This window comes from Equus caballus, chromosome 13, assembly GCF_041296265.1.
Source record: "Equus caballus isolate H_3958 breed thoroughbred chromosome 13, TB-T2T, whole genome shotgun sequence".
Classification (NCBI taxonomy): domain Eukaryota; kingdom Metazoa; phylum Chordata; class Mammalia; order Perissodactyla; family Equidae; genus Equus; species Equus caballus.
In genome coordinates this window covers 12,962,125-13,174,540 of record NC_091696.1, presented here as the reverse complement: position 1 = coordinate 13,174,540, position 212,416 = coordinate 12,962,125, and the positions used below count along the sequence as shown (strand labels likewise).

General features: G+C 54.3%; 4 protein-coding genes, 2 long non-coding RNA genes, 1 other non-coding gene and 1 pseudogene across 27 annotated transcripts; 3 read left to right on the top strand and 5 right to left on the bottom strand.

The window, feature by feature from the left end:
• Positions 1-21,226: 21,226 nt before the first annotated feature.
• On the bottom strand, positions 21,227-22,238 carry LOC100062233 (RWD domain-containing protein 1 pseudogene; annotated as a pseudogene).
• A 6,130-nt stretch (positions 22,239-28,368) lies between these two features.
• CLIP2 (CAP-Gly domain containing linker protein 2) lies at positions 28,369-106,334 on the bottom strand. Of its 3 annotated transcripts, none has more exons than XM_023655484.2 (18): positions 106,199-106,334; positions 105,886-105,931; positions 86,299-86,489; positions 71,794-72,341; positions 57,612-57,736; positions 55,876-56,089; positions 55,068-55,265; positions 54,017-54,120; positions 52,303-52,363; positions 46,142-46,246; positions 43,546-44,481; positions 41,226-41,283; positions 38,778-38,861; positions 37,763-37,919; positions 35,096-35,255; positions 33,269-33,454; positions 32,898-32,960; positions 28,369-30,199 (listed from the first exon to the last, which is right to left on the bottom strand). In XM_023655484.2, exons 3-18 carry the CDS (start codon positions 86,420-86,422, stop codon positions 30,188-30,190), a joined length of 3,135 nt encoding a protein of 1,044 aa, XP_023511252.1. In that variant the 5' UTR covers positions 86,423-86,489; positions 105,886-105,931; positions 106,199-106,334; the 3' UTR covers positions 28,369-30,187. The 3 variants fall into 3 exon arrangements, with proteins under 3 accessions (XP_023511252.1, XP_070086945.1, XP_023511254.1); XM_070230844.1 differs by having other exon boundaries at positions 106,193-106,272; XM_023655486.2 differs by lacking the exons at positions 46,142-46,246; positions 106,199-106,334 and having other exon boundaries at positions 105,886-106,050.
• A 6,451-nt stretch (positions 106,335-112,785) lies between these two features.
• LOC102147575 (uncharacterized) lies at positions 112,786-117,273 on the top strand. Its single transcript, XR_001378154.3, has 3 exons — positions 112,786-113,132; positions 113,224-113,317; positions 116,152-117,273. It is a non-coding gene; the product is annotated as an uncharacterized lncRNA (long non-coding RNA).
• Positions 117,274-121,727: 4,454 nt separating this feature from the next.
• On the top strand, positions 121,728-125,794 carry LOC111776208 (uncharacterized). Its single transcript, XR_002812201.2, has 3 exons — positions 121,728-122,067; positions 123,462-123,678; positions 124,268-125,794. It is a non-coding gene; the product is annotated as an uncharacterized lncRNA (long non-coding RNA).
• Positions 125,795-135,037: 9,243 nt separating this feature from the next.
• On the top strand, positions 135,038-158,405 carry RFC2 (replication factor C subunit 2). Of its 4 annotated transcripts, XM_070231733.1 has the most exons (12): positions 135,078-135,227; positions 142,003-142,420; positions 144,178-144,247; positions 145,957-145,998; positions 146,301-146,407; positions 148,686-148,787; positions 149,762-149,862; positions 153,411-153,568; positions 153,774-153,839; positions 155,239-155,319; positions 156,557-156,670; positions 158,036-158,405. In XM_070231733.1, exons 6-12 carry the CDS (start codon positions 148,717-148,719, stop codon positions 158,144-158,146), a joined length of 702 nt encoding a protein of 233 aa, XP_070087834.1. In that variant the 5' UTR covers positions 135,078-135,227; positions 142,003-142,420; positions 144,178-144,247; positions 145,957-145,998; positions 146,301-146,407; positions 148,686-148,716; the 3' UTR covers positions 158,147-158,405. The 4 variants fall into 4 exon arrangements, 3 of the variants coding, with proteins under 3 accessions (XP_014585417.2, XP_070087834.1, XP_070087835.1); XM_014729931.3 differs by lacking the exon at positions 142,003-142,420 and having other exon boundaries at positions 135,038-135,227; XR_011424623.1 differs by lacking the exon at positions 142,003-142,420 and having other exon boundaries at positions 135,069-135,227; positions 156,557-157,419.
• A 1,620-nt stretch (positions 158,406-160,025) lies between these two features.
• LAT2 (linker for activation of T cells family member 2) lies at positions 160,026-174,173 on the bottom strand. Of its 15 annotated transcripts, none has more exons than XM_070231736.1 (14): positions 172,899-174,173; positions 169,121-169,248; positions 168,664-168,703; positions 165,833-165,876; positions 165,608-165,668; positions 165,352-165,389; positions 165,006-165,041; positions 164,896-164,926; positions 164,770-164,814; positions 164,345-164,400; positions 163,385-163,444; positions 162,986-163,057; positions 162,476-162,597; positions 160,026-160,756 (listed from the first exon to the last, which is right to left on the bottom strand). In XM_070231736.1, exons 2-13 carry the CDS (start codon positions 169,218-169,220, stop codon positions 162,494-162,496), a joined length of 687 nt encoding a protein of 228 aa, XP_070087837.1. In that variant the 5' UTR covers positions 169,221-169,248; positions 172,899-174,173; the 3' UTR covers positions 160,026-160,756; positions 162,476-162,493. The 15 variants fall into 15 exon arrangements, 13 of the variants coding, with proteins under 13 accessions (XP_070087837.1, XP_070087838.1, XP_070087839.1 ...); XM_070231737.1 differs by having other exon boundaries at positions 160,026-160,736; XM_070231738.1 differs by having other exon boundaries at positions 162,480-162,597.
• Positions 174,174-179,663: 5,490 nt separating this feature from the next.
• Positions 179,664-207,648, bottom strand: EIF4H (eukaryotic translation initiation factor 4H). Of its 2 annotated transcripts, XM_023655472.2 has the most exons (7): positions 203,595-207,648; positions 188,707-188,894; positions 186,639-186,703; positions 186,456-186,552; positions 186,094-186,153; positions 181,845-181,982; positions 179,664-181,561 (listed from the first exon to the last, which is right to left on the bottom strand). In XM_023655472.2, exons 1-7 carry the CDS (start codon positions 203,903-203,905, stop codon positions 181,425-181,427), a joined length of 996 nt encoding a protein of 331 aa, XP_023511240.2. In that variant the 5' UTR covers positions 203,906-207,648; the 3' UTR covers positions 179,664-181,424. The 2 variants fall into 2 exon arrangements, with proteins under 2 accessions (XP_023511240.2, XP_023511242.2); XM_023655474.2 differs by lacking the exon at positions 186,094-186,153.
• On the bottom strand, positions 185,154-185,234 carry MIR590 (microRNA mir-590). The gene has a single exon (NR_032931.1). It is a non-coding gene; the product is annotated as a microRNA mir-590 (primary transcript).
• Positions 207,649-212,416: the final 4,768 nt, after the last annotated feature.

The window sequence follows — 212,416 nt, the reverse complement described above, 5'->3', positions numbered from 1 at the left end:
CGTCCCTTGTGCCACGGAGCACTCAATGCCAGCTCCTCTGTCACAGGCTGCCAAGGCCCAGAGCGGCAGCCAGGCCTGCCATCTGGGTGGGCCAGACTGACCCTGAGACGGGAGGCCCCGGTTCCACCCAAAGCACCCTCTCTGTAGGGGCATCATGTAGATCCAGGCCCTCCCCTGGGAACTCTGGGCCAGCGGCTGTGGTATGTGTGGCAGTGAGGGGGCCGGGGGCACCGGAGCCAGAGGTGGCATCCAACTCAGCCTGAGGAGGGACTGGGGGTTGCCGAGGCCGTGCCCCTCCAGCCCCACGGGGGATGGGGAACCACCGGACAGGCCCCTCTCGCCTCCATGGCAGAGCCCGCTGGTCCAGGGCCTCAGCACGTGCTGGGCTAGTTCTCTCGCACCCCAGGTTTTCTGGGAGCCCTGCTGCAGGCCTCGCACCCCCAGGAGAAGACTTATCACTCAGAATCTCCCTTCCTCCTCCACCAGCCTTCTGCACCCCCCACACCCCCAGGGGGCTAGCCCAGGCCTTGGGACCAAGTCTTTGCTTTTGCATCAGCCAGTGACAGCATCTTTGGACGCAGTGTTTTTCTAAACCCAGTGCCCCGCCTGTCCCTACCAGCTCAGCCCCACATCTCAGCCTGCCTGACAGCACACATCGGGCCGCCCCCGACCCAGGCCCCCACAGCCTCTCGGGAGCTCCGAGCACTCGGCCAGGTCAAAATCTTATGTGGAGTGAGTGATTATTGGATCCCTGTCTGACTCGCCCACTAACTCAACTCATGTGAGGCCTGGGGAGGGACGCAGGGTGGGGGGGTAAGGTCCCCATGCAATTCGGTGTCCTCAGTGCCCAGCCTGGCACACAGTAGGGCTCTACAAATGTTTGCTGAATGAATGAATGAAAACGGGCCTCCTCTGTCTGCCGTCGAGTGGCTTGCCGGTCTCTATTTTCTCTTGCTCTTTCTCTCCATCTGTTTGTTGCTGTTTTTTTTAGGGAGCTCTCTCCAGCAAAATGTGTGCGTGGGTCTGTTTCTGCCCAGTGTCTGCTATGGCCTGTGGCCTTGTCTCTCCTCCTGTTTTCTCTCTGTGTCTGATCCCAGCCATCTCTCTCGGATTCTGTCTCTGTCTCTCTGTCTAAATCAGTTCTGTCTTTCATGTGATGCTCTGTCATCTCTCTCTCTGTCTCTGAGGGTCTTCAGAGCCCTTGCTCTCTCTGTGTCTCTCTCCTTGCACCCCATCTCTGTCGTCTCTGCTCTCTGCCTCCTCCTCAGTTCTCCTCTGCTGGAATCTTCCAAGACCAGAGAGAGGCATGTAATTGAGCTGGGGCCGTCTCCATGGTTGCAGCTGTGGAGTAACTGAAAGATCAATTTGGAGCCACCGTCTCTGTAATAATTGCACCTTAATAGTTTCTGTGAGGCAGAGTGGGGCTCGATGTGAGGGGGCCAGGAGGGCCCCAGGACTCTGGCAGGAAAAGGCCACCTGGAACCACCAGTATCCAAGAGCCAGGCTGGAGGGGACACTTGCCTTGGCCAGAAACAGGAGGGGGTGGGAGCGTGTGGGTGGGGAGGGAGGCCAGTCTCACCCCGCCGTTCGCCCTCCTAGGGGCGTCCCTGCCTCCCTGCTCCTGCCCGCCGTGCCCTGCTCCTGTTTATAATTTATGCTTATGATCGGAATTATCAGCAATAATGATAACATGATTATAATTGCCGAGCTGCCTGGCTCAATTGCGGCGCTGTTGGTAAATATTATGATAGAGGGGCCGGCTCGGTGGTGCAGCAGTTAAGTGCTCTCGTTCTGCTTCTCGGCGGCCCGGGGTTCGCCAGTTCCAATCCAGGGTGCAGACATGGCACCACTTGGTAAACGCCATGCTGTGGTAGGTGTCCCACATAGAAAGTAGGGGAAGATGGGCACGGATGTTAGCTCAGGGCCAGTCTTCCTCAGCAAAAAGAGGAGGATTGGCAGTAGTTAGCTCAGGGCTAATCTTCCTCAAAAAAAAAAATATATTATGATAGAGAGTAGTGTGAGGTCACTGCCCCCCAGAGCTTGAGGGAGGGGAAGGAGGAGGGGAGTGCCACTGGAGGTTTCCTGGTCCCTCCCCGGCTCCTGGCCAGACCCACCCACCCTTCCCTGGGGAACTCGCTGCTAGGCCATTTGATCATCCATTTTAACACCTAGCAGTCCTACCCACATCTAACTTAAATTACTCCTGCTTCAGGCTCGCAGTAACCATCCAGAAGCCTGCAGGGTGTCGCCCTATGGACAGAGGGCTCTCCAGAGCTGTGGGGGCCTTCCACCTGGGAGGTGAGGTGGGCCAGAGAGGATGGTCCTTCCACGCCCAAGTTGAGTTTGACTAGCGACTCAGTCCCACAGGAACTCAGAGGTGGTCTCAGGGGTCTTGGCAGAGGACTGAGGGGCAAGACAGGGCCACTGCCCTAGGCACAGGCCCTGGGGTACAGGGGACATTTCTAGCATCCACAGGCCCCCCCTTTCTGCCCAGGAAAAGTGAGGCTGGAGGCCCAGGGTAGGAAGAAGGACCGCAGCCTGCCTCAGACATAAACATAGCCCCTTTAAGCGAGCCCACCCCAATAATCCAAGGACAGGGACGAGATGGGCCCGCCGCAGCCCCGCGGCTCACTTGGAGTGGAGCCCGCTGGATCTCAGTGGCACCAGGTCCTCGCTCAGCCTGCGCCCCGGCAGCCTGGGGTTACAGCAGTCTCTGATGCCGGTCAGTGCGTGTTTAGAAAGGGCTGGAGTGCTCTGAGCGAGGCCGTGAGCAAGAGCCGTGATGGCCGAGGAGAGGGCCGAGGCGGCAGCGAGGGCTGGACGTGCACCCATGGGCTGCTCCCTGGGTGGCGAGGAGAGGCCAGCACCCCAGTTTATAGCTGGGGTCTCTGAGGCTCAGAGACACTCCCCAGAAGCCCAGAGCAGCCGTGCAGGGTGGGCTATGCCAGGGCCTGGAGGGGTCCACTTGGAGGATCAGGGCAGGACGGAGCCCAGGGCGCCCAGCCCCTGAGGTGCTGCATTATTCATAAGCCTGGCATCCCCCCGGGGGCAAACACTCAGAAGGAGCGTTTCAAATCCACTTCTGCTCTGAAAATAAATAAATGAGCGGAGAATGCCTGCACGCTGGGAGGCGGTGGGCCCATCTCCTCAGCCCTGGGAAAGCTCACAGCTGGCCTATTTCTGTCCCCTCACCCGGGGCCCCTGAGCTCAGCCTGGGGCCCACGAGCTCAGCAAGCTGGGCCAAGCCCGGAGCAGGGCCTGAGGCCGATGCCCCTCTCTGCCACTTTTCCTGCCCTGGCCCAGGGACAGCCCAGCCCCCAGCATCCCAGGGGACCCTGGCCCTTGCGACTCGTTGGGTCCTGGGCACTTGGCACAATCTGGCATCCTCCAGGGACTGGGAAGCTGATCCGGCCCAGAGGAACCGCCTTAGCTCCTGGCCAAGGTCAGGCTGGACACACACTTACCTTGTGCTTTGTGGCCTAAAGCAGGAAAGAGGCACAACACTCACCCCATCACCTGGGAGACGCCCCTGCGGCCTCCCCTCCTCCCCAGCTGCCTCCGGGCTCCTCCACCGTCTGCTGGAGGAGGAGCGTGTTGCACAGAAGGCCCTTGGCCCAGGACTCCAGGGGCACGGGACTCACAAGAAAAGGTAAAGGACAGCTTTTCTGTGGAGGGGTCTCAGCACCCCCCGTGGTCATGAGCCCCCTTGAGCCCTTCCCAGAGGGTACGTCAAAGATGGAGATGTTAATTTAGTTGAACCCACGTCAATGTTTATTAAAAAAAGGAGGTCAGGGGGCTGGCCTGGTGGCGCAGCAGTTAAGTTCGCACGTTCTGCTTCGGCAGCCCGGGTTCACTGGTTCAGATCCCGGGTATGGACATAACACTGCTTGGCAAGCCATGCTGTGGCAGGCGTCCCACATAAAGTAGAGGAAGGTGGACACGGATGTTAGCTCAGGGCCAGTCTTCCTCAGCAAAAAGAGGAGGATTGGCAGCAGATGTTAGCTCAGGGCTAATCTTCCTCAAAAAAAAAAAACGGAGGTCAGTACTCTGGACCAAGGTCACAGAAAATGGCCTTGATTTCAGTGCAAGACAGCAAGTTGAGGTCGAGGGGGGCATCGAGTGGTCAGGGACACGCAGAGCTGCAGGCTGGGCTGCTTAGATATGGAGGAGTGGGGAGAGCGTCCAGGGAGGACATTGGAAGAAGACACTCTAACTCGGCAGCCAAGGCCCCAGGAAGGCGGGACGGGCAAGGCCTGGGGCGTGTTCTCGTTGCCCAGGCGACAGGCTGTGCACAGCAGGGAGCCTCGAATTGCCTCCTGCATCCCCGTAACCTCACCAGTGAGCTGTGCGCAGCGGATTTCAGCCCCCGCCTGTACCCTCGGCACAAACCACCCAGTCACCCAGGCCTCACCTGCCAGGCCCCCCGAGGCTGAGGGCCAGGACCTTTGAGATCTCAGAGGGAAGTGTCCCTTGGGTGATAGGACAGGACTGTTCACTCCACTCCAGAGCAGGGGATCATGAGTGGCTGTGCGACTGCAGGCAAGTCCCTTTTCCTCTCTGAGCCTCAGTTTTTTCATTTGTAAAAGGAGAGGACTTATCTAATGTTCTAATGGATTTCCCTGGGCTTCATCCTGAATGATCTAAAAGGGGCCGCCTAAGCCAGAACCGAAGGGAGCTGAGAGAGAAAGAGAAAGATGTTTTTGCCTGGTGGTTAGAGAGCAAATCCCAGCTCTGCCCCTTTCTGGCTGTGTGTCTTTGGGCAAATAATCTCACCTCTCTGTGCATCAGTGACCTGATCAAATGGAGATGAGGAGGTGCTGTGGAAATTAAATGAGTTACTGGTGCCAAATGGTCAGAACTGTGTCTGGCACGTTTGAGGCTCCAAGGCATGAGCTGAGTGCCCCCACTACCCGGCCCCCTGTGGCCCAAGGGGTCCTGTTGGGGAGGCAGGCCAGGACCTGAGAGGACAGACACACAGGATGTCTAGGCCTGCCCTGCCAGGCCTTGTGGTCAGACAGGCCGTGGGCAGGCAAGCTGCGGCTGCACTGCAGGCCACACAGCCCACCAGGGCCCAGCGGCATCTCCACAGCCGGCTCCTCACACTTGGCAGCCAGGCACAGCATGTGCCCAGAGCAGGGCCACTTTCTGATTCGTTCAGAGGCCGCCAGCTGTAGGCCACGGCCCCCTGCCCGCTGGGTGCCCCTCGACACTTCAGGACGTCTAGGCTCCTGCTCGAGCCCCTGAGAGCTACGTCCAGCTCTGAGACACAGTTGTCCAGGCCCACCCCATCCGGAGCCCCTGGACCAGGAGCTTCCTGTCCCCACGGATGGCTGAGACCGCCTCTCCCCAGGCTCTTGGTCCTTCCCAGCTGGCCGTCACCACGCGGCCGGGGCCCTGGCCGGGCCTGGTCCCTGCTCTGGTCCTGCACCCGGAACACGGCCTGCAGAAGCTCAGGAGATGTGTGTCCGTTGAGCGAGGGCCAGGTGGGCCTCCCAGGGCCTGGACCTGGAACACCGGCCCGTCCCTGAGGCACCATCTTCCACCCTCATCTCATGATGTCTCGTCTGGGGCCTCCAGAGCGCTGCTCAGGCGCCGGGGCCAGCTGCGCACGTGGAGAACCCCGAGGCTCCTGGACAGGTGGCCGCAGGGTGTCCTCAAAGCCCCCACATCCACCTGCCAACATTCTGGTCACCTCTCCAGGCCCAGCTCTCATGTCGCCGCCTCCAGGAAGGAGTCCCTGATGTCAGGTTGGTGGGCTGCCGCCCCCTGCCTCTGCTCAGAGAGCTGGATAAAGAAGAAAAGAGAGAGAGGAACCACGCCAGACACGCTGCTCTTCCTGCCTGGCTCCTGAGTGGTTCCGCCCCGGGCCGGGCCAGCTGTGTAACTGCGGGACGAAAATGGGGGTTCGTTGTTCAAAAAGCAGGAAAAACGTGTCCTTAAAGGGACGAAAGTATAGAGCTTTCCCCTTTCTTCCACTGTCTTTCTTGTCACTTATCATGGTGGTTTTTTATTTGCTATTTGCTGTTAAATGTCAACCTAAGTAAAGGAAAATGAAAATTTAATTTTGCCTTTTTATTCTTTACGTGCATTTAACTCACATATGGAATCGCGGAGTTTACCGTTTAGGTCGCGCCTCGTGCGTGCACGTGCATTTCACTCTCCAGAGGGGAAACACGCACAAAACGGACTCAACGGCCCTCACGTCCCTTTTGTGTTCACACAGCCAGCTCCCTCCGCCTCCGGCTCACTCCAGGGAGCGAGGAGTCAGAAATGGATGGACGGTGAGAAAGGATGTGGTCCTCAGAACAGGTTCCGGTTTGAACAGCGGGTGGGGCCTCCCCGGCTGTCAGGGCCCCTCGACGGGATAAGCTCACACAAGCCCACCTGGACTCGCCTGGCTTCCCATGGAGCCCCCTCACGGTGGGTCCCCAGCATCCCGACTCCAGGGCCGCCAGCGCAGGATGCAAGCACGAGCCCTGAGCGCGGCCTCTGTTCCCGAGCAGCTCGTGCTCCAGCGGGGGGCCTGTGGGTGGGGTGGAGCTCTGTGGCCCGGGAAGCGAGGCTGCCCGAGAGAGTGCAGCTTGTCCATCTGCCTGTTTGCACATCATTGGTGCCGCCTGCAGGGCTGGCTCTTTTGGGTGACCAAAGGGAATCTGCTGGAACCCAAGGGGCCCAGCACAGGTCTGTCTGGGGCCCCCACCCCAAGGCATCAAAGCCGTGGCTCCCAGCGTGGTCCCCCTGGGTCGTGGGCCCATTTGCTGCTGCCCCCTCCCCCATCTCCATGGCTCCTCCTTCTGCCCCCAAACCAGAGACCTGTCTCCCCACAGCTGCTGTGTGACCTTGGGCGGGCACCTCCCCTCTCTGAGTCTCAGAGGGCCGCAATGCTGTGGGCTGCCCAACTTGCTTGCCATCAGCCAGGCCAGGAAACAGTTGTCCTTCTCTCTCACCCACCTCTTTGCCACCCTTGGAGACACTTCAGGGACTTGTCGGTGTCCATGTCATGCAGATTTCACTGGCCCTGGGCCTGGGGCAGCCTGACCCTCTTCCCGGGGTGGGGGTGTCGATCCCCCAGCACGTTGTCTCCTCCGCAGTGGGAGTTTCCGCTGACACAGCCGTGCTTCCTCGCCGGCATTGTGTTCGTATTTAGGTCAGGCCTATTTTAATTCCGCTGGGACTGGTGCCGGGCTGGGACTGCTGCCGGGGCTGACACGGAGGAGGACGGGGCTGCTTCAGCCCAGCTGGGCTGCCGAGGGTTCTGGGAGGCGGCAGAGGGAGAAGGGTGGGAGGCGAGGAGGAAGGCAGGCCCCCAAACCCTGGCCCAGCAGGGCCCCGGAATGCTCTCCTTTCCTGGTGGGGACCCTGGCACACACACTTAGCTGGTGAGAAGGAGAAAATCCTGGGCTGAGCATCAGATGACACCGTTTACATTCTACCAAGGTGGGTATGACTTTGGCAGGCGACATCATCTCCTGCCTCAGTTTCCCTGCCTGTATGATGATGGACTGCTTCAGTGATGCCAGCCAGCACATCTAGGTCGTTGTGTCCCTGTGGTTAAGAGCCCAGGCTGGTGTCCTGGCGCTGCCACTTGCTAGCTGTGTGACCCTGTCAAGTTATAGAGTCTCTCTGTGCCCGAATGTCCTCGGTTGCTAAATGGGGATAAAAATAGGACCAATCTCCTGAGGCTGTTGGGAGGGAGACGACATAAGGCATGTAAAGCAGCCACGTGGCCCCTGCCTGGCACTCCGTGACCCCGCGTCGGGGGTAACTGGCGGGAGTGGGGTATCATTTTCATTACCGGAGGTCTCCCCAAGGTGCCCCTTGCCTGCCCAGCCCCTGCTCAGCCCCGCCCTGAGCCTCGGAGGCCAGGCGCTCGTTGACATTCTGACCGCCAGGATCCCTGCCCGGCCTGAGTAAGCCTAACCGCGTCTATCGCCAGATCTGGTCATTAATACCCTTGACGGTTTGTTTGAGAATGAAGCAGGACCCGTACACGACTGGCTTTTTAATTAGTAGCCAGCCTGCCTCCTCACTCCCCTGCCCGCCCTCTGCTGTCCTTGAGGACAGGCCGGGCTGGGGGCCCAGAGTCCCCGGGCCTGTCCAGCCAGCTCCAGAGAGCAGGGTGCACGGCGGCCCGGAGGCAGCCCCGTGGTCATCCCCACACACACCTCACCCTCCGTGCATGACGGAAGCCCTGGCTCCAGGTGGGGCCAGGCCCAGGGGATGCCCTGGACCCACAACCTTGGGGAGCCTGTAGCCCAGGGCGGCTGGACCCAAGGACACATCCGTTCCTAGAGCAGGTGTTCCAGGAGAAGCCTCTGGAAGAGCAGAGCCAGAAGCAACTGGCTTGGCCTGGAGGCGCCCGAAGGTGCCTCGGAGCTGAGGGTTGAAAGATGACATGGGTCCCCTGGTGGAAGAGAGGAGGTGCCGCTGCACCAGGAGGCAGGAGGGGCCTGTGCAAAGGCTCAGGATCAGGGCGAGGCCAGGGTCCTTGGGACGGACATTCCCTCAGCTGCAGCCCTGGGGAGGCTGGGGACGTGGTGGAGGTGAGGCTGAGGGACCGGGTGGCTGGCCTTGAGTGCGGGGCTGAGGCTGGCTCTGCCCTGAGGGACCAGGCAGCCTCAGCAGGTTGTCTACAGAGGAGCGACATGGTTAGACCTGAGTCTCAGAGTCATCGCTCGGGTGTCCAGTGTGTGAACGGGACCAGCGGGAGCAGGAGCGCAGTGGGGGTCCCAGGCTGACAGAGCCGGGGGCCACGCTCAGGCTCTGAGGCCCGGTCACCCCGGGGGCCCAGGAGCCCGGGCCTTCTCAGGGCACAGGGCCTGGCAGCCTCCCTCCAGTCCCAAACCGACCTCCCTCCCCTGCCATTTTCCCTGGAGCCGCCTCGTTGCGATGCAAATGGCCATCTCCAATCTGGGCTCCTCGTCATTTCCCTCCCTTAACACTCCCAAGGTGCCAAAGAAGACAGCACCCTCCGGGGGGACCCCTTCACTGTGGGGGGTCCCGCTCGGCAGGAGACGCGCATGCAGTCCCAGACAGGGGCCTGACTGGATGTGCCTGGGGGACCCTTGGCCTCCCGGGTCTCAGTTTCCCTGTTTGTGAAAGGAGGGGCTGCGTAGCGTGGTCTCTAAGGAGCTCTCCCACTCCCAGCTCAGAAACCACACCGTCCACTTTCCTCCCAGCAGAGTGTGAGGCGATGGAGATGACATACCTACTGACCAGACGGGAAACTGAGACCCAGAGAGGCGGAGGAGCCTGAGGTCACTCGGGGCTTCAGCGTGAAGTTAGATCTGGGCCTTCCATCTCACCCCGTGGGGTCTCCTGAATGCTGTGGGCTCTCAGGGTGGCTGGGGAGACCAGCCCTTCATGGGAAAATGATGACAGGAAGGGAGGCAAGCCAGGGGACCCTTCCTTTTCGTTCTCTACATCTCAGCCCCAACTTGCCTCCTCCAAGAAGTCTTCCCAGATCTCTCACTTCCCTGAGCTGCTTCGCCCCTCACTGTCCACGTTGCCGCCGCCTCCTCATCCTCTCAGGTGGTCCCATCCTCCCGGGATGCTCCGGTCCCCTCGCTGGCCCGTGGTGGCTTCCCCGAGGGCAGGGGTGGAGGCCTCTTCATTGCCTACCTTCCTGCCTCCTGTCCCACACGTGGCTTAGCACAGACCTGAGCACGCGGGACCGGTTGTCCCCAAATGCCTGCATTTCCAGCACGCGGCAGGAGACCCCATGTGCACTGGACACTCGAATGAGGGCCAGTCACTGGGTGCTGACACAGGTCACTCTTTCCCCGCCTGGACTGGATGCTCCCGGAGGGCAGGGACAGAGGTGTCTCCCCCTTTTATCCGACAGCTCCCACCCCAGGGGTCCCTTGTGCCAGGCTGATTACCGTTGGTGCTCAATGCGGCCCTGGGGATGGAAGTCGCTTTGCTTCTCAGATGGGGTCTGCTCATCTGCAGAACGAGGCTCCACGAGCGTTCGATGGGCGTGTGCTGCGGGCAGGGCACGGGTGGCCCCGGAGAGGGCGCAGGCCTGGCCGTCCCCTCCACTCAGAGCCCAAGTCTAGTCGGGGAGACGGACACATCTGGGAATAAATACCAGGTAATTAGAGAGAGGAGGACAGAGCGAGAGACAGTAGTGTCTAAATGACTGCAGAGGAGCGAGGCAGGCCAGGAGCAGGAGGGCGGCTGAGCCCAGCCCAGGAGACGGGGGACCGCACAGCAAGGGTCAGGAACGACGAGCTGTCCAGCTTCCCGCAAATGGCGGGGAGAAGGCAGGAAAGGGAAGCAGCGGATCTATTGGGAAGACCCCCGGTCGTAACGTCAGCTTTATCACGTGGCCGAGGCTGTTGGTGTCCTTCCCGGATGCCCTTGGCCTGCCTGGAGTCCCCTGCCCACGGCTTCCTGTGACTCTGCCTGAACGCCCTGGGGACCCTCAGCCTTTGAGGGGCCGGAGCTGGTGATGGAGCACCCCAGTTGCCGCCCAAGCTGGGATGACCCTGAGGTGGCCCGGTGTCCCCAGCTCTCAGAGGGTCCCTTGCAAGACCGAGCCCCAGAGGTCACCTGCTCACTAATGCACCTTCACTCTTCATGCAGCTTGCCCTCCCTTGCAGGCATCCTGGGGTCACCTCCCAGTCACTTGCACCCAGATTCTTGGGGAATCCGAGTGAAGAGAGCCAGGATTTCCTCTTTCTCTGAGATCGACTCCGTGGGGTAGGGGACGAGGCGGGAGAAACAGCCCAGGAGCGCAGGGCTGCAGAAGCCACGGGGAGGAGGGCGCGTCTGCAGCTATGAAGGTGGAGATGCCCCAGACAGCAGCTGCAGCCATCCGGACTGCATCTCGTTTCAGAGAGGGTTTAAAGCCACTTTTAGCCACACATGTATAGCACTCATGTCAGTTGGGGTCACCCTGTGCCTTAAGATGTGACACTGCCCTATTGCAGGCGCTTGGCCCTTGAGGTCACAATCTTCAGCCTCCCGTTGTGTGCTCTGGGGCTCAGGGTTACTATCGTTGGTTTGTCTGGAACCCCCTGCCCAGACCAAAGCCACTCTCTCTGTGGGTGCATGAGACTAAGTTTCACATACTGGATTTTTATCTTTTTCTTATTGATTTGTAGGAATTCTTTACATATGATAGATCCCAAACCTTTGTCAGTTATATGCACTGCAAACCTTTTCCCAAACTAAGACTTATCTTTCATTTTATTTCTAATATATATCTATTAAAATAATTTAAATATTTTATTTATTAGAAGTTTATATTTTAATTTAGTCACCTTTGTCACTATTGTCCTTTAACATTTACAATTTTTGTGTCTTGTTTCAGGAAAACTTTCTGTGGTCAGTTCTGTTGGTGGCCTCCAATATCCATTCTACTCTTCTTCCTTAAGCACCAAAATCCCAGTTTTTAGCTGGAAATAGTGCCACCCAGCTAAAAGACTGCATTTCTCAGTCTCCTTTCCAGTTGGTTGTGGCCTTTAGACTGACGTCTGGCCAATGAAATGTGAATGAAAGTGTTTTTTGGGACTTCTGAGACATTTTGCTTCCTTGCTTTCTTCATTCTGCCATTTAGAATGTGGATGTGATAGCTGGAGCTCCAGCAATCATATTGGACTCTGAGGCAACCTCAGTATATAAGCAATGTGCTGAGTATTACAGGGCAAGAAGTTAGAAGCCTAATTCATCATGACCCAGTCATAACCGTGTTTCTGGTTTGTTTGGTTTTTTGGCTTTTTGCCCATCTCTAGAGCGATTATACTGGAGACAGAAATGCCCTTACCGAGGAGAGCTCACTGAAGCCACTATTCCTTTGGGTTTTTCCCTATCCTACATCTTCTTTTAAAAGTTTCATAACTTTACTTTGCACACATAGCTCTTCAATTCATCTGGAGTTGATTTTTGCTTATGTGGGAGGTGGGAGTCTAACTTTATTCTTTTTCCAGATGGACAGCTGATTGTCCCAGCATCGTTTATTAAGTAGTCCAAAACAAAATATAAGGTATTTTGGAATAAAGTTAGTAAAAATTGTTCAAGACCTTTATAGATAATGTTGCAAAATTAACTTAGGGACATAAATTTTAAAAACACTTAGACAAATGGAGAGACAGACCATTCTCATGGATGGGAAGGTGATTCGCCCCTAAATTAATGGATAAATCCAGTGCCCCCCCAATCAGATGCTGGCGGGGGGGGGGGTGGTCAAGTTATATATGCAAAGATGAAATAAAACAAAAACAAGTTAGGAAATTAGGGAAAATAAGAGAAAGCTAGAGGTGAGGGGTCACGGAGTTGTCGGAGGTGGGCCACACGTCTCTGAGCTTTTCGACGACTGACACACAAACGCGATGGGTTTTCACCTAAACAATAGAGCTCGTCATTCCCAGGTGAGCATGGCTGCTCCAGGGTGGGCAGCGGGGTTGGGGGTGACAGCTAAGGGGCATGGGGGTTCTTTGAGGGGTGATAAAAATGCTCTGAAATTGATTGTGGTGATGGTTGCACAACTCTGTGAATACATGAAAACCCATTGAATTGCACACTTTATGTTTTACTTATTTATTTTTTAAAGATTTTATTTTTCCTTTTTCTCCCAAAGCCCCCTGGTACATAGTTGTATCTTTGTGAGTCCTTCTAGTTGTGGCGTGTGCGATGCCACCTCAGCATGGCTTGATGAGCGGTGCCATGTCCGCGTCCAGGATGCGAACCGGCGAAACCCTGGGCCACCGAAGTGGAGCGCGCGAACTTAACCACTCGGCCACGGGGCCAGCCCCGAATTGCACACTTTAAATGGGTGAATTGTATGGTGTGTGGATTACGTCTCGAGAAAGTTGTTAAAAAGAAAAAAGGAACAGAAACAAACAGACAGCAAGACACAGAAGATGTGCGGGTGTGAGCTGCAGGGCTCCCTGCGAGAAGCTGGCTCTAGACCAGGCCTCGGGAACTCAGCCGAGTGACCTGCTGAAGTGGGTCGTCCCCTAAAAGTCTAGAAAAACCCGGAGCCTTCCCCAGAGTCCCGGCCTGGGGTGGTGGGTCCGAGCCTCCCGGGGCCACAATCAGCGGGTAGGCCAGCCCTCGTCCAGGCCCTGGGAGAGCCGCATGCTCCACCTGCGGGAGGATGCATCCTTTCTTGTTTTAAATGCCTTTTATTGAGAAAGCACACACATGGTAAGTGTACAACGCCCTGGAGCTCCCGAACGGGGCGCCTCCCCATGACCAGCGCCTCGGGCAGAGACAGAATCGCCGGGGCCCCTCGTACCTCCTGCTGCTCGTTCCCCCAGAGCAGTGACTGCTGCCTGTTTATTCGTACACAGTATGTACCGTGCTGTCTGGCGTCTCGTTTTAACAGATCTATTGCTTTTTAATATTTTTTAACTGTCTATGACTTTTCTGTTCGTTGTCGCTGGGGTTGGGGGTGGTAAGAGGTGAGACACCTGGAGGATGACCAGTCTGGGGATCCTGGGGACCGCCATTGGCCCTGGGGGGACAGTGCTGGGGGTTGGCATCTAACCGGCTGGCTGAGTCATGAGCCCACATGTGAACCAATCGTAGGTGACCCCAAAGATGACCCTTGCCTGGGATGAACTCTCCGTCAGCCCATTCGGGGGATCCCCACGCCGTGTCTCTGCAGGGGCTACACGAATGGCGCCCCCTGGAGTTGTGTGACATGGCAGCCCGGTTGTCACACGGCCTTTTGGAGGACAGCACCGGGCCACGCAGGAATTCCGTGTGTCAGGGCAGCCGGGCGCAGAGCTGGGCCAGGGGCCGGCGCCGCCCCTCCCCTGCCCTCCCTCATGCCAGCTGTCAGCACTCAGCATCAGGTCCCACCCGAGGGCGGGGGTACCAGTGCGTCCTTCCGCCCAGCATCCCCTCCTGGCCTCATCTGTCTGACTCCAGTGGCCGTGGATGTCAGTGCCCACAGATTCTGAGACACACAGGTCCTTAGAGAAGGCCCGGGTGACATCAGATTCTAGGCCACCACCCGCTTTGGTAAATCCCCAGTGACCTTTGCACAGAGCGGCTAGCGAGCTCTCGAGTTGGTTGGAGTGAGGTTTTGGGAAAAGCAGTGGCGAAAGGCAAGGGGGCCACCTGGGGGGACCTGCAGGGGCAGCCAGGGGAACGAGGCGCCGGCCTTCCCGGAGGGCCCAGGGGCTCCCTGCCTCCTGTCACTCACCAGCCGTGTGTCCTCCTTGGGTCTCATCTGCTCATCTTTGAAACAGGGTTCATGACAATCATACAACACTGGTTGCCTGTGTGAGGGTTAAATGCCCAAAAGATTTAGAAGAAGTAATCACTGAGAAAAATAAGGATTTTAAACTGAGGAGATCAAAGCCAGCATAGACCTAAAATCAGTAATTTTTTTTAAATAATGAAAAAAATGTAAAGTGACAGAAATAAAAGACCAGGACCAATGAGACGGCAAGTTTAAAACGTAAATGTGTGTATATTGAACACAAAGTCAAAATCAGCAAATACAAAATTAAAATTAAAAACCGGGGAGTCGGACTGAAAAGTTACCCTCAACAAAAGATAAAAGTTAGGAGGTTTAAAATAAAGTGACAGAACGAATGTGATCTAAGATGGAAGATCAAAGCCTGAAGGCTGAGATTAAAAGATTAAACACGGGAAAGCTAAAGACGTAAATGTTTAAGGAGCTGCAGACGACCACCCAGGAGAAGAGAGATTGGCGTGGGCGAAGGACCGGCATTAGGAATGAAGACAGTGCTGTTTATCTTCTCAACAAGAAGTAAACTTTAAAGGAGGGGGGGCTAAGAGAACCCCATTTTGAAGGAAACAACAGCAAAAGGTTTGAAGATTACAGACATAGATGGTCAAGTAAACTCAGATTACAAAAAAAAAAAAAAAAAAAAATGAAGACAATTAAACCACTCGTAAAGGGCCACAGGAGGAGGAACACTTTCTAGAAAGGAGGGCCGAACTGGAATGTTTGGAGCTCAGGGAAGATGGTGAAGAGGAGGGCAAGACTGAAGATTAGGTTTGTGGGGGATGGATCCATCTCATCACTGGTTTTTTTTTTTTTTTTTTTGAGGAAGATTAGCTAACTGCTGTCAATCCTCCTCTTTTTGCTGAGGAAGACTAGCCCTGAGCTAACATTCGTCTCCATCTTCCTCTACTTTATACGTGGGACGCCTACCACAGCATGGCTTTTGCCAAGCGGTGCCATGTCCGCACCCGGGATCCGAACCGGCGAACCCCAAGCTGCCAAGAAGCAGAACATGTGCACTTAACTGCTGCGCCACTAGGCCAGCCCCCCTGACCACTGTTTATTGAGCATCTGGCAGGACTGGGCTAAAAGTTAGGGATATGAGTGAGCTAAACGTGGTGTCTGTCCCTGGAGAAAGACAGATGTTAAAAAAAATTCCCCTATGAGGGGCTGGCCCAGTGGCATAATGGTGCTCCACCTGGGGTCCACAGGTTCAGATCCTGGATGCAGACCTACACACTGCTTGTCAGCCATGCTGCAGCGGCATCACACATGCAAAATGCAGGAAGACTGGCACAGATGTTAGCTCAGGGCAAATCTTTCTCAAGGAAAAAGAGGAAGATTGGCAACTGGTGTTAGCTGAGGGTCAGTCTTCCTCACCAAAAAAGAAGAAGAAGAAGAAGAAGAAAAGAAAAGGAAAACAAATTCCCTATGAGAATGTCTCTTCAGACTGTGCTGCATGCCACCAGGGGTGGAGAGAGTGAACGGGGTGTGTGTGTGTGTGTGTGATCACTTGGAATGGCTTCTCCAAGGGTGTGGGGTTGAGCCAGGATCTGAGGGCTGAGCCAAGAGAAAAGGAGGTTGGGGTACCCAAGGGAGGTCCAGGCAGGAGAGGGGAGAAGGACAGAAAGTGAGGAACATACTGAAGTCCGGGATACACACATAGTGAGCGGGTAAATGAAGATGGCTCCTGGTAAATTCCAGGCTTGGGGCCTCTGGGAAACTGGAGACAGAGTTGTCGCATGGGTCAGAGGGGAGGGTGGCCCTGCGGCTGGGAGAGGGAGGCTGTGAGGGGCGTCTATACAGGGGTTGGAGCAGCCCTGAGACAGCAGGTCCTTCCCTCTGCAGAAAGCTTTGACCACGGTTCCAGAGAAGATTCTAGAACTAAGGCTCTGGGTTGCGTTCCCTATCCCTTGTTACCTCCTGAATTCACACAGGACCCCAAACATCCGTCTTCAGACCTTTTCTGCCTCTCTTGGGGACTAGGAGAGGTGCCAGGCGAGCGTCCGGAGTTGGGGTTGGCGAGAGGCACATGATAGAGCCAGGACAGCGATTCCAGGCCCAGGAGGCAGCCCACGGAGCGGGGAGAGCCTGAAGTCAGGAGGTAGCAAGGGCCCACGGGGTGGGGAGGCCACTGTGTCGGGAGGAGGGCACTGGGCCAAGTCCTGGTCCGTGGTCCTGGTGATGTTACGAACACTCACCCCAGCCGGCCTCTGTCCCGGATGCATGCTCATGCAGAGCCGGAACCAAGTCTGGGAGGCTATGGGGGCAGAGAGCTCTAGTGCCATGAACTGGGACGTCTGGGTCCCCAGCTGGCTCTGGCTTGGGAACGTGGCCATGTGCTTCTGAGTGCTGGGGCTCAGTCTCCCCGGCTGGTCATCCTTGGTGATGCGACATGCAGTGGAGAAAGGGCCGAGGGTGACACCTGGTGGTGAGTGGAAGCATGGAGGCGGGGGTGACGGTCCCCATGGAGCCTGGCATGTGTGTTTCACCCGGCCTCCAGTTTCACCCCAGTTCCCTCAGGAGAAGACCAAGGCCTCCCAGTCAACCTAGACGGCCCAACTGGTGTCTCCCGGGGCGGGCAGAGCAGAGAGGGGAAGTGGCACAAGAGAAGTCCCAGTTCCCGAGACCCCCCCACCCAGCGCCCACCCTGTGACAGGCTGTGTGTTACGGTGAGTAGGCGTCGCATGGTTGTCACGACAGCCCCATGTAAGTGTTTCACTGCCCTGATCACTCTGGAGATGGGAAAACAGTGGCTCAAGGAGGTTTAGGGGTCTGGCGAAAGTCACAAACCAGGTAAATGGCTGAGCCGGAATTCAAACCCAGACCTTCCCATTCTTAAACCCGTTCAGCTTCCTTTCATGTCCCAAGGAGCCGTTCCTCAAGGGCCAGTGCTGTGCACATCGGGGTGGAGTGTCATGAGGACACCCCGCTCCTCCCTGCAGTCCACAGTGGCTCAAGCCTGCATCCCGAGTTCTATTTAATCTTCCCAAAGCGGGACCCAGGGACCTGCCCAGTTCCATCCAGGAGGGAAGACCCAGAGAAGGATGCTCCCCCATGGCTGCCCAGCTCACAATTCCCAACATTTCCCTCTGTGACCCCCACGCCTGGGGATTAGGCTCTCCACTTTACAGATGAGGAAACAGGCCGGGGAGGGAAGGGCCTTGCCCAGGGCCACTGGCGGGTTAGTGCCAGAGTCAGAGGTGGAACCCAGGTCTCAGCCACTGTGTGGTGCGGCCTCTGGATGACACAGTGAGCCCTGTGAGCCGTGAGGCACTGTTAGGAGATGACCCCTTCAGGAAGATGACAGGGCCCAGTTTGGGTGATTAGAAAGAATCAGAGGGGGTGGTGCTCTAAAGCGAGCAGCATTTGTCAACCTTGGCACCACTGATGTTCTGGGGCTGGGTGATGCTTTGTTCTGGGGGCCGTCATGTGCATTGTAGGGTGTTTAGCAGCATCCCTGGCCTCTGCCCACCTGATGCCAGTAGCATCCCCCCAGCTGTGACCACCAAAAATGTCTCGAGACATTGCCCTATGTCCCCTGGGGGAAGACCCACCGTGGGCTGAGAACTTCTGGCTTGGAGAAAGCTGTGTGGTGGGCCCCACTTTCAGGCGAGGGTGGGCTCGCCATCTCCTAACTGAAGCCTCGTAAGCACGGCTATAAGAAGACCCCTTGGAGAGCCTGCTATGCCATCCTCAGAGCTGGGGGACACAGTGGAGGGGGGCCCAGCATTTTAAGTCCTGCTTTGAGGGTGTGTTTGCAATCAAGGTGACCTCAGCGCTGTCTTTCCTTTGAGAGGCGGGTGGGGTGGGGTGGAGGGGCGGCTGAGCTTTTGGGCAGGGACAGGGCAGGAGCCCCCGCCATGAACAGGTTTAATGACAAATCGGGAGGCGAAAATAAGGTGGCTGTTAGGATCATATCCTGGGAGTCCTGCTTGGCTCTCTGTCTTCAGCATTCCACAAACGTCACATAACGTGCCTCGGTGTGGATTTTTTATCCACAATGCTCGCAATTCTTTGCAGTTTACGAAGTTTATATCTTTTGTCAGTTCTGGAAACATCTCAGCTGTTTCTCTTGAAATGACGCCTCTCTTCAGTTCTATTTTCTTTTGGAACCCAATTAGACATATATGAACCTTTCTTTTTATTCTCTGTCTCTTCATCATTCGGCAGATATTTGCTGAGCGCTCTGCCAGGCGCGATTCAAGGCATGTGGCCCCTCGAAGCCCCTGGGGCTCCCCCAGCCTCTCCCACTTTCCGTCTCCGGCGGATCTCTTCAGATCTGTCTTCTAGTTCTCCAGCTCCCTGTCAGCCTTTTTTAATCTTTTGTTTTAAATATCTATCGAATTTTAATTTCAGTGATGAGATTTCTTCATTTCTAGAGGTTTTAATTAGGTCTTCACAAACCAGTCTGGTGTTTTTTTTGATGCTATCGTGTTCCTTGCTCCTGTTTTTAATTCAATCTTATTTCTTTAAACCTTAAAGAGACGCCTTTCATATTTTGTGTCCAACAATTCCAGTATCTGAAGTCCTTTTTCTCCTGCCGTTTGTTCTGTGTGTTGTGAAATTTTGGTTGCTGAGCCCATGGGATCCCGCAAGGCCTCGAATGACAGCACGTCCCTCCAGCAAGGAACTGCTCTCCCTTCTGCCGGGCACTCTGCACCAGGATCACTGCGACGTCATTCATTGGCTTAGTATTTCCTGAACCCCCAAGGGCATAAATTCAAACTCTGATCTCTCTCGAGCCTTTGGTTTTTAGAAAGTCTCCTGTGACTTTTTTCCCACCCAGAGTCTAGGCCAAGACACTCAAGTTTCCTCGTCACCTCCCTCTGCTGGGGCAAAGAGTTTCTAGTCCTGACTTCTAGGAAGGTTGTAGCCCTGTGGTTTTGGTTCCGATTTTCCACCCTACAAACCCTTGTCCTCTGGGCGCCTTAGGGCTGTGACATCCTGAGCCTTTGGGTTTCTGACGTTGGCAAACGCCCTGGGGCAGCCGCGGCTTCCGCACCAGCTGACCACTCTGGTCTCCAGCTCTGCTTTGGTTTCCGACCTTGGGGATTTCCTGTACTTTCCTGCAAGCTCAGCGATATGTTGAAAATCTTGTGTGTTATTTATCTGGCAAATTATATCGGAAGAAATTATATGAAGAGGAATTTGTGAAATGAAATTTAGCAGGCTATATTGCCAGAAACAAAACTCTCACCGTGCCTTCCGGCAAACGTTGGGAATTCTTCTGGATGCCGTGCTAGATTGTTTTCAGAGGTTCGTTCTGCTCAGCATCCCCCAAATGCCTTCCCTTTCCTCTCCTGCAGTGTTTTCATGGGTCCTACACTGCGGAGTCTTTCTCCCCCCTCTTTCCCGGCTCTCTGATCTGGGAAGCGCTCAGTCAGTGCAGACAGCAGAAGGAGGGCCTCTCCTGGCCCCGGCCCTTGGTTGTCTTCCACATTCCCAGGCGGAGGGTGAGTGGGAGCCCAGCTCTCAGTCAGCTGCTCAGTGCCTGCCTCTGCTCAGCCTCCCTTCTCGGCACCACCTGTGGGGCTGCCACGGAGCTGGCCCGTTCCCCAGCACACGTGCGGTTCCCTGAGGTCCAGTCCGGGGACACAGAGGCTCGCTTAATGTCGTCACACCTCCTGGATCCTGGAGTCAGGTAGTCTGTGCATCTCATTGCACAATGATGTTACAAACCTTCATCTTTTCCTGTCTCTCTCAATGGAGATGTGCATTGAGAGGAGAACAGATAAACACCAGCGCCTGTATAATCTCACTTATATGCGGAATCCACAAAAAAAGGAAAAAGCCATAGATACAGAGAGCGGATTGGTGGTTGCCAGGGGCAGAGGGTGGAGGGTGGCATGTGGATGAAGGGGGTCAAAGGTGCAGCCCTCCACTTATAAATAGGTCCAGGGGACGTAACATACAGCACGGTGACTGTAGTTTACAATAGTGTATCATGTATTTGAAAGTTGCTAAGAGAGTGGATTTTAAAAGTTCTCATCACAAGAAAAAAATTGTAACTATATGTGGTGGATGGAGGTTAACCAGACAGTGTGGTGATCATTTTGCAATATACATACATATATATCGAACCATTATGTTGTACATCTAAAACTCATACCATGTTCTATGTCAATTACATCTCAATTAAAAAATAATAAATAGGGGCCGGACCGTTGGCACAGTGGTTAAGTGCGCACGTTCCACTTCTTGGCAGCCCGGGGTTCGCTGGTTCCGATCCCGGGTGCGGACACGGCAACACTTGGCACGCCACGCTGTGGTAGGCATCCCACATAGAAAGTAGAGGAAGATGGGCATGGATGTTAGCTCAGGGCCAGTCTTCCTCAGCAAAAAGAGGAGGATTGGCAGTAGTTAGCTCAGGGCTAATCTTCCTTTAAAAATAAATAAATAATCAATAATACCAAAAAAGAGAGGAGAATGGATGAATAAATTGTGGTGCACTCATACAACGGAATACTACATAGCAAGAGGAAAAGAATGGATTATTGCTACACACAAGAAAGGGATGGATCTCAGAGGTAATGTGAGCTGAAGGAAACCAGATCCCAAATTGTACACGAGCAGAACTCATCTATGACGATACAAGTTGAAATGTTGGTTATGTCTTAGCGGGCGGAGTGAGCACAGGCTTGGAGCAGAAAGGGGAGCCTGTTGAGGGTTGGAAGTGTCCTCTGTTTTGAGCTGAGTGGTGATCACACTGGGGTATACTTACATAAAAATCCATCCGTCTGGACACCTAAGAATTTTGTGCTTTAATGCATGTAAATTCATTCTCAATAAAAAAGAAAAAAACTTACTACAAAATATCCTAAACATCCAAAAGATTACAAAGGATCATCCCTTTACAGAACACTTTAAAAATAACACCAATTCAAGGACACCCATTGAAGTCCTAGGTGTAGACAGCTCTTCTCCCACGCCACCCCCTCCCAGGGCACCCCACCCTGAAATTGCCATTTGTAACTGGCATATTGGAAAGTTGGCACAGGCTGCACTATGGGGTCTCCACCAAACCCGGAAGTCCTTATTACTTCTTTCTTCTCTTTGGAATGTGAGGGTCAGTTTATTAACGATGAAAGTTATCAGAAGAATATTCTCCTGAAAATTATTTTTTCTTAGAAAAAATGAACGGAAAATCAAAACCCTTTCAGCACGGCCTCCGATGCTGTGGCAGGCAAGCCCCCTGCAGATGGGGACAGGCCAGTGCTCACTCCCGGGTCAGCAGGATTGCAGCCTGGACCATGGGCATGCTCCAGCTCCAAGTCTGCCGGTTCCCGGCGCAGAGCCTCGTCCACCTCCACGTGCTGGCAGCACCCGTGCAACCAGCTGTCAGACACATCAGAGTCAAAGACGAATCGAGACGAGCATTCGAATCGCTGTTTCCCACCGAATCAGCTTTCTCCCGCTTGTTGTTCTGCTTCCACACGTTTCTTTTTAATTTCCAAGAGTCTTGCATTAAACCTGGCCTTGCAACTTAAGAAATTCTCAATCGTAACAGGAGCACCATGAAATAATTGCTTTTTGGCTCCTACTTTCTTCCCGTTTTGTATCTTGTCTTCCTGCCTTTCTTCTGGTTTTGATTTGATCTACTATTTCATATAATTTTTCGTGTGCAGCCAACACTAAAGTAAAAATCATCACCATGCCAAGGGTTTCTTCTGCCTGTAGTGCTAATAATTTTAAAGTGCCGGAGACATCCTTGTCTTCTAGATATTTTCCTGGGAGAATATTGCATTAAGGGGGCTTCATCCGGGTGTTTTTCACTGTACGTGAACTTGAATGTGGTCTGGACAGGTTTGCTGTTTTCTCCAGCCTCAGATGTCAGAGTGATGGTGAAGCTGGGGGGTTTCCTGGTAATTCCAGATAATGAGACTGTTAAAGTCATCTTCACTCGTTCCCTTCACATCCTTGCAGCACGGCAGTACCGCTGCCCAGAGAACCAGGCAGGCCTGGAGCTGGACGGAGAGGGGTGGGTGGACCCCATGGTCTGCAGCTCACTGCGCCGCTTCTCACCAGATTCTGGCAAGGTGGTCCTTGCTGCAGCCCATGGATGACCTAGACGCCACACAGGGGCCGTGGTCTTGGGCACGAAGCCAGGCCAAGTCTGCTGAGCACCAGCCCCACACAAGCTCCTGCCTGCTCCCTAGTTCTGCATTTGACTTCCTTATAACTTTTTTAAAAATTTTATTAAAAATTTTTTTTCCCAGAAGGAACATTGTGTCTTTAGTTTTTTCCAGCTTTATTGAGATATAATTGACACAAAATATTGTGTAAGTTTAAGGTGCACAATGTGATGATTTGATGTCTGTATCTATTGCAAAATGATTACCATCTCATAACTTTTAAACCAAGTGACGTCAAAACAGATTGATTTGGAGGGATGTAACGTACAGCATGGTGACTGTAGCTAATAATACTGTACTGTGTGCTTGAAACTTGCTAAGAGAGTAGATCTTAAGTATTCTCACCACACCAAAAAATGCTAACTATGATGTGTTACTTAGCTTGATTGTGGTCATTTCACAATGCATACGTATATCAAAACCTTAAATATACATCATTTTTATGTTGTAAATTAGACCTTGATAAAGCTGGGGAAAGAAAAGAAAATGATAGGTAGTGGCAAATGAAAAACGAGAAAATGTGTCACATACATGCAACGGAATATTATTCAGCCTTCAAAAAGGACACTGTGACACATGCTACAACATGGATGAAACTTAAGGACACTATTCTGAGTGAAATACCCCAGTTAAAAAGGACAAACACTGTATGACTCCACTTCATGAGGTCCCTAGAGAAGTCAAATTCATAGAGATGGAGAGTAGATGGCGGCGCCAGGGGCTGGGGGAGGGGAAATGGGGAGCTCTTGCTCAGTGGGGACAGAGTTTCAGTTTTGCAAGATGAAAAAGTCCTGGAGATTTGCTGCAAAACGACACGAATATAGTTAACACTGCTGAACTGTACACTTAAAAACGGTTACAGCGTCAAATTTTATGTTACATGATTTTTACCACTATTGAGAATTTTAAAAAACATATTAATTTAGGGTCGGCCCAGTGGCGTGGCGGTTAAGTTCGAATGTTCCACTTCTTGGCGGCCCGGGGTTCACCGGTTCGGATCCCGGGTGCGGACATGGCACCACTTGGCACTCCATGCTGTGGTAGGCGTCCCACATATAAAGTAGAGGAAGATGGGCACGGATGTTAGCTCAGGGCCAGTCTTCCAAAAAAAAAAAAAAATATATATATATATATTAATTCACCCCCAGCCCTGCTATCCCGTCACCCCAAATCTAGGGCAGTTGCTGAAATAATTCCGGGTATTTTTTCTTCCTTTTTTCTGTTAACATGATAGATTGCACCAGTTGATTTTTCCCCCAAAATTATCTGAACAAATAAAAATATTCACACATCCTTATTTAACGAAGATTCCTAACACAGTTTGGTGCTAATATCCAAATCACACTCCTCCTACCATCGTACGGGTAATGTAAAATTTCTTTTCTTTTTTGAAAATAACTTACTGAGGAGAAAATTACATAACACAAAACTAACCATTTTAGAGAGGCACCCAGTGGCATTCAGCACATTCCTAGTGTTGTGCAACCATCACCTCTATCTGGTTCCAGAACATTCCCATCATTGCAAGGTAAAGCCCTGTGTCCATTACACTGTTTCTCCCCACTTCCCCTTCCCTCAGGCCTTGGCAACCAGCAATCTGCTTTCTGTCGCCATGGACTTGCCTATTCTGGATATTTCATATAAATGGAATCACATGTTCTACGGCCTTTGGCATCTGACTTCTTTCACTGAGCGTGACACTTTGGAGGGTCATCAGGCTGCAGCACGGATCAGTACTTCATTCCTTTCTATGGTCAAACAACATTTCATTGTATGGATAAACCACATGTTACTGACCCATTCATCAGATGATGGATGCTTACGTTATTTCCACTCTTTGGCTATTGTGAATAACACTGCGATGAACATTTTGTACAAGTTTTCATGTGGACTTGTTTTACTTTATCTAAAGTATATACCTAGGAGTAAAATTGTTGGGTCATATGGTAACTCTATGTTTAAACATTTTAGGGAACTACTCAACTATTTTCCAAAGTGGCCGACCATTTCACATTCCCACCAGCAATGTATGAAAATTCCAATTTCTCCACATCCTCACCAACACTTGTTAGCGTCTGTCTTTTTATTTTAGCCATGCCAGTGGGTCTGCAGGGGCATCTCCTTGAGGTTTTGATCTGTGTTTCCCTAATGACTAATGACACTGAGCATCTTCTCATAGGCTTATTGGCCATTTGAATATCTTGGGAGAAATGTTTATTCAGATCTTTTGCCTATTTTTTTTTTTTTTAAAGATTTTATTTTTTTCCTTTTTCTCCCCAAAGCCCCCCGGTACATAGTTGTGTATTCTTCGTTGTGGGTTCTTCTAGTTGTGGCATGTGGGACGCTGCCTCAGCGTGGTCTGATGAGCAGTGCCATGTCCGCGCCCAGGATTCGAACTAACGAAACACTGGGCCGCCTGCAGCGGAGTGCGCGAACTTAACCACTCGGCCACGGGGCCAGCCCCACTTTTGCCTATTTTTTAATTAGGTTATTTGTCTTTTTATTGAGTTGAAAGAATTCCTTATACATTCTGGATACGAGATCCTTATCAGATATCTGATTTGCAAACATTTTCTCACATTTGGTGGGTCTCCTTTGATGCAAAAAAGTGTTCAATTGTGATGAAGTCCAATTCATCTATTTTCTTCCCTAGGGTTGCCCCTGCTTTAGGTTCATATTTCCGTGGCTGCAGGAGGAAAAATACACGATGAGTTTGGAACATACTGTAGAAAGCAAGTTAGTGCTTAAAGAACAAAAGGATGGGGCGTGTCAGAGATGAGGGAGCCAAAGGAAAGCGCTCTCAATGGCCAAGGCAGAAGAACTTGAACAAAGCAAACAGCGATGGTATTGGATAATAAGCCAAAGTATAGGATAAATATCCATGAGTCCATAGTGATAGAAATAAACCACCGATAAACAAATAAATTGGGGAGAAGAGACAACTCGTCCTCACAGAACATTTCCAGTTAATAAATGGAGACGGGAAGAGAGCAGGGGAACATCACCCCGGCAATACAATCACAGTGATAATTACAGCAGGCAGGCTGCACCGACAGATACAAACATCAGTGGTGAAAGTTTAAGGAGAAACTGGACATCAGCACAATCTCAAAGTACCTCCATCAAAATAGTTACGAGTCACAAAGGGAAAGGGAGCAACTTGATGGTGGAGAATCCTGGCTCATATCGCCTTAGTCAAGTGAGCAAGGTTACATCGCTGGTAATAGACACGTGGAAATCGGGGGCCGCCGACAGGTGCGCTGAGAGGCACATCCCCTCTGTGCTCCCCCTCATCACGAGGAGACACCAGACAGACCCAGACTGAGGACCTGGACAAAAGAACCATTCAGTGCTCCTCAAATGTGTCACGGTTATGGCAGAGCAGGCAGGCTGAGAAACCGTCACAGACGGGAGGAGATTAAAGAGATTCCACGAAGCAATGTCATGTGGGATCCTCATGGGATCCTGGAACAGAAAAGGGACGTCAGAGGGAAGACTGGTGAAATCTGAGAAAAGTCTGTACTTCGATCAACAGCCTCCCACCAGTGTCCGTTTTCTAGTTTGGTTCATTGTACTGCGGTTGTGCAAGAAGGTAACACCAGGGGAGGCTGGTGAAGGATTTACGGGAACTCTATTTTTGCCATTCTTCTGTAAGTCTGAAATTATCTCAAAATTAAACGGTTAAAAGAGAAAAGTCAGTGCAGGGATGGTGTGGGGACACGCTCTGTCCGGAGCGGCTAGCTCCCAGCCCCTCCCACTGTGCCCCAGACCCAGCCCTGGGGGCGACTTGCTTGCTGCTGGCTCGTGGAGCATCCATGTGGGGGTGCCTGAGGCAGGGCCCGGGGGCTGAGCTGAGCTCGCGGGGCTCCTCCGGCCTGTGCAGGCGATCTGCTGACCCCTAAGCTGGACTGTCGAGGGGCTGAGCAAGCCGCGGTGGGGCCCCAGGGACCTGCTGGTGCTCTCCTGCAGACGGAGGAGGGCAACGTCCTGCTAGGCTGGGACAGCGGCAGAAACAACTGGGTGGGTGTCTGCAGGGTCTCATTTAGACCCCACGGGGCATGAGGTCGGCTTTATTTTCTCCGTTTCAGAGGAGGAAACTGAGGCTCAGGGAAGTGGAGCCATGGGTCTGGCCCACACAGCCAGAGGGTGACGGGCTGGGCTGGACCCAGGATGTCCAGCGCCTGAGCTCTCTCCAGGGTGGTGCTGTCAGAGACCCCCCCACCCAGGGCTGCTGCTCCACAGGGTCAAGGCTGCCCCAGGCCTTTGGCTTGCACAGACCTCCGTGAAGCCCGCACCGCATCCCTGGGCTTCCTGTGAGCCCTGAGGGCAGGGTCCCTGCGGGACTCTGTCACCGCCACCTCGCCACCTCGAGCCCCCTGCGGAGCCCCATCCTCTTTCCGGCGCCATCCTCCCATCCTGCGCCTCTGGAAGCCAAGCCCTGGGCAGACAGGGCTCAGGCTGCTCCTGTGAGATTCAAGCCTGCCGCCGCCGTCTGGCCTCGAGTCGCCCGCACCCTCAGCCCTGGTGACAGTAAGCAAGCCCTGCGCCCCAGCCTTGGCCCAGGCCCCCAGTCTCCATGACTGCCCCTGCCTGCTCCTCGCGTCCTTCCTACCCAACCAGTGCCTCACCTTCACAGCAGCTGACACAGGGTCAGGCCAACCGCCGGCCTGGGAGCCACGAGCAGATTGGGGCTGGCTCTCCTCTGCCCACGTGCCCCGGCGTGGAGTCCCCACTGAAGGGCGGCTGGCCAGGAAACACTTTCCCCCAGGGAGGGGGATGCACTGAGCACCCTCGGTCACCGCCCCATCAGAGAGTGACGGGGCCACGCCCGTGCCTCGGGTCAGATGGAAAGAAACCATGGGTCGCAGTGGTGTGGGCTAAGTCTCGAGAGGAGACAGTCCTGTGGGCAGAAGCACTCTGGATGCAAAATGCTGGGCAGGCGGGATGAGATCTGGAAAGACAGACCCTGTCCATACTGGAGGCGGCTGAAGCCTAAGGAAACCGACCCAGATGGGTCTCGGGAACGATGCTGGGTTGACTGCTCTCCATCATCCCCACCCCCAGACCCACTCTGCACCCACATCCTGGCTGTGCCCGGAGCAGGCCTCCGAGCCCTCCCACAGCTCCCTGGCCTCGGTGCCAGGTGGAGTTCAGCCAAGGAGAGGGTCGGCAGGAGGTGGCGGAGGAGGAGAGGGGGCTGCAGAATGCGCTTCTCCAGCTCCCTCCCTCCTGGGCTTGCTGCTGCTGGGTCCTCTGCACAGATGCAGCTTATGCTGGCTTCCTTTGCTTCGTCCCTTTGGGGTGCAGTGGCTCCCCAGAGTCCCTTGTGGGTGCCCTTAGCCCTGTCTACACCTGCGCACGTGGCCCCTCCCTCCACTCTGTTCACCCCAGGACGGGCCCCTGCTTCCCCCAGGGCTCGGCTGATACAGAGGCTGAGAAAGGGCGGGAAGCTTCCAGACACACTTGGCTGTTCACCTCAGGAGCCTGGTTCAGTCTCTGTGGGGGACCCTCAACTGCAAGGCCGGTAAAATGACCACAAAGCTTGCACAACAGTGACGGCTCATTTGCTCCACAGAAAGCTTGCTGCAGGGGACAGCATCGGTTCACCAAAGCTGTAATGTTCTCACCGAACTCATCATATTCGTGTCAGCTGATCCATCACTATTTTGCAACTCGGGAAGAGTTTTTGTTTTTTCCTCGCAGGCCCAGTTATACCTCTAACAGATTCAAGCGCACCCCCTGTGCCTCTCGGGGGGCAGCCTTGCCCGGCCTGCCCGCCTCCCTCCCTCTGGTTCTCTGCCTCTTCCTGCTCAGCTCCCTCTCCTCAGAGAAGGCAGCTCAGCCTTGGACTTCTTCAACGTCAGGTCCTCTTAAGCTCCCATCAGCCATTCACACCTGAGTAAGAATTAGCTGGCAGCCCACAAGGAACAGGATCGAGACAAACTCCTGGCACCAGGCATCATGAGCTGGGAGAGGCCGGGGGAGCCCAGGTCGCTCAAAGAGGGAAGCAGACGACTGCAGGGGTCCTGGACCTCAGTCACAAGCTTTATTGTCTCGAGCACGGACTCGCCACACTTCAACAATTCCACTTTGGGGAGGGGAAGGGTGCGGGGAGGACCTGGGGCAGGGTATGGCTGAGCCCAGACTGCACAGGCGGAGATGCTCACAGGGAACTCACTTCTCTGCCACCTGCCACCTGCCAGTGGCGCCAGACTCAGCCTCTCCCTGTGGGCCTGTGGCTGTTAGTAGACTAGTCAGCGCCTCCTGTGGGCGGGGCGAGCTGCCTGATTTTGCTGGAAAGAGTAGTATCTGACTCTGGGTTAGGCCACTAAAGCATCGCTTCTAGACTGTTGTTAATAAAACCGCATGCGAGAGCTGCCGAAAGCCAATGGGGGGCGGGAGGAGGGGGCTGGTGGGACTAACTGGCTGCCCCCAGGATGGGCTGTACTTGGGCAAGGACGTGACCCCTGCCCGCCTGTACCTGGCACGTCAGAGGCTCCCTGGGCTGCTCCCAGGGCACGAGCCATATGCCCGCCCAGGCACACTTCGGTCCTGGCACACTGCGGCACACCATGGGGGGCATCGGACGCCCCTCTGGCCCCGGGGGGAGGGTGAAGACCCTCCCTGAGCTGGAGAGGAGGGGCAGGCCCCCTGGGGCGATACTACAGCACAAGGCAGGGCCTGCGGGCCCCGGCTCTAGAGGTGGGACATGATGAGATTAGAAAGGGGCTGTGGGTACTCGTGTGTTCTGGCGCGTGTGCGTGGCACACACATCCCTGAACGCTCACCCCCATGTACCTGGGTGTGTATGTTCACAGCTGGTTGCAAGAACATCTGCGGGGTGTGTGGGCATGGCCCCGCCAGGCCTGAGGCTCTGTCCTGGAACCCAAGTGTGTGTGGCCCGAGCATGGCTGAGTGAAGATGCCCCGCCCACACAGCCACATGTGCACACGTACCCCGAGTGTGCGTGCGCCAAGGTCAGCGGGTGAACACATCAGAGCCCCTGGCACACCTGCAGGTGGGAGGCTGAGCCACGGAACATCTGGTCAACACAGGGGACACCACATTCCTGACCAGTCAAAGCCGTCCCAGGCCTGGCTGTGGCTCCAGCAGGTCGGCGGGGGCCAGGGCTTCCGGGTTCCCTAACACCGCGGCACCGGCCTCAGTGACCGCCCACCAGCAGCTCGGGCTGAGTCAGTGTGTGCTGGCGGGGAGGACCATGACCCCCGCACCCTGAAGCTGGGCCTCACCGAGGGGAACTTGTACCACGTCTGAAGGAGGTCCGGTGTGTGGGGACGAGACGCCCTGGGGACTGCCTTGGCCTGGAGGTGGCTGCAGGAAAAGGGGTCCCCCAGCTCCTCAGGACTGGACTCCCCTCCTCAGTGCCTGCAAAGAGAAGCTGGGCCTCCTCTGACCCTGTTGCAGGACAACAGCTCCCCAGGGTCTGAGGGGGACCTGGGATGAGGAGAGGAAGGAGGGAGAGCAAGGATGTGCCCAGGGCCAAGATGGTCCTCAGGGAGCTCCTTCTGGGGAGGGGGCCTGGCTAGATCGCCTCAGCTCCCCCAAACAAAGTCCAGAAACTGCCAGGGCGTCCAGGCTGGAGGTCCCGGGGCCAGGTTGGCCTGTACCGCTCTCTGTGGAAGGTCGCGCTTAAGGAAGCCTCCTGGTCCGGCAGGGGGGGTTGAGGGGCAGGGATTGTCCGCGGCGGTGGGGGACGTTATCGTTACAAACACTGTTCTTGTCTCCAAAGTGACAGTCCTGGCCCCTGCCTGGATGGGGCGCCGCCGGGGCAGGCCAGAGGGGCTCTGGTGTGGACTGGGCTGCTCCACGGTGTCCCTCAGGGTCAGTGCTTGTCCTGGAGAAAGCAAAGCCTTGATCAGCAAATGTCCCCAGGAGCCTTGAGTGAAGGCGGCCGGGGGGAGGGGGCAGGTAGGAAGGAGGGTGGGGGTGCGCTGGGGGAAGAGAGCCCACTTGTGCTGGGAGAGGGAACCACATGTGCAAAGGCCCTGGGGCAGAGGTCTCTGATGTGTGTCTGGGGCATGGTGACACAGGAGGTAGGGTGGGAGCTGTTTAGAGGAAGCTGAGGGGAAGACATGAGAGCAAATGGGTTTACAGAGAGCACTGGGTGCCTGTGTGGAGGCTGGATCTGAAGAAATGGAAACTGGAACTGAGACTCCGAGCCTCAGTTTTCACATCTGTACACTGGGACTGCATGCTCTGCAGGTTGCTGGGAGGACAAAGCTGCACCAGATATGGACATCAGCTCCCAGGGGGCCTGGCACAGCGGCTGCTCTGCAGACACAGCCCTACCACGTCCCCTCCAGCTCCAGGCCTCCACCCTGCTCGAAGGCCTGGTGCAGGGTCCCCTCCACTCCCCAGCCCCATCTCTCTGCCCCTCACCCACAGGCCTGGCCCTTGGCAGAGTCTGCAGCCAAGGTTCTCCTATGTCTGGGTGAGCAGGGGCTCCACCATCCTTCCTTCCCTTGCTCTGGCCTCAGTTGCCCAAGGTCACACAGCGAGCCAGGGACAGAGCTGGCCCTGGGTTCCTGCACCTAACCGGGCCGGCACCCGGGACCCAAGTGGGTGCCTCTAAGACTGTGGGTGAATACGAGGGGTTACTGTGGGGCGGGGCCACCAGACACCCCCTTAAAACATCACACGGTCAAGCAAAGACAGGTCAAGCTTGGGAGTCACGGGCGCCCCTCAGGCCCATGAAGTTCTGGAAAGCCAATTTTATACCCACAATTCTACAAAACATACAACTCACAGAGACTGCTTCAGAGACAAAATGCGTATGTTTAAAGCGTTTGGTGAAGAAAACCGGAGGTGAAATCAAACACAGAGTAAGCAACTTGCTCTAGAAAATGACAGCCAAGCCATTGCAGCCGCTCAGGGAGGACCAGCCTGGGCGGGCCAGCGACAGATGCCCAGCCGGGGTGGGGGTTCAGGAAGAGCAGGTGCTCAAGGTGCTCAGAGGGCGGCCAGTCCCTCCACAGGCTGCTCGCTGGGAAAGCCCAGGCACTCTACAGAGGAGACACCTGACCAGATGGGCGGAATCCCGTCAGGACCGAAGGGCAGACGGACGTCAGGCCCCAGCTGGGATGCCCGGAGGAGGACGCGACTAACCCTGCTCTGATCACCAGCGGCCATCAGACAATCCCAAACGAGGACTTTTCAGTTAAAAAAAAGGAGCGGAGCTATCTTTCAAAACTGTGAATTTCCTAAGAATCAAAGAAATCGCGGAGATGTTCCAGATTAGAGGGGACCGAAGACACCTGCCAACTAGAGGCAGTGAGTGCCGCAACCCTCGGCTGCCTCCTGGCCAGGGAGAAAGAGCCGGAGAAGCGAGGCGGAGGAGCAGGGGGGCGGGGTGACATGCGAACCCGCGTCAGCGCGACACTTGTGGGGACTGGGCACTGTCCTGTGGGCAAAGTGACGCCCCTTTCTCAGAAAATGCGGACTCAAGTATTTAGGGCCAGGATTCATGCAATTATATTCAAACGGTTCGGAAAATACTATACATCTTACACATGTCCACATTTAGAAAACAAAACACAGACAAATGGGGGAAAAGGTTAACAATACTTATGGGGGAAAGGGTACATGATGTTCTAGGCACTATTTTTATTCTTGCAACTTTTTTCTAAGTTTGAAATTATTTCCAAATAAAAACCTAGTGCCTATCCACACACACACACACACACACACACACACACACAACGGTTCCCACTATTCGCAGTGGGTACATTCTATGAGGTCCCCGCCAACGCTGGCTTAGGGAATGCTGAGCCACTGCTTCTGGTGCAAACATGGGCGAGGCTCCTGTGAGCCTCAATCACGACACTTGCATTAACAACACACAGTCCTGTCTTCTGTGCACTCCCTTTAAAGACACCCTATTTAATGGATGACATTAACCGTGAGCTCAAAGCCAACAGCAGCCTCACGGTGCCAGCAGGAAGCTTCTGGACGGACTTTCTCTGCAGGGTACCGCGCAGCCCTCTTGCCCCCAGGAAGGCTGACGGCCTCAGCACTCGGCTGGGGGGTCATTTCAAACAGCGGGAATCACCAAGAAAAAGCACAAAAATGGGACAAACGTGGCACTAAGCAGACCATGCAAAGGACCTTGTTCTCAGCGTGAGCCGAAACAAGAAGGCTGAGCACCGCCTGGTTGTCCTCAGCAGGGGCGGGGGGCGGGCGACTCGCATGCCCCTCGCTCCCGTGTGTCTGCGAGGGACCACGGAGGCGCCCTGAGTATGGATTTTGGGGTTGTAATGACATTTTATGGAGCAGGCAAGTTTGCAAATAGGGCATTTGTGAATAACGAGGACTGACTGTCCGTGCACATGTGCACACACGCACACATGCACATGCACACAGGCAAACAACCCATGTGCGTGCCTAGGACAGTTCAGGAAGGATATCACTTAAAACAGGTAACCTTGCATCTCTGGTAAGAGAACTCCTAGCGAGCACGTTCCCCTTTACACAGTTTCGGACTTGTCTCCCAAAGCCCCCCAGGATCACCTCGCGCCCCGGGCCAGGCCCCTTACCTCCTGCCTGTGGGCCTTGTCTGGCTGGTGCACGCCGTTCGCAGAGCCGGCACTGCCCGGGGCCTGCAAGAGTCGGGACTCTGAGCGGGGCTCCCAGGGCGGCAGCTCCCAGTTCGGCCCCTAGGTGGCGCGGTCACCCGGCAGGTCCTGCGCGACCAGAGCTCCTGAGGGGCTCCCGGCCGGCCGGAGACCAAGGCTCAGGGCAAGGCCGCATCGCTCCCCTAGGTCTGAGCTCCTCAGGATAAAGCCACGCACCCCCGGGGCTGGGACGCCCAGAGGAGAGGGCAGGGCGGTGTGTCCCCCCGCAGCCCAGGGTCCCAGGGCGGACAGGGCCGCCTCCCCCTCAGACCCGGGCACCCGCCCGCGCTCACCTGGCACCTGTCGGGGCTGCCCCTCATGGCCTCCACGAGCCTGTCCACCTGCTGCGCCTGCTCCAGAGCGGCCCGCAGCGCGTCCTCCGTGCTCGCCAGCTGCTGCTGCAGCCGCAGGAGCTCGGGCGCCGAGGCCGGGTCCAGGAGGGAGTAGCGCCTCTGCTCCGCCTGGGCCTTCTCCTTGTCCTGGAAGAGCGGGGCAGCGCGCAGGTGTGTGCGGGTGCGTGTGGAGGAGGGCGGGCTCTGGAAGAGCGGGGGGGGGGCGCGCAGGTGTGTGCGGGCGCGTGTGCAGGAGGGCGGGCTCTGGAAGAGCGGGGGCGCGCGCAGGTGTGTGCGGGTGCGTGTGGGAGGAGGGCGGGCTCTCTCTAGGCAGGACACTCTTCTGCCCCTGCCCCTGGGCCAGGCCTGAGCATGCCAGCACGCCCCCGGGCCTCCCTACCTCCCTGAGGGTCCCCACGAAGCCTCTTCCTTGTCCCCTGCCCTGAATTCCCGGCTCGGCCAGATGCTCCACATCTCCAGGTCCCCAGGCCCAGGACCCCTCCCTCTTTCCTTCTTGTTCCCCCCACTCCCCTACAGTCTTAGGTGGGTCCCTCCTCTGCCCCCTCAGACTCACAGCTTCCTCACCTCCGACCCTTGAGCCCACCTGAACCTCCAGCCCCGCCCGGCAGGACATTCGGTACCATCGGCTTCCAAGTGTCCCCAGCTGCCCTGGCACCGTCACACGGAAGGGACACCTGCCTCGTGGGCCCCGGGTGCCTCCTTGCTCCCACAGCGGCCGCCCCGCACTGACCTGTGGGCCGGGGCTTCCAGTGCCTCTGCTCCGCTCCCCCGGCCATCTCTCCACCCAGGCCTGCCTCACCCGAGGGGCCTTCTGACCACAGCCCGTCCCTGGTTCCCCGGGGCTCGGGGGACAGCGCAGGGACATTCCCACGGAAACCCGACCAGCCTGTGCCCCACGGAGCCGGAGACAAGGCTCTGGGAAAGCCTCGGGGAGTCAAGACCCCCGGTCCCCGCCAGCCCCAGGGCCTTGTCTGCAGAGTTACATCCAGACTCACAGAGCGCGAGGACCCCAGAGGGCCTGCTGGCCAGGCCTGCCCCACAGCTGCAGGCGGGTCTTGTCCCTGCCTCCTGTCCGGGAGGCCCCGTCCCCACCCCCTCCAGGGTAGCCGAGCCCGTGTGGTGGATAGAGGGGTGAGCCGCTGGCTTCCCATGACAGCAGGCCTGTCCTCCCAGACCCCACCCTGTCCATACCCCGGAGGTGACCAGGCTGGTACCCGGCCCCAGGCTTGTCCTGAATGCTGACCACGGGGGATGGGGTGGGGATGGTTCTGGCCCAGGCTCCCAGCAGCCCCTGCCCAGCCCAGCTCCTGCCTCCGGAGCTCTGCTCTGTCAGGCTCCTGCTCCTGACGGAGGAGTCGCAGCCCCAGAAGTTCAGGGTTAGAGGAGCCTTTCCAGTTCCTGTCGCCTTCCTGAGACTGATGCGGGAATCCCCACTGCAGGACCCTGAGGGAGAGCTCGCTTCCGGCTGATTATTCCCCTGGACGGGGAGCTCACTACCCCGCAGTAGCCCGTCCTACCTCTGGGCAGGCCACCCTTGGGAAGTCTTCCTCTGCACTGCATCACCCAGACGGCCACCCTGCCAGCCATGATGTCAGCAAGGGGGTCACCCGTGGCCCTTCCCCCAGCTACCCTGACTGTGCTTCTAGGGGATTTCGAACCCTCACTGTGACTTGGCTGTCCCTGGGTGGCTCCAGGAGGTCACCAGTCTCCATGGCCTGACAGCAGGGCAGCCCTAGCCCCACCACGGCCTCCCCCTCCCCAACGTACCAGCCCGGTCAGCTTTTCACGCAGGCCCCGGATGTCGTCCTTGAGTTTCTGCTCCTTGATCCGCCACTCAGCCTTGTGGACCTCGCGGCTCAGGTCCCTCTCCGGCCCCGGGGAGCGGCGACTGGCCTCCAGCAGCAACACTCGCAGCTCGTTCAGGCTCCTGGCGAGGGGTGGGGCAGAGGCACAGGACAGCAACAGTCAGCCCAGCCAGTCAGCCCCTCTGCTCCCACACTCCAGCGACTCACAAGTGCCTAGAGACTGGCCACCCTGAGGGGGACACTGTCTACTAAGACAGCATCTGTGGGGCCAGCCCGGTAGCACAATGGTTAAGTCTAGAATGCTCCACTTTGGTGGCCCAGGTTTTCAGGTTCAGATCCTGGGCATCAACCTACACCACACTGTGGTGGCGACCGACATACAAAAACCAGAGGAAGATCAGCACAGATGTTAGCTCAGGGCCAATCTTCCTCACCAAAAAAAAAAAAAAAAAAAAAAGACAGCATCTGTACCAGGAGGGGCCAGAGTGGAAACATGAAACCATTTGACCACAGCCCAAGAGGGGCCAGGATTTGAGAATGGGACGATCAAGAGGACTTGGCCTTTCCCAGAATGTTTTTAAAGTTTTTTTTTTTTTTTAAAAGGTTTTATTTTTCCTTTTGCTCCCAAAGCTCCCCAGTACATAGCTGTGCATTTTTAGTTGTGGGTCCTTCTACTTGTGGCATGAGGGATGTAGCCTCAGTGTGGCCTGATGAGCGGTGCCACGTCCGTGCCCAGGATTCGAACCAGTGAAACCCTGGGCCACCACAGCAGAGCACGTGAACTTAACCAGTCAGCCACAGGGCCGGCCCCTAAAGTTTTTAAGAATGACAATATTACTTTTGTTTAATTAAAACAAAACAGTCATCCAATAGAGCTCACGTGGCAATGAACTCATTTTTAAATGCCTGATGTCAAATGGGTTTTCCTTCCCATGTCAGCTCTTAATCAGCTGGCAGTAGCTGCCTAAGAACTGTGATGAGAATGATTCTGAGGCCACATGTGGGCTCTGCAGAAAAGAGCGTGGTGATCAATTCGCAATGTCTGCCATGGGCGCGGATTGAAGGACACATCCCTTCTAAGCCTTTTCCCTTGCCTGCCTCTGCTATAGAGGAGGGGGAAACTCCCTCACCAGGTGGCCATGGGTAGTTGAGAACAAAGTGGAAGTCAACTGGCACTGTCCCTTTCCCTTTCCTCCTCTTTCCTGCTATGAATGTGATAGCTGGAGCTTTAGCAGCCACCTTGCAACCAAGAGGGAGTGTCCAAGAAAACTACAAAGGTGTGGCACTGATATCTTGAGCCACTGAACCAAGGGCCAGCCACAGCTACCTCCAGATTTCTTGTGACATGAGGACAATGAACCTCTACTCATTCAATCTGCCAACGGATTCCTGGCTGATCTCCCACTCCCATGCTAAGTACCACAGGAGAATGGAGGAGCTCGTGGTGGCCTACATCAATCAAGGAAGGCTTCAAGGAAGAGGCGGACTTTAACTCAGGGGTTGAACCTCAAATGCTTACAGGAGCTGGCGAGTCATGTCCAGGCAGGGGTTGTCAGGAAAATAATAGAAGCGGGCGGCAACTGAGGAGACCCAGAGGGCCACGCCCACTGAGAGGGGGCAGGTGCTCCCCAGCAATGCTGCTTGAGGCCCTGCTGGAGGTGAGCCTAATGCTGTCAGACCTTCTAATTTAAGGGAATCTGGACTGGAGAAATTTAGATTTTATGTGAAATCTTCTGATTTTTAAATGCTGGTCTAGGTTTTCTTTTTAAACCTCATGTGGGTCACACAAACCATGTCTATGGACCGTAACCCAGTGGTTCTCAGACTGTGGTCTGGGGAACCCTCAAGGGTCCCAAGACCTTTTCAGGGGGGCCCATGGGTCACAACTATTTTCATGATAACACAACTATTTTACACTGTCATTTCTCATGAGTGTACAATGGATTTTCTCCTGGGGCCACGCGGCATATTAAAAATTACCTCAAAAGGGTATTAAAATGTTCCTCTTTTCCAACCACATATCTACGTAAGGCCAGATTTTCATAATATTCTTCAACCAAAACAGCAAACAGCAAAGACTGACTGCAGAAGATGCGAGAATGCAGCTGTCTTCTGTTAAGCCCAACGTTCAAGAAATTGGCAAAAATGCAAAACAATGCTACTCTTTTCACTAAATACTTTTTGTTTTGGAAAATAGTTACTTTTTACCAAAAGCATGTTATTTATGTTACATGCAATTGGTTTATTATTATCTTTAAGTGGATTAATGCATATTAAAATTTTTTTTCCATTTTATATAGAATGAATAAACCAAAGCTCTTTGGGAATCCTCAATAATTTTTAAGAGTTTAAAGGGGTCCCTGAGACCAAGAAGTCTGGGACCACTAATCTTCCCTATAAGCTCTGCTTGGAGAACTGTGTTGAGAAGGATTCTGAGGCTGCCCTGAGCTTGGTAGAAGAGAGCACAGTGGTCCTTGGTGACGCCAGCCACCTGCCCCACCCGTCTATCCCAGCATGGCCTCTGGAGAAGATGGCCAACGTCAGGTGGAGTGAGAGTCAGGCTGGAGGGAGGACACGGCTGGGTGACAGAGCCAGACAGGTCTGTGCACACGGCCGATGGTGGACTCACCGCTCCTTCCTGAGCAGCTCCTGGCTGATGAGGACCAGCTGGCCCGAGGCATCGTGGGTCTTCCGGGACACGGCCTCCAGCTCGGCCTCCAGGCGCCGCTTCTCCTTCTGGAGGGTGTCTGCCTTCTTCTCTCCCGACTTGCACCTGCTCTCCAATGCTGAGGGTCAGTGGCAGGGAAAGGAGGGAGAGAGTCAGGGCCCCGAGGGAGTCTGGCCCACCTGGGGATCACAGTGACACAGTCCACGGAGTGGGTGTCTCTCGTCCTGCGGAGCCAGGCAGCAGGGGGCCAAGACAACAGCTACAAAAAGCCGACGGAGCCCTTGGAACACAGCAGCCCGGGCTGTGGGGTGTCCACCTTCCCGAGACAGGACCAGGCGGTGACACTGGGGCCTGGACCAGGGCGAGCCACATCGTCACCTGAGCCTTGGAGGAGTCTGAGGTCAACCGACCTTTGTGGGGACCAAGTGTGCCATGTGAATGTCACCGGGACTAGAGAGAAGTGTGGGTGGGAACGCTTCCAGGACGGGGCCGTCTCAGGGCCACCACCACTGGCACTCTGGCGGACAAGAGGCAGGGCCAGTTCGTCACCAAGACACACCAGAGGCCCCAGATGCCCCTGTCCTCACTCCCCTGTGCCCTCCTCTCCCCTGCAGCCGGCACCGTCCCCCCAGTTCTGAACCGCTGGTGCTTCTTCTAGGGACTGGGGGCAGAGACGCTGTATCAAAGTGACCTACAAGGAACCCACGTTTTCAAGACCAGACAGAACTGTAACAGAACTCCAGCGCACAGGACAGAGAGCTGGCACCGGGGAGGGAAGCCGGACGGGGCCCCTGATCACATTACAGACGGTGTATGGGCCACAGGTCTCCCACCCACTGCTGCCAGGTGGGAGTCTGGTGCAGGTGGCCTGGCCCAGGTTGCCTCCCATGTAAGGCAGAGTCGGGGGGCCACTGACCCAGGCACCAATCCGCTCAGTGCTCGGAAGCCTGCACGGCCCTGCGGGAGGGAGACTTACCACTTACTTGGGCCCTGAGCATCTCGGTCTGGGACGTCAAGGCTGTCACCTCTTTGTCCCTCTTGTTCAGCTTGTCCTGCAGGCCTGGGAGAGACGGGAGAGACGACAGGCTGTCAACATTCCCGGGCCAACGTGTGGTCCAGGGGGCGAGGGGCGGCCCTCCCACAGAAGCCCTAAAGCGGGGCCCCACTTGGCCCCCAGGGTCCAATTTCTTCCTCACGCCAGCCCTCTGTCTGGTAACCCACCATGAGCAAGAGGCCCCAGCACTGTGTGGTCTTGGGCGAGTTAACCCCAGAGTCTCAGTTTCCTTGAGTGAAAAATGGGGATAATGATGGGGCCCATGTCCCCTGGTCACGCGAATTCAGTATCGGATGGTCTAAGGACAGTCATAAGAAAGATAATGCACGGAAAGTGCTACAAACACATTAACCTTCCGTAAGTTAATTTATAAATTTAACATAATACCAAGAAAAATACCAGCAAGACTTTCATTTTTGTGGAACTAGATAAGCTGATTCTAAAATCACTTGGAAAGATTAGCAAGAAGAGCCAAAAGGGTTTGGAAAAACTTCTTCAACCAGTTAAACATAGCCCTACCAGAGGACCCAGCAATTCCACTCCCAGGCACACACCCAAGAGAACTGAAAACAGGTCTCGACAAGGTCCCGCAGACCCCGTCTACAGCGGCACCACTCACAACAGCCAGCAGCTGGAAACAGCCCAGATGCCCACACTCAGGTGGACGGACAAACACAACGTGGCATGTGCACACGATGGAATGTCACTCAGCCGTAAACAGGAACGATGCACAGACACACGCCACAACACGGATGAAGCTTGACTACGTTACGCTAAGTGCAAGAAGCCAGACACAAAAGGCCACATCCTGTATGATGCCATTTGTATGAAATCCCCAGAAGAGGCAAATTGTAGAAACAGAGGGCAGATTGGGGGGGGGGGGAGGTCAGCGGCCAGGGGGAGGGGAGAATGGACAGTGCCTGGTAACAAGTATTGGGGTTTCCTTTTGTGGGAATGAAAATGTTTGTAACTAGACAGAGGTGGTGGGTGCACAACACTGTGAATGTAGTCAATGCTTCACTTTACAAACAAAATTTTCACTTTAAAACGGTTAATTTATGTTAATTTTGCCTTAATTAAAAGAAAATGGCCAAGAGAATGCTGAAAAAGCAGAGCAGGAAAGCTAGCCCTCCAGTAATTAAAATACAAACAAAGCCTGAACAATTAGAAGATCATGGGACCAGCCCTTGAACAGACAGAGAGGTTACAGGAATGGAATAGAAAGTCCAGAAATAGAGGCAATTAGATAAGAGAATTTAAAGATGGTGAGGTTGGAAATTCACATCAGTGGAGGGAACATGAGTTTCTCAAAAATGATGTTGGGACAAGTGGGTACTCTTTGGGAAGGAAATAAACATGGGTTCCTTACCTCACACCAGATAGAAGGATGAATTCTAGACGGATCCAAGATTTAAACACAGAAAATGAAACTTAAAAAGTACCAGAAGACACCATGGGATGCGTTTTAAAAATAACAAACCCAGACACCAAAAAAGAAAAGACTGATTTTTTGAAATCTGAATGGCAAACATCACCATAAGAAAAGTCAAAAGACAAACCACAAAAGGGGAAAAATGTTTGCAATGTCATATATAGAGAGTTTCTAGAAATCAACAAATTCTAATTTTTCCAAATTGAAAAAATGGACAATGGATGTGAATAGAAATGGGAATGGGGCTTCATTCACAGTAAGAGAAAGGCAAATGAAGTTACACCAGGTCACAGCTTTTACTGTTCAGACTGGCAAAGATCACAAGTTTGGTAAAGCATATTGTTGGTGAGGTTTATGGCTAAACACACTTTCAACCGCCTGGTGGGAGTGAAAACTGGTTGAGCCCAATGGAGGGCAAGTGATTTTCTGCGGCAGGGTGTATAACAGACAAGACTGGGGACAACCTGCTACCCATCAGCAGGGAGCTGGTGAAACACGTGATGGTCGCCCCACACAGTGGAATATTCTGCACCATGTAAAGGAACGCAGCGATGAGGCACAGTCTCCAAGACGCACGATTAAGGGAAGAGTAAGAGACGGAACAGCGGGCAGGTGTGGGCCCCTCTCTGGTGGCGCCTACGGCTCGGATGCGCAGGAACCGTCTCTAGGAAGGAGCCCAAGTCGGCTAACTTGTGCCTTTGGGGAGGAAAGCAGCGAGTGGGGGACCCTCTGCTGCACGTCCTTAGAACCAATTACAAGTTAACATTTACTTTAAAAATAAAGTTAAAGCCAAACAAACAAGAAGGTAGTTGGTGCAGTGGCCGGCCCTCCCCATGCACAGCTAGGCACTCCCACCAGCCGCAGCGGGACCGGCTCAAAGGCAGACCCCGCCTGCCCTCCCCGAGGGCCCGCGTCCCGGCCCGCCAGCGGCCACTCACCCTCCACAGTCTCCTTCATCCTCATCTTCTCCCCTGAGATGTCGTTCGACTCAATCATCTGAAAGAAGGAGCCCTGTCAGGGGCCGCTCGCCTCCCACCTGTGCCCAGCCCAGCAGCCGCCCGGCAGGGCACCCCAGCTCCGCCCAAGGTGACCTGCAGGGGGCACGGACATCCCCGGTCTGACCTCCCTGACAACAGAGGCCCCCCTCTGCTCCCTGGAGCCCCAAAGGCTGCTTGCACAGCTTCCTCGTGCATGCCCCCACCCCTTGCTCTGTTGAAAACATCTATAATATTAGACAGATGTCTCCTTCTCTGGGACGCCGAAGGCTTGTCCCTGGCATCCATTTCCATCATCATCCAGAGGCAAGACTCCCAGCCTTGGTTTCCCATCCATAGAACAAGTAAGGACCGCCATGGGGTGGCGTGCAGAGCACGCCCAGGGCCGGCTCCCGGAGGGCCGTCAACAAATGCCACTTACTTCCTCTGCAATGCTTCTTTCTAATTATAAACTCTTAAGCCAAAGAAGAAAAGGTCAATTAAGAAAAAAATCTGCATGACAAACATCGATGAGCTCCTCATTGCTTCTTGGCAGAAGTTTCCAGCCTCCGGACAGCTGGCTGTCCTCTGAGCCTGCCATTTGCTGGAGTCTAACACTGCAGATCAGGGCCACACAGAGCTGAGCAAGCAGTCACCTCCATAAATCTGCCCCTCATACTTCTGCTCATACATCCCAAGCCCCGTTTTAGTCTGTCAGTTGTAATTAATTAAGCCCCCTTGGTCTTTATTTATACATATTGCAGGGAAAATGAGGCAGACACTAGAAAAAAATTTTCTTTTAAATCTCCATACTTAATGCATGAGACCAAACATCTAGTTGTCCCTGGACTTAACCCTCTAAATCTGGGAGGCATGTGGGTCCAGATCGAGAGGCTCCATGTGTGTAGACATCAAGAGATGGGTCTTCCTGGGGTCACCTCCCACTCCTCAGCCTGAGGTCTGTGACTGAGGACAGGGCTGTCCTCAGGCCTCTGTCCCCCATGCTCTATGGAACCACGGCAGCCTCAAACCTCCCCCGCTAAGGGGTCCAGGTCTGGGGTCCCAGGCCCGACGAAGCCACTGCCCTGAGCAGCCAATCAGCCGTGTGCACACAGCTAACCTGGGGCTCCGCCTCATCCCCTGCCCGGGATCGCGGGGGGAGCACTCGCTCAAAAAGGCCGCGGCAGCGGGACCTCAAGGCGCCATGAGGGCAGATCTCCTTTTACAAAAAGGCGCCTGTACTGGCACTCCGAAAACCCACTGCTGGAGCGCGGAATCCCAGTTTAAACGTATGAGGGGAACCGGGGGCTCGAGAAACCCGGGGGCTTGTAAAAGGCAACGCGCATGCTGCCGGCTGTCCCTTTATCCGGGACTTGACTCTCGTCCTCGGCACCCTGCCAGCCCTCGGGCAGCAGGCCTGCACATGCCCTCTGCCACTGCTAGGTGAGAAACTCGGGGAAAGCTACTCGTCTTGGAGTCTTGGTTTGCTCATCTGTGAAATGGGGCCAATATGGACCTCTCGGGAGTTCAGGTGGGATAGGCCTGGCACAAAATCTCATGCCCAGAGCCACTCAAAAAGCTCTTCCTGGCCCCCTGGAGTGGACACGGCCCATGCCCCCCGGGGTCTCGCCTGCTCAGCGCACTCAGCTGGGACTTCCACATTTGGAGCAACACTGATACTGGTGGCAGCAGCCTCTCCAGGGCCACGCCCCTCCAGCCTTCCAACCCCACTCTGGGGACCCCCACACTCCGGGGAGGTGGCCGCTGGACTGCTGGTCAGTCCCATTAGGACTGGGGACCCAGAAAGTCTCATTAGAAATGTGGCCGCCTTTGGTTCCCCTAGGTCAGTGCTAGAGTTGGAGATGGGAGTCCCGGGAACAGGCAGGGTGCCGGGCGTCTTGAGAGGCCCAGGAGCCTGCACCGTAGGACATGTCTGGGCGAATCGGAGACTTAGGGACCAGAAGGAAGGCTGTTCTCTGTGCTGAGGTACACATCTCTCCAGGCCTGGTTTGGGGGGGACCCAGGCAGGTCAGCTCAGACTGCCTTGGGTCCCCGTGGTCACCAGGGCCAGCTGCCCTTCTGACGGAGGGATGAGGGTCTCCTCCTCTGAGCCAGGTGCCCTCTGACCTTGCAGGTGCATGCTTCTGGGGGCAAGGAGAAGGCCTCCCTGGGCTGGAAGAAAGTGGTCCATAAAGACTTGGGCCCTCCCCACCCGGGCCCTCACACCCAGGCAGCTGCTGCCTGTGGGCCCCACCACAGCCCGGTAGGAGGGGCGGCCGCCTACGTTGGTGTGCTGGGACGAGCACAGGGACTCCACAGCCTGGAGTCTGTTTTCGGCAACCAGAAGCTTCTCGCGCAGCCTCTCGGCCTCCTGCTTGCTCTGGGCCTCCGACCGCTGCAGCACCTCGTAGTCCAGCATCTTCTTCTCGGCCAGGGAGATCTGCTCCTTGAGGAACTCGATGGCCTGTGCCTGGCCCCGGTACTCCAGGTCTAGCTTCTCCAGCTCGTGCACCCGCAGCTCGGCGTCGCGGCGCTGATCCTGGGCCTCCTGCAGCTCCAGCCGGTGCTGGCTGGCCTGCACCTCCAGCTGGGCCTGCCAGTGCTGCCGCAGCCCGGCCAGCTCCTCCTGGGCCTCCTGCAGCTTCTGACGCAGGCCCTCCTTCTCCTTCACATGCATGGCGGTCTCGATGTCGTGCTTGGCCCGCAGGTTGCCTAGCTCCAGCTGGTGCTCCATCTTGATGCCCTCCATCACGGCCTTCAGCTCCCCGATCTCCTTCTGCTGGGCGCCTGGGCCGGAGTTCAGGGTGGCCTTGAGGTCCTCCAGGGACTTCTGGTGGTCCGAGGCCAGCGAGTCCAGCTTGGACTTCCAGTTGTCCATGAGCCCCATGTTCTCGCTGGTGGCCTGCTGGACCTTGGCCTTGAGGTCCACTACCTCCTGCGCATACTTCTCGTTGGCCGCCCGGAGCTTCTCCACCTCGGCCTGGTAGGCCCTCAGGGCCTTCTCGTACTTGTCCCGCAGCATGCCGCTCTCCCTCTGGTGCTCCTTGCTGGCCGACAGCAGCCGCTCGCGCAGCCGAAGCGTCTCGGCGGCCTCGGGGTGGTCAGGGGGTGGCGGGCCAGAGTGCAGGAGACAGTGCTGCAGCTCCTCGATCTCACCCCGCCGCAGGCTCAGTTCCTCCTCCAGCTGCAGCACTCGTGACTTCTCGGCCACTGTGGTCAGCTACGGGGGGAGAGGGAGACAGCGGTCAGTGGGCAGCTGGGGGGCAGGGGACACGGCAGGGGTGAGGGGGTCTCACCACTCAAGGGCCCAGCCTCAAGCGAGAAAGGTCATGGGAAGGGTGCTGGCTGCCTACCACGGCTCCCAGAGATGCCCCCAACCAGTGACCCAGGGACTCAGGGCGCCAACTGTCCACACTGCCCTGGGTGGCCTGGGACAATCGATGGCTAAAAGAAACCACCCATCTGAGCTTGTGGATTTCTGCAAGCTCATGTTATTTTTAAAGGGCAGAGCTGATGGAGGGAATTTCACGCTCTCCTGCTCTAGGAAAGTGTCCAGCTAACCCACAGAGGGGCTGTCCAGAGGGCATGGCCAAAGAGGGGTCCGGCTTAATGCCTAAAGCGGAAAAGAATTAATGCTCCCAGACCGCCCTTCTGATGGAAAACCCTGAGATCAGAGGCTCCATCCTCCCTCCGCTGATCATGTCAATGGTCACAGATTTGCAAACAACATACTCAAAAGTTGTAATCTTTTACAAGCTTAAAAATGTTGTTTCTGAAAGTGACCTTTAGTTCAATAGACCTGTTTTTGTTTTTTAATCAGGTTGGACCCCAGATCAAGAGGCCTCAGTGGGAAAGCCCCAGCCTGTCAACTGCGACTGGCTTGGTTTTTGTAAGCAGCCGCTGTGCACACGCGTGTGGACTGCAATGAGCACACATGGTCACTGGGCAACAGCCGGTGTGTGCAAAAGGACCCGTGTGTCTCCAGACGCCCACAGGCATGCACATGCTGGTTCATGTGCTGAGGCCGACCTGCAGAAACTGACAGGCGCGCCCCACGCCCACACGCCGTTCTCCCAGTCAGCACTCGCTGGCTGCTCAGCTCCGCTGCCAGGAGAAGCGCAGCGGGGCTGTCTGCTGGGTGGGGCTGGGCTGGCCAGCTGTTTGGATGTGTGCCGGCCCCAGGGCATGCATGGTGGGCGTGGAGGGGCCAGCTGGGCCTGGAGCCTGGACTCAGAGCCATACCCTGGGACTTGGGGAGACCTCACCCCCAAAGAGAGCTTTCCCTGGCCTAGGAACCGCTCCCCGACCCATCCTATCACAACACCAGACCCTGGAGCTGACAGTCCGCTGCCGTGGGGACACCCTCACACCCCGACTCACCCCTCCCCCAGCCCCAGGTCCCTCAGGCTGGCCCCTCCTACCACCATATTGAAGACCCCCTAGGCTACAGAGACCTGGCCCTGCAGTCCCCTGGCCTCCCGCCTTCCCCAGCCTGGGAGAGGGAGGTGTGGACAGGCTCCACGCCTGCCCACATAAGGGGCAGACATTCCCAAGAGGCCCCCGATTTCTGAGCATGACAAGGCCTTGTCACGGCAATGCATGGGGAGGGAGGACGGGAGGGTCTCCCAGGACGTCCCCAGCCAATGGGATCATGAGCTGGGGAGCAAGGTCCCAGAGGGCCAAGACCCCCGGCCTCCCAACGAGCATCACGTGGCTATGGAGCATAAGCATGTTCCTAAACCTCTACTTCCCTCCTAGAAGGGGCGCCAAAGGAAAAAATCAATGAGGACAGCAGCCGAAGACAGAAAATAATAAAACAGAGGAGCCGAGAGGGGGCGTCCGCGGGCAGGGGGCTGGCGGGCCGGAGGCGGGCGCGTTACCCTGTTGTCGGCTAATTCCCGGAGCAGCCGCTCGGCCTGCGCCTTCTCCAGTAGCAGGCTCTGCTCCAGCTCCCCAATGCGCGCGTGCTCCAGCTGCGTCTGGGTCTGGTCCACCCCGGGAGGGGGCGGGGGCAGGGGCGGGGGACAGGGGCACAGGAAGAGGAAGCGGAGAAAGAGAGAGAAAGAGAGAAAGGCGGCGTCATCTTCTGTGCACAAGACAGGAGAGCAGATCAAGGAGAGCAGGTCCTGGGGGAGAGAGGGGGTCTGCGGAGAGCTGCCCGCCCCTCCCTGTGTCCTGGCTGGGTCTGCTGAGGGCAGAGGAGGGCAGCAGCACCCTGCACAAGCCAGCTCTGAGGGGGTGCCAACAGACACCTGTTCACTTGTCACCCCCAGATGGCCCTTCCCCTTGCAGCTCCTGGGGCGTGGCCCCAGCCTACTGGTGGTCCCCATCAGGTGGCCCACAGGCTGTTCCTCATTTTAGGCACAGGATCCTGCACACGGGAGCCCCCCAGGGTGGATGAACGAGTAAATGACCCCAGGATTCCCGGCCCCCAGGCCCGTGCTGAAGGTGGATGAACCAACCTCATGGAAGGTTTGCAGCAATATACCCACACCCTCCTGTTCTCCCGGCCTGGCCTCCTCAGTGGAGGCCGGGCTGTGCCTCCCAGAGCCTGCCTGAGCCCAGCCCCATCATGCCCAGATCCTGGGCCCCGAGGAGGATGCCTGGTCTCCTGAAAGCACAAGAGCACTTTTGTTCCGGCTTCGCAACACCCGCTTCACAGGCTAACAAAGCCCCACATTCTCCGACTGGCATCCAGACTGGCATGTGGACCCAGAACAGATCTGCGAGGGCAGCAAGGGGCTGAAGGCTCGGGCTCCAGTGCACCTGGAGCAGCCTGGACACCAGGTTCATGGGGCGGAGAAGCCAGAGGGTCCCCCTCACCCTCCCGCTTGTCCTGCCATCATCTAGGAGAGCAGGTCAAAGCAACTGGTGTGGCCGTTCTGAAGCAGCCTGGCCGAGCAGCACAGCGCACACGTGTAGAAACAAGAACGCACACCCAGCACCAGCACGGGTACCACTTGCCCAGAAACACTCCTGCAATTCATCAAGAGCTGGAGATGTTTATGTCCTCTGGCCTGTGATCTTACTTCTGTGAATTTTCCTAAAGGAACAACTAAAAGCTTTTCTCTCTCAAGAGGGCAGCAGGCCGCAGGCTAACAAGCACCTTACTCAGTCTCTTCCAGAAAATCCTAGGCTGATGATGGTGCCTCAATCCTGGCCTCACAGGGGCCACGGCCCCACCCTCCTCTCCCTGACAGTGGGCACAGCAGCCCTGCCCGGGACCCACATTAGATGGAACATCACAGATACCGTATGGGTGGCCCCACGGGCAAGGAAAAGCCTCCAACTTCACAATTCCAAGGGCAACTTCATTTGGTGCCCCCAAAAGGACCCCTCCCCATCACCTTCAGAACTTCTAGCCTCCTGGTCCGTGGGCTGGGGTCTCCAGGGGCACAGGGGGCCCGGGAGAGTTGCTTCCAGCACCTGCTTCATTATGATACCGTCAACCACAGGAGCCGGGGCGGGGCAGGCTTAAAGGCTGGATGTTAGGTGGGGTGGACAATCCGGCCTTCCACGCTGCTCCAGGCACCCTGCCCCAGGCGTGAGGAGTGGGGGCCACCAGCGCCCTGCGTGTCAGTCTCAATGTTAATGTTCACAAAACTCCAGTCAAGGATCTCGGGGCCGCGTGAGGGTGGATGTCACTTTGTCCCATGCACTAACTTGGGACCCCATCCCCCACGTAAGGGGAGTAGTCTCAGCTGTCTGCCCATCTCGCAGGAGAGAGAGATGCCACTCCAGGGAGACACAGCCTCAGGTTCAGAGGCACGCGGCAACGTGGGGCAGCACGAGGCCTGGAGCTCAGACCCCTCGACTCCAGAACTGGGGCTTTTCCCCCGCAACCCAACTCCACGGAGTGGGGGCACAGATTCCCTGCAGTGACACGGAGCAGGGAAGGAGGCTCCTGAAGGGGGCTCCCTGTTCCCCGCCCCCACTCAAGTCCTGCAGCTCGGTCCAGCCTGGTCTGAGCCCCTGAGCTGCAGCCTCCTCCCCCACCTGGCGTCTACCTGGCTCCAACGCACAGAGCCACCGCCACGGGACACGCCCGGGTAACTGAGGGCTGGTTTTAATTAATTAATTGGGGAAGGGGTTTCCCCTCTGCACTAGGGGCTCCTGAAGCAGGCCAGTTCTCATCAAACAGTGGATGCCAAGTTCATAAAACTGGCTGGGTCCACTGCAGCAGGTAATTGCATTCCTATGCAAAGAGGAAGTTAACACTGAGGTGCTAATTAGTTCACAAAATAATAACACAAAACCCATGGCTCATTAAACAACAACAAACCCTCAAGTCTAAGGCAGCTACCGATGTCCCCACCCAGGTGGCAGCAGGCAACGCACACCTTGTCCTGAGGCAACGTGGCAACACCCATTCCAGAACCACAAATGTGACCCAGGACTCCCGCCCTGGAGGAGCACCTCACCAGGCTCCTGGCCGGCTCTGGCATCAGGGACATAAGGGTGGGCAAGATGGACAGGGTCCCCACCGCCAAGGGGCTCACACTCTGGGACATAAACGATAAATGAGTAGTGACGGTCATTTCAGACCGTGACTTGGGCAAGGACAGAGCACTGGGCAGAGGCAAGTGGCACGGAGGCAAAACCAAGGAGGCAGCAGGGGCCTCAGAGAAGCACCCCTGAAGGGGAGGTGTGAAGGAGCCAGAAGCCTGCCCGAGGCGGTGGGGGCCGGAGAGGTGGGGCCCCAGGCAGAGGGGGAGCAGAGAGGAGCCCCGTGCACCAGGGGCAGTGCTGTGCGGCCGGCGGGCCCCTGGGGCGCCTCCACGAAGCCAGCTCTATCTAGGGGGTGGCACGAGAGGTGTGAGCAGGGGAGGACAGCATCTGATTTATGTTTTTCAGAGACTCGGTCACATGATGTCTGTGGCTGACTTCAAAACAGCACTTGAGGGGGCCGCGGGTGGGGTGTCGCTGAAACGGGAGCGGCCGAGAGTTGACAATGCTTGAAGCTGGAGGATGGGCAAACGGGGGTTCATCACACCATCCTCTCCACTTGTGTGTAGGTTCAAACGTTTCCAACGTTAAAAATTAACAGGATCTTTTTAGCGGCAGTGTGGGGGGACCAGATAGGAAACAGACGGGCCAAGCAGAGGCTGTGCAGTTGTCCAAGGCGAGACGCCGTGGCCTGGCCCAGAGAGGTGGCCGTGCGGTGAAGAGAATCAGCGAGGCAAGGTCATGAGCATTTCTGATGGAGGGAGGAGCGAAACAGAAGATTCACGATGCATTTTAGCTGTGGGGCCTGAGCCACTCTGTGGGCTGTGGGGCCAATTCCTGAGATGCAAAAGATATGGGGGGCGGGGGGCGTGAGGCGGAGGCAGGAACAAACGGGGAGATCTGTTTTGGACATGTTCCACGTGGGAAGCTCGACTGGGTTGAACAGTGTCCCCCAAATTTGATATCCACCTGGAACCTCAGAATGAGACCTTGCTTGGAATAGGATCGTCGCACATGTCGTTGATTAACAGGAAGTTGTGCTGGATTAAGGCGGGCCCAAAATCCAATGAGGGGTGTGCATATAAGAAGGCCATGTGGAGGGGACAGAGGGACACACAGGGAAGAAGGCCACGCGCCCACGCGGGCAGGAATGCCAAGGGCTGCCAGAATCTTACCAGAGCTGGGAGAGAGGCATGGAACACTCTCCCTGGAGCCTCCCAGGGGAACTGGCCCTGCCCACATCTTGATTCCAGACTTCTGCCTCCAGAACTGGGAGAGAATGAATCTGTGTTGTTTTAAGCCACCGAGTGGTGATAACTTGTTCCTGCAGCCCCAGGAAACTGGTCCAGGTGCCTGGCACTTCCCCACCCTGGTGGAGATGCCCAGGAGCCATGCCAGTTCGGAGGCTGAGGGGAGACTCAGGCAATCGTGGGCTTATAAGCTCTCAGGGGGAGTGCCGACGGAGAGGCCCTCAGACAGGCCAGCATTCAGAGGTCAGGAGGAGGCTGCGAGGCTGGAACGGGGTACCTCGTGTGGTGGGGGGTGAGGCAGCAGGAGGGCAAGCTGGGGTGATACAGCTGGAGGGGGACCAGGAGCTCAAGGAGGCGTTCTGGGTTAAGTTTTTGACTTTTAAGATGGGTGGGGATTAACAAGACTTTGGGTCAATTTTCCTTCTGGTTGTCATGAACATGGTCACAATAAAAACAAGAACAGGACTCTATTGTCCTTTGACTGAATCAGCTGTCTGTCACTGTCTGTCCCACCCCGCCGCCTCTCCAAGCCAGGGCTGACTGGATCTGGGGTAGAGACCTGATCCAAACCCAGCCAGCCCATTGGCTAGCCTGGGACCAATCGAATTCTCTCAAGAGGAGGCTGGTAGATGGTGGGTGCTGGAGCCTGGGTGTGGCCGAAGGGTGAGAGGGAGTACATGTGCCCAGAGACCTGGAGACACAGTTAGAGGGAGAGGCAGGCAGAGAGACAGAGGTGGAGCCTGACCAGGGGTCAGGAGAAGAGGGAGGCCCCTGAGCCGGGGAGAGAACAGGCTTGGCTCCTGATGCTGTTCCTCGCTCTGGTTCCCCAAACTGCCTGTGAGATTCCCCCGCAGCCTTTCAGTCAACCCCTGTTGACTGGAGTTAGCAGGAGGGGTCTCTGTTCCTTGCAACCACAGGCGCTTTTCCCAGAAGCCCACCCCAACCCCTGCAAGAGGGCAGCCACCCAGCAGAAAGGCTAGCCAGACGTACCAGACGACCTGCCCCCTCGGCCCAGAGGGAGACACGTTAGAACACCTGACACTGGGCCGGGGCTCCCACACTGCGCTGCGCCCCGCCCGACATCCATCCTTTCAGCTCAGGCAGCGAAACCTGCTCAAGGAGGGCAGCTGGCAGTGACCCTGCGCAGACGCACACATCCCTCCCACAGCCGGGGTCGTCCAGGGACAAGACAACCACACGCAGGCTTGTGCTGGGTGCTAGAGTCACAGGGCTCTTAGCGTGGCTCTTCCACAAAATCAGAAACGGAAATTTCCCGTTTGAGCTCAGAAATCATCTAGGGCGGTGAGCCCGGAAGTGTGGTGTCTGGACCGGCATCACCGGGAACTGTTAGAAATGCAAATTCTCGGTCCCACTAAGACCGACCCAGCGGCCACTCTGAGGCCGGGCCCAGCATCTCGCGTCTGAACGAGGCCTCCAGCGGAAGAATCCTCAGGTTTGGGATCACCGATCTAGCTCAGCCTCTTCATCCGACAGCTGAGCCAACAGTCCGGGAAGGGAAGAGGCTGCCCACGGCCTGCTAAGGCCAGGACCCGAGCACGGAGAGCGTCCGAACTCACTCCCCTGCCCCCCTGACGGCTCCCAGGGAGCAGGGGGCGTCCTGCCCACCCGACGGTGGCCTAGTGAGCCCTGCGGTCTCTGGTGTGGTGGGCAAAGCTGGGGGGGACTAGATCTTTACTAACCGATATGCACATTCCCCACCCCTCAGCTCAGAAAGGGGGGTTGGACAGGAGAGTGAGCCCAGACCGCCTGTCCAGGTGTCATCTCTGAGGAGGGGCTATAACCAGCCGTCCTTGTGGGCTGAGCTCAGGAGTCGCGAGTTCAGGGTCCTGGTCCCGTGGCTGCTGCCTTGTCCCATGACTGGTTGAGTCTCTCTGTCTTTCTGAACTTGTTTTCCTATCTTTAAGTTCTGTGACTCAACAAGCTACTTCCAGCCAAAATTTTACCGGGAATCCAAGAATCCAAGGGACCCTTTAGGGCTACTGCCCAACAAAGAAGGGACAAGGGAGTCCAGCCACTGTGTCCTCAGGCCCAGCCCTGTGGATACCCTGGGTCCACCCCATCTCTCGCTGGGTCCATCCCAGGCAGCTGCTGACAAAGGAAGCACGGCCCCTCTGGGGCTCCTGGAGCTGAGCCTTTCCCACCTTGGTCACCCAAGTCATCATGACCTGCCCCACCCCCAGCATTCTCCCAGGGGATGACCTCTGACCCTTCCGCATTTCACCCTCACAATCCCCCCAGCCCTCCCAGGGGGCCCAGAGTTGCTGCCTGGACCTCACGGCCATTTGCCACATCAAGGGCTGAGCCCAGGTGCAGGGGCAGGTTACCTCCAGGTCGCCCTTGGTGATGGACTCCTCCTCCACACGGAACTGCAGGTCCTCCACCTTCCTGCAGGGGGAGACGGGGCTGAGCGGCTGCACCCAGAGCCGCGGGCTTCACCAAGTCAGACGGCAGAGAGGGGAGGCCACAGGCGGCCGGAGGCCACGCTCAGACCAGCAGGGGCCAGGCCCAGAGGCCCATGGCTGATGGGGGCAGACCCTGCTGGAAACCTGCAGGCCTCCCAACTTCCCGGCCTGTGCACTCCGCAGAGACCACTGCCTTCTCTAAACGGGGGGAGTTTAATGCAACGTCCTTCCTCCCTAGGTGGGTTGTGGGGATAAGGGACAGGATGGACTGCAAACGGAAGCACAGCGATGCTGGTAACAGCTGTTTTCGTCGCTGCAGGGAACAGACCCTGCCACATGGAACAGTCTGTGGGGGAGGGTGTGAGCTTCTTTCCCCGCTGACCCTGCTCTCATCCACCGGCCTCAAAATCGGGGGTCAGAGTCCCAGTGCCTACTGCTTGGGCTGCTCCCTGACAGGGAGGGCCCCCAATGCCTGCGCAGGGAGGTGAGGAGACTAAGGCCCAGAAATGGCAAGTGACCTACCCAAGGTCTCTCAGCAAGTCCAGGGCAACACTGGGACTTGCACCCGGCCCTCCCTGAACACAACTCCCACGATGTCTTAAAAATCTGTTTTTGTTTGTCGGCATCAGGCACGTTGCCATGGGAACCAGATGAGCATCTCCAGCAGATATAAATAAGCCTCCTCTCCCGAGTCAGACGTAACAACAGCCTCTGGAGCACGTGCCTCGGCCAAAAGCCCAGGACAGGCCCATGGGTGGGGGGCCGAGGACGGGGCTGCCTACTGCGCAGGGGCGGGAGGGAGCGCAGGAATCTGTGTATCGGCTGGAAGACAGAGGCTCCTGGGCCAAGGGAAACCCTGTCCCCGGTCAGCTCTGGGTCCCACCAGGTGACCCAGGACCAAGTCACACCAGGGTCCCCACTCGCCACTGTGGCAGGGCAGAAAGAACCAGCAGCACCATTAACAGGCTGGTGGCCTCTGGCAAGTCCCTTCCCATTCTGACCCTCAGTGTTCTCCTCCGTGACATGAGGACAGTCCCTGCCTCCCGGGCCGAGTATGATGCAGAGACGACACAGCGCGGGGCTGACACCCAGACACGGGTGCTTCCAGTGGCCTCTGCTGCTGCTTCTTTGAGCCTCGGTTTCCTGACATGTGAAATGGGAATGCAGCTTCAGGCCAGGAGCCATGAGCTCCAGGCATGGACCTGGCACAGGGGCGCTCTGGGCACGTGAGTGGCCCCCGGGTGGCAGACAGTCTGCCTGTCTCCCCAGGGTGCCTGCGTGAGAGGGCTCCCGCCCCAGCAGGCATCCTCCTCACAATCTGCTTTAGGAGCTCGGTGGCCAGAGCAGAGCCCCCAGGCAGGAAGGCAGGCAGCGAGCGCACACGGGGTCTCCCGCGTGCTCAGCACTTAGTGGGGGCTTTATCCCCCCAGCAGCCTGCGAGGTGGGGACCATCACCCCCATTACAGAAGAGAAGACTGAGGCCCGTGGAGCACACAGCCCTAGTCTGGGGGACGTGGCCAGCACGTGGTACGGGCAGGGTTTGCAGCGGGCCTGCTGGTCCTGAGACTGTGCCATTCCCAGTCCCCTGAAGGAGGCTCGGGGAGCACGTCCTCCAGGCAGGCGGGCCAGCACATACCTCCTCTCCTCCTCCAGCTGGTTGGACAGGTCCACCTTCTCCTTCCGCACGCTCTCCACCAGCAGCCGGGCCCGCTGCAGCTTCTCCTCTGCTTCTGCAACATACTGGGCCCCGCGCAAGGGCCAGGACGGGTCAGCCTCTTCCCAGGGACCAGGCCTGGGGGGCAGGGGGGAGAAGCATGGGTGGTACCAGGGGCCGGGCCTAGAACTCCAGCCACCCCTATTCCCCTGCCAGACCTAGTTGGGCAAGGACCGAGGGCCTCGAGATGAGGGGAAGGCCCAGCTGAGCACCTGGTAGCGGCCGGCTCACCCAGCGCGATTCTCAGGTCCACCCGCCTCCAATACCTAGTACCCCAATATCTGTCACCTCCCTCAAGCCCTAAGGGCTTAAGGCCCATTGTCTTGTGAAGGCCCCTGTCACAGCACACACGTGAGCTTGGATTAATTCCAGCACCCAAGGGAGGCGTGAGCCTGACCTCAAATGGGGACAATGGCTCCAGAGGGTGCTCTCCCGTGGGAGACAAACATCAAGGAGAAGAACAGACACAGGACCGCAGCCGCCTCAAGAGCAGGCGTGAGGGTCACTTCCCTGACCCCCAGCCCGTGGATCTGCTGGGAGCACCCTCTGCAATGTGGACAGCTGTCTACAAAAACGTGGACACGAGCGTTACTTAGAAAAAGTGAGAAACTGGAAGCAACCGAGACACCAGCACAGGACTGGCCATACCAGGAAGGACACAGCCGTGACAGACAGCGACACAGCCATTGAGCCGGGGAAGAATTTCCCGTGACTGAGACAATGCTTGCCCAACGGGAAGAACAAGTGAGACACAAGCTCAGAGCCAGGTCCTGAGGGCACGGGCACCCGTCCGTCAGGAGGAAATTCACCAGGCAGAGGGCTCTCTCTGGCAAGGACGGGGAGGGGCCTGGTAATGCCCATCTTCCTATTCCTCTGACACCCCAAGGTCTCCACTCTGAGTGTGAGCGACATAAGGCTGGCCCAGGAGGCCGCCAGGGCCTCCTGGTGCCCCCACTGCCCGCCTGCCACCCACCTGCTCGTGCTGTGCCTTGAGCAGGGCGATCTCCTTCTCCACCTCGCAGATGTGGCTCGTGGCCTTGGCCACCTCGGCCCGCTCCAGGTCCCGCTCGGCCAGCAGCTGCTCGATGTGCTGCTGCTTCTCCTTCAGCGCCTCTTGCAGGGCCGTCGTGCCTGAGATCTTGCGGGCGTAGCGCGAGGAGGTCTCCGTGAGCTGCAGAAGGCGCAGGTGCAGGCAGGCCTCAGGGAGCTGGAGTGCCATCCAGATGACCCGCAGCCACCCAGCAAGGGGCCCGAGTGCCTGACTCCCAGTCCCGCCCCACCCCTGCCAGTGCCCCACACTCGGCCTACTCACACGGGGGGCCTGTGATGCTTGAGATTCAGGGACCCCCGTACCAGGAGGGTCACAGTGCCTGGGGCCCTGCCTCATGGTGGGCGCCCTCACCTAGGCCACCTTCTCCAGGAGGAGCCCCCCATTCCAGGTTGAGCTGCATGGAAGGGCACCCAGAAGGGCAGGCTCCTCTCCTTCCCTCACCCAGGCAGCTCTGGCACCCCCTCTGAACCCCCTGCCCAGCACCTGGATGACCCTCCTTAATTCCCAGGGAAGGGCTTAGGCTACTAACAAATCAGTAATATAAAAATAACAATTAATGTAAATGGATCAATTTTCCCTATTAAAAGTATGTGCTTTATCTTTGCTCAAAAACTCCCAAACTGAGGGATGCGTGGAGCCACAGCAAGTCAGGGGCAGACGGGGACACCTGGATCCCTCTGTCCTGACCCACCACCTCACACCAGGGTACCCTCTCCAGCCCCACCCTCACCAGTCCGCTGCGGCTGGGCCGGCCCCCGACGGAGGAGGCCACGGAGCTGACGGAGCTGATGGAGGAGCTGCTGGGGCTGTGGGTCAGCGCTGAGACGCCCATGGCCATGCGCTTGGTCTTCTTGGCCTTGGCTGGGCTGGTGGATGGGAAGCCGATGCGGATCACCTTATGGATGGGCGCGAAGAGACCAAACTTGGGTGGGCACTGGAAGTATCTGGGGAGACAGGAGTGACCCACACTGCTGTCACGGCCCCACAGCCCGGAGCCTCGCCACCTCCACCACTGCTTCAGGGCCCAGCCGAGAGAGGCTCCTCCGTGGGGGCCCACACCCTCACCCCAAGACCAACAGATGGTACCCCCAGAAAGGGAACAGAGGTGAGCAAGGCCTGAGAGTCTCTGCAGCTGTGAGCAGCCATGGGGCATATTTTGGGGGAGGATTAACAATTACTGAGCACCCCGTCTGTGCCAGTCCCTTTACACAAGGGCTTGTTTCAATCCCCCAACCACCCTGCTGTTATCTACATTTCAGATGAGGGAATTTAGGCTTAGAGAGGTTAAGTAACTTGCTCACAGTCACACAGCTAGTTAAATGGAAAAGATGGGACTGGACACCTCTGTCTGCTGGGCTCCAAAGCCCACAATGCTTGGCTCCCACACACCATTCAGAGATCCCCAGCCATATCTGCAGCCCCACCTTCATGGCTGCCCCCGGACAACCCTCAGACCCAGGGAATCCCACTGGCTCTCTGCCTATGGAGCTCCTGGCATGGAGAAGCAAGCCTGCAGGAGACACCTTGGGGTGGGGCCGGGACCGCTGCCCAACCCGCCCCATGAATTCAGAAAGGAAGAGCGAGTTAAGAAACATCCATCTTGAAAACAGGAAGGCAAAGTGCTGTCATGGCAACACCAGATTCTCTGCTCTCAAAACCTCTGGTCCGGCTCCCACCCGGGACCAGGGGAGCCAGTCCTGTCCAGTTTTCGACTCACGCTGAAACTGCCGCCCTGTGCCGCCTCTTCCCACATTCAGGTCTTTGCTTGGTCTGTCCCCCTGCCTAGCACACCTTCCTCAAGCCGCTTCCAGAAGCAAACCCCACCTTCCCTCAAGGCATGGCTCAAGCCTGGCTCTCCCTTGGGCGGTCAGGCCTGCACCGAAGTGACCACTCCTTCTCAGAGCTGTCACAGCCTCATCCGGGCCGCATGGGCCACCTCGCCTCAGCCCCACACCCGACACTGCTCGCCCATCGCGTCACCCCGTTCCCAACAAGCCCAGACACAGCCTTAGACCCGTCAACAGCATTCGTGGCAGCCAAGTCCCTTTAATCAGAGACGGCGTGAAACCTGGAACCCAGTCGCGCCCCCGCCCTTGGCTGCAGAGAACCGGACACTGTCTGATCATTTCCTGTATCACCCAGGGGAACCCCCGGAAGCCAGGGACCACGGCCTCTCCTTTTCTAGTGCTCCCACCCCCTTAGCCATGCGTGGCACAAGGAAGGGAACCCGTGACTCTCTGTGTGACCTTGAGTGGTGACCTCTCTGGCCTCCGTACTCCCGTCTGTAAAATGGGGATGATATTTTCACCGCCTGCCATGACAGAGGGAGCAGGCAGCATCTATATCGTGGCGTCTGGCACAGCCACCCAGATGCACCACGCTGGTTTCCTCAATGCCCTGTCCCCGTCCCCTGCCCAGCCCAGATGAGCAGGAGCCCCCCACACTCCCGGGGGAAGCCCACCATACCTGGTGCCCGCCACCGCCCCATCGTTCTTCCCAAGGGGCTCGTCCAGCTCCACGCCACACCACTCGCCCTTGGCAAAGTCTGTCTCCCCCACGTACCGCACCACACCAGTCTTCGTCCCGCCAACCTGTGGGCACACGGAGAGACTCAGGTCCAGAGGTTAAGTGGGAACAGGCAGAGATGGCACAGGCACCCTGGCTCACGCCATCCCTCCCTTCTAGTGTGCAGGGGTGGGTGGGGGACCCAGTGGTGAGAAGGGGGAGAAGCCCAAGGACAGCTGGGAGGGACACAGGTGTAACCAGCACATCCCAGGGCTGTCCCATGCAAGAGCTTTGGAGACAGAGAGACAGACCCCCATTCAAACCCTGCCACTTACAAGCTGTGTGAGCTTGGGCAAGTGACCTAACCTCTCTCAGCTTCAGCATCTTCAACTGTAAAAAGAGTATTTGTGGGGAGTAAGTACTTTATGTACAGTGTCTGGCACATACTTGAGTCTCAATAAATGTTATCCTTAAAAACGACTGGAATGGTGGTTGCCAGGGGCTGGCGGGGGAGGGGGAAGTGGGGAGCTGTTGTTTAATGGGAATAGTTTCAGTTTTGCAAGATAAAAAAAGATCTTCAGGGGCCAGGCCAGTGGCATAGTGGTTAAGTTTGCATGCTCTGCTTTGTCGGCCCAGAGTTTGTGGGTTCAGATCCCAGGCATGGACCTATGCACCACTCGACGTCGTGCTGTGGTGGCATCCCACATACAAAATAGAAGAAGATCAGCACAGATGTTAGCTCAGTGACTATCTTCCTCAAGGAAAAAGAGGAGGATTGGCAACAGATGTTACCTCAGGGCCAATCTTCCTCACCAAAAGAAAAACAAAAAAGATCTGTAGATCTGTTGCACAACAATGTGAATGTACTTACACTACTGAATTGTACGCTCAGAAATAGATAAGGTAAAGTTTATGTTACGTGTATACAGTAAACTCACAATAAAAAAAACTCACAGGACAGGCCAATAAGTGTGACTGTAACTGTAAAAATAGTGTAGAATTTTTAAATCAGTTATATGCACACATAGATGAGAGAGTCAAATACTTCAAAAACCTTAGAAAGGCCTAGAAGTTTCTCCACCTCTCCCCAGAAGCAAACTTTGAAATATTTTAAGCTGAATTTTTTGGTACTTACCCCCATATTTCTAAATGACATGCTTACATTGCTAATTCTTGATTTTTCAATTTTGGGAGACACCCGCCAACCTCCCATCAAGGAAGCGGAGCAGTGAGCTCCCCGGGTCACGACCGTCTGACGCACCCCTCCCGCTTCCCGCCCTTTCCACACAGCGACGTGCGCGCTTTGCGCAGACTCCGGGTTTCCACACTGTGACAGAGTAACACCACTCACAGACGAGCAGGGGGCATGGCAGTTAGTTTGTTTCTGGCACAAACTTTTCGCTGCAGATAATAACTGGCTCTTAGGATTGTCGGTTTGCCTGGTTTTTATCATCGCTAATTCAACTCCAAACTCTTATTTCAATGGTCTAGACCTCCTGCCAGGACGCTCCAGGTTCTCTCTGGAGAAGACTCTCTGGGAGCCACGGGCCCTCTGCTGCCAGCCCTGGCGCTGGGCTCCGCCACCACCGCCTGGGGGTCCCCTCGCCTCTCTCCCCGCTGGGTCCTGCTTCCAGCATCCTCCATCTTCCTTTTCTCTTGGTTTACTCATTTATTTCAGTAGAGCATGTCCTCTCAGGCCTTTCTAAGAAAAAGCGCATGAAGCAGTAACATATTTGAACCTTTGCATGTCTGAAAACATTTTTATTCTATCCTCACTTTTTTTAAATGAAGTAAAATTCACGTAACATAAAATTCACCATTTTAAAGTGTACAATTCAGCGGCTTTTGGTACATTCACAACCATCACCACCAATTCCAGAACATTTTCATCACCCCAAAAAGAAACCCCCACCCAACAGCAGTATTGCCCGTTCCCATCCCCCCAGCTGCTGGCAACCACTGATCCACTTTCTGTCTCCACAGATTGGCTTATTCTGGACGTTTCCTATAAAGGGAATCACACAACATGTGGCCTTTTGTGTCTGCTTTCTTTCATTTAGCACGTTTGCAAGGTCCACCCATGTTTATGGTGTCAGTACATTGTTCCTTTTTACGGCCAAGTAATACTCCATCACAGGATCATACCACGTTATTTATCCCTCCATCCGCTGATGGACACCGGGGTCGCTTCCACTCTGCGGTTACCGGGAGTCGGGTTGCTGTGAACACTGACGTACAAGCTGAGAAGGTGTGCTTTCCAGGCTCTGGCTCCTTCGCTCCAGAACAACAGTTGGGCTGGGTCTCCCAAGGTTCCCTCTTGTGTCCTAAGCGTCCAGCGCTGCTGAGAGGTTTGAAGCCGTTCCGAGTCCCATCCTTCCTGGAAGCCCGTAGGGCCTTCTCCTCACCCCGGGGGGCTTCACAGTGGGAGGCGCTGGTGTGGCCTCTCCCCATCCTTCTCCTCGGTTCCATGGACCCTTTCAACTCAGCAGCCCTTGTTGATCCTGGGGAACTTTCCTGAATTTACCTATCTTGATCACCTATTACTCCTTTCCCTGTTCTTCCTGCAACCAGTATCATTTGAAGTGGGATGTACAGGACAGGTTCTCTGACAGTTTCATTTTTCTCTCCTGTTTGCCATCTGTCTTCTGGCTCCAGTTTCTGGGCGAGTGCCTTAAATTTACCTCCTAATACTTCAGCGGAGTTTCTTACATCTGTAACCAGATCTGTCACTTCTTTTTGGTTCACTGAATATTCACATTCACAGAGTCCGCAGCATTCTCTTCCTGTTGCAGGCCTGCGTTGCCTTCTCTTATTTCTCCGGGGACTGTCCATGTCCCCAGAGAAGCTTCCAGTGCCCCCCCCACCACCTCAGAGCTCACAGGCCTGGCGGTCGGAGGCCCAGGAGCTGAGCGCGGGAGAAGCTGTGGGGAAAGGGGCTCGGCCCAGGGGAGAGAAACGTTCATGTATCCTCCTTTTCCAGTCCAGCCTGCCTGGGAGGCCCTCTTCCAGACTCTGAGCCTCTCAGGAGACTCAGCGTCTACCCCCAGCCCCTGCTGGAGAGGCAGCCACTGAGCAGAGGGCAGCAGGGTGGGATGGGGAGTCTGAAGACTCTTCAACCGGTTCTCCTGCTTCTGGTGCCGACATCGGCCCCATTTCCAGAGGCCACCACGTGGCAGATTCCCGAGCCGCTGGGGCTCCTGGAGACACCAATGGCTTCTCTGCTCCCCGCCACCTGTGGCCTCGGCTGCCCCGGACTCCCAGTGTTAGTGCGGCTGTCTCCTCTCCTGCTCTCCATCCTTGAGGGTTCAATACCTTTTTTAAAAAAATCCCTTCACTGTCGTTCTAGTGCAGGTGCAGGAGAGGATGAAAGTGAATCTATTTGTGTGTCCCGTTATCTGAACCTAAACAGGACTTCCTAAGCACTGCCTTCTCTGACGCCCCTAGGGACGCCTCAGGTGCGCCCGAAAGGGACCAGCTCCCAAATTAAACTCGCCCCACTCCCACCATGTCTCAAGACCGACTACGTGCCAGGCACATTGAAGACAGGAATTCTAAACCTCACAATGCTGATGTGGGCAGCGTTACCCTGTTCCCGGATAAAGAGACTGAGGTTCAGAGTGGTCAGCAAGTGGAAGTGCCCAGTGGGCCTCACTCTGCTGCCTCCTCAATCCCAGCGGGGCTCACGCACAGGCCCTTCACCAGCCCCAGGGAGGTGCTGCCTCACCCTCAGTCCTCACCTGCTTCCGGAACCAAATCGCCCCGACCCTCCTTCCTCCCTCAGCCGACAGAGGCAGGCGTGTAGCCTCCCAGAGACGGGAGCGAAGCAGAAACAGCGGGAAGGTTTCCAGAGCGGAGGGGTCCAGCGCCTGACGCCCGCCCAGGTCAGCACAGCCTGGGGACACCCAGCTCCCCGAGGCCCCACAGTCCACCGCAGCTCCCACACCGGGACCCCGCCCCACAGTGAGGAGGACGGCCCCTCTCTATTTTTATTATATTTTAATCATTTTTTACTTTAAAAAAATTAATACTTTATTTTTTAGAGCAGTTTTAGGTTTACAGAAAATCTGAGTGAAACAGAGTTCCCACATACTCCCTCACCTCCGCCCCTCTCATTAACACCGCTCGTGGGCGTGGAGCATTCGTTCCAATGAGGGCCCAACACCGATACGTTATTACTAATAAAGCCCACTGTTGACAGTGCGGTCCCCTCCCTCATACATTTGGCAAATGGATAATAACATGTGTCCACCATCACAGGACATCGTACGGGACAGTTTCACTGCCCCAAACCCCCTGTGCCCTGCCTTTTCGTGCCCCCCCCCCACAACCCGTCAACCACTGGTCTTGTCACCGCCCCTGTGGTTTCGCCTGTTCCAAAATGTCAACAGCTGGGATTGCACGGCATGCAGCCTTTCCGGATTGCCCTGGCTCTTAGTTGGCGCCCTGAAGCCGCCTCTGTCTCCATGCTTGAGAGCTCACTTCTCAGCGCTAAGGAACCTTCCACCGTCTGGATGGATCAGTTCGTCCACGTGCCGACCTACCGAAGGACGTCTGGCTTGCTCCAAGCTTTAGCAGTCAGGACAGAGCTGCTACAAATATTCGTCTGCAGGTTTTTGTGTGGATACGTGTTTAACTCATGTGGGAAAATACCAAGCAGCACGGTTGCTGACTTGTATGGAGTATGTGTGGTCTTGCAAGAAACGGCCGAACTCTCGCAAACCGGCCGCGCCACCTGCAGCCCCAGCACCCAGGGCTCCTGCTGCTCCACCGCGGGAGCGGCTCCCTCACGCCCCCCACCGTGCGCCAGGCCCCCATCTCCCTCGGAGCCCCCACCTCTTCCAGCACGTGGGGGTGACCGTGGGCAGCAGTCCCTCCTGGCCCAGGCCAAACACCAACTAGACCCCGGGTGGCACAGAGCAATGGGGGTGGGGGGCCGAACTCATCCAGCCGAGTCTCAGGGACTTTCCTCTGAGGAAGTCGACGCTGGTGACTCACTTAAAATAAACGCACGTGTTTATTAGCTCAGGGTCTCGCCCCCACAGCGAGAGAACAGGGCCTCAGAGCTGTCCAGGGGCCAGTCCTCCCTCCAGGGCTGCTGGGAGGGGACAGCAGGGGGCTCCTGTCCGAGGAGCGGCACCTGCGGGGGCTGTGGCGGGGCCGGCAGGAAGGAGCCTGGCTGGGAGACGGGCGGGTGGGCAGCGGCGTGGGGCCCCTCTCAGGAGGATGAGGGGGTGGAGGCAGGCAGCTGCCCTCGGTGACCCTCCCTGACAATGTCCACAGTCGCAGACCTGAACGACAGCTGGCGAGGGGGATGCAGGGCTCGGCCAGCCTGGGGAGCCGACACAGTGCATGTGGCAACTCACTCGCTCTCTGGACACCCCGGCAGGGCCGCGAGGCACTCGTTCAGCAGGCGGGTTTGAGGGGCCTCCTCCACCAGGCTCTGAGGCAGGCACTGGGGGCACAGCCGTGCGAACAAAACCAACACAACCCCTCCTCGGCGCTCCAGCGAAGTAGTGAAGGGAGCAAATGGTGTTACTCCAGCTGGACCACAAGGGCTGTGCGGAGCAGTATCGGAGGCCTCCCCCCGAGGAGTGACAGCGGTGCAGAGGCCTGGCGGAAGTGAGACAGCGAGCTGTGGGAAGCCCCGGGGGACAGCATCCCATGCAGAGGAATCTCGGGACCCGGCAAAGGAACTGGCCCGGGACGTTGGAGGAGAGGAAAGAAGGCCATGCGGCCAGAGAGCAGCCAGGATGGAGGGAGGGAAGTTGGGCCATCTGGGGTGGGCCAGCAGATCCCAAGGGTCCAGGGGCCATGGGGAGGTGGGTGGGTTTTATCCCCAGTGAGATGGGAGCCTCTGGAGTGCTGGGACCCAAGCGGGGTGGGGAGACTATGGCGGCGGCTCCGTTGCCTAAGAGGAGGGGGCGGATGGGGCCGGATTGGGGGTATTTTGGAGGTAGCACCAGACACTTGCTGTCAAATCACACTGTGTGGGGGAAAATGGAGGGAGCAAGGCCGACTCCCAGGTTCCTGGGCTGGTCAGCTGCAGACACAGGTGGGCCATTTACCACCATGGGGAGGACAGGGACGAGCAGGTCGGGCATGGCGTGGGTGATCATCAATCGATTTCTGTTTTGGACATGTGTTACGGATTGAATCGTGTTCCCCCCCAAAAATACGCTAAAGTCCTGGCCCCCAGTACCTGTAAATGTGACCTTATTTAAAAAAAATAGGGTTTGGGCCAGCCCTGGCGGCCTAGTGGCTAAGTTCAGAGCACTCCACTTCAACAGCCTGAGTTCAGTTCCCAGGCGCAGACCCACACCACTCATCTGTCAGTGGCTGTGCTGTGGCGGCGGCTCACATACAAAAGAGAGGAAGATTGGCAACAGATGTTAGCCCAGGGTGAATCTTCCTCAGCAAAAGAATAAACAAAAAGTAAATAAAAACACGGTCTTTCAGATGTGACCAAGTTAAGATGAGGCTATTAGGGTGGGCCCTAGTCCAGCATGGCTGGTACCACACACAGAGGGAAGGTGGCCCTGTGAAGACGGCAGCAGGGGTTGGAGTCATGCAGATGCAGGCCAGGGACTCCTGGTAAACACCAGGACCCAGAGAAAGGCACGGAACAGACCCTCCCCCGATCCTGTCTAGAGAGCACGACCCTGCTGACACTGCTGATTTCAGACTTCAACCTCCAGAGCTGTGAGGGAATAAAGTTCTGTTGTTTTAAGCCGCTAGTCTGTGGTTCCTGTTACAGCAGCCACAGGACACGGACACATGCTCGTGGAGTTGTCGGATAAGAGCCTGACAGAGGAGACAGGAGCTCAGGAGAGAGGCAGGGACTGGAGATGCAACAGCAGGCAGTGTGATGCCCACAGGTGCCGGAATGTTCTACGTCATGGGCCTGGATGAGTCCGTCAACGGAGCGAGCACAGGGAGAGACAGCCGAGGCCGGAGTTCCGACCTGACACTGAGAAGAGGAAGAGCAGGGAGGGGTGACCAGGGAGAGAGGAGGAAACCAGGGAATCGAAATGGAGAGGAGAAAGTTCTAGAAGGAGGCAGGGAGAGACTGATGGTGGCCAACTCTGCTGAGAGGTGAAATGAGGTGTATTTGCAACATGAAGGCCCTGATGGCTCTCAGGGGAGCGTCTTCCTGGAGTGGAGGGGAAGGGAGACCATGACCACAGATGGGCCTTTCAAGGGGTCCAGCTGAAGGGAGGACAGAAATGGGCCACAGCTGGAGGAAGACACGGGTGGGGAGGGTTTTAAGGTGGGAGAAGCTGGAGGGAGCAAGCGAGAAGGCTGGAAAGGGGAAATGCACCCCGGGAGAATGGGAGGCTGTCTGCAGGGGGCAGGTGGGAGGGCCGGCCTCGGACGAGAGCCGCAGGCTGGGGCCCTGGATGGAAGCAGCTGGAGGGAAGGCCGATGTGCAGGTGCTGGTGGGTCCGAGGGTGGACAATGGCCCTGTTCCTCCCAGGAAGCACAGAACCATCACCAGCTGGAATGTGGGGAAGGGGCAGGGGCTGGGAATCTTTGGAGAGAGAAGGTGCTACGACTGTTACAGAAGAGGAAACTGAGGCTCAGAGAAGCTAAGCAGCAGGTTGGGAGCGGCCGAGCCAACTCCCCGAGCTGGGTCTGTGGGCCTCGGGTCAGTCCTCTCCCCAGCCCAGCACAGACGCAGTTGGTCATTTGTCCCCCGGAGCACGTGAACACTTTAAAGGTGGGAGGGGACAGACAGAGGCCCCCGCACAAAGTCATCTAGGAGCCCCACTGCGGGTGAAGAGAGACATCTGGAGCCTTCCTAGCCTGGGGTCGCCCTGACCTCACAGGCTTGGCCCCTTTACGGAGGCAGGAAGTGGGAGGACCAAAGGCCGGCGCCCTGGCCCCATGCCCAGGGCCCCCCGCCGTCCAGTCAAAATCCTGTGACAGCGGAAGAAGCCCGAGGCAGCTCCCATCCTCCCGGGCCCGCCTCCCCCGGCTCTGCCCCGTTGGCAGGGCCCGAAGATGAAGGCTGGTGGCCACGTGCGCTGGGCCGGGCCAGTCTCCTCCTCAGCCCCACCCCTCCCCTCCCAACGGAGCCAGTTCCCTCTGCCCGGGCCCCCAGCACCCCAGCCCCCCGGACGGTCCCCGGGCCGGTCCTCACAAACCCCTCCCGGCTAGAGCCAGGCCCCACCCCGGGCATCGCAGTGTGCGGGGCTCAGCAGGGAGGACTCTGGGGGAAGGAACAAGGCCAGGACAAAGGAAGGAACCAGAGTGGCCAAGGACACACGACACGCCAGCAGTCTTCCTTGTGACATTTTTACAAATCCTGCCAAGTGGGAATACCAGGCCGTTTTAGGGGTGACGAACTGGGGCTCCATGCCTGCCCGGGGTCACAGTGCTGTGAGGGGCGCAGCCGAGCCACCGTCCCATCACCTTGCTGCCTGCAGCCCAGACGGCCCTGCGGGGTGTTGGTCCTTGGCAGGGCGGCAGGAAGCTGACCCCGGGACGGTGGAGACGGGGGGAGCCTGGCCGAGGGAGAGCCTCATCCTCGGCTCTCAGAAGCCATCTCTCTCAGGCTAGGAGCTGCTCCCAGAGCTGACCCGGCCAGCGGCCAAGGGACCTGCCAGCCCAGCGGGGAAGGGCTAGCGTGCCCGCCTCTGGGCCAATGCGCCCCAGCTCCTCTGCAAGGCTGCCTGTGCTGCGAGCTTTGATAGGCACTGGGAGCAGGGCTGGCAGCCCTGGCAACTCTCTAGAAGGGTCTCTGGGTCCACCCCTTGGAACGCTGCTGCGGCCAGGCCGTGGAGCCATGAAAGGACACCTCCACCCACAAGGAGTGCTCCACGCAGGGCCTGCTTCCGGAAGGCCTGCTGGGCCGCCAGGGGAGCCCCTCGGGTCTGCTCTGCCCCAGAGACCCCCTGGCCGGAGACAACGCGCCTCCTGGTGACAGTGACAGGCGGGGGCAGAAAGGTCCCAATGGCTCAGCACAGGACCCGGTGATGGGCAACCTGGCTCCAGAGGCCCCGCGGGCGGGCCCAGGCTTGAGTCTGACTCCCCCTCTGCCTGGTCACAGTCCCTAACACACCTCAGCGACTGCTCCCGGAGAAGCGGCCACAGCAACCTGCTCGCCACCCACCGTCTCTGGGGGTCAGAGAGCTCTCCCATCCCCAACACCGACATCTGTCTCCCTGGGGCTTTGGCCTGGGGCGCCTCTTGGAGCCACAAGCAACCAGCTCAGCCTCTTCCTTCCTGCGACAGCCCTCTCTGTTCTCGATAATCATACCCATCCTGTCAACTCTAGCTGACCAAACGTTTCCAGCCCCCCACCCGGACTGCTGGGCATGCTGGGGGACAGGGATACGGGGATATTCTAGGGCTGGTAGGTAGAGCCAGAGCCCCCACCCCAGTCCTGCCCGTGACCTGCTGTGTGCCCCTGGGCAAGCACTCACCCTCTCTGAGCCTCACTGGTCTTACCTGCACAATGAGTGGTTAGGGTCGGGTGAGTGGTCTCTGCCACAGCAGGCCTGTCTGGGAGTCTGGATGGGCTCCCACTGGTCGATGGCCCTCATGTGGGATTGCCTTCCCCTTCCCTGCCCTGTCACCAGGTCTCCATCTGCCCTCCACTCGGCCAGTTGCGGCTCCTGCTGCTCTGTAGTTCCAGCCTGGCATGTCTCTCCTCTTTCACGACCTAAATCCTAAACTGGTGGCTGCCTGCTGGCTCTGGAGTCTGCCACACCAGGTCAGCTGCCTCTGAGCCACCCTCCCTGACCCATGCAGACAGACCAACCTCCTGCAGGGACTCTCAGGACCATGCCCGAGGCTCCTGCAGGCCCCAGGGGACACACAGCAGCTCTCCAGTCTCAGGCCAGCAGGCAGCCAGGTGCCCCCGAGGCTCCCCAGGCCTGGGAGGTGCCCAGGACCAACGTGGGTGGCGGGCTTCCCCAGGCAAAAGAGAACAGAGGGTGGCCTGGAGTGCCAGGGTCCCACCACCTGGGCCTCCAGGCCTGGGTCCGACTAGCTCTGCCAGGTGCGTTCTAAAAAGGCTGTGTGACCTTGGAACTCCACCTATCTGCCGCCACCCCTGCCACGCAGCCCACCCCAGCCAGCCAGGACCCTTGAACGCTCATCTCCCAAACCCACTTGGCTCTGAGAGTACTAGGGCGGGGGCAGATTTTAGCAGAGGAAATCGGGGCAGAAAAGAGTGGCCCATTGCTGGAGGAACTTCAGGCATTAGCCAGAAACGTCCTGAGTGCGTCCTGGGCGGGGAAGGACAGGGCAGGACAACTGTGGGCCCAGCTGCCTGCTTCCCCTCCATTGCCGGGGAGAATCCTGTCCCCGAGTCTCTGGTCTCCGGCTGTGAGATGGAACGATAAACCTGGCTTCCCGGGCGACTGCGACACTAAGAGGTGGACCCGCGGTCCTGAGGGTCCCGCCCAGCTGCTCCAGCAGGCGCATGAGGAACTCCTGTTATTTAAATATCGGATTCCAGAAGGTGAGGCCAGTGTCTGCGGTCGGTCGCTGGGGTCCCTCTCACCCTCCCAGAGCCTCCGGGGAAACAGGGCTCCTGGGGCAGAGTCGGGGACGGTTCTTGGCACAGAGCTCTGCTCACGGCCCACGGGAGCCAAGGACATTCAGGCCCTCAAGAGCCACTGTGAGACCTCAGGGAGGCGCCCTGAGCCCCTTCCTGCGCCTGGGACCCCCAGGGTCGAGGGGAACGCCCTCCTTCACAAACTTTAATGCTGACACTTCCCAGAGCTTTCCCAGAGCCACGCACCTTCCAAACCTTCTACACACGAGGCAGGTGACCTGTTATCCCCATTTTACAGGGGAAGAAGCTGAGGCACAGGAGAAGATCAATAACCTGCCCATGGTTGTTGAGCTAGTGCGTGTACCTCACGGGGCAGTGTCGAGGCCCAAATGAAACCGGGACCCAGGGGTATCTTTGAGAAGCAGCATAACTTAATGAGCATGATCGCTGTTGTTTCTGTTCATAAGTAACATAAATCCTGTTCGCGCCTTTGACCCCGGTCAGAGCAGCCTTGGAGTTGGTGAAGCGACTGGAGCTCCAGCATCAGGGTCCCCAGCTGCACCAGGCTCTCCCGGGGCCCTGACAATGCATTCACGGGGTCATATAACATAAAATTGGCAAAGGCGGTATGTTTTCATATGGTTTTTCCTGGAGTTCCCTATCCTCAAAGTGTCTAAGTTCAGGCCTCGACATTCACCCGCGTCCAGGACACAGTATTTTAAAGGGAGGGCTGGGGAGAGGGGCTGACGTGGCAGGGGTTTACGCTCGGCGGAGCCGGCGGACCCTGGCAGGAGCAGCGGGCCAGCCTGGAGGAGAAGGAACCCAGGCGAGCTGCAGACAGGGGCGGGGGCTATGGAGCTCGATCCTCATGGCAGAAACAACCCCTCCTTCAAACTCCTCTCCCCCACCCAGCAGCCGAGGGTGTCCTGGTTCCAGGGCAGTCACAGTCAATGAGTGAAAAAAGCAGGGACGGCCCGCCACCCCCTGGCCTGAGACCCTGGGCAGGCTGTTTTCCAGGGCTGAGCCCCATCTCCTCATCTGTAAAATGGGGGCATAACCCCCCCTGTAAGTGGGGAGGACACAGGAGACAAGGTGCAGAAAGTGCTGGTGCAGCATCCAGCTCGGGGTCCGCCCCCAAGAGAGCAGCGTTTCAGTGTGAAGGACATGACGCTCGAGGGCGGACAAGTCTGCAGGGCCAGCTGCTGCAAGGCTGGCCTGGCAGGGGCTTCCGGAGCAGGGCTGCCCGTGCCAGCTGGGGTGCCCCTGCCCTGCACATCCATCTCCCACTCCCCGAAGAAGGGGCAGGTGCAAGGGGAGCTCCAGGTAGGAGTAACTGGGGCTAAACGCCCCCCCCCACAGCGCTCCCCCAGCCTGGGGACCAATCAGGGCTCATCAATAACCCCCAGAGCCTCCACTTCCCGCCCTGAAGTCGTCACAGCCCCGCCCAGGACAGCCCCAGCCCCTCCACGTCCCGCTCTCTCAGCGCTCCCAACAGAGCCCCACCAGGGGGCTATCTCCGCCCATTCTGTGGGACAGACAGACAGATAATGAATGAGTGAATGAATGAGTGACGATGAGGCCTGCGGAAGCGACTTGCCCAGCATCACGGAGCTGGGAAGTAGCAGAAAGGGCCCAAACCTGGGCCTGACTTTCCTGCAGTGCCCTTGGACCCCGGGCATCCCCAGGGACAGCTCAGCGACATGGTAAGCCAGCTTGCCTGGGTTCTGTTGGCCGGGGATGGCTTCCCAGGGAGCCACAGGAGGAAGAGCAGAGCAGTGGCTCCCTGCACAGGAAGACGCAGAGGCCCCGCCAGCGCAGCCTCCCTCCCCGGCGCAGTCCCAGCAGCCCCCAGCCCCTGCTCCACTCCTGCCCCCTGCCTTCCTGTCCCTACCGAGCAGCCAGCAGACAGCCACTGCTCCCTGTGCAGTGGGAGCAGAGCCCCTGCCACCCGGGCCCAGCCGGTGGGGTCGGCCCACACCAGCCTCTGGGGCTCGGCCCGGCCCTGGCTCCCTGCTACCTGCTCTTCTGGTCTCTAATCTCTCCGGCCACCGGCCTGCGTCAGTGCGATGCTCTTGCCCCATGTCACCCAGTCAGGCCACCCCCCAATCTCAGCCCTAACACTGTTCCCCAGGGAAGCCCTCCCAGTAGGTCACGCCTCTGTGACAGGCCCTCAAAGGGCTGTGTGTTGTTTCTTCCTGGCACTTACCAGTCTACAAGGAAACACTGGCATCTGCAAGCACATGGATCATGGTCTCTCCCCTGACAGATGTGAGCTGCTGGGGGGCAGGGAGCAAGCGTGGCCACACACACCACCAGCCCACCTGGGGAAGCTGCGTCCATGAGGAACCAGGCTGGCGACCTGGCCCTGGGGTGGGCAGGGCCCCCGAGAGATCACCGGGGTCGAGAGGCACGTGGCTGTGAGCCAAGAAGGCAGGCTTCGGGGGCTGGCTGGAATCTCGGCCCTGTTCTGTTGCCTCAGACAGGTGCCTGACTCCTCTGAGCCTCGGTTTCTCCATCCGTACAGAGGGGATGATAAAATCACCTCAGGTATGGGCTCAGGGATGCAGCGGGGCAACGGGTGTAAACCTCTCTCTCCCCACCCGGATGCTCTTCCCAGAAGCCTGGGCCCTGCGTGAGGTCCCCAGAGTGGGGCGGGAGGACCCCAGGCAAGAGCATCCTCCTGGGTGCCCACTCCAGGACCCCAGAGCCCTCAAACCCTTCCCCACTCGGCCTTGGAGCTCCAGACATGTGCTCCCCACCTCAAGGTGGGACCCCCCTACCCCTGAGGAAGCCCCCGACTGGACACAGGGCCCTCGCCACCCAGTGACCACCTCCCACTGGCTCCTCATGCCAGGCCCCAGATGCCCCTCAGGCACAGCCCCGTGTGTCGTGTCTGCCTTTCCCAACACCGTGGTTCCTGGAGGGCAGGGTCAGCCAGGGCCACCTGGCCACCCCCAGCCCAGGTCTGGCCCACAGCAGGTGCCAGGAAAGCGCTACCACGTTCAGACCATAGAAGGAGGAATCCATACGCTGATGGACCTGGGGGCTTCCAGCCTGGCCCAAGAGCTGGGACCACCGGAGAAGAGGGGCCCCTGGCAGAAGGGTCGGCTGAGGTCCCTGTGGCTCCAGGGCCCAATTCTCTCCTCCACAGCAACAGCGATCACTGCGCTCCAGCTGAGAAGGTGTCTGAACCGGCCAACCCGGGGCCGGGGGTCTTGAGCACCCTGGTCCCTGGCTCATCTGCTATAGGCCTGGTGCCTTCACATTGGTAGGCTGGATCAATGGATAATATCAACAACAGCGAACATTTATGGGACACTTACTATCGGGCACTATCCCAAGGCATGACACACATTCACGCATTTCAATCTACGAGGGACGTCCTGTTAAAATTCCCATTTTATAGATGGGAATGCTGAGGCCCAGAAAGGTGAAGACACTTGCCCAGAGTCACACAGCGCCAGTCTCCACAGCCCACTTTACCTGACTCCCTGGTCAGTCTGTGTGGTTCTGATGAGGAGTGGGTGCCCCAGCCTGGACCCCACTCCCCCCACCAGAGGAGCCCCTTGAGTCCCCTCCCTGCCCAGCCCCTGGGCCCTGCTTGCCCATGCAGAGTGGAGTGGTGGGGGAAGGACTCACCAGCACGCGGTCTCCCAGGCGCAGGTCCTTGTCGCCACGCTTCACAGAGCCACTGTCGGAGAGGTTGGAGCCCGACTCGTTGCCGGTCTTGACGGAGCTGTTGAGGACGCTCTCCCGCAGGGGGATCACGCGGCTGCTGAGTGGTGGTGTGGCCGTGCCCGAGTGCAGCGACAGGTTCTGGGCGGTCAGCGACTCCACCGAGTGGGCATCGCTACCTGAGCCCTCGGCCGCGGGCTGCCGGGTCAGCTTGGAGGGCCGCGTGAAGATGCCCTGCAGGGCTGGGCACTCGAAGTAGCGCACGCCGCCCACGGCGCCATCATTTTTGCCCACCGGCTCGTCCAGCACCACACCGGCCCACTGGCCCGGCGCGAACTGTGTCTCGCCGAGGTACTGCACCACGCCCGGCTTCACGCCGTTCACCCACACGCGCTCGCCCACCACGAAGTCCCCCAGGAAGTCATCGCCCACCTCGGCTGCCTTCACGCCGGGCTTCTCGGGGGCAGTGGTGGCGGCAGGGGGGCCCGAGGCCTGCTTGTGCAGGGGGGAGCCTGTGGGCAAGGAGAGAGGGGCAGTTAGGGCTCCGGCGGGAGCCAGACCCTTGGTGGCCCTAGGGGCCAGAGTCACAGTTGGAAGGGGCCAGTGCTGGCTGATGGGGAAACTGAGGCAGACGTAGCTGGCAGTGCACCTGGGCAGGTCTCACGCCCCTTGGGCATCCCTGGGTCTCTCCGTACTTTTCCAACCCCTCTGGAAAGTTCTAAGGATTTAAAGCTCAGTGAAGTGCTTCCCGAGATGCAACAGCTTCCCACAGCTCAGGGTCACTCAAAATGGAGGGCCAGGAACAAACCCATTCTCGAAGGTTACAGCTGCCACCTCCCCACCCCGGTGGGTTCAGCCCTCAGCTGTGAATCTGAGACCACCCAGGGCCCCTCTGTGGGACTGATACCTTGTCAGAGTGGTCTCTGTGCCCCCACCCTCTTCCCCAGACAGCTCTGGGCCCCATTGAAGGCTCCCAACCTATTTCTTGACAGCTGGTCACAGCCAGACATCTTGGGGCGGACGGAGCCAGAAAAACCCTCTTACTGCACTCCTGAGGCCCCCTCCCTCCCCCACCCCTCCCCAAGCCTCTGGGCTACACAGACCTGGAAAAGTGGGAGGGAGGAGGGCGGGAGGCAGAAGAAAGCTTGGAACCTCATTCCCAGGACTGAACTCCGGTCTCTCTGGCCTGAACTGGGTCCCCTGATTTAGCCCCTCCTTATAGGAAGAATGACTGTAAGGCTCAGAGAGGCAAGAGACTTGCTCAAGGCCACATAGCAGAAAGGGACTCAAACCTTGGGAGGGGGCCTGCCTCCCTGGCCTGGGCTCCAACGTGCTCCAGTCACAAAGAAAGAAGGAAAAGGAAACAACCTGCTGAAGGTTACTCATGACAGGACAAAGCAGGGCTCGAACCCACCATGCTCTGTGTGTGTGGCTCTGGGGCCCCACACAGGGCCTCCTGTTCAGGTGGGCAAGCAGGAAGCCCACCTGTCTGTGCCTCAAGGTCTGGAGGCCACCCCCCACTTCCTGCCAGACCAAGCACGGGAGAGAAAGTTCGTCCCTCTCCTGTCCTCCTGACGCAGGCTGACAGCTCGTGAAACACAGATGGGGACAGGAGGTGAGCAGATGCTGCCATGGCCCCATCAGAGCTGCCTGTGTTTCTGGTCCCTTCCATGGGCAGCCAGCAGAGGGGCCACAGGGCAGCAGCCCACCAGCATCCTCCTCTCCCCTGAGGCCAAAAAAACCCTGGGCCCCAGGCCTGGCTGGACACTTCCAGCTCAGGGCTGGAAGCCACCCTAAGGACAGAGCTTCCGGGGACAGGAAAGCCACACAACTCCAAGCCCATCAAACAGGACCAAGCAAGTGGCAGCTGTGGTGGGATAGCACGTGGCCACCCAGGGCCTGGGCAGCCAGGACAGGGTCCTGCCTCGGGGGAAGGGGCGACCTTTCCCCTGTGAGCTGGGCTCCTGGGAGGTCAACGAGCCTGGCTGCTGAACTGGGTTGACAACACTGTGATCACACCCACTCGCTGACACCCTGGGCTCCAGGCGGACACGCAGGAGCGCACCCGGCCCTCGGTCAGTCCTGTGACGTGGGCTTGTTATCCCCATTTTACAGATGAGGAAACTGAGGCTCGGAGCCATCGGGCCCTTCAGCTAGGCTCCCAGCCGTTCTTGGTGCAGGGCACATTCACTGATCCAACAAATGCACATTAAGCACCTGCCGGGCCAAACCCCAAAGTATGATCACCCCAAATCTTGGGCTCCCCTGAATGGACCCATTTCCCAGCATCGGCCAAACCTATGGTTCCTTGCCAGCAGGGAACAATCTCGTCTCTCACTCCTTCCATTTCTGGTTTAGAGAAGAACCCTGCACAGGACCCCGGATGGGTGGCCCGCGAGGCTGTCTTCCACCACTGAGGTCTCACGAGGCAGAGGCCACAGCGGCTGAGGGAGGCGGCCCTGGAGCCCATGGACCAGCTGTCCCAGCCCCATCCAGTCTCCTCACGGGCTCTTCTGTCCTGGGGCCGCTGTGTGATGACAGGACAGGACCTGCCCACACGTGTGCGATGAGTGGGGACTCCTGCTATCTGGACAAGAATGATCTATACTCACACTAAGCGATTAGAAAAAATTAAAACACAAAAGGCCCAGCGGCCCGAAGAGGGGCTTCCAGGCAGGAGCTGGTGACCTTGGGCAAGTCGCTTTACCCCTGTGAATGGAGGGGAGTGGCTGAGCCCTCCGCAGCTAACAAAAATCACACAGGCCCCGTCCTGCCGGCTCCTGCAACCCTCAGTCCCAACCCAGGACAATCCTGCATTACGAGGGGCTTCTGCTGGGATCTGGAGTCCACCCACGCCCCCACGGTGGCTCTCCCGCTCACCAGGCCAGGGGGCCCCTTCCCACGGAAAAGCTGCTCCGAAAAGCAGCTATGGGGGAGGAAAGAACAAACTAGATGGTGCCCCAGCCCCCGGCCCCCTTGTAACACGTAACCCTGCTCAAGGAGCCCGTGGGTCCGGTCAACAAGATGTTGACATTATCGTTATGACAACAGCAGCTACATTTATGAAGCACCGACTGCATGCCCCCGAGTGCACTGGGTCCTTTCTGTAGTTACATTGTCATTTTGAGATTAGGAAACAGAGGTGATGGAACTTGCCCAGAGTCACCCAGGCAGGAGTGGGGTCCCCCACAATGGCTCCCCTATAAGGCACTCGTGGCAGGCGTCAGTTCCCTTCCCAAACCCGTTTCTAGCACGCATTCCTGTGCCTACCTGTCCTCTTTGTTCAGAGCACAGAGCAGGGGCCCAGGTTGCGGGGCCCCGGTGTGACTATTCTTGGCAAGAAGCTGCCCACCCAGCTGTCCCGTCCCCAGCTGTCCGGGCCAGGGCAGACCCTCAGGTAATCGCCCTTCTCCACCCCCGCCCCTGCCAGGGGTCACAGCCCAGGGACCAGTTGTTTCAACAGCTGCTAAAATCCAGGTCATAAGCCTGTGGCAATCACGCTTGGGTGTTTTGCTTCCTTTTCCCCTTTGTCCTCCTGCTGCCCCAGCCCCGCAGGCACAAACCCCCAGGCACTGGGCAGCTTTCCCGTCTGAGCCTGGGATAGCATGGAAAACCCTGACAGAGCCCCCTTCCCTCCAGGGCCATTAGCAACACACTGCTGAGGCCTGGCCAAGCCCCTCCCCACCTCGGGGCCTCAGTTTCCCCATGAGACAACAAAGGGTGAGGTCAGAAGCAGCCAGGGTCCCAGCCGCACTGATATTCTCCATGTCCAGCCTCCTCTCCCAGCATCAGAGTTCTCAGACCCCCAGATGGGATGGCTCCCTCGGCCACACCCCCAACGGCTCCGGAAGCTCCCTGAGGGCAGGGCCTGGCCTGGGCACCCTCCCAGTTCCTGCCCGGCAGCAGCAGGTCAGTAAACCCCAAGAAAGCAAAGGGTAGCAACAGAGCGCGCCTCATGCGAGCAGCTGGTCCCCTCCCAGACACTAGGCCGAGGAATTTGCTGCCAGTTTCAAGTTCAAAGCAGAACTTTGATGAAAGGGCTGGAGGATGTGGTCCAAGAGTGGAGGCCGACGGGGGCGCCCAGATGAGAACGCCCCTCCCCTCCTCCCGCAAGGACCTCGGTCTCGCCCACCATCCTGGGGAAGCCGGGACAGGCCTCTGTCATACCTGCCAAGTCTCAGCTGCCAGGACCCCATTTGCTGAGCACGTGGTGTCAGATGCTGGGGACAATGGGCATGGCCAAGTGAAGGCCCAGCAAGGTAGGGACAAGAGAACTGTGGCTACAACTCCGCTGGCCACCTGCCTGCCTGAGGAAGGGCCAAGATCCATGGGGGCCTGGGGTTGGGGACAGAGGGCCCCTGGCAAACAAGGGTGGGAGCACCTCCCAGAACCTCCACTCCAGGGAGTCATCAGCTCGCTCCCTCACCTCCTCAGAGAAGCCCTCCCTGACTGCTTCATCTAAAAGCCAGCCCACCACATGGCCCCTTACCCACTTTATTCCTCCAGAGACTCATCTCCTATCTTCCCCATGTTTGTCTGCCTCCCGGACCTAAAAGGAAGCTCGAGAGGGCTCTGCTCCTCTCTAACATCCAGCCCGGTGCCAGGCAGCAGGCCCTCAATGCAAGCTGAGCTGCAGGCTTGCTCAGAGCCAAGTCCCACTGCCAGATGTCGAGCCACGATGGCTCTGTGCTGGCACAGGGGGTCTTCCCATCCCAAGCTGCACCGACTGGTTCCCATTTCTCCAGTCAAGGAGACTGACTCCCCAGCAGCTTCTGGTTCCACCTTCGCCCCTTCCTGAGCCCTCCAGTTATCCCCATATTTCTAGAGGAAAGCTAAGAACCCTCTTCTCCTTTTAGAACAAACCTCCATCCCCGTTGGTCTCCCCGGAACCTGCCTCCCCACCGTCTCTCTCCTCCCCTTGCTCGCTGGCCAACAGAGCCCATGCGTGGCAGGAACAGCCACAGCCCACGAAACAGCAGCTTCCCCAGGGCACCCCTCCTGCTGTCACCCCGCCCCTTTTGCAGTCACCCTGCCCTTCTCAGTAAATAAGCTTTTCTCCCTCTATTCAAGTGCTTATCTCATAGATCATTTACCACCACTGCCGAAAAATTAGAAAACATAGTTACTGATTTTTTAAAAATTAAAGCACCCATCACTGCATAGGACAAACACAATCACAGTTAGCATCCAGTGTCTGTTTCTGCAGGCTTTCTCCTGCACACGTACGTGCATATATACCAAGTACTTAAAAGTCAAAAACACAAGCAGGGCCGTATTTAGACACGACTCGGTCCTCTGACCTTCTCGTGGTGGGCCTTTTTCCGTCCAGCAGCGTCCAGAAGGAAGCGGCTCCATCCGCTGACTTCCCAGGCACTCTCCAACGCTTTCCGACCCTCGGCTCCCAACCCCACCCAAGCTGGAAACAGCTCTTCCCTCCTGGGCTCTGCGTGGGCCCTTCCCAGCCTCGTGGTGCCCGGGCCTGCTGTGTCCTCCTCTCGGGACCCCCTGCTCCAGGGACAGGACGCGGCCTCTTGCCTCCTCCACCCCTGCCCGCCCTGCTGGTCCTCCCCCGCGGGCGGTCTCCAGCCGCTCCTGCCTCCACCTTGTGTGCTGGCCGGTGGTGTGCTGCTAAAGGTTCTCTAGGAGAAAAAGAAATAACGCTGACTTGTGGCGTTTGCCAATTTCCATGGTGTAAATTCTCCCACTGCAGTCGACCTCAAGCTACTAGCAGGATGTCACTGAACAGGGAGTTGGGATGATTATATAGTATTTCCACCAATAACTTTAAAAATTCAGATACTGTAAAATCTTACTAGCAGTAAATAGTAGTATTTACCAGTAGCAAAATCGTACAAGTATCAGTGGTATAAACACTCCTGAAGTACTCTAGGTGTGATGAGATTTGAATACTTACTACCTATGTTTTTAATATAATTTATTTAACTGTAAATTCATTCAATCTGATTCTTTAAATAACGGCTGTGTTTAACATCTGGTTTGCAATCTCACACTTGTTCTTGTGAGCCGGTGTGGCCGGCGCCAGCACACCGCTGGTCCTCTCCGAGCCCACGCCCCGGACCAGTGGCCCACGGAGACCCCTCTAAATTACCGACCCCACCAATGACACAGAAGACGACGCAGAAGCAGCAGGTCCCGACCTGTCTCCACCGCAGGGAGCGGGCGGGGAGGGGGCGGGAGGGGGGAAGACATGCCTGTCCTCTGGTCAGCGCCTGGGCCCTGCCCTTCCCTGTGCTCCCCTGTACCTGATGCTCTCCCAAAGCTCTAGCTGCTGCTTCTATGCTGCCACACTGCTGCCTTTTTAAAGACACTAGTGAATTCTCCTCGTAAAAGATCCAAATGACACAGGAAGACAGGAGGGAACTGGGCTCCAACTGCTCTCTCCAGTCCAGATCCCTTCCCTGGCCGCCACACCTGACCATCCAGCAACTGCCTCCTCCTGGATGTCCCCCAGGATCTCACACTCGGCATTCCGAACCAAAGTGACCCGCCCAAGAGCTCCTCCTCTGTCCTCCCCATCTCGGGAGTATCTCCCCCACCCATTTACTCAGGCACAAACCCTCATGGCTCCTTTCCCCTCAGCCCACCCCACCCCAATCCAGTTATTCATCAAGATCTACGAATTATACAGCAGAAGTAACTCCCAACTCCACACCCGCCACTCAGGACTCAGAGGCCCCTCCCGAGATAGGGCCCTCGAGATGTCACACCCCGCTGGGGACAGCAGCCTCCAGAAGGGTCTCCCCGCCTCCGTCACCAGCCTCAGGCTCTCCTCAGTCAGAGCAGCGAGCCCTCTGGGAGGCCACCCCATCATGCCACCTCCCCTGACTCATCTGAGCTCTTTAGGTAGAGACCACTTTGTATGTTAACCTTTGACCTGTATAACGAGCCCACTTTACTTATAGTAAAATATAACAGAAAAGTAATACAATATATTGTTAAAAGAAAAAATAAAGTAGTGAATGTAATCTTTGGCCCATTTCCCACAGAAATAATTTAGAAAGAAAAAACTGACTCACTGTCTTGTCATTCACAAAATAAACAAACTAACAAAAAAACCTAAGTGTCCAAAAATAGAAGCAGTTCTATAAAAATTATGGCCAAGTCTTCCAGATTACCAAGCAATCTTTAAACATAATTCTTTCAGAACTCAGACACCGAAGGACGCACACCGTATGACTCCTCTTAGAGGACATGTCGAGAAGATGCAGGTTCACAGAGCAGAGAGCAGGGGGCAGCCACCCTGGGAGGGCTGCTGCTGTCACGGTGTTTGGGGTAATGAAAAAGCTGCGACTACATGGGTGATGGTCGCACAACACCGGACATGCAATTAACGCCACTGAATGGACACTTAAAAATGGTCAGGATGGGGGCCGGCCCGGTGGTGCAGCGGTTAAATTGGCACGTTCTGCTTCGGCAGCCCGGGGTTCGCCGGTTTGGATCCTGGGTGGGGATGTGGCACCCTTTGGCAAGCCACGCTGTGGTAGGCGTCCCACATAGAAAGTAGAGGAAGATGGGCACGGATGTTAGCTCAGGGCCAGTCTTCCTCAGGGAAAAGAGGAGGATTGGCAGCACTTAGTTCAGGGCTAATCTTCCTCAAAAAGAAAAAAAAGGTTAGGATGGCAAATTTTATGTTATATATATTTTGGCACAATAAAAAAAATAATAATAATTCTTCCAGGTTGCATGGGGAAGCGTTTCAGATGTGATGTTTGGTGGGAAGCAGGGTTCAAGAGTGTTCCGACACACAGCATAGGGGCGCAGACGCCCAGGAGTGGGGGAAAGAACAGGAACAGGGCAAAAAGGAATCAACTTAAAGAAAACATAGAGGGGCCCTTCAGGAACCCACAGAGATGACGCCCAGGGACTGAGGAGCGTGATCAAGGCTGCCCTCAGCCCCTGAAGGCCAGAGGGAAAAAGGGTACCTGTGCCAGGACACGGTCCCTCGAGGAGGCGGTCAGTGCCCATACATCCCAGAGAACATAGTTCCACAAGGTGTTAACAGGTACTATGAAAAAAAATTAATCTCCAAATTCAAACAAGCTTGAGAATCAGCGCCCTAACCGGAGTTAAGGTTACTCTGCTGCAGGACTTCTCAGAGCCTTTAATGTGCTAATGAGCTCTGTGACTGTTCAGGAGGGGCTATAAATAAGGTGACCACACGATTCACCGTCCAAAACCAGACATCTTGGAGAGAAATGAGGTGTTATTAACACGGCGTCATGCCGAGACCACAGGCATAACCTAGGCTGCCCCTGGCAGAACCCTGGCCTTCAAAAACAGCCCTTTCCTCTGTGTCACCTAAGGAAACCCTGCCTGCCCAGGAGACCAGCTCCAATACCTCCCGGCGGCACAGCCACCCCACGGGGCTCCGTCCTTCCTCGGTTGGCACAGCCTGCCTCCCAGGCTGCCAGGGGACACGTCGGCGCCCCACCCAGAACACAAGCCCTGGGAGGTGGCGCCCACACTGCCTCCCCTCTCCACCCTCGGAGCCCCGGGGCCAGGCTGAAATGCAGACTGGCCACGACCCTGACCTCCCCTCCCTAGTGGCCCCAAAGCAACACACATAAATGCCCCACAAACCCTGAGGCAGCTTTCTGCTCTAAGCACCCCCCAGCAGGTGCTCAAGGCAGAGGGGATGAAGGAAGGCATGGGGTCTCCATAAGATTCCTCATGGGAGCAGGCTGTCCACCGTGAGCCCCAGGCCCAGTCCAACTTTCGGTCAGTCCCTCCCACAGCGCCCTCCCAGCCGACTCTGCCCGCCACAGGCCGCATCCCCCTACTGCGATGTCTCCAGCCACCCACCCCCAGAGCAGGGACCCTCTTTCAGCCACTCTGGCACAGGCCTCATCCCCAGGATTGCTCAGTGTCCCTCCTCAGCCAAACGGAACTCAGAAGTCTCTTTTGGTTCCTCCTATTCCCAAACCAGGAGGACAGAGCCCACACCCGGCAGACCCAGCGGGCTCCCGGGGGTGGAGGATGTGGGAGCCTTACCCTGGGAAGAGCAGAGCCGGCTCCCCATGGAGAAGCCCGCTGTGGCCACGCGCACGCATGGCAGGCAGGCGCTGGCCGCCAGGCCGCCTGGGCGACACTGGGCAACGTCAGGAGCATTAGGAGGCCGCCCTGCCCCTGCCCGCCCGCAGCCCAGCACAGAAGAGCTCGGCCTGGCTTTCCCCATCCTGACGCCATTAAAAGTTGAGGATGTGGTTAGGGGAGGAGAGCCAGAGAAGCTGACCCTGAAGGGAGCGAAGGCTGCCTGGGGCCGCGCTGGCTCTGCGGGAGCAGGGGCTGGAAGCCAGTCCTGGTTGTGCCCAGGTCTGCACAGCATCTGGGACAAGCCACTTAAAATGGGGATGATGCCACCTGCCCTGCCCTCCCAGGGGAAATGGGTACCTAGGTGAAAGATAATTCTCCAGAAGTGGAGAGGGGTGGGTCGGAGTTTTAGACTATAGACCCCCTGGGGCTGTCACGCCGGCTCCCGTGTCTGGAGCACCCATGGGGGGCGGGCCATCCGGGCCCCAGCTCACTAAGCCAGAACTGAAAAGCTCTGGGACTAGCCCCACATGGGCCCTTTGTGGGGATCCAGACAGAGCAAGTGGACGCAACCCAGGTGGCTCACTCTCTGTCTAAGGGGAGACTCCCACACATGCTTGTCCTTGACCTCCTGTGTCCTGGGTCCCCAGCACGAGGAAAGACCACAGGCACATGGGGGGACGTTCATGACCAACCTGATGAGGACAGATCGCTCCCCCCAGCCTGTCCACCTTCCAACCTGCCTGGCGTGTGGAGCTGGGACTGGACCTGGGACCCCAGCCACCCCGTCCCCGGCGCGGGGCAGCAGGTGCCAGCGGCCTGAGCCAGCTTTAGCCCCAGCCCAGCAGGAGTCTCGGCTGCAGCCCCACTCCGGCCCTGGAACTCGGCACTCAGCACAAGGCGCCAAGCTCAAGCTTCTCATCTGTACGATGAGGGGAAAGCAGTTACCCAGCCAGGTCGTTTATGACAAAGAAACTGGAGGAGAGCCTGCTGCAGAGCCAGCTCATAACAGAGCCAACGCCGAGCACCGGCCTCGCGGGTGGGCCATCTCTGGGGCTGGACCACAGAGCCGGGATGGGAGAGGCCCTTCCAGGACCTGCCTGGCCCAGCAGAGGGGCCAGACGGTGGCTTGTGGTCTGTCCCCTTGCTCTGCAGCCCCAAGTCCTCCTCAGGTCACTGCAGCCAGCCCTTCTTCTTCCTGGGTTCAAGAGGGACCCCCACGGCCGGCCTGGCCTGCCCCTACTTCAGCCCCAGAAGCAGACCCCAGGGAAGTGCTCTGGGCTCCTGTTCACAGCCTGCCCTTACCGACTCTCCCACGCCTGCAGGGCAGTGTCAGACCCTGCTGAGCCCTGCAGGCTACCCTGGACCCGCAAGGGCCCACACCCCAGCAGCAGTCCTGGGCCACCAGCCCACAGGCCTGAACCCGCTTCTCCTCCCTCAGGGCCAGGATACATTCCAAACCCCCGGGTGGCCCCCGGCTCAGCTCCCCGGCTCCCACCCCAGCCCCTCCAAGACACTTCCCCTTGTCACTCCAGCTGCCCTCCGGTCCTCACATCCCTTGAGATCGGGGCTTCACAGCCTCTATTCCCTCTGCCCGGACACTCTTCCCTAACCTCAGCTGCACTGGCTCCTGCTTGTCGCCCAGACCTCTGCACTGGCGTCACCTCCTGAGCGACACCCTCCCTGGCTGCCTGACTGGAAGCTGCATGCAGGGGTGCTCCCTCCTGTCCTGAGCTGCCCCAGCCAGGGCTCCTGCCCGCCAGTGGGACCCAGACAGCCCTCCCGCGCACCTGCTCCGAATGCCTCGGGGCCACAGACCCGGTATAAGACCCTCTCCAATGGCCCCCTTGGCCCGGCCACTCCCTGCGTGTCACAGCTCTGAGGACCAGCACAGGCCCGCCCTCTCCACAGGGCGGGGACAGGGCATCAGTCCAGGTCCGGTCCAGGCCGGGCCCAGGGCCAGACCCTCTGTCCGGAGGCTGAGCTCACGCTTTGGGATGTGGCCACTGCCCCGATTCCCAGAGCAGACTCCAGCTTCTTACTGCTCCCCCAAACCACCCCAGGCTCCCCCCGCCTCTGCCAGACCCCCCGCTTGGTGCCCCGGGACCCCTAGCATGGGGTCCCAGCCTCAGATGGGGAAGGCACTTCCAGCACCTCGGAGAGCAGACGGCCAGTTCCACAGGGCGGGGGAGGGGGGCCACGTCTTCCCGCTTCCAGGCCCCCCATCTCCAGAGGCCCTTGCTATGAGACCCGAGGAGGGACAAAAGCAGCTCCGGGTGCAGAAATCTCCCGTCTCCCCTGCCCCCTCGCAGGGTCTACTGCTCCTGGCTCTTCCCCCTTCCCTCATGGGCGTCCAGCTGCAGCCTTGCACTGCCATCAAGCCCAACACAGGGCTTGGGGGCGGGGCTCTCTAATCAATGGGGCATTCACGGAGTGACAGCTCCTTCCTCTCCCTGGGCCAGGCAGAGTCAGACCACCCAGCCTCCGCCCTCAGGGGCTCCTGGACCACCGTGCAGCGTGACTGGGAAGCCAGCAGCAGGCCACACTGCGGCCCACTCCCACTCCCTCCGGGGACTAACATGCACCTGTTCAAAACGGCAGCAAAGACAACACGGCGGTCACCCAGGGACACACCCCCCAGAGACCCCAGTAAAATGTGAAAAAGGAAGATGCAAATTTAGGAACTACCCACGATTTAGCTGCTTAAAACTCATGTGCAAAAGGAAAAAAGGCTGGAAGGAAATCCATCGCATGGTGGCTGTGACTAGGTTAAGGGGGCGTAATGGGTGTTTCCTCCTTTATCACTTCCAAGTTCTTCTGTAATGAGATTAGGGACAAGTGAAAAGAAAAGAAATTACTCTTTAATGAGTTCTGTACCTGCAGGCACTTCACGTTCATTAACTCACTTGATCCCAGCAGACATGTTATTATCCCATTTGTGGCTCAGAGAGGTTAAGCAACTCTTCCAGGGTCACACAGCAGGGGCAGAGCTAGGAGGGGCATTAGAGCTGGATCAGAGCCAGCATTCAGGCCCCTCTTGATCAGGGAAGAAGGAACCCAGGCAGTGCTATGGGGCTCTCTCCAGGAGAGGAGAGGGTTGGGGTCGGGCCTAGCTGGTGCCCTTCTCCAGCTAGTGGGCTACACAACCCCCCCTGCACCCCACCACACTCAGCCCACTTGGTGCCTCTGTCCACGCTCTTCCTCCACTGCCCGCACATCGTCCTCCTCTGCACTCTTATGTTCTCCCATCCTCAAGGCTGAGCCATTCACGCTTCCTCCAGGAAGTCTTCTGGGACAGCCCACTCGAGGTGCTCAGCCCCCCTGACTTCCCACAGCCGGGCAGTGAGTGCAGACGACCTCGCCTGGGGGACCACAGCCTCCTCACTGGGCTCCCCACCCCTGCTCTTAACCCCCAAGACCCATGCTCCACACAGCGGCCTGAGGGATGTGAACACCCAGCCGTTCCTCTGCTAACATCCTCCATCAGCTCCCGTCGCACTGAAACCCAGCCCGCATCCTCCACGACTGCCTCTGCTGCCCTCCCCAGCCTCACTCACACTCCTCTCTATGCAGACTCGTCTTCCTTCTCTTTCTTAACAAACCAAATTCACCCCTGCCTCGGGGCCTTTGCATCACTGTCCCCTCCACCTGGAGCATCCTTTCCCCATTTTCTCTCACCTGGCTCCTCCTCGCTCAGGAACGCCTCCCATGAATAAAGGAGGGTTTGCCACCTTGAAGGGGGACTCTGGCCTTCAAACGAGGCTGGACCAGGCAGGGGAGGGGGGGTCTGCCCACGGGCCGTGTCATGCAGCTGCCTCACCCTTTCTTGCGGGGTGTTTGGCTATGCCAGGGACCTAGTTCTGCCAACTGCCCCTGCCTTTGGCTCAAACTTCCCCTGACCCCACCCAGGGCCCAGATGGCTGAGTCTGGTCTCGGGCTGTTTTCTATCTCTCCAGGTTCTGTGCCCGTCAGGCGAGATGGACAGTGTCCCCCTGCTGGCTGGAGTGTCATCAAAGCGAGGATCTGTGCCCAAACATGCTCATCACAGCATCATTTATCGAAGTGAAAAATAAGAAACAATCGCAGCCTCCAACCACAGAGAATGGGATCAGAAAACTTTCCCAATTCCTTCCATCGTATTCCTTTTGACTGCAAACCCTGCAGCAGCTTCCCACTGTTCTCGAGATGGAAGCGGAACTCCCTGCTCAGCCCCAAGCTGCCCCTGCCCAGTCCACCCTGTCTCACCAGCACACTCCTCACTGGCCACGTTCCAGCCTCACACTCTTCTGCTTCATACCCCCCACACTCCCTTCTGCCACTGGGCCTTTGCACGTGCTGTTCCCTCTGCCTGAAGTACCTCCCTCTTCATTTAGTGAACCAGGACCTTCCATACCTCAGCTCACCATCCTCTCCTCAGGGAAGGCTTTGTGGCCCTCCAGGACCTGGTCAGGCCCTGGTCATAGGATCTCACGACACCCAGACTGGCAGTCTGCTGTGGGCCAGGACCACATTCTGGTTCTGCTCAGAATGAGAGCTCTGGTGGTTAGGACGATGTCGACAAGCAGGCCTTTGACTTATGTTTGTTGAATAAAGAGTATTTTACAGCCATTAAAATGACGCACTCCTATTATACTTAAACATCACTATCACGTGACATTTCCAGTGGCATGAAAAACTCACTGATCATCTTCAAAGGAAAAAGGAGACTGTCAAGCTGTATATGCAGCATGATTGCAAACAGGGAAGGAAAAAAGTGGAAAGACAAATCAGAATAACAGCAGTTGCCTCGAGGAGGGGGATTACAGGCAACTTTACTCGTATGGAACTTTCCCAAGGTTCCACAGGAGCTGCCTTCCTTCCATCATCAGAAAAGCCAATAACCAACAGCTGCTCTCCACCCACTTGCTGTCCGGGCTGGCGTCCCACAGGCACCCTCTGCCCACCAGCAGAAAGGCCAGAAGTCACGTGAGGAACGGTTACAGGCATGGCTCTGGGTGGCAGACCAGAAGGCCGGTGGGGAGACGAGGCTGGCTCCACCAGAACAAGCCCAGGTCCCAGAGGGGAAGGAACGGGCCCCGGGAGGCGGGTGGAGGCTGGAGTTTGAATCCCGGCTGTCTTACTGGCTGAGTGACCTTGGGCAAGGCACCAGGCCTCCCGGGACCACCACCTCCTCACCCCGGGTGGAGCCGACAGTGGTGCTGCCTCCCGGAGCCAGGGGAGCGGGAGGAGGAATGACACACACTGAGCATGCGTCAGGGCCTGTCGCCAGTTAATTTTTAGAGGGATCACGGTCAGACGTATAGATCCGGGTACTGCTGGCTTCCCGGCTGGTCACAGAGCAGCCCGTGTTCCCAGGGCTTTTCCAGAAGAACCACTCTGCCACCGGCGCCTCCCCCAACCACCCTTGGCCCCACACACCTTCCTTGGAGCCCGTGGCCGCCGCTGCAGCAGAGGCCGAGGGAGACCCGGTGGATGTCCGGCCCATGGGACTCGAGTGCTTCCCCCCGCGGCCGGGGGGCTTCAGGCCGCTGGGCTTCTGCATGGCGGTGCCACTCTGTGGGTGGATGACGGTCTGTGCAGGTCACGTCCTCTCCGCCATCGTCACTCACCTGCGGGCAGAGAGCAGAAGCGATCATATCACCACGTCACCAGATGTCAGAGCAGCCCGGTGGGACACAGCGGGATTCCAGCACCCCTGAAACTGGGCATAGGGAAACTGAGGCACAGAGCCGTGGCAGCAAGTGTGGACCCAGTGTGGCGGTGGTGTTGCCAGGACACGGGTCCTGGTCTGCTGGGCTCTGAGGTCGGGCACGCTCTCGCTGCCCACCTCCTGGGCCAGGAGGCAAGGGTGAGGAGCAGAGTGGCTTGGGGTCGGCAGCGATGGCAGTATTAACCCCAGCAACCTTGTAAGAGGACCACACACGTCAGCACAGCCACCAACAGCTGAGTGCAGCTCTCACCGCAGAGCACGGGCCCATGCGGATTCTGATACACAGCAGCAACCCGGTGGGTCGCTTTCCAATGGTGCCCAGACCCTTTGGGACCAGCCAACAGCTCACATCCCTCCCAACGAGGGCCAGACAAAGCATCGCCCAGTTTCATCAACCAGCTCACTGTTCCGCTTGCCTCGGGGGCCACACTCCAGCTGCTGGGCTCACCGTGCCAGCACCCGTCCCCTCCCTCAAGGTGTGGGGACACACACCTGTCTCAATCCCATGCCAGGATGGACCCATTGTGCCCTCTGCCCACCCTCCCACCATCAAAGCTCCCTGCCTGTGACCAAGCAGAGAAGGATGCGATGTATACAGCGCAGGGGGACAGTGGCATTTGCCAAAGGGGACCCCGAGAGGGGAAGCCCCAGGCTCCATGGTGATCAGTTCAGGGCACAGGTGACAGCAAGACAGGACTGGCTGCAGGGGAACTGGAGGAGAGGCGGAAAGGACAGGCCCACTGCCCCTGGCCTCCTCCCCCGCCCTGTGTGCACGCCCTCTCTTGCACCAAATGTCAGTGGAGGATGCACCTAGGCCCAGGCCGCCGCCTGTCCCACAGCTGCAGGCAGGACGTGGCCTCTGCCTTGGGCAGCACACCGTCCAGTGGGGAGAGGGCACGCAGAGCACCGCGGGATGGACAGAGGATTCTGGACAAAAGCATCACCCCTTTGTCACCCTGGGAACAGGGGAAATCGACATGCTCTGGGCGCTCAACTCTGATGCAGAAGGGAATGCCACACCCTCAGTCATGGGATGTTATTCCCTTTCACAAAACCCTTTTCTCCATTCTTGATCCCTCTGACTTCTCTGGGCTGACCCCTAACCCCAGCCTGGAGTGGACATGAGACCCAAGCCTGGCCAGAACCCCCAGGGTTAGCTGAGGGGTGATCTCGTGACCTGAGGAGCGTCAGGGTCTGGCCTCTGGCTGGAATTTAAGGAAGGGTGCTCTCCTTGCTCTGGGTGTAGACATTTGGTACAAGAGAGGGCGTGCGCACAGGGCGGGGGAGGAGGCCAGGGGGCAGTGGGCCTGTCCTTTCCGCCTCTCCTCCAGTTCCTTGCCTGGGTGTGGGATGGAAGCAAGGAGCAGCAGGGCCATCCTAGTTACCACAGGGAGAGCCTGCCAGGGAGCGATGCCAAGACGGAGAAAGCAGAGCTGAGTCCCTGGATTTGGAGGGCCTGGATCCAGCTGAACCTGAAGCTAGTCATTTGAGCTCTTCACTTACATCAGCCAACAAATCCTGGCACACACGTGCATCGTTTTCTCTTTTTGCCTAAACGTATTTGAGTGACGCTGTTGCTTGTAAACAGGAAAGTTCTAATAGAGAAGCCAGCCTACAATGCTCAGGGCAGGAATACGCAAAGCATCCTCAGAGCAGCTCTCAGGCTGGCAAGATGAGCCAGCAACACGGCTGCCTGTCCTAGCACAGCCACGAGGAGGAACAGCTCACACAGGGCTGCCAGGCATAAGAGAGAACAACAAGCTCTCCAAGGCACACAGCGGTGGCACCACACCCCTGTGAGCCACCAGGAGTCCTGGCACGCCTGCCAGCCCTGGCCCGGCCCCAGAGCCCACCAAACGGACAGTGCAATCCCTTGATGGACTCCTCTGTGCCCCGGGGACTCTGGGGCCAGGAGTCACTCGGCCAGGCTGCAGTATGAGGCGGCCCCCTCGCTCCCCAACCTGGCCCTTCACTGAGAGACCACCCTGTGGGTGTGCACGTCATTCTGCGAGCCTGGGCTGGCTGTGTTGGCATCCCCAAGCTGAAGAGGGACTCGCCGAGCCACCAAGGGCAAGGGAGCGTGGTCTCTGAAGACAGTCCCCCTGTGGGTGGCCAAACGAGCCCCCTGCTCCAGCAGCTCGGCCAGGGGTGCTTTGCCCGAGGAGCCGGGACGCAGAGCCCCGCGTGTGCGAGGCCGAGTGTGCGGCCGGAACTGCAGCGAGACACAAGGAGCCCACCCCAGGCCCGGGCCCCGGAGCACAACACCCTCTTGGAGGAAAAAGCTACAGGTCATACATCTAGTGAAGGATTTGTATTCAGGACACATGAAGTCTCACGACTCACCAACAAGAAGACGAACAACCTAATAACAAATGAACCAAAGATTTGAAGACAGTCCTGTGTTTTTTAACGACAGGATGCGTTCTGAGAAATGTGTCATCAGGCGATTTCGTCGTTGTGTGAACATCACTGAGTGTCCATCACTGAGTGTCCACAAACCCGGATGGGAGAGCCCACCACACACGCAGGCTATGTGGTACCAATCTTATGGGACCCCGGTCATAAGTGTGGTCCGTCATTGACCAAGCATCACTATGCAGCACACGACTGTACTCATTTCACCAACGAAGATACACAAACAGCAATAAACACATGAAAAGATGACCAACATCATGAGGCGTTAAGCGATGCAGACCAAAACCACAGAGATCCACTGTACACCAAGTGCAATGGACGAAAACAGAAAACTGACAGTATCAAGTGCTGACGAGGATGGAGCGCAATCAGGACACACGTATTGTTGGTGGAAGTGAAAAATGGCACAACCACTTTGGAAAACAGTTTGGCAGTTTCTTAAAAAGTTAAATATATCCCTACCATATGACCCAACCACCCAAGAGAAATAAAAACATACATCCATATAAAGATTTGTAAAAAGATGTTCATAGCAGTGTTACTCATAATACGCAAAACATGAAAACGTCCCAAACATCCACCAACTGGTGAGTGTACAAACCAACAGCTTATCTACACGCCAGTGTACAACTGAGCAACGAGGACAAACCTCAAAACACATCACACCAAGTGAAAGAAGCCAGACACAAAAGGCTACATATCGTATGATTCCATTTATCTGAGACTGCAAAACTACAGGCACAGAAAGCACATCAGTGGCTGCCTGGGGGTGGCAGCGGGGGCTGACTGCACACAGGCACAAGAGAACTTTCTGGCTGGTAGGAATGTTCTAAAACTGGATTTTGGCGATGCCTGCACAACTGTGTATTTATACTAAAAACCATCAAACCATACACTTAGAATGGGTGGATTTTATGTTATGTAAATTAAACCTTAACTTTTTTTTTTTCTTTGAGGAAGATTAGCCCTGAGCTAACTGCTGCCAATCCTCTTCTTTTTGCTGAGGAAGACTGGCCCTGAGCTAACATCTGTGCCCATCTTCCTCTACTTCATACATGGGATGCCTACCACAGCATGGCTTGCCAAGAGGTGCCATGTCCGCACCTGGGATCCGAACCAGCCAACCCTGGGCCACCGAAGCAGAACGTTCGAACTTAACTGCTGTGCCACCAGGCCGGCCCCAAGCCTCAACTTTAAAAAAGTTATATAAAAAATAAAATGCTTGAAGCCTCCCCACAGGAGTTAGTGTGACAGCCTTCAAGGTCCTCCTCACCCTCGCCTCCACGAGGGCCCTCCCTTGCCCACTCCACTCCAGTCACACTGGTTCGCACTAAGCGTGCTCCAGCCTCAAGGCCTTTGCACATGCTGTTCCCTCTGCCTGCTTTTCCCTCAGATATCCAAGTTCATTGCTCGTCTTTTTCAATATCTGCTCTAATTTCCCCTTCTATGATTATGACCCTACCCAGTCCCCCCACCTGCTTTGTTTTTCTCTTCTGCAAGAGGACAGGGAGTAGGGTCTACTCTGTTCACTGTGGCATCCTTAGTCCTCATGAGGGAGGCTGGCGCCCACAGGAGCTCAACAGATCACTCCTGAAGGAATAAACGAAGGACGCCCCCCCCGCCGGTGCCCAGCACTCAGGATGGGTGGCCTGTGGTGGTCACCCCAGCTGGCCATCTGACGCCACAGCTTTTCACACAGCCAGTCTGCCCTCCCACCAGCCAGCACACCCTCTGAGGCAGGGACCAGGCATCATGACTGAGTGCCTGCACTGAGGCCCCAGCCAGCCTTGCCGCTGACGACCCTTGCTTCCTCACCAGTCACCCGGCACCTGCCCACCTCCCAGACTCTGCCTGTGCCTTTCTCCCACCTATTTCACGTCACCTATTCCAACTACGCACAGAACACCTGGCCTGCCACCTCCTCCTCCAGGAAGGCTGCCAGGCCCTTGGGCCCACAAAGATCTCCAAATCACATGCTGAGCTGAGGAGAGAGAGGATCTTTGCATGTTCATCTTCATCGTGCCTCCTGGGAGCCCACGGGCAACCCCAGGGGGGGCCACAGTCTCTCCTGTCTGAGCCCCCAGCCCCAGCACGGTGCCTGGCACGGAACCCAGGACCCAGAAGCCCTGGAGGAGAGCGGGCCTGTTGCTCAGAGGACGAAGGCCTTTGGAGACACTCCTCCCAGGGGAGGCCTCTGGAGGCTCCCACAGCTGCCCTCCCAGACCCCAGTGATCCCAGCAGCCTCCGGTATGAAGAAACTGCTGTGCTCTAGGCCTCGAGGAACACGGCCTCCTCAGTCCTCACAAGCCTGCTGAGATGCTGGCCAGCGTCAGGGGGAGCACCTGAAGCTCAGGAAAGGCTGAGGGTTCGCCCAAAGTCACAGCCAGCTCCGCGCCCAGAACCAGACCCCAGTCCTGCCTCGGCTGCCTCCTGGTCCAGGCCTGCAATGGCATCTGTTGAGACCCCTGGCCTCCAGGGACAACGCCATGTGCCCCAACAACAAAAGAGCCAGAGGAGCTGGCAGGAGAGGTGAACCAGGTGGCAGCCACTCAGTCCTGGCCACCAGGGCTGGGGGCGCAGGAAGGGCCGGGGAGGCGAGGCGAGCAGCCCACCCGACTCCCCAGGGCCTCCAAAGCTGGGGCACCCGGGGAAGGGGGCACAGGAGGGGAGAAGGGTGAGCGAGGAGTGGAGGCGGCCTGGGGCCAACAGCCCCTATGACTCAGGCCTGCTCGTGGGACAGAGGAAGAGAAGGGGCTTTGGAAAAAGCTGGGACGTGATGACAAACTGGCCTCTGGCCACACCGCAGCTGACGGGGGAGGCCTGGGAGGGAACATATTCATGCTCGGTGGGTCTGAAGCCGGACCCACCAGAAGCGCCGTGGGGCCTTGGCCGGGGCGTGGGGCCTTGGCCGGGGCGGGCGTCAGTCTCGTCACCCGTAGGATGGGGTGAAAGCACTGCCACCCACAGGGGGCGGACGAGCCTCCCTCGGTGCCGCACACAGCAGCTGTGGGGAGAGGGCGGCCGTCGCTGCCATCCGGTCTCTGCGATGATCTCCAGGGACCCAGGGGCCGCGCCGCCTCTCCAGGGACTCGGCCGGATGAGCCGGTGTGGGAGCAGTGGGAGAGGGCGGGTGGCATCCAGCCCAACAGGCCCCCTTTGTGCCGCCCTCGACTGCCATTCACCGAAAACAAACCCGGGCTGCGTTTCAGGGTTTCCATTTCAGCTGCCCGCGGGGGGGAGGGGGGACTGGAGTTTCAGTGCAGACGAGGCCCAAGAACCCTCCACCAATCGGCAGCCCTGGGTGCGCCCCAATGGAAGCGGGCAGGTGCCAAGCAGGCAGTGGGAAGCCCAGCTCCAGGGTGCCAGCACTGCCCAGAGGGGAGGCAGGCTGGTGCCAGGAAGCGGGCTCAGGACAGACTCAGGCCCAGGACCTCGGCGATCGCTCAGCCTGGGCCCTCCTGCTGCGGGCACTGGACACTGCTGACTGAGGCCACGTGGCCCAGCCTTCCCGGAGGCTTACATACACACGTGGACACACACACACACACACGCATGCACACGCACGCACACACACCCTGACAGCAGCGGCTCTCCTGGGGGCCGCTCTTCGTCTCCCCACTCAGGGGTCCTGGGAGCTGGGTGCCCACACTGCCCCCTGCTCCCCTGAGCCTGTGACTTGAGTGTTGGCCATATGGCAGCAGAGGTGAACTCAGTGCAGCCCCTGCCGCTCGCCCACGCCCCAGGGCTCAGGACCACAACAGTACCATGATGGGGGGCACCTGTAACAGAGCACGGTGTGGGGCTGGGGGTCAGGGGAGGGGAAACTGCACAGACCACACTCTGCCAGGTCAACCAGAAAGCTGAGGATCCAGAGCACCTAAAATGTGGGGTATCCAGAGACTGGGAGGGACAGCGCAGGGTGAGGACGGGGTCTCCCCTCATGCCAGGCCTCGGGCAAGGGGATGAGGAGCCGGGAGGAGTCGAGCAGGGACCTGACAGATCAGACGTGCATGTCACCAAAACTGCTCTGGAGCTGATGAGGATGGGGGGGGCTGCCGTGACAGACAGGGACACAACGATGAGGCCCAAACTGCGGCAGGGCCTGGAGTGGGCAGAGAGGGGACATGCTGAGCAGGGTTCAGTGGTAACAGTGGGGGTAGGGCAGGGACGGCAGCAGGAGGAGAATCTCCCAACACTGGGGGACCTGGGAGGAGTCGGCCCAGGAGGGGGAGCTCAGTGTGGGGCACACTGGGCATGGGGCGACTGAGGCCTGGGCACCCACCCAGGGTGTAATGTGAGGAGCTGAGGGAAAGAAGAAAGGGACCACAGGGCACCGACTTGAGGGCATCCCAACGACAGACAACAGACGACAGACAGCAGCTGGGCAGCTTTCGAGGGGAGGATGCCTGGAGCGCTCCTGGCCTCCTGCGCCATCAGGGAAACGCAAATCGGAGCCGCAAGCAGATCCCGTTTCCCACCCAATCAGATGGGCGAAAAATCAAAAAGCCAGGGCACACCAAGTGCTGGAGAGGCCACAGAAGAAGGGCTGGTGGGCCGGTGGGCACCTCGCCCTCATCCCGGGAGGCCCCTCCAGGGTGCTCCCCTCAGCACTCCATGCAGCCCAGAGACATGGTTTTGGGGGCGGGAAGGAGGCTGTGAGTAACTGGGTTCTGCGTTTCTAACTATAAGATGTGTTTCTTAAGTCCTGCAGGATTACACGGGTGTACATTGTATAGCCTGTCTACTCCTTTTTTTGAGTGTCTAAAATATTTTGAGTGCCTAAAAAATCCTTTTTTTTCTTTTTTGAGGAAGATTAGCCATGAGCTAACATCTGCAGTCAATCCTCCTCTTTTTGCTGAGAAAGACTGGCCCTGAGCTAACATCCGTGCCCATCTTCCTCTACTTTATATGTGGGACGCCTGCCACAGCATGGCTTGATAAGCGGTGCCATGTCCGCACCCAGGATCCAAACCAGCAAACCCCGGGCTGCTGAAGCGGAATGTGAGCACTTAACCGCTGTGCCACTGGGCTGGCCCCTAAAAAATCATTTTTTAAATAGAAAAAAATTAAAGATAGACACAAGGGGAAGGGGAGAAGAAATGCTCTCCCTTCCCCGTGCACACCCACCAAGAGGAATAGAGGGCAGGCCCCAAGCAGAACGGACCCCCATAGGTGCTGACCGCCAGGCCAAGGCTCCCCAAAGATGAGCCCTTATGTTGGCATGGTGTGGGCTCCCTCAGCCCTGCCCCACCGGGCACCCCCACACTGACGCCTGCACTTGACACCCAGGGCCACTCCACCCCCGAACCCAGCGGGGGCCCATCCTCACAAGTCCACTCCTACTGCATGCCCTCTGCTTGGAAGGGGGCTTTGTTGCATCTGCATGTGGCGGATGCGGGACCTTTGCCGCGGGGAGGGAGCTGGAATCCCGCGTGCAGGCAGGGCAGGGCTGCACTGGCCAGTCCCTGCGAGCCCAGCCAGCTCAAGGGGAAGCCAGCGCGCTCAGCCCTCACGCCAGCTGCCCCTCAGGCCAGGCCTGGGAGAGCGGGCGTCCCTGCGAGCCCAGCCAGCTCAAGGGGAAGCCAGCGCGCTCAGCCCTCACGCCAGCTGCCCCTCAGGCCAGGCCTGGGAGAGCGGGCCACCGACGCCTGTCTGCCTAGCCCCAGCCCCATGCCTGCCCTCTCATCCCGTCAGCACAGCCCCACGGAAGCTGGAGCCGCCCAGGCGGTGCAAGCCCACCATTCAGCCAGCTGTCGGCACAGCTGCGGCCAGCAGGGGGACAGACAGGGGGCGCCAAGAAGAAGGGGGTGGTGATGAGTGGGCCCTGCTTGGGGCCCCGAGTCACCCTGGGAGTACAAGGGGCCTGGCAAGCCATCCAGAAGCAGCGAGGGGAAGGGACCCACTCAGGCCTCCCACTGGAGCTGGGGCTGGAAACCAGGCTTCAGGGAGAAGGAGGGAAGATGAAGCCGGGGAGACGGGAGGGCAGGGCAGGCCACGCCAGGAGTGTGGATGTCGAGGGCAGGGCACCCACGGGCTGAGCAGGGAGGGACAGGCCACCTAGAGCCCCAGTCAACCCCCAACTTCTCTGGCACCTGCCGCTGGGAGACAAGCAGTAGCTGAGACCAGAAGTCTGCGTTCTGGTCCCACACGTTCACCAGCCCCACAGCCCCCGAGCACAGGGCTGCAGTTCCCAACTTGAAAAGTCTGTATCTTCCTGGTCCCACCAACAGCCTGGGGGGCCTGCACAGCCCTGGGAATGGCCTGCCGGTCAGTCTTCCCTGAGCTGGGCTTGGCCATCTTCCCTCAGGCTTTCATGTGGCTCGGGTCCTGTTTCCCAGCAAAGAGCAAAGGGGATCAGGGCTGTGTCAGGTCCAGGGAGGGGAAGGAAGGTCAATATACTTCCCTGCCTTACACACATGCATACACACACACGTGCACACACACACACACACACACAGAGTTGGCATGCTCAGGACCAGAGAACAGCCGTGGCCCCAGGGCCTGCTCCTGGCTGTGTGGCCACCCACGGGCCCAGCAACTAGACAGCTGGGCCCTCCTGCTGCTGGCCTAGGAAACTGGGCAAGAATCAGCCTGGCTCTGCTGTGGGGCCCCACCAGGCGCAGGGAGAAGGGCTTGGGAACAACACTGCTCAAGTTCCCCTCTGACCCACCTTTATTCCCATTTCACAGAATGGGAAACTGAGGCCCAGGGCAGGGAAGTGATTCACCCAAAGCCACAGAGCAAGTGAAGAGGACAGTGAGATTCAAGTGCCCAAATGAAGAAAACCTGTGCTGGGCAGGAGGTCCCTGAAACCACAGAGTCAGGGTCCCGGGGAGGGGAGGGGCCCGCTGCAGTCACCCAGTGATCAGGGCAGACAGGAAGGAACGGGATCCAGTGTCCTGCTTCCCAGGCCTGGACTCTGACCCAATCGTCATTCACTGTTGCCTGCTTCACCTCTGATTTCCGTGGCAGCCCCATCCAACAGACCCAGGCTGGGGTAGCCACAGGAGTGCTGCCCCATCTCCTGGGTTCTCGTCCCCAACCCAGCCTGTCCGGCCTCCTCCCTGGGTCAGAATTTGCATAAGCAACTAAGAATTGCCCCTGAGCAAAGGATGGTCTTTACAATAAGCGGTGCTGAGTCAACTGGATAGCCACGTGGGGAAAAAATCATGACCCCTCCCGTGGCTGGCAGAATAATGGCCCCCCAACAATGTGCACGTCCCCATCCCTGGGACTTCTGCACATGTTAGCTCACATGGCTAAGGGGAGTTAAGGCTGCAGATGGAGTTAAGGTTGCTAATCAGTTGACCTTGAGATGGGACGATTATTCTGGATTATCCAGGAGAGCCCAACGTAATCACAAGGGACCCACAAGTGCAAGAGGGAGGCAGGAGCAAGAAAATCACAGAGGTGGCAGTGCACGAAGGACTCAGTCTGACATTGCCGGCATGGGGAAGGGGCCACCAGCCAAAGACTGCGGGCAGTCTCTAGAAGCTGGAAAGGGCAAAGACACAGATTCTTCCCTAGACTCTAGAAGGAACGCAGCCTGCTGACATCTGACTTTAGCCTGGTGAGAGCCACTTAGACTTCCAACCTCCAGAACTGTAAGATAACACAGTCGTGTTGTTTTAAGCCACTGTTTGTGGTCCTTTGTTACAGCAGGGCACTAATATGCTTATGTCACGTCACACACAAAAATCAATTCCAGATGGAGAGCAGATGTACATGCAAAAGGTAAAACAATACAGTTTTCACAAGAATGTCTTCATAACACTGGAGCAGGGTAAGATTTCTTAGACACCAGAAGTGCTAAAATTAAGGGAAAAGATGGATAAACTGAACAATATTAAGAGTAAGAGCTTCTGTGCATCAAATGACACCACTGAGAGAGAGAGTGAAGGGCCAGCCACAAAGGGGGAGAACACATTCGTAGTTCTATATTCTACAGGGGATGAGGCGCGTCCAGAAGGCTCACGCACGGCCCCCAGGAGGGAAAGGGGTGTGAGCGATCTGGAGAATAGCCTGGCGTCACACTTACAGCTGAATGCGACCCAGCAATTCCACTCCTCGGCGTGCACCCAACAGACACATGCACATAGGGCACCAAAAGACAAGTACTATTCTCCCTAACCCTCCCAAACTGAAAACAACGCCGAGATCCACCCCCATCAGAACGAGGAAATGAGTAGTGGTTTACTCACACAATGGAATCAAACGCAGCAATGAAAATAAACGGACTACAGACTACAACCGCCGGCAGCAACGTGCTCGAACCTTGAGATTACGATCTGGAGTGAAGGCAGCCAGATACCCAGACACGGGAGCACACAGTGGAGGACTGAATGCTCTCTTTAAAAGGGGGTCCAGGGGGGCTGGCCCAGTGGCGCAGTGGTTAAGTTCGCATGTTCCACTTCAGCGGCCCGGGGTTCGCCGGTTTGGATACCAGGTGCGGACATGGCACCGCTGGGCAAGCCATGCTGTGGCAGGTGTCCCACATATAAAGTGGAGGAAGATGGGCAAGGATGTTCGCTCAGGGCCAGTCTTCCTCAGCGAAAAAAAAAAGAGAGAGGAGGATTGGCAGCAGATGTTAGCTCAGGGCTAATCTTCCTCAAAAAAAAAAGTGGGGGTGCAGGGCTGGCAACACTTGTTGATGTGTTAGAAATCAGGGAGGGAGGGGCTGGCCCCGTGGCCAAGTGGTTAAGTTCTCGCGCTCAGCTTCGGCAGCCCAGGGTTTTGCCAGTTCGAATCCTGGGCGAGAACATGGCACCACTTGTCAAGCCATGCTGAGGCGGCGCCCCCATGCCACAACTAGATGGACCCACAACTAAAAATACACAGCTCTGTACCAGGGGGCTTTGGGGAGAAAAAGGAAAAATAAAAAAATCTTAAAAAAAAAAGAAATCAGGGAGGGGTCACCCGGGGTCAGGGGGATTGACTGGAAGGAAAAACAAGAGGGGCTCTGGGAGCTGGCGGAGTCGGACTCCGGACCCCAGGGCTGTGACACAGGCTCTCGGGCCACGCACGCTCTCCTGGATGGACGTTGTACTTCAATGAAGAGACTTTCCAAAGTGCCTGGGCTGCAGTGGGTGGCGGCAGGAGAGGAGAAAGCAGGGGTGGTCCCCGATGCTCTGGGGCCTTCCCACCCATCAGGCCGCCCCAGCCGGTGGCACCTAACCCTGTGGACCCCTCGGAGCATCCGTCTCCCCCAGGGGTCTGAGGCCTCCCCGCTGGCAGCCCCGTGCCCCAGGGAGCCCAGGCACCCAGGTCGGATGCGTAGCCGGGCTACGCTCGCTGACCAACCTTCCAGGGCACCAACTTTCTTCCCTAAAGACGACATGCCAGTCAGCACCCCAGCATCCTCAGCCTGAGCCCTCCCCTGGAGGGGACAGGGTCGAGGCTGAGCCCATTGAGGTCCAGACCTGGCCCCTGAGTGGTATGAGAGGCCCAGCCAGAGGCGAGAGGATGCAGACCAGCACCCATGAGAAAGGGCGAGGGTGTGACAGCCTGGAGAAGGGATGGACCAGCCAGGGGCCATGGGCACCATCTACACCTCGGAAGGGCAGCCCAGAGCTGCTGGCAGGGGGGTAGGGGTGAAGGAGGGGCAGAATTTGGTGGCCCCAGGGGTGACATCAGTCACTAAGAAGCCCTCAGAGCCAGTGTTTTCTTTTATTGCTTCCAGAAAGGCAACCCCCGTCCACCCTCTGCCACCAAATTCTGGCTAAATGCCACAGATACCCACGCACGCCCATAGACTCTGTCACATCTCCATGCCTTTGCACATACTGTTCCCTCTGCCTCAATGCCCTTCCTCTCCTCTGTGGACACACCCCCTCTCCTCTCACTAAGAGCAGCTGCGAGGGCATCTCACTCATCACTGGGCTCTCGGTACCTAGGACAGCGCCCAGCACGCCCAGCAGCTCAAAGTACATGTTTTAATGAACACGTGAATGAACGTAAATGCCCTCCAGCCCACTGCTGCCCTCCTCCTCCCCACGGTGAGTCGGAGGCCCAGAGCAGCTTGTTCACACAGCACCGCCGCATCCGCCGGCCAGCCTGCAGTAATCTCTGGGAAGGACAGGGACAGAGGAGCAACTCAACGTTCCAACTGAATAGCTCCTGCCGGAAACCCGGCACTAAGCATACCCAGCACAGTGTGACTCCAAGGAGCAAAGAAGCAGGCAGTGAGCCCCCCATCACTGGAGGGGACCACGAGGAGACTGAGGCCTGCTCTCAGAGCGAGTTCCTGCTCCAGCTGGCCCAGCTGCCCTGAGAGGCTCTCCCGAGCGTGCAGCTATGATTACTGTCAATAACAACATTAGGGGCCGGCCCGGTGGCGCAGCAGTTAAGTGTTCCACGTCGGCAGCCCGGGTTTCGCCGGTTCAGATCCCGGGTGCGGACATGGCACCGCTTGGCAAGCCATGCTGTGGCAGGCGTCCCACAGAAAGTAGAGGGAGATGGGCACGGATGTTAGCTCAGGGCCAGTCTTCCTCAGGGAAAAGAGGAGGATTGGCAGCAGTTAGCTCAGGGCCAATCTTTCTCAAAAAGAAAAAAAGAAAACAACAACATTAACGGGAACCTGCTGAGCACCCAGCCCCCAGGGGTGGCCCACCACATGAGGAAGGGGGACCCACGTCTTCTTCACTGTGCTTGACTCTGAGTCTGCAGGTGAACCTGGCGTCGGGGTTCCGTGGTGGCACGAGACCCTGTCCTCTGCTGAGCTGCTCCAGCCTGAGGAGCCACAGCCCTGTCACATTTATTCTGTTCCAGGCCCCAGTTTAAGTGCTTTATAAATATTAACTCGTTTAACCTTCCCAACAGCCCTATGGAGAAGATACCATTATGAGCTCCACTTTACTAATGGGGAAACTAAGGCCCAGAGCAGTCTGGGTGCTTGTTCAAGGTGACACAACCGATAAAGAGCAGAGGCGGGATTCACACTCGGGCCCTCTGGCCTTGGAGTCTGCACTCTTAACCAGCTCGCTACTTCCTCACCAAGACCCCTCTCCTCCAGGCACCCGGGTTGGGCAGTCAAGGGCTAGGTTTAGGCAAGAGGTGAGGAGGGCACCCTACGGTCCTGGGGACTGAGGCCAGCCTGCAGCACCTCTGCCAGCTGACCAGCCCTCGCCCGCCTCTGGCCTGTTTCCTGGCCCCTCCCGCCAGTCGCCTGCATCTGCGCTTGTCGTTGCTCCTGAAGACACCCTACCGTTGGGAAGCCTTCACCCACTTCTATCCCGGAGCCACCCCCCACCCCCGCCCTGGAGCCAGCGAGACCCTCATGGAGGGAGCTGGCTGTGAGCATCGGCCCCAGCTCTCGGCTCCCCGCAGCTGCTGGCAAGGACCCTCCAGGAGGAGGATTAGAAGGATCAGAAGTGGCGGCCATCCTCCCTCCCTCTGTCTGCATTCTGGACATCTGTCTGCCAGGGGCCGTAGCCAGGAGCCCTCACTTAGGGCTAGTGGTATACACAGACGGGCTTACACGAGATGAGGTGACAGGAGGAAGCGACCCCAAACTCCTTCCTCCCCCGGGTCTGCCGCTAGAAAGCTCGGGGTCACGCTCCCCGCAGAAGGCACAGCAGTCGGCCCCCCTGCTGTGCTGACTTTTGCTGCCCTGGGTTTCCGCTCACCCCACCTTCCCCATTCCTTTTTCATCTCGTGGTACTGCGTTCACCTTTGGGCATCACCTGGAGTCCTTTCTGGAACCAGACAAAGAACACACGAGACCCTTTAGGGTGTCTTCCCTCCTGTTCCTTGTCCCCCGTGCCCAGCACAGCCCCTGATCTGAATGAATGAACTGAGCAAGCTGAGGGAACGAACCAACGAACAAACCGACTTACGCAGGGAACAGTACATGAGAAAAGAGAACAGCCTGAGCAGAATCAGGATAGAAGATGGCAAGAAATCCCGAGACACCAAACGTTACTCCATCCCTCATCACAGGTCGGACACCAGACACCCGATTTCACATTCAACTTGGAAGAATGGTGGCTCCATGCTGAGCCCCCAGCCCGACACTCGCCTTCCTGCTGCCCAAACTTCCCCGTTACTTTTCTCCCTTTGCGTCCACCAGGAAGGATCTCCTTAACCACCCAAAGTCCAGCATCCTTCAAGACACAGCCCAGTCCCACTCCCTCAGGAAGCCCAGGCCACCCCATCACCCGGGTCCTGTCTCCCTGAGCGACCCCTGGAATGACATGCCCCCCTTGCCGGGGCAATGACCCCATTAGGCAACCAGGCATCTCTTCTACTCTGGCCTCAAACAGTTTCTGAAAGGTAGGTACCCATACTGTTTACGCTTCCAGGAAGGGGGCTGGTGTCTCTAACTCAGTACAAGCTTCTGGAAGGCAGGGTCCGAAAACCAAAGGCACTGTGCTCCCCACGCCCAGCCATCACTCACTCCCACCCTCAGTGCTGCATGCTGGTCAGAGCGGGGCCAGGGAGGAGCTGGGCCAGGCCGGGTGCAGGCAGGAGCAGACCGGCCCTGGACCCCTACAATAGCCTCCTCAGGGCGGGGAGGCTGGACCCCCAGGCACTCCTTGTGAACCTGAAATTCCACCCTCTTCACCTTCTTGTGACAAAGAGGCCACGGGGGCAAAGGCGCAGTGACGAGGAGTGACCATCTTTCAGGGCCGCAGCTGGAGCCCGAGGGATAAGCCAGGGCCGGAGCAGGAGCTGCTCGGGGAAGACGGAAGCCGTTAAGTGGACAAGGCCCCAAATTTATGTCTTGTTAATAAAAACCACCTGACGTGCTCTGCTTTCTGCTGAGAACGGAAACATTTCATTATCATTGTGAAGCATTTCCCCTGAAAACAGGAGTTTGGGATTACGGTTTCTGTGTGCCAACCCTGGCAGCACAGCCCAGAGAAGGGAGCAGGGGGGCCAGGGCTGGGGAGCCCCGTCCCCATCGTCCCATTCTGTCCTACCCGCACCGGCCAGATCAGCACACCCCAGTTTCTCCCAGCAAACTGTGCTGCTGAGCAGGGGAGACCCAAGCGCCGTATCCTGCGGCCCCATGGTTAACTGGCCGTGGGTCTGCCTCTCCCATCAGACTGTGAGCTCTCAAGGATGGCAATGCCCCCACTCACCCAGCCACCCCCAGCACAAACCACGCATCATAAACGCAGCCAACGCTGTACCAGCTGTGCCCAGCACCGTCTCCCACCCTCAGTGACCACATGGCCTGGCCCCCACCAGCTGAGGGGACGGGGTGGGTGCCCTCACCCAGACAGGGCCCATTGGTCTCCCTGGCACCCTGAGACTGAGGGGAGCACCCACGGGAGGTCTCAGGGCCTCAAGCTGAAGCCACTGCCTGGGGGAGCCATGCCGACAACCCAGAGAGAGCCGGCCTCCAGGGAGGGGAGAAGGGACAGATGCTCAGGGAGAGGCTGAGGTAAAAAGCGCAGTCCAGACAGAGGAAAGCTGGAGGAGGGGTGCCTGCCAGCCTCCCGGCCCTGGGGGAGCCGCCGCCTGCAGTGTGTGCTGCACAAGCTCCCTTTCCCTCCTCTCAACTCCCTGTTCACCTAACCTACTTGGAGGAGGTTCCTGTACCCTGCACAGAATCGTCCCAAAGCCAGGGTTAGAACCCTCCCCCACCTCCCACTCAAGGGCAGGCCTGCTGGCCAAGCCACGGCCACCGCGCATAGTTTCTAGGAGGTGAGGCCCGGCCGGCGGGACTAGCGGGAACTGTGCTGGGAAGCCAAGGCATGACCGGCTGGGGGGCCCAGAGAGGTGGACAGTGTGTGTGGACTTCGTACCTGAGCGAATGGGGTGGAGGTGTCAGGGGAAGGCATGGCCAGACTGTGCTCTATGAACCGAAGAGGACGGAGCAGTGGAAGGGGGCCTGCATCCCGGGTGCAGAGTAGATGCTTAACAAACGCATGCAGGGGAACAGGGAAACCCCCTCCATGCCTCGACTGCCTCATCTGCGAAATGCAAGCACTGTTCTTAAGGTATCCACAGACTAACACGTCCACTTAAAGAGCTCAAAACAGTTGCTGGCATAGAGTAAGCACTCAACACGTGTTGTTATTTAAAACCTACACAGGGGCTAGCCCCGTGGCCGAGTGGTTAAGTTTGTGCACTCCGCTGCAGGCGGCCCAGTGTTTCGTTGGTCCGAATCCTGGGCGCGGACATGGCACTGCTCATCAAACCACGCTGAGGCAGCGTCCCACATGCCACAACTAGAAGGACCCACAATGAAGAATATACGACTATGTACCGGGAGGCTTTGGGGAGAAAAAGGAAAAAAATAAAAATCTTTAAAAAAAATAAAAATTAAAAATAAATAAAACCTACAGAAAGGCTGATGTTCTCCCCAAGAAACACTGAGCAGGTGCCACCGTCTGAATGTTTGTGTCCCCCCAAATCCCTTGTTGAAACTGAACCCCCAATGTGATGTATCAGGAGGTGGGGCCTTTGGGAGGTGATTAGGTCAAGAGGGTGGAGCCCTCAAGAATGGGATTAGTGCCCTGATAAGAGACGCCACACCCTACCGCCATGTGAGGACACAAGAAGTCTGCCACCCAGGCCTTCACCTGAGCACGCTGGCATCCTGATCTCAGACTTCCCGCCCCTAGAGCTGTGGGAAATCAATGTCTGTTGTCTACAAGCCCCCTAGTCTGTAGTATTTCATTAGGGCAGCCCGGGCTAAGACTACAGGGAACCAAGAGGGCCGAGAATGCAGCTGCCCTCCTCTGGGCACGGAAGCAAAGGTAGCGTAGATGGCATCCAGGGGCAGGGTGGATCAGGAGGGCACTGTCCCCCACATCACAGCCCAGAGCAGAGGAAGCAGCCCAGGGCGGAGGCTGTGGGGAGGCGGAGAACTGCAGGCCTGGGCGGGGCTAAAAGGCAGGACCACCTGATGGTGGACGAACAGCTGAGCAGCCAGTGTGTGTGCAGGGAGGCCGGAGGGCCACCCCGCGCGGCAGCAGGAACGAACACAGGACAATCACTCCGTCACAGTGCACACACTTCACACCCTCACCTGCCCCATTCTCTCAGCTACCCTGAAAGGTAGATACCATAAGTATCCTTGCTCTATAGATGGGGAAATTGAGGCAGAGAGAGGTGTAGTGACTTGTCTGAGGTCACACAGCTAGTAAGTGGCAGGCTGTCAGGCTCCAGCATCCTAACTCTTAACTGCCAAAGTGGACCACAAATGCTGGAAAGGGATGGGGGACCTGTGGGTGGATCCCCACCTGGGATTTCTGGCTCTGGGTGGAGCGTTCCAGGCACCGCCTTCCCAGCCTGTTGGCTGCACCTGGGGGCTTGTAGGTGCACACTCGCATGCACTGAGGCTCCCCCCAGGTCCCCTCTGCCAGGCTCTCCTGCCTTTGAAACTCCTCTCCATCTCTCTCCACCTCCACCTGTCCCAGAGCCTGCACGCCAGCATGACCCCTAGGCCAGGCGCTGCAGACGCCAATGCATCCTGGCTCACACAGGAGGGTGCCCAAGGGCCCCACCTGAGGAAGCAGGAGGGACAGAGAAATCCCTCCCCTCAGCAGAGCTTCCCCCGCCTTCTGCCCCAGGCCCACCACTGCTCCTCTAACCTGACAGCCACCAGGCCTCCTGCCTCCTCTTCTGACTCCGAGCCTGCCCACGCTATTTCCCTGCCTCAAGCCCCTTTGGCATCCTGGCAGCAAGCTGCAGGGGGCTCTATCAAGCTTCCTGCTCCAGCCCATCCTTCAGGTGTCCCTCCTCCATGCTCCCAGCTCCCCCACCACCACACTCATCAAAGGCTGTTGGGCTGTGCTCCTTGGGGTAGCGAGGTCCCTCCTCTGTGTACCTGCCAGACCCTGGCAGCACTGGGCCAGGTGACTGCAGCTGGATGAATGAAGGGCTCATTGTTTACATTACACTAGTGGGGAGTCAGGCGCACACACAAGCTGAGGCGGCCCACGTGGTGCTCCCCGCACCCTCCTCCTCTATCTGCACCCTAGGCCAGCCCCACCCCCACTAGCCTCCTTTGGGCATCTTACAATAGGAGGCCCCCTCCCCAGTGGATTCGCTTCTCACCCAGAAGACAGAGGCTGGGTCTCAGAGATTGGGGGATGCACCGCTGGGTGTGAGACTCCCCCCAAGATGCTCCCTCTGTCCCTCCTTCCCAGGGCGGAGCTGGGGCCTGCGTGGCAGTGCCCAGTGGGCACCGGCCCCGCCCAGGCCCAGCCTGAAGGGCCCAAACGGGCGGGCCCTGGAGGCCCAGCGAAGCATCCTCGGCGGCCGCCGCCCCTCCCTGTGGGGAGGGCAGAAAATCTGCTGCCTCACCAGCCACCAGCGCCAGCTTGGGGGGGCACCCCTGCGGGAAGACGCCCCGCCCCGGTCTCCCTCCAGCCCCCTCCACCATGCACTTCACCCAAGTTTTGCAAAGGGCATCGGCGAGGCGACCCCAGCTGGCGGATGCTCCGTGTTCTCCCAGACCCCGGGTCTAGAAAAGGCGGCTGTGTGGCCGCGCCCACCAGGCTGTGCCCTCCGGGCCTGTGAGCCCCGAGCCTGGCGGCGTGTCCAGCCGCCCCGCGCCGCCTGCCCTGGGGAGGAGAGTGAGGCGGCCCCAGCCGATGCGCTGAACCCCCGCCCGTGTGTGGCGGCACCGAGGGTGCCTTGGTAAGGATGCCTTCACCAAGGGACGCGCTGCCCGGGAAGCGTCCCCAACGCCAGCAGCGCCCCTTCCTCGCCCGCAGGCGGTGGGGAAGTTGGGGTGCACCCCAGGACCAGCTCCCTCCCACGCCCACCCGCCGGCCTGCGACCCCCGGCTCTCCTGCGCCCCGACAATGCCTCGGGCTGGCCGTCCGCCTCTGCCCAGGCAGGGGCTGCCGCCGCCCCCCGCCGCCCTCGGTCCTTTGTTGCACGGCGAACCCCCTCCCCCGGGGCCCCTCGGCCGCTCCTACCTTCGCCCCTCCAGCAACGGGCGGGCGGCGGGCGGCCCGCGCCGGCCTCCTGCGCTCCGGGCCGGGGCGCCGCCAGGGAGGATGCTCGCCGCCGCCCACCGGGAGCCCCTCCTGGCGCGCGGGCTCAGCTCGCACTCCGGCCGGGCTCGCGCCGCCCGGGCGGCCAGCGGCGGGAAGGCAGGAGATGCTGACCGAGGCGGCCCGGCGCCGCCTGCGCGCCCCGCGGCCGAGCCGAGCGCGCCGAGCCGAGCGGAGCCGAGCGAGCGGCGGCGCCGGGAGGGAACAAAAGGGGCCGGCGCGGGCGGGCGCGGGCGGGCGGGGCCGACGCGGGGGCCGGCGCGCGAGGGTGGCCTCGCGGTTCTCGGGCCGCGGCTCCGCGCCGCAAGTGGGCGGGCGGGCGGAAAGTGCGGCGGATCCTCGTCCCCCTCCCGCGGCCGGGGTGCGGCCCCACCCACCCCAGCGCTGGGCGCCTATTGGCGCTTCAGTCGTGTTTCGTGAAACAGCATCCTTCAGGCTTGCTCTGCTCACCAGGATGCTGCAGACCATTGGGAGAGCTAGAAGCTGGGGGGAGGGATGGGAGGTTCCTGAAGTTTCCGGGAAGGCTTCCTGGAGGAGGTGACGTTGGACTGGACAGGAAGGGATGAGGAGGGGGCAGGGTAGCCGAGGTCCGAACTCCAGGTCTTACTGAGCTGTCCTGGGACCAAAGCGGGTGCGGATAAATGAAACGGGTGTTTTGGTGATTTGTTCCCAGCGCGTCCTTGGAAAAAGTGGTACCCAAGATACAATGAGCCCTGCACCCTCCTCCCCGGGGGCAGGATCTGTCTCCTGCGTATCACAGGATATCGCAGAGCTGCCCGGGCCCCCACGGATGGGGAGGCAGAGGCTAAGCGGCAGCCCAGGGATGAGAAGTAACCAAATCCCAACACCTGTAGGTGCCGGGGCTGTGGTTGACCTCTGTGCCTTTGTTTCCCCTTTTCTCCCCTTGATAAGCTAAGCTCCCAGACTTTGCCCTTGCTGGCTCTTCCAATAGTGCCCTCCCCCCTGCTCTGTTGAACAAATCGTCCATCCCCTTGGAAGCCCAGCTGGAATTCACCTCCATTTCCCTCGAGTGTGGAATGTGGGTGTGTTGGGGGAGGTGTGGTCCTCACAGTGAGTCGCCCCAGAGGGTAGCACCAGACTGTCTTGTTTGTATCCCCTAAGGCACCCAGCACAGTGCCTGGCTGAGGGTGGGACAGTCAGTTGAATGAATGAATTGTTGAATGAATGAATGTCCTAAGTTGCCATGACCATCCCTCCACTGCCTGGTGTCCATCATCTCTGAGAAATGAGTTAACCTCTGGAACTCAGGTCCCCACCTGTACACTGGGGATAGTGTTCACTTCAGTTCAGCCAACATGTAAAGGTACAATGATGGAGGTGGGCACTAGGCCGCCCTGAGGAGGTCCCCAGCTGGTGGGGACAGCCAGACCTGAAGATCAAGCTGGGAGAGGAGGGTGCAGAGTGAGCCTGGAGGAGAGCAGGCTTCCGGAGGAGGTGTCAACCTGATGGGAAGGGAGGGGATTTGAGGTGGAGAGGGCTGTGTTCAGGAAACGGGGAGCCGGTCGTTCCTCGTGACTGGGATGGACGGCGGTCTGGTTGTTAAGAGAGAAGACCCAAGGCACAGTGCAGGGGTAAGAATCCATCACCCACCAGCTGATGGGCAGCACAGTCTGGGCCTCAGTTTCCCATCTATAAAATGGAGCCAGTAATAGACTACCTCTGAAGGTTATCAAGGTTCCATATGTCAATCTGTGAAGTGCTGAGAACAAACGGTGCCTAGACGCAGTTAGCATTCAAGAAATAAGAACTTTTTCTCCAAGAGCAAGGTCACAGAAGGACTTGAGTGGTACGAGGAGTGGGGTTTTCCCCGTGAGGGGGTGACCTCTAAGAGTGCCTTCGATCCCTGCAGAGCAGAGGGAGCACAGAGAGCGGAGGGCGCGCCTTCTGCAGGTCGCTCTCTTCCTAGGCGTCTGCCACACTCCTCTCTCCCTGGGAATTAGTGGGTGGTGGCGGGGAGCCCAGGATGGCTGCGAAGGCCCTGGGGGTCCTGATGATGGAAAGCAGGTGGGACCCAATCAGAAGCAATTCAGAATGTTCTCCTGGCCACTCGTGGGGGAGGGGGAACAGCAAAGGAGGTTCTTAAGCTTTTAGGGGCGCACACCCCTTTGAGACTGAAATCTGTGGAGCCCCTCCCCAGAAACATGCACTATGCTTACCCACATACATGTGTGCATACACACACGCACACACACACACACACACGCAGAGTTTTGCAGACGGGTTCCGGTAGTTCACAGACCCCTTGAAGTCCCTCCTGGTCTGTGCACCTGGGTTCTAGGGCAGGGGAGAGAGCTCAGAAAAGACAGCTGTAGGTGGGGTGCAGCAGAGGGTGTGTCACCCACCTGGGGATTTCTGACTGAGCCAAATGGCGCCTGGGCCCTGGGGGCACCTCTCCCTTCTTTGACCCGGAGGCTTCTGGAACCAAGAAAACAGCCAAAGTTCCCGGGACCTCATCCCCTCAGCCCCTCAGGGGTGGACCAAGAAAGTTCTTTTTTGGAAACTAAGCCATCATTTGGTCCCGGCCCCTCCTTGCACAGAAGGGGAAACTGAGGTCAAAAAAAGGCAAGGATTTACCAGGCGCTGTGAGGCTCCTGAGCTCACCTGTGCTGTGCGGGCCCCTCCTGCCCTCTGCCCACCCCTGACCCCCAGGGCCCCGTCCCTCCCTGACAGCCCATGGTGTTATTCAGAGCAGCAGTGCATGTGTGGTCCCAGCTTCCCCTCACCTGAACTCAAGGGGCAGAGCCTCAGAGGGACGACCCACAGGAGAGGAGCCCCCTCCGCCCTGGCTGCTGCCAGGCTTATTCAGGTGAGAACAGGTTGCGATTCTATCTTGTTGAGGTGTACATTGGGTTTTCAGCTTCCTGCAGCCAACTGAATGCCATAGATGTGGAGGGTGGAGCTGGGCGTGATGCCCGGGGCCTTAGGCCTGGGGATGGGGGGTAGGTGGGGAGGACGAGGGAGGGGGCTTCCCAGGCGACCTCTCACCCAGGCCTTTTGTCTCCACAGAAAGTGCTGGTTTGGCCATTTTCTTGCTGACACCAGCCTGCCGTGATGGCAGCCCCATAAGAGGGGGGTTTTCATGGAAAGAGTACGAATGACTGGGGGCCGGGCAGAGCTCTCGGGGGCCTGTGGTATGGCAGCCACGGGAGAGGCCTGGCTGCCCTGCAGGTCGCTGCCTCTCTGAGATGCTTTCTATTGTTTATTTGTTTTTAGGACCAACTAGACAGCCACGTGATGGGTTATTTTATAGCCTCCGAATTGCTGTTTACAAGGCATTTGTAATAACATGGGAAACACTCTTGTGTTATGCCAATTAAAAATGCACGTCATGAAATGATGGACACGCATCTCAACGTTGAGATGAAGCTGGTAACCGTGGTGGGCTTTGGGTGGGGTGTCCGTGGGACTTTCCTCTCCTCTTTTCTGCATTCTCCTGCAAGCAGCCTGTGTGAGTTCTAGAACAAAAGAAACTTACACCCAAAGCCATGGATTGTTGGGGTGTGTGTTTCTGTTAAAAACACAAAATAGGATGGTTTGGTGTTGTCTTGGCCTTGAGCTGGGAGTGACATCGCCATGGAGATATCGGCTGAGGCCTCACTCCGAAGGCCACACCCTGACTTTCAAATGCTCAGACTCCGCCTGAGCCCAGTCGTGGCCCCTCCCTCTGGTTGGTGGAGCCCCTGGTGAGAGAGCCCAGGAAGGAAGCTCTCTGCTACTGGGTAACCTGGCGCTTCACCCTATTGGGGGTTTCAAGGTCCCGGGGGCTTTTCCCATGCAGCCTCTCTGATTTCCTAAGGGCTTGCAGAGTGAACAAAAGCTGGCATTTCTGAGGGTTTATTGTTACTGCATAAAATTGGGGTTCTGCCCTGGATCAGGGAGACAGATCTGAGAGCAATGTGCCCCTGCCTCCTCGCAGATAGATCTCACAAAATAAAGCTGACTTGTTTTCCCAAAAGCTGATGCTGTAATTAATCAGTTTTTTTATGCACGTTGGGTAGAACCCCAATTTTGTGCAGTAACATTATTATAGGGAAGGTCTCAAGCTAAGAACTTTGTACGGATGGCGGAAATAAACAGAGACCACTCAGATGAGAAGGATCAAAGGCAGTTTACTCAGAGCGTGCTGCAGCCAGGGCTTTAGCCGCCATCCCTGCGCTTGGCAGACTCTCAGGCGGGCAGGAGCGGGAGAGCTTCAGAGTGGGCAAAAGGGAAGGCACGGTAGCGATCGGAGGCTGCTGGCACAGGCAGCTGGAGGCGGGACGAGTAGAAGCGGGATGGACACCATCTCTGTGACGGGCAAGGGGAACACATCTGCCCTTTTCCGGTTGGTCTTAAGTTGGAAGTGGATGCAAAAATTTGGGAAGCTGGCAGTTAATGACGGGGTCTTGGCCATCTGGGGCTGATTGCTTTAGGAGTTATCATTTGCCTTCCTGGACTGGGGCTGCAGATCGTGGCTTGATTCTTTTTTTGTTGTTTTTTTGAGGAAGATGAGCTAACGTCTACTGCCAGTCCTCCTCTTTTTTGCTGAGGAAGCCTGGCCCTGAGCTAACATCCGTGCCCATCTTCCTCCACTTTATATGTGGGATGCCTGCCACAGCATGGCGTGCCAGGCAGTGCCATGTCTGCACCCGGGATCCAAACCAGCGAACCCCGGGCTGCCAAAGCGGAACGTGTGAACTTAACCCCTGCGCCACAGGGCCAGCCTGGTCGATTTTTTTTTATCTATCGTCTGGCCGTCGTCCGTTTTTATATCTAGTCTCTCGGTATTAACTCCTGTGATCCTCGACAACCACTCTAAGAGCTGGCGTGATTATTATGTCGTTTTAGAGGGGAGGAAACCACAGAGAGGTTAAGGGACGTTCCCAAGGTCGCACAGCTCGTGAGTGCAAGGCTAGCCAGGCTGCCGGGCTTCAGAGCTGAGCTCTCTCCCGCAGGCGAGGAGAGGGCAGGGAGATGCACCTTGAACTCCAATCCGAGCTCTGCCCCTGCCGCTCTATGATCTGGGTCAGGTGATGTGGGAGACCTGCCTCCTCCCCAGGGTGACTGAACTGAGTGACACGGGAGGAGATGCTGTACACGATGCGCCAGTTCCACGCGCACATGTTGAGTGCCCACGGTGTGCTGCGTTTATGGCCTACTGTATGCCAGGCACTGTTATAAGCACCTGAGATCCTATAAACTCATGTCATTCTCAGGACACCTGTGAGCAGGGCCTGTTACCTGCCCCCTCCACAGAGGAGGGTCCGAAACTCGTCCAGCTTCACTCGGCAGGTAGGGAGCAGCTGTGTGGGAGCCGGGCTGCCCAGGGCCAGAGCCAGTGTCTTAATCCCTACGGTTCCTGCCTCTCAGATGAAGTGGTGGCCGTGAGTGGGCAGCAGGGCCGCTTGACAGTCTAGGTGATACCCAACCTCTTGGTCTCAGGTTCGTGTGCTTGATGTGCAGTAAGTCAAACACTGAGACGTCAGTGCTTGGAGACGGAGAAACTGCTATTCGAATTGGCCAAAACAAGGATGCTGGGGGATAGGTTCTCTCAAATCTGCCTTAAGAAAAGAAGAAAGCAGGGGGTGGCCCCGTGGACGAGTGGTTAAGTTCTCACGCTCCGCTGCAGGTGGCCCAGTGTTTCGTTGGTTCGAATCCTGGGCACGGACATGGCACTGCTCATGAAACCACACTGAGGCAGCGTCCCACATGCCACAACTAGAAGGACCCACAATGAAGAATATACGACTATGTACTGGGGGGCTTTGGGGAGAAAAAGGAAAAAAAATAAAATCTTTAAAAAAAAAAAACGAAGAAAGCAGGGAGTTTTACAGAGCTAAGGGGCTCGGCAGGAGGAGTTTTGGAGAAACGAAGGGGAAGTCTGTGTTTCTTTCACCTCAGATATGACCCCGGGCAACCGGACTTCTGGGGTCATCTGGGGGCTGGTTCTCTGGTGGTCGTAGCCTCCTTAAAGGCATTATTTTTCTTTTGCAAAACAAGCTCATAGGGGCCAGCCCCTGGTGTAGTGGTGGAGTTCGCAGCTCTGCTTCCGGGCCCCGGGTTGGCTGGTTCCGATCCTGGGCATGGATCTATGCACCACTTGTCAAGCCATGCTGTGGCAGGAGTCCCACATATAAAGTAGAGGAAGATGGGCACCGATGTTAGCTCAGGCCTAATATTCCTCAAAAAAAACCCCCCAAAACAACCAATCTCGTAAATCCTTGTGACCCTTGAGTCACCCCTCAGGTTAAACAATGAAACAGCAAATTAACAACGTTAACATCTTTTCATGTGTGTCTGGGTTGGGAACAAGGTCGAAGGGTCATCATGTTCTTATTGAACATTTACAGGAACCCTCAGGTACTGGCTTCACAGGTGACACCAATCCTCAGCTGAGGCCTGATCAGGTGGGTTGCTTCTCCGTGGGTGTCTCCCGAATGGGCTTCTTCCACCGGGGGCCCTGGAAACGGGGTGACGCAGAGGGAGGAGGCCACCCCTCTGTGGGTGGACAACACCCACGCTCACTGAGAGTGAGGTGGACACGTGTCACAAGACTTTGCTGCTGGGGTGGAAATCCTCGGGGAAGAGGCCTGAGGTGCTTGTGGCCTCCACCCCCCGGGGGTCACTTCCTCCTTGGGTCCTGAGCTGGGCTGCAGGTGTCCCGCCTCCTCTTGCCCAGGGAAGTCTCTAGAAGGTGCTGGCCACAGGACTCCTCTGTGGGCGCTCGGTTTCCAGCCTCCAGGCCTTCCTTCACAGCTGCTGTTCCTCATTTACCCCTCCTCTCCAGTCCCCACGTTTGCACATCTGTGTGTTGCGTCACTTGGCTGCGTGGTGACACACCCTGGAAGTAGGTTTGTTCCGTGTCTCCGAGAGCCTTTGGCCTGGGGACGCTGCCAGTGCCTTTCTCCCCGGGACACTGCCTGCTGGGCCTGCTCCCTCCGGGGCTGCCTGCCCCTCACAAGGCTGCACTTTCTCAGGGGACGTCTCTTTGGGGTCTTTCGGGTCCTTCTGAGAAGTCACACCAGTCACCAGTGACCCCCGCCCAAACACAAAACCAGAGACTGACAAAATGTTACCAGGCTGTGATTTTACCAGGAAGAGACTCTGGGAAAATGACTGTTATTGCCATCATTTCCCATGAAGGAAGGACGTTTTAGCACTCAGTAAAGGTAAGAGCATCATTTTGGAATAAAGGACAACCCTTTAAATTAAATAAATCTGGCCTTCTGGAAAATTCTTGTTTTGTTCACCACTTTGCAGCTGACGGAGGAATGCTTGGTCCAGGTTGGCAGATGTTCCTGGAAGGTTTGGGAACCAGTGTCCTAAGGAGACTCACTCTGGCCTAGAGGCCCAGGTGGGTGACTTTCCTGGCCCCTCCCCCCCACCCCCAGGCTCTCGGCCACCTCGGCTTTCTGATAGACTTGCACTGCCCAGTCTGGCTTTTCTTGGACCAACACTTCCATGCCCTGCCCCCCACCTTCTGGGGCCCCCTAAGCCCTGGGTATCATTGTGCCCCCAGTGTCTGTAAGCCGGATGTTTGAGGAGAGGCTGGGAGGGCATTTGTCCAACGCCTGTCACTTTTCAGCAAGGAAAGCTAAAGCACCATTAGATAAAGTACCATTAGGGAAGCCATCAGCCCTCCTAAAAACAGCAGCCTCCTTTCCCTATGGCTTACCCCTGTGGCTTCATCAATCATAAACTGCCCCTTCACTCCACAGATGTGGTCCACGTAAGTATAATATACAAAGTCAGAGCTCATATTCAAACTACTGGTGTCCTAGGAACAAAACCCCTTTTACTGCTTTTAAATCATTTAGCCCCTTTTCTGCCCAGTGTGTGGCTACAAAGTTCCTTTGAAAACACACATACACAGATACATACATACACTATAAAGCAGAAAGAGCTCTGCTGAAGTTGGATGGGCAGGGTGCTCTGGGCTACGTCTAATTCTTTTTTTTTTTTTGAGGAAGATCAGCCCTGAGCTAACATCTGCTGTCAATCCTCCTCTTTTTGCTAAGAAAGACTGGCCCTGAGCTAACATCCATGCCCATCCTCCTCTACTTTATACGTGGGACGCCTACCACAGCATGGCTTGTCAAGCAGTGCCATGTCCGCACCCAGGATACGAACCTGCAAACCCCGGGCTGCCAAAGCAGAACATGTGAACTTAACCACTGTGCCACCGGGCCAGCCCCAAGGCCGCATCTAATTCTTAATGTGGAGGGCCAAGGGTAGATTCCTGGGGAAGGTGACAGCCCAGATGTGTCTTGAAAGATAAGAGTGTGGCAGGCAGAGGGGGCAGCCTGAAGGTGATACTGGGAGGAACCTTGAAGAGCTCAGGCCACCAGAGCACCAGGGAGCCGGGGCTGAGATGATGGTGGAGGGGCAGCAGGCCTCGGTCGGGGTGGGCCTCATGCAGCTGGGCTGTGGAGTTGGGCTTTTTTTCTAAGGGCAATAGGGAGCCCTGAAGGGTTCTAGGCAGGGGAGGGACATGAATTTTAGACCTGAAGCCTGGCTCCCCAGGCCACACAGGGCCAGTGTGGTGACGGGGGAGGAGCAAGGCGGCTGGGGAGGAGAGGCTGGGCAGTGGCCACGTGGACGGAGCCTGAAGCAAGTATGGTGGCTCAGCCACATGGCCTCAACTCCTGGCAGGGTGTGGGCTGAGAAAGAGCAAGTTGTTGAGGACAGGACCCTCACATTCTGGGCTCCCACCTCCTCCCAGCAAGAGGAGGGTCCCCAGCCACTGATGCCTACAGTTGGGGTGAAGGGTGGATCTCAGCTGCCTGGGAAAAAGCTCCCAGTGGCCTGAGCGGTAATTAGCCCAGCTTGGCAGGGCCGGGGACAAGGACACACTTGTTCTTCCAAGCCTGCTGCCTTCTGTGAAATCTGCATTCTCCCCCTGCTCCTGGAGGGATGTGGTGTTAGAATCTCACACCCGTCCGGTGGCCCTCTGGAGGCTGCATCCGAAGGTGGTGCCGTAAAGAGGGATGATTCCGAGGGGTCCTCATCAGGGGTGGGGAGCACCCGGCCGGGCGTCCCTCCGGTCACGGTAACAGTGATGCCTGTACACCCTTCACTTGAGAGAAGTGGTGCTGGGGAGGAGGCGTGTGGTGGAAGAAAGAGGCACAGGCTCCGGAGGCCACAGACCTGGTGCGACCTCGAGCTGCATGCAGTGTACTAGCTGCATGACCCTGGATGAGGGACTCACATCCCAGTGTCCTTGTCTGCAAAATGGGAATGACAGGCTCTGCCTCCACACACGGGGACAGAGACCCAGTGAAAAGCCGTCTGCGCTCTGACGGGGCCACGTCTAACCCTCAGCTGTGGGGCTCAGAAGAGGGCCCGTGTGCCAGGAAACTCAGGGTAGTGGGGCTCCTTCTGTGCAAAGCATTGTCACATGGTCCTTTCACGTTACTTGAGCCAGGAGAGGCAGAAGCAGAGATGTCAGCCCGGAGCGTCAGCTCAGATCAAAGACTGAGCAAGGAAGGGGGGGCGGGTGCGTGAGCCTTCTTTGTCTTTGGCAGGAGGGAGGGTGTCTGTGAATGTCATCAGCGGCTGGCTCCTCTCCTCCAGCCTGGGAGAGCTGAAAGCAGCCTTTGCACAAACCCTCCCTGGGGCCCTGGGCAGGAGACCTAACTGCCTCCTGCCTCGGTTTCCCCATCACACCACCGCTGCTCCTTTTTCTATTTTGGTCAAGCTCCGCTCCAGCACTCCTCACAAAGTCACAGGGCTGGGGCCCTGCGTCAGCCGAGGGTGCTCCCAGTCTGCGCAGGAAGGATGCTGACAGGAGCCAGATCCCACAGCCCCTCCTGCATGATCCTCTTCCTCCCTGCAACCCTGTCCTCTCAGCAGACACTGAACTTGACATTCCTGAGACCCCGGAGGAGGTCAGAGGGGCTGCCACAAATTAAGAGGGTATTGATGAGGATCGAGGCTGCCCCTGTCCCAGGGGGAGAAGCCCTGCCCTACGTACCAATCTATATCATCCTCCAGGAAGCATAGGACATCCTGACTTGAGCCCATCTGATTCCTATCCAAAGTTATAGGACCACCCAATAACCAGATCCCACTTACACTGACACCATTTTAACAACTTTTTTTTTTACATAATCGTTCTTTTGTCTTGTAAAGAGATAACTCACATACCTATGCCTTAAATTTAGCCCTACTGTCAACCCATGTTTGCAGCTCTTACTGCCTGTGGGTCCTGTCTCCATGCTACTCCATGCTATTCTCTGAATAAAAGACCACTACTGCCAGACCTTGAGAGTCCAAGAAATCTTTCTGTCGACTCCTCGGCTCACCGAGCCCGCCTCAGGTATCATCTGCAAGAGGCCACCCAGCATTGTCTCCCAAACAGCATCCTCCACCCAGTGAATCGCAGGGGCCCACCTGCCCACGCCCAGCCTGAGCTGCAGTCTCCCGAGTTTTCTGGCCACAAAGATGTCTGCCTGAGGCCCAGAGAAGAGAGCCAGGGGCCGGCTCAAGGCCGCCTCTCCCCACAAGTAAGGTGCCCCAGGGACAGTTCCCCAGCAGGAAACTGCTTCACCCTCTGGCCCCTTTGCCCTGGGTTTGGAATCTGCACACTGACCCCCATGTGACTGACTCCCCAGTCACTGACTCCTCTCTGGAGCCTCCTGGAAACCCCCAGACCAGGGTCACAGCAGGGCTTTGGGGCCAGGGTGGGGGTGGGATGCAGCAGGGGAGTCTTTGGGTGGGGGAGGAGTCTCTACATCAGGGTGGGGATGAGTGGTTGTGAGAAACAGAAAATGCGTATATTGGTCTCTATCTCCATTCCTGGCACAGAACTCCTAAAACTCCTATGTGATAAGAGGACTAGGAGCATCTTTTGTTCTGATATTTGGTCTTTGACCCCAGTTCTTGACTCAGAGCTCCAAAATCCCTTGGAATTTCCTGGGTGAGAGGAGCATCTTCTGTCTAATGAGGTGACTCTTGGTGGGCTCCTGGGTGGGGGCTGGTCACCAGAAAGACCAAACCGTGATTAAAGGCTTGGAACGTGCAGCCCCACCCATCATCTTCTGGGAAGGGGAGAGGGGCTGGAAATGGAGTTAAGGATCCATCCCACTTACGTGGTGAAGCCTCTGTAAAACCCCAGTAGTCAGGGGTGCGGAGAGCTTTCAGGTTGGTGAACACGTCCATGTGCCTGGAGGGTGCCGCACCCCAACTCCACAGGGACAGAAGCTCCTGTTCTTGGAACCTTCCAGACCTCGCCCTTGTATCCCTTCATCTGGCTGTTCATCTGTATCCTTTATCATATCCTTTATCATGTAATAAAACAGTGAACATAAATAAGTATTTCCCTGAGCTCTGTGAGCTGTTCTAGCAAATGACTGAACCCAAGGAGGGGGTCATGGGAACCTCCGATATGCAGTGGGTTGGTTCAGCCCAGGTGACAACCTGGACTTGTGACTGGCGTCTGAGGGGTGGGGAGACAGAGGCAGTCTTGGGGGACTGAGCCCTTAACCTGTGGGGTCCACACGAACTCTGGGTAGATAGTGTCAGAATGGAATTATTATTTTTTTTCTAAAGATTTTATTCTTTTCCTTTTCCTCCCCAAAGACCCCCAGTACATAGTTGTATATTCTTAGTTGTGGCATGTGGGATGCCACCTCAGCGTGGCCTGACAAGCGGTGCCATGTCCGCACCCAGGATCCGAAGCTGAGAAACCCCAGGCCACCACAGTGGAGCGCATGAACTTAACCACTCAGCCACGGGGCCGGCCCCTCAGAATTGAATTAAATTCTAGGACACCTGGCTGGTGTGGCAAAGAATTGCTTGGTGTGGAAAACGCACACACCTGGCTTCAGAAGAGAAGGAAAGCATCATGTGTGAGTGAGGGAAACGCAGAGGGAACTGTTCCTACAGTGGGGGCGGGGTCTGAGGGTCAGCGTGGGGCTAGGATGGGGGCCTCTGGATCAGGGTGGGGCCAGGGGTGGAATCCTGGGCTCTGCCCCCAGCTCCCTGTGTGACTTTGGGCAGGTTGCTACCCCCACCACTCTGGTCCTTGGTTCATAAGATGGTTGGGTAGGGAGGTGTGTGGGAAATGCTTTTGGTTTTGATTATAAAATATCACTCATCTAAAGCACATCTATAGGCAACTTAAAGAAAAGAGAAAGAACGCCTATGTTAAGCACACCTGGCTTAAGAAATAACGTTCCCAGGACCTTTGAAGCCCCTACAGGCACTGCCCCATCCTGTCCCCTCCCCAGAGGTAACCGCTTTCTCAAATTTGGTTTTCCTCCTTTGCTTTGCTTTGCTTTCTATGTACAAACCCCTCGGACAATGCTGCGTTTGTTCTGCACGTCCACAGAACGGAGCTCCAGGCATTCTGAGAGTCGCCTGCACTGCCCAGCACGTCGTCGGGGACCCGTCCACATAGACGAGGGCACACAGGGTTCCGCGTGTGCCGTCCCTCAGCGTACTCACCCTGTCTCCTGTTGATGCAACTTTGGGTTGTTTCTACTTTGGGGTCTTCCTCGGTTCTGATCTATTTTTGCTGTTTTGCCCCCGCCTCGTGGTGCTCGTTGCACCGCTGTCTCCCGGTTGCACATCTTGGAGGAATTACTGAGTCCGGGGGACATGTGCCTTCACCTTGCTGCACAACATCAAAGTTACTCCCAAGGGGTTCTTCCTATGTCCATTCCCACAGCAGAAGATAAGTGCTTTCTGTCCGGTATCCATGATGACACTTTGTTTCCTCAGATCCTTTCATTTTTGCTGGTCCAGTCATTGTGAAAAACAAAACCAGACAAACCAGCAAAATCTGACAACGAATGGGGTCGGGCTTCTTGCAGAAGCTTGCGGGTTGTGACTCTCTTCTGTGAACGCTTATCCGTGCACTCGCCCACTTTCTTTTGGGTGGTTTGCTTTTTTCTTGATGATTTGCAGGATTGTTTACTTATCCGAGGTACAATTCCTTCATCAGTTGCAAGAACTGCCAAGACCTCTTCCGGTTTGTGGCTTGCCATTTGACTTTGTGTATCGTGTCTGGGAATGGCCAGAAGTTTTTACTATTAATGTACTCAAATTGATCATCTTTTTCTTTGGTGCCATTGACTTTTTAGCAACATGGCTCTTTGTCCAAAAGAAGCCGCATATGGATCCCAACATAGAATGCCCTCCCCCTTACAGGGCCAATTTTTTTCCTTAAAGAAAATTTCTTGGGCAAATTATCATAAACCAAAGACCTCATGGCCATGGAGATTAATGTTACACATTTTCAGTAGTTAATAAAATAAACATATAGTGCTCAGTGCTTTAATAATTGAATCTTTTGCAACAAGAACAAAACCCAGAAAGGTTAAGAGAAACAAAATCAGTGACAGTATGGCAAACGCCACCCAAGGGTGCCAGTGCACGGTCACAACCTGGTCAGCACACGCTGCGAGGCCGGGCTCCAGGATGGCTCTCCTCTGTAGCCGCTTTTTTATTCTTCCAGATAAAATTAAGTTGATTCCCTTTACAAAATGATTCTTTGCTTTGCAAAGTAATTTCAGAATATTGGTAAATAACAAGTTCTGGTTATGCACTTAAAATGCAGATATATTTTTAATCCAAGTTTCCAAGGAAAGTAACTTAGTAAAGCTTAGTACTTGCCTTAAATAACCAATGTAGAAACAACACCAAATTCACAGTATTTGGAATGTTATAGGACCTTGGAATATTTCAATCCAATTTCCTCATTTTATGAAAGAGGGAACTTCTGGAAAGATCCAGCTTCTGGAGATCTCGAGATGGGGAAACCCACAGCAGGCTTCCAGAAGATAAAGAGCTGCCTGGAAGCAGAGGGACGTAGGAAGTGAAGCCCCTCCACTTAGATAGGCTGCTCACACGTGGACGGCTGCACGCAGCCGGCTCAGTCTGAGACCTAGATCCAGGGACCAGTCCCTGCGGGTGCCTGACCTCCTGCCCCCTGGGCCCTGCTCGTGGGCCTGGCTTGGCAGGCCACCTGTGCCCAGTGCCCTTTGAGCCTGCCCTGCCTCACCTCCTCGACCTTCCCAGCAGCAGCGGGGCCCCAGCAGGAGGTGAGGGTCCCTGCCAGCACCCCCTTGACTTGCCTTCCACCTGGGTCACATCCCAGCTGTCTGCTAAAATCTGGATGTGGCCATTTGTCCTCTAGCCCGATGGCTCAGCTTCCCTGTGATGCTTGCCTGGATGGGGGCCTGTGGAGGGTGGCGAGGGCACTGCCCCACGGGCCCCCCCAGCTTTTCAGCCTTGAGGCCTGAGCCCAAGGAGCCCGGGCCTGGGAAAGAATCCATGAATCCTGCTTCCCCAGGAAGCCCCCTCCCATGGCTGTTGCTGGTTCTTCAGAATACTCCTTCCTGCTCTTTCCTACCGTCCAACCACACTGGGGCCACAGACACTCGGGCCCCTTCATCCCTGTTCCTCCTTTTTTTGCCTCATGTAGGAGATGAAATGACACCTCAGACCTGGTCCCGGATGTTACCCAACCAAGTTTGTTTTGCCGGCTGCATGATTACCACACTCACCGAGCCACCGAGTTTGCAAAGAGAAAGGATTTCATCACAAGACAGGCAAGCGAGGAGACAGGAAAATCAATCTCGGATGGCCTCCCTGAAAATAGGGACTCAGGGATATTTATGGGGCAGGGGGCAAGGAGGTCTGAAGTGCGGGGATAGATGACTGGAGGTGAGGAGAGCGAGGAAATTGACGATCTGCGCAGGCGTAGTCCAGCTTCATGGCTCCTCACAGGACACATGTTCACAAGATGGCCGCATCACCAGGATTTGAGGGGGGGGTTTTCAGCTCCTTGACATCAAAAAGGTCACTTGCTGAGCACTTGCCCTGCCCCGGCTGATGGATTGGTGGTCTCAACCGGCCTGAACTGGACAAGGGGCCTCAGTTCTCAAAAAATCACTCAATTCCTCAGTTGCTAAGATGGTCAGTTGAACTGGCCCTGGAGGGCCGCATCTACATGGATACTTCCTGGGAAAGCAGACACACAGGAGGGCTGGGGTGTCTGTCTAGAGAGAGGCTGTAAGGCCAAGCAGCGCAGCCTCTGGGGACCATCAGCCACCCTTAGAATCCTAGTCCTGCCGCTTACTGTCTGTGTGACCTTAGACAATGACCTTCGCTGCTCTGTGCCTCAGTTTCCCTCTCTGGGAGAGCAAAATGAAACGGTGTTTTCTCTAGGGCTCTTCACATAGTTCCTGGTGCCCTGTAAGTACTTGTAGGGGTCGGTAATTATGCTCTCACAGAGCAGGATTACCAGGGCTTTGCACACGGACCGGGCTCCCCGGGAGAGAGTGACTCCAGTGCCTGTCATAGCAAGGGCCAACCCAGCCCCAGCCAGGCGGGCTCTCCAGAGACAGACGCCCCCAGGCTGACTCATCCCACCCACAGCCCTGAGGTCTGCGCTCACCTTCTCCTTCTCTCCCCTGCCCTGGCTTCAGCTCGGATGTCGCCCGCCCCCCACCCTGACTCCCACCCCAGAGGGAGGGCAGATCCAGCCCACCTTGAGCCCCTTCCTCTCTCCCCTCAGCCCAGGGTGGGGTGCGCACAGCCCGGTCTCTGGCAGGACTAACTCTAGTGGAGTCCAGATGGTCCATCCAAGCCGGGAATGTTCAACTTCCTGTTTTGTTTTCCGCCGGCAGTTCTAAACCAGAACTTTCTTTCCCATAAAAAGTATTTCTTCAGGTTACTGACTCTGTCACGCCAGTCTGAAAACCAGGGAAATTTGAGACAGTTTTTATTTGGATCAAAATTAAAATGAAGACCTGCCCAAGGAAGCAGCGGAGGTTTAAAGGCCTGGGCTGGCCCGGGATGGGGTTCAAGGCCCCCCTGAGGCACTAGCCGGCTGCCTGGCTTGGGGCAAGGGGCTCAGGGCCTCACTCAGTTCCCTCCGGCTTAAACAGGAGTAAAGACTTCTTCACTAACGGCTTGTAGAGACTAAACAAAGCGTTGCAGGAAACGGTTTCTAGCACACAGCCCGGTGTAGGAAAACACTCGACGTCCACAGAAACAAAACGTCTCCGGAGCCCATGCCCCACCGAGATTTCAGAGCCCGGTCAGACCAGAGAGCAGGACGAAGTGAGAAGGAAAAATTCATGAGACAAAATTCAGGTGGAAAAAATTTGTTTTTACCTTTGGTGTCTATTTTTTTTAAATTACTTTATTGAGGTCATATTGGCTTATAGCATTGTGTAAATTTCAGGCGTACATTATTCCATTTCAGTTTCTGTATAGCCTGCATCGTGTTCACCACCAATAGTCTAGTTTTTATCTGTCACCATACGTGTCCGCCCCTTTACCCCTTCCATCGTCTCCTACCCCCTTCCCCTCTGGTAACCACTAAGCTGTTCTCCTTATCTAGGTGTGAAAATTTTTTTTTTTTTATTAATGTTATGATAGATTACAACCTTGTGAGATTTCAGTTGTACATTATTGTTAGTCATGTTGTGAGTACACTTCTTCCCCCTTTGTGCCCTCCCCCCACCCCCCCTTTTCCCTGGTAACCACCGATCAGTTCTCCTTGTCTATATGTTATCTTCCACCTATGAGTGGAGTCATATAGAGTTTGTCTTTCTCTGACTGGCTTATTTCGATGAACATAATACCCTCGAGGTCTATCCACGTTGCTGCGAATGGGCCAATTTTGTCTTTTTTTATGGCTGAGTAGTATTGCATTGTGTATATATACCATATCTTCTTTATCCAATCATCAGTTTCTGGGCATGTAGGTTGGTTCCACGTCTTGGCTATTGTAAATAATGCTGCGATGAACATAGGGGTGCAAGGGACTCTTGGGATTTCTGATTTCAGGTTCTTAGGATAGATACCCAGTAATGGGATGGCTGGGTCATAGGGTATTTCTATTTTTAACTTTTTGAGAAATCTCCATACTGTTTTCCATAGTAGCTGTACCAGTTTGCATTCCCACCAACAGTGTATGAGGGTTCCTTTTTCTCCACAACCTCTCCAACATTTGTCGCTCTTGGTTTTGGATATTTTTGCCAATCTAACGGGTGTAAGGTGGTATCTTAGTGTAGTTTTGATTTGCATTTCCCTGATGATTAGCGATGATGAACATCTTTTCATGTGTCTATTGGCCATATTTATATCTTCTTTTGAGAAATGTCTGTTCATGTCCTCTGCCCATTTTTTGATCGGGTTGTTTGTTTTTTTGTTGTTAAGCTGTGTGAGTTCTTTGTATATTATGGAGATTAATCCTTTGTCGGATAAGTGGCTTGTAAATATTTTTTCCCAATTAGTGAGCTGTTTTTTTGTTTCAATCCTGTTTTCCGTTGCCTTAAAGAAGCTCTTTATTTTTTTTATTAATGTTATGATAGATTACAACCTTGTGAGATTTCAGTTGTACATTATTGTTAGTCAGAAAATTTTTTTTAAAAAGAAAGCGAGAGAGAAAAAAAACTGTGAGGCTCAAAGAAGCAAGTCCAGGCACCAAGCTGCATCCTTCTATAATTGTAATTAAAGAAGAATTTTGTGTCGTTTTCCAGGAATTTTCCACGTCTTTGGAAGAACCACGATTTGGACAAAGAATGTGAAATATTCACCAACCTATAAGATCACCATGACTCATGGGGAATTTTCTGTGGGAACTTAAAAAAATGGATGTGATGCATATTGCTAAGAGAAAGAAGCCACTCTGAGAAGGCTACCTACTATAGGATGCCAACTCTATAACACCCTGGGAAAGGCCTAACCAGGGAGAAAGTAAAAAGATTAGTGGTTGCCTGGGGCTGGTGGGGGAGGGAAGGCAGAAGGAGTGAATGGGGGAGCACAGGTGATTTTTCGGGTACTATAATGGTGGATACAGGACATTATGCATTTGTCAAAACCCATAAAACTGTTTAACATAAAGTGTGAACTTAGGGGCTGGCCCAGAGGCATAGTAGTTAAGTTCAGATGCCCTGCTTCAGCAGCCAGGGCTTCACTGGTTTGGATCCCTGGTGCAGACCTATACCCCATTCATTAAGCCATACTGTGGTGGCGTCCCACATACAAAATAGAGGAAGACTGGCACAGGTGTTAGCTCAGGGCCAATCTTCCTCACCAAAAAAAAGAAAGAAAGAAAAAACAGTGAACTTAATGTAAACTATGGACTTTAATAATACTGTATCAATATTTGTTCACTAATTGTCATAAATGTACCACATTCATGTAAGATGTTAATAATAGGGGGAACTGTGTGCCAGGAAAGGGGATAGATATATGGGAATTCTCTATTATCTACTTAATTTTCTGTAAATCCAAAACTGTTCTGAAAATACAGTCTATTAATTTAAATATTTTGCACTTGCAGGAAGTGTGATGCAGTGGAAAGAATATTGGATCAGGTGACATGGAACCCTGACAGGTCATCACCAATAGCCAAGTGGCCCTGGGCAAGCCCTCGTCCTCTGAGCCTTGTTTCCTCATCTTTGAAAGGAGGGCGTCAAGCTACGTCATTGCTCAGCTGTGAAATGCTCTGACTCTACTAGAACATTTCGGAAGGATGAACTAGTGAAAGTCAGAGCTTCTCAGGAAACAGCCCTGTGACTAAAGCTCGGGGAATGTGCCCTGCAAGCAGTTTAGTTCCAGGAACACCAGAGAGTATAGAAAATGCCAAATCTCCCGGCCCGGGTCACCTTGACCGGCTAATTCCAATTTCCTCCAAATATCACTCGGGAGGCAACAGCAACCGAAACACTAAACCGCCTCTGGTCCCCACCAGCTGGTGGGGGTTTCTTCCCTTCTTGGCTCGACCTAGGAACTCATATTTTATTCATGAAAATGGAGGCCCTGGGAGGCCTCGGCATAAACAGGATGTAAATATTTGCGGGTGGTGGGGGAGAGGTGGTACTTGAACAGAGGCTGTACAAAGTGGGGACCTCCAGGACAATGCTCACTTGGGGCCCGCCCACCTGCATCTCCTCTGTAGCTTGGGGAGGGGGGCACGTGCAGGCTGTACCCCAGATGGAGATGGATTTGGGACTTCAGTGCCCTCCAAGTGAGTCTGGCTGTTGCCTAACCTTCTGCTGCATCCCATTTGCCTGTTCGTTGGGGACCCTTCATCCCCCTTCCTCAGCCTGAGACTTCGATTTCTGGCTCTTGCAGAAGTGCCCGGCCTGTCTCCAGCCCCTCCCCTCCCCTTCCTGCACCTGGCCACTCCTGTTTCAGCTGTGTGGAGTTCCCCGCCATCCCCAAACGGGCCCTTCTCACGGTGCTGTCCCTTTCCTTATCTCCAGTTGCTCCGCCTGGCATGACTTCCCTCTGAGCTCTTCCACTGGTCTCTAAGACCCCTCCAGATCTTTGCAGGGGCCACACCCTTTCTGGAACCCCGGCCACCTCATCTCTTGGGCTCTCCAAGGAGAATAACTCCTGCTCAGCTATCAGGGCCTGGCCTGGGTGTCACTTCCTCCAGGAGACTGTCCTTGATGCTTCCCACTCCAAATCTGGGTTCAAAGTCTCCCCTCCCCCACCCACGGCCTGAGCTGAAGCCCTTCCTCGTATCCCACACTGATAGGGCCCAGACTCTTCGGTCCTGTTCACTAAATAAATACTTTTTGAATAAAGGAATGGATGGACGGATGGATAAATGGATGAAGATGTGACTCAATTAACACCTGTGTCTGTGGCCATGTCTGTTGCCACCACCCCCGGATGGAACCCTACACTTCGGCGCATCTGCTCCAAGGACATCAGACCCTGTCTTTTAGTGCCTTACACACACTCCGCCAGCCTTTTGTTTCTGCTTGTCTCTCCCCCGACCCCCACCACACAGCCTGTGCCCTGTATCACCGCACCGAGGACATTTCCTGGAAAATAATAAATTTCAGTCTTGGTGGAATCTTGCAGGGTATCTAGGATTTTCAAAGTTACACCCTGCACCGCACAGCCTCAGGCATGAGGAAAACATTTCCATCTGTGAGACACACCTTCCTGGAATTGACACCCTGGGGCTTCCCAAAGAATGTGGAGAGCGTGTGCGCGCAGGAGTGGGCATGCTGGGACTAAGCTTTGTTTAAAATGTTCATGACTCCTTCCTCACATGAGACCTACGCTCGGCTATTTCTGGGATCTGGGAAAACGTAAAACACACCCCCAAAATCAGAGCACCAGCAGGCCAGACTGGACCCGGGTGAACCAGCCCATTTGCAGTGGCAGTGGCATTGAAGTGGTGGACCTCATGTTGAGAAATAATGTCCAGGGGAGATTGCTATTGAAAGAAACGTCAAAGTGCTTAGAGGAGGTTTTTAAAATGCAGTTAATCAACTCCTGAGTGATCCTGTGTGGACACGTAGTCTTTCAGGATAGGACTTGGCTTAAAGTGGGCTCACTGATCCAGCGGTCTAAAGATCCCACACCACAGAAAACCCAACAGGAAGCCGAAAACCCCACACCCACAGAGCAGCCCCAAGGGCCTGCCCTGGCTCTCCTGGGCCTCTGGGAGGGCACCCACAGCCCCACTCGCGCTGCTGACCTTACACGTACAGACGCTAGAGCAGAGGGTCAGCCCTGCCACAGACCCAGGCCCATCAGGAACCCCAGGGTGGGCCCGCCTCAGCGTGGGCGTAAAGCTCTCCAGGGGGCTGTGCGTCCAGGCTTGAGGACCCTCCCGAGACTCTGCGTTTGCAACCTACTCCAGCCGATGCCATGCTGCCAGTCCCTGGACCACACCTGAAGTGGCAGGGCTTTAGATAGAATATTTTTTACTTGAAAAAATTGTTTAGAACACAAGTACTTCACAAATAATTTGTGTTGTAGAAGATGAAAACTAACAGAAAAGCACAGAGTGAACCATCAGAGGAAGTTTCCATCCTCCCCTTGACCAGCACGGTCCTCCCAGAGGGGAACACCGAGCACGTGGTGCTCAGGCAGAGATAAAGTTTCTTCTTGAGTACTTTGGATTATGCTTTTTCTGTGACTACATAGATGGTCTTCATTTTGGGGGCACTGTATAGTATGAAAATACTGTAATTTACCTACCCATTCCACTAGCGATGGACATCTCTGTCATTTCCTGTTTTCCCACATTGTAAGCTGCTGCAACGAATATCCTAGCGTGTATATCTTTGTGCACATGTGTAAGCATTTCTGTAAGACAAGTTTCTAGAAGCAAATTCTAGGTCAAAGAATGTATACTTCTAAAGTGTTGCTAGAAACTGACAAATTGCTCTCCAAAAGGGGTTTACGATTGATACAGAACAGAAAAACAGGCAGACAGACAAGCCACAGAAGAGAAATGTAAAAGGTCGGCACACGTATTAAAATGTGCTTATCAAGAAAACGAAAATTAAAGAAAAAGAAAATTAAAACAGCAACTATATATACACACGTTATATATTATACAAGTATATTACGTCATATGCATATGTATATATATATATTTGCACACCAGATTGACAAACAAAAAAACACTTGCACCTCCATCTCTCATCGACCTAATGCAAAAGTGTAGTGATGTTGACACGGCTGGTGGCGAGATAACTGGCACAGAGCTGGAATGAGCTGGGGCTCTGGTTCCAGGTCCCTCAGCAGAGGTGGAAGTAGCCCCAGGGAGGCCAGGGCAGACGTGCTGGCTGAGAACAGGAAGAAGGCAAAGCTGGGATGAATCAACACACAGAATAAGGTTGGAAGTAAAGACTTCAAATAGCTCCGGGCCCTGTAATGGGGGCCAACAGCCCACCAGGCACCACAGCCCTGGGGTCGTCCCCACATCACAGCACACAATCACGCAGCCTCCGTGGTGGTAACCCTACAGCATCACTGGGGTTTCTGTACAAATTCTGTACCCTTCCTTTGAGGAACGCCAGGAAGTGGGTAGCGCAGTTTTCCAAGTTTCCCAATTGTTAAAATTTAACAAAACAGTTCAAATGAAAACGCTTGCGCACGGAGGGCACCTCCCCGGACAGTGTGTTTCTGTCTACCTGCTCCTTCTCCTGGAAGTTTAGGAAGGTGTTAGCACTCAGGATCTGAGTAAGGCAGGTGGGATCTCTGAGATCACCAGCCTCACCCGCTCTAAAACGCCACCCTGTGAGCAAAAATTTATGTCTTTTAAAAGATGCATCCAGGGTCATTTGTGGACATCTTCCCCCGTCCCTCAAAATGGCTCAGACTTGAGCTTTTCTGGTGACAGATGTAAAATTTGAAAATCAAAAGCCCTCTTTGGACACGTGTGCTCAGGAGCGGCCAGATTTGAACTTGACTGGGCTTCCTTTTAAGGCCGAGCTCACAGGTCATCTCCCTGTGGGGCCCGGGCCACTCCGGCCACAAATGACTCTTCCCTCCCTGTGCTCTCCAGGTGTCACCAGCTGTGGTGTGTGTGACAGCTGTACCCCTGCCAGGGCGCTCAGACCGTAAACTTCTTGTCAGAATCATTTTTGCATCTCCTGCTGTGGTCAGAACTGTACTCACACCGGGCTGCTCCTTTGCAGACTGACTGTGTGAGAGTCGCGCACAGGCTGTCTAGTGAGGACAGTCCTTCTCAAGTGGGCTGCCTTCCCTGGGATGCCTGTGGACAGAGCCTGGCTGGAGGGCACCTGGTGACCTGGTTAACCTGAATGATGAGAGGAAGGCACACACTCAGAGACACACACCAGATTCAGGGGGAGACGGGGAGGAAGGGACAGGCGCGGAGAGGGGGCATTTCAGGTGGCAGGTGCGCCTCCTCTGTGGACTGAGTGACCTTCACCCCAGGCCACCAAGGCCCCCAGGAAGCTCCCAGAGAGACCAAGATGTCCTCAGAGAGGCAGACGTGAGAGCCGCTGCTCAGAGTGCAAGGCTGGGTCCAGACTCCAGCTCCTACTCGCCCAGAGACCTCGGGGACCACATGCCTCAGTTTCCTCGTCTGTAATAGGGATAATAACAACCTCACAGAGGGCTTGTAGGAGTCAGCATATAGACCTTGCCCCCAGCCAATTGTTAGTTACTATTACTAGTTATCAGCCCCAGACCCATTAACAGGACACCAGGGACAGTGGGCAGAGAGGCAGCTGTCCAAGGTGGAGGGAGCGGCCCGAGGTGGGGAGCTGGGATGCTGGGGTCCCTCAGCGTGCATCCAAGGGCCTGCCTCCCCAGATCCCGGTGGCCCTCGGTTATCTCATCTGTAATAATAGTAGTACTCGACCTCTGGATAGCGCTTTAGAAAATTACCTCCTGCGGCCGTCCCCCTGGCGTAGCAGTTAAGTTCGCACACTCTGCTTTGGTGGCCAGGGGCTCACAAGTTCTGATCCCGGCCGTGGACCAAGCACTGTGTGTCAAGCCATGCTGTGGTGGCATCCCACATAAAATAGAGGAAGACTGGCACAGATGTTAGCTCAGGGCTGAGCTTTGTCACCAACAAACAGAAAAATTCTTTTTTGACTAGTGAAAATTACAAATTTGAAAAACCTTGTTCTTCCTCAAACTAAGTTCATTTTACAAATCTTATTTTTCTTTTTATAACTCTAGCAAATTTTGACAATAACTTTTACAGGTCTTTTTAGAGACAATATAATTAAATTCTCTTCACCATTTTAAACTGCACTTACAAATTTAATATATTTGATTTACTTTGTAAGTATCTCAGTTATCTGACAAACCTGACAGTATCTGACAGACTTAAATATATCTTATAAATCTAATAAATTAAACTTGTAATATTTTGAATCTCAAGTTCTCTTAAATATCCTAGTACTATTTATAAGTTTAGTAAGATCTCAACCTAAAATCACAAGTTTACTCAATTCGATTTCACATTTTAAATTAGACTCACAAAGTTCCCGTTAGATACTAGTATGCTAAGTTCTCTTAAGCATTTCAAATCCTTAAAATACCAAATATATGATGATTATGTATGAGTGCTACGGAAAAAGACTAATACAAAATTTCGATTTGTTTCATCATGTCTGTACTTTTGAAACTCCCTGGAATTATTCATTCATTCAAAAACTATGCACCAACGTCTGCCAAGTGCCAAGCACTATTCAAGACACTGACAACAGCAGTGGCTAAGACGGACAAAATCTTTGCCACCGTGAAACACACCCTGATGAGGCACACACACACTGTCCATACAACGTACACGTTTATCAGCCAGGGTCCTATGTTATAAAGAAAAAGGAAAGCAGGGTAGGGAGGGAGGAGATTGGCGGGAGGTGGGGAGCAGGGAAGCCCCAGCGAGTGGATGGCACAGAGCAGGGACCAGAACAAGCCATGAGGGGACTGAGGAGAGAGCAGGGGGCCGGCCCAGAGGTGGGGAGGGGCTTGGCCCGTCTCCCGTGGAGCAAGGAGGTGTGTGTGTCTTGGCTGGAATCAGTGTATGAAGGTGAGGGTGGTAGAAAGGGAGGTCGGGGAGCTGGCCAGGTGGAGGTAAGACATATGGGGCCCTGGGGGGTTGAGGTTTTACTCTGCCTTGACCTGGAACATTCTGTGATGAGTTGTTGGGAGACCTTCTCCAGAAAGTCATTCTAATAACCTTTACTAAATTAAGGATGCCCTTACCTGGGACCCAACTGTCTCATTTCTAGGTATCTATCCTAGAGAACCCGCCTCACAAACACAATGGACCGCTTGGTGGTGGAAAAAGAATGAATTCATTCAGCAGATTTTTATTGAGCATCTACTCTGGCCAGGCAGTGATTGAAGGAGACAACAATTCCTACTCTCGTGGAGTTTAGATTCTAGAAGATGAAATAGACCTATACGGATAAATCTCAAAAACATAATGCTACGTGAAAAGAACAAATTGCAAAGTTGTGCACAGAATGATTCAATCTATGGAAAACTTAAAAACCTGCCAAACAAGAGTACATTGGCCCACCTGGTCTACACCTAGACTCTACCTCCGCTCACCAAGAGACCTTGGGGACCATGGCGGGACCTCTCTGTGCCTCAGTTTCTTCCTCTGTAAAGTGGGGATGGAGAAGGGAAGAGTGGAGATGGCGTGCAGAGCTTCACCAGGATCCGTAATGTTTTATTTCTTTTTTAAAAAAGGAGGCAAAATTTTAACATCTATCTTGGTGCTGAATACATACATGTTGAAATTATATTCCATCTGTTTGAAATGTTTTTTAATTTCAAATGTAGAGATTAAAAGATCTCAAAACCAAAGCAAACACTTATACGCACATTTCCTCCACAGGGACCCTGGCCTGCCTCCAGACCACTTGCCACATGTCGGCCAGAGAGACGGAAAAAACATAAACCGGGTCTGGGTCGTGTCGCTTCTACCCAACCTCCTCTGGGCTCCTGGCTCTCGTCCTGCGCGCTCCAGCCCCTGCAGGCCTCATCTCCCTCCGAGCCTGACGCTCACTCCTTCCAGAGCCATCTGGCCACTGGGAGCTCCTCTCTCGCTGTCAGCCAGTCACTCACCCCTTCAGGACACAAGGAGCGCCCACTCTGGACAGCCATTATGGGCAGGGGTACAGTGGTGACCAGACAGAGCGAGCTCCTATTCTCAAAGAGCTGCCATTCCAGGGGGAAAGCAAACAATAAACAAGGCAACAAATCCAGACAATTGTGGGCATGTCCAACAAGGAAATAAACGGGGTAGAGGAGAGACAGCAATGGGCGACAGGGAGGGGGCTGGGAGGGGCTCAGGTCTCCCATCCCCAGGCCCCTCCCCAGCAGAGACCTTCCTGATCTCCCAGGCGGGGTGGTACCCTACTGCAGATATCCCAACAACCAATCAGCGCCTTTCCCAACACTTAGTTTAATTACAAGGAAGTAAACATATGATTGGCTGCTTGGTATCTGTTTCTCCCCTGCAAGTAAGTTCCTTGAGGGCTGGATGCTCTCCTGCGCGCATCCTGAGCCTATCACAGAGGCTGTAGGGGCCCAGTCAATGTCTGTTAGAGGCAGAAACCAAGAGGCAGGCTACATGGCTGCCAGCCTCCAAGTTCTACAAGTCTAATCAGAGCAATTCCTGAGGACAAATGTTACCCAAGTGGCAAATCCTTACACCGCAGATATATTGAGGATGTGCTTGTTCACTACGTAGTGAGCCTTTTAATATGGAAAATGCTAACGAGGATGTTAGACAAACTCTAACAGTGATGGACCACTGCAGCGTCTGAGAGGAAACAATTATTTCAGTGATAGCGTCACCGTTTTCTAAAAATAGCTAAAATTCCTAACGAAATGCACTGGAAAACAATAACTGCATTTTTATTTTGTTTATTTATTTATTTTTGAGGAAGATTAGCCCTGAGCTAACATCTGCCAATCCTCCCCTTTTTGCTGAGGAAGACTGGCCCTGAGCTAACATCCGTGCCCATCTTCCTCTACTTTATATGTGGGACGCATACCACAGCATGGCTTGCCAAGTGGTGCCATGTCCGCACCTGGGATCTGGACTGGTGAACCCCGGGCCGCAGAGAAGCAGAATGTGAGAATTTAACCGCTGTGCCACCAGGCCAGCCCCCCAACAAATGAATTTTTAAAACTTCAATGTAAGCAAGGCAAACAGCATCAAGTAGGTTCAACATTCTGGGCCAGTGGAGGCTACCAGTGGGTGGAAAGCTGGCGTATCTGCTGGTCCTGGTCTTGAGATGCCACCAGATTTTCAACGCCACATCCCGCAGCATCAGACAGGAAGCGAGCTGTATGTTAACGACAAAAGTCAAGATTTGTTGCCTGTCCCACTTGATAATTTGATTGGAAGGCTCTGGACTTAGGTAAAGGATTTTGTTTTTAATTTTATCTCCTCTCCAGTCCTTCCTCTCCTGTATAACTAATTGCCCTCTTGTGAGGAAAGAGTGTGGGAACTTAGCCTAGACGTGAATTCAGTTTCCTGGGATTTCAGAGATTTGTCTGGTGGGAAGAGGAGGAATTCACTTTGGCTCGTCCTTGCCCTTTCCCAAGATCCTGTGGTTTCCCCACCACTCGCTGGCTACTATGTGGCCCTAGGAGTTGCTATGCGGCCCTTGGGAGTGGCTGGAGCTTTTATACTCTAAGCCCTGTCTGGGCCAAAGCCCAACAAGTCACAGAAGGCTCAGTCCAGAGAAAAGAAAAATGTCCCGATAGCGCAGTTCTGCCCCAAATGTCACCTCCTTCTCTGATTCTCCTGGCATTCCAAGCATATAGGGACCACAGAGTCCTAGGAGCTCCAACAGGCCTCTTGTGAAGGGGGGTTTCTGCAGAACCACGAAAGGCAAAAGAATTGTACACTGTTTTCTGCATTTCTTGAAAATGTTTCATTTCTGAACACGAATACCCAGGGCATGTGGTGGGAGGTGTGTGTGTGATAGCTGGCCATAAGGAAGAACTAAGACTATTACCACACGGGAACGATCCCGAGGGAAACCACAGAGACATTTCAAGAACAGTTTATTACTGCAAGGAAAGTTTGTATTTTCTCCTCCAGAGAAATAAAAGACCTGTGAATAGTGATTTAAAAAATATACAAGATGGCTCTATTAGTTCAAAGCGGAATGGAAGCGGGACAGCTAACTTGAATCATTTTTTTCCAAATCATATAAAAGGGAAGAAGAAAAACACTGAGGAAGTTCTGAACATGGAGACTTCAATAATTACCATCACTAAAAGAAACTGCTTCAGAAATTGAGTCATTTGAGGTTTCTGCCCAACCAGCATAACCTGAAAGGAATGAGGAAGCACATGCTCTCCTCCCATCGCATAGACACAACGGCAAACTGTGCTGCTGCTCGGAGCCTGCCGGCCTGGCTGCAGAACCGAAACGAGCAATCGGCAGACATTGACTCCACGGCTACTAGCACAAGGGAAGAAATTAACAATCACAGGGCAGGTACGGTGTCCTCAAGGAGCCAAACACTCTGGGTTGAAGCACAGAATTTACACGTGTAAAATGAATATAACGGCACTATTGTCTTCCCCAATAAATTTCTATAATGGGAGGGCTTCTTAGGGGAAAGGAAACTAAAAGATAAGGACAAATTAGAAAAACAACCACCTGCAATATGGATTTTGGAGCCCATATTTATTGAATGACTAATCAATCGCCTAGAAATATATATAGATTTTAACTGATAATGGAAGGAAAATAACCAGGGGGCACTGGTCAGTCCCCTGGTGAAAGCAACCCAGTTCCCCACAGCTGACCCAAACTGTTCTGGAGACCTGGATCCTCACTGGTGATTAAAGACACTGGAATTGCACATTTATATCAGGCCTTGTGCTAAGCAATGGGAAGAGAGATAAACAGGTCCCAAGCCTTGCCTTCAATTCAGACTTAAAGCCAGCTTTTACCCCAATATTATAAGGAAACATGGTAAGTGCAATAAAATATAATTTTATACGGATCACTTCAGCAGCATGGTGGGGAATGAGTCCTGATCCCACCTCTCACAACCTAAATGACATTGGACAAACTATTGAATCATTCTCAAGCCTGTTTCTTCATTTGTAAACGAGGATGAGTATGCACCTCGGATCTAGTGCATAGTAAGAGCATAGTAAATGATAGTCATTATTCACTATTTTTATTTAGTATTCGTTATTATTATGATATTTGGGCTATGGGAGGAAAGATTAGTTCCATAGGTAGAAAACCAGCCCAAAAGAAGGCTCAAAACATTTGTGAATATGAAGTGCCTATTTCTCTGGAATAAAATTGAGTCACATCTTACAGAAGGGCAGCTGCCTCCTCTGCAAAACGGGAGGAAGCCTCATCTTGCAGCATTGTACCAATTCCCCGGATAATAAACGTCAAGTTCCAGGGCGCAGGAGCGGCACCCAACGAGAGCTGGACATTCTAAGCAATCGGGGGAGCTGGGCGCCGGTCCCCTTCTCCGTCGCCGCGGGCCCTGCATGTGGACGGACCGCCCGCAGGCCCCCGCTCCTCCCTGCGCCGGGCAGGATGCTCCCACCCCCCACGGCGAGCCGTTCCCGACCAGCCACCCGGAGGGGGCCTCCAGGCAAATAACACAGAGAAAACCGCCGAACGTCCCTTCCTGGAGTGACCTCCTTCTCGGAAGGCGACGCGGTCAGGTCGCTCTTCCTCTACACTGCCGGGCGGGAGGGACACCACGTTTCCCACAGCAACCGCGGCCTCCACCAGCGGGCGCCCGGCCACGCCGGGGCCCTCTGCGCAGGCGCGGAAAGGGGCGGGCTCACGGCTTCCGCTCGCGCCCGGCGTCCCTCAGGGACAGGGGCGGGGCTTGCGTGATGGCGTCACGGGGCGGGGCCTCGGGCGGCGGGAAGAGCGGCGGGAGAATGGAGGTGCGGGAGAGCGGCGGTGGAGCGGCCGAGCCCGGGGCCCAGGACCCTGCTCCGGCCCCCGGCAAAGCCCCCGGCAGCGCAGGCCACTACGAGCTGCCATGGTGAGGGCCCAGGGCTTAAAGGATGGGTGCTCTGGACGTATGGGCGGACAAGTGGCTGCCGTGTCCCGGGGGACACTGGAGCTCGTTGGAGAGGCACCTGAGTGGGACGGGAGGCCCAGGGTGGCGTCGAGGAGATGATGATGTGGAGAAGGCGAGGGACGCGGGTCGCGGAGCCCACCTGGGTTCGACCCACCGGTCTGAACTCTGGAAGCAGGGCCTCGGTCAGAACAATGCTTATTGTGATAGTAGCCGCCCCCGAGACCACCCACTGTGGTGCCGGGCGCTGTACCAGGGGCGACGCTGCTGGTCACTCTGCGAGAAGCGTCGGGCCCAGGATCGGAACTCGGGGTTGCCTGCAGAAAGCGCCGCCTTCTCACTATTGCATGCTCTTTTTATTTTTTTATTTTTTATTTTTTTTATTAATGTTATGATAGATTACAACCTTGTGAGATTTCAGTTGTACATTTTTGTTAGTCATGTTGTGGGTACACCACTTCCCCCTCCGTACCCTCCCCCCACCCCCCCTTTTCCCTGGTAACCACCGATCAGATCTCCTTCTCAATATACTAATTTCCACCTATGAGTGGAGTCATATAGAGTTCGTCTTTCTCTGACTGACTTATTTCGCTTAACATAATGCCCTCGAGGTCCATCCACATTGTTGTGAATGGGCCAATTTCGTCTTTTTTTATGGCTGAGTAGTATTCCATTGTGTATATATACCACATCTTCTTTATCCAATCATCAGTTTCTGGGCATGTAGGCTGGTTCCACGTCTTGGCTATTGTAAATAATGCTGCGATGAACATAGGGGTGCAACGGACTCTTGAGATATCTGATTTCAGGTTCTTAGGATAGATACCCAGTAATGGGATGGCTGGGTCATAGGGTATTTCTATTTTTAACTTTTTGAGAAATCTCCATACTGTTTTCCATAGTGGCTGTACCAGTTTGCATTCCCACCAACAGTGTATGAGGGTTCCTCTTTCTCCACAACCTCTCCAACATTTGTCGTTCTTGGTTTTGGATGCTTTTGCCAATCTAACGGGGGTAAGGTGATATCTTAGTGTAGTTTTGATTTGCATTTCCCTGATGATTAGCGATGATGAACATCTTTTCATGTGTCTATTGGCCGTATTCATATCTTCTTTTGAGAAATGTCTGTTCATGTCCTCTGCCCATTTTTCGATCGGGTTGTTTGTTTTTTTGTTGTTAAGCAGTGTGAGTTCTTTGTATATTATGGAGATTAACCCTTTGTCGGATAAGTGGCTTGTAAATATTTTTTCCCAATTAGTGAGCTGTTTTTTTGTTTCAATCCTGTTTTCCCTTGCCTTGAAGAAGCTCTTTAGTCTGATGAAGTCCCATTTGTTTATTCTTTCTATTGTTTCCCTCAACTGAGGAGTTACAGTGTCCGAAAAGATTCTTTTGAAACTGATGTCAAAGAGTGTACTGCCTATATTCTCTTCCAAAAGACTTATTGTCTCAGGCTTAATCTTTAGGTCTTTGATCCATTTTGAGTTTATTTTGGTGTGTGGTGAAAAAGAATGGTCAATTTTCAATCTTTTGCATGTGGCTGTCCAGTTTTCCCAGCACCATTTGTTGAAGAGACTTTCTTTTCTCCATTGTAGGCCCTCTGCTCCTTTGTCGAAGATTAGCTGTCCATAGATGTGTGGTTTTATCTCTGGGCTTTCAATTCTGTTCCATTGATCTGTGGACCTGTTTTTGTACCAGTACCATGCTGTTTTGATCACTGTAGCTTTGTAGTATGTTTTGAAATCGGGGATTGTGATTCCGCCGGCTTTGTTTTTCTTGCTCAGGATTGCTTTAGCAATTCGCGGTCTTTTGTTGCCCCATATGAATTTTAGGATTGTTTGTTCAATTTCTGTGAAGAATGTTCTTGGGATTCTGATTGGGATAGCATTGAATCTGTATATTGCTTTAGGTAGTATGGACATTTTAACTATGTTTATTCTTCCAATCCATGTGCAAGGAATGTTTTTCCATCTCTTTATGTCATCGCCTATTTCTTTCAAGAAAGTCTTGTAGTTTTCATTGTATAGATCCTTCACTTCCTTGGTTAAGTTTATCCCAAGGTATTTTATTCTTTTCGTTGCGATTGTGAATGGGATAGAGTTCTTGAGTTCTTTTTCTGTTAGTTTATTGTTAGTGTATAGAAATGCTACTGATTTATGCACGTTAATTTTATACCCTGCTACTTTGCTGTAGTTGTTGATTATTTCTAATAGTTTTTCTGTGGATTCTTTGGGGTTTTCTATGTATAAGATCATGTCGTCTGCAAACAACGAGAGTTTTACTTCTTCGTTACCTATTTGGATTCCTTTTATTTCTTTTTCCTGCCGAATTGCTCTGGCCAGCACCTCCAGAACTATGTTGAATAGGAGTGGTGAAAGTGGGCACCCTTGTCTTGTTCCTGTCCTCAGAGGGATGGCTTTCAGCTTTTGTCCATTGAGTATGATGTTGGCTGTGGGTCTATCATATATGGCCTTTATTATGTTGAGGTACTTTCCTTCTATACCCATTTTACTGAGGGTTTTTATCATAAATGGGTGTTGGATCTTGTCGAATGCTTTCTCTGCATCTATTGAGATGATCATGTGGTTTTTGGTTTTCATTTTGTTGATGTAGTGTATCACGTTGATTGACTTGCGGATGTTGAACCATCCCTGTGTCCCTGGTATAAATCCCACTTGATCATGGTGTATAATCTTTTTGATGTATTGCTGTAATCGGTTTGCCAAAATTTTGTTGAGGATTTTTGCATCTATGTTCATCAGTGATATCGGCCTGTAGTTCTCCTTCTTTGTGTTGTCCTTGTCAGGTTTGGGGATCAGAGTGATGTTGGCTTCATAGAATGTGTTAGGGAGTTCTCCATCTTTCTCAATTTTCTGGAACAGTTTGAGGAGAATAGGTATTAAGTCTTCTTTGAATGTTTGGTAGAATTCTCCAGAGAAGCCGTCGGGTCCTGGACTCTTGTTTTTGGGGAGGTTTTTGATTACCGTTTCTATTTCCTTACTTGTGATTGGTCTATTCAGATTCTCCATTTCTTCCTGATTCAGTTTGGGGAGATTGTAGGAGTCTAGGAATTTGTCCATTTCTTCCAGGTTGTTCAATTTGTTGGCATATAGTTTTTCATAGTATTCTCTTATGATCTCTTGTATTTCATTGGTATCTGTTGTGATTTCTCCTCTGTCATTCCTGATTTTATTAATTTGCGATTTCTCTCTTCTTTTCTTGGTGAGTCTGGCTAGGGGTTTGTCAATTTTGTTAATTCTTTCGAAGAACCAACTCTTTGTTTCATTGATCCTTTCTATTGTCTTTTTTGTTTCAATATCGTTTATTTCTGCTCTTATTTTTATTATTTCCCTCCTTCTACTGACTCTGGGCCTTGTTTGTTCTTCTTTTTCTAGTTCTGTTAGGTGTCGTTTGAGGTTGCTTACGTGAGCTTTTTCTTGTTTAGTGAGGTGAGCCTGTATTGCGATGAATTTCCCTCTTAGGACTGCTTTTGCTGCATCCCAAATGATTTGGTATGTCGTGTTCTCATTTTCATTTGTCTCCAGATAATATTTGATTTCTTCTTTAATTTCTTCAATGATCCATTGTTTGTTGAGAAGCGTGTTGTTTAGTCTCCACATTTTTGCACCTTTCTCTGCTTTTTTCTTGTAGTTGATTTCTAGTTTAATAGCGTTATGATCAGAAAAGATGCTTGATATTATTTCAACTCTCTTGTATTTATTGATGTTTGCTTTGGTTCCCAAAATATGGTCAATCCTTGAGAATGTTCCATGTGCACTTGAGAAGAATGTGTAACCTGCTGTTTTTGGATGAAGTGTTCTATATATATCTATTAAGTCCATCTGGTCTAATTTTTCATTTAATTCTATTATTTCCTTGTTGATTTTCTGTCTGGATGTTCTGTCCATTGGTGTTAATGGTGTGTTGAGGTCCCCTACTATTATTGTATTGTTGTTGATGTCTTCTTTTAGTTCTATTAAGAGTTGCTTTACAAATTTTGGTGCTCCTGTGTTGGGTGCGTATATATTTATAAGTGTTATGTCTTCTTGCTGGAGAGTCCCTTTTATCATTATATACTGTCCCTCTTTGTCTTTCTTTATCTGTTTTGCTTTGAAATCTACCTTGTCTGATATTAGTATAGCGACACCTGCTTTCTTTTGTTCATTATTAGCTTGGAGTATTGTTCTCCATCCCTTCACTCTGAGTCTGTGTTTGTCTTTGGGGCTGAGGTGTGTTTCCTGGAGGCAGCATATTGTTGGATCTTGTTCTTTGATCCATCCTGCCACTCTGTGTCTTTTGATTGGGGAGTTCAATCCATTTACATTTAGAGTGATTATTGAGACGTGGGGGCCTACCACTACCATTTTGTGTCTTGTTTTCCGGTTTTCTTCAGTTTCCTTTGTTTCTCGTCCCATGGTTTAATCTGTTCTGATGTAGAGCTGCTACTCTCTGTTGTTGTCCTTCTACTTATCTCCTCTGCTCTTGGTTTTGTAGCCCCTTTCCTTTTTTGGATTTTTCAGGAATGAGGGTTTTCCTGAGGATTTCCTGAAGAGGAGGTTTTGTGGCAATGAACTCCCTTAATTTTTGTTTATCTGGGAAAGTTTTTATTTCTCCATCGTATTTGAAGGATATTTTCGCTGGGTAGAGAATTCTCGGCTGTAGATTTTTGTCCTTCAGATTTTTGAATATGTCGTTCCACTCTCTTCTAGCCTGTAAAGTTTCTGCTGAGAAATCTGCTGATAGCCTGATGGGGGTTCCTTTGTAGGTTAGTTTCTTTTGCCTGGCTGTCCTTAATATTTTCTCCTTGTCGTTGACTTTTGCTAGCTTCACTACTATATGCCGTGGAGTTGGTCTTCTTGCATTGATAAAGTTTGGAGATCTATTGGCTTCTGTCACCTGAAGATCCATCTCCCTCACCAGATTTGGGAAGTTCTCAGCCATTATTTCTTTGAATAGGTTTTCTGCCCCTTTCTCCTTCTCTTCTCCCTCTGGTATACCTATAATCCTTACGTTGCATCTCCTAATTGTGTCTGATAATTCTCGGAGAGTTTCTTCATTTCTTTTAAGTCTTGCTTCTCTCTCCTCCTCTGCCTGCAACAATTCTATATTGCCATCTTCCAAATTGCTAATTCTTTCCTCCATATTATCGGCCCTACTGTTCAGAGCATCTAGATTTTTCTTAATCTCCTCTATTGTGTTCTTCATTTCCAATATTTCTGTTTGGTTCTTCTTTATCGTATCAAACTCTTTTGTGACATAGCTCCTGAACTCGTTGAGTTGTCGGTCAGAATTCTCTCTTAACTCAGTGAGTATTTTAATGATGGCTGTTTTGAAGTCATCATCATTTAGGTTATATATCTCATTTTCTTTGGGATTGTTTTCTGTGTATTTGTTACTTTCTTTCTGTTCTGGAGATTTAATGTATTTTTTCATATTGCTTGATGATGTTGATTTGTGCCTCCGCATGGAGATAGAGTTTAGTTGCTCCTTTCACTTGTTTCAGCTGCTGCAGTGGGGGGAGCAGCTGTTTATACTTCACCAACCAGGAACCCTGTCCGTAGTTGCTAACTGGGCCTGGGCCCCTCTTCGTAGCCACAGTGGCCCTTTGGATTCCCTCCTCTGCCGTGGAGGCCGTCACGGGGGGCTTCAGGCTGCAGGTGCCTACTGTTGTTGCCCACCTAGATGCGCTCTCTCCTTGGGGTCTGCAACGGTGTTATGGGCTTTTCCAGCGGCCAGGGGTGGGATCACTTATATTTGTCGCTCCGTTGCTGTCGGCACCCACCAAATCTCACTTGTCCTCTATGGGTCGCAGGAGAGCTATTGGCATCTTCTACAGTCTGTGGTTAGTACACCTAGCTATGCTGCTTTTGCCCTGGGGTCTTCCAGCCTTGTGGCTGGCGGCTGGGTGCCTTCTACTGGTGCTGTGCAGAGGCTTTCCCTAAGGCTTCTGTGAGCCTGTAGGGTTTCCCCCTAGGCTACTAAGCTGGGTCTCTGGAACTCTCTCCAGCCCCAGTCCTCTCCGAGATCTCCGGCAATCCCTAGCCTCCCCGGGGGGGCAACGGCAGCTGGGGGTCGCCCCGCCCTCTGGGCTTCTCTCCGGGCCTCTGCCAGGAGCTCTGAATGCTGGGCGTGGCCCCTCTGCTAATGGCAGACAGAGAGTTTTGTCTGCTGCCTGGCGGAGCTCCGGCGCTTCCCCTCCGGGTCGCCGAACCGGCCTTTGAAAGTTCCCCCGCCCCGGTCCTCTCCGAGATCTCTGGCAATCCCTAGCCCCACGGGGCGGGCAACGGCAGCTGGGGGTCGCCCCGCCCTCTGGGCTTCTTTCCGGGCCTCTCCCGGAGCCGTGAGTGCTCAGCGTGGCCCCTCTGCTAATGGCAGACAGAGAGTTTTGTCTGCTGCCGGGCGGAGCTCCAGCGCTTCCCCTCCGGGTCGCCCGAACCGGCCTTTGAAAGTTCCCCCGCCCCGGTCCTCTCCGAGATCTCCGGCAATCCCTAGTCCCACGGGGCGGGCAACGGCAGCTGGGAGACCTCCGTGCCCTCCGTGTCTCTCTCTGGGACCCTCCGGGCGCCCCGAGCACCAGGCTGGGTCTCCCCGCCAATGGCGGGGAGAGACTCTCCCCGCGGGCTCAGGTGTGCAACTCCAAAGTTTCCCTCTGCGTTTAGGAGTAATTGCAGGGGGTTTAGGTAGGGTTCTGGTCACCTGTTTCCACCGTCGCTCCTCTGTTGTGTTCTCGCTCCTGCCCTAGATGTGTGTGGATCCTCTGGGGGCGTCCGTTGGAAGAAAGCCGCTTGCGGGTACTAGGCTGCCCGTCGGGGTCGGAGAGTTTTCACCTATTTCCACATCCTCCCGGAGGAAAGTCCGTCCGCCTTCCGATGTATAGTCGCGTGGGTGTCTCAGACGTCCTGAGATGCTGTCTGGATATCCTTTGTCAAGCGATAAGTGTCCAAATAATTGTAGACTCGAAGGGCGAGAGACAAAGAGGACTACTCACGGCGCCATCTTGGAATTCCTCCCTGCATGCTCTTTTTAAACAGCAGCATCCTGGGAAGCTAGGAGCAAACAGTGACTTAGGAAGTCACCTGCCACTGGCACAGGTGTGGTGCAGGCGCGCCACTCTGGTCCTGCTCCCCGCGCGCACCTCTGAGAACCCTCCACGGCGCGTGGTAATGGTTTACTCCCTGTCGTCTGTGTATTCCTGACCCTCCAGCCCACCCTGTTCTTGGCGAGAGCAGATACCTCAATGGAACGCAGTTTGCGCTATCCGGTCCCCCAGTCACTAGCCACATGAGTCTGCTGAGCGTGGGAAATGAAGCTAGTCTGAATTGAGATGGGTTAAGTGTACAATACACATCAGATTTCGAGGACTTAGTATAAAAAAACCTCATTAGTTTTTATATCGATTACGTTTTGGAAATGATATTTTGAATATTTTAGGTTCAGCAAATTATATTAGTAAAATTAACTTCACTCATTTTCTTTTTCCCTTTTATACTGTGGCTCACAGAAAGTTTAAAATTCCGTATGTGGCTTGCGTTGTGTTTTTCCTGCACAACACTGCTCTCCATGCTTAGGGTACTTCAGTACACAGAACAAACTCTGCTGTCTTGGAGCTTACGTTGATAGAGAAGGCCAAAGTGAAAAATAAACAAGTAGATGTAAAGTATATCTGATGGTGACAGGTGCTGTGGAGTAAATAGCTCTGGAGGTCAGGGGAGGCCTCTGATGAGATGATATTGAGCAAAGACCTGAAAACAGGGAGTAGGCCGGGTGCTAGGTGGAGAAAGCTTCCAGGCACGGGGAGCGACTAGGAGGGCCTTGAAGGAGCAGTGTGTTTGCCTTGTTCCAAGTCCAGCTCAAATTTCCGCTCCTAACCATTCCCAGGAGGTACATCTCCCCCTGGCCTGGGCTTCCTCAGCCCTTGGTTTGTATAATCAGTTCAGCACTGTTGAAGGATTTGCTAAGCTCTCCCTCCTTGCTAATGGCAAAGCCCTTTAGAGCAAGAACCATGTCTTGCTCCTCTCTGTGCCTTCTACTTTCCTCCCCTTGAGATCTCTGACTCCTCGCGATCTCTGACTCCTTGCGTAGTGCTTGGCATCTGGAAGCGGCTGAGTATGGAGAATAAAGGAGTAGGAACAAGCACGCTCCATCTGCTGGTCTTGGAGGAGAGCTGTCTCTCTATTTCCTGCAGTGTCTGGCAGACAAGCCTGTTTGCGTGCAGTTGCTTCTGGAGCAGAACCAGTACCTGTAGGGGGTGCAAGCTGATGGTACATCAGGGGCTATAATAAAGGGCAGAGGAGGTCCTGATGGTCAGATCATTGCAAATCTTCTTCCGCTTCTGTTCTCAGAGCTGAAGAAAGGAATTTTCTCTCATAGCATAGCTTGCTTATTCATTTGGAAGAGAGAAGTATTGGTCTGCATGGGCCCCTAGCCTGTCCGCTTCACATAGCCTGGTAGGATCACACATAGGCCCGTGGTTTCTGTCTAGCCAGCCCTGCTGTGCACCTGGCACAAGTCTGCAGAAACTGGCAGGTAAGGCATGAGAAGGGGTCTCTCTTGCACCTGTGTCTGTCAGATCAAATGATGTCAGTGCCGTGTGTGCCGGACCTCTGTTGTGACGGGCAGACTGTGTTGCTGCCCAGTGTCACATTGCTCCAGGTGGCCTGCTCTGGCCCTTCTCCAGCAACAACAGGTGTTTCTCTGCTGTGGCGGGTTTGAAGCCTTTGGTGTGTAATTCTCATGCACTTAACTTTTCAAACGGCACTTGGGCACCTCATTAAATTTGAAACCTGCAACCATTTGGTATATATTTATTGATGTATGTTATCTTCTGACAAAGCTTTCAGGATTGCCCTTCAGGGCTTTCTTCTGGGTAGTGTGAAAATAGCCATGTCAACATCTTTATGCATCTTCTTAAAAACAGGGTTGAAAAATATAGACCAGTAAAGTTGAATGAAATTGTTGGGAATGAAGACACTGTGAGCAGACTGGAGGTGAGTGACGTTTTAAAAGATGATTTTAAACATCGCACATTATTCGGCTTTGATAAGCTTGACGCATTTGGAGGAAGAGAGCCATGACAGGGGGAGGCGAGCCATGAATCCAGAAGAATTGAGGGCCTGGGAGACATCTAGTTTGGAGGCTTATTGGAGAGGCGTTATCAGACTTGTTTGTGTTCTTCAAGAGTGGGGGTGGCAAGCTTTTTCTGTAAAGGCCAATTAATAGATGTCTTATGCTTTGCAAGCCGTGTAAGGTCTTTGTCAAATATCCTTTGTTTATTTTTTAAACAATCCTTTAAAAATGTGGAAACCCTTCTTAGCTAGGGGGCTTATAAAAACAGGCCTCCGGCTGGATTACCACCAATACCCCCACCTCCCCCTCCATCATGGTTTGTCAACCCCTGCCTAGAGGGACTAAGTGACAAGGCAGTAGATTTCAGGGTGACAAGGACGGGAGCAAGCAGAACTGTGCAACACTAGAGTGAGCTTTGAATTCCTAGCCCCAGAGGTCTTTCGGCAGAGTCTACAAGCCCAGCTGTTTGAGACCTGAATTGCAGTAATCACTCTGCAGTAATTGGGGCCTAGACTTTAATGGCTACCAAGGTAGTTATTCATTTACAGATTTTGAGTATCTTCTCTGGGCCAGATATGTGCGGTGTTAGCAGCTGGTGCTGTCATGGTGAGGAGAGTAGATGCAGCCCCTGCCGGTGTGGGCGGCATTAAAGTCAGCAGAGCAGGCAGTATGATAGGTGCTCTGCTAGAGGTGGCGCGGGAGCACACGGAGGAGGAGAGTCAGCCTGCCCACAGCGTCTTTCTTGCCAAGTGGAAGAAGTGACATCAATGCTAAGTGGGTGGGAGTTAGCCAGACTTGGGGGGCAGGGGCTAGAGAGATGGGAGAGCAGGAATATCTTGTGCAAAGGCCCGGAGGTGAGAGAGCTTGGCTTGTTAGGGGAAAATGCCACCTGATTGGAGTACCCAGTAGTGCTTTCCAGACGTTGATGGCCGTATGCATTGCCTGGGATCTTGTTAAAATACAGATTCTCATGTGGGGCCAGAGGCTCTGCCTTTCTGACACACTCCCAGGGGATGTGATGCTGCTGGTCCGCGGAGCCCAGTGGGTAACGCAGCTGTAGAGTTTGTGTGCTGGGATGTGTGAGAAACGTGCTGGGGAGCTGGGCAGGATCCAGACTGGGCAGGGCCTCCTGAGCCACTGGTAAGAGTTTGGGCTTCACGATGAGGGCAGTAAGGAGTCATCTAAGGGGTTCAGTCAGGTAAAAATGTCGTAACAGATGTGTATTTTAGAAAATTGGTTGTGTGACAGCATGGGAAATGGATCGGAATGGGGCAAGATTAGAGTCAGGAGACCAGTTAATAGCCCGTTGAAAGTGGTCCAGGCAAGAGACAGTGGGCTGAGGAAGGGGCAGTGGGGCTGAAGGGAGGTGAAGGCCCAGCAGGATGGCCCCCACGTTCCAGGCAGGTGGTAGGGTTGACTGACAGTCCATGGAAGGGGGAATGTGGGCGGGGCCTCAGGTTTGTAGGGCAGAACCGTGATTTGGGTTTGAATATGCTGAGGCAAGAGTTCCATGGGGCGTCCATATGGGGCTGTTCGGAGCCATGTTTACTGCACGAGCCTGTGTGGCTGGGGAGCCCTGGCTCCTCGGGTTTACAGATTCACCAGTTTTAATGAACATTTCTTCCTTCAGGTCTTTGCAAGAGAAGGGAATGTGCCCAATATTATCATCGCTGTAAGTACTCATCCTGGTCGTGCTGCCCATCACGGATTCTCGTTTTCGCTGCCCTCTGGAGGGCACAGAGCTCCCTCCTTGGAGAGGCCTGTTAGTGCCAGAGCCGAGCTGGGCGTTCCCCTCGGCAGAGGGGAGGTTGGCTGGTTGTGGGTGGGTCTCTGTGTTGATTTGGTGTGTGCTGTAGGGGGGCCGGGGCTTGATGGGGAGGCGAGTGTGGACAGTGGTGAGCGGTGAGCTGGGGCTGCGGTGAGTCCGGCTCTGTCCTTTCGGCTTCAAGCACTTACTTGGGATCTTGTTCCCAGGGCCCCCCAGGAACCGGCAAAACGACAAGCATCCTGTGTCTGGCTCGAGCCCTGCTGGGCCCCGCGCTCAAGGATGCTGTGTTGGAACTCAATGCTTCAAATGACAGGTACACCTGGGGGCGAGGACACCTGGGAGCGGGGCTGGGAGGGTGGCAAGCGTTTCACACTTCGGATTGTTACAGAAGCGGCCTGTCCTCAGCTCTGTGGTGTCCTGGAGCCTGTCTTGCCAGCTTTGCATGCCCTTTAATCCTCCCAGTGAAAGAGGATCCCAGCAAAAGGAATCGCTTGCTTGTCAACGTGCTGGATTGTTTGATAATTCTGTGTTTAGTTTTTTGAGGAATCGCCATACTGTTCTCCATAGTGGCTGCAACAGTTTGCATCCCACCAACAGTGCAAGGGTTCCAGTTTCTCTCCATCCTCCAACTCTCGTTATTTTCTGGTTTGTTGTTAGCAGCCATCCTCATGGATGTGAGGTGCTGGCTTACTTTTTAGGTGTGAACTAGTAGAGGATTATGAAATGAGGATCTGTTGAGTAAAATGTCTACACTTTCTGCCTTTGATTACTCCTTGAGAGCGAGGTTCTCAGCTCTTTACCATTTCCTGTATACCTGTAAGGGTCGGTGTCCTTCAACTGCAACAGCTGCCCATCAGCTGGCGTGCATGAGCCTGCAGTTGACCCATTTTGTAAATGCTGGTTCCAGAGAGCAAATGCGCATGCATTCTAGCTTATCCTTCCCTCTTGTTCTTTGCACACTTGTTTCATCACCCTCACTATTTTTGAAAACTGGTGCCCCATAATTGCAAAATATTTTAGATTTTGCACCTATTAGAGTGATCAACACAATGATTTTTTTTCCATTTGTGTATTGTCTGTTTCCTTCCAGTCACCTTTATGTACACACCTGGCTTCAGCTTCTGATCACTTACAAACTGCCTGTGAATGTTGGTTACAAACATCGTAGACGATGAAAGGACGCTGTCACATGTCCTTTCGGCAGAACCAGGTGGTCCAAGTTCTTGTCATAAGATATTGGGGAGTGATAGATGAAAACGGATTTAGTTTTTGTCCTAAGAAATATGTGGTTCCCCCCTTGATTCTTAAGTTTAAGAAAATCCATGCAAGATTTTGGCATCTGAAACTCATAGTTTGTATGATCAATTTCTCCATCATCATTAGAGCTCAGAGTCCTGCTGCTTGTCTCTGCAGTCATTTTCTGATTTGTCTAATAATTATAAAACCTTTCTCTGTCAGTTTTTTTCTTTTTGATATTTTGGGTTGAAAGGAAAATGAAAAGTTTTGAAGTTTCAGCTGTGGTCGATGAAAGCTTTAAGAAAGACAACAAAGATGGTGTATCTGAACTTTTATATCTTCTAGGAGGAAATGCAGTACCTCAAGCAACACAATAAAAAGCTGAAGGATGGGGCTGGCCCTGTGGCCTAGGAGTTAAGTTCAGCATGTTCTACTTTGGCAGCCCGGGTTCGGATCCCAGGTGTGGACCTACACCAGTCATTGGTAGCCATGCTGTGCTGGCGACCCACACACAAAATAGAGGAAGACTGGTGCAGAAGTTAGCTCAGGGCCAATCTTCCTCAGCAAAACAAAACAAACAGAAAAGCTGAAGGATGAGGCAGTAGTGACAGGGTTTTTTTTCCCCACTGTTGCATCATTCTTCTAGGCAATCCCATCCTTCTTTCATTTTCTTATTATTTTAGTCTTTTTTAACGTAGTTGGGATTAATTGACGAGTAATGATGAAATAGTTACAAAGATGATGAAATTGCTATTTAGTTTCAAGATATAGGAGGAATAAGATCATTAAGATCTCAAACTATATCCTAGATTATGAAAGGGTCCAATAGACCCATATGGTAATTGTAAGATAAAATGAGTTTTGTTCTACCAAAACAAGTAAATAAATTTTTTCTTTTCTTTTCTTTTTTTTTGGTGAGGAACATTGGCCCTGAGCTAACATCCATTGCCAATCTTCCTCTTTCTGCTTGAGGACGATTGTCCCTGAACTAACATCTGTGCCCATCTTCCTCTGTTTTGTATGCGGGACACAACCAAAGAATGGCTTGATGAGCAGTGTATAGGTCTGTGCCCGGGATCCGAACCTGCAAACCCTAGGCCGCCGAAGAAGAGTGCACACACTTAACCACTACACCAGCAGGCCGGCCCCAAGTACATTTTTTTTGCTCTTCAGAAGACCTCCAAGAAAGAAGGAAAGTAATGAAATGTCAATCCTTATAAAGAGATAGAATTGCCCAAAAAAGTAACTTAAAGACTAAAATTGGGTCCATGATGGTGTGCTGAGGGTAAAGTCCCTGTGGAGGTGACCGAATTTGTCTCAGAAGGTGACAATGAAATGTTGGCTTATTGTTTCAGGGGCATTGATGTTGTGAGGAACAAAATCAAAATGTTTGCCCAGCAGAAAGTCACGCTTCCCAAAGGGCGGCACAAGATCATCATCCTGGACGAAGCCGACAGGTGCGGGGCTTTGCCAGACGCGTTTTGACCTTTCTCCACGCCTCTTAGCGCCTTTGTTAAGTCAGGAGGAGAGGCTTTCTGGACCCTCGTGGTGGGTTTGCACAGCATCTTCAAAAGCCACGCAGTGGGGGCCCGAGCCTTAAAACGCAGAGTCGGTTAATGTGTTTCTATCAGTCTCCTTTCTGTGAGTAATTTAAATATTTGTAAAATTGTGGTGAAATACACATAATACTAGCCATTTTCGTCATTTTAAAGTGTATAATTCAGCGGCATTCAGCACATTCACAACGTTGTACAACCATTGCCAGTATAAATGAAAAAATCTTAATGATGTTAAAAAAGACAACAGTAATTCACGTTCTTTGAAGAAAATCTAGAAAATATTGTCAATATCTTGCTTATGTCATCTCCTCTTTTTGTATACTATGCACTTGTGCATAGTTGAGATCATAACATATATAATTTTGTGTCCTGGTTTGTCCTTTTACTGTAAAAAGCAGTGTTCTGTGTTCTGTTACGTTCCCTGGTAGGCTGCACCTTAACCATTTTACTGGAGCGCTATTTAAAGCAAAATGGCAGCTGACGTTTATTGGTTCTTACATGGAAGCGTTTCCATCATGCTGGGCACTCTGCTGGCCCCTTTACATGTTACTGTCTCATTTAATTGTCCCGACAACCCTCTGAGGTAGGTAGCATTGTTCTCTCCTTACAGAGGATGACACTGATGCTCAGGTACTTTGCCTAAGGTCCCAAACTAACCGAGGAAGGAGCTGCAAGGGAGCTCGGGTAGCCCGGCCGCAGGGCCCGGCTCCGGGCGTGGGAGCAGCCTGCCCGTGTGAGACCCAGGCGGGGTCCTGCAGAGCGGCTGAGCATCCTCTGTTGGGAGTTCAGGCTCCAGGCCGATAGAGAGGGGCTTGTGTCCAGTGGGCCCTGGGTTCCAGCTGCAAACTGCTCCCTTGTGTTTTTCTTCTCAGCATGACCGATGGAGCCCAGCAAGCCTTGAGGAGAACCATGGAAATCTACTCCAAAACGACCCGCTTTGCTCTTGCTTGTAATGCATCAGATAAAATCATAGGTGAGGGTCAGCTCTGGGGAGCTTTGGGCCCGTGTGGTGCTCGTGTTGGCTGTTTAGCAGAAGAATAGGGACTTTTGGGTTGCCTGCCATGGGCTGAGCACTATATAATCAACTTTTTCATTTAACCTTATATAATTCTGTGCTTCGGTGTTATTAGCTGCATGTTAGAGATGAGAAAACTGGAGCTCAGAGAGGGTGAGTGGTTTGCCCCAAGTCAGACAGCAAGTAGAAGAGCTGAGATTGGAACCCCAGGCCTGTGTGACTCTTGCGCCAGCACAGACACACATGACGTTTTGGTATCCTGTGCACAGTGCCATGGTCACTGGCCCTCTCCAGAAGTGCTCCTGCACTCTGTGTGTTCTGAGCACTTGGCACACACTGTGTCTGCACACGGTGCTTTGTTATTACCAGGAATTGTGTCACCTGTGAAACCTTGCATGTTAATCTTCTCTCTGACCTGGCGTTTGTCCTTGCACGCCCCGCCCCCAGCAGTCTGTGGCTCCCTCACTGCTTTGAGCCTCTGGTCTCAGTTTCAACTCCCTGCTGGTCTCGCATCCTTCCCTTTCTGACGCAGATTGCCGGCACAGTCCAGCTTTGTCTCTCTCTCACCATTTCTCACAGCTCTGTTGTCCCACTGTCTGCCCTGCTAACCCCCGGCCTATGTGAGCTCAGCCATCGACTTGGCTTCACCCAGGCCAGTGGGCGCTGTTGCAGACAAGCCTGTCACCCACCGTGATGCCCCTGTAGTCATGGTTTCCAGCTTCAGTGGGCTCTCGTGTCACTGAGACTGTTGTGTCCTTTTACTTCCCCCAGATGGTCATGCATTTCCTCTGTTCTCGGTAAGCGTCGGCCCCGTGCTGGTGTGGGACGTACAGTTTAATGGGAGCCATGCTCTACCTTCCGAACCCCTGGGTGTGGTGGAGGGAACGGCCGGAGGTCTCCGCTTGTGCGGTGTGGCTGGCCTGTGTCCTTACCTGGGGGGCACACGTGTGTGAGGGCAGGAGCACTGAGACCTGAGGCCCCTCCCCGAGTGCATTTGGTGCAGGGCTGTGTGGAGACGAGTTTGTTTAGTGATAGGAGGCGCTGTTGTCAGTGGAGAAAGCTCTGGCCCTCCCTTTCCGTTAACGTTTCAGATAGACACAGCGTTCTGATTTCTTTTAATTTCCTAAGAGATATAGCAAGCCCGTGAATGAAACCCTAAAGAGATTCATTTTTTAGCTTTAGTGGAAATGGCTCACGATCAGCTTCCTGCAGAGGTGATCTTAAACTTGGTAACTGACCCTGGCCTTGGCTCCTGGGGTCATACAGGTGAGAGGGAGCCACGCTTTCTCTGAGGAAGGCTGTGGCTGCCTTGTTCTGATGGGTATTTAAATTCTGTGAATTCAGCTTCTCAAGAGAGAAAAATCTACGAAAGGAAACTTCTTTTTTTCTTTTTTTGAGGAAGATTAGCCTTGAGCTAACATCTGCCGCTAATCCTCCTCTTTTTGCTGAGGAAGACTGGCCCTGAGCTAACATCCGTGCCCATCTTCCTCCACTTTATATGTGGGACGCCCACCACAGCATGGCGTGCCAAGTGGTGCCATGTCCGCACCTGGGATCTGAACCGGCGAACCCCAGGCCCCCGAAGTGGAACGTATGCACTTAACCACTGCGCCACCGGGCCGGCCCCTGAAAGGAAACTTCTAGTGTCCTCGGAATAGTAATTGGTTTTAAACCATCAATCCTTCTCTTGTGTGTGCTGAGGAAGCACATGTGTAAGTGGGTCCATCGTGGAGCTTCCTGAGTTCGGGAAGTTGCAATGGACTAACTCTTCGGAAGGCTGCTCTCTGGGAAGTCTCGTCCCTTGGACAGACCTCAAGCGCATTCTGTGCCCAGGGCTCAGCTCAGGCTTCAGATCTGCGAGATTCTGTCCGTGCCCTGCAGGAGCCCACGCACAGATGGGGGGGCCCCCAGCCAGCACCCCGAGCCACCTCAAGTCCACCTGTTTCTGCTCACCGCCACGGCCTCCTCACCAAAGTCAAATCCAGGGTCATCCGGCCTCCCCAGTGTCTCAAGCTGCAGCCGCTTCTCTCGCTCAGGTCTGGCTGCACTGTCTGTCCCCTTCTCAGGTGCAGTGTTGCCCAGGTTCCTCTCGCTCCTGAGTCACCAGCTGGCTGCCAGGGTCCTCTCAGCACAAGTCTGACCTGCCACTCCCTGCGGAAGCCCCCAGTGGTCTCTGGGTGCCTGCATGGCCGTGTGCCCCAGGCTATCCCACAGGATCCCGGGGCCGCAGCCCCATCTCCTTTCTCTCCATGCACTGCAGCCTCAGCATGTCACCGTGCTTGAATCCCCTGAGCCCTTGCATCACGCCTGCTTTGAACGTGCTCTTCCTCCTGCCTTTCCAGGCTGGAGACTCATCCCCTAAAGACCCAGCTCAGAACTCGCCTCCACCGAGAGCTCGCCTGCACCCGGCTGAGCTGATCGCTCTCTGGCCTGGGCCCCAGGGCTGTTCCTAGAAGCCTCTGGCATGGCCTGTCCCGTTGCGTCATGACTTCCTGTTCATGCCTCCTTCTGTCCCTGTAAGCTTAAGCTGTGAGGAGCCAGGACCTTGTCATAACATTTGTCCCCCGCGTCCCCAGCACCTCAGGAGGTAACTGGTTTCTTTAATGCAGATAAACTAACAGGAATGTGTTCCTCAAAGTGTGTGAGGACAGAGGTGGGGAGGCCGCCTCAGTCTGGGGAGATCGGGGCCGGCTCCATGAGGAGGAGGTTCGAGGGGAGCTTCCGGTGATGGTTGTAATTTAAATGGGAAAAACTAGTGAAAAGGACGTCCTCGGTGGGGAGGTGGGGAGAGCCCGCCAGGAGGGCGCAGGTCGGTTTGTTCCAGGAGACAAGGCTCCAGACGTGGCTAAGGGGAGTAGAGACAGGAAAGCTGTGCGGAGATTGTACGTGCCAGGCTCGGAGCCAACTGCACTGACGGTGGGGCTCTTGAAGGCGTGCCCTGGCAGGAGGAGGTGACAGAGCAAAGCATTGTGAGGAACGCCAGTGTGGTGGCAGAGCAGAGGATGGGTCAGAGAGAGACCGATGGTGCTTGAGCTCACGGGGAAGCGCTTGTCATAGTCGACCCCGAGGGTTAGGGTGGGCTTCTGGAATCCTGTGTCCGTCTGCCTAGTGCTTCTCAGCTCTGGCTGTGGTCAGACTTTCCCGGGGAGCGTTAAAGAAGCTGCACACGTGTCTTGTGCTCACCCCAGACTGCTGGGGCATGACCAGCCAGATGTCCAGCACACACTGTGATCTGGCGTCCACCTGGGCCAGTGCTGACTCACCTGCGGGCTGTGGCACGTGGATATCTGTGGCTAGCCAAGGTTGTCCCGGGGGGTGCTGGCTGGGGCCTCTTTTTGCTTATTGGTTGATATTTTGAAATTGGGCCTAATGACCAAGTCACTGGCTAGTGCCTGTGGGGCACAGAGTGATGCGGCCTGGCTGGACCATGTGACCATGCGGCTGCTTCCTGGGACTTGAGAACTGACCGTGCTCTGCCGTGGGCCTCACCCTCCTGTCCCGCGCAGAGCCCATCCAGTCCCGGTGCGCTGTCCTCCGCTACACGAAGCTCACCGATGCCCAGGTGCTTGCGCGGCTCATGACCATAATCGAGAAGGAGAACGTGCCCTACACCGACGATGGCTTGGAAGCCATTGTCTTCACCGCCCAGGGAGACATGAGGCAGGTGCGTGCCGGGCTGTATTTGGGGGCAAGAAGAAGGTGACCGCTGCACAGATGGTGCAGCCGGAGTGGGGACGCTGACCCAGCATGCTGGTGGGGCCGTGGCCCGAGGAGAACAGGCCTGCGGGGAGGGGTGCGTGGCTCAGACTCCACGGAGGGGTGGGGACAGCCGGGTGGAAAGTCACCCTTGACATGTTGTTCCTCCACAGGCATTGAACAACTTGCAGTCGACCTTCTCGGGATTCGGCTTTATTAACAGTGAGAATGTGTTCAAGGTACAGAAGCTGGCTGGGGCTCCGGCTGCTAAAGCCGTGTCATCCGCTGGGGCCGGCTGGGCGGAGGTGGGCCGGGCTGGAAGAAGGGGCAGACCCCGTTGCCGCTGGGCTGGGGCCACCTCCGCAGGGAGGGACTCTGGGTGCCACCAGTGTGTGTGGACAGATGGAAGTGCTGTCATCATCCCTGCCACATGCCTGGAGCTGGGCACCTCCCCTGGGTCTTATTTGATGCTCACAACATCCCTGCACACAGACGTCCTCTCCGCATCTTGTGGCTGAGGAAACAGGCTCCAAGGCTTGCCCGAGGTAACCCAGCTGCTAGAGGGCAGAAGGAAGCACAGCCTTTCCTCTCGGCCTCCCCACCCTGAGGTGGCTCTGTCCCCACGTCACAGCCAGCAGGGCGGGTAGCAAAGCTCTTCAAAGCCACATGGAGGAAAAAGACTCTCACTCTCTCACATTGGTGAGGGATTTTTCTTCGGGAATTCTTTTGGAACCTGGCTGCCACATCCCAGCAGCTTGGTGTCTGAGTGCCATTTTGGAGACCGATTTCCCCCTGATTTAGGGAGAAACTGGGTCGGGCCGTCGTGCATTCGGTCTGTAGCTCCTCTTAGCAAGTTCACAGTGAAGAGCTGTGTGGAAGGCCCCTGCTCAGACCTTGGTGGTGATGTGTTTAAGGACATGGAGGGCAGGGGGCTCGTGTGGGCACCTGTGGTGGTAGTTGGGGTGGAGTTTCGTCCTGGAGCAAGGCTTGGAGGGCTGGGGAAGCCTGACCTCCGAGGGCAGGAATGGAACTGGGAAGGGAAGGCCGGGCAGGCGAGGTGCCGTCTGGAGCATCTCTAGGAAGCTTCTGTTTGATTTCAGTGTCAATGTGCGCCAGGGGGCGGGACCTAAGGCTGTGCAGGGAGCGCACGGGAGGCAGCCCTTGGGCTCAGGCAGAGCCGCCCCCGCTCCAGGCTCCTGCCAGGTTGACCCGCTGAGCCTGAGGGCCCCTGTTCTTCCACTTGGGAGATTGGCCCCACAGATCTGGCAATTCTTGGTGGATTCTAAGTGGTTCTGGGCAAGTGGTCCTGCAGGCGATCTGAGACAGGTGACTAACAGCCTTACAGCTGCCACCAGCACAGATGGCCCATTGGCCCTTGTCAACTTGCCCTGTGTTTGAGAATCTGTAATCATGGGTTGGAAGCTTTCCCTCGCTGCAGTAGGGTGACACCGCTCTCTATTTGCTGGCGTGTTTGGTGATGAGAGCGATGTTTCCAAATCCGGTTCTGTTTGCTGGAGCATTCAATGCAGAAAGCCAGTTGAGGACTTGGTTGTATAGAGCGCCCAGAAGTCGGGTGCCAGGGCTCCTCCTAAGACTGTCCCCTCAGCCCTGATGGGCCTTTCTTTGCGGTTTGGGCAGGTCTGCGACGAGCCGCACCCCTTGCTGGTGAAGGAGATGATCCAGCACTGCGTGAACGCCGACATTGACGGAGCGTACAAGGTGCGCCCCGCCCTCCTGAACCCCGAGGGGCCTCCGCCTCTTGAGCAGGGCAGGGCAGCGCTCCCGGTGCCGGGCTCCACAGGCACCGCTGCTCGGTGTTCCTGGCATGGTGCTCGGAGTTGAGTGCCCTCTGCAGATGGGAAACGGGTTCAAGGAGGCTGAACTCCTGGCCCTGGATGGCTCTTCAAGAACAGGGGACCCTCACCTCCAAGTCCTGCCCTTCTGCTGTCATCACACTCTCCACAAGGGGAACTGCCCCCAGGACACGGGGACAGCCAGCCCACTGCTCACGTCGCCGTGTGGCGTCTTTCTCTGTCGAGGGGAAACGGCCCTCTCCATCCTTTGAGGGGTGTGGGAGTGGGCTCTGGGACTCGCAGTCCCTGGTCAGCCAAGAGAGGGGGACTGGGGGTTTCTTTGCCTGATTGTAGAGTCCAGTCCTGTGAGCAGGCTCCAGTGGGCGTCACTGGGGTTCAGGTGACCATCAAGTCCACATGGTGGCACCGGCATGATTCAAGACCACTGGTCTGATCACAGCAGGCTTCCCTCCTCCTGCTCCTACCAAACTCAGCTAGAAGCCATCTGGGTTTAGGGCAGGGCCAGCCCCGCTGTGAACCTGGAGTGTGAGGCAGGGAGACTGGCAGAGAGCTGGCATGTGGCCTGATGGAGGCCTGCAGATTTATGAGCACAGAGCTTCCCCAACCGAAGGCACCCCAGTGCTAAAGCAAAGGCAAGACGACTGACTGCAGGCCCTGTGGTCCCTATGGGCTGGGGGTGGGAGCAAGGGCCTGGGGCAGAGAAGGCCAGAGGCTGGGGCCGCTGTCATCCCTGCCCCGCTTGGGGCTGCCCTGCAGGGGGCGCATTAGCTTGCGGCCAGGGAAGGCACAGCGGGTCTCTGGCTCTGCAGCTCCCTCTCCGGGCTCCTCCCTGGGATGAGTGAGAAAGCTTTCTGAGAGCCCTGGGTAGACATTACACGGACGTGGTGGTAGACCATCTTGCAGCAGGTTCTGAAACGTTTGCCATGTTGTTTCTGCCTGCTGGGAAAATTGCTTCACTTGCCCCTCGGGACCTGAAGGGCGTGGCCCGCCCACAGCTCCGAGGGGCTCAGCTCATTCTCAGAATCGCTTGGGCTGTCTGGGACCATCTGCCCGTTCCCAGCTTGTGACAGGCCGGGACTGGCGAGGCTTTGGCCTCGTCTTCCCACAGCGTCCTGTGTTCACAGTTACCTTCTCGCGTCTAGATCCTTGCGCACCTGTGGCATCTCGGCTATTCCCCAGAGGACATCATTGGCAACATTTTTCGAGTGTGTAAAACCTTCCAAATGGCAGAATACTTGAAACTGGAGTTTATTAAGGTGAGTGAGAGCAGGGCAACGCTGCTCTCCTCGGGAGTGTGGCCGAGCTGGCCTTGTCTTGCTCACAGGCCTGGCACCTGGGAGATGCCCGGTAAGTGCCTGTCGATGGTGGGGGCAGGGGCTGCTGTCCTGGGGGCTGGTGGCTCATTTAAGCCGCCTCTGCCAGTCGGTGACCTGCTGTTCCTTAGATGCCTCTCTTCAGTGGAGATTAATTTGTTTATTTCTCTTTAAGGTCATTTTAATTGAGGCATTATTTACCTAGAGTAAAATTCAGCTTCTTAGGTGCATTCTGTTGACAAAAGAATTTGGTCTTGTAAACACACCACCATCAAGGAGTGAACTCTGTCATCCCCTCAAATTTATGTGCCCCTTTGCAGTCAGCCCCTCCCCTAGCACCTGGAAATCACTGATCTATTTTCCGTTTGGGGGCAGAATTTTCCAGAATGCCAGAAATGGAATTGGGCAGAACATAGCCTTTTGAGTCTGGCTCCCTGCACGCAGCTTCAGGCATTTCAGACTTGTCTGTGCCGTTGTCGCCTCTGTCAGCGGATCCTTTCTGTTGCTGAGTCATGTTCCACTGTGTGGACGGACCAGTCTGTTCACCAGTGGAAGGGCGTTTGGGTTTCCAGGTTTTGATGGCTTTGAAGAAAGCCGTTATAAGCGTTTGTGTTCGTGAATTGTTGTGAACTTGGGCAGGCGTTCTTGCTTCTCTCGGGAGAGCGCCAGGAGGGAGGCTGCTCGGTTGAGCGGTAAGTGGAGCTTTAGCTTCAGAAGCAGCTGCCGCCCTGTTTTCCAAAGCGCCGGGAGTGTGTGCGTTGCTGCCGGTGCCGCGCCAGTGTCCCAGGCCGTGCGCGTCCTCGCCGGTGCCTGCACTGCTCAGCGGGTTTTGGCTGTTCCGACCGTGTGTATGGGCTCAGGGTGGCTTTCATTGCATTTCCCAGTGACGAGTGACCTCAGGCACTTTCTCATGAGCTTATCTGCCAGCTTCTGTGCTGAAGTGTCTGTTCCAGTCAACCCATTTTTTAATTGGGTTGTTTTCTTATTCCTGAGTTGAGAGTTCTGTATATATTCTGAATGCAAGTCCTTTATCAGATGTGTTTTATAAATACTTTAATATTTTCTCCAAGCCTGGCTGTGTTTTTGGTTTTTGTTTTGTATTTTCATAGCAGTGTCTTACAAAGAAATACCAATATCCTTTTAGGAACTAAATTGAATTTTAGTGAAACGTGATTCATTACCACTCAGAGTTCGTTTTCCAGTTTTGAGTTTGAGACCCTGGCATCAGCTTTGTGTTACCCCCAGCTCGGAGTTAGGCGATGCACCCCCCTCACTGTGAAGCAGGTCGGGGTCCAATTTGTTTTCCAGGAGATCGGATACACTCACGTGAAAATAGCGGACGGCGTGAACTCCCTGCTACAGATGGCGGGGCTCCTGGCCCGGCTGTGTCAGAAGACCATGGCCCCGGTGGCCAGCTAGGGCGGGAGCTCGCTGGCTGGGTACGAGCATCCTCCTCGTGGAAAGGCGGAGCGCAGCCTTCTGACGTGGGAGATCGCCGCCCGAGCCGCCCGCGGTGGATGCGCCTCGGCCTCAGACTCACGGGCGTGGTGGAGGGAGGGAAGGCCCAGAGCCCCTCCAGGGCATGGCATCTGATCCGGGCGTGTGTTGGCATTTGAGCTAATAAAGTCATGCAGTTTTGTTGGCAATAGGGGACAATGCAAGGCTGCAAGGAAAGCCAGCTTCCTGTCTCTGTGTGTGTCCCTGGTGTCCTCCAAGTACAAAAGGTGACTTAGGGGGCTGGCCCCGTGGCCGAGTGGTTAAGTTTGCGCGCTCCGCGGCAGGCGGCCCAGTGTTTCGTTGGTTCGAATCCTGGGCGCGGACATGGCACTACTCATGAAACCACGCTGAGGCAGCGTCCCACATGCCACAACTAGAAGGACCCACAACGAAGAATATACAACTATGTACCGGGGGGCTTTGGGGAGAAAAAGGAAAAAAAAAAAAAATCTTTAAAGTGTTTAAAAAAAAAAGGTGACTTAGATAATAGACTGGACAAGCTAGTCTCACTTTCCTAGAAGTCTGGGGGACAGTTCCAGGGGGCGAGGGCAGGGTCTGCTGTATTTTACTGACTGCGTAGACTCCTGGATACGCTCTCAGGACAGCCCGGGCCCTGAGCCTCCAGAAGGGCCTTGCCGGCCTCCCTGAGGAGGCAGCCGGGCGCTCCCCCAGCTCGCCTTTGCTGCGTGGCCGTGTGCGCGCCTTGCTCTAGAGTTCCCCAGGAAATTTTGTATTAATTTGTAGGATTGCCTTTTCCTCCCCACAAGTACTGTCTCCTTTAATTGTGGAAAATATCAATTGTACGTGAAAGTAGAGAGGATGATAAAGTGGCCCTCGCACATCCCCGTCCACCCCAACAGTTTTCCCAGCGGGGGGCCGGTCTCATTGGCTCTGTTCCCACCGCCCTGCCCGACCTCGACCTCGGGGTTGCTCGGAAGCAGATCCTTGGTGTCATTTGAGAATGGTGTCGAAGGGGGTGGGCTGACTCAGCATCCCCCCATTGGTGGCTGCCCGGAAAGCTTTGACTGAAACGGACTTGGGTGGAGCGCTGCCTCCTGCCCTGGGGCTCCTCCCGTGTGCCCCGAGAGCTCCCTGACCTCGCCCAGCCCGAGCTTGGCTCTCGGCTCTCGGCTCTGCCCCTCTGTCCTGACTTCTGGTGCGGGAGGCAGCAGGTGGGGACAGACCTGATGGCACTTTACTTTGCGCCCTCCCTCCCGGGCAGGTGCAGTCGCTTGTCCAGACCGCATTGCTGAACGGGGACACTACGGACACAGGAAAGGCTCCAGGATCACTGGCCCTTTGGGTTAAGGTTTTGGTTAAGAGGGAAAAAAACAAGGTCCTCAAAAACTGCCAGGTGAAGTTTTACAAAATACGCTCTCATTCCTTCTCAGTCTTACTGTTTGTCTGGAGCCCCCGGATCCCAGTGAGGCGCAGGAGGGATGGGGCCCATTTGGCAGGTGAGGCCCCCAGGCCCACAGCTGCTGCCTGTGGAGGCTGGATCCCGCCAGAGCCCCACCACTCCTTTTCTGGCCTGAGTTCTGTCTCTGAGTTCGTGGGGTCAGGACTCTGGGGTGTGAAGACAACAGTTGGGCTCTGGATGTTTGTTCTCAACTTACCACACCAACTTCTCGTGGAAAGAATTGGAGTGGTGTCCTGGACGGAGGGCTGGACCCAGGGACCAAGTGCCTGTCCCCAGGCTTCCACGCTCCGCGCCTCAGGGTCCCCTTCTAGTCAACAAGAGGCTCGACCTTCATCCCCTTGGAAGGGGTCGCATGGAGCAGGGAAAGCAGACGTGGGAGAGTTTCGGTGCTTGCGCTAGAACAGTTTATTGAGACATTGTGTTTGGAGGAGGCCTTTTTATCCCTCACTCTGGCTGTTCTGACTCAGAAGGGCCCCTCGGGCCCCTGCCCTCCCACGAGACCGTCGTGTTTCTGCCCAGTCGGCTCAGCTGAGGCCAGCCCTGGAGCAGAGGATTTCCGGGGCCACTCCTGGCCACTCCTCCACTCTGCTGTTCCTTCTCCAGAGCTTGTGGTGGCTTGTCCACAGCAGACACTGCCACCGAAAGGTCATCTCCTGAGTCTGCTGAGGTTACGTGTGTGTAATGCTTACAGGAGGCCAGACAGACAGACGCTACCCGGAAATGCAGAATGTTAAATATGGCTCCACCTATATAAATTAACTGTGCAAACTGACCAATCACAGCAAACCCAGCAGCCGACAGCAGTAAGCAATGTGCGATCTAAATCCAAAGCAAAAAGGATGCGAACACCGGAGTTGTGCCATGAATTTTAGATGTGGGCGTGGGAGTGTGGCTGGCCCTGGGCAGCCGGCCAGGCTCCTGCCCCCTGGAGGCTGGTTGGAGGGTGATTCCATGTGGGACTGTCCTTTCAGGTGGATGGTCCTCGGGACGTGCTGGGGTCACCGTGCCTGGGGTCTAGGAGGCGAGCAGCTCTAGAGGAGGGACTCTCGGGGGGCGAGTGACAGTCCTGTGAGCTTGGGGGTCCCTGGGCTCCTTCAGTGAAGATGGAGAGGCTGTGTTAAAAGGAAAGGTTTGCCTTGGCAGAGCGGCTGGTTCGGGTGAGGGAGGGACGCGGCGATGCTCGGTGTGCAGGTGCCCTGCATCTGTGAGCAGCCTTTGCCATGTTTCGTATTCCCAGTGCTTCCCTTTTTCTTTGAAACCCTGACTATGCTGGTCCTGGCCAAGGCCTGGTCATTCCCACCTGCCCTCCATGTCCAGCTCCAGCCTGACCTCTCCCTGAGTGCAGGCGCAGGTCTCTGACTGCCCACCGCATCTTTCCCCCTGCATGGTCATACCTCCAACCCAGTGGGTCCAGAATAAACCCACCTCGCCCCCAAACCTGCTCCGCCTGCAGCCTCCCGGATCTCAGTGCCATGGAGCTCTCCTCGTGGTTCAGGCCCACCCTGCAGCCTCTGCCCCCTGCACCCCACCCAGGGTGGCAGTGAGCCCTGTCAGCTGCACCTGTCATTCATCACCCGCCTCCACCACTACCTCCTGGGCCAACGGGTCATCTGGATTCTGGCTGTCACGTCTTGGTCTCCTGCCCCCCTGCTGTCACCCTGTATTCAGTTTTCTACTCTGCAGCCAGTGTTCCTTGAAAGAAGTCTCTCACATGCCCCATCCCAGAAGACACCCAGTGCCCCTCCCTCCACCTCTGCAGTCCCCAGTCACTCCCGCCTCTTCCTGCTAGCGCCAGACCCCTGGGCACACTCCTGCCTGGGGGCCTGGGCCTTCCCTCTGCTGGGTGAAGAGGGGCTCCTCTCAGATCGCGCCACTGTCCCATGGTACCCCTCCTGCCAGACGGGTCCCCACCCGACACGAAGCATTTCCCTTCTGTCCTCTCATCTTGTGATCATCCGTTCTCTACCCCCGGATGAAAGTTCAAGCAGTCGGGGGTTTTTCTGTATTTGTTTACTCCCATGTCCCCAGCACTTGAGGCAGCACTAGCCCCTGGCAGGTGCTGGGTAACTGTTGGGTGAATGAACAAGCAGTGGGCTGCTCCTGCTCCTGGCTCTGGACCAGCCCGGGCCCGCTGCCTGCTGAGAGGATTCCCGTGTCCCCAGATCGGGACATAGGACAGCCTTCAAGGGCCCTTGCCTCCCACACAGTAGCAGAGCCTGGGCTCCAATGTCGGAGTGCTTGGGTTTCCGTCCCCGTCTCTGCTCAGCATGTGAACTCAGGCAGGTGGCTTGTCTGCTGTGTGCCTTTGGGGTGCCACGGATGGAGTGTGTGAGCACTTGGCACCATGTCGGCTGGTGCGGTGGCTCCCCAACATTTCAGCCACTATTGTCATTGGCACCGCCTCCCAATCCCACCCCCGGCCCCGAGTCCACCCCTGGCTGAACCCTGCTGGGTTCCTGCTTCACACCCAGTGTCTCGTCTAAGACATAGGGCCCATTAGCTCCATTTTGCAGGTGAGGAAAGAGCTCCCTGGAGATTCACTCACTCCCCTGGGGCTGCAGAGACCCCCCCCCCAGAGCCCACCCCTTCACCCCACGACTCACCAGCCCTCCCTGCCTGACACCCCCTCTGCCTGAGACTCCGTGTCTGCCGTGAGTTGGCCACAGGAGTCGGGGGCAGGCAGGCTGGACTGCTCGGGAGCCCAGCACCCTGCAGAGCTGCCCCGTCTCAGCACTCCTGGGTGCTGCCCCACGGCCCCCACCGTGGCTCCTCCGGCCGAGCTCCCTCCTTTTCCCTTCGAATGGGGCCCCTGTGGACCGAGGCAGCTGTACCTGCCTCCCAGGTCTTCTCTAGGCTTCTGTGGCCACCACATCCCCGTTCACATAGTCGGGCTCCCCGCCGTCCTCGTCCGGGCTCCCTGCCCAGGCGGCAGGCGCTTCTCTCAGGACTTGCTCTGCGGATGGACGGACCAGTGGGCAGGTGGTCAGACAGATGATTCACACGGACACACGCAGGAAAGGCTTCCCTGGCCGGTGTGTCTGTCCCGTCTCTGGGATTTGCCAGAGACTTGTCCTACCCCAGGAGCAGGCAAGTGTGACCCCATTCCTGCAGCTGGACGGCCTCCTGCCCAGGAGGACCTGCCCTCAGGGGCACTGTTCAAGGCCTCTGCAGCCGCCGATGCGCCAGAGGCTTCCCTGTGGAATCAGCTGGACTGGCTGCGGGGAAGCCTACCCAGGGCTGGCCCTTCCCCGGCAACTTCCCCCACCTCCCCTTCCAGGCCAGGCCCCTCCGAGCCTGCTGAAGGTGCCCATCTAGGAGCCCCCTGCTTTCCCACCACTTACCCACGACCCTCCTGGACTCCTGCCACTGCTGGATGGATGCCGAGTTCTGATAGTCCTCAGACCCCTCATCGCCTGCAGGGAGAGCGCCAGGAGAAAGGCTGGCAGAGGGGCAGCCACCGTGGCAGTCCTCAGGCCAGCAGGGTGCCCTGGCCTCCAGAGAGGCGTCCTGGCCCTCGTGCTGGGCGGCCCCTTGGGGACGAAGGGATCCCTCAGTGCGTTCCCACTGCGGCCCACGACTCATGGGGCCCCATCCCGGGACACGAGGCGATGCTTTACCCAAAGGCACCAAGACATCGGTGAACCTTCAGGCTTCAAGGCCGGTGACGCCTTTGAGCATGTCCCCTGTGCAGGCGGGGAGGAGACCTGGCTCCCGGCCCGGCGCGGGGCTGGCAGCCTCACCTGACTCAGTGGTCTGCTTGCAGATGAGCACGTTCTCATAGGAATTGGCATCATCGTCATCTGCAGGGAGAGGGGAGGGCTGGGGATGTTGGTGGGCCTGGCCCCACAAGCGGCCTCTTCCTCCCTCCCTCCCTCCCTCCCTCCTCTACTCCCTTGGCAGGTGACCTGTCCTGCCAAGCCCCAGCCCTCTGGGTGCCCCAGAGCCTCGAACACTTTCCTAGACAAGCTTCTTAATGGGCGCTGGCCTGGCTCCAGCAGCCTCCCCCCGGGCTCCTTCATCATCTTTCCAGGTCACCCCTGATTACAGTGGGGAGGGGAGGTTGAGCTGCAATCAGGCCCACAATGGATAGGTGGAGGGAGGGAGGCCCATCTCTGTCAGGCAGTGAGGGACTGGCAGAGCTGCTGGGCAGAGGAGAGCAGGAACCAGGCAGGGCAGGCAGGCTCAGGAGGCTTTGCCCCAGGGCCTAGGCTGGGGGTGGCATGTTGGAGCCTGGCACCCCCTCATCACCCGTGGACCAGGGAAGCTGAGCTCTAACCACCGCCTCACCCATCTGGGGTCCATCTGGGTCAGAGGGGCTCCAAGAAATGAGGCCCCTCCCCAATTCAGAAGCAGCAGGGGCAGCAGAGCCCTCTCTCCAGCACCCCAGCGCGGCCCAGGCAGGACCCCAGGTCGAGGGGCTGGATGTGAGCTCCAGCCCGTGCACCTCTCAGCAGGCACTGCCCACCCTTGGTCCTCAGTTTCTCGTTCTGGAAAGCAAAGCTTAAGGGCCTAAGGTCCTAGTGTCCTCGGAGCCTACGGGGCTTGGCGTCCGTCGGCAAGGCAGCCCGTCCAGGGCCTTCCTCTGAGGCCCCACAGGTGCTCATCCCATGCCGCCTGGCCCTGAGGAGCCAGGACGACCAGGGGCCCAGCCTCCCTGCTGCGCCTGCCTCCTCCCTCCTCCTCCTCATCCTCTGCCTCACCTGCCGGGGGCTTCTGGAACCACCCCCAGTTGTAACACTCCATGGTGATGGGGTCTCTGGCAAGAAAACAGACATGGCCTCAGTCGCTGCACGGCAGTTGGTGGGGCATTGCGGGGCCAAGGCTCTCCAGCTACCGTGCCCCCAGGGCCTGGGGGGCCTGACCAGCTTCTCCCCCAGTCCCTCCATCCCGCTTCCCTGTGCTCCTGAGCCACCCTGGGGCCGAGGGCTGGCAGCCCCGCTCTGGCCACCTCGCCGTGTGACCCGAGGCAAGTCCCCGCCTGCCCTGGGCCTCAGTTGGCCCATCTGTAAGATGAGGAGACATCTGAGGGCGCTTTGTCTCTGGGGTTCCATGGAATTGTCTCTGATGGGATGAGGCTCCTCCCCAGAGCAGGGCCACATGTCTTTCCCCACGAAGCCATGGCCACCTGAGGGGAAACGATGCTCCCGCGAGCCTGCCTGGGCGGTGGGTCCTAGGGCAGAAGGCCTTCACAAATGAGGAAGCTGAGGGCAGGGTGGCCGGGGGAGGAGGCGCCGGCCGGGAAGCCACTCACATGTAGGCTGCGTCTGTCCCATGCCTGCTTCCTGCAGGAGGAGGCAAGGATTAGGCCTGAGCCCGGGCTGTGGGCCCCCAGCGCAGCCCCCCTCCCTGGAGCCCACCCACCTTTGCTGAAGTCCTGGTACCTGGCGGATGCAGGATCTGGAAGGAAGGCCGGGCCCATGACTCCCTCGCCGGCCCTGCCCGCCTCCCGCTCCAGCAGCCCAGGGAAGGGCCTGCACCCCAAGGCCTGGCTGTTTCCCACCTACACTCGCTCTGTCCCCTCCCTGCTCGGCCAGTCCCAGCAGGCCTCCCAGCCCAGCCCGGGGGTCTCCTCTGCAAAGTCCTCCCCATCAGGCCCGGCTCCCCTGGCCTGGCACAGGCCCCCCCCTGCACAGTGCCTGTTCCACCAGGTAGTCGCCTGTCCCAGCGCCCTGGCCCCTGCCCCGCCCCGTGTCTGAGAGTCGCTCACCCTCGAGGCTGGGGGAGAAGCGCAGCAGCTTGTCCTTCCTGCAGGGGACGGGAGGGCAGGGGCTGAGGAGGCGCCGGGGAGAGCCCTCTGGTTTCTGGGGGTCTGAAGGCCACAGCCCCGCAGCACTGGGGCCTGGGGCCCGAGGAACGAGCGAGGTCTTGGCCCGGGCTCAGCAGGTGGGGACCCCAGGGCCCTCCTCATCGCCTCCTGTGGGGCTGTGAGCCTCGGCCTGGGATGGACAGGGGCTCGTTCCTACCTTGCCGGCTCCACGTCAGAGGCCGTGTCCGCCAGGGGCCCCGGCCAGGCCTGCCTGACCACTGCAAAGGAGAGGGGTGTCGGCCGGGCCCCCAGGGCAGCCCCCACGTCCTCGCCCTGCCGGGTCAGGCCTGGTCACAGCCTCAGGACAACAGGGACAGAGGGGCTTTGATACGGGCACCCCAGCCCCGAGCACCGCCCTGGACCCTTCCATCCGGGGACTCACAGGAATAGGTCCGGGCCACTGCGAAGCTCTGTTGATTCTCATGCCTGGAAACACAAGGGGCTGTGCTGCACCAGGGCTGGGCCTCCTGCAGCCCGAGGGACAGAGAGACAGGCGGGACGGACAGACAGGGACGAGGAACAGAGGGAGGGACAGAGCAGGCAAGAGCGAGGAGCAGCTGCCGCCCCTCTGGGCCTCAGAGCCAGGGCTCCCGGTGGCCCTGTTCCCTGGACTACTCCCCTGCCCTCCACCGGGTCCCCCCTTCTCTGCTGCCAGCCAGACCCACTCCCTGACGCGCCTCCCGGACCCCCAGAGAGGCGGCCCTGAGACTCTGGGCACGAGGGGGTCGGGGCAGCTGCTCAGGGACCCAGCGGTGACTTCAACCAGGAGGGACAGAGAGGCTGCCCCCACCTGCCACCCCAGGAGGGTTTAACATTCCCGAGCGAGTGCTCCCCTCTCAAGATGTTCACACACCCCACACTCCCGAATGCCTGGGGGGTGGCGTCAAGGCTTAGCGGACACAGCTAGGCGCTGGTCTCGCCCAGTGTCCCTTCTTCCTTTGAAACAAAGCCCTGGTTTTTGTTTTTGAACATAATGAGGAAGATTGGCCCTGAGCGAACATCTGTTGCCAATCTTCCTCTTTTTTTTGTTTTTTTTCTCCCCAAAGCCTCCCAGTACATAGTTGTTTATCCTAGTTGTAGGTCATTCTAGTTCCTCTATGTGGGATGTCGCCTCAACATGGCCTAATGAGCGATGCCATGTCCACACCCAGGATTTGAACCGGTGAACCCCTGGCCGTCGAAGCAGAGCACGCAAGCTTAACCACTTGGCCACGAGGCTGGCCCCAGAACCCTGGTTTTTATTTAGGCAGCCACGTGCCCATCTAAAAGACTCTATTTCCCAGCCTGCTTTATACCTAAGTGTGGCCACGTGATTAAGCTCTAGGTCAATGAAATGCAAGCCAAAGGTGTTGGGACTTCCAGGAAGGCTCCTTACAGGAGGCACTGCCAACTGAAGTGCACCCTTTTTATCGTTCTCTTGCCTGGAATGCAGAGATGAGGGCTGGAGCTCTAGTTGCCATTTTGGACCATGAAGTGCCCTTGAGAATGGAAGCCACCACTAAGGATGGTGGAGCAGATTACCTAATCATTAAAGCATTTGGGCTCCTTCCGTGGGCCCAAATGGGGACCTGGCTCAGCCTTCCAGAAGTTCCTGGGGGCTCGGGGGTCAGGGTGATCTTATTTAGGAAGGATGTTCTAAATGCACAGGAGAGAGTCAGGCATGGGTTGCCAGAGGAAGTGATGCGGGGACTCGGTCTGGCACACACAGCAGTCGCTTCACGTAGGCTGGCAAGACTGAACCCAAGTGAGGAGGGGAGAACCCAAGTCTCCTGTCCCACCTCCTTCCACCCAGACCCAGTTTCCCACCTCCCACATGAGGAATTTTAGCTTCTGGCTCTGACACTCTGCAGTTCTCAGATCACTCAGGGCTCTGGAGTGGGCAGGACTGAAGGAGGAGGGGAAGGGAGACACTGGGAGAGCTGCCTGGGGCAGGGGCATGGGGGGCACTGGGGGAGCCCAGCCCAGCCCTGGTGGAGGTTGCAGGCGGGCGATCCAGGGGACCAGGTGGCCAAAAGAGTCTGGAAAGGTCCAGCCCCAGTGGCAGGGGTGGGCTTGGATGGGAAAATTCTATTTTCAAATCTCATTGTGGTTTTTCAGTTGCAAAAGGAAATGAGAAAGGGTGTGTGTGCGCATTTGTATGTGAGTGCCTGCCCAGGCGTGCACACAAGGGCTGCATGTGGGAGAAGTGCACGCATGAGCAAGTGTGCAGGGAGCCTGTGGGTGTGAGCGGGCGTGCAGGCCTGTGCACATGTGTGCACGCTGGTCTCAGAGGCCCCGCAGCCCTGGGTCAGTCACTCTCCTGCTCCACGTAAGGACACCAATAGCCACTGCCCTCCTGCGGGGGGGTGTTCCTGGGCCACCCCCTGGTCTGCAGCACCTGGCACAGCTGACCCCCCAGGGCCCAGAGAGCAGCCACCTGCCCCCGAAGTGCCTGGAACTCCACCCCACCTGGGTCCCAGCACTCCGCCTGGGGTCAGTGACCCCAGTTCATGTCTACCCCCACCTCCCTCCTTCCTGCTGCTCACAAGCCCCTGCTTCCTCCGTGGCTCCCCTTGGCCCTTAGGACAAAGGCTGCGGCACCCCTCCCCCGACACAGTCAGGGCCCTCCTCCCTCCCCATCCAGCTCAGCTCTCTCAAGACACCTGCACCTGCCGCCTCATCCCCGGAAGACAGTGTCCACCCTGGGCCTACGTCAGCAACTACCCACTGTTCTCTCTCTCTGGAACGTCCCCTTTGGCCTTCACTCTTGCGTAAGATCCTTCCCTCCTCCTTTGTCGGTGGGGGCTTCCCTGATCCCCCAAGGGACATGCCCACAGCCTCCCCTGGGCTCCTTTGACGTTTTCCAGGGGACATTCAGACACGGCTCACATTCTGCTTCCTGCCTGGGAGGTGGGATTCCCCGTCAGCCTCCAGCACCAGTGCAGCGGGCGCCCCTGGGCTGGGGTCAGAGGTGGGATCTCTGGAGGTGCTCCTGGGCAGGCAGGAGAGTAGCATCGCCGCCTCCCCGAGCCCCGCAGCCCAGGCTGGGGCCGGGCCTGGAGCCCCTGGACGCCCCCTCTCTCTCCCCTACTGCTGGGAACAACTAGAGGCCGGCATGGATGAGGTGGGAGTGAAGGGTGAGGACAGGGTGCAGGGATGTGCAAGGGGACTTCCGTGCAGGTGCCCACGCCTGGGCACACGAAGTCACCAGGCTGGGGACACCGGGGCACTTACAGGCTCCTCTGCTGGTAGATTTTCTCAGACCGCTTCGTACCTGCAAGAACGGACAGACTAGCGGGAGTCCTGGACCTGGGTGGGGGCTGAGACCCAGGCTCCTCGGCTTGTCTCCCCTGTGCCCTGTGGGGGCCTCGGACATGGAGGCCATGGGGGCCGAGCCGCCATCGCTGCGGACAGCCTGACACTGACAGCACGTTCACTTGCCATTCATTCAGGAGACACAGCCAAGCAGCCCAGCCGCCCCTTGTCCAGAGCATCCCCCAGCCTCAACCCTCGCCCTGACCCAGAAAACCCAAGCCCCCCAGTGAGCCAGCCCCATAGCCTCAGGGGCCGGCCCTGGGGTGTCGCCCCTGCCTCAGGAGGCTGATATGGCTGTCCCTCCCACCGCAGCAGGGCTGGCCCACGCAGCCCCGGGAGGACATCATCTCCTCCATGTCCCCACGCCAGGCCTTACCTGGGCGGGAACAGCGCATACACAGGCCGGCCACTGCCCCCAGCAGCAGCAGCAGGGCCGCCCCTGGCCACAGCAGCTCAGTCTCAGTCTCGGTGCTCATGTCCGCTCTCGGCCACTCCTCCTGCAAGCTGCAGTGTGGGCGCCCTGTGAGCCAGGTCAGGGGCTGCCGGGCCACCCCGCCAGGAATCTGCGCAGCCCCACGCCCTCAGGTTTCTGACCCGCACTGTCCCCTGACAGCCCCACAGCTGAGCCCAGGCTGAGGGACACCGCTTCCCTCCCTGCTCCAGGACCCGTCCGGGTGGAACCAGCCCTGTTCCCCTTCTGACCCCAGACCCCGGGGCCTTGTCAACACTTGGCAAGTGCTGGCAGGGTCTGGGCACCCAGCAGACAGCCTGACACGTGTGTGCACACTCCTGTCCACACCCTTGCCTAATTCACACAACCACCCTTTGAGGAAGAGGCTCGCTCCGTTTCACAGGTAGAGACACTGAGGCCTGATCCCACAGCTGCTAAGTGGGAAGACAGAATGCAAGCTCTGGCCTGCGGACCCCGACTCGGGCTCTGCTGTTGCATCCCTTTCCTCCTGTCAACCCAGCCCTGCTCTCCTGCCCCTTCTGTGCAGGGGCCCCAGCAGTCTCCGCCCCAGGGCTCTGCTCTGCCCCATCCATAGCCTTCCATTCCTTAAACGCCTGCTCGCCCAGGTTCCTCCTGCCCTGGGAGCCGGAAGGAGGGAGCCTGAGGGGATGAGGGGAGAATGGGGCTCTGGGCAGAAGGACCTGGTGGGCTGCCTGTGGCGGCCAGTGGTGGGATGTGCTGGGAAGGTGGGGCTGGAAGGGAGATGCGGCAGGGCGAAGAGGCCTGAATCCCTGGCTGGCGTCAGGCCACTGCTTGGTCAGTGGCTGGGCCTACCTCGAGGCCACACTGTGGTTGCCAGGCCTCGGTGAAGCCACAGGCAGCCCCACACCAGGGCCTGGTGTGAGCAAGGGCAGCCCTCTTGAGGGGGCTCCCAGAGAATCGTTGTGGCTATAAAGACACAGCCCCTCACAAAAGGCCGGGGACCCAGCTCAGGGCAACAGAGGGTCTCGGGCTGGCCCCGTGGCAGGCACAGGAGCCCCCACTACGGAGCGCCCACTCTGTGCACAGCTGTGTTCCTCCGGCCTCGGCCACCTTGGAGGAGGGCTGCTCCCCGTCTTACAGCTGGGGAAGGCCAGGCTGGGAGGTCCCCTGAGGCCTGTGCTGCCCCTGCTCCCCTCCCCCCAGCTGTGTGGCCTTGGGCGAGGCTGGAAGCCTCTCTGAGCTTCCCACATCCCCATGGCAAAGATGGCAAGGAGTCTCCCGGCAGCACGGAGTCCCGGAGAGGCCGCCTCCCCCTCCCCAGAGCACCAGCGAGTCAGTGGGAGCACGCGGATGCCCGAAATGCACGACGGGCGGCCTCCGAATGAGGAGACGGGACGACCCCATCACCCATGATGCTGTCCCAGGGGGCTCAGCGCTACCCCCTCAGGGCCTGGGCACTGCCTCCCTCCTGCGACCCCGCCTCCGGCCGGCAGCCCCAGGCAGACTCTGTCCCGACCCGCAGCCTTGACCCCAGGCTGTCTAAGGCTGCCGGAGGCTGGGAGCACCTGGGCTCGGAGGGAGGACTCCTGGGTCACATCCTGCCCGAGCCTCAGTCCCTTGGCCTGCTTTCTCATCGATAAAGTGGGGATCCAGCCAGGGCCTTCCTCAAAGCGCTGCCGGGGAATGATGAACCTGGCCCGGCCTGTGGTCGGGGCTCCTGAGAAACGTGCTTGGGGTCTCGTTTCCGGCCGGCTGGGACGGACGGCTCCCTCGGGCCCCCGACCCTCGGCATCTCTGTCCTGCGGTTAGGACAGATACTCTTCCCACCCCGAAGGAGATCTGGGCACAGATATGCGGGTGGGTCACGCACAGGCTTGCCGGGAGCGCCAGGGTGCCGGGGTCCAGCCCTGGCTACCCTGGGGTCTGCTTAAGACCCCAGGAGCAGGTCCATGCTCTTGGCCTGGCGTTCGAGGCCCCGGGAGCTGGTCTGCTCGCCCCTGCCACCTCCGGGGAAGGGCGGCCCTCCATTCCAGGGGACCCTGACCCCCGGAGGCCCTCTTGCTTCCTGGACAAGTAGCACCCTGGGGGCGCCCCCAGCTCTGGTGATCTCCCCCCACCTGGCACTGGGTGAGGAAGTGGGGGACGTGGCGCACCAGTTCTACCCCAGTTGCTGAATCCCAGCGTCACCCGGCTTTGGTGGCCCCTCTTGTCACATGGGGGAAATAATGACACTCCTCCCTCGGTTTGTCATACCAGGCCCAGCATAAGGCGCTAGTGCAGGATGGGGCACGGTCCCCCAGGTGCACCCTCCCCCCTGCCTGGTCCCCCAGACATGCAGCCTGAGCCCCCTCCACTGCCCCACATGGGCGTCGTGCTGGGGCGCCTGGAGGGGTGGGGTCTGAAGGGGTGTGTTGCTCATGCCCCAGCCTCTCAGCTGTCACAGACACGCACAGCCTCACAGGGGAGACGCAGCTCCTCTCTTCCAAGGAAGGAAAGGGAGGCCCAGAGGGGTGAGTACACTGTCCAAGGTCACACAGCTGGCCAGTCACAGAGCCAAGATCAAACCCAGGGCAGGCTGGACCTGAAGGCCATACACCTTTATCCCTTTCTTGTATTACCTTTTTAAGAATCATGAAATATTTTTTAAAAGAAAGACTAATTTGAGGGAAAGTCCTGTGGCTGCCCCCCAGACGGAATAACTCTGCCCTTTCTCCTTGCTTTGCCACCCGGGTTCTGAGAGCAGGGGGAGGGAGGGGGCTGAGCCCCAGGGGAGGCAGGCCCAGCAGCCCCGGGAGGGCCCCAAGGGGCCAGGCAGACCTAGGGGGGTGGCCACAGCCTGACTCTGCAGGCCAAAATAACACAAAGGGAAGTGGGCAGTTTTCATATGAACAAAGCTCGCAGCAAGCTGGCTGCAGAAAAGCCCTCGGGGCTGGGCTGGGTGGGCCTCCTGGAGACCAGGCTGCTCGCTCTGCAGCCCTCCTCATGATGTAGATGGGGAAACTGAGGCCCACCCAGGCTCAGGGCTGGCTGGGGGAGTGAGAGGTCCCCTTATCTGCAGGTTCTCCTCGGGGCTTGTTCCGTTTTCCCAAATGACCTTGGCCTTCAGGTGAGGCTGACCTAAAGGCCACTAGCAGAGGCCCTTAATGCCCAGGGGGTCGGCCAGGGGCCTGGACAGCCCTTGGCCCAGGGCATTGGGGGGATGGTGAAGGCCAGGGCCACCTGTTGACAGAGCCGCTTGAGCTCCCCGGGGCCCACAGCCTCTCAGTCCCCAGCAGGGAGCTGGCAGGCCAGGCCGGGCCCGGCAGGTGGGGGCCCAGGGATGGCTGCTCCCCTCTGGCCTGGGGCATGGCCTGGAACGCTTGCCTGGAGGCTCACCCATCCTCCCATTTCACATAACGGTTCCATTTTATAGATGGAGAAACCAAGGCTCATGGGCTGGCCTGGGGAGCTGCTGTCCTGGCCAACTGGCTATCTCTCACCAGTCTCTGGAAGTGATGGGACCCCCCCCGGGGCTGCCCGGGGCTGGGCTGGGAAGGCCGGAGCCCCTTGGAGGGCCGCAGGGCCAGGACTGGGGCCAGGGGAGGGAGCCAGGCGCTTCCACCCCACCCAGCCGGCCGCCAGTGCTCCTGTGGGCCACTCCCGGCCCTCTAGGGTGGCAGGGGGACAGCGGTGGGACCCCCACCTCAGGACCAGGCTCCAGGAGCTCCTGGGAAAGGCCTACCTGGGAATCGGGGCTCCTCACTGCGGCTGCCTCATCCTGACCCACGCACCTGCCCCAGCTGCCAGCAGACGCCGCAGACACTGGCGGGCGGCCGGCCCGGTGGCGGGCTTCCTGTCAGCCCCTGAATCATCCTCACACATCCGCCGCCCTGCTGGACAGGCCCTGCCGTAACAGGCGGGCCCGGGAGCCACTCACAGAGAGACAGAGGGACAGGGACAGAGACAAGGACGGGCACAGGCGCAGAGGGAGCAGAAAGACACGACACACACATGTAAACGTAGTCAGGGAGGGGAAGGGCCACATGCAGAGGGACAGGGAGAAGGAGAATGAAGTGGAGGGGCTCACACACACACAAACCACAGTGAGAGAATGGGAGACATGGAGACACACACATATAATACACAACACACAGAAGTACATACCACACTGACAACACATGCACACATACACACCCCTAGACACAAAGAGACAGAAAGAGACGTAGAGGCAGGGAGAGAATGAGAAACACATATGCACACGCGCGCACACACACACACACACATTCACAGAGGGACAGAGAGAGACGGGCAGAGACTGGGCCTGAGATGGACCAAGAGACACAGAGGGAGACGCAGGAAGACAGATTGACAGAGACCCCCAGAGGGAGGGAGGCAGAGACAGAGACACTCAGAGAGCAAAGTCCCAGAGAACCAGACACACGTACACACACACACACGCACACACACAGACACAGACACAGAGCCTGGGACATGGATGGGTGGGGCGGACAGAACAAATGATGGAGACATACAGACAGAGGAACGGACAGTCACAGGCATCAGAAGATGCAGGACAGGGCCGAGCTGAAGGACAGAGGAAGGAGGGACGTCAGGACTGCTCCAGTCCCGGGAGCCACACCTCATTAGCTCTCTTCTCCGGATGGGGCTCAGGGGCATGCAGAGCCCTCCCTCGGGGGGGCCTACAGGGCAGGGGGGAGCCAGGCAACCTGACCCCACCCTGACCCCTGCCCCACCCAGCTCCTGCCCTCAGCGGGGGACCGAGGGGCTGGGAGGACTGGACGGTGGCCTGCGGCCCTCGAGCAGCTGCTTAGTAACCACACACGTCCTTCTGGGGGCCTCGTGTTAGGGGTCATTAAGTAACCTGCCCAAGGCCATTGAACTGTTAGTGGTACCCCACCTGCTAGAGACCCCAGGGAAGCCTGAGAGGCGTCCCAGACCCTGGGCTCCCCAGCTCTGGGGCCGCTGTTGGCCTGGGACTGGGTTTCTCTTCAGCCCCATCCGGTGGCCCAGCACAGCCAGGGCTAGGCGTGGGTGGCAGCACAGACAGGAGGCCAAGCGGAACTGAAACAGAAACCAGGGTCCTGGGCTGCCCGGTGCTGCCACCCTGTGGGAGAGAAGGGTAGCACATGGACTGGAAGCTTGGGGAAATCCCGGGGCCGTCAGGGCCGGGAGCTTGTCTCTGTCCTCGTAGGTAGTGGGACCAGGTCTAAGGCTCACCCCGTCTGACTCCCAGACCTGTGTGGTGCGGTCAGCGCCGTGCTCCCTTGTTCCATGCTGGGCAAAATGCGACACGTGATTCCCATGGTAACTCTCACCAGCTGGACATTAGTTTTCTGACACTGCTGAGACGACTGGAGGCTCATGGAGCTAGATTTGAACCCAGACCCCAAAACCTGTTGTCTCCCCACCACCTGTGAGCAGGGACATCCATGGGTGTGCACCAGCAGCCCTGCTCCGCTAGGACCACCTGCCTGGCCCCTCCTCACACTACAGGGACAAGCCTGAGTCAGTTTCCATCCATACCCGGACTACGGGCCTGCCTGGCATTTCCTGCCCACGGGACGGACAGAAGCCCCATCACGTACAATGGGAATGGAGCATCTCCACACTCCCGGCTTCCGTCCCGGGCCCAGCAACGGCAGGTGCTGGACAAGTGACCTCTGACCACTGGCAAAGTCTCAAGGTCAATCCACAGGGGACCTAGGAGCCCTTCAGGACCCTCTCTGAGCCTGTTTTCTGTCAACAAAATCAGGGGCCTGTCCCTCCGAAGACCCTCTTTGGACCTGAGTGGAAGGAGGACCCTGCCCCCTTTCCAGGCAATTCTCAAATTCCTCCAAGTTCTCTTTTATCTATAAACCATTCCATTGTGAACTAGAAAATAAGCTTTAAAAAACTAGACATTTGGGGCTGGCCTGCTGGTGTAGTGGCTAAGGTGGTGCACTCTGCTTTGGTGGCCCAGGTTCATGGGTTCAGATCCCAGGTGTAGACGTACGTCAAGCCATGCTCTGGTGGCATCCCACATACAAAATGGAGGGAGACTGGCCCAGATGCCACCTCAGGGCCACTCTTTGTCAAGCAAGAGAGGAAGATTGGCAATAGGTGTTAGCTCAGGACCAATCTTGCTCACCAAAAAAACCCCCCAAAACAAAAAGCTAGACAGTTTTTAAAGTCCAGTTGTATAAATTCTAGTGCACTAAGGGTTTTTTTTTTTTTTTACAATTCAATGGTTTTTGGTGTCTTACATAATTTTTTTAAAGTTGTGACAAAATATGTGTAACTTAAAATGTACCATTTTAACCATTTTTAATTGAGCAATTTGCTGGCATTAATTACATTCATAACGTTGAATGGTCATCACTGCCATCTATTTCCAAAATTTTGTCGTCACTCCCACAGGGCCATTCGGCTGCTTGGTTCACAGCTGAGTAACAGTTGTGTGCATGTTTGTTCCAGAAGCAAGATGCCTGGGTAGAAATGCAACAGCTCTGAGAAATAACCAATTCCAAGGCTGAGAGGAAGCTATGGCTTTTCTGCAGAAAAAGGCATCTTGGGGCCACCCCATGGCTGAGTGGTTAAGTTCGCATGCTCCGCTTCAGCGGCCTAGAGTTTCACCAGTTCGGATCCTGGGTGCGGACATGGCACCTCTCATCAGGCCATGCTGAGGCGGCATCCCACATGCCACAACTAGAAGGACCCACAACCAAAATATACAACTATATACTGGGGGGAGAAGATTAATTTAAAAAAAAAAGGAAAAAGGCATCTTCAAAGTGTATACAACCTTCTAGAAGCCCCTGGAGTCGTCTATGTCGTCTGACTGCCACCCCCAACTCCTAGGTGCAAAGGAGCACCGCTCTCCCCTCATCCCCAGCCACCCACAACACTTATCTTTGGTCGTGAGCCCACCACCCAACGGAACCTAGAATATTCCCCCAGTTTCCCGCTTCCCCCAACCTAAGTAGCATCTTTTTATTTTGTTTTTTGTCACCTACATGTATTTCTAAAGTTTTTTTTTTTTTAATTTTATTTTTCTTCTCTCCCCAAAGCCCCCCAGTACACAGTTGTATATTTTTAGTTGTGGGTCCTTCTAGTTTTGGCATGCAGGGTGTTGCCTCAGCATGGCTTGACGAGCGGTGCCATGTCTGCACCCAGGATCCGAACCGGCGAAACCCTGGGCCGCCGAAGCGGAGCACGTGAACTTAACCACTCGGCCACAGGGCCGGCACCCAAAGTGTTTTATGTGTAAGAAAAGGCATCCTGCTGTCTGTAAGCATTCGGGACTCATTTTCCACCCACCATGTTGCTGTGGTCCACACACATTGCTGTGTGTGGCTGTAGTTCATTCCTTTAGATGGCTGTACAGCTTTCCACTCTGAACAGTTTTTGCTGCTGTGACTGTCGGTTCTCCTGGGTCCGTACCTGGGAGGGGAACCACTGGGCTCCAGAGTACGGGAACATTCCATTTTCAAGTTATTGCTAATTTCAAGTTAAACTTCCAGAGTGGCTGTGCCCATCCACTCTCCCACCTCTAAGACCCGAGATGCACAAATTCTCCAGCAACTGGTTTAACAGGCTTCTTGATTTTTGCCATTTGAATGCGTGTGAAATAGTGTTTTATTTCTCTGCAGTCTTGACTTAGAATTCCTTGATCGCTAACGAGGAAGAACGTCATTTTTTGGCCATAGTTCCTCTTCTATGCAATGCTTAATATTTTGCTTAGCTTTCTATTTCTCTTACCAATTTGCAGGAATTCTTGACGGACTCGTCTTTCTTTAGTTTGTAACTTTTTGCATTTCGCTTATGTTGTGATAAAGTACTTTCTAAATCTAGTGAGCATATTCTTAATTTCAAGAGTATAGTACATAGGAGAAAGACTTCTAACAATAGCACAAGGAAGCTTGTACTATTTATAGAATCTCTGGGCTGCTGAAAAGCTGCTTTGATCTGCTCTCCCAACTTCGAGGCCAGTCATGATTTTACTAACATTTACATTGTGTCTCTCAGCTAGAAGAACGGGTACAGGAAACAAATTCTCTCTCGCGCCCAAAGTGAATGCCAGGGAGCCTGCCACCGTGGAATGGTCTGCTTTTCTTTGTACATTTAACATCGTGCAGTTATGGGGGAAGAGATGAGTGGTAGGTTATAATTAAGTACATAGACTTCATTATTTTGGTTCATTTTCACGAGAAAAAATTGGAAAAGGAAGATTCTGAGATACTAGATGTGTTTCTAAGCCCATTAACATCACACAAGTGAGAAAGTAACTGAAACAGCTCAACGTTGTTAAAGGTTGGTCAAGAAAACACTAAAGATAGGGCACAGCTCCTCACCAATAAAGGATGTGTGGCCAGGCCTGGGCCAGCCGCTGCTTCACAGAGCATAAGGAGCCCGGCCCCAGCAGCCCGCCGCCTGTGCAGTCCCCCCAGGGGGACGTTGTTGGCTGTTTCGCCACCCTACACCGGGCAAACCACCCGGGGAGGGGAGGGCAGAGCGAGCGACGATGATGTGACACGCACATGCCCTGCTGTCCTGGACTGAAGGTCCTTTAAAAAGCCCTGGATGCAGCGCCCGCCTGCCCGCCTCCCCTCCTGACTTCCCTGAGAGCACTGGCGAGGGGTCCCACTGGAGGCCCAGCCCTCTCCCCTCGACCCCGAAGCCCCTGCACAACTGCACTCGTCACTGCAGAGCGAGCCCTGCCTGTGTGTGACCCTGCGTGACCTGATGGCCATCTGGAATTTGAGCAGAGGCCCCAGGGGAATCAAGGAAGTGTGACTCGGGAAAAGTGCTGAGTGCCAGGCTGCTGCAAACACAGGCCCACGGACCTCGAGGCCACAGAGCACTGCAAAGAAATGCTGTTTCTGGTGAGTCGGAGCGGCATTACACGTTGAGCTAATTAGTGCTTCTTGTTCTAGACTAAACTTCTACCACATAATCTCCTCCACCAAGAAACCAGGCTACTCCTTTGAAATCACGAACAGGAAGCGGACGCCAGTGACAGTTCCAACACTTTCCTCCATCACACAAACGCCCCCCTCCTGACCTCTTCCCTTTCTGCCTCCTGCTCACTCAGACCTCCCTAGAGAAACGAGACATCTGAGACATGGTGGGAACCCAGGCTTCTGAAGTCTGCTGTGGAAGCTTCCTCTCCTAGGTCCTGGGGAAGCAATCTGGCCCCTGACAATATGGACTCCAGGGTAAGGACATTCTTAGGAACCTGAGTCCCTTAGTACAAGAACTCACTTGGCACTCCATTTTTGCCCTCTCTCAAGCCAGTTCAGGAGTAGCAGAGAGAAACCAGGCACCAGCTATCTGTCTACACTGCTCTCTGGAACATTGACACAGTTGGTGCTACCTTTTATGAAAATGACCCTTTTTATTTAGGTGCTTATTTGAGAAGACATACCCTCCTCTCTTCACTCGTTTCCTTTACTTACTTATGGATGGGAGGCAGCTCCCAGAACACTTTCTATAATATTTACTGTCACATGGCAAGGGAACAGGAGCTTAGGAGAACCCACCCTTATGAAGTTACAGTGACATCAGGGGAGGCAGGAAGGCTGCGTAGCTGCACAGGAGACATTTCAATCCGCAGAAACTTCTGAACTCCTGGGAGACCTGGGTGACTCCTTCAAGGGTCTGCACATTCCACACGCCCTTCCAAGATGGAACCCAAAGGACCCTGGGAGAGAAGTCTCAGAACTGGATTCCGAGTCTCTGGCCACCAGCCCGTGGAAATCCCTCCAGGAGACCAAGGCCCAGCTCCCCAGCTTAGGGCAGAGGGTTTTCAGTCTCGGGGACTGTCCCCTTAAAGAAAACACTGGCAGGCATCCGGTCCTCTCCTCCACACTCCTGCTCGGGGAGTCCCCCCGCACTCGCTGGCACAGCACCCAGCTCCCCACCTCGTGTCCAGGTTAAGCCGCAGTCGAGGTCCTCCGTGCAGGCACTTCTGCACGGTGCCGGGTCTGCACAGCCGCGCTCCCCGCCAGCCAGGCCTCTCCCAACACGGCTCAAAGCCCTGCCCCGTACCCACTGGGCAGAACCCCACCCAGCGACACAGCAGCACCTGCGAGAACACATGAGCTGCTTGCCACAAAGCGGCGCCCATCGCGGTCAGGACGGGCACCCAGAATTCCTTCTGAAACCAGCAGCCGTTAAAGCAGGCGCATGCTGCACAAAACACGAGTTCCTTCATCCAAGGGAAGAGAGTCCCCACATCCAACCAGAAGCTAGGATCACGTTGTAGCGAAGGTTTCCGCTAGGAAAATTATTTTTAGGAAATAAGAGGGAAAAATACAGGAAAAAAATTGGCATCCTATTTCTAACCATCACTAGCTTTTAGAATAATTTCACCAATCCTGTAACTCTGAAGAGCGAGATGCTTTTAAATCACAGTACACCTGCTAAATGTGGACACTGCTCTCCAAATTCAAACTTGTTTTTTTCACGAGCAGCTAAAAAGAAAGAAAAAATAAAGACAAGCATTAAATATTACGTAAGGTTTTCTTTTATTTAAAAGATCATTCACAAAATACCATATCCATAGATTTACTTTCTGTCATATAGCTGAATGTGTTAAGTGTTTGGAATTCCATTCTTACATTTAAAAGTCAACTGGATTGCCCAGAAGTTGAGAGGAACTTGTGTTGTTCTTAATCTTTCCACACTGAAGATGTGAGTAGGTCATCTGAGAGCATCGTCTGATTACGACCACAGAATGCATGTCTTTCTTAAGTTAAGTACTGGTGTTACACAAATGGTTCTTATTTCAGAAGCAAAGGTGACAGGTGGAAGCAGGAAAGGAGGGAGAGTTCTGTGAATTGCTGAGACCTCATAACATAGACAAAGTAAGAGAAGCCAAGGGTGCCAGCTGGTGACAAATTACAACCGGAGCACACTGCGCCGCGGGCAGGCTGCCCTCGGCCTCCACGCACGCGGGGGAGGGCTCTAAGCGGCCGGCCCACTCCAAATTGCTCCCAATGGGACAGACTGGACTCGGTGCTAAAAACTTTCATCTGTTCTCACATAGGTGCCCAGCCCCTAGCCCTGAACTGCTGAACACTGTACGTGGGAACAAGAAACTGCCCCAAGGGGGAGCCCTCATGCCGCACAGCCACCTACCAGTTATCTTATGATTCTTGGCAGCTCTGCATAGTAACATTCTCAATTCATGAAGTGAAACAGAGTAAAGTGCCAGTTTCTAGGTCCATTTTCATCATGAAATTAAGGGAGGGCGAGAAGCACGCATCTCATTCTGTTCCTTCTATCAGGAACAGATAAACACAGGGAGAGATGCTGAACACAAGCCACAGGGGCGTGGACAAGAGCAGCGTCTGCACTACCCAGCAGGCCTGGCACGGCTCTCCGCCCACACCCTCTGTCCCCGCAGCATCTCTGCCCAGTGGAAAGGAAACCAGACAGCTGTTCGCTAGATCCAGCCTCTAACACAGCGGTTTAAAAGAGGGAACGAATTTGGACACGGCTGTGAAAGAGCACTAATGAAACCTGGGGACCCTCCCTGGGAATGCCGCGCCAACCTTCCACCTCCTTCTTCCCTCAGGTTTCATGTGTGAAAGGCGAGCCTGTTCTGCCCGAATCACCCACGTGGGGAGGGAGTAAGAGACAGGACTACCTATAAAGAGGGACAGGAAGGAATCTGCGAGGATCAACACATCTTTTATCCTTGCTTTGAAAACAAGGTGTCTCAAATTCTGGATGTTCATCACAGCTGAGTACAAACGAGACTCTCCAGTCTGTGACTTCTCCTCTGGTTTGTTCTCGAAAGCCACAGCAATACAGAACTCAACATGCAGGTCGGGAGAGAAGCACTGAGCAAACCAAAGGCAACGACTGGACCTGGCCAGTGCGTCTAAAGTAAAGAGGAAGCAAAGGAGAGCACGAAGCAGCGCCTCGATCCAAGGAGCTCCCACACGGTGGCGCCTTCGCTGCGCCAGACACACTCGTGCGCTGGAAGGAAAGGAGGAGCAAAACAGAAAAAAGGACAGAAGGGAAATGGGCAAGGAGTGGCAGAAGGAAAAAAAAGCACGGAACAGGCACTAGACAGCAAAGGCGAGGATGTGCTAAAAACCACTTGTTCACTGCTGACATGCGCTCACAAGCTGTGTTTCCGCTGGAAGAAAGGAGGACAGAGGGCAGGCGCAGGAGCGGTGACCGCAGGGCTGCCGGTGCGGAGGCCGCCAGCCGTGGTCTCGCTCTGCGCGCCCACGCCCCACTCCCTCCCGACAGCAGCTCATTCCTGCTCCTTCTGGACCTCCTCCCTGGGCCGGGCGCCCCCGAAGATGGCGGAGTTGGGGTTGGCTACTTGATTGAGCGGCGTTGCAACTGTGCGAGGTTTAAGCTGGAGCCGTGGTCTCTGTGCTCTTTCCTCTGGAGGAGGCAAAAAACACGGCTTATAAAGAACGGATCCCAGTCCCCACCCGGGGAAAACGACCAAACTGATGCTGATCTCTACAACCCAGGCTAAATTTCTAAAAATTAATAGCCCTGAAGAGCCACTGAATCCCCAGACACCCGAATAAAGGGAAACCTACTAGTCAGCCCAAGCGGGGGGTCTACCGGCCTACCGAGCACGGCCTAAGGTGGCGAACGCTGCGGGGCGGAGCCCGCGTGCCACGGAAAGACGCCCTCCACTCACAAGTCACTGCCATACCTTCTGTTGGTTCTCTGAAATCCATGCCGGAGCCTCGAAGGGGAGGGCCATCTCTGAAGCGACTCCCCATTGGGGGGCCCGTTCGCCGGTCACCTGGGCGACTCCCCCCCCTGCCGCCTAGGAAGTCATCCCTGAAGGCTGAAGAAGGAAGAGGACGCTGAGTTACTTTCTAAACGACGATCACAAAGCTGATTACAGAGCCTGTGTGAATTGTTTGAGTTTAATTCTAAATTCTTTAGTCTGTCCAGCATTGGAAGTTTTTCCAAAACAAAGCGCATCGAAAAGGAGTCCAAATGTGAATCTGCTGGGTAATTTCAGTGCTAAGAGACTTTTTAAATAAAAAAGAATCTTAGGCGAGGAAACGAAAATGAGCTAGAAGACACATTCTAATATGGCTTAAAACAAAACAAAAAAATCCTCAAAGCACATTTTATTCTGTTTTCTAATATAAACCTATAACGTTATTAAAAAGACCTGAAATTTAGATGCAAGATCACAAGAAAAAGCTAGATATGAAGAAATACAAATAAGACGTCACCTCTGGGTGACACTCCCCATTTTTCTGTTTCTGTTGTGTTTCTGGTGTGGGTCAGTCTAAAAGCAAAGCACCTGTGTGGTAAAGAAGGAAGTTATGCGAGCGCGGCCCTCCCAGCTCGGGGCATGGGGAGGGCGCAGAGCGCCACGCCCCAGCCTGCACCCCGCCCCCCTGCCCTGTGCATGTGCGTCTGCATCACAGTGACCACCAGAAGCACAGCGCACCTCATCTAGACTCCTTAAGAGGAAGTGCCAGTGTCCTCAGTGTGCAGAAGGAAAAATATTTTCTCCATGGGCTTCATTTTAAGAAGCTTACGCCTTATTTAGTTCTGTATTTAACTGAAGATCTTTCATTGAGGGAGCGTTTAAGCTAATTAACCTTTTAACAATATAGTTTATTGAAGTTAGAGTTAACTTTCAGTAAAAACTTTAAGAAATACGATTACAATTAAACAAATGAGCTCACCCCATTTAAGCTCCCAAGAGTGACAACTTTACTCACTCCAAGGATGGTGCCGCTGCTCAAAGCTTTGTAGGAACGTATCTTTAGGGAGAATCCTGAGTCTGAGGAATATTCTTCTCTATGTAGCCGATGCCCATTACTCACAGATTTTTTATTTATAAATTAGTCCACTCACTAAATTTGTTTGTCACCCCAACCAGCACCGGCCGCGCTTTTGCTGGATGTGGACAGCTGCACAAGAGCCGAGCCTCCTGCCACACGTGTTCCCAGCTGAGGTCCAACCAGACCACACCCTGCCTTCCTGCTTCAGCTTGTCCGGTGTGAAACAAGCACCCTGTTCCCAATCTACTGCGTGCCAGGTGTCTGCTCTCTTATGCTTTCTGCTGGTGATTCCTCTGCTTAAAAGGGCACCCACAGGGGCCAGCCTGGTGGTGCAGCGGTCAAGTGCTCATGTTTCGCTTCGGAGGCCCGGGGTTTGCCGGTTTGGATCCCAGGTGTGGACATGGCACCGCTTGGCAAGCCATGCTGTGGCAGGCGTCCCACGTATGAAGTGGAAGAAGATGGGCAGTAGTTAGCTCAGAGCTAATCTTCCTTAAAAAAAGGAAAGAAAAAAAAAAGGGCACCCACAGCGCTCGGGAGCTGCCTAGTGTCCCAGGGTGCAGGAGGGCTGCCATGTGCCTGATGGACAGTGTGTGTGAGAGGAGGAGCTTCCTTCAGACAGAGTTAGAGAGCTGCTGGCCACGAGCTCACTGTTAATCAATCAACAATATATTTCACATAAAGCATCTTTAAAACAGAAACACAGCGTACAAGGTCATGTACTGACTGGTTGACAAAAATATTGCAACCAGAGGCTCAGAGGAACCTGCCCTCACGTCCCCCAGGAGCAGCGGTTCACTATTCACTAATTCTGTGCTCCTAATGATCCGACAGAACCTAACCGCCGGAAAGATGGAGAATCAACTCTATCTACAGTGGCGAATTTTTCTGTTCTTCAGAGGTGTCCAGGAATTTGGAAATCAAGTTATCTGAAACCCAGTTCAGAGACTGAGCTGAACAACATCAATTTTATCAAAGCAAGGAATGAAAATAACTCTAAAAAGATTTAGACCAACAGGAGCACTGCTTTGGGGGAGAACACACCTGGATGCACACAGTCAAGTACAAGGTTCCTTACAAAGTCCTTCTTTAACAAGCAGAGCTTCTGTGCACTAAACAAGCTTAATTAGTATTCAGACATCTAACCTGATATTTTCCTCAACCAAGCTGTGAAGTGTACCTTTCCCTGTGAGTACAGAAGGAAAGTTACTCTCCTTTAATAGGGGAGTAAATAATTTTTTTCTGTTGGTGAGGAAGATCGTTGCTGAGCTAACGTCTGTGCCAATCTTCCTCTACTTTATGTAGCATGCTGCCACAGCATGGCTTGAGGAGTGGTGCTCGGTCCACGCCTGGGATCCAAGCCTTCGAACCCTGGGCCACCAAAGCAGAGTGTGAGAACTTAACCACTAGGCCACCGGGCCAGCCCCTGAAAGTAAATACTTTTTGCTCCCAGTGTTTAGCATAAAACAAACGGCTTGCACCCATGTTGACAAGGCAGATAAACGTTGACTGCTGCTTCGTCCAGGGGCACGAGACAAAGGCTGGTAGAGGAAATAACCAGGGCACATGAACATCAAGTGGCAGCCTCATTTCAAAGTCTCTTAGGATACGAGCAATGGGAAGACCATGAGGGAAGAGGAGGGTTTGACATCAACAGATATCTTTCATTCAAGTTTGATAACATTTCCAGGAGGCACACTGTTCATGAGAAATCTTGTTTTTTCTTTACAAACTTTAGTTGCACACACTGGCTATTTCTGACGGCGGGACTTTCTTACTGGCTTTCTTCTCTGTATTAATTAATTAATTAATTTATTTTACAATGAGTGTGTGTCATTTAAAAAACGGCATCATTCTTTTAAAATGTAAAAAAGATCTATTTTCACCAATAACGCATATAGGCGTTACTCGACTGTGTGGGCACTCCTGGTTTCAGGAGTCACTCAGACACTCCAGTTCACAGTGGAACTGAGGTGGCAAGGCGGCTTCTCTGGCCACGTTCACTACGTCTCTGCTTCCGAGTGAAAGGCCAAGCTAAGCCAACGGTAGAAAGCACGAGTTATGTGGGACCGTCCTTAACTCTGGGGCCAAGAGACCATGTGCTATTTCTACAGCACTAGGAGACACAAAACTGGCAGGTCCAAAGCCACCGCTCACGCAGCCACTAACTGCTGCGCCTGGACTGGCTGTGAAAAGACATTTGTTGCATGTTTCAATCAGAGACTAGCTTATACATAAAATTACAGGTTTACTGGATTATACTGTACTTTTATGAATAAGCTCGTTTCTGATTGGCTATAGGAGTTTTAGGAATTAAATTATTCAACAGACACAAGCCGTCAAGTGTTTTCTAAAGCAGTACTGGAAATGAATTTCTAAAAATTTTAGACTCATAAGATACCCTGTACCAGTTCTTCCCATACTTACCAACTCCTCGACACTGAGTGTTTTTTCATTTTCTACCTTTCTATTACAACTGACATGTTTTATCACTTACATGAATTACTTATATAATTAAAAAATAAGGTAAAGAGATGAAGCAATGTTTAGGAGATCAACCCTTCAAAGCAGAGGCCGGGCGTGCAAACTGGCCCCTTGAGTTGAGACCAGGAGGCACCTACTGGTCTGCCTGGGTAAGTTAAGAGCAGGAACGGTAGAGTGGGCCACGTCCACCACTGGGGATAGGAGTGCATGCCCTTCAGGTGAAAACAGGCCACCAGGACTGCCTTTTACCATCTGCGAGGGTGCCACCAGGAACCACAGTTATGAGGCTTTCTGTGCATTTCTAGAACCTCCACACTATTTCCAGAAGTAATAGTACTTCTGTTTGTGCCATTCACACAAGAGCCACCAAGGGGCTAGCCCCCGAGAAAGACCACTGCGCGAGATGGAGACGCCTGTGAGAACAGCAGGCTAAGGAAAGGTGACAAAGCGAAGGGGGTCAGCGGAACTCGCCCACAGGGTGGAACGCTCCAGTCCTCCCCCCGCAGGCAGGTCCTAACAGAGGCTACTGCACGCCTGGGTACCGCAGGGGGAAGTGTCATTTGTGAAAGGAACTAGGAGTAGTCCGGCCAGGCGGGCTACTCACAAGAAACGTACGACAGCAGCAAGGCCGCTGAAAGAGGTAAGCGATGATACTTTAAATACTGATACCAGAATTGGAGTCATCCCGGGAATCCCAGCCACCTCTAGACTCTCGAGAGCCACCCATTCCTGAGGATACACAAAAAGGTAAAGTTGAGCTCGTATCATTACCTTGCTGCACAAACAGGGAAAATTCACTGGGAAGACGGACATCTCATGTGATGGGAGGTTCAATGAAATTATGAGAGTTTTTGTTGCCAACAGGAAAAAAACCCCTGAAAAACCCAGGCTTGCAGAAGCATCATCCATTCTTTCTAAAATTTTACACGTTAGAGAGTTCTACTAGTAACCTTCAGAGCTGTAATCAGTGGGCAGTCTATGTAATCGCAAACACAGCAAAGTTTATGGTCAATTTTAGAAGAACTAGTCACCTCTGTCATCTGGTCCACCTTTCCTGAATCCAAAGCCACCTTTATCTTGTTTTCTGCCCTCTGCAATGTCCACACGAAGCGACCGATCGCCCAACAGCTAATAATAAGGGAAAAATAATGTTAAGTATTGGCAAGAAAAAAATTCCATTATTAACATGACAGAGAAATCCTGAAGATACTTACTGCACCATCGTATGTCAAGGCTTCCTTAAGGGAATCCACCTCGTCAAATTCTACATAGCAGAATCCTGTAAGAGAAAACAAACCCCAATTTCCTCAAGGACTTCTGGGCTACAGATGTGGTGGGATCCCTGTCTGTACCATTTCCCAGAGCAGAACGAGCACCTTCCTTGCATCTAGATGACAGCAGACTAGCAGAGCCTGAAGGAGCATGTTATACTTTTCAATCACCAGAACTCGACTGGCCTTGCTCCCTCTCAGTTATATTCTAGCAGAAAGTGCTAATCAAACAAGCACTGAGGCAGCAGCTGCGTTTGTATAAAGCTTTCTTTTTCTATATTTTAACCATAATATTGAAACCTGTCTTGGGTCCTTGAAGAACTGTTAGTTCTGACTTCTGAATGGCTTTAATATAACCTAATTGGGGCTTTAAGAGAAATTTCAAATTCGATACTGAACATCTTTAAAGGAACAGGCTGAAGGTGCCTATTACTTACTGCTCAGGTAGCTGGTATAAAATTCACTTTACAAAGCTAAAAAATACACCCTCAGCAACAAGGCAATCTCCTCGGGGTGCTAATTAGAAGGCAGAGGGCCTCAGTTCAAGCATGTAGTATTGACACCTGTGTTCCTGATGCTAGATTCTGACACAGGCTCATAAGCAGAGAAGATTCCAGGCAGAGGAAACCACACCTTCCTTCTCACCTGTGAATAAGCTTCTCCCTCTACCTGCAGCACTCTAGTCCACGCCCCTTCCTTGCCGCCTGGAGTCTACATCTGGGTTAAGCATCCCCCTGCCCCAACATGCTCCCACTGCACCCTGGCGCCACCCCACGATCCTCATCCTGCGTCATGGGTACACCTCACCTTCAAACCCACTACACCAAGCGCTTCGAAGGCCTGGGTCCAGACTTCTCCTGTTCACTGTCTGCTGACTACTCCTACACAAAGGATGCACCGCTCAGCTGGAGAGGGCACCTCGCCCCCGCCTGCATCCCCTTCCCCCTACCTTCTCCCCTAAGTAGATTCAATGTTTGGAGGAATTGAGAAAACCACTCCCAAGTTCAAAGAGGCAGCAACAGCCCTGTCACACACGTCACACACTAGAGCTGCCAGAACTGAAGACGATCCTGAGACAAGCCTTAAGACTTGCTGCTACAGATGCAGCCCAAAAGCTGGCTCCACCCACACATCTGCACCCTAAGTGTGGACTCCAAACACTTGCTAGGAGGCAAACTTGGGCGGGACTTACTTTCACAAGCTTAATGTATTTGTTTTCATTGTTTGATCACTTACTATAACAAGCCTTCAGGTTCTAAAGTCAAAAAACTTTGGAAATGATAAAAATACCACCTACATAAAGAACTACTCAGATGTCTGCTTCTTGTACAGCTGCCACCATAAATCACTCTGTACTTTTCAGACAGACTTCTGGATAAAGAACGTAAACCAAATGCCCGTGTACCTTGCACCATGCACTTAAATACTGAGCACGTTTCCTCCAGGAAACGCTGAAAGCTAGAGGATAAGGCCCATCTGATTCTTCAGCCTTACTCCTCTGCTCCAGTGCCCTGAAGAGACGAATCTACAGACACTAACTTTATCTGAAATCTGAGCCAACTCTGTCCCAAACACATGCTCCAAGGTCCAAAATGTTTAGTGACAACACTTCCTAGGTTATCTTTCGGATTTTATAATAAATAACTAGATTAAAGAAAAATGCCTGAGTCAGCCAAGGTGAAACGCATCTGACACGTCCTGTTTCACCTGTTCATCCCTCTCCGGGTAACTCCTTTAGGGGCAGAGGCAGAACTGCTGTATAGGTCGGGCAAGCAGCAGATTTACTTGGGTATCTGCCACATATTTCTACAAACCACATTATGTGTAAAACATTTTTTTCCCAAGTAGAACTGAAGGCCTATGAGTTAAAGGGGTATGTTTCTTTCAGCTACTTGGACCAGGCAAATATTAAAACACTTTCATAATTAGAGCTCTCTGGTTCGCTAACACATTTTGGCTTAGGCCTTCCCCCTTACAATAAAATAAACAACGAAAACTCCCCCAAACTCACCTTTAAATTTGTCTGTGTCTTTGTCTCTGACTAGCCGTACGCTCCTTATGCTGAGATCCTTAAAGATAGCATCTATGTCACCCTGCACTGTATTAAAAGGTAGGTTTCCTACATATGCTGTGTAGGGGGGCTCTGTGGGCAGCTCCTTCTGGCTACGGGAACCATGGCCACCAGCACTGCCACGGGACCTAGGAGGGAAACAGACAGGGTTCAAGTCCACCCATGTGTTCCTGCCCCAGAGCAGGGACAAGGGGAATGTCTTCCATTCAGCCACATCACCCAGGTGAAGTGCTCCACTCTAACGACAGTAACCTCTTCGTGAAATTAGAGTAGTCCAAAATATTGTTTATGAAAAAGGTCCTTGTGTTTTGGTGACAGACATATCCATGGAAAGACAGAATCTATGTGAACATACATTTCCCTGGAAAATCAAATCCGAATGCAACATATCCTCCTAAGACTCAGAATTAGCATCTGCAAAGTGTTTACATCCTAAAACCTGAGCAAATGCCCCTCCCACCTGTTACTGTGCGCACAGAGAAATGGACCGCCAAGAGCTACTGCATTGTATTCGGGAGGCGTCACTGAGGCTGCTGATGTCCAACACGTTCCTAATACAATCGTGTCTCGCTACTGTGTGATGATGGCTAAGAATGCTCTAATAAAATTTTTAGACTTTGTGCAGCAAGTATTACGTACACACTACTCTCCACTCCACACGCACTCCTTCACCGGGTCCTTGAATTTAAGGTGCCTCTTACTGGTCCATCTAAACCTCAATGCCATTTCCTCAGCTCTAACAAGAGGTGTTTACTTGTCCACGATCACAAAGATAGAAAGCGGCAAAGGCAAGGCCCTGACTCGACTATATCACTGCTAATTTGCAGAGGTGCTGGGTTAAAAGCCAGCTCTGCCACAGACTTACGCCACCATGTGCCCCTGAGGAGCTACTCAACTGCTCTAAGCTTTATTTGTAAACTGGGTTAGCACTGACACAGACCTTGAGTTACTGAGAAATGATAAATGCAAAGGTGCTTCAGACACGCTGCCTGACACAGAATACACGTGCAGGCTAACAACTACCATTGTCACCGCCATCTACAACTGAGGTGAAAAACGGTTCACAGATAATTAACAAATAGATGGGCCATTATACATTTGTCAAAACCCAAAGAATGTACCACCCAAGAGTGAACCCTAATGTAAACTGTAGACTTTGGGTGATAAAGACATTGTCACTGGAGGTCAGACTGTAACAAATGTACTACTCTAGTGTGGTTACTGATAGCAGGACATGTGCCCCTGTGCATGTGTGAGGGCGGGGCATTTGAGGACTCTGTACTTTCTCATCAATTTTGCTGTGAACCTAAAATTGCTCTAAAACATTGTCTATTTAAATGAATGAACGGGAAGGGGAGCTAAGAATGTCAGCTAATAGATGCAGAAGGAATCGTGCAATGAGAAATCACTACTCCGCAACTACCGACTGAGGCAAGGCTCGTCTAAGAAAGCCAGAGCCACTGACTGGACAAGTCCAGCACCAGCACCTTTACTAGGTAACTGAACCAAGTATCACTCATAGTCAGACAAACATCATGTACCTTCCATTCTGACACAGATTCTTCAAATATGTCAAAGTCATGAAAGACAAAAAAGGCAGGGGCCAAATGACACACGAGAACGAATGCTACCTGTGATCTTTGGATCCTGGAACAAACAGCTATAAAAGAAAAAGCCCCGATAGAAACGTGAACATGGTGTGTGTCGCTATCAGTGCAGCAGCGGCACAGCTCTTCGGGCGCTAACGGCGCTGCAGGAAGGAGAATGCCCCTGTTCTCAGGAGAGACAGAGGACTCAGGAGTGGGGCGGCACGACAGCTGACATTTATTTTCAAAGGGTTCCACGTTAAGGGTATGTGTGCGTGCACATACATACACACACATGATAAAGCAAACGTGAAACGTGCCGATTGACCAGTGCCCACTGTATCTATCTATCAACTCAACTGTAGGTTTGAAAAGTTTCAAAATAAAATGTTTGCAGAACACAAGAGGGAAAAAAATTGAAGAGGGAGGTGGTGTTTCTTTTTCAAGAAACATTTAAACTAAACGAGTCTCCTCACAACGATCAAAGATCTGCTCAAAGCCACCCTTTCTGCAGGGAAAATCTTCTGAGCAGCCTTGGAAAGCCACTTGATTTTTTAATCTATACAGTGCTAGAAATACCACGAAAGAAATTCCACAATTCCCTGAGATAAATTCCAGATATCGCAAGTATGTACCACTCTTTAGGACTTTTCTCGAAAGCAGAAGAACCACACCATGACGTAACTCTTAGATGGCTAAAACTTTTAAGTTTAATAACTCAGAATTCTGCTACTTCCCAATAGGAAATCCTGCATTCTGTTCTAACAGCAGAAAAATAGGTTTACAAATGACTTGTAGTCCACTTGCTCCCACTTCCCCACTCTCCCAAAGTTTAGCAAATGTGAGTTATTTTACATTTCAACCCTCTTTGCAACACTTCTGCTCTCACCTCAATAACCATAAACCTAAAATATTTTCAATAAGATATTCTTTGGGTCTGGACACTAAATATGTAAGATACAGTATAAACATCTGGAAAAATGTCAACATGGAGGATGAACTATAATAAAAAACACTTTAAATTCATTTAGTCAACACAATAACCATCTGGTGGAAAACAGTCCCGTGCCCTCAAGCAGCTCACAACCGAGTAGCATACAGAAAACACAGATAAACCATGTACGTACACATGCGCGTATGCTTGTGCATATGTAAAAAAGCAAAAAGCTTCAAGGATTTTTGAGAAATTTAAGGTGAAAATAAAGAGATGAAAAGTCAGCAGGCGAACATTTGATGACCCAGGAGAATGGAGGCAGGAAGGCTCACTGAAAGTGCACAGCAAACCTTTGCTGGAGAACGTAAGCAGGGTCCTGGCTGCAGGACTGAAAAGGGAGGGCCAGCGGCCCTGACTGGCCTCCGAGCAAGTCTAAGGAGCCAGGCGAGCCTCCTAAGTCTGCTGCCCAGGTGAAGGCTGAAGGATGACGGGAGCACTAGTAGCAGGCGGTGGGCTAAGAAGCCAGCTCCGGCTCAGGGAAGACAGAAGGGCCGGTTCAGGCGAGCGGTCCTGTAAGAGCTAGAGACGTGGAAACAGCTCCCCCCAGCCCATCAACTTGCTCACTCCACCTGGCCGCACAGAACTGCCAGCGGCTGCCTGCTCCAGACCTTCCCAAACAATCGAAGCCGTCCTGAATACCAGGCACCCTACCTGATGCCAGCAGCCCCTCAGGACTGAAGCGTTTTGGCTTTCCATTGCGTACTGAAGATGCTACAGGGCCAGGGCCCGGGGCCGTTTAAGCACATTCCAACTTACTCCCTCACGGACTCACGTGCCTACAGTGTGCCAGCAACCTGAGACACAAGGGGAGGGAGAGAAGCCCCATGCAGTGCATGTGCACATCATTAAACGATAATTCTGCTATCGACCAAATGAAAAAATCAAATGTCAGAAAATTCTTTGAGCTAAAACTCCTGTGAGATACCTATGACACTAATTTAAGTTTAGAGGGGACTATTATCTGAATACATAGGCTGTGTCACCTGAAAGCACTTTCTAAACCAGGTTAAAAATAACACACGAAGACTCATCTGACACCTTAGTTCAGCGGGCGCAGGACCTCTTCCAAATCCCCTCTCCCTCAGCTTTCTGGCCCGTTCTTCTCTACATATTTCGAATCTTTATTTCATAAAGAAGTTGAAAATTAACTATAAAAATACCTCATAAAGCCTGACTGCTTTGTAAAAGTTTAGTAACAATTCTGACCCTGCTACGGGTAGACTAAACACACTTGAGGCCACGCTGTCCGTGCAGAAGGAGGCGGACCCGCAGCCAGAGACGTGAAACCAGAAACAGAGGGGCGAAGCGGCAGGTCGGGGCAGCCCCCTCCCCGCTCGGATGGCGGCCTGGAGCTCTGTGCTGCGACCTCCAGGCTATGACCCTGACACCGAGCCCTGCTCATCGCCATTTCTGTCCCTTGGGGACAGTCTACTGATTTGTAAAACAATAACTCAAAGTTTTAAAGCAATAAATGTAGCTTAGTACATTCCTCAGTAGTTCAGAAATCCAACTTTCAACTCCAAGTATGACCAAAATCCTACAGACAAATCACTTTTCTTCACCCAAATCAATTACAGCTCTGCACGCCCATGAAGTGCAGAGCACACTACAGAGGGCACAAACCTTAGTCTCAGTTCCTATCCTCAAGGAGCTGGTAATTCAACTGAGGGGCTCTGGGCATCTAGACCGGAAAGAGAAATCACACCCCAAGCAAAGGCCAGCAGAAACCCAGGAGACAGGACTGAAACAGCCTCAGCGGCGGCGGCGCACAGAAGCCCGGACTCCAGCTTCCAGACAGCAGACAGGGAGAGCGCGGAGTTCTCAACAAGACGATGCCGACGGCCAAGAAGATGAAGCAGCAAAGACACCAGGGAGTGAAGGGAGCCAAGAGGGAGGGTGACTGTAAGGGAGAGAGCAGCAATGATCAGGGCTGGGGTCAGATCCAGTAAGCAGATGAGAGACACAAGTAAGTGCTCAAGACTTGCTTCCAAAGTATAAAAGATAACGAAAAATGAGGGGCACATGCCAAGTTATTTCTGGGAAAAGATTTTATAAAGATTTCTAGGTGCATGAGAAACCATACAGAATTTAAGCACTGTTGCTGTCACTCCTAGAACATCAAGACCAATGCCCAGATACAGAGACTAGAAAGCAGGCACCCTCTCTTCAGTCTCTGAACATCAGGTGTTCGCCTTCTGTCACCTCTAGGAGCTAAGTGAGATAGTTTCATTAGGGCTGATCAACAACTCTAGTCTTTCATACGCCATCCAGAAACACTTATTAGCATTCAGTGATTGGCATGTGGCTCTATGCTAGATCCTACATAAAATCACAGTTAAGACTGCCTTTATAAGAGTAAAACGCAAGTAAGCAACAAAGACAAAATCCACTGAACATGCTTTAAAAAAAAAAAAGAGGGGCCAGTCCCATGGCCTAGTGTTGGGTTTGCTGTGCTCTGCTTTGGTGGCCTGGCTTCGCAGGTGTGGATCCCAGGCTTGGACCTACACCACCTGTCAACTGTGCTGTGACAGAGACCCACATATAAAGTAGAAGAGGACTGGCACAGATGTTATTAGCTCAGGGCTAATGTTCCTCAGGAAAAAAAAAAAAGAAAAAAGAAGGAAGTAATGATCAAAATGTGTAACCTATCTGATTTCTAGACAATAAAGGTTAACCTCTTGATCAAAAAGCCAAACCCTTAGTTCACAAATACCATTTTATACTACTTACAACATCCTACATTAGTAAGATACACTGGTTACAATCACTGAACCAACACTGATACATTATTAACTAAAGTTCAGTTTATTCAGATTTCCTTAGTTTGTACCTAACGTCTTTTTTTCTGTTCTAGGATCCCATCCAAGATGCCACATTACATTTCAGTGGTACCTTGGGCTTTTAAAAACCAGCCCAATGCAACCTGGACTAAAGGCACCTTATTTCCGAGCAGACCTCCCTGCTGAGCGTGCACATCCTTCCAGGCCTTCACCCAACACTCAGAATCAAACCCCTTCACCCTGAAAGCTGTCGTTACTACAGGACATGGGTGAAAGCCTCGGCAAGTTTCTGCTAAACACTGGGGGCAGTGTCCATGGGGAATCCGTCAATGAGCCCTATTTCAAGAAGCTCTTTTCTGCTATAAATGGCATCTGAATAATTCAATCACATCTGTAAGATATAAAGTCTTGAAAGGAAATGCAAAATAGTTCAATGGCAGGAACTCCGTCTTGTTTACTGCTTCATCTCCAGAACCCCAGAACTAGAACTACCATAGCACCTGACACCTACAGGGGTGTAAGGAACGAAGTCACGGGCCTAGCAACTACTTTAGTATTGCAAACGACTTCTTTCACTAGTATGGCCATTCATATTTGGAAAAAAAATTAAAATACAGGAGGGGGTTACAAGTATTTAGATGACATCTTCAAGTAAGTACTTAAGGGGGGCCAGCCCAGTGGTGTAGTGTTAAGCTCACACACTCCGCTTCAGTGGCCCGGGGTTCACAGGTTTGGATCCCGGGGGCAGACCCAGCACTGCTCATCAAGCCACGCTGTGGTGGCATCCCACCTAAAACAGAGGAAGACTGGCACAGATGTTAGCTCAGCGACAAGCCCCTCAAGCAAAAAGAGGAAGACTGGCCCTGAGCTAACATCTTTTGCCAACCTTCCTCTTTTTGCTTGAGGAGGATTTTTGCTTGAGATTGGCAACAAATGGTAGCTCAGGGCCAATCTTGCTCACAAAAAAATTAAAAAAAAAAATTAAGTACGTAAGTGTTTTTCAAAAAGGTTTTTTGGCTGTGTACAATGGCAAGAAATACATTTTACATCGTGACTTAATACATGCATACACATACCTGCATATTAACTGTACAAATAATTAAAAAAAGCTTGCCCAACAGTACCAACTCATAGTATGATGTACACTACTCTCTATTCTATTTCATCTTAAATGCTGTCAGGACCCACTAAACTGATTTCATCACCTACCACTAGGACACAGCAGGCAGTCTGAAAGCCTTGTTTGGATGAATGGTGAACACAAGAGGGACTTGTGATGTATCTATTTTTTTAAGGGAAGTTTTTCTTACTAGGAGGCAGGCATTTATTATAATATACTAAAATTCTGGACTCTCACACATTAATGAAAGCAAATAAACGGGCTATTAATAACTTCACATGGGTGAAAAAGGTTACTCAATCCAAAAGTTCCAGATTTTTCAGAGGAAATAAAATCTTAAACCTCAAGTTATTTACTGATCCTCAGAAAATACCACCCCCAAAACATCTGTCTTAAAGCTATGGATTAGTTCCGAACTTCAAAGGCCCGGAGTTCGTTTTGTTTTTCCCCAAGGGAAAGATTCACCCTGAGCTAACATCTGTTGCCAATCTTCCTCTTTTTCCTCCCCAAAGCCCCAGTGCATGGTTGCATATTCCAGCTGTAAGTCCTTCTAGTTCTTCTGTGTGAGCCCCTGCCACAGCATGTGGTTTGGTGACCGGGAAACGAACCTGGGCCGCCGAAGCGGTGAGAGCCACATTTTAACCACTAGGCCATCAGGGCTGGTTCAGAGTTATTTTCTTCTAAATTATTATTTGAGCTTTTACACTCCATATACCACCAGTTCCAATTCATTTTAAATGAAACCACACTTTCACACAACGTTGGATTTGATATGACCTACAAATAACTTACAACTATATCATTAATTTTAAAATTTCAATGATTTAGGTAACTACAAAATGCCACAGATCACCATTTAAAATCTAGAATTCAAAGGCATACAGTCAGAGCCAAAAGTTGTTCTCTTCTTCATTTAACATTTGAAAAACCATAAAAACCTAAGTAATTTGTACTAAAATACACATATATGTATTAAAATACTTAATAATGATGATGTTAGTTAATACCAAACATATTTTTAACTCACTACTACTTCACATATGGTACAAGAGTTAAATGTGTTAAAAGTGCCTGGAAAAAAGCCACACACTCTCTAAAAACGAATATCCAAGAAAAAAGAGGAGGAACCGATCAATTAAGAGATTTAGTAGGCACAATGACCAAATGCAACGTGCAAACCTTGTTTGGTCCCAATTCAAACAAATCAGTTGTACATCAAAACTTATGACTAATTAAAGAAACCTAAGTATTTCCTGGACTATTCCTATATTGTTTTCAGATGATATTATGGTAGTATTTTTAAAAGTTTTTACCTTTGACACTCATACTGAAGTACTTCTAGATGAATTAAATGATAGTGACATCTAAGATTTGCTTTAAAATAATCCAGAAGAGTGTAGGAGGAGAGTGAAGTGGGGAGGTACAGATGAAATAAGAGTGGTCACTTTTTAAAAAAGTGGGTAATGGGGGCCCAGCCCCAGGGCGTGGTGGTTAAGTCTGGCATGCTCTGCCTTGGCGACCAGATTTGTGGGTTTGGATCCTGGGCATAGACCTACACCACTCGTCAGCCATGCTGTGGTGGTGACCCCCATACAAAATAGAGAAGAATGGCATCAGACGTTAGCTCAAGGCTACACTTTCTCAAGCAAAAAGAGAGGAAGACTGGCAACAGACATTAGCTCAGGGCAAACGTTCATCGGAAAAAAAAAGGGGGGAATAGGTGCATGAGGCGGTCATTATATTAGACTTGATTTTTGTTTGTATTTTCAATTTTCTATAATCAAGTACCTGTTTGCAGATTCAAACAAGCCAACTATACAAAGTAATCTTGGAGACAACTGGGAAAAATTGAACATGGACTGGGTAATAGGAAAACTGGTGGTTAAACAAGAAAACCCCTAGGCTGGCTTGGTAGTATAGGGGTTAAGTTCACACACTCTGCTTCGGCAGCCTGGGGTTCGTGGGTTCAGATCCTGGGTGCAGACCTACACATCATTCATCAAACCATGCTGTGGTGGTGTCCCACATACAAAATAGAGGAAGACTGGAGCAGATGTTAGCTCAGAGCCAATCTGCCTCACCCAAAAAAAAAAAAAAAAAAAAAAAAAAGCCATATCAATTAAAAACACATATTCAAGCATTACAAGTATTTAAGATAGAATGACAGGGTGCCTGGGCTTGGCTTTGAAATATTCTACCCCTCCCCATATAGTGCGGAAGACAGATGAAACAGGAATGGCAAAAATTCTGATAAAGGTAAAACTGGGAAATGAACAGAGTGTTTTATGGGTAGTTTTTGTTTGAAAAAGTTCTGGAAATAGGTAATGGTAATGGTCACATAACCCTGTGATTACTGAATTATAATCATTGTGAACACTAGTGCTACCAAATTGTACAGTTAGAAATGGTTAAAACTGTAAATTTTATGTTACACATATTTTATCTCACAAAACCAACAAAACCCTGGGTAACGGCCATCTGGGGGTCTGACACACCAGTCTACTTCTGTTTATGCAGGCACACGCTCAGAGCCATTTTTAAGTGTTAGGCACAATGAGCAACTGGTAAATTCTAGCCCAATTTAGACCGCACTGAGGTTCCTCCATTAACAGAATTAGCTCAAGAAGCAATTCTTCATATTTTCAGACAGTCTCTAAAAGAACACATCGGCTTCCTGTGGTTCCAGCTCTGCCTCCAGAGCCACACTTTTCTTCCAGTTAACAGTCCTTCAGGGCTGCCAGGTGTTGTATCCCTGCCAAATCTTCTTTTTATCACAGACCTACAGTGATCTCGAAATTGTCCCCAGCATGAATTAAGACAGGGATACCAAACCACACTGCTACTTGTTTCACCAGGCACTTTGCAGTATTTAAAAAAGCCAGATTCAGGGCCGGCCCCGTGGCCGAACGGTTAAGTTCGCGCACTCTACTTCAGCAGCCCAGGGTTTCACCGGGTTGGATCCTGGGTGTGGACATGGCACCGCTCGCTGGGCCATGCTCGGGTGGCGTCCCACATGCCACAACTAGAAGGACCCACAGCTAAAAATATACAACTATGTACCGGGGGGCTTTGGGGAGAAAAATGAAAAATAAAAAATCTTTAAAAATATACAACTATGTACCAAGGGGTTTTGGGGAGAAAAAGGAAAAAACAAACAAAAAAAGACAGCTTCATTAGAGAATGTCTTTGATAAAGCAGTAAAAATGATTAATTTTATTAAATCTTGACCCATTTTTTAATATCCCATGTTATGAAACGGGGACAAGGCACTTCTGTTGCTACAAAGTACGACGGTTATCTCCCAGAAAAGCACTCATGCAACTGAGTTACAAGTTGAACTAGCTCTTCTTTTCATGGAACACCTTTTTTACCCGAAAGAAGAATGAACAAACTATTATTCAGACTTTGGTACTAGGCAGACTTCTTGCAAATAAGTGAGCCTGTCACTTCAAGGAAAACTAACAGTATCTGTTGCCAATGATAAAATGCAGGCTTTCAAGCAAAAAACCAGAATTTAAGAAAACTTGTATCCATCAACACACGCTTGACAGCCTCCCAACTCTTGAAATTTTTCTGATGAAACTGAGGGTGATATTAATGAACCTGACTTTTGATACTGTATAATGAAATGTGTCAACATTTGGAGGACTTATATAACTCAGTGAACTGATATTTTCCAAATGACCAATGCATCATGTTACAGAACCATCCGCTCGTCAAGGATTCACTGAAAACATGACAGATCAGTGGATTTTAATGCAACAGTATGAAAAGTTTATTGATCAGGTTTCAGATTCCGCACTGTAACTACCCGTTATGGAACTACTGCCTGTCGAGTTTTGGTGTGGTAGCAAATAGGAATATCCACAATTACGTGAAGAGACTATTAAAACCCTCCTCCCTCTTCCAACTACTTATTTGTGTAAGGCTGGATTTTCTTCACATGTGTCAACCCCAGCCTATCTCAAGAGTGAATACAGAAGCAGGTATGAGAAACCAGCTGTCTTTTATTAAGCCAGATATTCAAAAGGCTCCCAAAATGCAACCGATTAATTATACACTACTGTGCAGAACAGGGAGATTACAGTCTCTACCTACCCTATGCTGGAGCGCAATGCTTAACTGAGGTGTCACGTTTTCAGTGGAGCACACCCAGAGGGCCCCATCACGAAGGAAAGTTTTACAAATCACGGTATGAGGAAAATTTCAGAAAACTAAGGAGATTCAATTTAAAAAGCCAACTTAGACATTATAGCTGTTGAGTTTTATCAAAATCAAGCACTTACACTTATTTCGTGGCCTGAGTGCGCGGGCCTAACCAGCTGTACGAATGATGAAAAGGCAGAGAGGCACGGCATCCTCGCCTGCCCAACTCTCCCTCCCATTTCTAGGGGAAGCTGGAAACCGGAAGATGAATCTGACCCAGAAGTGATACTCGCCCCCCAACCCCCTTCTGCTTTGTATGTTCCAAGCTTCCAGGAAGGCTTCTTGGATTTGTGTGACGTCTTCCCAGAACACTAAGGTTAATTTCAAACAGAAGTACAAATTTAAAAAATACACTAAGAAAGTTTTTAGAAATATCAGACGCATTTATATTGAACATTCCAAGCATAAATTCTGTAACAAATCAATAATTTACAAGAATGAATTACTCTGTACTTATTTAGATTACTTATGGTATCCTAGTCATAAACTGCTTTATGCCATAAAATGAACAGATTTCTCTTGGCTTTAGAAGTATAGCCAGGAAAGTAAAAACTCACTTCAGTTAACTCAAGAGAACTTTCCCCACCCCTACTAACCCCAAGGGAAGTATTTTAAGACATTAAAAAATTATAAATCAAGAGCAACCAATTATTAAGTACTTTTTAGGTACCAGATACTGTTCTATGCACTTAGACATGTCATTTACCCCACCAGCCCTTTATAGGAGTTTCCATCTTACATGTGGGGAAAATGAAGCTCAGAGAAATAAAGGAACTTGTTTCAGATCACACAGCTAATACATGGCTGAGCTGATACTCAAGCTCTGGAGCGCCTGATTCCAAATCTAGGGCTTCTGACTGAACTGTCTCCCAGAGACCTCTTGGCAAAACCAAGTATTCATATGACACTTTTCATAGGGGATACTGACTCGGAATTAAGCATTGGGAGACTAGGGAGTGAAGAGAAGGATGACAACAAACCCAAACAACTTGCCATTAGATAGGTGAATAGGAGTTTAGAATGAGCTTTTCAATACCTCTACAAATCCCGGTATCAGTGGAAACAGCTACGCTTTCATGCACGGCTTTCCTTCCTGCTCTAAGTCTTAAAATACGCTTAGAAACTTAGACAGATGCCAAGCTTAAGTGTTACAAGACTCAAAGGTTAGAATTCTAAACCCCTAAGCGGAACCTGATAAAGAATACTTCAATTTGTCGTTTGATCAATTTTTAGTAGCTACCATTTCAGGATTCTCAGTTCTTGCTGACTCCGAATTCCAAGCTGATCCTCAGGACTGATGGTTTCACAGGGTAACACTCGAAAGGTTTGGCTGCAGTTAGAAATGCAACATCAGTCTTACTTTCCACTTTGTTGCCAGTGGCAAATGAAAAACTGGAACCTCAGAAAGATAATTTAGCAAACTGCAAAAACAAAATACAGTCAAGATCTGGTGTAATCAACTCCTGAGAACTTGAATTTTGTTTTGGCTTGCTTTCTGAGCAACAACGGAGTCCCTGGTTCTCTCCTTGGCTTCTGGGGGCATGCGGCTACAGGTCGTCCAACAGTGCTCCCTGAGAACCGCACTGGCTATTACGTACAACTACAAAACAAATGGACGGGGAATGCATAGTTATTAAAACCAAGGTTTTAGATTATGACCGTATATTTCAAACCTGCTGTTCCTTTCACCTGTGACCCAGTGGTTTAGAGTTGAACAATTTAATCTAGCTAAGGTGTTGAGGTGCCTTAAAAAAGTAGCCAACGAGGGCCGGCCCCACGGCCAACCGGCTAAATTCGTGCACTCTGCTTGGTGGCCCAGGGTTTCCGGGGTTCAGATCCTGGGCATGGACCTAGCACCACTGATCAAGCCATGCTGAGGCGGCATCCCACATAGCAGAACCAGAAGGATCTACAACTAGAATGTACAACTATATAATGGGGGGCTTTGGGGAGAAGAAGAAAAAAAGATTGGCAACAGATGTTAGCTTGGGGCCAATCTTGAAAAAAAAAAAAAAAAAAGTAGCCAACCCAAGACTAGCTTTCTATAGGTGGGATCTATAATGCTTAAGCATTGTATCTGAACAAACAGCACCAACACATCTCCTGATGTGAACGCTATTCAAATAACAACTGAAATGATCACTAAACACTATCTGGTCACCTAACCTACCATTGTGCTAAATTTCAGAGATCCCAATAACTGATATCTCCTGATCAGATGAAATTAAAACATGGAAATATGAAAAACGAAATAACAGTGACTATCTGGAATAGAAAAGCTTTGGCACAGACCACACCACTACATGCCCGGGCCTCTCTTAAATTTGCAGACCCACTCCAGACACTGTCTAAATGCACATACAAATTCACCAACAAGTGTTTAAACCTACTTTTAAGAATCTGAGCAATATTTCCTAGGTACTTTTACATGGCTATGAAATCAAATGGAAAATTCTAAGAAGGTCAGATGTAGAAGATGCTTAACCGTAAAGAGACTTTTTATTAGTTTAAGCTTGGGAGATGTAGAGTGCTAGCTACTATTCTCTCATACCAGTTTCTGGAGCACATCTGAGCACATGGCTAACACTTTCATTTGTCTTTTGATATCTGAAAACAACAGCATCTTAAGAGAATTTTACTTTTGATCACTTTCTATTGTTCAAGGCACTCTGTCAAAATTTGACAGTCACTAAAAGTTTAGCTTGAACAGTTCAAGTCACCAGAAGAGCTGGCAAATTTGTCAAAAGGCAGAATTAAAAAAAAAATCCACAGGATTATTATAACATGACTAACTTATTGTAGTCCCAAACCAACTAAAACTCCTTGAATCTGCCTTAAATTGAACCACTTTGTTTAAGGAGTTTCCCTGGGTACTTCTGAATGTTTCTTGAAACTAGGGGGAAAAATCTTAGTTATTAAATTTCAAGATGACTGAAGTACAAATTTGATGTCTAGAAACCTACCCCAAAGGCAATAATTTTACATGCCATCCAACAACTATTTCTTTTTTATTACCAAATAAAATAGTCTTTGAAATCACAGGTGGCTCCGCCTCCCCCAACTCCCATGTTCCAGTGTCATGAACATTATTGGGTACACTCCCGCACCAAAACAAGCCTTTGAGCCATTCCCAGACCAAGGTATTAAAAGATCATTCTTCACCAAAGGTACTTTTGGGATTGAAACCCCGGAGACTGGGCACCTCAGCAGGTCCTACTGTGGTGTTATCCTGGGAAAGGAACCCTTCTGGAAAAGCCCAAAAGGCCAAGTGTGTCCTTGACCAACAGGAAGATGTTTATAACCTATCTTCTAAACTCTGTATGAATTAACTTGTGTTTACAAAAAATAATCCAGTGCGGGTTCCTGGAATTAAACACCATACGCTTTTTACTAAACAGTCAAGGATTTTTCTTTTAAACAGGGTGCCTCAACTATCATATATAGTCTGTATACGACCAGAATCAGATTCCTTCTCCAGGTCAGAGCGAGACACTAAGGAGACATAAAATTTCCGGCCAGCAAGCACGCAGCACTTATCAACAAGGTGCTCGGACCCAAAAAAAAAATAACAACGAAAGAAGCTACGATATGTTTCCTTTGGTCGGTCTCCCCCAACTCTGGCCTGAATCGGACCAGTCCCGGGCTCCAGCCGCCAAATCCCTGCCTCACACGTAAGGGGAAGGGAATCGCCCCCCTCGGCCCGCCTCGTGGCGAAGGGGCCAGGCGCCTGCAGAGCCGGCGGACCGCGGGGCACCCGGGCTGGAGCGGCGGGCCGCGCCCCCACCCCCGCGCTGCAGCACCCCGCCGGCCTGGGGGATGGGGCTGGCGGCGGGCGCCCGTCCTCCCGGCACTCGCGCCGCTGCGGCCTGGCCCTGCGGCCGAGGCCGGGGAAGGACCACACGTCGTCGCCGGCCGGAAGAGAGGCAGGGATCCGACCCGCGGGCAAGCCCCAGGAGCCTAACCGCCGCCGCCCCCTCCCCGAGCGCGCCATTTCCAGGCCCCGGCCCTCCAGGCGCCTCTCCCGGCCTCCGCGGGCCCGCCGGGCCCCCGCCTCTCGCCGCCCCGAGCGAGCGCGGGACGGCCGCAGCCCCGGGGCCCTCGCCACCGCCCGCGCCGCCCGGGGCCCGCGCCGCCCGCCTCACCCTCTGCCGCCGCCGAAGCTGCTGTAGGCCCGATCGTCGTAGGTGTCGAAGTCCGCCATTTGCCGTCTCCGCTCCGAGAGGAACCAGGGTGAGCGAGGAAGGACCCCGCAATATAACTCCCCCCGCCCCGCCGCCGGGGCTGTCCGCCGCACCGCCTGATCGCAAATCGCACGCACGCACGCGCGCGCGCGCGCACGTACGCCGCGCCGCGCCCGGCCTGGGCCGACGGGCTGCTGCTGTCCCGGCGCGCTCTGCGGCCCACGTGGTACGGCGGCGCGTTGGCCCGGCGCCTGGCCCGCGCCCCGGCCCATTGTGTGCTGGCCCGGTGGTTTTACCCTTTGCCGCCGCCGCCGCCCTGCCCGCCCCGCCCTCCTGTGGACGCGGGCCTGGCCCTCCCCCGAGAACCTCCGGGGCGCCCCCTGCGCTCTCTGAGGGCCCCTCTCCGGCCTGGCCTGAGAGCCTGCGCCGGCCCGTGCTTTCTGCGGTCGCTTAGGGTTTGGTCCTTCACACCCTGCAGGGACCCCAGAGGCCTGCCCCACTGGAATCCCCGCCGACCCCCTCTTCCCGGCCAAGGGCGTGCCGGCTAGCGCCAAAGTAAGGGCCACATCCTCCAGGGCGGAGACCCCGGAGCTGGGAACTCAATGAGAAGGCACAAGGGCAGAGGGCCTGGAAAGGGTGAGACTGGGGTCAGGATCCGAGGGCGCGAGGCGATGCGGATGCGAACAGGAATCCTGCCTTCAAGGGCCCACTCGCGGCCTGGCTATGGGGTGGGCCCTGAGATGAGATTAGAGTGTAGGTTGTCGTTGAACTAAGGAGAGTCGGCGCATCTCGCTTTTGCAGAAGTCATTGCACTGGAGAAGAATCCTGTCTTGACTAGAATTTCATCTAGCAATAGCAAAGAATGGATACCAATGAAAGTTAATTACCCGGGTCATTTCTCAGGTTTGTGATTGAGATTGTGGTAATATTGGCTACTCCAAACCTTGATGTGTCTAGGCACAGTTTGAAAGAACCTCATAGAATTCTTGCAGTGTATACCCACTAAATATAAAAGTAAGTATACAAAAGAACTGTACCCAGCAGGTAGAAGAGTATAAAAATGCTTTTATATTTAAGCATTTTCTGCTACTTTATCCCGGTACTGGGATGGACAGAGCACTATTAACACATTTTTTGTTTTTCTGTCTCTTTTTCTTTTCAAGTAGTATTGTCAGATAGACCCACAGTAACCTGGGTTCTGCCTCAAGCAAGTTACTGAACCTCTTTGACGTCTCAATTTTGTCATCTCTGTAAGGGGAGGGTATCACCTACCTCCTCAGTATTGTAAAGATTAAATGAGGAAATGTTTGTAAAATTCCTGGTCCACAATAATCTGTCTTGAGCACCTACCTACTATTTGTCTGGCAGCATTATGGGTATTTTACATATATAATTCCCAAGTTTCTTATGTTACAGCTGTGGAAACACCGAGAGAGAGGAAGTGACTTGCACAAGGTCACACAGCTTTATCTCGTAGCACATAGCTCAGAGAAGAACCAATGGTTTCTTCTCTCTTGCGCAGTTTAAACTTGGACCCCCCATCTCTGCCCCATAACTCTATTATTCTTAAAGTGCAGTTAAATGCATTTGATTACTAAATGAAAACTTCTGTATTTATTCTTTCTTCTTCCAGTTTTATTAAGACCTTAATATTCTTGAACGGCCTTACATTTTTTTATTCCAAGTCTCCCAGTCCAAAGTCACCTCAAGGCGAGATCCTGGAGGACAGGAACCATGTTGAGAGGATTCTCTCTGTCATCTGCTGTGGGGCCCTACATAAGGGCGAAGGGGGTAATTTAATCGTTAACGAAGTAAAGGGAGGGAAGACTTCTGGAAGGCCTGTGGCTGGGGCTCTCCCAGCACCAGGACCATTCTTGGGTCATCCGCTCTCTTCAGTCTCAATCCCCATTTCTGCCCAGCCAGCACCCGAGACCAGTTCCTACGGGCACACTCCTAGACCCTACTGTCTGTAGGCCCTTTCCCTTTCTTTTGGTCTCCAGCACATGGCCCACCTCCCACCCAGGATCCAGAGAATTTGAAGCCAGCACTAGAAAGTTCCATAAACATGGTGACTGCCTCCATGGCAAAATTAGATCCACCCTCTCCTGAGCATGAGCTTGGATCCTGATTTGTTCGCTAACTTGTTCCCCAGAGCGGAAATCCCAGCCTTCACCAGTCCCCTTAAGCCCCAGAAGTGGGGCCTGCAGCCCTCTCGAAGGTTCTGCTCAGATACCACTTTCACTGAGGAGCCTTGAGTGTAGCGGTGATCCTGTGGGTTGCATTTCAAACTGCCTGTGTTTAAATCCTGGCCAGGCCACTTACTACCAGCTGTGTGACCTCAAGCATGTTTTTCAATGTGTCAGTTCTTTGTCTGTAAGACAGTAATAATCGTGATTGTGATAGCAGCTTTCAGTATTCGTGCTATTCTTAGGTTCTGAAATGTTGCTGTTTTGTCGGTGTAATACTCTTAACTTATCTAAAATAGTCTAGATATGAGCCATTTTTATGTTGAGATTAAGATCAGGGACTTAAATCTTCAACTTACGTGAAAAGACACTGATAATCTGTAAATCCATACAGATCTGCACCGGTGTCAGTCTCATTAAGCATCTGTCTGGAGCCACTACAGAGCTTCTGTTACAAGCATGAGTGTTACTCTAGGTCGAAGGCTTTCCAAACAAGTGAACAGAAATATGAGAAAAATTGAGATTGACACATGGAATCGCCATCTATACACGATGAACATAAAGAAGGAAAAAACTGTGCTGAATATGCTTTCTTTGTAACAAAACTATAGCTTACTAACAGTAAAAATGTGCAGACTTTGCAAAATAACTCAAAGACTTCAAAAAGAGCTCCAGTATATCAGATAGGAGGTGGAAATATGTGAAGAAGGATGCTTCAACTCTGCGCCTTTGGTCTCTTTTCCACAAGCAGCCATAGTGTTTCTTCCAGCCTAAATCAGGGCATATCACAGCTCTGCTCAAACCCTCCCGCCCTCCTCAGAGGAGGAGCCAAGACCTGGCTGTGGCCAGAAGCCTGCGTTCGGCAGCTCGCCCTTCCGGGCCCTCCTCCCTTGTCTCTCCCAGCATTTGTCTGCCCAGCCACACCGGCTTTGCTGTTCCTCTAATCCCCCATTCACCTTCCTGCTTCGAGCTTATGCTTTCCTGTCCTCCGATACTCGCGTCGCACTCGTCTTTGCTTCCTTTAGGCCTCTCTTCCAGGAAGCCCTCTCTAACCACCCTGTCTGAAATAGCAACAGCCCCCAAGTTTCTCTCTCCTGCCCTGCTGGTTCTTTTTCCCAGCACTTGTCTCACCCGATTTCTCATCTGTTTGTTGTTTTCTTATTTCACATGTCTTCCCTGAGAGCAGGCGGTTTGCTTTGCTTGCTGATGAAGCCCCAGCACCTGGAGCAGGGCCTGCTTCATAGACAGAGCTCAGGAAATACTGGTGCTTCTACAGAAACGGTCAGATGAAAATATCTGGAGTCAGATGAAAACTGTTTCTTCATCATCCCATTCCTCCTGTCCCTCAACTTGGGTAGCATCGCAAAGAGCTTCTGCAGCCACTGGAGCTCTTTGGATAAAAAGACCCTGTGGCTCAACAACGGCACCATTCAGGTGCTTTATTATTATTTTTAACAGTTTAAATGAGGTGTAATTTACATACCACGTAATTCAGCCATTCAACGCGCGCGATTCAATGGTTTCTGGTATGTTCACAGGGTTATGCAACCATCAGCACAATTTTTGAACATTGTCATTACCCAAAAGGAACCCTGTTCCCCTTAGCCTTAACTCCTCAATCCCCACATCCCCCCAGAGCTGGGGCGCAACTAATTTACTTTCTATCTTTATAGATGTACACATTCTGGACATTCCATATAAATGGAGTTAGACAATATGTGGTCCTTTATGACTCACTTCTTTTGCTTAGCGTGTTGTCAAGGTTCATCCCTGCTGTAGCATGTATCGGTATTTCCTTCCTTTTTATTGCCAAATAAAATTCCATTGTATGGGTATACCACGTTTTGTTTATCCATTCATCAGTTGTTAGACATTTGGGTTGTTTCCGTTTTTGGCTCTTACGAGTGGTGTTGCTGTGAACATTTGTGGACAAGTTTGTGTGTGGATAAGTGTTTTCCCTTATCTTGGATACACACGTGGAAGTGAAGTGCTGGATCACGTGGTAACTCTATGTTTAACTATTTGAGGAACTTTCAGACTTTTCCAAAGTGGCTGCACCATTTACATTCCTACCAGCAGTGTGCAGATGCCAGTGTCTCCACATCCTCGCCAGCACTTGTTATCTTTTTGATCATAGCCACTCATGGATGTGAAGTGGTGTCTCATTGTGGTTTTAATTTGCATTTCCCTAATGACTATGAACATCTTTTCATGTGTTTATTGTCCATTTATATGTCTTATTTGGAGAAATGTATATTCAGAGCCTTTGGCCCATTTTTAAATTGCATTTTGTCTTGTTATTACTAAGTTATAAGTGTTCTTTATATGTTCTAGATACAAGACCCTTATCAGATATATGATTTACAAAGCTTTTCTCCCATTCTGTGTTCTTTTTCACTTACTTTATGGTGTCATTTGAAGCAGAAAATTTTTAAATTTTTTTTCTTTTTTCTTTTTTTTTTTAAAGATTGGCACCTGAGGGGCTGGCCTTGTGGCCAAGTGGTTAAGTTCGCATGCTCCGCTTCAGCGGCCCAGGGTTTCGCTGGTTCAAATCCTGGGCGTGGACGTGGCACCACTCATCAAGCCGTGCTGAGGCGGCGTCGCACGTACCACAACTAGAAGGACCCACAACTAAAATATATATGCAACTATGTACTGGGGGGCTTTGGGGAGAAAAAGGAAAAATAAAATCTTTAAAGATTGGCACCTGAGCCAACATCTGTTGCCAATCTTCTTTTTTTTTCCTTCTCCCCAAAGCCCCCCAGTACATGGTTGTATATCCTAGTTGTAGGTCCCCCTGGTTGTGCTGTGCGGGACGCTGCCTCTGCATGGCCTGATGAGCAGCGCCATGTCCACGCCCAGGATCCGAACCAGTGAAACCCAAGGCCGCCAAAGCAGAGCATGTGAACTTAACCACTCGGCCATGGGGCCAGCCCCCAAACTTTTTAATTTTAATCATGTCCAATTTATCTATTTTTTCTTTAGTTGCGTATGCTTTAAATGTCATATCTAAGAAAACATTGCCTAATCCAAGATCACAAAGGTTTAGCCTATGTTTTCTTCTAAGAGTTTTATAGTTTCAGTTCTCACATTTAGGTCTTTGATCCATTTTGAGTTAATTTTTGTGTATGGCGTGACATAGGGGTCCAACTTCGTTTGCATGTGGATATCTAATTGTTCCAGCACAATTTGTTGAAGACTGTTCTTTACCCATCAACTTGTGTTCGCACCCTTGTCAAAAATCCACTGACTGTAAGTGTAAGAGTTTATTTCTGGACTCTTAAATCTAGTCCATTGGTCTGTAAGTCTAGCCTTATGCTGGTACCACATTGTCTTGATTTCTGTAGCTTTGCAGTAAATTTTGAAATCAGGAAGTGTGAGTCCTCCACCTTTGTTCCTTCTTTTCAAGATTGTTTTGGCTATTTGGGGTCTCTTGAGTTTCCATATGAATTTTAGGATCAGCTTGTCAGTCTTGAGAGAAATCAGCTGGCATTTCAATAGGCATTGCACTGAATTTGTAGATCCGTTTGGGCAGTACTGCCAGTTTAACAATTTTCAGTCTCAGGATCTGTGAGCATGGGATGTCTTTCTCTTTAGTTTCTTTCACCAATGTTTTGTAGTTTTCAGAGTATAAGTTTTCAACTGTTTTTGTTAAATTTATTCCTAAATGTGTATATATTTTTTGAGGAAGGTTAGCCCTCAGCTAACATCCGCTGCCAATCCCCCTCTCTTTGTTGAGGAACATTGGCCCTGAGCCAATCTGTGCCCATCGTCCTCTATTTTATATGTGGGATGCCACCACAACATGGCTTGACGAGTGGTGTTAGGTCTGCGCCTGGCATCTGGACTGGTGAACCCTGGGCCACCAAAGCAGAGTGCACGAACTTAACTGTTATGCCACCGGGCTGGCCCCCTAAGTATTTTTTTGATACTGTTGTAAAATGGAATTGTTTTCGTAATTTTTCAGTTTGCTCATTGCTAATGTATAAAGATTCTATTGACTTTCGTGTATTGGTCTTGTATACTGCAACCTTGCTAAACTCATTTATTAATTCTAATAGCTTGTAAGTGGATTCCTTAGGGTTTTCTATGTATAAGATCATGTCTTCTGGGCTGGCTCTGTGGCCAAGTGGTTAAGTTCGCGCGCTCCGCTGCGGTGGCCCAGGGTTCGGATCCTGGGCGCGGACATGGCACCTCTTGTCAGGCCACATTGAGATGGCGTCCCACATCTCACAATAGAAGGACCTGCAACTAAGATATACAAGTGTGTACAGGGGGGGTTTGGGGAAATAAAGCAGGAAAAAAAAAAAAAGATTGGCTGGCAACAGTTGTTAGCCCAGGTGCCAATCTTTAAAAAAAAAAAAAAGATTATGTCTTCTGCAAATAGAGACAGTTTTACTTCTCCCTTTCCAATCTAGATGCATTTTTATTTCATTTTCTTCTGTAATTGCTCTGGGAAAACTTATGCAGTCATGTGTGACATAATGTTTCAGTCAATGACAAACTGCATATATGGTGGTGGTTCCATAAGATTGTAGTGGAGCTGAAAAATGCCTATTGCCAAGTGATGTCCAGCTGTGGTAACTTCCTAGTGCAACGCGTTGCACATTTGTGGTGCTGCTGGTATAAACAAACCCAGTGTGCTGCCAGCCGTATAAAAGTATAGCACATACAACGATGTACAGTACGTAATACTTGATAATGATAATAAACAACTACGTTAGTGGTTTATGTATATACTATACTTTTTATCGTTATTTTAGAGTGTACTCTTTCTACTTATAAAAACATTTACTGTAAAATAGTATGCCATGTCATGCAGGCAGTAACCTCATACATCTCGTGTTTACCGTGTCTGTTGATTGCATCATTTTCTCTTGTGCTTGATTTGATCTCATGCTGTTTTGTTCTTCATGGCCCCTAAGCATACGAAATCCACTGCTAATATTGCCAGTAAGAGACCACGTTGAGTGATTGACCTGGAAACGAAATTTAAAGTGATTTAAGGCTGCGAAGGTGGAAAATCAGTGATGGTTATTGCTTGCCAGTCAGGCGTGTTCCATTCCACCCTAGCTACGATCTTGAAGAACAAGAACAAAGTGACAGAAGCTGTTAAAGGCTCTGCTTCATTGAAGGCAATGAGACTAACACAAATTTGAGAAGGGCCTAAATCAGACATGGAGAAACTTCTAGTGACCTGGACTGAAGACCAGACACAGAAGTGTGTCCCTCTCAGCACCGCGACAGACACAGCCGAAGTGAAAGTTTGCAATGTTGAATGACAAGGCTGGACCCAACTACGGTGTTGAATTTACTGCTAACTCTGGGTGGTTGAAATGATTCAAGAATCGTTGTTCATTACGCGATGTGAAAGTGGGGGTGGGTCTGCGCGAGCTGAGGTGAAGGCAGCTGGAGAACTTTCGGAAACTAGAGAAGCTGATTGTGGGGGAAGGCTACTTGCCAGAGCAATATTCCACACGGTGAAGCCTCCCTCCTCTGGAATCCGATGCCTGAGAGGACTCGCAGCCAGAGGAGGCCAAGGCCGTGCCAGGCTTCAAGGCTATCAGGGACAAGATAACAGGCTCACTTGGGGGCAGTGTTGCAGCCTACAACTTGAAACTCTCGGTGATCTGGCACAGTGAGAGCCTTCAGTGAGGGTCTTCAAGCATATCAGCAAGCACACACTGCCAGGGTACTACGGGAGCAATCAGAAGTCGTGGATGACGCAGCTCCTCTGCCAAGGTGCCCTCCTGAATTGCTATCCCAGTGAAATAGTGAAGTACTGTTTGGTGAATAACATACCTTTCAAGAGCTTGCTTATTGTTGGTAATGCTCCCGCACATCCTCTCTTTATTGGTGATCTTCATCCCAGATCAAAGCAGTGTTTCTCCCTCCACACACCGCCTCTTTGGTCCAGCTGATGGATCAAGGACTTAGAGGGTTTATAAGGCCTACTGCCTGCGGAGGACCTTTGCCCAGGCTGTTGCTGCAACTGAGGAAGACGCAGAGAAGGCAATGATGCAATTTTGCAAGGATCACAACGTCTGTGACTGCATCAAGGACCCTGCTTGGGCTTGGGGGTGAGGAGGGTGTGGATGGCATCTGGAAGAAGACACTCGGAGGTTCATCTGTTACTTCAAGGGATCTGCCAAGGGTGAGGAGGCTGCAAAAATCAGCCAGGCTGTGGTGGAGACGGTAGACAGCTTTACCCTGGGTGTGGACGAGGACGACGCTGAGGGGCTCCTGAGGGACTGGCCGGTGCGGGGTTGTTGGAGCTGGAACAGGAACGCGCACCGAAGAGAAGGCAAGGGAAAACTTGAAGAGAAGAAGAACCCCCAAGAAAATTCACCGTGAAGGTTCAGCAGAAGAGTTTGCAAACCTCAGCAAGCTCCTTAAGAAGTTTGAAAACATAGACCCCAACACCAAAAGCTTCTCATTAATAGAGAATAATGTTTATGGTGCATTATCCGCTTACAAGCAAATCTATGATGAGAAAAAGAAACCAAGCAAATCACCATAGACATATTTCTGAAAAGAGTGACATCGCCTCAAGAAGAGCCTCAGGCAGGTCCGTCAGGAGGTGTTCCAGAAGAAGCA

Bases quoted from the DNA above. Each gene is read 5' to 3' on its own strand.
- CLIP2 (XM_023655484.2), bottom strand. From the start codon at position 86,422: ATGCAGAAGCCCAGCGGCCTGAAGCCCCCCGGCCGCGGGGGGAAGCAC. The intron at 56,090-57,611 runs GTATGGTGGGCT...CTGTCTCCCCAG, and splicing joins GGGGCGGTGGCGGGCACCAG to ATACTTCCAGTGCCCACCCA. The intron at 37,920-38,777 runs GTAAGTCTCCCT...ACTGACCCTCAG, and splicing joins GCTCAGGGCCCAAGTAAGTG to CATTGGAGAGCAGGTGCAAG.
- EIF4H (XM_023655472.2), bottom strand. From the start codon at position 203,905: ATGGGCCGGGGCGCGGGCCAGGCGCCGGGCCAACGCGCCGCCGTACCA. The intron at 186,704-188,706 runs GTGAGTTTGGGG...TTTCTCTTACAG, and splicing joins AGACACAGACAAATTTAAAG to GATTCTGCTATGTAGAATTT. The intron at 186,154-186,455 runs GTGACTAGTTCT...GTGTATCCTCAG, and splicing joins AGGTGGACCAGATGACAGAG to GAATGGGTGGCTCTCGAGAG.
- LAT2 (XM_070231736.1), bottom strand. From the start codon at position 169,220: ATGAGCACCGAGACTGAGACTGAGCTGCTGTGGCCAGGGGCGGCCCTG. The intron at 168,704-169,120 runs GTAAGGCCTGGC...CCGTTCTTGCAG, and splicing joins TATGCGCTGTTCCCGCCCAG to GTACGAAGCGGTCTGAGAAA. The intron at 164,401-164,769 runs GTGGCCATGGCT...TTTTCTTGCCAG, and splicing joins GGAGCATCGTTTCCCCTCAG to AGACCCCATCACCATGGAGT.
- RFC2 (XM_014729931.3), top strand. From the start codon at position 135,073: ATGGCGTCACGGGGCGGGGCCTCGGGCGGCGGGAAGAGCGGCGGGAGA. The intron at 146,408-148,685 runs GTACACCTGGGG...TTATTGTTTCAG, and splicing joins CTCAATGCTTCAAATGACAG to GGGCATTGATGTTGTGAGGA. The intron at 155,320-156,556 runs GTGCGCCCCGCC...TCTCGCGTCTAG, and splicing joins ACATTGACGGAGCGTACAAG to ATCCTTGCGCACCTGTGGCA.